This window comes from Manacus candei, unplaced genomic scaffold (assembly GCF_025592945.1).
Source record: "Manacus candei isolate 608988 ecotype Guabito, Panama unplaced genomic scaffold, ASM2559294v1 h1tg000007l, whole genome shotgun sequence".
NCBI classification, from domain to species: domain Eukaryota; kingdom Metazoa; phylum Chordata; class Aves; order Passeriformes; family Pipridae; genus Manacus; species Manacus candei.
This window is the reverse complement of record NW_026138055.1, coordinates 8,931,382-9,209,254: the sequence shown is the minus strand read 5'-3', so window position 1 is coordinate 9,209,254 and position 277,873 is coordinate 8,931,382. Positions and strand designations below refer to the sequence as shown.

The 277,873-nt window shown below is 52.3% G+C and overlaps 9 protein-coding genes and 10 long non-coding RNA genes across 53 annotated transcripts in view; 7 read left to right on the top strand and 12 right to left on the bottom strand.

Moving 5' to 3' along the window:
* NCOA1 (nuclear receptor coactivator 1) overlaps positions 1–65,777 on the bottom strand; it is a 72,902-nt gene extending 7,125 nt beyond the window's left edge. Inside the window, exons 1-20 of one of the 2 annotated variants that reach the window (XM_051767981.1) lie at positions 65,601–65,777; positions 55,759–55,865; positions 50,709–50,875; positions 38,421–38,515; positions 36,460–36,637; positions 33,448–33,627; positions 30,435–30,527; positions 29,369–29,509; positions 25,889–26,036; positions 23,471–24,851; positions 20,795–20,996; positions 20,015–20,197; positions 18,366–18,474; positions 12,601–12,769; positions 9,806–10,126; positions 8,892–8,993; positions 5,316–5,688; positions 3,149–3,320; positions 1,603–1,789; positions 1–633 (exon numbers count right to left, since the gene is read on the bottom strand). The exon at positions 1–633 is cut by the window's left edge and continues 870 nt beyond it. In XM_051767981.1, coding sequence (XP_051623941.1) covers positions 91–633; positions 1,603–1,789; positions 3,149–3,320; positions 5,316–5,688; positions 8,892–8,993; positions 9,806–10,126; positions 12,601–12,769; positions 18,366–18,474; positions 20,015–20,197; positions 20,795–20,996; positions 23,471–24,851; positions 25,889–26,036; positions 29,369–29,509; positions 30,435–30,527; positions 33,448–33,627; positions 36,460–36,637; positions 38,421–38,515; positions 50,709–50,875; positions 55,759–55,844 — 4,830 coding nt within the window. In that variant the 5' untranslated portion in view covers positions 55,845–55,865; positions 65,601–65,777 and the 3' untranslated portion in view covers positions 1–90. Of the gene's footprint in view, positions 634–986; positions 1,082–1,523; positions 1,790–3,148; positions 3,321–5,315; positions 5,689–8,891; positions 8,994–9,805; positions 10,127–12,600; positions 12,770–18,365; positions 18,475–20,014; positions 20,198–20,794; positions 20,997–23,470; positions 24,852–25,888; positions 26,037–29,368; positions 29,510–30,434; positions 30,528–33,447; positions 33,628–36,459; positions 36,638–38,420; positions 38,516–50,708; positions 50,876–55,758; positions 55,866–65,600 lie in introns of those variants that run through there. The other variant, XM_051767989.1, reaches the window with a different exon arrangement.
* On the bottom strand, positions 5,986–8,868 carry LOC127460986 (uncharacterized). Its single transcript, XR_007899937.1, has 3 exons — positions 8,282–8,868; positions 6,338–8,125; positions 5,986–6,125 (listed from the first exon to the last, which is right to left on the bottom strand). It is a non-coding gene; the product is annotated as an uncharacterized LOC127460986 (long non-coding RNA).
* Positions 9,001–9,788, bottom strand: LOC127460987 (uncharacterized). The gene is made up of 3 exons (XR_007899938.1): positions 9,573–9,788; positions 9,388–9,500; positions 9,001–9,346 (listed from the first exon to the last, which is right to left on the bottom strand). It is a non-coding gene; the product is annotated as an uncharacterized LOC127460987 (long non-coding RNA).
* Positions 10,155–11,385, bottom strand: LOC127460989 (uncharacterized). Its single transcript, XR_007899939.1, has 3 exons — positions 11,226–11,385; positions 10,526–10,946; positions 10,155–10,337 (listed from the first exon to the last, which is right to left on the bottom strand). It is a non-coding gene; the product is annotated as an uncharacterized LOC127460989 (long non-coding RNA).
* On the top strand, positions 12,784–15,341 carry LOC127460994 (uncharacterized). Its single transcript, XR_007899941.1, has 3 exons — positions 12,784–13,123; positions 13,684–13,794; positions 14,549–15,341. It is a non-coding gene; the product is annotated as an uncharacterized LOC127460994 (long non-coding RNA).
* LOC127460992 (uncharacterized) lies at positions 16,949–18,359 on the top strand. The gene is made up of 3 exons (XR_007899940.1): positions 16,949–17,025; positions 17,592–17,704; positions 17,743–18,359. It is a non-coding gene; the product is annotated as an uncharacterized LOC127460992 (long non-coding RNA).
* LOC127460947 (uncharacterized) lies at positions 20,193–75,132 on the top strand. Of its 5 annotated transcripts, none has more exons than XM_051768100.1 (3): positions 20,193–20,313; positions 72,693–72,802; positions 72,933–75,132. In XM_051768100.1, the coding sequence occupies exon 3, from the start codon at positions 74,116–74,118 to the stop codon at positions 75,031–75,033; it is 918 nt and encodes a 305-aa protein (XP_051624060.1). In that variant the 5' UTR covers positions 20,193–20,313; positions 72,693–72,802; positions 72,933–74,115; the 3' UTR covers positions 75,034–75,132. The 5 variants fall into 5 exon arrangements, with proteins under 5 accessions (XP_051624060.1, XP_051624054.1, XP_051624071.1 ...); XM_051768094.1 differs by lacking the exon at positions 20,193–20,313 and adding an exon at positions 20,342–20,373 and having other exon boundaries at positions 72,763–72,847; XM_051768111.1 differs by lacking the exon at positions 20,193–20,313 and adding an exon at positions 20,342–20,373 and having other exon boundaries at positions 72,763–72,847; positions 72,928–75,132.
* On the bottom strand, positions 26,047–29,358 carry LOC127460923 (uncharacterized). Of its 7 annotated transcripts, none has more exons than XR_007899909.1 (4): positions 28,727–29,358; positions 27,476–28,533; positions 26,848–27,095; positions 26,047–26,655 (listed from the first exon to the last, which is right to left on the bottom strand). XR_007899909.1 is itself a non-coding variant. In XM_051768012.1 (4 exons), exons 1-4 carry the CDS (start codon positions 28,787–28,789, stop codon positions 26,138–26,140), a joined length of 1,329 nt encoding a protein of 442 aa, XP_051623972.1. In that variant the 5' UTR covers positions 28,790–29,358; the 3' UTR covers positions 26,047–26,137. The 7 variants fall into 7 exon arrangements, 6 of the variants coding, with proteins under 6 accessions (XP_051623972.1, XP_051623962.1, XP_051623983.1 ...); XM_051768012.1 differs by lacking the exon at positions 26,848–27,095 and adding an exon at positions 27,264–27,286 and having other exon boundaries at positions 26,047–26,322; XM_051768002.1 differs by lacking the exon at positions 26,848–27,095 and adding an exon at positions 26,701–26,723 and having other exon boundaries at positions 26,047–26,322.
* An 8,841-nt stretch (positions 75,133–83,973) lies between the features above and the next one.
* Positions 83,974–86,503, bottom strand: LOC127460968 (uncharacterized). Of its 15 annotated transcripts, none has more exons than XR_007899921.1 (5): positions 86,291–86,503; positions 86,221–86,255; positions 86,048–86,171; positions 85,875–85,944; positions 83,974–85,674 (listed from the first exon to the last, which is right to left on the bottom strand). It is a non-coding gene; the product is annotated as an uncharacterized LOC127460968 (long non-coding RNA). The 15 variants fall into 15 exon arrangements; XR_007899932.1 differs by having other exon boundaries at positions 86,329–86,503; XR_007899935.1 differs by lacking the exon at positions 86,221–86,255 and having other exon boundaries at positions 83,974–85,526; positions 85,569–85,674; positions 86,048–86,187; positions 86,329–86,503.
* An 8,218-nt stretch (positions 86,504–94,721) lies between these two features.
* LOC127481761 (protein qua-1-like) lies at positions 94,722–97,304 on the top strand. 4 transcript variants are annotated; one of them, XM_051811436.1, is made up of 2 exons: positions 94,722–94,856; positions 95,888–97,304. In XM_051811436.1, the coding sequence occupies exon 2, from the start codon at positions 96,034–96,036 to the stop codon at positions 96,943–96,945; it is 912 nt and encodes a 303-aa protein (XP_051667396.1). In that variant the 5' UTR covers positions 94,722–94,856; positions 95,888–96,033; the 3' UTR covers positions 96,946–97,304. The 4 variants fall into 4 exon arrangements, with proteins under 4 accessions (XP_051667396.1, XP_051667367.1, XP_051667377.1 ...); XM_051811407.1 differs by having other exon boundaries at positions 94,722–95,018; positions 96,195–97,304; XM_051811417.1 differs by lacking the exon at positions 94,722–94,856 and adding an exon at positions 95,025–95,465 and having other exon boundaries at positions 95,808–97,304.
* Positions 97,305–115,139: 17,835 nt separating this feature from the next.
* On the top strand, positions 115,140–123,056 carry LOC127481780 (uncharacterized). Its single transcript, XM_051811464.1, has 5 exons — positions 115,140–115,189; positions 117,406–117,532; positions 117,784–117,841; positions 119,257–119,308; positions 121,876–123,056. Exons 2-5 carry the CDS (start codon positions 117,429–117,431, stop codon positions 122,361–122,363), a joined length of 702 nt encoding a protein of 233 aa, XP_051667424.1. The 5' UTR covers positions 115,140–115,189; positions 117,406–117,428; the 3' UTR covers positions 122,364–123,056.
* Positions 122,504–124,214, bottom strand: LOC127481774 (ribosome-binding protein 1-like). Its single transcript, XM_051811451.1, has 2 exons — positions 123,046–124,214; positions 122,504–122,623 (listed from the first exon to the last, which is right to left on the bottom strand). The coding sequence occupies exon 1, from the start codon at positions 124,212–124,214 to the stop codon at positions 123,228–123,230; it is 987 nt and encodes a 328-aa protein (XP_051667411.1). The 3' UTR covers positions 122,504–122,623; positions 123,046–123,227.
* Positions 124,215–139,824: 15,610 nt separating this feature from the next.
* On the top strand, positions 139,825–156,863 carry ZNF395 (zinc finger protein 395). The gene is given in 10 exon segments (XM_051809811.1): positions 139,825–140,621; positions 142,160–142,314; positions 142,595–142,707; positions 144,065–144,294; positions 145,298–145,398; positions 149,022–149,298; positions 152,544–152,636; positions 152,736–152,801; positions 152,803–152,837; positions 156,615–156,863. Coding segments are annotated over 10 exon segments (1,623 nt in total). The 5' UTR covers positions 139,825–140,180; the 3' UTR covers positions 156,727–156,863.
* Positions 150,599–151,807, bottom strand: LOC127481035 (uncharacterized). Its single transcript, XR_007908090.1, has 4 exons — positions 151,754–151,807; positions 151,200–151,269; positions 150,977–151,087; positions 150,599–150,662 (listed from the first exon to the last, which is right to left on the bottom strand). It is a non-coding gene; the product is annotated as an uncharacterized LOC127481035 (long non-coding RNA).
* Positions 156,864–162,655: 5,792 nt separating the features above from the next.
* PNOC (prepronociceptin) lies at positions 162,656–175,721 on the bottom strand. Of its 5 annotated transcripts, XM_051809825.1 has the most exons (5): positions 175,578–175,721; positions 172,955–173,020; positions 171,901–172,047; positions 165,506–165,866; positions 162,656–163,876 (listed from the first exon to the last, which is right to left on the bottom strand). In XM_051809825.1, exons 3-5 carry the CDS (start codon positions 172,018–172,020, stop codon positions 163,827–163,829), a joined length of 531 nt encoding a protein of 176 aa, XP_051665785.1. In that variant the 5' UTR covers positions 172,021–172,047; positions 172,955–173,020; positions 175,578–175,721; the 3' UTR covers positions 162,656–163,826. The 5 variants fall into 5 exon arrangements, 4 of the variants coding, with proteins under 4 accessions (XP_051665785.1, XP_051665777.1, XP_051665801.1 ...); XM_051809817.1 differs by lacking the exon at positions 172,955–173,020; XM_051809841.1 differs by lacking the exons at positions 171,901–172,047; positions 172,955–173,020; positions 175,578–175,721 and adding an exon at positions 168,359–169,683.
* LOC127481031 (uncharacterized) lies at positions 166,899–168,220 on the top strand. The gene is made up of 3 exons (XR_007908089.1): positions 166,899–166,989; positions 168,043–168,118; positions 168,157–168,220. It is a non-coding gene; the product is annotated as an uncharacterized LOC127481031 (long non-coding RNA).
* Positions 175,722–185,390: 9,669 nt separating the features above from the next.
* ELP3 (elongator acetyltransferase complex subunit 3) lies at positions 185,391–277,222 on the bottom strand. Its single transcript, XM_051812475.1, has 15 exons — positions 277,143–277,222; positions 274,718–274,817; positions 273,786–273,924; positions 273,054–273,124; positions 270,780–270,843; positions 269,256–269,324; positions 268,233–268,387; positions 241,984–242,145; positions 239,708–239,834; positions 222,135–222,328; positions 217,942–218,032; positions 213,013–213,078; positions 207,621–207,848; positions 204,976–205,057; positions 185,391–185,791 (listed from the first exon to the last, which is right to left on the bottom strand). The coding sequence occupies exons 1-15, from the start codon at positions 277,168–277,170 to the stop codon at positions 185,715–185,717; spliced, it is 1,653 nt and encodes a 550-aa protein (XP_051668435.1). The 5' UTR covers positions 277,171–277,222; the 3' UTR covers positions 185,391–185,714.
* LOC127482308 (uncharacterized) lies at positions 188,146–191,297 on the bottom strand. Its single transcript, XR_007908506.1, has 2 exons — positions 189,500–191,297; positions 188,146–189,265 (listed from the first exon to the last, which is right to left on the bottom strand). It is a non-coding gene; the product is annotated as an uncharacterized LOC127482308 (long non-coding RNA).
* On the bottom strand, positions 249,029–250,927 carry LOC127482316 (uncharacterized). 3 transcript variants are annotated; one of them, XR_007908511.1, is made up of 3 exons: positions 250,886–250,927; positions 249,985–250,208; positions 249,029–249,476 (listed from the first exon to the last, which is right to left on the bottom strand). It is a non-coding gene; the product is annotated as an uncharacterized LOC127482316 (long non-coding RNA). The 3 variants fall into 3 exon arrangements; XR_007908510.1 differs by lacking the exon at positions 250,886–250,927 and adding an exon at positions 250,336–250,555 and having other exon boundaries at positions 249,985–250,165; XR_007908509.1 differs by lacking the exon at positions 250,886–250,927 and adding an exon at positions 250,462–250,551.
* Positions 277,223–277,873: the final 651 nt, after the last annotated feature.

Below are 277,873 nucleotides of genomic sequence, written 5' to 3'. Positions count from 1 at the left end.
CAAGGGTTATTTGTCACCCAACTCTGGTGGGACTGTGGTGGCTTCAACCCCAAGGGTTGTCACTCAACCCTCATGGGACCTGTGGGGGCTTCAACAACCCCGAGGGTTGGTTGTCACCCACCCCAAGGGCTCATCATCACCCAACACTGGTGGGACCGTGGTGGCCTCAACCCCAAGGGGCGTCACCCAATGCTGGTGGGACTGGTTTTGAGAATCTCCACCATCCTGGGGCCCTCCAGCCAGTTTTTTGGGAATCTTCACCATCTCCAGCCATTTTTTTGGGGAATCTCCACCATCCTGTGGCCTTCCAGCCATTTTTTTTTTTGGAATTTCCACCATCTCCAGCCATTTCTTTGGGAATCTCCACCATCCTGGGGGTCTTCCAGCCCTTTTTTTTTTTTTTTGGAATCTCCACCATCCTTTTGGAATCTCCACGGTCCTGGGGGCCCTCCAGCCATTTTTTTGGGAATCTCCACCATCTCCAGCCATTTTTTTTGGGAATCTCCCCCATCTCCAGCCATTTTTTTGGGAATCTTTACTGACCTGGGCCCCGTCTGCCTCTGCCTTGAGCAGCTCGCTGGAGTTGAGCTGGTTGCAGTAGAGCCCCGCTGGTCTCAGCGCCGGATCCGGGACCTGCCAACGGGAATTCTGGGATCAGCCGGAGCTCAGGAATGCTGGAGGGGGCGTTGGCCACCCTCCGGAGCCGGGTTTGGGGGGGATTTTGGGGAGGGAATGGCTGGGGGATCACTGAGTGGTCCTGGTGCTTTCCCCTTTGAACACAGACCCCATTCCCAGATTAGGGAACACAGACCCCTGGGATCTGCTCCTATTCCCAGATTAGGGAACACAGACCCCTGGGATCTTCTCCCATTCCCAGATTAGGGAACACAGACCCCTGGGATCTGCTCCCATTCCCAGATTAGGGATTACAGACCCCTGGGATCTGATCCCATTCCCAGATTAGGGAACACAGACCCCTGGGATCTGATGACATTCCCAGATTAGGGATTACAGACCCCTGATAATGAACCTGGGATCTGGGATGAACTGGGACATCCTGGGACACCCGGAGCAGCCAGACCTTGGTGCTTCCCCCTCTGGACACACATCCCATTCCAAGATTAGGGAACACAGACCCCTGGGATCTGCTCCCATTCCCAGATTAGGGAACACAGATCCCTGGGATCTGCTCCCATTCCCAGATTAGGGATTACAGACCTCTGGGATCTGCTCCCCTTCCCAGATAAGGGAACACAGACCCCTGGGATCTGCTCCCATTCCCAGATTAGGGATTACAGACCCCTGGGATCTGCTCCCATTCCCAGATTAGGGATTACAGACCCCTGGGATCTGCTCCCATTCCCAGATTAGGGATTACAGACCAGATCCAACCATTCCTACTCCCCATCCCTTGATTCCCAGCTCCCTATGGATCCACAGATACAAACTGACCCATCCCAAACCCCATTCCAGGGGCCGGGATAAGGGACTGGGACATCCTGGGGCACCCGGAGCAGCCAGACCTTGGTGCTTCCCACTCTGGACCCTACTCCCATTCCCAAATTCGGGATGGCAGCCCCCCCGGGCCGTGCTGGCACTGACCTGCTCCGAGCACATGGAATTCATCCCGGGCATCTGCAGGGGGTTCATCCCGGGCACCTGCCCTCCCATGGGATTGATGGTGGGGACGCCGGAGCCGCCGCCGGCCATGGACACGGTGATGCTCATGTTGTTGTACATTCCTGGCTGTGCCGGTGCCGCCGGAGCCGCTCCCGCCGGGCTGAACACGCTGGGAGGGGACCGGGAACAGCGTCAGCCGGGAGGGATTCGGGATGAGCCGGGGGTGGGTCGGGTCAGAAAAGTCGTGGAAAGGGTCGGGAGGGAAGGGATTTAAAAGGGAGTCGGGTTCCAACCCCGACACCTCCCGCTATCCCAGGGAATCCAACCTGGCCTTGGACACTCCCAGGGATCCAGGAGCAGCCACAGCTTCTCTGGGAATTCCAGCCCAGCCCCTCCCCACCTTCCCAGCCAGGAATCCCTTCCCAATCTCCCCCCCAAATCTCCCCTTTCCCACTGGGATCCATTCCCTGGGGCCTGGCATTCCAGGCCCTCATCCCCAGTCCCTCTCCAGCTCTCCTGGAGCCCCTTCAGCCTCTGGAATGTGCTCCAAGCTCTCCCGGGATCCTTCCCTTCTCCAGCCTGGCCATTCCCAGCTCTCCCAGCCTGGAGCCAGAGCCTGCCATTGGATCCATCCCCAGCCCAGCTCCTCCCTGGGAAGGAGTTCCGGGAACAAGGGGGTTCCCTGGGAATCTCGGCACTCAGGGAAGGGTCTCCCTTCCCCTTTCCTGCCTTTTCCATCCCCACATTCCATTAAAATCCCTCTGACTGGATTCTGAGTGTCCCTTATCCTGGAATCCTGGGATAGTTTGGGTGGGAAGGGATCTTAAGGATCATCCCATTCCATGTTCAGGGACACCTCCCGCTATCCCAGGCTGCTCCAACCTGGCCTTGGCTACTCCCAGGGATCCAGGGGCAGCCACAGCTTCTCTGGGAATTCCAGCCCAGCCCCTCCCCACCCTCCCAGCCAGGAATCCCTTCCCAATCTCCCATCTCTCCCTGCCCTCTGGCAGTGGGAAGCCATTCCCTGTGTCCTGTCTCTCCAGCCCTGATCCCCAGTCCCTCTCCAGCTCTCCTGGAGCCCCTTCAGGCTCTGGAAGGGGCTCCAAGACCCCAAGCCAACCATTCCCATTCCAAAGCTGAACTCTGGGAACTTCCCCCTCATTTCTGCAGATCTGACCCCCAAACTTTGACTCATGGCCAAAAAAATTCCCCACCCTCCACCAAATCTCCCGGCTCTTCTTCCCAGTCACTTCCACGAGCTGGGGCTGGGAATGTCCTCAAGCATCCCGGGAATTCTGGGCTGGACTCTGCTGCCACATTCCCTGAGGTCGTTTTTAGGAGAGTTAATTAAACCACTTGGCTTAATTAAGAGGCGAAGTCTTCCTTGAGACTCAGGGGACATTCCCGGGAACCGAGGAGGCCGGGACAAGGACACGGATGCGGGAAGGCCACGCCCACCCCCCCCTCTCTCCCCAAGGGAATCTCCAGGCGATTCCCGGGCGGAACTTCCCGGCTGGAATCTCTTTACCTGTTATTCCCCATGGCTCCTTGCTGCCAGCCCTTCACGTCGGGGGACTGGTATCCGGGTGCCGGCGGCGCCGGCGGCAGCATCGGGCTCTGGGCCGGCGGGATTTGGGGGGACACCAGGGGGCTGCCGGGGCTCAGCGCCGGCGCGAAGGACTCGCTCTGCTGGGCCAGCCCTGCGGGGACAGCCGGGGGGGCTCAGGGTGGGGGGAGCCCAGTTCCCTCTTCCCACAGCTCCCGCTTCCCAACGGAGCCCAGTTCCCGCTTCCCAACGGCCCCCGGTTCCCGGGAATGGCACACGCGGGTTTGGTGGCTCTGGGGGGTCTTTGTGACCTCAAAGGTCGTCTCGTTCCGACCCCGGCACCTCCCGCTATCCCAGGGAATCCAACCCGGCCTGGGACACTCCCAGGGATCCAGGGGCAGCCACAGCTTCTCTGGGAATTCCAGACCAGCCCCTCCCCACCCTCCCAACCAGGAATCCCTTCCCAATCTCCCCCCCAAATCTCCCCTTTCCCACTGGGATCCATTCCCTGGGGCCTGGCATTCCAGGCCCTCATCCCCAGTCCCTCTCCAGCTCTCCTGGAGCCCCTTCAGCCTCTGGAATGTGCTCCAAGCTCTCCCGGGATCCTTCCCTTCTCCAGCCTGGCCATTCCCAGCTCTCCCAGCCTGGAGCCAGAGCCTGCCATTGGATCCATCCCCAGCCCAGCTCCTCCCTGGGAAGGAGTTCCGGGAACAAGGGGGTTCCCTGGGAATCTCGGCACTCAGGGAAGGGTCTCCCTTCCCCTTTCCTGCCTTTTCCATCCCCACATTCCATAAAAATTCCCTCTGAATGGATCCTTTATCCTGGAATCCTGGAATGGTTTGAGTGGGAAGGGGCCTTAAGGATCATCCCATTCCATGTTCAGGGACACCTCCCACTATCCCAGGTTGCTCCAAGGGAATCCAACTCGGCCTTGGACACTTCCAAGGATGGGAAACCTGTGCCAGGGCCTCACCTCCCCTCTCCCGGGGAAGAGGAGGAACCAACGGCCTCCAAGTTCAATTCTCGAGGAAAAATTCGTGGAATTCTTTTCCCGAAGTCCCTTTGTGTTTTTTTGGAGACTCAACTCCCAAATTCCTTGGGCTTTTGGGAGATCCAATTCCTTGGGCTTTTGGGAGCTGGGAGATCCAAACTCCCCGTCCCCGGTTTGGGATTGGAAGGAAAGGGGAAATGCCCCAAAATGGTGGAACGTCTGGAGACGCTCAAGATGAGGAGCTCCAGGAGCTCCAAGAGCGTCTCCCAAGGTAGGAAAACGGGATCTCAGTCACCTGGAAGTCACTGAGGGAATGAGGGACATTCCCAACCCCTTGGTCTGTTGGGAACTGGGAAATCCAACGTCCTTGGGATGTTGGGAGTTGGGATTTCCAAACCCCTTGGGCTTGTTGGGATGCTGGGAGATCCTAAACTCCTTGGACTTGTTGGGATTTTGGGAGATCCCAACTCCTTGGGCTTGTTGGGATTTTGGGAGATCCAAACTCCTTGGGCTTGTTGGGAGATCCCAAACTCCTTGGGTTGTTGGGAGCTGGGATTTCCAAACCCCTTGGGCTGTTGGGAGTTGGTAGACTGGAGTTGGGATATCCCAACCCCTTGGGCTGTTGGGAGTTGGGAGATCCCAACTCCTTGGGCTGTTGGGAGATGGGAATTGGGAGACAGGAGCTGGGAGATCCCAACTCCTTGGGCTGCTGGGAGATCCCAACTCCTTGGACTGCTGGGATTTTGGGAGATCTCAACTCCTTGGGCTTGTTGGGATTTTGGGAGATCCCAACTCCTTGGGCTGTTGGGATGTTGGGTGATCCCAACTGCTTGGGCTGTTGGGAGTTGGGCTGTTGGGAGTTGGGATTTCCAAACCCCTTGGGCTGTTGGGAGTTGGGAGATCCCAACTCCTTGGGATGTTGGGATTTGGGAGATCCCAACTCCTTGGTCTGCTGGGAGTTGAGAGATCCCAACTCCTTGGTCTGCTGGGAGATCCCAACTCCTCGGGCTGTTGGGATGTTGGGATCTCCCAACTCCTTGGCACGCGGGGACCCGAGCCCTGCCCCCTGGCTCGGGATGAAGCCGGAACGACTCTGCATCCCTCGGGAACATCTCCCCCACTCCCTCCCCACCCCGCCGTCATCCCAGCTCCACCCACCTGCTCCGGAATACTGGAAAACGTTCTGCTGCATCCCGGGCGCCACCATCCCGGCCCCGAACTGCGCTCCCACGGCGCTCCCGCGGCGTCCGGCCAGCGCCGCCGCCGCCTCGGCGCCGGAGAACGGTCCGGCGGCGCCGGCGGAGGGCGGGTTGCCGGCGCCGGCGCCGTAGCTGGGCACCGGGTACGGGAACTGCTGGGGGGGCGCCTGGGGCAAGCGGGCGCCTCCGAGGGGCACCGGAATTCCGGAGGCGTTGCCGAAGCTCTGCTGGCGCAGGAGGAGGGCGCGCTGCTGCATCAGCTGCCGCTGCCGGTGCTGCTGGCTGTAGAGCTCCCGCTGCCGCTGCGCCAGCATCTGAGCGTTCAGAGGAGGCTGAGGGACAACAAGGATATTCCTGGGGCGGCGCCGGAACGCGGGAATCGCTCCCGGTCCCGTTACGCAGCTCGGGATGGGAGGGAGAGGGGGGAAATACCCCGACGTGGTGGGAATGGGGAAGAGCGTCTGGAGAGGTTCAAGGTGAGTTGGAGCATCACCCAAGGTGGGAAAACGGGATCTCGGGCACCTGGAGGTCACTGAGGGAAGGAGGGACATTCCCAAATTATCACTGGCACCGGATGTCGCTCCCAGTTCCGTTACCCAGCTCGGGTTTGGAGGGAAGGTGGAAATGCCCCCAAATGGTGGGAATTGGGAAGAGCATCTGGAGACGTTTAAGATGAGGAGCTCCAGGAGCTGGAGCGTGTCCCAGCGTGGGAAAACAGGATCTCAAGTCACTGAGGGAAGGAGGGACATTCCCAAATTACCACCGGCACCTGGAATCGCTCCCAGTCCCCTTTCCCAGCTCGGGATTGGAGGGAAAGAAGGAAATTCCCCTAAATGGTGGGAATGGGGAAGAGTGTCTGGAGATGTTCAAGATGAGGAGCTCCAGGAGCTCCAAGAGTGTCTCCCAAGGTGGGAAAACGGGATCTCAGTCACATGGAAGTCACTGAGGGAAGGAGGGACATTCCCAAATTATCAGTGGCACCGGATATTGCTCCCAGTCCCCTTTCCCAGCTCGGGATTGGAGGGAAAGGTGGAAATGCCCCTAAACGGTGGGAATGGGAAAGAGTGTCTGGAGATGTTCAAGATGAGGAGCTCCAGGAGCTCCAAGAGTGTCTCCCAAGGTGGGAAAACGGGATCTCAGTCACATGGAAGTCACTGAGGGAAGGAGGGACATTCCCAAATTATCAGTGGCACCGGATATTGCTCCCAGTCCCCTTTCCCAGCTCGGGATTGGAGGGAAAGGTGGAAATGCCCCTAAACGGTGGGAATGGGAAAGAGTGTCTGGAGATGTTCAAGATGAGGAGCTCCAGGAGCTCCAAGAGTGTCTCCCAAGGTGGGAAAACGGGATCTCAGGCACACGGAAGTCACTGAGGGAAGGAGGGATATTCCCAGGTTACCACTGGCACCTGGAATCAGTCCCAGTTCCCTTTCCCAGCTCGGGATTGGAGGGAAAGAAGGAAATTCCCCTAAATGGTGGGAATGGGGAAGAGTGTCTGGAGATGTTCAAGATGAGGAGCTACAGGGGTTGGAGCATGTCCCAAGGTGGGAAAATGGGATCTCAGTCACCTGGAAGTCACTGAGGGAAGGAAGGACATTCCCAAATTACCACAAGCACCCAGAATTACTCCCAGTCTCCTTTCCTGGCTCGGGTGGAAATGCCCCAAAATGGTTGGAACTGGGAAGAACGTCTGGAGACGCTCAAGATGAGGAGCTCCAGGAGTTGGAGCATCTCCCAAGGTGGGATAAATGGATCTCAGGCACGTGGAAGTCACTGAGGGAAGGAGGGAGATTTCCAGATTATCAGTGGCACTGGATATTGCTCCCAGTCCCATTACCCATTTTGGGATTGGAGGGAAAGGTGGGAATGCCCCGAAATGGTGGGAATGGGGAAGAGCGTCTGGAGATGTCCAAGATGAGGAGCTCCAGGAGCTCCAGGGGTTGGAGCGTGTCCCAAGGTGGGAAAACAGGATCTCAGTCACCTGGAAGTCACTGAGGGAAGGAGGGACATTCCCAAATTATCACCGGCACCCTCAGGGGCTGGGAAAGGGCTCAGAACCCTCATCCCACATTGGAGCTCCTCTTCCGTGCCTTGGGATTGGAAGGAAAGGTGGGAATACCACTAAAAGATGGGAATTGGGTTGGAGAGGTTCAGGATCAGGTTCTGCAGGAGCTCCAGGAGTTGGAGCGTCTCCCAAGCCGGGAAAATCCCCTGGAAGTCACGAGCCCCGCCCTTTTCTCCGTGGGATCCCACTTCTTCCCTCATGGGATGTTCCCACAGCCCCAGGATCCCGGACTTGGATTCCTTTCCTGCTGGAAAACGTCCCATCCCAGGAGCTTTTCCATCCCCACGGGATCCATGAATACGTTGGAATTCCTCACCTTCCTAAGCCACCAGCAGCTGGAATGGGAATGGGAACTGCTCCATCCCCTTCCCCATCACTAAATTCCCACCATGGCATTTCCCAAAAAAACCAAGAATTCTCCAAGAAGTGGGATAAAATATCCAGAACTCGGCTGCAATTCCCGAATCTCCCCAGCAGGGGTTTTATCCCTACTTTTTTTTAGGAGCCACACGAGGACCGGAGGCCTCAGGGGGGATTTGTGGGATCGTTAAGAAGATTCCTTGGATTCTGGTATTTAGAGGGCGGTGTCTATTTCCTAAAGATTATCCCAAATTAAACTCCGGGACACAGCATTCCCTAAGGAATAACGGAGGATTTCCATCTTAAGCAGCTGGAGGAGCTGGAATAAGGATGAAGGAAAAAACCACCTCCGGATAACCAGGGAATTCCCTCTGTTAAGGAGCGAGCCAGACTGGGATAATGGGATCAATTCCTAGTTTTTCCCACTGGGAAGATTACCCCACATTCCCTGTTGAAGGAATTCTATCTTGAAGAGCTGGAAAAAGGATGAAGGAAAAAACCACCTCCGAATAACCAGGGAATTCCCTCTGTTGAGGAGTGAGCCAGGCTGGGATAATGGGATCAATCCCTAGTTTTTCCCACTGGGAATATTATCCCACATTCCCTGTGGAAGGATTTCTTCCTTAAGCACCTGGAGGAGCTGGAAAAAGGAAAGGAAAAAGGGAAACATCACCTCCACATGGAGGAGAACCACCAGGGAATTCCCTCTGTCAAGGAGCGAGTCAGACTGGGATAACGGGATGGATCCCTAATATTCCCACTGGGAAGCCCATCCCACATTCCCTGTTAAAGGACCTGTCCCTTAAGCACCTGGAAGAGCTGGAATAAGGATGAAGGAAAAAACCACCTCGGAATAACCAGGGAATTCCCTGGCATTAAGAAGCGAGCCAAGCTGGGAATAATGGGAGTAATCCCAGTTTTTCCCACTGAGAAGCCCATCCCACATTCCCTGTTGAAGGAATTCTATCTTGAGGAGCTGGAAAAAGGATGAAGGAAAAAACCACCTCCGGATAACCAGGGAATTCCCTCTGTTAAGGAGCGAGTCAGGCTGGGAATAAAGGGCTCAATCCCTAATTTTTCCCGGCGGGAAGCCCATCCCACATTCCCTCTCACCTGGGGCGTGATCTGCTGCTGCATTCCCGCCCGCATGTTGATCCCGACGGGAGCGCCGGCGGCGAACTGGTTGAGGATGGCCTGGCGGTTCTGATGCAGCAGCTGGAGACAAAGCCCCAAAATCCCGGAATTCCAGGATCAGCCGGGTCGGAAAAGAGCTCCGAGATCACGGAACACAAACCCCGGATCCAACCCCGCCGTGGTTCCCAGCCCATGGCACTGATGCCACAGCACCCCATGGAATATGGACCTGGAGCAGTTCCTGAGGGATTTGCCCCATGGAATATGCACCTGGAGCAGTTCCTGAGGGATTCACCCCATGGAATATGGACCTGGAGCAGTTCCTGAGGGATTTGCCCCAGGGAATATGGACCTAGAGCAGTTCCTGAGGGATTCACCCCATGGAAAAGGCACCTGGAGCAGTTCCTGAGGGATTCACCCCAGGGAATATCCACCTGGAGCAGTTCCTGAAGGAATGCTCCCATGGAATATGGACCTGGAGCAGTTCCTGAGGGATTCACCCCAGGGAATATCCACCTGGAGCAGTTCCTGAGGGATTCACCCCTTGGAAAAGCAGTTCCTGAGGGATTCATTCCATGGAATATGCACCTGGAGCAGTTCCTGAGGGATTCACCCCTTGGAAAAGCAGTTCCTGAGGGATTCACCCCATGGAATATGCACCTGGAGCAGTTCCTGAGGGATTCACCCCAGGGAATATGCACCTGGAGCAGTTCCTGAGGGATTCCCCAACTCCCATCTCCCTTCCAGTCCCTCTGTCCCAGCCCGGATCTTCCAGGAGTTGTTGTTCCCTTGTGGATCCCCATCCCATTGGGACCATCCCATGGATCCAGCCCATCCCAACTCCCCCTGCCATCCCACCGCTGCCATTCCCGTGGAATTGGGGAAGGACTTACCTGCTGCTGGCCCTGCAGGCGCTGCTGGAGCTGCAGCCGGAGCTGGTTGGGCGCCGGGGGCGGGCGGCTCAGGCTCTGCCGGGGCGGCACCGCCAGGGAATTCGGGAAGGCTCCGCGCGGCGGCGGCGGCGGCACCGGCACGGCTCCGAAGGACGGCTTGGGCCGCGCCATCCCGGGAAAGGCTCCGGCGGGAGAGGCGGCGGAGGAGGAGGAGGAGGAGGAGTAAGGCTGGGGGTACATTCCGGGCTTCTGCTCCAGCAGGAGCGGAGCGGTGCCCGCCGGGGGTTGGAAACGCTCCGACAGCGCTTCCAGGCCGCCGCCCTGCGCCGGGAAAGAGCTGCCTTGGAGCCGCCGGGAATCGCCCCCGGGAAGGGCTCCCGCCGTCCCGCTCCCGCCTGGCTTCCCGTTACCACGTGTTGGGAATCCTCCAGGAAGAGTTCCCGCATTCCCACTCCCACCAGACACCGGGAATCCTCTTCCGGGAATCCTCCTCCAGGAATCCCAGGAGTGGTTCCTGCATTCCCACTCCCACCTGCTTTCCTGTTACCAGATTTTGGGAATTCTGCAGGAATCCTGGGGTGGTTCCTCCATTCCCATTCCCAGAAACTGGAAATCCTCCAGGAATAGTTCCCGCGTTCCCATTCCCACCCGGATTCCCGTTACCAGATGTTAGGAATCCTCCAGGAATCCCAGGAGCGGTTTCTGCATTCCCACCCCCACCTGCTTTCCTGTTACCAGATTTTGGGAATTCTACAGGAATCCCAGGAATAGTTCCCGCATTCCCACTCCCACCTGGCTTCCCCCTACCAGACACCGGGAATCCTCCTCTGGGAATCCTCCTCCAGGAATCCCAGGAGTGGTTCCTGCATTCCCACTCCCACCCGGATTCCTGTTACCAGATGTTGGGAATCCTCCAGGAATCCCAGGAGTGGTTCCTGCATTCCCACTCCCACCTGCTTTCCTGTTACCAGATTTTGGGAATTCTGCAGGAATCCTGGGGTGGTTCCTGCTTTCCCATTCCCAGAAACTGGAAATCCTCCAGGAATAGTTCCTGCGTTCCCATTCCCACCCGGATTCCCGTTACCAGATGTTGGGAATCCTCCAGGAATCTCAGGAGTGGTTCCTGCATTCCCACTCCCACCTGCTTTCCTGTTACCAGATTTTGGGAATTCTACAGGAATCCCAGGAATAGTTCCCACATTCCTACTCCCACCCGGATTCCCGTTACCAGATGTTGGGAATCCTCCAGGAATAGTTCCCACATTCCCACTCCCACCCGCATTCCCGTTACCAGATGTTGGGAATTCTACAGGAATCCCAGGAGTGGTTCCTGCATTCCCACTCCCACCCGGATTCCTGTTACCAGATGTTGGGAATCCTCCAGGAATCCCAGGAGCGGTTCCTGCATTCACACTCCCACCTGCTTTCCTGTTACCAGATTTTGGGAATTCTACAGGAATCCCAGGAATAGTTCCCGCATTCCCACTCCCACCTGGATTCTCGTTACCAGATGTTGGGAATCCTCCAGGAATAGTTCCCACATTCCCACTCCCACCTGCATTCCCATTACCCGATGTTGGGAATTCTACAGGAATCCCAGGGATGGTTCCCACATTCCCACTCCCGCCTGGCTTCCCCCTACCAGACACTGGGAATCCTCCTCCTGGAATCCTCCTCCAGGAATCCCAGGAGCAGTTCCTGCATTCCTATCTGGCTTCCCATTAGGAGACATTGGGATTCCTCCTCCAGAAATCCCAGGAGTGGTTCCCACATTCCCACTCCCACCTGGCTTCCCATTCCCAGACATTGGGAATCCTCTTCCACGAGTCCCAGGAATGGTTCCCTCATTCCCACTCCCATCTGCTTTCCTGTTCCCAGACTTTGGGAATCCTCCTCCAGAAATCCCAGGATTGCTTCCCTCATTCCCACTCCCACCTGGCTTCCCATTACCATATGTTGGGAATCTTCCTCCAGGAATCCTCCTCTGGGAATCCCAGGAGTGCTTCCCACATTCCCACTCCGATCTGCTTTCCCATTCCCAGACATTGGGAATCCTTCTCCAGGAATCCCAGGAGTGGCTCCCTCATTCCCACTCCCACCTGGCTTCCCCCTACCAGACACTGGGAATCCTCTTCCACGAGTCCCAGGAATGCTTCCCACATTCCCACTCCCATCTGCTTTCCCGTTCCCAGACATTGGGAATCCTCCTCCAGGAATCCCAGGAGTGGTTCCCGCATTCCCACTCCCACCTGGCTCCCATTACCATATGTTGGGAATCTTCCTCCAGGAATCCTCCTCCGGGAATCCCAGGAGTGGCTCCCTCATTCCCACTCCCACCTGGCTTCCCATTCCCAGACATTGGGAATCCTCCTCTGGGAATCCTCCTCCGGGAATCCTCCTCCGGGAATCCCAGGAGTGGCTCCCTCATTCCCACTCCCACCTGGCTTCCCATTCCCAGACATTGGGAATCCTCCTCTGGGAATCCTCCTCCGGGAATCCTCCTCCAGGAATCCCAGGAGTGGCTCCCTCATTCCCACTCCCACCTGGCTTCCCATTCCCAGACATTGGGAATCCTCCTCTGGGAATCCTCCTCCGGGAATCCTCCTCCAGGAATCCCAGGTGTGGCTCCCTCATTCCCACTCCCACCTGGCTTCCCATTCCCAGACATTGGGAATCCTCCAGGAATCCCAGGCGTGGCTCCCTCATTCCCACTCCCTCTGGCTTCCCATTCCCACACCCCTGCCCCTCCTCCTCCTCCTCCCCCCTCTCCCTGCATCCCGAGTTTCCCGGTTTACCTGGACCAGTTTGTCTATTCCCAGGGCTCGATCCAGCTCCGCCAGCTCCGTCTCGTCCTTCCCGCTCAGGAAGGACACGAGTTGCTCCAGCAGCGCCTTCTCGTCATTCCGGCCCTCCGGAGTCGTGGGAGGGCACAGGAGCTCATCCAGCTGGGAGCTGATGCACTGCCTGTCCAGGGAAAACATCCAAGAGGAAGGAATTAAACTTCGGGAATGGGGCAGGAAACTGGGAAAGCTTTGCCGCCGATCCCATGGGATGTGGCCTCATCCTGCCCATCCCGCCAGGGAGGAGGGAACAAATCCCAGGAGCTCATCCAGCCGGGAGCTGAGGCACTGCCTGTACAGGGAAAATATCCAAGAGGAAGGAATTAAACTTCGGGAATGGGGTAGGAAACTGGGAAAGCTTTGCTGCCGATCCCACGGGATGTGGCCTCATCCTGCCCATCCTGGGTTGGAAAACTCGCTTGGGAGGAGGGACCAAATCCCAGACACAAATCCCAGACACGAATCCCAGAAAACAGGAGTTTTTGGGATGGAATCTCTGCTGCTTCCCAGGCTGGATTTTCGGCCGGGACAGCAAGAGGAGACGGAGAAAAAGCGGGAAAACTTGGATTCAGCCGGAAGAGCTGGAAGAGAAGGGGAGCCTTTCCTGCAGAGTTCCCTCTGGAAAACCCGCTTGGGAAGAGGGAACAAATCCCAGGAGCTCATCCAGCCGGGAGCTGATGCACTGCCTGTCCAGGGAAAACATCCAAGAGGAAGGAATTAAACTTCGGGAATGGGGCAGGAAACTGGGAAAGCTTTGCCACCGATCCCAAGGGACGTGGCCTCATCCTGCCCATCCCTCCAGGGAGGAGGGAACAAATCCCAGGAGCTCATCCAGCTGGGAGCTGAGGCACTGCCTGTCCAGGGAAAACATCCAAGAGGAAGGAATTAAACTTCGGGAATGGGGCAGGAAACTGGGAAAGCTTTGCTACCGATCCCACGGGACGTGGCCTCATCCTGCCCATCCTGGGTTGGAAAACTCGCTTGGGAGGAGGGAACAAATCCCAGACACAAATCCCAGACACGAATCCCAGAAAACAGGAGTTTTTGGGATGGAATCTCTGCTGCTTCCCAGGCTGGATTTTCGGCCGGGACAGCAGGAGGAGGCGGAGAAAAAGTGGGAAAACTTGGATGCAGCCAGAAGAGCCAGAGGTGAAGGGGAGCCTTTCCTGCAGAGCTCCCTCTGGAAAACCCGCTTGGGAGGAGGGAATAAATCCCAGGAGCTCATCCAACCGGGAGCTGAGGCACTGCCTGTCCAGGGAAAAACATCCAAGAGAAAGGAATTAAACTTTGGGAAAAGCTGGGAAAGCTTTGCCACCGATCCCATGGGATGTGGCCTCATCCTGCCCATCCCGGGGCTGGAAAATCTGCTTGGGAAGAGGGAACAAATCCCTGACACAAATCCCAGAAAACAGGAATTTTGGGGGATGGAATCTCTGCTGCTTCCCAGGCTGGATTTTCAGTCAGAACAGCAGGAGGAGGCAGAGCGGGAAAGTGGGAAAACTTGGATGCAGCCAGAAGAGCCGGAGGTGAAGGGAAGCCTTTCCTGCAGAGCTCCCTCTGGAAAACCTGCTTGGGAGGAGGGAATAAATCCCAGGAGCTCATCCAACCGGGAGCTGATGCACTGCCTGTCCAGGGAAAAACATCCAAGAGAAAGGAATTAAACTTTGGGAAAAGCTGGGAAAGCTTTGCCACCGATCCCATGGGATGTGGCCTCATCCTGCCCATCCCGGGGCTGGAAAATCTGCTTGGGAAGAGGGAACAAATCCCTGACACAAATCCCAGAAAACAGGAATTTTGGGGGATGGAATCTCTGCTGCTTCCCAGGCTGGATTTTCAGTCAGAACAGCAGGAGGAGGCAGAGCGGGAAAGTGGGAAAACTTGGATGCAGCCAGAAGAGCCGGAGGTGAAGGGAAGCCTTTCCTGCAGAGCTCCCTCTGGAAAACCTGCTTGGGAGGAGGGAATAAATCCCAGGAGCTCATCCAACCGGGAGCTGATGCACTGCCTGTCCAGGGAAATATCCAAGAGGAAGGAATTAAACTTCGGGAAAAGCTGGGAAAGCTTTGCTGCCGATCCTATAGGATGTGGCCTCATCCTGCCCATCCCAGGTTGGAAAACTCGCTTGGGAGGAGGGAACAAATCCCAGACACAAATCCCAGAAAATGGGAGTTTTTTGGGGATGGAATCTCTGCTGCTTCCCAGGCTGGATTTTTGGCCAGGATAGCAGGAGGAGGCGGAGCGGGAAAGTGGGAAAACTTGGATGCAGCCCTGGAAATCCTTTGGGAATCGGATGAACCCGGAGCGAGAAACATTCCGATGACGTCACCGGTCGGAGGCAGCGGGATTTGCTCCCGGAGAGGGCTGGAGCCATTCCCAAGGATCCCACGTGTTCATCCTTCCGGCTCCAGATGAGGACCAGATGTCCGGCAGGGAGTCGGAGCCAAATCCAGGGAAAAGGGACACACTCGGAGCCGGGAAGTGAAAATCCGGGATAATTTCCCTCTGGAAAAGCTGAAGCTGCTCCCGTCGTCAAACCCGGTGGGAATTTCGGACTCTTTGGCTCATTATTCCCGACTTTTCCATGGAGGGGAAAGTTGTTGCTGGGACAACCCAACAGTCATTCCCACTTGGGATCAGTCTCTGGGAGGAGATCCCGGAGATCCCGGCCCGTCGTGCTCCCAGGTTTCACATTCCCGAGGTTTTCCATCCATCGGGATTTAAGGGGAAAACCCCGACCTGGAGGAAAAATCCCACAAAACCCCTCCCTGGTGTTCCCTTCTCCAAGAGCAGCTCTCCAGAGGCATCATCCCGAAAATCCTCCGGCATCTCCGGCGCTCCGGGAACGGGATGAGGTTGGAATGTTGGAATGTTGGGCCTTGTGGGATCAGAGGGACACGACCCGGAGTGCTCCGGGCTCAGAATGGGAGAGCCGGGATGTGGTGGGAGGATTTGGGGAACGGGGATTTGGGATTTCCAAAGGAAGGATCTCCAGGGATTTCCTCAAACCAGGATCTCATCCCACATCCCGCCGGGACTTCTTTCCGATCCCGAAAGGAAAAATTCCCGTTCCTGCAGGAACCGCCTTCCAAAGGCTCTGCCAGCTCGTTCCGACTGGGATCCTGGGAATGTCCCGGGATGACGGAGGCGGCCGCCATTCCCGGAGGATGGAAGCAGAGCATGGAATTGGATCATTCCAGAGCTGCCTCTTCCCACCACATGTGCCTGGAATTCCTGATCCAGCAGAAATGGAAGCTTTGGGAAGATGCCGCCGCTCCGACTTTTCCCACCTGGAATCCCGCCCGGATCCCGAGCCTGCGGTTCTCCTCCCAAATCCCGCTGGAAAAGCGGGAGATGGGATAAAATCCATGGAAGCAAATCCGTCTCCTTCCAGCCAAAACTGTCTCCGAGGTCCCAGTTCGGAGCTTGGAATAAACGCCGGGAAAACAGGGATATTCCCACCCCAAAAAGCGGGATTTGAAAGGGGAATTCCCGGCTTAAAAACCACCGGATTGTTCCGGCCCCACGGATCTTATCCCGAAAAAATGGCAGCACCAGCAAGGCTTGGAAGGGAAGCTGCTTCCCGGCAGGAAGAGTTTGGGATGAGGGAACGCTCCGGGATTTATCTCCCGGCTCTCCGGAGCGAGTTCCAAAGGTTTTCTATCCCAAAAGTTCAGCCTTTCCAGCAGAAATCCGGGATCCAGCTGGAGCAGAGGAGGAAGAAGAGCTTGGAAAACTTAATCCAAAGGAAACAGAACTTCCTTGGCTCCGGAAAAACTTCCTGGACGTGTCTGTCCAAACCCTCTGGAAATCCTGGAATGCTGAGGGAAATGCTCAACCCTCTGGAAATCCTGGAATGCTGAGGGAAATCCAAACCCTCTGGAAATCCTGGAATGCTGAGGGAAATGCTCAACCCTGGAAATCCTGGAATGCCGAGGTCTCTCCATAACCCTCTGGAAACCCTGGAATGACGAGGTCTCCATAATCCTCTGGAAATCCTGGAATGTTGAGGTCCATCCAAACCCTCTGGAAATCCTGGAATGCTGAGGTCTCTCCACAACCCTCTGGAAATCTTGGAATGCCGAGGTCTCTCCATAACCCTCTGGAGATCCTGGAATGCTGAGGTCTCTCCATAACCCTCTGGAAATCTTGGAATGCCGAGGTCTCTCCATAATCCTCTGGAGATCCTGGAATGTTGAGGTCTCTCCATAACCCTCGAAAATCTTGGAATGCCGAGGTCTCTCCATAATCCTCTGGAGATCCTGGAATGCTGAGGTCTCTCCATAACCCTCTGGAAATCCTGGAATGTTGAGGTCTGTCCACAACCCTCTGGAATCCTGGAATGTCGAGGTCTCCATAAGCCTCTGGAAATCCTGGAATGCCGAGGTCTCTCCCCAACCCTCTGGAAATCCTGGAATGCCGAGGTCTCTCCATAATCCTCTGGAAATCCTGGAATGTTGAGGTCTGTCCACAACCCTCTGGAATCCTGGAATGCCGAGGTCTCTCCACAACCCTCTGGAAATCCTGGAATGTTGAGGTCTGTCCACAGCCCTCTGGAATCCTGGAATGCCGAGGTCTCTCCATAATCCTCTGGAAATCCTGGAATGCCGAGGTCTCTCCACAACCCTCTGGAAATCCTGGAATGCCAAGGTCTATCCAAACCCTCTGGAAATCCTGGAATGCTGAGGTCTATCTATAGCCCTCTGGAAATCCTGGAATGCTGAGGTCTCTCCACAACCCTCTGGAAATCCTGGAATGCCGAGGTCTCTCCATAACCCTCTGGAAATCTTGGAATGTTGAGGTCTGTCCACAGCCCTCTGGAATCCTGGAATGCCGAGGTCTCTCCATAATCCTCTGGAAATCCTGGAATGCCGAGGTCTCTCCACAACCCTCTGGAAATCCTGGAATGCCGAGGTCTCTCCACAACCCTCTGGAAATCCTGGAATGTTGAGGTCTCTCCACAACCCTCTGGAAATCCTGGAATGCCAAGGTCTATCCAAACCCTCTGGAAATCCTGGAATGCTGAGGTCTATCTATAGCCCTCTGGAAATCCTGGAATGCTGAGGTCTCTCCACAACCCTCTGGAAATCCTGGAATGCCGAGGTCTCTCCATAACCCTCTGGAAATCTTGGAATGTTGAGGTCTGTCCACAGCCCTCTGGAATCCTGGAATGCCGAGGTCTCTCCATAATCCTCTGGAAATCCTGGAATGCCGAGGTCTCTCCACAACCCTCTGGAAATCCTGGAATGCCGAGGTCTCTCCACAACCCTCTGGAAATCCTGGAATACCAAGGTCTCTCCATAATCCTCTGGAAAACCTGGAATGCCGAGGTCTGTCCTGGACCCTCTGGAAATCCTGGAATGCTGAAATCGGGATCGTCTCCCAAAGTTTTTTAATTAATGAAGGAAACTTGAACCTGGTTTTTTTTTGGACCCATAATTTTAGCGGGATCCGAGCCCGTCGGAAGAGCCGGAATTCCATGGAAACACAAAGCCATGGGAACACAATGGGAGGAATGTGGGAACGCTGGAATGTGGGAATGCTGGAATGTGGGAATGTCGGAAACCACTGACCGGCGGTCAGAGGACTCGGAGAATCCTTGGCTCTGCCACGGATAAATGGGAATATTCCGGGCTGGAATTCCAGGAAACAAAGGCGGGACACTCCCAGAGCTGGGATATCCCGCCTGTTTTCCCAGGAAAAAAGGCTGGGAACGGGGTACTTACTCCTCGGGTTTGCTCAGCGCTCCGCGGGGCTCCGGCCAAGGAATCGGCTCCCCCATTCCCGACGGACCGAACTGCGGATCCGGGACGCCCAGCTCCAGCTCCGGCATTCCTGAGGGGGAAAAAAACGGGATGGAGAGAGGTCAATCCATGGAAAACAACATCCCAAAGCATCCCAAAGTGTTCCGGTTACGCCGCTTTTCCGGGGAAATTTAGGGATGCCGGGGGTGAAATCCCAGGGGGAAATCGCCCGTTTCCGTTAAGAATTCCAAGGAAAATTGGTCCTATCCAAGGTTTTGGGAATCCAAAGGTTGGGAATCCTCATCTGCCACATCCCGAAATCCCAAATTCCCGAGGGAAAGGGCTGAAGGCGGAAATCCCGTTTTTTTTAACCCAACGGATCCTTTTCCCGAGAAATGTGACCTCCAGCAAAACCTCTCTCTATAACCCTCTGGAAATCCTGGAATGCTGAGGTTTATCCATAACATTCTGGAAATCCTGGAATGCCGAGGGAAATCCTGGAATGCCAACGTCTATCCATAACCCTCTGGAAATCCTGGAATGCTGAAGTCTCTCCATAACCCACTGGAAATCCTGGAATGCTGAGGTCTCTCCTCAACCCTCTGGAAATCCTGGAATGTTGAGGTTTATCCATAACATTCTGGAAATCCTGGAATGCCGAGGGAAATCCTGGAATGCCAACGTCTATCCATAACCCTCTGGAAATCCTGGAATGATGAGGTCTCTCCTCAACCCTCTGGAAATCCTGGAATGCTGAGGTCTCTCCACAACCCTCTGGAAATCTTGGAATGCTGAGGTCTCTCCTCAACCCTCTGGAAATCCTGGAATGCCGAGTTCTATCCACAGCCCTCTGGAAATCCTGGAATGCCGAGGTCTCTCCATAACCCTCTGGAAATCCTGGAATGTTGAGGTCTATCCATAACCCTCTGGAAATCCTGGAATGCTGAGGTCTCTCCTCAACCCTCTGGAAATCCTGGAATGCCGAGTTCTATCCACAATCCTCTGGAAATCCTGGAATGCTGAGGTCTATCCATAACCCTCTGGAAATCCTGGAATGTTGAGGTCTATCCATAACCCTCTGGAAATCCTGGAATGCTGAGGGAAATCCTGGAATGCCGAGTTCTATCCACAACCCTCGTGAAATCCTGGAATGTCGAGGTCTATCCACAACCCTCAGGAAATCCTGGAATGTTGAGGTCTATCCATAACCCTCTGGAAATCCTGGAATGCTGAGGGAAATCCTGGAATGCCGAGTTCTATCCACAATCCTCTGGAAATCCTGGAATGTCGAGGTCTATCCACAACCCTCGGGAAATCCTGGAATGCTGAGGTCTATCCAAAACCCCTGTTGATCCTGGAATTCCAAGCTCTGTGGTGTTCGTCCATCGGTGATTCCAGCCGGGAATGCAGTGGGACCGTTTTTGCTCTGGCTCTTTTCCCACCCCAACATCCCATGGATAACAACCCCTCACAGTTCCCGGGAATCTGAACTACCCCCCCCCCTTGGAAAAGGGGCTGGAAAATCCCTGGAGGAACCGGCACGGGCGGGAATGACCCGAGGGGAGGGAACGAGCCCAGCTCGGAAGCTCAGCCCTGGAATTTCCCAGGGAATTCCCTGGAAAGCTCCGTACCTGTGTCCGGAGGGAAGGGATTGGGAGCCGTCCCGGTGCCTCTTCCCGGCTGGGCCGGCCCGCGGCCGTGGGGGCTCCCGGTATTCCCGGGACACGGCCCCGGCCGGAGCTGGGCGGGATCCATGGGATCGCAGAACTCGAAGGGAGCCCGGCCCGCCGGAACGCCCTGCCCACCACTGAGCGCTGGAAAACAGGGAAAACAGGGAAAAGGGAGTCAATGCCAAGGGAAAACAGCCACGGGAAGGGAAGGGAAGGTTTGGGAACGAAAGGTTTGGGAAGGGAAGGTTTGGGAAGGGAAGGTTTGGGAAGGGAAGGTTTGGGAAGAGAAGGGAAGGTTTGGGAAGGGAAGGTTGGGGAAGGTTTGGGAAGGAAGGGAAGGTTTGGGAAGGTTTGGGAAGGGAAGGAATTCCAGAGTGCTTTGGGTTGGAAGGGGTCTTAAGGATGATCCCGTTCCAAGCCCTGGCTGTTGGCAACTCCTCAGGGAATGGCTCAGGGAAGCACCAACACTCCACAGGGAATAAGCTCCTCATTATATCAGAGCATTGGAGATTGGGAAGGGATTCCTGGCTGGGAGGGTGGGGAGGGGCCGGGCTGGAATTCCCAGAGAAGCTGTGGCTGCCCCTGGATCCCTGGGAGTGTCCAAGGCCGGGTTGGATTCCCTTGGAGCCACCTGGGATAGTGGGAGGTGCCGGGGTTGGAACAGGATGAGCTTTTCCCTCCCCCTGCTCACCCTCCTCTCCCTCCCATCCCAAATCCATCCCCTCGGGATGGGCCACCTACGGGTGAGTCCCGTGGGAGCTCTGGCCGCGGTGCTGGGCTGGAGCGGAGCCGCCAACAGCTCCGGCTTCACCGGCACTCCGGACACTCCGGACACTCCGGACACGCCGCCCTCGCTCCTCTCGGCGCCGCACATTCCCGGCAGCTGAGCCGCCTTTTCCAGCGAGGGCAGGAGCTGATCCAGCTGCTCCAGCTCGGCGGCAAACTATGGAATGAAGGGAGAAAAGCAACAGGATGAGCGACGGCAGCAGGAGGGGGTTTGGAGCCCACGGAGCTTCCTGAGGATTCCCGGAACAGCGAGAGTGGAGAGGGAACCGGCGCTGCATCGTGGAGATGGAGGGGGAATTCCAGGCTGGAAGGGTGGGGAGAGGTTGGGATGGGATTCCCAGAGAAGCTGTGGCTGCCCCTGGATCCCTGGGAGTGTCCAGGGAAAGGTTGGAGCCACCTGGGATAGCGGGAGGTGTCCCTGAACATGGAATGGGATGAGCCTTAAAATCCCTTCCCACCCAAACCCTTCCAGGATTCCAGGATAAAGGACACTCAGAATCCACTCAGAGGGATTTTTATGGAATGTGGGGATGGAAAAGGCAGGAAAGGGGAAGGGAGACCCTTCCCTGAGCCCTGAGATTCCCAGGGAACCCCCTTGTTCCCGGAACTCCTTCCCAGGGAGGAGCTGGGCTGGGGATGGATCCAATGGCAGGCTCTGGCTCCAGGCTGGGAGAGCTGGGAATGGCCAGGCTGGAGAAGGGAAGGATCCCGGGAGAGCTTGGAGCACATTCCAGAGGCTGAAGGGGCTCCAGGAGAGCTGGAGAGGGACTGGGGATGAGGGCCTGGAATGCCAGGCCCCAGGGAATGGATCCCAGTGGGAAAGGGGAGATCTGGGGGGGAGATTGGGAAGGGATTCCTGGCTGGGAGGGTGGGGAGGGGCTGGGCTGGAATTCCCAGAGAATTCCCTGGATCCCTGGGAGTGTCCAAGACCAGGTTGGACTCCCTGGGATAGCGGGAGGTGTCGGGGTTGGAACGGGATGAGCTTTAAGTTCCCTTCCCACCCAAAGCATTCCAGGATTCCGTGACTCCAGAAGGAGCAGGAGCTCCGTTCCCACACGGCTGCAGAGCCAAACGAGCTCTTCCCTCTGTTTCCAAAGGATTCAGCAGTTCTCTCCACCTTCCCATCTCCCCTAGCTTTGGAAAAGCAGGAATCTCTCCCTTCAGAGGGATGTTTACATTGGCTCTGGAGGAGGTGGGATCAGCACTGGAGAAGGTGGAACCAGTGCAGGAAAAGGTGGAACCAGCACTGGAGAAGGTGGAACCAACACTGGAGAAGGTGGAACCAGCACTGGAGAAGGTGGGATTAGCACTGGAGAAGGTGGAATCTGTGCTGGAAAAGATGGAAGTAGCACTGGAAAAGGTGAAACAGGCACTGGAAAAGACAGAACCAGCACTGGAGAAGGTGAATCCAGCACTGGAGAAGGTGGAACAGGCACTGGAGGAGGTGGAATCAGCACTGGAGGAGGTGGAATCAGTGCTGGAAAAGGTGGAACCACCACTGGAGAAGGTGGAACCAGTGCTGGAAAGGTCGGATCACCACTGGAGAAGGTGGAACCAGTGCAGGAAAAGGTGGAACCAGTGCTGGAAAAGATGGAACCAGTGCTGGAGAAGGTGCAACCAGCGCTGGAGAAGATGGAACCAGTGCTGGAAAAGGTGGAACCAGTGCTGGAAAAGGTGGATCCAATGCTGTAGAAGATGGAACCAGCACTGGAGAAGGTGGAATCAGCACTGGAAGAGGTGGCACCATTGCTGGAAAAGATGGAACCAGCACTGGAGAAGGTGGAACCAGCACTGGAGAAGGTGGAACAGGCACTGGAAGAGGTGGGATCAGCACCGGAAGAGCTGGAATCGGCACTGGAGGAGTTGGAATCACCACTGGAAAAGGTGGAACCAGCACTGGAGAAGGTGGAACCAGTGCTGGAAAAGGTGGACTGGAAAAGATGGAACCACCACTGGAGAAGGTGGAACCAGCACTGGAGAAGATGGAATCACCACTGGAGAAGGTGGAACCAGCACTGGAGAAGATGGAATCACCACTGGAGAAGATGGAACCTACATTGGAGGAGTTGGAACCACTGCTGGAGAAGGTGGAACCAGTGCTGGAAAAGTTGAAACCACCACTGGAGAAGGTGGAACCAGCGCTGGAAAAGACGGAATCAGCATTGGAAAAGATGGAATCAGCACTGGAGAAGGTGGAATTGGCACTGGAGAAGGTGGAATTGGCACTGGAGAAGGTGAAATCAGCACCGGAAGAGTTGGAATCAGCACTGGAGGAGGTGGAATCAGCACTGGAGGAGGTGGAATCGGCACTGGAGGAGGTGGAATCAGCACCAGAAGAGTTGGGATCGGCACTGGAGGAGGTGGAATCAGCACTAGAGGATCTGGGACCGGCACTGGGAAAGGTGGAACCAGCACTGGAAGAAGTGTCACCATTGCTGGAAAAGATGGAACTACCACTGGAGAAGGTGGAATTGGCATTGGAAGAGTTGGAATCAGCACCGGAAGAGTTGGAATCACCACCGGAGGAGGCGACACCGGGAATCCACAGAATCCCTGGGACACCTCCCACACCCCCAGATCCCATGGAAACCCCCCCAAAACCCCCAACCCTGATCCCTCCATCCCGCTCACCTGCCCCTGCGCCTCCATCTTGACCTCCTCGGCCGCCGCCGGAGCCTTGGGAACGGCGGCGGGCGCGGCGTGGCAGGGATCCATCGCCGGCTCCGCCTTCTCCACCTTCACCTTCACGTCGTCCAGGCTGAGCGCCGGCGCCGCCCCCAGCTCCTTCTCGTCCTTGTCCAGGAGGTACCTCAGCAGCTGGTGGTCCTTCACGTCCTTCTTCTTCAGCGCCTCCGCCTCCGGCGCCGTCGGAGCCGCCGCCGGAGCCGCCGCCGGAGCCGCCGCCGGTGCCGTCGCGGCGCCGGGAGCGCTCTCCTTCTTCTCGTGCTCCATGGCCAGCGTGGTGAGGTCGGACGGGCTTCCCTCCTGGAGCAGCCGGTGCAGGATCTTGTGCCGCTCCGTCAGGGAGCTGTGGGAGGACGGGCAGGTGCCGGTGCCGCCGGTGCCGGTGCCGGTGCCGGCGGCGCTCCCGGTTCCCAGCGTCACCAGGGATTCCTTGCAGCTGGTGTCGGCGTCGGCGGCGTGCCGGAGCTGCTGCTCCGCCGTGCTGGCCAGGAGCTGCACCAGCTTGTGGCTGGTGGCCTGCGAGCACTTGGAGTCGCCGTCGGCGTGCAGCATTCCCGAATCCAGCGCCTTGCCCTCCCCGCCGGCGGTGCTGCCGCCGCTGCCGGCGCCGCCGTCCACCTGGATCATCTCGCTGAGGATGGAGGCGATCTCCTTGCTGTCCTTGGCGTCGGATTTGCCGGCCAGGCGGCCGGGAGAGCTCTGCGAGCCGCTCAGCTGCCTCAGCACCGGCGGCGGCGGCGGCGGCGGCGTGGAATATCCCACCGGCGTTCCCGGCCCTTCCGGCAGCCCCGGCAGGGCGGCGGCGCCGCCGGGGAACGGGCGAGCATTCCCACTGCCGGCGGCATTCCCGCCGCCGGCCATGCCCACGGGCGAGTGCATGGAGGGCACGGCGGGGGAGAAGGGGTTGGCGGGCCCTCGGGAGCGCGGCACCAGGCCGGGGCTGAGGCGGTGGCGCGGGGACAGGAACTGCGGTGGCGGCGGCGGCGGCGGCGGCGGCGGGGCGGGGATGCCGGGGCTGCCCATGGGCGAGCCGGCGAGGGGCAGGGCGTGGTTGCCACCCTGGCTCTGGCTTAAGGCAACGCCACCGGCGGCGGCGGCGGCGGCGGGTCCCAGCTGGCTCCCGGGAGAACATCCGTAGCCGGAGGGTTGGCCGGCGTTGCCGGTCACCATGGTGCCGTTGGAATTGGGGACGGAGGGAGGAGGAGGAGGAGGAGGAGGCAGCGCCATTCCCGGCCCCGGGGAGACGTTGGGGGTCAGGGCGGGGCCGGAGCGCGGCAGGGACATGCCGGAGCCGGGGTTGTCCGGCGGGGAGAGCATCCCGTGATCCCTGCAAAGGGAGAGGAGAAGTTGCCTCTGGAAAAACCTTCGGCGTCTCCGCTCGGAGGGCTCGGTGTTCCTTGGATCTGTTCTCCCCAAAAACGGGATTCCAGAGGCTCGTTGGATCCCCCTTCTCTGGGTATGACATTCCCAACGTTCCCTTCCATCCCAGCACGGGGGGGAAGACCCACGGAACCCCGGATCCAGGGAACCCCCATCCACATCCTCACCCCGCCCTGTCCCGCTGCTCTCCCTCCCTAAAATATTCTCCGGGAATGGGAAACGCGTCGAGAAACCTCCCCCGGAGCGCCCTTGGCAAAACATGGATAACCAGGAGCCGGGAAGCTGCTCTGGGATCCCCCCTCCAAACCAACTCCAGGCACCACCAGCGGATCCTCTTCCCAACGTAGGGAACGGAGAGAGCTGGATACAACTTCCCCGGGGTGGGAAGAGGAGGGACAGACACCGATCCCTGTGGGATCAGTGATGGGATCCAAAGGAATGGTTGGAACTAAGGCAGGTTTAGGATGGATTTGGGAAAAGGGGGCGGTTGGGCACCGGGATGGTCTCCTGAGGCTTCCAGAGCTCAGGGAATGCTCGGGAGGAGCAGGATTGGGATGGACGATCCCGGGATGGTCCCTCCTGGCCAGGAAATCCTGGGATGGCGCCATTCCCTTGGCAAAACATGGATAACCAGGAGCCGGGAAGCTGCTCTGAGCCTCACTGGGATCCCCCCTCCAAACCAGCTCCAGGCACCACCAGCGGATCCTCTTCCCAACACAGGGAATGGGGAGAGTTGGATACAACTTCCCCGGGGTGGGAAGAGGAGGGACAGACACCGATCCCTGTGTGGGATCCGAGGGAATGGTTGGAACAAGGGCAGGTTTAGGATGGATTTGGGAAAAGGGAGAGGTTGGGCACCGGGATGGTCTCCTGAGGCTTCCAGAGCTCAGGGAACGCTCGGGTTGGGCAGGATTGGGATGGACGATCCCGGGCTGGTCCCTCCTGGCCGGGAAATCCCGGGATGGGGCGGTGCCGGCTGCGTACCTGTCGATGACGTGGACGCCCATGATGAAGGGCTGCACCTCGGGGTTGGTGGGGTAGCAGAGCTTGCACTTGGTGTGGGCGCTCAGCACCGTCCCGTCGCTCAGCGTGAACCGGTACGAGGGGCTGAAGGCGGCGCCGCGGGTCATCACTGCGGGGACACGCCCGGAACATCCCGAAAAATCAGCGGGATCCCGCCCCACGGGGACACGGACCGTCCCCAGGGGTTTATTCCCACAGCCTGGCTTTGCCCTAAAACCTCTGGGAGAGTTTTCGACCTCTACACAACATCTCCATGGATGTCCAGGGCAATCCCCAGAAAACACACCCAAATCCTAAAATGTCACCTCTGGGATAATCAGGATCGGGATCTGACCCCACAGCACCACGAACCTTCTCCAAGGATTTATTCCCACAGCCTGGCTTTTCCCAAAAATCTCTGGACATCACTTGGGTGATGTTCTGACCCTCCACAACATCTCCGTGGATATCCAGGGCAATTCCCAGAAAACGCACCCAAATCCCAAAATGTCACCTCTGGGATAATCAGGATCGGGATCCGACCCCACAGCACCACAAACCTTCCCTGGGGATTTATTCCCACAGCCTGGCTTTTCCCAAAAATCTCTGGGAGTCAATTTTCTACCCCTCCCCAACATCTCCAAGGATGTCCAGGGCAATCCCAAGTCACCACTGGGGAGGCATCCAAATGCCAAAATGTCACCTCTGGGATAATCAGGATCGGGATCCGACCCCACAGCACCACAAACCTTCCCTAGGATTTATTCCTATAATCTGTCTTTTCCCAAAAAAACCTCTGGGAGCCAATTTTCTACCCCTCCCCAACATCTCCCTGGATGTCCAGGGCAACACTCAGTCATCACTGGGGAGACACACCCAAACCCCAAAATATCCCCTCTGGGATAATCAGGATTGGGATCAGACCCCACAGCACCACAAACCTTCCCCAGGGATTTATTCCCACAGCCTGGCTTTTCCCAGAAATCTCTGGGATCAAATTTTCTACTCCTCTGAAACATATCCATGGATATCCAGGGCAATCCCCAGAAAACACACCCAAATCCCAAAATATCACCTCTGGGATAATCAGGATCGGGATCTGACCCCACAGCACCACAAACCTTCTCCAAAGGATTTATTCCCACAGCCTGGCTTTTCCCAAAAATCTCTGGGAGCCAATTTTCTACCCCTCCACAACATCTCCCTGGATGTCCAGGGCAACACTCAGTCATCACTGGGGAGACACACCCAAACCCCAAAATATCCCCTCTGGGATAATCAGGATTGGGATCCGACCCCACAGCACCACAAACCTTCCCCAGGGATTTATTCCCACAGCCTGGCTTTTCCCAAAAACCTCTGGGATCAAATTTTCTACTCCTCTGAAACATATCCATGGATATCCAGGGCAATCCCCAGAAAATACGCCCAAAATCCCAAAATGTCACCTCTGGGATAATCAGGATCGGGATCTGACCCCACAGCACCACAAACCTTCTCCAGGGATTTATTCCCACAGCCTGGCTTTTCCCAAAAATCTCTGGGAACCAATTGCCTGATGTTCTAAACCTCCACAACATATCCATGGATATCCAGGGCAATCCCCAGAAAACACACCCAAAATCCCAAAATGTCACCTCTGGGATAATCAGGATCGGGATCCGACCCCACAGCACCACAAACCTTCCCCAGGGATTTATTCCCACAGCCTGGCTTTTCCCAAAAAAACCCTGAGCACCCACTGGCTGATGTTCTGACCCTCCCCATCTCCAGAGTAATCCAAGGAATTTTGCCCCCCAGGAGATGAAGTTTTCCCGCTCTTCCCGCTCCATCAGAATTGCCGAGGGGTCGTGACATGAAATTATGGAATTGTTAAAGTTGGAAAAGACCTCTGAGATCCTGGGAGTCCAAAAACATCCCAGGAAAGGCAAAAAATCCCAGAGACGATTCCCGAGCCTCTCCAGGCTCAATCCCAGAGATTTCAGGGAATTCACCCAAAGGGACAAGTGAGATTTTTGTTTTTTTAAGGAGAACACCCCGTTTTTAAGGAAAAAAAACCCTGTTTGGAAGTGAAGCTGCTTGGAAAAGGCTCCACTTCCCTCCGTGGATGGATCCGAGGGATGAGGGATCAGTGATGCTCCAGAGGGGAATAAATCCCTGTGCTCTGCTCCTTCCACACCTCCCACCTCCCCCTCAAATCCCTGGAAAGCTGATCCTGATCCTCCAACACCCTCTGGATGCATTATCCCACCCGGAAAAACCCGCCTGGACAACCTCAATCCCGGAGATACCAAAAAATTCCGGCTGCTCCTCCGGCTCTGTCCTACCCTTAACCCATCCCAGCTCGGAGCAGCCCGTTCCCAGCTCCACCTCAAATCCCTGGAAAGTTGATCCTGATCCTCCAACATTCCCTGAGTGTGTAATCCCACATGGAAAACCCACCTGAACAACCTCAATCCTGGAGACACCAAAAATTCCAGCTGTTTCTCCGGCTCTGTCCAACCCTGAACCCATCCCAGCTCGGAGCTGCACATTCCCAGTTCCACCCCAAATCCCTGGAAAGCTGATCCCAATCCTCCAACACCCCCTGGGTGTGTTATCCCACATGGAAAACCCACCTGGACAACCTCAATCCCGGAGATACCAAAAAGTTCCGGCTGCTCCTCTAGTTCCCTCCAATCTTAAACCTCCAATCCTAAAAATTCCCAGCCCCGAGCTGGGATCATTCCCAGCTCCATCTCAACTCCCTGGAATACCCATCCTGATCCTCCAACACCCCCTGGATGCGTTATCCCACCCGGGAAAACCCGCCTGGACAACCTCAATCCTGGAGATACCAAAAATTCCGGCTGCTCCTCCGGCTCCATTCAACCCAAAACCCATCCCATCTTGGAATTGCACATTCCCAACTACACCTCAAATCCTTGGAAAGCTGATCCTGATCCTCCATCACCCCCTGGATGCGTTATCCCACATGGAAAAACCCACCTGGACAACTTGAATCCCGGAGATACCAAAAATTCCGGCTGCTCCTCCCACTCCATTCAACCCAAACTCATCCCAGTTTGGAATTGTACATTCCCAGCTCCATCTCAAATCCCTGGAAAACCCATCCCAATCCTCCAACACCCCCTGGATGTGTTATCTCACCCGGAAAAACCCGCCTGGACAACCTCAATCCCAGAGATACCAAAAAATTCCGGCTGCTCCTCCCACTCCCTCCAATCCTAAACCAATCCCAGCTTGGGGCTGGGATCATTCCCAGCTCCATCTCAACTCCCTGGAAAGCTGATCCTGATCCTCCAACACCCCCTGGATGCGTTATCCCACATGGAAAACCCGCCTGGACAACCTCAATCCCGGAGATATCAAAAAATTCCGGCTGCTCCTCCGGCTCTGTCCAACCCCGAACCCCTCCCAGTTGGGAGTTGCCCATTCCCGGCGGGAAGCGGATCCCGGTACCTTCTTGGAAGAGCTGCTTGGCGTAGGAGGGCTCCCGGCCCTGGGGTTGGAAGAAGGCGTAGATGCACTTCCGGACCAGATCCTCCCACCCCGTCCTGCCGGCGGCGCGCAGGGAGCTGGTGTCGATGGAGATGATTTTCCCTGGGAAAGAGGGAGAAGCCGCCGGCACGCTCAGGGCCGGGAATGTGGGAAGTTTTGAGCAGTCGGGGATGGCCCGACGAGGGCGAGGTTGGAGCGGGATGGGGTAGAGGGAGGTGTCCCTGAACATGGAATGGGATGGGATTTAAGGGCCCTTCCCACCCAAACCAGTCTGGGATTCCAGGATAAAGGACACTCAGGATCCAGTCAGAGGGATTTCTCTGGAATGTGGGGATGGAAAAGGCAGGAAAGGGGAAGGGAGACCCTTCCCTGAGTGCCGAGATTCCCAGGGAACCCCCTTGTTCCCGGAACTCCTTCCCAGGGAGGAGCTGGGCTGGGGATGGATCCAATGGCAGGCTCTGGCTCCAGGCTGGGAGAGCTGGGAATGGCCAGGCTGGAGAAGGGAAGGATCCCGGGAGAGCTTGGAGCACATTCCAGAGGCTGAAGGGGCTCCAGGAGAGCTGGAGAGGGACTGGGGATGAGGGCCTGGAATGCCAGGTCCCAGGGAATGGATCCCAGTGGGAAAGGGGAGATTTGGGGGGGAGATTGGGAAGGGATTCCTGGCTGGGAGGGTGGGGAGGGGCTGGGCTGGAATTCCCAGAGAAGCTGTGGCTGCCCCTGGATCCCTGGGAGTGTCCCAGGCCGGGCTGGATTCCCTGGGATAGCGGGATGTGCCGGGATGAGCTTTAAGGTCCCTTCCCACCCAAACCAGCCTGGAATTCCATGATTCCCATCTTTCCCTCCCAGTCCTCAGCCCCCACAATCCGAGGGCCGTTGGATCAGGGGGATGTTCCCTCCGGGTGTCGCCCACACGGAGCTTTTCCATTCGGGAAGAACTTGGAGGACGTTCCCGAGCCCGGCACCGCATCCCTGGGCCTCTTCCCGCCCGGAAGGTCCCTCCCCGCTCCGGAGGATTCCCGGGATTCACCTGTGGTGTCCTGCTTGGTGATGAAGGATTCCGGAGGGGTGACGGCGGGTCGGGGCAGTCGCCGGGCGATGCAGATCAGACACGACTGGAAATCTGGGAAAGGGGGGGGGAAAGCACCGGGAATGTGTAAAAAAAACCCCTCTGGAATCCCGGATTTCCCTTAAATTAATCCCGTTATCCCTAAAAATGAGTTCTAAAAATAAATCAATGAATGAATCCGGAAATTAATGTCCAAAAACAAATTCGAAAATTAAATGAAAAAATAATTTCTAAAAATTAATTCGAAAATTAAATTTAAAAAATAATTTCTAAAAAATAAATTCTAAAATTAAATTTAAAAATAATTTCTGAAAATAAATTCTAAAATCAAATTTAAAAAATAATTTCTAATAATAAATTCTTAAAAAAAATTCTAAAAAACTAATTTAATAAAATAAGTTCTAAAAATAAATTAATAAATAAACACAAAAATTAATAAAATAAATTCTAAAAATAAATTATTAAAATACCTCTAAAAATAAATTCTAAATATAAATTAATAAGTCCTAAAATTAATAAAATAAATTCTAAAAAAGAAATTCAAATAAATCCTAAATTTAATTTCTAAAAAAAAAAAATTCTAAAATTAAATAAAAAATAATTTCTAATAATAAATTCTAAAAAAATTCTAAAAAAATAAATTAATAAGATAAGTTATAAAAATAAATTAAATAAATAAAATAAATAAAATAAATTAATAAATAAACATGAAAATTAATAAAATAAATCCTAAAAATAAATTATTAAAATACCTCTAAAAATAAACTCTAAATATAAATTAATAAATTCTAAAAAAGAAATTCAAATAAATCCTAAATTTAATTTCTAAAAAAGAATTCTAAAATTAAATAAAAAAATAATTTCTAAAAATAAATTCTAAAAAATTTATAAAAATAAATTGTAAAAATATATAAAATAAATTCTAAAAAAATTCTAAAGATATATTCTGAAAATAATTTAATGAATAAATCCTAAAATTAATAAAAGAAATTCTAAAAATAAATCAAAATAAATCCTAAATTTAATTTCTAAAAAGGAATTCTAAAATCAAATTAAAAAATAGTATCTAAAAATAAATTAATAAAATAGTATCTAAAAATAAATTAATACATAAAGTCAAAAATTAATAAAATAAATTCTAAAAATAAATTATTAAAATGCCTCTAAAAATAAATTCTAAATATAAATTAATAAGTCCTAAAATTAATAAAATAAATTCTAAAAAAGAAATTTAGATAAATCCTAAATTTAATTTCTAAAAAAAATATTCTAAAATTAAATAAAAAAATAATTTCTAAAAATAAATTCTAAAAAATTTATAAAAATAAATTGTAAAAATATATAAAATAAATTCTAAAAAAATTCTAAAGATAAATTCTGAAAATAATTTAATAAATAAATCCTAAAATTAATAAAATAAATTATAAAAATAAATCAAAATAAATTCTAAATTTAATTTCTAAAAACAAATTCTAAAATTAAATTTAAAAATAATATCTAAAAATAAATTAATAAAATAAATTCTAAAAATAAATTAATAAATAAATCATAAAATTAATAAAATAAATTCTAAAAATAAATAAATTCTGAAATTAATAAAATAAGTTCTAAATTTAAATTCTAAAACTAAATTCTAAAATTAATTTCTAAAAATAATTTCTAAAAATAAATTATAAAAAAATTCTAAAAATAAATTAATAAAATAAACTCTAAAAATAAATTAATAAAATAAACTCTAAAAATAAATTATTAAAATAAACTCTAAAAATAAATAAATACATTTTAAAAATAAATTCTAGAAATAAATTCTAAAAATAAGTCATTAAAATAAATTCTAAAAAAGAAATCCTTAAAATAAATTCATAAATAAATTCTAAATTAATAAAATAAATTCTAAATTCAAATTCTAAAAATAAAATTCTGTATTTCCCGTGTCATCCCATGGGCAGGGCTTTGGTGGGTGACAAAATATTCCTTAGGGAAGGAATAACCGGTGACAGCAGGAATGTGGGAGGGGGGGCTGCTCCTGCTCCTGCTCCTGCCTGACATTCCATCCCCATCCCTGTTCTTCTCCTGCCTCGCCATCCCATCCCTGGGCTCCCACATTCCCAATCCCAGCCCTGTTCTCCTGACATCCCATCCCATCCCACCCCATCCCATCCCATCCCATCCCATCCTATCCACCCTATCCCATTCCATCCTATCCCATCCCATCCTGTTCCATCCCATCCCAGTTCTCCTGACATCCCATCCCATCCCATCCCATCCCATCCCATCCCATCCCATCCCATCCCAGTTCTCCTGCCCTTCCATTCCATTCCTGTTTTCCTCCTGCCCTGCCATCCCATCCCTGTACTCCCACATTCCCATCCCCAGCCCTGTTCTCCTGACATGCCACCCCATCCCATCCCATCCCATTCCATTCCATTCCATTCCATTCCATTCCATTCCATTCCATTCCATTCCATTCCTTTCCATCCCATCGCTGTTCTCCTGCACTGCCATCCTGTCCCTGTTCTCCTGCACTGCCATTGCACCCTATTGCATCCCATCCCATTGCATCCCATCCCATTGCATCCTATTGCATCCCACTGCATCCCATCCCATTGCATCCCATCCCATTGCATCCCATCCCATTGCATCTCATTGCATCCCATCCCATTGCATCCCATCCAATTGTATCCCATCCCATTGCATCTCATTGCATCCCATCCCATTCCCATTCTCCTGCACTGCCATCCCATCCCATCCCATCCCATCCCATCCCATCCCATCCCATCCCATCCCATCCCATCCCATCCCATCTTATTCCATCTTTATCCCATCCCATCCCATCCCATCCCATCCCATCCCATCCATCCCATCCCATCCCATCCCATCCCATCCCATCCCATCCCATCCCATCCCATCCCATCCCATCCATCCCATCCCATCCCATCCCACCCCATCCCATCCCACCCCACCCCATCCCTACCTTCTCCCTCCTCCTTGAAGGATTTGGGCTGGGACACGGTGAAGCACTGCATCACCTCGTAGCGCTGCCGCGCTTCCTGGTTTTCCGTGCCCGCCTCATCCGGGGGCCGGATCAGCATCCGGCAGTTGAAGGTGTGGCTGTTCCGCCGGCTCGCTTCCTGAGGCCACGGCACCCCGTTCACTGGGAAGAGAAGGAGCGGGAAAAGGAGGAAGAGCGACGTCAGGATCAGAATTCCCGAGGATCCCTTGGAAACTGAGCCGCTTCCGGAGCTCGGGAATGCTCCCGCCCTCTCCGGTTGTTGGATCCCAAATCCAACCAAAGCGACGTTCCCGGGGGGCTTTTCCACATCCACAGAAATGGAATTTTTCCTTTGGTTCCTCCTGATTTCCGGGATAATCGGCATCGGGATCTGACCCCGCGGCACCACCAACTTCCCCCTTGGAATTATTCCTGCAATCCGGCTTTTCCCGAAAAACCTCCGGGAAGCCACGGGATAATTTTCTAACCCTCCCCAACATCCTCCATGGATACCCAGAGCAATCCAAGGAATTTTTTTCCTGCTCTTCCTGATCCATGGAAAGAGCTGAGGGGTTGGGACAGGCGGGAGTTCTGCCTCTCAGCACACAATAAATAAATAAATATCTAAATATATATTATATAAAGAAATAACAGGTTCTAAAACTAAAATGAAATCAGTTGTAAATTTAATTTCTAAAAAATAAATTTCAAAATTAAATCCTGAAAATAAATTCATAAATAAACGCTAAAATAATAAAATAATAATAAATAATATATAGATTAATAAATCTGTAAATATATAAATAAATACATAAATATATAGAAAGTATATAAATTTATATTTATATATGAATATGCAAATAATTAAATTTTAAAAAGAAATTAAAATCAGTTCCAAATTTAATTTCTAAAAATCCAATTCTAAAATTAAATCCTAAAAACAAATCCATCAATTAATTCTAAAATTAATAAAATAATAATAAATAATATATAGATCAATAAATCTTTAAATATATAAATAAATACATAAATATATAGAAAGTGTATGAATAAGTATATAAGTTTATATTTATATGTGAATGTATAAATAATTAAATTTGAAAAAGAAATTAAAATCAGTTCTAAATTTAATTTCTAAAAAAAACAATTCTAAAATTAAATCCTAAAAACAAATCCATCAATTAATCCTAAAATTAATAAAATAATAATAAATAATATAGAGATAAATAAATATGTAAATATATAAATAAATTCACAAATATATAAAAAGTATATAAATAAGTATATAAATATATATTTATATATGAATATATAAATAAATAAATAAAAAATAAATTCAAAAGATAAATTAAAATCAATTCCAAATTTAATTTCTAAAAAAACAATTCTAAAATTAAATCCTAAAAACAAACCCGTAAAACTATTCTAAAATTAATAAAATAATAATAAATAATATATAGATAAATAAATCTGTAAATATCCAAATAAACACATAAACTTATAAAAGGTATATGAATAAGTATGTAAATTTATATTCAGATATGAATATGTACATAAATAGTAAATAAATTAGAAAAATAAATTAAAATCAATTCCAAATTGAATTTCTAAAAAAACCAATTCTAAAATTAAATCCTAAAAACAAATCCATCAATTAATTCTAAAATTAATAAAATAATAATAAATAATATATAGATCAATAAATATGTAAATATATAAATAAATTCACAAATATATAAAAAGTATATAAGTATATAAATATATATTTATATATGAATATATAAATAAATAAATAATAAATAAATTCAAAAGATAAATTAAAATCAATTCCAAATTTAATTTCTAAAAAAAAAATTCTAAAATTAAATCCTAAAAACAAACCCGTAAAATAATTCTAAAATTAATAAAATAATAATAAATAATATATAGATAAATAAATCTGTAAATATATAAGTAAATTCACAAATATATAAAAAGTATATAAATAAGTATATAAATATATGTTTATAAATGAATATATAAATAAATGAACATTAAATAAATTAGAAAAATAAATTAAAATCAATTCCAAATTGAATTTCTAAAAAAACACCATTTCTAAAATTAAATTCTAAAAACCAAATCCATCAATCAATTCTAAAATCAATAAAATAAATTCTAAATTTAAATCGTTAAAATAAATTCTAAATTTAAATCCGTAAAATAAATTCTAAATTTAAATCCTTAAAATAAACTCTAAAATCAAATCCTAACAATAAATTCATAAATAAATCCAAAAAACAAATGAAAATCAACTCTACCTTTAACTTCTAATCAAAATAAATCCTAAAATTAAATCCTAAAAAAATAAAGCCATAAATCAATTCTAAAATTAATAAAATAAATTCTAAATTTAAATCCTTAAAATAAATTCTAAAATCAAATCCTAACAATAAATTCATAAAGAAACGTGAAAAAGAAATCAAAATCAACTCCACCTTTAACTTCTAATAACAATAAATCCTAAAATTAAATCCTAAAAAAATAAAGCCATAAATCAATTCTAAAATTAATAAAATAAATCCTAAATTTAAATCCTGAAAATAAACTCTAAAATCAAATCCTAACAAGAAATTCCCAAAGAAACCCGAAAAACAAATCAAAATCAACTCCACATTGAACTTCTAAAAAAAATTAAATCCTAAAATTAAATTATAGAAAAATAGAACCATAAATCAATTCTAAAATTAATAAAATAAATCCTAAATTTAAATCCTGAAAATAAACTCTAAAATCAAATCCTAACAATAAATTCCTAAAGAAACCTGAAAAACAAATCAAAATCATCTCCACCTTTAACTACTAAAAAAAAATTAAATCCTAAAATTAAATCCCAAAAATAAATTTCATAAATCCTAAAAACAAATTCTAACCCCCCCCCCCGTCCCGAGGCCGCCGTTTCCCGCCGTTCCCGAGGGCGTTTTTTCCCAGTCCTCTGGGAATTTTGTCCCTTACCCAAGGATTTGGGGAGCAGGTTCTTGACGAACTCGGCGTGGTCTCCGACGTGCAGGATGCTGTAGACGCTGGTGTTCATCAGCTCCTCCTGGTTGTATCCCAGATATCCCGTCACGTTCTCCGACACGAACACGATCCGCCCTTCCCGGTTCACCACGAAGAAGAAACCGTCCAGGGCCTGGAAAAAAAAAGTTGGGAGTGGGGTTCCCGGATGTTCCCGTGGGCTTGGAGAACCTCCCCACGCCCCTCGCTGTGTATTCCAGCTGGGATTCCCTTAAACATGGATTGGGATCCGCCAAGGAGGGAGAGGAACGAGCCGAGACCGGAGCGATCCCAGAGGCTCCGACTTGGCTGGGCCACAAAATCAGGGATGAGCCTGGTTTGGGGAGGGAAGAAAAGCTGGGAATGGGGTCTGGATGTTCCCTGGGCTTGGAGAACATCCCTGTGCCGCTCTCAACTCGGCTGGATTTGTGTATTCCGGACGGGATTTGGTTAAACACGGATCGGGATGCACCAAGGAAAGAGAGGAACGAGCCAAGACTGGAGCGATCCCAGAGGCTCTGACTTGGTCGGGCCCCAAAATCAGGGATGAGCCTGGTTTGGGGTGGGAAAAGTTGGGAATGGGGTCTAGATGCTCCCATGGGCTTGCAGGACATCCCTGTGCCGCTCTTAACTTGGTTGGATCTGGGTATTCCAGTTTAAACACAGATCAGGATCCATCAAGGAGAGAGAGGAACAAGCCAAGATCGGAGCAATCCCAGAGGCTCCGACTTGGCTGGGCCACAAAATCAGGGATGAGCCTGGTTTGGGGTGGGAAGAAAAGCTGGGAATGGGGTCCCAGTTGTTCCCAGGGGCTTGGAGAACATCCCTGTGCCGCTCTCAGCTCAGTTGGATCTGCATATTCCGGCTTAAACATGGATTGGGATCCACCAGGGCAGGAGAGGAACGAGCCAAGACCGGAGCGATCCCAGAGGCTCCGACTTGGCTGGGCCACAAAATCAGGGATGAGCCTGGTTTGGGGTGGGAAGAAAAGCTGGGAATGGGGTCTGGATGTTCCCTGGGCTTGGAGAACATCCCTGTGCCGCTCTCAACTCGGCTGGATTTGTGTATTCCGGACGGGATTTGGTTAAACACGGATCGGGATGCACCAAGGAAAGAGAGGAACGAGCCAAGACTGGAGCGATCCCAGAGGCTCTGACTTGGTCGGGCCCCAAAATCAGGGATGAGCCTGGTTTGGGGTGGGAAAAGTTGGGAATGGGGTCTAGATGCTCCCATGGGCTTGCAGGACATCCCTGTGCCACTCTTAACTTGGTTGGATCTGGGTATTCCAGTTTAAACACAGATCAGGATCCATCAAGGAGAGAGAGGAACAAGCCAAGATCGGAGCAATCCCAGAGGCTCCGACTTGGCTGGGCCACAAAATCAGGGATGAGCCTGGTTTGGGGTGGGAAGAAAAGCTGGGAATGGGGTCCCAGTTGTTCCCAGGGGCTTGGAGAACATCCCTGTGCCGCTCTCAGCTCAGCTGGATCTGCATATTCCGGCTTAAACATGGATTGGGATCCACCAGGGCAGGAGAGGAACGAGCCAAGACCGGAGCGATCCCAGAGGCTCCGACTTGGCCGGGCCCCAAATTCAGGGATGAGTCTGGTTTGTGGTGGGAAGAAAAGCTGGGAATGGGGTCTGGATGTTCCCAGGGGCTTGGAGAACCTCCCTGTGCCTCTCTCAACTTGGCTGGATCTGCGTATTCCAACTGGGATTCAGTTAAACATGGATTGGGATCCGTTGAGGAACGAGAGGAACGAGCCAAGACCGGAGCGATCCCAGAGGCTCCGACTTGGCCGGGCCCCAAAATCAGGGATGTGCCGGGTTTGTGCCTCGGAACAGCCCGGGAATGCCGGAGCTGCTCCCCAGGGCGGTGTTTTTTCACGGATTTGGGGGATTTTGGGAATTGCAGGCCCCACCTCGAGGAGCAGAGGTCCCAGGGATTCCTTCTCGATGACGCCCTGGCTGCTGGAGGAGATGTCGGATTTCTGGACGTCGTCGTCCGCGGCTTTCTCTGGAAGGAAGGGAAAAATGGGAAGTTTCAGCCCGAGGGACCCTGGAATTATGGAATCATTCCCGAAAATCAATAAAATACGGATCCTTCCATGACGGGATAAGCTCCAAAAGCCGCCAGGAGTTTCCTGTTTATCCCTCGATCCCGTGAAAATGTGGGATTTGGGGTTATTTGGGAATTATTATGGAGTAATAATTGTATTAAATGTGCTTTATTAATCAATGAAATCAATAATAGTGATAAATTGATAATAGTAATAGTTAATAATTATATTGTATTAATGATATATTAATTATAAATATATAATAGGATTATATTTTATATGCTGTAATAATCAATTTAATTAACAATAGTGATTAATTGATAATAGCAATATCATTAATTATATTTTATTAATGATATATTAATTAAAAATGTGTAAAAATTTTATTTTATATGCTGTAATAATCAATTTAATTAATCAATTTAATATTTATTATCAATGAAATCAATAATTGTAATAAAGTGATAATAGTAAGAATTAATAATTACATTGTGTTAATGATCTATTAATTAAAAATATGGAATAGAATTAGATTTTATATGCTGTAATAATCAATTTAATTAACAATAGTGATAAATTGATATTAGTAATAGGTAATAATTAAATTGTGTTAGTGATATATTAATTAGAAATGTGTAACAGAATTTTATTTTATATGCTGTAATAATCAATTTAATTAATCAATTTAATATTTATTATCGATGAAATCAATAATAGTAATAAAGCAATAAGAGTAAGAATTAATAATTATATTGTGTTAATGATCTATTAATTAAAAATATGGAATAGAATTAGATTTTATATGCTGTAATAATCAATTTAATTAACAATAGTGATAAATTGATAATAGCAAAAATTATTAATTATATTGTATAATGATATATTAATTTAAAATATATAATAGAATTTTATTTTATATGCTGTAATAAGCAATTCAATTAACAATAGTGATAAATTGATAACAGTAATAATTAAAATTTATATTATATTAAAAATATTTAATAGAATTAGATTTTATATGCTGTAATAGTCAATTTAATTAATCAATTTAGTTCTTTATTAATCAATGAAATCAATAACAAGTAATAAGTTGATAAAAGTAATAATTAATAATTGCATTGTATTAATGATCTATTAATTAAAAATATGTAATAGAATTAGATTTTATATGCTGTAATAATCAATTTAATTAATCAAATTGATGACAGTAATAATTAATAATTGTATTAATGATCTGTTAATTAAAAATATGTAATGGAATTATATTTTATATGCTGTGTTAATCAATTTAATTAACAATAGTGATAAATTAGTAATACTAATAATTAATATATGTAAAGTAAATAGATAACAAATATATCTGCTATATCAAGATATCTTAATATTAATTTAATAGTAATATATCAATAGTAATATATTAATATTACTATTTAAATTAATGTATTAGTATTAATAAATAAAATAATTAAAATTAATAGTGATCGAATAAATTATTAATAGTAATAATGTTTGTATTGTATTAATTCTATACTAATTAAAAATATGTAATAGAATTATACTTTATATGCTGTAATAATCAATTTAATTAAAATAGTGATAAATTAATAATCGACATATTAATTATATATTAATTACTAAATAGATAATAAATATATCTGCTATATCAAGATACATTATATTAATTTAATAGCAATTATTAATATATTAATATGTTCGTATTAATATAGAACTAATAAATTTATAGCAATAAATAGAATTAATTTAACGTTACTATTATCCAAATAAATTAATAATATACTAATTAATAATTTTATTATACTGATTCTATTATTAAGGTATGTAATATGATTAAACTAATAACTAATAAATTAATAGTAATAATTCATAATTGTCCTATATTATATATTAATTAATAAAATAGATAAACAAATAAATTAATAATAGTAGTAATTCATAATTGTATTGTGTTAATTCTATATTAATATGCAATATCATTATGGTAATAATCAATTAAATTAATAACAGTAATAAATTAATAATAGTAAGAATAGTATTAATTTAATATTAATTAATGATAGCTCAATATATAATTAATTATTTATTGATACATAATATATGTGGTAATAATCAATTAAATCAATAACAGTAATAAATTAAGAATAGTAATAATAGTAATAATAATAGTATGTTAATAATTTACGTAATTAACAGGAAAAAAACCCAATAAAACCCCAAAATCCTTAAGGATCGGGAAAAATGGAGAAATTCCTGATGTCCCAGGATGTCCCAACAAGTCTTGGAATCACGGAATTCCCTAAAAATGGGGTTGGGAAAGCCCAATAAAACCCCCCAAATCCTTAAGGATCAGGAAAAATGGAGAAATTCCTGATGTCCCAGGATGTCCCAACAAGTCTTGGAAAAAGGGAATTCCCTAAAAATGGGGCGGGAAAACCCAATAAAACCCCAAAATCCTTAAGGATTGGGAAAAATGGTGAAATTCCTGATGTTCCAGGATGTCCCAACAAGTCTTGGAATCACGGAATTCCCTAAAAATGAGGCTGGAAAATCCAATAAAATCCCAAAATCCTTAAGGATTGGGAAAAATGGTGAAATTCCTGATGTCCCAGGATGTCCCAACAAGTCTTGGAATCACGGAATTCCCTAAAAAAGGGGCTGGGAAAACCCAATAAAATCCCAAAATCCTTAAGGATTGGGAAATTGGAGAAATTCCTGATGTCCCAGGACATCCCACCAAGTCTTGGAATCAGGGAATTCCCTAAGAATGGGGCTGGAAAAACCCAATAAACCCCCAAAATCCTTAAGGATCGGGAAAAATGGAGAAATTCCTGATGTCCCAGGATGTCCCAACAAGTCTTGGAATCATGGAATTCCCTAAAAACGGGGGTGGAAACCAAATAAAACCCCAAAATCCTTAAGGATCGGGAAAAATGGAGAATTTCCTGATGTTCCAGGATGTCCCAACAAGTCTTGGAATCACGGAATTCCCTAAAAATGGGGTGGGAAAACCCAATAAAACCCCCAAATCCTAAAGGATTGGGAAAATGGAGAAATTCCTGATGTCCCAGAACGTCCCAACAAGTCTTGGAATCAGGGAATTCCCTAAGAATGGGGCTGGAAAAACCCAATAAACCCCCAAAATCCTTAAGGATCGGGAAAATGGAGAAAATCCCAATGTCCCGTTTTTACCCGGATCAATCTCCAGGGATGGGGTTGGATAATTTGGGAAGGGGGTGAGGGGGGGGCACATTCCGTAGGGTCCCATCCCACCGGTTCCCTCCCTTCCCTGCGGATCACCCTCGGTTTTCCAGGCTGGAGGAGCCCCCGGGAGCAGCTCCCGGATGGATTTGGGAGCGCTCCCCTCCCCCCCCCCCCCTTTCCCTGCTATTTAAAGCACGAAGTCGATGCCTTTGGAAAAGATTCCCGGGTTTTGGAAAGCTTCCAAGGGGAGCAGCGGGCGGCTGGAAGGACGCGGGGATTGCGGCAGAAAAACCCGGGAATCGCCTGACAAAGGGAAGGCAGAGAGCGGGAAAGGGGACCGGGAAGGGAATTTTCCAGCTTTTCCAGTTTTTCGGGCCTCCCCCAAATAAAAAGTTGTCGGGGGGGGGCTTGGGGGGTTTGGGGGTTTTTTTGGAGCCTCGGGATTGGCAGGGAAGGAGGGGGAGAGGGGATGGAGGTGTCGGAGCAACTGGGAGGGCGGTGAGGAAATCCTGGAATTCCAGCGTGGTTGGGTGGGAAGGGGCATTAAATCCCATCCCATTCCATGTTCAGGGACACCTCCTGCTATCCCAGGGGATCCAACCCGGCCTTGGACACTGCCAGGGATCCAGGGGCAGCCACAGCTCCTCTGGGAATTCCAGCCCAGCCCCTCCCCACCCTCCCAGCCAGGAATCCCTTCCCAATCTCCCCCCCAAATCTCCCCTTTCCCACTGGGATCCATTCCCTGGGGCCTGGCATTCCACGCCCTCATCCCCAGTCCCTCTCCAGCTCTCCTGGAGCCCCTTCAGCCTCTGGAATGTGCTCCAAGCTCTCCCGGGATCCTTCCCTTCTCCATCTGGCCATTCCCAGCTCTCCCAGCCTGGAGCCAGAGCCCTTGGAGCTCCTCCATGCCCTCCTCTGGCAGTTTTGATCCGGAGCGGTGCCCAAATCCCACGGATGGGGCCAATCCCACCCCCTTTGGCCCATGGGATCCTCAGGGGCGGAAAGGCCGCTGGATGGATCCGTCAGGGAATATTGGTGGAGCTCTGATGGAATCAGGAGGCTCCAGGGTGAGGAGGAGCCTCCTTGGCACCGGACGTGGATACGAAAGGAAAAGGAGGAATCCTGGATTCCGGGGAAGGTAAAAAACAAGCAGAGATCCCGGAAAATCTGCGGAAACCATCCGGGATTGTCCCTTTCCTGGTTTGATTCCTCCCCCTGGAATTCTGGGGAGGTTGGATCCACCCCTGCCCCGAGGAGGGGCAGAGCCTGGACATCCAACATTCCCGAGGATGGATCTGGGAAGGCACTTCCTTTTATTCCCTGGATGTTCCTTTAATTACCCCCCCCCCTCCGATTTTGGGAAGGCGGGTCATTCCCGTTGATTCTGAAGGAATTTTTGACGGACCAGGGATCCTGCAGAGGGATCATCTCCCTCCCCTCCCCCCCCCTTGTAGATCCCAACCTTTGGAATTGTCCTTTTTTTAAAGCCGGAGCTTCCAACCCCTTTTCCCAAAAACTGATCCCCTTTCCTTTGCTCCGGGAGAACAAACGGAGCCTCCTCACGGAACAAACCGAACATTCCCGAGCTTTTCCCTCCCGAAACTCCGTCCTTGGAATGCCTCGGGAGCCGTCACGGGACCTCCCTCCCCCCGTCCCTTCCTGCCTTTTCCTGGCTCGTCCCTGGATGTTTTCCCGCTGTGCCGCCGTATGTTCGGATTCCGCGGGAATCGCCGAACGTTCCGGAGCATCCGCGGCTCCCGCGGAGTCGCCGCTCCTGCCAAGACCCCAAAAAGCCTCCCCCCCCCTTCCCCCAGGTTTGCCAAAATCCTGGGATTTATCCCACGTTTCCTCGGATTCGTCCCGGATCCCCTCGCGTGGCACCTCCTGGATTCCGGGATTAAATTTTCCCTCTTTTTATAAAAAATACAGAAAGATGAAAAAAATCGGCTTTTCCAAATCCGGTTCCATTCCCTGCAAACGACCTGCTCTGGGAATTTTCCCAAAGGGAAAGAATTCCCCAATTTTCTGTGCTAATAAGCCGGGACAGGGATATTCCTTCAGCCTCTGTTTCGTTGCTTCCAGGGGTTTTTTTCGGGATCAGACACAAAAACGTTCCCGGAGATTTCCCTCTCTTGTATCCAACAAATCCATGGAGTTGTGTCCTCTGGACATCTTTCCTTTGGCTTTTCCTGAACTTTTATCCACAACGAGCTCCTCCAAGCAAATCTGGGCTCCTTTGTCCCATCAATCCCCAAAATTAAAAAAACCAGGAAGGAAACCCTTAAACTTAAGTCCGTCCCCCTCTGGAAATGGGAATTAATTTTCCCTTTGGATCAATCCAGTGGGTTAATTAAGGGAAGGATTTGGGATAATGATGGATTTTGGCTTCTCCCTTTAATTCCGACTCCCTGCTGTCCCGTCACGTGCTTGGATTTGGCCCCGGAATTTGTTTTGGAGCTTCCCGGTGGAGCTCGGTGGGATTCTTTGGAAGTGTCTTCCGAACAAATGTTGAGCTTCCTCCCGGGCTTTGGGAATGGTAGCCCGGAAAAGAGAGCCAAAATCCTGGGATTTGTGTTCAGGCCTGGTCGGAATCATGTCCCGTCGTGAAATGATTCCCATAAAAAGCGCGGAGCGAGGAATTCCAGGGGATGTGTGCGGAGCTGAAAGCCCTTGGAAGGCTCTTCCCCTGAGCAGAGGAACGCTGGGAAAAGCAATTCCAGGTTTTCCACTCGTTCCTTCTGCCAAGCTCCAGGATCCCACGTCGCCCTCGGTCCTCTGGGATGGTGGTGACCGGGATTTATGGAGCAGCAGGAGCGGCCAAGGGAGTTGGGGGGGCTCATCCCGGAGAAAAGGAGGGATCAGGAGGGACCTTTTCCCACTCCAGAATTCCCTGAAAAGAGGGGGGAGCCTGGGGGGTCCCCAATTCCCAGGGAACGAGGGACAGGAGGAGAGGGAACGGCCTCCAGCTGGGCCAGGGGAGGGGCAGGTGGGATATTGGGAACAATTCCCACATGGAAAGGGCTGTCAGGCACTGGAATGAACTTCCCAGGGCAGGGCTGGAGTCGCCATTCCCGGAGGGATTTCAGATCCCTGTGGATGTGGCCCTTGGGGACACGGATCCGGGGTGGCCTTGGCAGTGCTGGGAATGGTTGGACTCCGTGATCCCGGAGGGTTTTTCCAACCTGACCCATCCCTAAGGATCCTGTGCCATCCTGGCACTGTCCCAGCTCTCCACAATTCCCTGGAAGGAGGTTCCAGGAGGTCCCCAATTCCCAGGGAACAAGGGACAGGAGGAGAGGGAACGGCCTCCAGTTGGGCCAGGGGAGGGGCAGGTGGGATACTGGGAACAATTCCCACGTGGAAAGGGCTGTCAGGCCCTGGAAGTGCTGGAATCCCCATTCCCAGAGGGATTTCCAATCCCTGTGGATGTGGCCCTTGGGAACACGGATCCGTGCTGGCCTTGGCAGTGCTGGGAATGGTTGGACTCTGCGATCCCGGAGGGATTTTCCAACTTCAACGATTCCACGATCCCTTTTCCCTCCTCTCCCACTGGAGTCATTCCCGGGAGTTTTTCCCTGCCCATCCAACCCCAAACTCCCTCCAGGGGGAGGTGTTTGTCCCTCAGGGAACCCAAAAGAGGGAGATTTTTCCAGGGGAAGAACCGACTCGCTGGAAAAAGGGATGGAAACCCCTCGGGTTCAGAAAACCGGCTGGAGGAAGAGCCTGGGCTCAACTAATCCCGGCTTAAAACGAGTCCTAAACCCGAGTTTAGGCCCGACCTGTGAGGTCTGAGGGAAAAACGGGAGCGGGAGGAGTGGGCGGGAAACGGGAATTCCTCCCGGAATTTCTGCCGGAAAAGGGAACGAACCAGAACAGCTCCGAGGGGTTTGCGGTAATTAAAGGGCTTCTTTTCATTCGTTAATTAATTGATGGATTGATTAATTAAATTAAGATTTTTACACCAAAATTAATCTGTAAATTTAGAAATTAATAATTTACAAAATTTGTAAATTCGTATAATTAATATTTTTAATTAAATTTAGACATATAATGGAATTATGATAAACAATTATATAATGATATTATAAATATATATATTTATAATAAATAAAATTATAAAATATATATTATATTATATATCGTATATTATATATTATATATTATATATTATATATTATATATTATATATTATATATTATATATTGTATTATGTATTATATATTATATATTACATATTATATATTATATATTATATATTATATATTATATATTATATACTATGTATTATATAAGTTTATATAACTTAATGATTAAAAACTATAACTATTAGTTTATAATAAAATTAATTTAAAACAACATTAATAAACATAATAAAATTAATTTATAATTGATTATTGATTAATTAATTAATTAAAACCGCATTAAGCTCCGTCTAAAATTAGCTGGGAATCTCTCCAGGCAAAAATCCATAGATTTTTGTGGGAGCTATCCCGATTTTTCTGTGCTCCCAGGGAGGTCGGGGAAGGGCGGCATTCCCGAGGTTGGGAAGGACCTTCCCTGCCCGAGCGTTTGGGGGGTGCCAGGGAGGGAAAAATCCCTTTATCCCGGCGGTTGGAATTAACCCCCCGGAGCTGCTCCGTGCTGCCAGAGGGAGGGAGGGGCTCCCATCCCACTTCCATCCCGGTTTTCCACAGGTTTTGAGGGAAAAACCAACAAAAAACCCCCCCAGGGGTTGGATCGGATGCCAGCAGGGAGGGGGAATTCCCACTTGGCTGATCCAAGGAAAACGGAATCCAGGCAGATCCAGCCCTTTTAACCCTTTCCCCGCCATCCTTCCGGGAATCCTCCCAGGAATCCTCCCGGGATCCCGGAGAGGGCGGATCCACCGGGACTTTTGGGGCATTTCTGTGACTTTTCTTTCACTGTGGGTCAGTTTTTCCTCCCCTCTGGAAGTTCCGGCCCTTCCCCGATTTATTTTCGGGAATTCCGTTGCTCTCCGTCTTTCCCTCGCCTTCTGCAATTCCCTTGGAATTCCTCCCTTGGACAACCTGGCCTTTCCCGTGACCGACCCAGCCGGACTTTTTCCAACCGAAATCCTCTTTTTTCCCTGCGGGAATTGTCCCGGATTGTCCCGGTTTTCCTCATCCGGGTCCCGCCGGCAGCTTTAGGGATCACCCCTGGCGTGTCGTCGTCGTCGCGCTTCCAAGAAGCCATTCCCGACTTTTATCCCAAGCTCAAATCCCGGTGGGAGCAGGTGACCCTCAGGTCAGGAAAAAGCGGGAGAAGCCGGCTCCGTTTCGCGGGAAAACTGGGAATTTTTTCCAGCTCTTTGATGGGAAGGGGCCAACCCGCCCTCAGGCGGTTCCCCCCCTCATCCTGGGAAACGCCTTTATTCCCAAAAATTGAGTTTTGTGGAGTTTCCTGGGAATCTCTGCCGGATCGCTGGACGACTTCATGAATCGTGGAATCGCTGGGGTCGGAAAAGAACTCCCGGATCACCAAATCCAAGCGTTCCCACCACAGATCCGTGTCCCCCGCTGCCGTATCCATAGGGATTTGAAATCCCTCAAGGAATAGGAATTCCAACCCTGCCAGGGCCGGACGACCCTTTCCGTGAAGGAATTTATTCCCAATATCCAACCTGAACCTCTCTCCTGGTGCCGTTTCCTCTCATCCCGGTGTGGGAAGACACTCAGATCCTTCCTGGAGCGATGTAGGATGAACGTCTGGGAATGCCGGGAGGGCGGTATCCCGGGAATTGGCGCTTTTCAGGAATACAGGGAGGTTCCGGAAGCATCGGCGCCGACGGGAGTTCGGGATGTGAGGAAAAGCTTCTCCTGGGTGGTGAGACAACCCTGGAGCCCCAGGTGTGGGATCCATGGATTCTGGATTCCCTCTGGATTGCTGGATCCGGAGGGGAGCCGTGGGAACGAGCCGGAGGCCGAGGGAAAACACCTTGGAAAAATTCCCATCCGGGAACGGGGATGAAAGGAGTGGGGACGTGGGCGTGGCGCTGGAAACGTGGATAAGGACGGAAAATCCGGGATGCTGGAGAGGTTCTGAAATCCAGGCTGACAGAGGACGAGACAAAGCCGAAGCCAGGTGAAATCCAGGTGGGATTTGGGCCTGGAATTCCAGTCGGGAGGGTGATTCGGGAATGGAAGCCCAGGGAAGCGACGGGATGCCAGCGGGGTTTGGCCAAACGGGAATTCAGGGATGGTGGTGCTGGAATTTGGGATGAATGGTGTGTCCCTGCCATCCCATCCCATCCACTGGGATATTTCAGTAGGAAAGTCCCGGCTTTGCTTCCCGAGCATCCACAGGGATCTCCTTCCCGCCTTTCCCGAGATTAAACCCTCCCCATTATCCGAGGAATTCCTTGCCCCTCGCCCAGAGCCAAGAGTTTCCCGGAGCGGATCCAGGGAATTCCACACCCTCTCTCCCTCCCCACGCTTTGCTTCCAACCTGGAATGGCTCCGGATCCGCCGGGATCCGTTTTTTATCCAGGATTGATTTCGGATACAACAATCGTGGCTTGGAGGATCCCAGGGGAAGGAAAACTCTCCCAAATGGAATTACTACATCAGGATTTCCACTAATTAATCACCATTATTGTGGTTTGAAGAATTCCAGGAGAAGGAAAACGATTCCAAATGGAATTCCTACATCAGGATCTCCCACTGATTCCCACCATTATCACAGCTTGGAGGATCCCAGGAGAAGGAAAACCCTCCCAAATGGAATTATTACATCACAATTTTCCACTAATTAATCACTATTCTTGTGAATTCTGAAGGATTCCAGGAGAAGGAAAACTCTCCCAAATGGAATTATTACATCAGGATTCTCCACTGATTCCCACCATTATCATGGCTTGGAGGATCCCAGGGGAAGGAAAACCCTCCCACATGGAATTCCTACATCAGGATTTCCACTAATTAATCACCGTTATCGTGTTTTGAAGAATTCCAGGAGAAGAAAATCTCTCCTAAATGGAATTACTATATCAGGATTCTCAACCAGAGAATTCCCAGAGATTCCCACCACAATCGTGGCTTGAAGGAAAGAAGGAAAACTCTCCCAAATGGAATTCCTACATCAGGATTTCCACTAATTAATCACTATTATCATGGTTTGAAGAATTCCAGGAGAAGGAAATCTCTCCCACATGGAATTCCTACATCAGGATTTCCACTAATTAATCGCCGTTATCGCGGTTTGAAGAATTCCAGGAGAAGGAAATCTCTCCTAAATGGAATTACTATATCAGGATTCTCCACCAGAGAATTCCCAGAGATTCCCACCACAATTGTGGCTTGGAGGATCCCAGGAGAAGGAAAACCCTCCCACATGGAATTCCTACATCAGGATTTCCACTAATTAATCACCGTTATCGTGTTTTGAAGAATTCCAGGAGAAGGAAATCTCTCCTAAATGGAATTACTATATCAGGATTCTCAACCAGAGAATTCCCAGAGATTCCCACCACGTGGCTTGAAGGAAAGAAGGAAAACTCTCCCAAATGGAATTCCTACATCAGGATTTCCACTAATTAATCACTATTATCATGGTTTGAAGAATTCCAGGAGAAGGAAATCTCTCCCACATGGAATTCCTACATCAGGATTTCCACTAATTAATCGCCGTTATCGCGGTTTGAAGAATTCCAGGAGAAGGAAAACTCTCCTAAATGGAATTACTACACCAGAGAATTCCCAGAGATTCCCACCACAATCAGGCTTGGAGGATCTCAGGAGAAGGAAAACTCTCCCAAATGGAATTATTACATCAGGATTCTCCACTGATTCCCACCATTATCACGGCTTGGAGGATCCCAGGGGAAGGAAAACTCTCCCACAAGGAATTCCTACATCAGGATTTCCACTAATTAATCACCATTATTGTGGTTTGAAGAATTCCAGGAGAAGGAAAACAATTCCAAATGGAATTCCTACATCAGGATCTCCCACTGATTCCCACCATTATCACAGTTTGGAGGATCCCAGGAGAAGGAAAACTCTCCCAAATGGAATTATTACATCACAATTTTCCACTAATTAATCACTATTCTTGTGAATTCTGAAGGATTCCAGGAGAAGGAAAACTCTCCCAAATGGAATTATTACATCAGGATTCTCCACTGATTCCCACCATTATCATGGCTTGGAGGATCCCAGGGGAAGGAAAACTCTCCCACATGGAATTCCTACATCAGGATTTCCACTAATTAATCACCGTTATCGTGTTTTGAAGAATTCCAGGAGAAGGAAATCTCTCCTAAATGGAATTACTATATCAGGATTCTCCACCAGAGAATTCCCAGAGATTCCCACCACAATCGTGGCTTGAAGGAAAGAAGGAAAACTCTCCCAAATGGAATTCCTACATCAGGATTTCCACTAATTAATCACTATTATCATGGTTTGAAGAATTCCAGGAGAAGGAAATCTCTCCCACATGGAATTCCTACATCAGGATTTCCACTAATTAATCGCCGTTATCGTGGTTTGAAGAATTCCAGGAGAAGGAAAACTCTCCTAAATGGAATTACTACACCAGGATTCTCCACCAGAGAATTCCCAGAGATTTCCACCACAATTGTAGCTTGGAGGATCCCAGGAGAAGGAAAACCCTCCCATCTGGAACTATTACATCAGGATTTTTCACTGATTCCCACTGCAGTTGTGGCTTGGAAAATCCCAGGAGAAGGAAAACTCTCCCACATGGAATTCCTACATCAGGATCTCCCACTGATTCCCACCATTATTGTGGCTTGGAGGATCCCAGGGGAAGGAAAACTCTCCCAAATGGAATTCCTACGCCACCATTTCCCACTAATTAATCATCATTCCCGTGGTTTGAACAATTCCAGGAGAAGCCCAACCCCTAACCCCCCACGGATTTTCCCGCCGTTCCCGAGGGCCCCCTCACCTTGCTCCAACCTCTTCATCTGCTGGATCTGATCCACGGTTTTCCGGAGGATCTTGCATTTGTCGGGTTTGACGCTGAGGGTGTCGATGTCCCCGATGTTGGCCGACAGCAGCTCCGCCAGCTCCTCCAGGTACTTGTGCTCCTGCTCCCGCCGCCGCTTCTCCGCGCTGGGAAAAGGGGGAAGAACCCGTCACATCCACGGGAATTCGGGGGTTTTAGCCCCTTGTCTTCCGGTTCAGCCTCGGAAACGGGGAAACGACTCGGGAAAACGAGAGGCGGAGACCGGGATATATCCCAGATAGCTGATTTTGGGATGGAGCCTGGGAGATCCCAAATATCCCATTTATATCTTGTTTTGGGATGGATCTTGAGAGATCCCAAATATCTGATTTATATCTTATTTTGGGATGGATCTTATTTTGGGATCTACCCTGAGAGATCCCAAATATCTGATTTGTATCTTATTTTGGGATGGATCTTATTTTGGGATGTACCCTGAGAGATCCCAAATATCTGATTTGTATCTTATTTTGAGATGTGTCCTGATAGATCCCAAATATTTGATTTCTATCTTAGTTTGGGATGTATTTTATTTTGGGATGGATCTTCATAGATCCCAAGGATTTCTATCTTATTTTAGGATATATCTTATTTTGGGATATAACTCGATAGATCCCAAATATCTGATTTCTATCTTATTTTGGGATGGATCCTGATAGATCCCAAATATCTGATTTCTATCTTATTTTGAGATGTATCCTGATAGATCCCAAATATCTCATCTGATTTATATCTTAGTTTAGGATGTATTTTATTTTGGGATGGATCTTCAGAGATCCCAAAGATTTATATCTTATTTTAGGATATATCCTATTTTGGGATATATCTCGATACATCCCAAATATCCCATTTACACCTTATTTTGGGATGTATCCTGATAGATCCCAAATATCTGATTTATATCTTATTTTGGGATGGATCTTATTTTGGAATGCACCCTGATATATCCCAAATATCCCATTTATATCTTATTTTGGGATGGATCTTGAAAGATCCCAAATATTTATATCTTATTTTGAGATGTATCCTGATAGATCCCAAATATCTGATTTATACCTTATTTTGGGATGTACCCTGATAGATCCCAAATATCTTATTTATACCTTATTTTGGGATGTACCCTGATAGATCCCAAATATCTTATTTATACCTTATTTTGGGATGTACCCTGATAGATCCCAAATATCTCATCGTATTTATATCTTGATATATCTCAAATATCCCATTAATATCTTATTTTGGGATGTACCCTGATAGATCCCAAATATCTGATTTGTATCTTGTTTTGGGATGGATCCTGATAGATCCCAAATCTATCTTATTTTGGGATATATCTTATTTTGGGATATATCTCGATAAATCCCAAATATCCCATTTACACCTTATTTTGGGATGTACCCTGATAGATCCCAAATATCTGATTTATATCTTATTTTGGGATGGATCTTATTTTGGGATGGATCTTGAAAGATCCCGAATATTTATGTCTTATTTTGGGATGTATCCTGATAGATCCCAAATATCTGATTTATATCTTATTTTGGGATGTATCCTGATAGATCCCAAATATCTGATTTAGATCTTATTTTGGGATGGATCGTATTTTAGGATGGATTCCAATAGATCCCAAATATCCCATTTATATCTTATTTTGGGATGTATCCTGATAGATCCCAAATATCTGATTTATATCTTATTTTGGGATATATCTTATTTTGGGATGTATCCTGATATATCCCAAATATCTGACTTGTATCTATCTATTTGTATCTTATTTTGGGAAGTTATCCTGATACATCCCAAATATCTCCTCTCATTTATATCCTGACATATCCCAAATATCTCATCTCACTTATATCCTGACATATCCCAAATATCCCATCTGATTTCCCTCTTATTTTGGGATATATCTGAAGAATTCCAGGTGAGGGAAAACTCTCCCAAAGGGAATTACCACGTCAGGATTTCCACTAATTAATCACCATTATTAATGGTGATAAATGGTGATTAGTGGTGATTAATCACCACTGTTAATGGTGATTAATGCAAGGACAAAATCAGTACGTTCGGATCTTTAGTGATCAAGTGACGGTGACTGAACTAAATCCCAGTCATTCCCACTGCTGGGAATTCCAGGTCCTGAAAGTCCCCTGCAATATTAAATAAAAGTTCCCTTCAGTTCCCTGTAGGATGGGAATATCCAGGCTGAGAGAGCTGGGAATGGCCAGGCTGGAGAAGGGAAGGATCCCGGGAGAGCTTGGAGCACATTCCAGAGGCTGAAGGGGCTCCAGGAGAGCTGGAGAGGGACTGGGGATGAGGGCCTGGAATGCCAGGCCCCAGGGAATGGATCCCAGTGGGAAAGGGGAGATTTGGGGGGAGATTGGGAAGGGATTCTTGGCTGGGAGGGTGGGGAGGGGCTGGGCTGGAATTCCCAGAGAAGCTGTGGCTGCCCCTGGATCCCTGGCAGTGTCCAAGGCCAGGTTGGATTCCCTGGGATAGCGGGAGGTGTCGGGGTTGCAATGGGATGATCCTTAAGGTCCCTTCCCACCCAAACCATTCCAGGATTCCGTGAGGCTCCACGATGAACCTTCACCTCCCAAATTCCCAAATTCCCTCTCCAGCAGCTCGTTCTCCTCCCTCCCCAGGAGGAGTGACTGGAATGACAGGAGTGACAGGAAAGACTCGTCCTCCTTTTGTCTCCTCCAAATCCCAAAAGAGATCAATAAAATCCTGGAAAACACAAACTATTCCCGCCCGGACCGTGAATTCCATGAGTCCTTCCACGGGAGACATCCCAGAAAACCCTCGGCAGTGGGTTTAGGTGGGTCCAAGGGCCCTCAAATCCCTGCCAAGGGATCACAGGGATTCAAAAACACCTCCATGGAAGTGGATTGGAAGCCCAGCAGGATCCGGCTGGGAATGGATGACACTGGCACCGCCAATTCCTGAAGGATCCGGGAAAAGGGGAATGAATTCCTCTCCCCGAGACCCAAAAAGCAGCAGCAGAGGGGGGGAGAGAGCCAAGAAAATCCCATCCCTGCGTCGTGGGCGAGCTCATTCCATGAAAAAACCTGGAGTGTCGCCGTTGCTGTGGCAACTTCCGAGGGGTGGGAGGGAGGATCGGCCAATTTTCCTGCCACGGGAGCGTCGGGAGAACATTCCAGGGGCGGGTTGTTCCCCGGGGCTCCCGAGGAGGGGTTGAACCTTCCGGGGGGTCGGAAGGTCGGTCTGATCCGGAGGATTTCATGGAGCGGCTCCAGGGAGGAGGAGGAGGGTTGGGAAGGAGGGAGACACGGCATCGGTGGGGAATTCCCACCTGGAGTTTGGGAACCTGCTCCAGCTCCGGGGTTTGGGGTCGGATGGTTAATCCAAGGTCAAGTGGTCGAGTGACCCCTCCCGGAAGGGCTGGAGGTGGGAGGGGGGTCATGGGATCATGGAATGGGTTGGGTGGGAAGGGAACTTAAGGATCATCCCATTCCATGGGTAGGGTCACCTCCCGCTGTCCCAGGGAATCCAACCCGGCCTTGGACACTCCCAGGGATCCAGGGGCAGCCACAGCTTCTCTGGGAATTCCAGCCCAGCCCCTCCCACCCTCCCAGCCAGGAATCCCTTCCCAATCTCCCCCCCAAATCTCCCCTTTCCCACTGGGATCCATTCCCTGGGGCCTGGCATTCCAGGCCCTCATCCCCAGTCCCTCTCCAGCTCTCCTGGAGCCCCTTCAGGCTCTGGAATGTGCTCCAAGCTCTCCCGGGATCCTTCCCTTCTCCAGCCTGGCCATTCCCAGCTCTCCCAGCCTGGAGCCAGAGCCTGCCATTGGATCCATCCCCAGCCCAGCTCCTCCCTGGGAAGGAGTTCCGGGAACAAGGGGGTTCCCTGGGAATCTCGGCACTCAGGGAAGGGTCTCCCTTCCCCTTTCCTGCCTTTTCCAGCCCCACATTCCAGAAAAATCCCTCTGAATGGATTCTGAGTGTCTTTCATCCTGGAATCCCAGACTGGTTTGGGTGGGAAGGGGCATTAAGGCTCATCCCATTCCGTGGGCAGGGACACTTCCCGCTATCCCAGGGAATCCAACCCGGCCTTGGACACTCCCAGGGATCCAGGGGCAGCCACAGCTTCTCTGGGAATTCCAGCCCAGCCCCTCCCCACCCTCCCACCCAGGAATCCCTTCCCAGTCTCCCACCTCTCCCTGCCCTCTGGCACTGGGATCCATTCCCTGTGTCCTGTCCCTCCATCCCTTGTCCCCAGTCCCTCTCCAGGGATGTTGTGCTCGGACAAGGAAGGAGAATCCTCCACCCAGCAGTTCCCGCTCCTCCATGATCCGTTCATTCCTCATCCCACACATTTGGAAAGACTCCCCGGAGGCTTTTTTGGGATGCCTGGGGGTCAGGAAACACATCCCAAGGGATCTGCTTCCCGAGGGCCGACCGGATGGATCCCGGCCCGGCGTGTGTCCTCATCCCCTGGAGAGCAGATCCCTTGGGAAGAGGTGTCCAAGCCCCCCTTGGCACCATGGGATCCATGGATTTATCCCAAACTCGGCTCCGGGACCAGCCTGGATTCAGAGCTCGGACTCGAAAAAACACGGGAAAGGTTCGTCCTTCCCAACAGACTCCAGGGAAAAAGACTCCCAGGGAGCCTGGAAAAGCCCGTGGAAGGAGGTCAGGCCGCCCCTATCCGGGAATTCTTTCCCTAAATCAGGTGGGAAAGCTCGGTCCTAAGGGGCAGCCGGCGCAGTAGCTGGGAATGATCCCGGGATTCCAGGGAGAACCCCTTTGTGTTCCCTAATTCCAGTATGGAAGAAGAAACGCGGATTCCTCGGGAATCCGGCGGGAAGGGAAGGTTCGGGATGAGAACGATCCCAAAAAAATCCTCCCCGAGCACCCCGGATTCCTGAAACCACCCCGTTAATCGGGATCAGGAGCCTCCAGCCCTCCTGAGGACGGAGGGGAAAGGCCGGGAATGTCGAGGGGGAGCGGGAGCTGGGAATTACCTCTGGGCCGTGTCGCAGGGGGATCCCTTCCTCTTGCGGGAGTCGGGATTGGCGGGATCCGTGGAGCTGTCGCCCAGGCCGCTCATGGTGCCCCACCTACTGTGCGCCTGGAAAAGAGGGAAAACGGGGATCAGGGGGAGCTTTTTGGGGGCGGAAAACGTGGATCAAGCGACCTCTGGAGTCTTGGTCGTGGAATTGGGTGACTCGTCCGGGAAGGAAACATGGGATTTTCCAGGTGTCCTCTCCCGCTCACCACGTGGCCAATCCAGCAATCAACACCATTCCCAGCTCTTCCCTGCATTCCCAGGGATTTCACCTTCCCAAACCTATGGGATTTCACTCCCAGCCCATCCCAGGGAGTTTTTCTGGAATCTGGGATGGATCCGGGTGGGTTTCCTTCTCCTCTCCTTCTCCTCCATCTCCCCCTGGTCTCTCTGACTAACTCCCAACTCCCATCCCTCCCCTCCTGCTCCATCACCTCCCTAATTAATCCTGGGTTTTAATTAGGGAAAACATGGATCAAGAGACCTCTGGAGACCCACCAGGAGCCTTTCCTATGGAATCAGTGCCATGTTTGGAAAGGAAACCCGGGATTTTCCAGGTGTCCCCTCCCGGTCACCACGTGGCCAATCCAGCCCTCAACACCATTCCCAGCTCTTTTCTGCATTCCCAGGGATTTCAGCTTCCCAAACCTATGGGATTTCACTCCCAGCCCATCCCAGGGAGTTGTTCTGGAGTCCGGGATGGATCCGGGTGGGTTTCCTTCTCCTCTCCTTCTCCATCTCCCCCCTCGCTTCCTCTGACTCACCCACCCCTCCCTCCTGCTCTCCCACCTCCCTAATTAATCCTGGCCTTTAATTAGGGAAAACATGGATCAAGTGACCTCTGGAGACCCACCAGGAGTTTTCCTATGGAATCAGTGCCACGTTTGGGAAGGAAACACGGGATTTTCCAGGTGTCCCCTGCCAGTCACCACGTGGCCAATCCAGCCCTCACCACCATTCCCAGCTCTTCCCTGCATTCCCAGGGATTTCACCTTCCCAAACCTATGGGATTTCACTCCCAGCCCATCCCAGGGAGTTTTTCTGGAATCTGGGATGGATCCGGGTGGGTTTCCTTCTCCTCTCCTTCTCCTCCATCTCCCCCTGGTCCCTCTGACTAACTCCCAACTCCCATCCCTCCCCTCCTGCTCCATCACCTCCCTAATTAATCCTGGGTTTTAATTATGGAAAACATGTATCAAGAGACCTCTGGAGACCCACCAGGAGCCTTTCCTATGGAATCAGTGCCATGTTTGGAAAGGAAACCCGGGATTTTCCAGGTGTCCCCTCCCGGTCACCACATGGCCAATCCAGCCCTCCCCACCATTCCCAGCTCTTCCCTGCATTCCCAGGGATTTCACCTTCCCAAACCTTCGGCATTTCACCCCCAGCCCATCCCAGGGAGTTGTTCTGGAATCTGGGATGGATCCGGGTGGGTTTCCTTCTCCTCTCCTTCTCCTCCATCTCCCCCCTCTCTTCCTCTGACTCACCCTCCCCTCCTCCCTCCCCCTAATTAAAGCCCGGCCTTTAATTAGAGCTGACGAACTGACTCATCTCCGACACCTTCCCACGAAGCCCTTCCCGCCTTCCCGAACCCCCTCTCCCGGCAGATCTTCCCACCGTGCCAATCCCTCGGGAATGTCCCGGTTCCCGGCGCAGGGACGTTCTTCCCCCTCCTTCTTAGGCCGCGATTAACGGGGTTAAACCCGGCCTGGTTGGTTAAACCCGGCCTGGTTGGTTAAACCCGGCCCAGAGGAGAGGTCTGTGCCACCCAGGAAGGGCTGAGGGTCGGAGCACCGGAACATTCCCGCGCGTTAATCGGGAATTCCAAAGGTTTAAGCGGATAAATCCGGGTTTAAGCCGAACAAAGGCAAGGAAGAGGCAATTCAGGCTGAGCTTGGAAGCTCCGCCTTGGAGGGTCCTCAAGGGTTGGGCCTTGATGCCCTTGGAGGGACCAACTCCACCCCAAAAATCCTGGGAATGGGGCTCCAGATGTCCCAAGGCCCTCGTGGAAGGGGTCAAATCCAGGGATGGAGCTTTCCCGGGAAACCAGCAGGCTTTGCCGGAGCCGCTCCGTGATTCGTTCCCAAGGCACAACCCAATCACTCCCCTTCATCCCAGGGAAAATTCCAGCAGCCAACTTGTTTTCCAAATGGGTGGGAAGAGGAACACCCATCCATGTCCTTCAGACTAAGGATCATCCCTAGGAAGGTGCCAATCCAGAGGGAAGGTGGGAATTCTAACATTCCCATCATCCCTGTCATGTTCCCGACACACTCCCATCACTCCCCTTTATTCCAGGGATTATTCCAGCAGCAAATTTGTTTTCCAAAAGGGTGGGGAAAGACGGGAAGAGGAACATCAATCCATGTCCTGTGGACTAAGGATCATCCCTAGGGATGTTCCGATCCAGAGGAAAGGTGGGAATTCTAACATTCCCATCATCCCTGTTGTGTTTCTGACACACAGGAACAACCCAGGGACAATTCCAGCTGCCAACTTGTTTTCCAAATGGAAGGGAAAGGAACATCCATCCATGTCCTTCGGACTAAGGATCATCCCTAGGAAGGTGCCAATCCAGAGGGAAGGTGGGAATTCTAACATTCCCATCATCCCTGTCATGTTCCCGACACACTCCCATCACTCCCCTTTATTCCAGGGATTATTCCAGCAGCAAATTTGTTTTCCAAAAGGGTGGGGAAAGACGGGAAGAGGAACATCAATCCATGTCCTGTGGACTAAGGATCATCCCTAGGGATGTTCCGATCCAGAGGAAAGGTGGGAATTCTAACATTCCCATCATCCCTGTTGTGTTTCTGACACACAGGAACAACCCAGGGACAATTCCAGCTGCCAACTTGTTTTCCAAATGGAAGGGAAAGGAACATCCATCCATGTCCTTTGGACTAAGGATCATCCCTAGGGACGTTCCAATCCAGAGGAAAGGTGGGAATTCTAACATTCCCATCATCCCTGTCATGTTCCCGACACACTCCCATCGCTCCCCTTTATTCCAGGGATTATTCCAGCAGCAAATTTGTTTTCCAAAAGGGTGGGGAAAGACGGGAAGAGGAACATCAATCCATGTCCTGTGGACTAAGGATCATCCCTAGGGACGTTCTGATCAACAGGAAAAGTGGGAATTTAACATTCCCTTCATCCCTGTCATGTTCCCGACACACAGGAACAGTCCAGGGAAAATTCCAGCTGCCAATTTATTTTCCAAAAGAGCGTGGAAAGATGGGAAGAGGAACACCAATCCATGTCCTGTGGACTAAGGATTATCCTTAGGGACGCTCTGATCAACAGGAAAAGTGGGAATTTAACATTCCCATAATCCCTGTCATGTTCCTGACACAACCCAATCACTCCCCTTTATCCCAGGGACAATTCCAGCAGCAAATTTGTTTTCCAAGTGGGTGGGAAGAGGAACATCAATCCATGTCCCGTGGACTAAGGATCATCCCTAGGGATGTTCCAATCCAGAGGAAAGGTGGGAATTCTAACATTCCCATCATCCCTGTCATGTTCCTGACACACCCCTCTCCCTTCCCTTTATCCCAAGGATTATTCCAGCAGCAAATTTGTTTTCCAAATGGAAGGGAAAGGAACATCCATCCATGTCCTGTGGACTAAGAATCATCCCTAGGGATGCTCCAATCCAGAGGAAAGGTGGGAATTCTATCATTCCCATCTTCCCTGTTGTGTTTCCGACACACAGGGAACAGCCCAGGGACAATTCCAGCAGCCAACTTGTTTTCCAAAAGGGTGGGAAAAGACGGGAAAGGCTTGGATAACGAAATAATAATAATAATAATAATAATAATAATAATAATAATAATATCAGAACGACTTCCAGCCGCGGGAAATCAAGGAGACCCCGGAAAATCCGTCGCTTTTCCAAGCTGTCCCTGAAGCCCAGCTGGGCTCCAGGAGGGAGGGAGGGCTGTGCTGCTCGTTAGGCTCGTTACACTAATTGCAATCAGTGCCTCGTTACCTGCCGGGGCCAGCTGGGCTCCGGATTAATTAACGGGAAGGGGAGGGGCTGGATTGTCCAACCTGCCCCCCCATCCCGGTATCCCATCGGTGTCCAAACGGGATCCCAAAGGGATGGGGTGGAGAGGAGGGAGAAGGGGATTAAAAAAACAACAAGAAAAACAGGAAAACACATCAAAAACTAAGGGAATAAAGGTCAGGAATGTTCCGTGACTACGGGAGGAAGGGAGCACCCACCGGTGCTGCTGCAGGTCCGGGATTTCATGGAATCATGGAATGGGTTGGGTGGGAAGGAACCTTAAGGATCATCCCATTCCGACCCCGGCACTTCCCGCTATCCCAGGGAATCCAACCTGGCCTGGGACACTCCCAGGGATCCAGGGGCAGCCACAGCTTCTCTGGGAATTCCAGCCCAGCCCCTCCCCACCCTCCCAGCCAGGAATCCCTTCCCAATCTCCCCCCGAAATCTCCCCTTTCCCACTGGGATCCATTCCCTGGGGCCTGGCATTCCAGGCCCTCATCCCCAGTCCCTCTCCAGCTCTCCTGGAGCCCCTTCAGCCTCTGGAATGTGCTCCAAGCTCTCCCGGGATCCTTCCCTTCTCCAGCCTGGCCATTCCCAGCTCTCCCAGCCTGGAGCCAGAGCCTGCCATTGCATCCATCCCCAGCCCAGCTCCTCCCTGGGAAGGAGTTCTGGGAACAAGGGGGTTCCCTGGGAATCTCGGCACTCAGGGCAGGGTCTCCCTTCCCCTTTCCTGCCTTTTCCATCCCCACATTCCAGAAAAATCCCTCTGAGTGGATCCTGAGTGTCCTTTATCCTGGAATCCTGGAATGGTTTGGGTGGGAAGGGGCCTTAAATCCCATCCCATTCCATGTTCAGGGACACCTCCCGCTATCCCAGGTGGCTCCAACCCGGCTCAGAGCCAAGCTCAGGAACTAAACTCTGGTCTAAAGCCGAGACAGACCAGGAATTTTGTGGGAACAACTTCCAGGACACGGTGGAACCTCCCCCTGCCCTGGCTGGGGCTCACCTGGCTCTTCCAAGTCTTCCTGGCAATTCCAGAGGTCCCCAGCTCTCCCAACACACCAGGAAAAGGGGAAAGCAGGAGAAGGGACGAAGCCGAGCTTGGAGAGCCCCCTCCCAGCGAGGAACCGGGGCCGAATCCCGGGAATGTCACCTCGGAAACCTCCCCGTTGTCTTTGCCCGAGTTTTCCAGACCCCTCCCTCCTCCCTTCCCAGCGGAGAATTTGGACCAACCGGAGGGAAGGAAAGAAGGGAAAGGATAAAAAAACCCAACTCCCCTGATCCCGCCCGGCAACGGCGACGCCGAGTCCTGCCCCGTTGCATCATCCCAAATCCCTTATTCCCACCGCTCCCGGCTCCACCTGGAGCTCAAGGGATGGATCCCATCGTCCCAGAGGTGTCCACGGGATTTAATTGGCAGGGAAACGAGGCCGGAGGGAAACGGGAGCGGAGAGAAGGACACGGAAGTTCCCGGGGCTGGACCAGCTGTGGCCGTCGGGATCTGGGTTTTTTTTGGGAAGACGTCTGGGATTTTAAGTGCTGACCACCCTCCCCCCGCCCCAGCACCCACTGCTTCCTGATTTATCACGGATTCCCACCGGGATGGCGCCGGTTTGGCTCCTCCAGACATCCCCATTTCTCACCGGCTTCCGTTCCGTGATTCCACGTTTGGGAATGGGGATGTTCCGAGGGCAACGGATGGAGGGACAGGACACAGGGAATGGCTTCCCACTGCCAGAGGGCAGGGAGAGATGGGAGACTGGGAAGGAATTCCTGGCTGGGAGGGTGGAATAGAATTCCCAGAGAAGCTGTGGCTGCCCCTGGATCCCTGGGAGTGTCCAAGGAAAGGCTGGAGCCACTTGGGATAGCGGGAGGTGTCCCTGAACATGGAATGGGATGAGCCTTAAAATCCCTTCGCACCCAAACCGTTCCAGGATAAAGGACACTCAGAATCCATTCAGAGGGATTTTTATGGAATGTGGGGATGGAAAAGGCAGGAAAGGGGAAGGGAGACCCTTCCCTGAGTGCCGAGATTCCCAGGGAACCCCCTTGTTCCCGGAACTCCTTCCCAGGGAGGAGCTGGGCTGGGGATGGATCCAATGGCAGGCTCTGGCTCCAGGTTGGGAGAGCTGGGAATGGCCAGGCTGGAGAAGGGAAGGATCCCGGGAGAGCTTGGAGCACATTCCAGAGCCTGAAGGGGCTCCAGGAGAGCTGGAGAGGGACTGGGGATGAGGGCCTGGAATGCCAGGCCCCAGGGAATGGATCCCAGTGGGAAAGGGGAGATTTGGGGGGGAGATTGGGAAGGGATTCCTGGCTGGGAGGGTGGGGAGGGGCTGGGCTGGAATTCCCAGAGAAGCTGTGGCTGCCCCTGGATCCCTGGGAGTGTCCAAGGCCGGGTTGGATTCCCTGGGATAGCAGGAGGTGCCGGGGTTGGAACGGGATGATCCTTTAAGGTCCCTTCCCACCCAAACCATTCCATGATCCGTGAAATCCTCGATGCAGACCCAGCCCAGCTCCAGCCCGGAGCTGGATCTTGCCCTGGCCGGAAAAAGCTCAAGGAAAACGGGAGCTGAGGTGGATCCTGGGGAGCTCTCCCACACCAGGACACTCCGGCACCACATTCCCCCCAATGGTAGGAGGATTTTTGGGAAGGGTTGAACTTTCTACACATCCAAGGATCCCAAAACCACCACGTTCAGCATCACATCCAACATTCCCATGGCAATTCCAGGCTAAAACCAGTTCTAAAGTACTGGGAACAAAAGGAAAATGCACCAAGACATTCCAACATCACATTCCCGGGAATCCAATGGCAAGAGGATTTTTGGGAAGAGCTGAGCCTCAAACACATCCAGGGATTCCAAAATCACCATGTTGAGTACCACATCCAACATTCCCACAGCAATTCCAGGCTAAAACCAGTTCTAAACAACCGGCAACAAAAGCAAAATGCACCGAGACATTCCAACATCACATTCCCGGGAATCCAATGGCAGGAGAAATTTTGGGAAGAGCTGAGCCTCAAACACGTCCAAGGATCCCAAAATCATGTTCACCATCACATCCAACATTCCCACAGAATTCCAGGCTAAAACCAGTTCTAAACAACCGGGAACTAAAGCAAAATGCACCAAGATATTCCAACATCACATTCCCGGGAATCCAATGGCAGGAGAAATTTTGGGAAGGGGTGAACTGCCTACACATCCAGGGATCCCAAAATCACCATGTTGAGCACCACATCCAACATTCCCACAGAATTCCAGGCTAAAACCAGTTCTAAACAACCGGCAACAAAAGCAAAATGCACCGAGACATTCCAACATCACATTCCCGGGAATCCAATGGCAGGAGAAATTTTGGGAAGGGCTGAACTTCCTACACATCCAAGGATCCCAAAACCACGCTGAGCATCTAAACCTTTGGAATGCTGGAGGAGAAGGGAGCGGGAGCAGGAGAGGAAAACCGGGACGAGCTTCCCCGGGATCGCCGGGGAAGGAGAAAGGGACGAAGGATTCCTTGGAAGTCGGCTGAACTTCCGTGTGGTTCCAAGTCCTTCTCCCAGTGCCCCCTTCCCTCTCTTCCAGCTGCTAAAAATAGCCCGGGAGACCTTGGAAAAACCCGAGCCGGGCGTTGCGACACCGGGATGGATCCGGGGATGAGTCAGGCGAGGCTCTTCCGCAATCCCGGCGCGGCGGAGCCTTCGGAAGCGTCCAAAGTCCGCCCCGAGCCCGGGATATTTTCGGTCGTTGGGAAATTCCAACTCTACTCGGTGCCAAAAACCCCCCCTGGAATGTGGAGTCGGCCCAGGGCGTGTCCGTAGGGAATAACCCCGGGAATGCTCCGCCGGATCACGGGTCGGATGTGAATCGTTGCGTCCCAGTCCAAGAGTTTATCCGGGAAAAGACTGAAATTATGGAATAAATCCAACGGTTTTCCAGCGGGATTGACGTCCCGGGAAGCCAAAGGCGTCCAACCCCACAGGAGCGGGGGGTTGGACAATTAACAAAGGAGTTACTTTGCTAATTAGGGTGTTAATAAAGGGGGTGGAAACCACACCAGGGGATGATCCCGGGAAAGTGGCGCCTTCCCAAACAGGGAATGGAGCTGGAGGGAATATCCCTAGGAGGAGCTTTGGGCCTGGAGGGACAGGACACAGGGAATGGCTTCCCACTGCCAGAGGGCAGGGAGAGATGGGAGATTGGGAAGGAATTCCTGGCTGGGAGGGTGGGGAGGGGCTGGGCTGGAAAATCCGGCCCAATCCCCCTCAGGCTGAGAGTTCCCGGGATGGGCAGGGATCATCCCTACCTGGAAAACAGGAAGTGGGAAGCAGGGAGAACCCACCACCAACCCCTGGAGGGTGTTGGATCGGGGCAGATCAAAGGGAAAAAATCCAGTTTGTTCGAAGTCCCGGGAGCCAAAGATTTCCTGGATATGCGGGACAGGGATTCACCGCTTCCCACAAAACGAGGAGCCGAGGGAAAAAGGGGAAAATCCCAAGCCCGGCTGTGTTTTTCCCGGGAAAAGTTGGGGCTTCCCAGCTCCCCCCCCAGCTGGGAGACTCCCAGAAAACACCTGGAATGTCAAAGAGCCGCACGGACGTTGAATTATTCCCAGGTTTTAGGATCAATCCCTGAATTCCACCAGGGTTCGTCCCCAAGGCGGGGGGAGCGTTATCCCAAATCCGCAGGGAAGCGCGGGGTATCCAGAGGGATCAGGGAAAACAGGGATGGCTCCAGGTCTCGGACACACCGTTATCCACCAAACCAATCCGTCCGGAACGGGGACACCGACATTCCCAGCCCCCCAAACCCATCCCAGTGTTCCCGGGAAGCAGCAATTCCAGGACGGAAACCACGCGGCCAAACCTCCCGATCCCGATCCCGACCCAATCCCGGGATCTTCCTGGGATCAGCCATCCCACCAGGAATGATGGGATGGATGGTGGAGAACAGGAGCAAAGCCACCCTCGATCCAGAGGGAATCCGTTTCCAGAAGGAAATATCCCATTTTTCCATCCAGCTCCGACATCAAAGCTCTTTCCAACACCACCGACGGGGAATTTGGGACACAATCAACAGGGAATTTGGGATACAACCAACAGAAAATTCGGGATGCCACCAACAGGAATCCCACAGAAGCAGCTGGAGGTGCGAGTTTTCCTCAGGGGCTGCTTTTCCATGGGAATTCCAAGGGATACAGACCCTCCCCTCTCCTGCACCGAGAATTCCCGGATGGAGGGAGCGAATCCCACGGGAGCTGCGGCATCCGGCTGCTACTTTACGGATTGTTTTGCCCCCTTTCCAAAGGTGTGCGATAATTCCATCATCCCAACGTTTTTCCCACGACTTTATCCTTGAGATCTCGGCGGGAAAACCCCCCAGAGCGTTCCCGCCGTTCCGCCCTCGGCTCCGGGAATTCCGAGGACACAATTCCCCGCTCCACGAGCCGCCCTCGGCATAAACTCCATTTCTCCAGCTTGGAGACTCCTTAAAAATTCCCTGCTCCCGGCCCGAGGAACGCCGGGAACGCCGGAACGCCGGGAATGCCGTTCCCCGGCACGAATCCCTGGCATCCCGCGCTTCCCTACTGGAAAACGCCTGTGGATGATAATTCCACTTCCCAAGCTTTACAAATGACTCCCATTGCTCCGAACCAACCCCGGGACGGCTGGAAAACGATCCCAAGGGTGGAGAAACCCGAGGGATTTGGCTCTCAGGGATTAATCCCGCCCGAGGAGGTTCCCGATGGAGCCGCATTCCAAGGTTTTCCGGGGGCCTTACCTGTGTTTTCCCGAGGGGAGAGATGGGTCATGGGAAAGACCGGACTCTTCAGTTCATGGAATAAGCAAAGGAGAGGGAATTCCTAAAGCCTCGGGAAGCATCGGCCCTTCCGTGGGATCTTCACATGGACACTGCGGAGACGGGGCCGGCTCCGACCGCGGAGACCCGGAGAGGAGAAGGGATTGTTGGATCCGGGCGTCATCCGCCTCCCTGGGGTGTTATCCATGGAATCCTGGGATGGTTTGGGTGGGAAGGGAATTGGAAGCTCGTCCCGTTCCAACCCCGACACCTCCCGCTATCCCAGGTTGCTCCAAGGGAATCCAACCCGGCCTTGGACACTCCCAGGGATCCAGGGGAAGCCACAGCTTCTCTGGGAATTCCAGACCAGCCCCTCCCAGTCAGGAATTCCATCCCAATCTCCCACCCCTTTCCCACTGGGATCCATTCCCTGGGGCCTGGCATTCCAGGCCCTCATCCCCAGTCCCTCTCCAGCTCTCCTGGAGCCCCTTCAGCCTCTGGAATGTGCTCCAAGCTCTCCCGGGATCCTTCCCTTCTCCAGCCTGGCCATTCCCAGCTCTCCCAGCCTGGAGCCAGAGCCTGCCATTGGATCCATCCCCAGCCCAGCTCCTCCCTGGGAAGGAGTTCCGGGAACAAGGGGGTTCCCTGGGAATCTCGGCACTCAGGGCAGGGTCTCCCTTCCCCTTTCCTGCCTTTTCCATCCCCACATTCCAGAAAAATCCCTCTGAATGGATCCCGAGTGTCTTCTATCCTAGAATGGTTTGGGTGGGAAGGGATTTAAAGCTCATCCCGTTCCAACCCGGACACCTCCCGCTATCCCAGGGAATCCAACCCGGCCTGGGACACTCCCAGGGATCCAGGGGCAGCCACAGCTTCTCTGGGAATTCCAGCCCAGCCCCTCCCCACCCTCCCAGCCAGGAATCCCTTCCCAATCTCCCATCTCTCCCCGTCAGTAAAAAGTCATTCCCTGTGTCCCATACTCGTGTCCCAGAGCAGCGGGATCACCACAGGGAGAACCGGGATATTCGGGAGGAGAAGGAGCCCCCGGAGCTCTCCAGGAGTCCCGAACTCATCCCAGAAATTCCCCCCAGGGAGCCCAGGAATCCTCCTCATCCCGATCCCGCTCCGTTCAGGTAACTCAGAAAGGGGAGCAGGGAGGAAAACACGGATCTCAGCTAAAAAGCATCCCATTAAAATTCACTCCCGGATTGTTCCGGCTGGAGCGCTCCAGCTGCAATCCGCCGCACGGAAGCGCATCCAGAGGGGAGGGAAAGTTGCAGATCCAGCAGAAAAATCCCACCCACTCCTCCGTTTCCTCTGGGAATCACGGGATGGATGGTTTGGTTGGGAGCGACCTCGGAGCTCATCCCGCTCCAACCCCGGCACGTCCCGCTATCCCAGGTGGAACATTATCCCAAAAGGCCCCCGAATCCATCGGCTCCGCCTCCCGATTCCAACCCCGTCCCGAGCTAATCAACGGGATTTTCCAACTGTGTTCTCCCGTTCCCATCCCGAGGAAGGAAACGCATCCCTGCCCTCCCAGAATTATCCCTGATTCCAGCGGGAAAACACCTCAAGGAGACGGAAAACACAAGAATCCAGCAGAAGGGAGAAGGGAAATTTGGGAATCTGGGAAAACCTCCCCCCCCCACTCTGCACTCTGCAGGGGGAGGATGGGAATTAGGGATGGAGAAACCTTCCCAGGAGATCCGTGGGATCTGAGACCTCGGAAAGCTCCGGCGTCTCCCGCCCAAGTGACTCCGGAAGAGTCTCCCAGGGCTGGGAAAAGAGGAGCCAGAATTCCCAAGAGCTGGAGAATCCAGGGGTTGGCTCCTGCCCCTGCAGCCGGAGGAAATGGGGGGTTTTTTAGGAAAAACGAATCCTAGAAATCCCATAAATCCCAGCGGTTTAAGGCGGAACCAGAGTTTAAGCCAGGCCGGGTTTGACGCTTCCCGGGAATCCCAGCATTCCCAGATTTTAACAGACGAGACTTCCAAGCCACGCCGGGTTTTCCGGGCTCTTGGAATGCGGCGGGATCACCCCCTCCCCCACAGGCTCAGCATTCCCAAATCACACCCGGATCCGGAACAGCCTTTCCTCGACGGCAAGACCTGCCCTCCAAAAATCCCTGGAATCCCAAATCCCTGGAATCCCAAATCCCCCTGGAATCCCACCCAACCCCAGCGCTCGGGAGCTCGTTTTTTTTTCCCCGGCGGTTTTGATCCCGAACTCCCTAAATATTGGGAAGCGAAGCACTGGGAGCCGGGGTTTAAAAAAAGCCCCTTCGGAGCCGAGCTTTAAATATCCCATTTCCATGGTTACCTCCGGGAGAGTTTCCACGGATGGCACGGGAAGGAGGAACCGATTTTTCCAAAGCCGTTCAGAAGAGTTTCAGCGGATGCTGGAGGGGGGTTTTTTCCCACCTTTCCCACCTTTCCCACCATTTTCCCAAGCAGGAACATCCCGGATCAAGCCGGACCTAAAAGCTCAATCCCATATTTGAAGGGTTTATGGGAATCATCCGGGAATTAGATTCGTGTAAAACATAAAAAAACGTGGATTTCTTTTTTTTTTGGAGGGGAATTAAAGGCTCCTGGGAAGTTGTTTTCTCGTTCTCCCGGATTCCCCCCCTGGACCCAACGGATTTTTCCAGGGGTTGGGAAAGAAAAGTCGGGGGTTGGTGTCCGCAGGGATAATCCCCAGGAAGAGAAGAAGGATCTGTGGGGTTGCCCAAATTCCGAGTTTTTCTGCTCGGAATCGCTCCCGGGGGGAAAAAAAACACTCTGAGCTGGGGACTGGGAAGGGATTCGGAATGTTGGGAGGGTGGGGAGGGGCTGGGCTGGAATTCCCAGAGAAGCTGTGGCTGCCCCTGGATCCCTGGGAGTGTCCAAGGTCGGGTTGGATTCCCTGGGATAGCGGGAGGTGTCCCTGAACATGGAATGGGATGAGCCTTAAAATCCTTTCCCACCCAAACCATGCCATAATAAAGGATACTCAGAATCCATTCAGAGAGATTTTTACGGAATCTGGGGATGGAAAAGGCAGGAAAGGGGAAGGGAGACCCTCGGAGAGAGGCTTGGAAAGTCGCTTTCCAAGCCATCCCGCTGGCAGGAACGTGGCTCGGGATCACCGGGATAACGTCGGCCAAAGCCAGGCTGCCCTCGACCTCCCGCGCCAAAAATTCCAAGCTCCTGTTCCCGTTGGATTTCCATGGGATCCACGGGACATGGAAGGAGTCGGATGCCCCCCAGAGCTGCCGCTGAGGAGGGGCAGGGATGGGAACACCTCTGGATCAGCCTCTGGATCGGCCCCATCCCAGTTCCATCCAGCCCCACCCTCCCTCCAGATCCCCCGTTCCGGCCCTGCCGCCGCCGGGAACGGAGCCGGGGAACGATCCCAGCTGGAAAATCTGGGATACTGGGATGAAAACACCCGAGTTCCGGGCGGTTTGTCCCAGGGAACCCGTGGATGTGACGCAGAAAGAGCCGGCGCTGAACGGCTCCTTTTCCCGGAATTCCCGCTCGCTCAGGGAAAGCTCCACCAGGTTGTCGGGACACGGCGGAGCCGGAACGTCAACCACGGAACAATTCCCTGAAATTACAGCAGCTTCCCGGGAAGTCGCACGGACAAAGTGCCTTTTAATTAATTCATTCGTTAATTGATGGGATTTCTCCACCTCAGCGCCTTCGAGAAGGAAACACAACCATGGAATGGGTTGGGTGGGAAGGGATAGACGAGCTCATCCCATTCCATGTTCAGGGACAACTCCCGCTATCCCAGGGAATCCAACCCGGCCTTGGACACTCCCAGGGATCCAGGGGCAGCCACAGTTTCTCTGGGAATTCCAGCCCAGCCCCTCCCACCCTCCCAGCCAGGAATCCCTTCCCAATCTCCCATCTCTCCCTGCCCCCTGACTTCGATGCAAATCCAGGGATTACTACATAAAAATGATATTTTTCAGAAACAGGAGGATTCCAAAAGTTCTGGCAGGGAGCCAGGAATGACATCATTTATCCGAACCTGCGGATCTGGCATTCCTGAAGCCAGAGATTTCCAGTCCTAACGGTCCTTTCCCTAAAAACGGGAGCTGCAGAGTAGGGTTAGATGGGATACGGAGAAGGAATTCTGGGTCGGGAGGGTGGGGAGGGGCTGGGCTGGAATTCTCAGAGAAGCTGTGGCTGCCCCTGGATCCCTGGGAGTGTCCAAGGCCAGGTTGGATTCCCTGGGATAGCGGGAGGTGTCGGGGTTGGAATGGGATGAGGTTTGAGGTCCCTTCCCACCCAAACCAGTCTGGGATCCCATGGAGCTGGAGGATGCTCTGGCTGGGATGGTTCCAGGCTGGGATTCTGTTTCCCAGGAGACAATTCCTGTAGGATGCAGTTCCAAGGGATTAAAGGAAAACACAGAGCTCCAGGGACAGTTTGGAGCACATTCCAGAGCCTGAAGGAGCTCCAGGAGAGCTGGAGAGGGACTGGGGATCAGGGCCTGGAATGCCAGGCCCCAGGGAATGGATCCCAGTGGGAAAGGGGAGATTTGGGGGGGAGATTGGGAAGGAATTCCTGGCTGGGAGGGTGGGGAGGGGCTGGGCTGGAATTCCCAGAGAAGCTGTGGCTGCCCCTGGATCCCTGGGAGTGTCCAAGGCCGGGCTGGAGCCCCCTGGGATAGCGGGAAGTGCCGGGGTTGGAATGGAATGGGATTTAAGGTCCTTTCCAACCCAAACCATTCCAGGATTCCACGACCCCAAAAATCCCCAGTGGACGCCGGAAATTCCCCTTTCCCTTGGAGATTCCCGAAAGCGGCTTCTCCCGCTCGGCCAAGCAGGCAAATCAAATCCCACAAACCTCCCTCATCCCGTTTTTTTTTTCCCCCTTCCCAAACCTTCCCTTCCCAAACCTTCCCAAACCTTCCCAAACCTTCCCTTCCCAAACCTTCCCTTCCCAAACCTTCCCTTCCCAAACCTTCCCAAACCTTCCCAAACCTTCCCACCCCATCCCTCCGGCAAGGCCCCGTTCCCGCGACAAATCCAGCGCCAGGATGGGAGTTTTTTTGGGAATGGGTAGGAGGGGAAGGCAGGGAGGGCTGGAAACGATTCCCCGGGAAAACCACCCTCGGGAGAATCCACTCAAAAGCCGGATGAAGCCGGAACCGCCGGGAATTTCGGCCCGGGAAAAGCAGGATCGCCGCCCCCTGGGAGTGTCCATGGGGAGATCCCACGGGAGCAAAGGGGGGGAAGGCGGAAATGAGGATTTTCCGCGTGTATCCCGAATTTTTCGGGATGTCCTTTCCCCCGGAGTTGCCACAGTTTTCCTTATACATGGAATTCTCAACGTCATGGAGGGAAATCTTTGGGAATTTAGGTGGGAAAAGAGAAATCCAGGAGAATAAAGCAGGAAAAAAAACCCCGATACTGAGAAAATAAAGTATTAAAAAAACCCCAATATTGAGAAAATAAAGCATTAAAAAATCCCAATATTGAGAAAATAAAGTATTAAAAAAACCCCAATATTGAGAAAATAAAGTATTAAAAAAACCCCAATATTGAGAAAATAAAGGATTTAAAAAAACCAATATTGAGAAAATAAAGGATTAAAAACACCCCAATATTGAGAAAATAAAGGATTAAAAACACCCCGATACTGAGAAAATAAAGTATTAAAAAACCCACAATATTGAGAAAATAAACCAGGAAATAAAAACCAATGTTGAGGGAAAAAAAAAAGAATATTGAGAAAATAAAGAATTTTAAAAAAAAACAATATTGAGAAAATCAAGCATTAAAAAAATCTCAATATTGAGAAAATAAGGCACTAAAAAATCTCAATATTGAGAAAATAAGGCATTTTAAAAAACCAGCCTTGAGAAAATAAAGCATTAAGAAAAAACAATATCAAGAAATTAAAGTATAAAAAAAAACCCCAATACTGAGAAAATAAAGCATTAAAAAAACCCAATATTAAGAAAATAAAACATTAAAAAAAACCCAATATTGAGAAATTAAAGCTTAAAAAACTACTCCAGTAATGGGAAAAATAAAACATTAAAAAAAAAACCCAATAGTGAGAAAATAAAGCACTAAAAAAAAAAAATATTGAGAAAATAAAGCATTAAAAAAATCCCAATAGTGAGAAAACAAAGCATTAAAAAAAATTTGAGAAAATAAACCATTAAAACCCCCCAATATTGAGAAAATAAAGCCTTCAAAAAACCCTCAATATTGAGAAAATAAGGCATAAAAAACCCCCCAATATTGAGAAAATAAAGCATTAAAAAAAAAAGTTAAGAAAATAAAGCATTAAAAAAAATATTTTGAGAAAATAAAGCACTAAAAAATTCCAATACTGAGAAAACGAAGCCTTAAAAAAACCCCTCAATGCTAAGAAAACAAAGCATTAAAAGAGAAATCCCCAACGTTGAGGAAGCAAAACCTTAAAATAAAATAATAATTAAAAAAAAAAAAAAGTTAAACCAAAAACAGCCTTGAGGAATTTTGGAGCCGATTTTTCCCCCTCTAAAAAGCGGATTTTTTTTCCTTTAAAAACAGATTTTTTGGGGGTTTTTTTTTTAGGAATGAAGCCTTCGCTCCCAGTTTTGTCCCCGGAGGCGACTCCGGAAGGATCCCAAGGAACGGGGTGGGGGGGTAAAGTCCACTTCCCGCCCCTCTCCCTGCACCCACTCCAGAACTTTGTCGGGAAGACGAGCCGGGAATGAGCTCCGGGAGGATCCGCGGCGCTGGGATCTGATGCCAACCCTGCCCTTTTTCCGGGGGGGGGGGGGGGGGGGAAATTAGAACAGCATTCCCAAAAGGAATGGCTGGTGGGAAACAATGGTGGAGACAATTGAAACCAGCGGCTCTCCAAACAATCCTTTGGCACCAAAAAAACCAGGGAATTAATTCCAAATGGCGGCTGGGAAAAGGGGGTTTGGAGAGCGAGGGTGGAGTTCCCAGAGTTCTGGATATTTTTGGGAGAGAAGTTGGTGGGAGAAAGGAAGGAACTTTGGGACAGCCCGAGCCTCTCCCGGCAACCCAAAAAAAATTCCCGGATTCTGAGTCTCCCGGTTTCCGGAAGAGGGAAGGGAAGGTTTGGGAAGGGAAGAGAAGGTTTGGGAAGGGAAGGTTTGGGAAGGGAAGGGAAGGTTTGGGAAGGTTTGGGAAGGGAAGGTTTGGGAAGGGAAGGTTTGGGAAGGTTTGGGAAGGGAAGGTTTGGGAAGGGAAGGTTTGGGAAGGGAAGGTTTGGGAAGGGAAGGGAAGGTTTGGGAAGGGAAGGTTTGGGAAGGTTTGGGAAGGTTTGGGAAGGTTTGGGAAGGGAAGGGAAGGTTTGGGAAGGTTTGGGAAGGTTTGGGAAGGTTTGGGAAGGTTTGGGAAGGTTTGGGAAGGGAAGGGAAGGGAAGGGAAGGGAAGGGAAGAGAAGGGAAGGGAAGGGAAGGGAAGGGAAGGGAAGGGAAGGGAAGGGAAGGGAAGGGAAGGGAAGGGAAGGGAAGGGAAGGGAAGGGAAGGGAAGGGAAGGGAAGGGAAGGGAAGGGAAGGGAAGGGAAGGGAAGGGAAGGGAAGGGAAGGGAAGGGAAGGGAAGGGAAGGGAAGAGAAAGGAAGGGAAGGGAAGGGAAGGGAAGGGAAGGGGCTGAGATGAAGCAGTCGGAAGGAACATATCCCTCTTCCCATCCTTCCCTCATCTCACCCCGTTTTCTTGGCTCCTGGGATGAGCAAATCCCTCTGGAACGCCGTGTTCAGGGGGTTATTCCCAGTGGCACGCTCTTCCCAAGAGATTCCCAGCTCGATCCATGAGGAATAAGGAACGGAGACACCCCAGAGTGCCATAAACGAGGTCCCCTGGATTTTTTGGGAATGAGGTGCGGACCGCGCGTGATCCCTGAGGAAAACAACGCCGTGGCTCCGCACGCTTCCCAAAACATTCCTCCCTCCTCGGGGATAGAATTCCCAACAACAAACACGCCCTGGAAAAGCTGGAAAAGTTCCGGGGAAAAAGGCTTTTTCCCTGTTTGGAAGGAGGGGATTTTCTGCTCCCGGTATTCCCGTGGTTCGGGCTCAATCCCGGCATTTTTGTCGGGATTTAACGGAGTCGCTCTCCTGGAAGTGGCAAAAGGTTCCTTTCCACTCATCCGGGAATCCTGGAAAAAACCCCCAAGAGAAGAAACTTCTTCCGGGAGCTTGGAAAACCACGGGAGCCTCCCCCCAACAAACACCAAACTCCTGGGAAACACGAGATTCCCATTCCAGAAGGAAGGAAGGAAGGAGAAGCTCATCCTCCGACGAGGCCGGAGAGAGCCCGAAATGAGGGAAAGGCGCCGGGAATGTGCTGAAAACAGGGATGGAAAAGCTCCGGAAGCGGTGCAGCGCGGGGTGGGTGGATCCGGGAGCATCCCCAGGGATGCAGTTCCGGAGCATCCAGGCTTGGGAATTACAACATCCCCGGGATTCCTGCTCTTCCAGAGCCCACCCGGCATTCCCGGCACAACGAGCCGCGCTCGGCATCATCCGGAATGTTTGGGACACGAGGCGGGATCCGTCCTGCAAACTACGGATTGTGGGAATGGTGGAGGAAAATTCCCGCGTGTTTAGAGTCGCTAAAGGTTGGAAAAGAAACTCCGAGATCAGGGAATCCAACCATTCCCAGCACTGCCAAGGCCAGCACGGATCCGGGTCCCCAAGGGCCACATCCACAGGGATTGGAAATCCCTCCAGGAATGAGGAATCCAGCACTTCCAGTGCCTGACAGCCCTTTCCATGTGGGAATTGTTCCCAGTATCCAACTAAACCTCCCCTGGCCCAGCTGGAGGCCGTTCCCTCTCCGCCTGTCCCTCGTTCCCTGGGAATTGGGGACCTCCCAAAACTTCCTTCCAGGGAATTGTGGAGAGCTGGGACAGTGCCAGGATGGCACAGAATCCTTAGGGATGGGTCAGGTTGGAAAATCCCTCTGGGATCACGGAGTCCAACCACCCCCAGCACTGCCAAGGCCACCCCGGATCCGTGTCCCCAAGGGCCACATCCACAGGGATCTGAAATCCCTCCGGGAATGGCAACTCCAGCCCTGCCCTGGGAAGTTCATTCCAGGGCCTGACAGCCCTTTCCATGTGGGAATTGTTCCCAGTATCCCACCTGCCCCTCCCCTGGCCCAGTTGGGGGCCGTTCCCTCTCCTCCTGTCCCTCGTTCCCTGGGAATTGGGGACCCCCCCAGGCTCCTCCCTCTTTTCAGGGAATTCTGGAGTGGGAAAAGCTCCCTCCTGATCCCTCTTTTCCCCGGGATGAGCCCCTTTCCCAGCTGCCTCCGCCATTCCCTGTATTCCAGGAGCGCATCCGGAGGGCAGAAATTCCTCCTCCCCACCCAGACATTCATCCCGTTTTTCCCGGGTTTTATCCCTGCCCTTTCCTCCCCACACGGAATTCCAGGATCCCATTAATCCTGAGACCAATCCTGCCTCTCCTGAACTCTCTTGTCCGAGTTTTAAGTGCTCAATTTGGTCCAAAAAAAGCTCGAAAATGGTATTTATTTCATAACATTAACCCGATAATTCTCTTGGATTAATCCTCCTGCTATTCCAAAATCATAACACTGGATTCTGATATATTGGAATATCAGAATATTAGAATATTATACAATACCTAATAAATATATATAATATATATTATATATATATATAAAATATATAATATATATTATATATTATATATTATATATTATATATTATATATTATATATTATATATTATATATTATAATTAAAATTAAATAAATAACATCATTCTATTCTGGTATAAAATATGTAGAATAAAATAGTAATATAATATATATAATATAATAAAATCTAATATATAAGAAAATATAATAATGTAACAAAATATAATAATGCTACATATTATATTATAGTATTATATTTTATATGTAATCAATATATATAATATATAATAATATACACTATTATATTTCATTCCCATATAAAATATGTTAGAATATAGTATTATAATATATAAAATATAATAATATAATGTAATGACAATAAAATACTACTATATATTATATTATAGTATTATATTTTATATATAATCTATATATATAATATATAATATATATTATTATATTTTATTCTCATATAAAACATGTAGAATATAGTATTATAATATATAATAAAATATAATAATATAATAATATAATGTAATAACATAATAAAATACTACTATATATTATAGTATTATATTTTATATATAATCTATATATATAATATTATACATTATTATATTTTATTCTCATATAAGATATGTAGAATATAGTATTATAATACATAATAAAATATAATATAATGTAATAACATAATACAATACTACTATATATTATACTATAAAATTATATTTTTATATAGTCAATATGTACAATATATAATAATAAATATATACTATTATAATATTTTATTATAATATAAATTATGTAGAATAATATAGTGATATAATATGTAATATAATAATATGATATACTAATATACTATCAAAATATACTGTAATAACATCATATAATAACTGTGTATAATAGTATATTTTGGTATTGTATTTTATACATAATCAGTAGATAATATATTATAATGAATATATATTAATGTATTTTTTCTGATATGAAATATGTAGAATAATATAGTAATATAATATGTAAGTCTGATAATATAATATAATAATATAATACAATAATACAGTGTAATAACATAATAATTGTATATTAGTATATTATTTACAATTATAATATTATATATTATATAATCATATATTGCATATTATATACAACTATAATATTATATATTATATAATTATATATTATATTGTATATACAATTATAATATTATATATAATATTATATATTATATATTATATTATAATATTATATATTATATATAATCCATGTATCTATAACAAAATAATAAATAATATTATAATATTATAGTGATATACCGATATTTTAGAATAGAATACTATAATATATTATATATTATATATTATATATTATATATTATATATTAATTATAATACGACTAATTATATATTAATTATTAATATATTCTTGTATTAAATATTGAATTATATATTATATATTATATCTAATAAAATATATGTGATGATATTCTAATATTATATGACATAAATAATTTGTATTTATAAATAAAATATATAATTTTATAAATTTTATAAATTTTATTTATAAATAAAATAAACAATTCGATAAATAAAATGAAATCATTTTTTTTCAAGGGAAGAAAAAATTCCTTTCACAAAGCCGGAATTTGGGATTTGGGCAGTGGGAAAGCTTGGAGATGGAAACGATCCCGTTAAACCCCCCCCGGAAAATTCCAACCCTGGGATGTTTCCCGTGGAACCGGGATAATTCCGGGATCACCCCCGGCACCTCCTGCAAGAAGCAGCCTTTGTGCCGCTCGGGAATGGCGGGATTTTTGGGATACACCCCCTCCCCCTTCCCGGAGATTTTTCCCATCCCGGCCTCCAGCTGGATTTCCAGGGAACGCTGAGTCAGCCGAAGGAAGCGGCAATCAAAGGAATTCACTCCATCGGAATTCATTCCCGTCACCAGCTTCCCATCCCTCTTTTCCTTTTATTCCCAAAAAAAACCCCTGGCTCGTTTTCCAGCTCATCCTTTATTCCGGGGAGCAAAAGGCGACGGATCCGCCCTTTCCGCGCGCTCGGCACGTCCCGGCTGGAAAAATCCGGGTTGCTCAGTGGGGCCGGAGCCGCTCCGGCCCCGGCAGGTGGAGGGAATTGGGATGTGGGGAATGAAATCTCCCAGTTTTCTCTTCCAGGGTGGAAATCCCGGTCGGAAATCGGGGGTTTTTTGGGGGAGACGGAAACGCCCGCTCGGGCGTCGCACGGAATCGTGGAATGCCACGTGGATCATCCCAGGACACCCCAACGACCCCATCCCGGCCCTGGGAGCGTTGTCCGAACGCTCCCGGAGTTCTGGTAGCCTTGGGAAGCGCCCACCATTCCATACCCTTTTGCAGGAAGAACTTTTTTCCCTGAGATCCATCCCAAAACCTCCCCCGGAGCAACTCCAGCCCTTCCCAGGGGGCCCAGCCCTGATCCCAAACTTAGAAGGAAAGATTTCCGAAGGCTCCTCGATTCCAGCTGATCTGCTTTCTCCCAAATCCACAAAATCCTGCAAATAGTCAAAACGGCCCAAAATTCCCATGAAATTCCCTCCTGTCCAAAATCCGATAAAGGTTTTCAACATTCGCAGCTTTCCCTGCTTGGTTTTCCCACCTCTCGCTATCCCAGGTTGTTCCAAGGGAATCCAACCCGGCCTTGGACACTCCCAGGGATCCAGGGGCAGCCACAGCTTCTCTGGGAATTCCAGCCCAGTCCCTCCCCACCCTCCCAGCCAGGAATCCCTTCCCAATCTCCCCCCCAAATCTCCCCTTTCCCACTGGGATCCATTCCCTGGGGCCTGGCATTCCAGGCCCTCATCCCCAGTCCCTCTCCAGCTCTCCTGGAGCCCCTTCAGCCTCTGGAATGTGCTCCAAGCTCCCCCTGGATCCTTCCCTTCTCCAGCCTGGCCATTCCCAGCTCTCCCAGCCTGGAGCCAGAGCCTGCCATTGGATCCATCCCCAGCCCAGCTCCTCCCTGGGAAGGAGTTCCGGGAACAAGGGGGTTCCCTGGGAATCTCGGCACTCAGGGCAGGGTCTCCCTTCCCCTTTCCTGCCTTTTCCATCCCCACATTCCAGAAAAATCCCTCTGAATGGATTCTGAGTGTCCTTTATCCTTGAATCACAGACTGGTATGGGTGGGACGGGGCATTAAGGCTCATCCCATTCCATGTTCAGGGACACCTCCCGCTATCCCAGGGAATCCAACCCGGCCTTGGACACTCCCAGGGATCCAGGGGCAGCCACAGCTTCTCTGGGAATTCCAGCCCAGCCCCTCCCCACCCTCCCAGCCAGGAATCCCTTCCCGATATCCCACCTCCACCAAAAAGATTCCATGGGCAGCGATGGAATATGGGGCTCTGAGCTGCCCTTTCCCAGCTCCCTCCGGATAAATCCCAGTTGTGCTGCGGCACATTCCCACTTTTTACCCTGATCCAAACCCAAATAAATCCAAATCCATCCCGTTCCCTGCTGGAATCGCAGCTGTTTTCCCTTTTTTTTCTGACCTCCCTTCCAGCCTTTCTTGGAGCTCTAAAGGGTCCAAAACCACCGGATGACGCAACATTTGGGAATGCCAACACCGGGAATCCTCGGCCATGGATTCAACATCCCAGTGGGAAGGAGCAGCTCCATCCTCCTGCTGTCCAAGGATGGGATTTTACACCCCCCACTTTTAGAGGGAACGGGGAAGGTTTTCCCGCCGGGAATGTTCTCCCCTCCCGGAGTTCTCAAGCCTTGGCTCATGCCCTCCAGAATTCCAAGGGTCTTCCCGGGGAATTTATGATCCTGGCAGGATTTAGTGGTGACAGGCAGAACACCAAATGTCTCCTGGCTGACACCACCTCCACCATCTCCAGGGAATTATTCCAATGGGAAAACCAACCTTCCCGGAATTCTGGCCTTCCCACCGCTCCCAAAATTCCTTTTTTTGCCCCCAAATCCCGTTATTTTTTTTATCAGACACACCTGGTTTGATCCGACCCATCGACACCGAGCGAAACGCTCCCATAAAAACCGGATCGAAGGACAGAAAGCAGGGAAAAGGGGAGGTGGGAATTCCGCACAAATCCCACAGAAAATTTCGATTTTCCCCTTTTTTAACAATTAGCAAAGCCTCCAAAATTCCGAAGCGGACGGACGAGGGTTGATTCCAGCAGAAAATCAGCTCCTTTGATGGAAAAGACAAACTGGGGAAGGCTGGAATTGCCAACGGAGCCGTGGGAGAGATTCCCACCCTCCCGGATTTTTATAGGACACGGGGAATTTCTTCCCCTGCACTCCCCCCCAAAAAAAAAGCTGGAAAAGCAGAGCAAAGGGAATTTCAAGCAGAGAGAAGGGGGGCAAAAATAGAATTTTCCCTGAATTTCCCGGGTCCTGCCGTGTCCCAGGAGCGTCAGGAAGAGCCCACGGATCCGTCCACATTCCATGGATCCGTCCACATTCCGTACTCGGGAGAAACAAGGACCGAGCTCGGCCTAAATATAAACACCCCTCGCATCAAAGGCACGGGAAATTCCCCCCAAAATTCCTTTGGAACCGTTGTTTTGAAGGATTTTCACCCGGTTTGCAAAGTTTGGGAGGTGGGGGTTGAAGTCTGAGATCCAACGGGAGATTCCCATTCTCCGGGGGAGTCGGAACGCGGAGCCCCCGGATGGACCCAAAAATGGGGCTTTTTTAAATCTAAATCGATTTAAATGATGGAATTTGCATTGATTCCAAGGAGGGGGGGACAGATAAGGAGCATTCCTGACCCTTGGGATTGCAAAACCTGCCCCGGGGTTGGGACTCAAGATTATCCTGATAATCAGTCGGGAGGCACCGGAATTCCGGGCACGGCTGCGGGAGGGGTGAGGGAAAAAAAAGGTTTGGGGGAGGTTTAAAAGTTCCTCCTCTCGTTCCAACCCCCGCCCTCTGTGGCCTCCTGATGGTTTTTTTTCCAGGGAAAAACAGATTAATTCCTTCATGGGGGGTTTCAGGAGATGTTCGAACCAACCCGGAATTCCCGACGCGGAATGAAGTCAGGAAAAGCCCCCCAGGAGCATCCTCTGCTCTTGGGATGGGAAAACCAGCAGAGGTATCAGGGATTCAGAGGCTTCCATGGATTTGGGGCACATCCCAGCGTCAGAAGGACGTGGAGCTGCTGGAGCGGGGCCAGAGGAGGCCACGGAGATGTTCCAAAGGCTGGAGAACCTCTGGCTCCAGGCTGGGAGAGCTGGGAATGGCCAGGCTGGAGAAGGGAAGGATCCCGGGAGAGCTTGGAGCACATTCCAGAGCCTGAAGGGGCTCCAGGAGAGCTGGAGAGGGACTGGGGATGAGGGCCTGGAATGCCAGGCCCCAGGGAATGGATCCCAGTGGGAAAGGGGAGATTTGGGGGGGAGATTGGGAAGGGATTCCTGGCTGGGAGGGTGGGGAGGGGCCGGGCTGGAATTCCCAGAGAAGCTGTGGCTGCCCCTGGATCCCTGGGAGTGTCCAAGGTTGGGTTGGATTCCCTGGGATAGCGGGAGGTGTCGGAGTCGGAGCTGGACGAGCTTTACGGTCCCTTCCCACCCAAACCATTCCAGGATTCCAAGCCCAGAAAGCCAAAAGGAAACATAAAAACAAACGGAAAACAGGAAGGAAAACACAATTCCCTCCAACGCCGGGAACGCCCCCGGTTATTCCACAGTCACCCAGGACAGGGATGAGCCCCAGGAATTCCCTGGATCTGCCCAGGGGGGGAAATCAGTTTTCCACGACCAGCACCGGAGCTCTGCTCCAGCTCCAGCCCTTCCAGCCCCACATTCCCAACTCCCAGGCTGGACACCGACCCCGCAGATTCCCAGGGATTTTCCCCAGCACATGGAATGACGGGAAACACGGAAAACCATCGGGAAACACCACACAAGCAGCAGCACCAGGGGACAGGGAGAATAAATCCCCTTGGGAACGGGGTTTGTTTTCCCCAAAGCCGGAGAAAAACTGAAAGTTCCCAGAATTATTCCGGCTCTCTGGAAAGAGCCGGTTGATTTTTGAGGGAAAATTCCGAGGGAAAACTCTGAGGGAAAGTTTTGAGGGAAAATTCTGAGGGAAAATTTTAAGGTAAAATTTTGCGGTAAAACTTTGAGATAAAATTTTGAGATAAAATCTTGAGGTAAAATTCTGAGGTAAAATTTTGAGATAAAATCTTGAGGTAAAACTTTGAGATAAAATTTTGAGATAAAATCTTGAGGTAAAATTCTGAGGTAAAATTTTGAGATAAAGATTTGAGATAAAGTTTTGAGGTAAAATTCTGAGGTAAAATTTTGAGATAAAAGTTTTGAGGTAAAATTCTAAGGTAAAATTTTGAGATAAAAGTTTTGAGGTAAAATTTTAAAGTAAAATTTTGAGGTAAAATTTTGAGGTAAAGTTCTGAGATAAAGTTTTGAGGTAAAATCCTGAGGTAAAATTCTAAGGTAAAATTTTGAGATAAAAGTTTCGAGGAAAAGTTTTGAGATTTTAAAGTAAAATTTTGAGGTAAAATTTTGAGGTAAAATTCTGAGGTGAAATTTTGAGGTAAAATCTTGAGGTAAAACTTTGAGATAAAATTTTGAGATAAAATCTTGAGGTAAAATTCTGAGGTAAAATTTTGAGATAAAATCTTGAGGTAAAACTTTGAGATAAAATTTTGAGATAAAATCTTGAGGTAAAATTCTGAGGTAAAATTTTGAGATAAAGATTTGAGATAAAGTTTTGAGGTAAAATTCTGAGGTAAAATTTTGAGATAAAAGTTTTGAGGTAAAATTCTGAGGTAAAATTTTGAGATAAAAGTTTTGAGGTAAAATTTTAAAGTAAAATTTTGAGGTAAAATTTTGAGGTAAAGTTCTGAGATAAAGTTTTGAGGTAAAATTCTAAGGTAAAATTTTGAGATAAAAGTTTTGAGGTAAAATTTTAAAGTAAAATTTTGAGGTAAAACTTTGAGGGAAAAATCTTGAGGTAAAATTTTGAGGTAAAAATCCTGAGGTAAAACTTTTGAGGTAAAAACCTTCAGAAAATTCCTTACATTACAGGGGGGTTTATCAAATATTTTCGGGAAACAATAAATTCCGGGGTTATTTTTAAACCAGTTTTTTAACAAACTTCTCCCTGGCGACCACCAAAATGCTCGGAGAATCCCAGAGAATCCTGGAATATTCTGAGCTGGGAGGGACCCACCAGGCTCAAGCCTGAAACTGGTTTTAATTAAGCCTTTATAAGAGTCAACCCAGTTTTTTTCCTGCACTAAGAAGAGTCGTTTGGGTTGGAATCTGAGGGAATTAATTCCCTTAAAACAAGCGGGAAAACCAGGGATATTTTAGGTTTCCGAGCGCTCCAGTGACACATCACTGCCCTTCCTCCAGGGAAAACAAGGCCAATCCTGCAGGAAAAGCACAAAGCTGGCCGGTCAGGACACCTGGAATCCGGTTCCCGAGTGCCAGAGGTGCTGGAAGGTGGGGATTCCCGGGAAAATGAAAGGTTGGGAGATGCCGACGCCGAGGCTGGGCCGCGTGATCTTGGGAACAAAGGCTGGAGAGATCCCGTGGGGTGGGGGAAGCCGGGACAGGGATGTGGCCGAGGAGGGCTGTAAAAAGGGAATTCTGGGTGGACTTTACACTTTTTAAAGTCCATCCCGTTCCATGGGCAGGGACACCTCCCGCTGTCCCAGGGAGTCCAACCCGGCCTTGGACACTCCCAGGGATCCAGGGGCAGCCACAGCTTCTCTGGGAATTCCAGCCCAGCCCCTCCCCACCCTCCCAGCCAGGAATCCCTTCCCAATCTCCCCCCCAAAGCTCCCCTTTCCCACTGGGATCCATTCCCTGGGGCCTGGCATTCCAGGCCCTCATCCCCAGTCCCTCTCCAGCTCTCCTGGAGCCCCTTCAGCCTCTGGAATGTGCTCCAAGCTCTCCCGGGATCCTTCCCTTCTCCAGCCTGCCCATTCCCAGCTCTCCCAGCCTGGAGCCAGAGCCTGCCATTGGATCCATCCCCAGCCCAGCTCCTCCTTGGGAAGGAGTTCCGGGAACAAGGGGGTTCCCTGGGAATCTCGGCACTCAGGGCAGGGTCTCCCTTCCCCTTTCCCGCCTTTTCCATCCCCACATTCCATAAAGATCCCTCTGAGTGGATTCTGAATGTCCTTTATCCCACAATTCCAGACTGGTTTGGATGGGAAGGGACCTTAAAACCCATTCCATGGGCAGGGACACCTCCCACTATCCCAGGTGGCTCCAGCCCGGCCTTGGACACTCCCAGGGATCCGGGGCAGCCACTCAAACCATGCCAGGATTCCAAGCACAGAAAGCCAAAAGGAAACATAAAAACAAACGGAAATCAGGAAGGAAAACATGAGCTGAGACTCCAATGCTGGGAATGTCCCCCGATATTCCACAGTCACCCAGGACAGGGATGAGCCCCAGGAATTCCCTGGACCTGCCCAAGGGGGAAATCAGTTTTCCACGACCAGCACCAAAGCTCTGCTCCAGCTCCAGCCCTTCCAGCCCCACATCCAGGATTCTCGATTCCTAAAGCCCGAGACTTCTAATCCTACAGGTCCATTCCCAAAAAACAGAACCCACAGGGTGGGTTTAGATGGGAGATTGGGATGGAATTCCTGGTTGGGAGGGTGGGGAGGGGCTGGGCTGGAATTCCCAGAGAAGCTGTGGCCGCCCCTGGATCCCTGGGAGTGTCCAAGGAAAGGTTGGAGCAAACTGGGATAGCGGGAGGTATCCCTGCCTATGGAATGAGATGATCCACAACCAAACCATCCTGGCATTCCAAGCCTCTTTTCCCTGCTCCCAGCAAAGCAGCCTCTCTCCTGTTTTTCCAGCTTTACATTCCCAACCCTGACCCTTCCTCGTTTGCCCTCCCTTTATCTCCCAACCTGCCGGAACAGCAAAACAACCTCCTTGGAAATTCCCAGCGCTTGGAATTCACCCCTTCCACCCCTGGCTCCCGGGAACACTTAATCCCTGCAGGGAACACCACAATTCCCGGGATCCACCCAAATCGCCTCCTGGAAGGCGGGAACTGCTCCCTGATTAACCCCCAGTCGGCAGCAGAGCAGAATTCCCGGGATTATTCCCAGCCAGGGGGGGTTGAGGAGAACAATCATCCCATGGGGTGGGAGAGGAGTTTTCAGGAGCTCCAAATCCCATTCCAAGGTGCTGATGGGGACGGAAAACGCAGCTGATGGAAAACTCAACAGCTCTTCCCGCTTCCCGGAGCGGCTGTTCCCTATTCCTGGCGCTCCGGGAGGCCCAGGAAGAAGCCACTTAACAAACAAATTAAAATTCCGTGGTTTTGCTGGATTTGGACAATTTAACCCCAAATCCAAACGACTGTTCCAAGAGTAAAAACTCGGGATTTCAAATTCCCTGCTGGAAGTCGGACGAGCCTCTGCCCGGTTGGGAATTGGGAATGTTTTCCTGCTTCCCAGAGAAGGTGTTTACACAAATTTGGGGATCCTGGAGCAACCTGGGGAGAAATGGGAATGTTTTCCTGCTCCCCGGAGAAGGTGTTTACACAAATTTGGGGATCCTGGAGCAACCTGGGGAGAAATGGGAATGTTTTCCTGCTCCCCAGAGAAGGTGCTTAGACAAATTTAGGGATGTGGAGCAACCAGGTGGGAAATGGGAGGAAACCACTTCCAGGTCGACATTCCCTGGGGATTTTCTCCCTGGTTTTCCCCATTTTTAATGCCTGTCCTGTGCATTTTCCCTCCTCACTTCAAACCCCTGGAAGAAAACTTCCCCTGGTTTAACCAAATCGATTCCCAAAGTTTCCACAACACCCCCTAAGGAGTTGTTTTTTTTTCCCGCAGTTTTTCCAGCTGGAATTCCATAAGGCAGGAATTTTTGGGTTTGGCATCCAGGAGGAAAACCAGAGAGGGTTTGTTGGCTCGGCTGGTTTTTTAAATCCCTCCTTGGACAGCCCTCGGGAGTTCTCCGGCGGCGTTTGGAAGTCCTGGAATTTTGGAGGCCGTCAGCACATTCCTGGGGGTTTTTTTAGGGAGTAACACACAGGCCTGAGCTCCCAATCCAGGTTTTCCCTGGCCATGGATGTTTGTTCTCCGTCTGGACCTGCTGTGACCGAGCCGTGACCCGGCAGCACCTCCCCTGGCAGTGAATTCCAAAGGCTTTGCTCCCGGTTTCCCACACCCAGCGCGGCTTCCCAGAGCAGGAGTCGCTGAACGTCGTCATCCAGCATCCTCATCCTCACCGGCTCCATGCTCATCCATCTCCCTCCTCATCCATCTCCATCCTCATCCATCTCCATCCTCATCCATCCTCATCCATCTCCGTCCTCATCCACCATCTCCATCCTCATCCATCTCCATCCTCATCCATCATCCTCATCCTCACTCCATCCTCATCCACCATCTCCATCCTCATCCACCATTCCCATCCTCATCCACCATCTCCATGCTCATCCACCATTCCCATGCTCATCCACCATTCCCATGCTCATCCACCATTCCCATCCTCATCCACCATCTCCATTCTCATCCATCTTGTCCATCCTCATCCACCTTGTCCATCTTCATCCACCATCTCCATCCTCACCCACCATCTCCATCCTCATCCACCATTCCCATCCATCTTGTCCATCCTCACCCACCATCTCCATCCTCATCCATCTCCATCCTCATCCATCTCCATCCTCATCCATCTCCATCCTCATCCACCATCTCCATCCTCATCCTCACTCCATCCTGATCCACTGTCTCCATCCTGATCCACCATTCCCATCCATCTTGTCCATCCTCATCCATCATCTCCATCCTCACCCACCATCTCCATCCTCATCCATCTCCATCCTCATCTGTCTCCATCCTCATCCATCATCTCCATCCTCATCCACCATCTCCATCCTCATCCATCTCCATCCTCACCCACCATCTCCATCCTCATCCATCTCCATCCTCATCTGTCTCCATCCTCATCCTCACTCCATCCTGATCCACCATTTCCATCCTCATCCATCTCCATCCTCATCCACCTTGTCCAGACTCCATCATCTCCATCCTCATCCACCATCTCCATCCTCATCCATCTTGTCCATCTTCATCCACCATCTCCATCCTCATCCACCATTCCCATCCATCTTGTCCATCCTCATCCATCTCCATCCTCATCCATCTCCATCCTCATCCATCTCCATCCTCATCCATCTCCATCCTCATCCACCATCTCCATCCTCATCCATCATCATCATCCTCACTCCATCCTCATCCATCTCCATCCTCATCCTCACTGTCTCCATCCTCATCCATCTCCATCCTCATCCACCATCTCCATCCTCATCCCTCTTCAATCCCAAACAGGATCCCAGGATGGTTTGGATGAGAAGGGATCTTAAAGCTCATCCCATTCCAGCCCCGACACCTCCCACTATCCCAGGGGATCCAACCCGGCCTTGGACACTCCCAGGGATCCAGGGGCAGCCACAGCTTCTCTGGGAATTCCAGACCAGCCCCTCCCCACCCTCCCAGCCGGGAATCCCTTCCCAATCTCCCCCCCAAATCTCCCCTTTCCCACTGGGATCCATTCCCTGGGGCCTGGCATTCCAGGCCCTCATCCCCAGTCTCTCTCCAGCTCTCCTGGAGCCCCTCCAGGCTCTGGAATGTGCTCCAAGCTCTCCCGGGATCCTTCCCTTCTCCAGGTGTCCCCATGGATCCAATGTGGGAAGGGACCTCAAAGCTCATCCCATTCCAATCCCAGGTTGCTCCAAGCCCCGTCCAACCCGGCCCTGGACACTCCCAGGGATGGAGAATCCACATCCCCTCTTGGCAAGAAGCCCGGACACACCTTCCAATCCCGATTTTATGGGATTTTCCGAGTCCTGACACCCCCGAGGACCCGCCAACACCAAGATTCCCACAGAGACCCTTTCCCAGCCGGCACCAGGAGCTGATTCCCTTCAAAAATTCCCACGATTCCAGCCAATCCACCGGAAAAAAAAGAGCCGGAAAAACCTGGAATAACGTTCCTTTCTCCTACAAAAAGTCCCCAAAACACGGGTGAGGCTCCAACCTCACGGGAAATCAATTATTATTATTATTATTATTATTATTTAATTGTTACTATTTTGTTTATTTTTTTTTTCCAATTTATTATTATTGCAATTTAATTATTTTCCTGAAATCTCCTGGACAGGGAATTACCGGGGGCTGGAATATCCCTGAATTCCAAAGTCACCACGGGATGGACATGGGAAAAATCACTAATATTACGTATATTATATTAAAATACTATATGTTATATACTATATATTACAAATTATATTATTACATGTATTATATATTATTTCTTTACATCTGTATAAATATTTATATTTATTTATATGTTATTTATATATTATATCTCTACATTATATTATATATTACATATTATATTATTACATATATTATATATTATTTCTTTACATCTGTATAAATATTTATATTTATTTATATTTATTTATATGTTATTTATATATCTATACATTATATTATATATTACATATATGTATATAATATGTAATAATATTTCTATATTATTTATGTAATTACACATTATATATATAAGATATAATAAATATATGCTATTACATGATATAAAATACTATATATAACATACATATATGATATATATAATAGTATATATTACATAGTATATATTACATATTATATCATCATATATATTATTTATTCTCTTTATATCTGTATAAATATATTTATTTATATATTATTTAGATGTTATTTATATATTAAATCTATATTTTATATTATATATTACAGATATTTTAATATTTATATAATATTTATATAATATATAATATCATTCATGTAATTACATATTAAATAAATAACATAAAATAAATAATTATATAGTATTATATTACATACATTATATATGATACCTATGATACTACATATTATATATTACATATTACATATTATATTAGTATTTCTTTATATCTATAAATACATTTATTTATATATTATTTATATGTTATTTATATATTATTTATATATTATATCCATGTTTTATATTATATATTACATATAACATTTATATAATATATAATATCGTTTATGTATTATTCATGTAAGTATATATTAAATAATATATAATAAATAATTACATAGTATTATATGACATAAAGTTATATATTATATATATGATACTATGTATTATATATTACATATTACATATTATTATTTCTTTATATCTGTATAAATATGTATATTTATATATCATTTATATGTTATTTATATATTATTTATATATTATACCCATGTTTTATATTATATATTACATCTAATGTAATATTTATATAATGTATATTATTTATATATTATTTATGTAATTATATATTAAATATATAATATATAACATGTAATTTATACTATAATATGATATATACTATATATAATATATATCATATGACATATTTTATTAAATATTTAATGTATAATATCATTTAAGTATTATTAATGTAATTATATATTAAATAATATATAATAAATAAATAGTATTATATGACATAATATTATATATTATATATATGATACTACGTATTATATATTACATATTATATTATTATTTCTTTATATCTGTATAAATATATATATTTATAGATCATTTATATGTTATTTATATATTATATACATATATTACCCATGTTTTATATTATATATTACATATAATGTAATATTTATATAATGTATATTATTTATATATTATTTATGTGATTATATATTAAATATATAATATATATTTATAATATATATAGTATATATTATATATAGTAATATATATTATATATATTTTAATATATAAATAATATATATTACTATATATATTATATAATACATATATAATATATATATACTATATATAATATATAGTAATATATATTAAATATATAATATATTTTTATAATATATATAAAATATGTAATTTATACTATTATATGATATATACTATATATAATATAAACTATATATAATATGATATATTTTATTAAATATTTAATATATAATTTAATATATATAACATAATATATATGATATATATTATATGTATTATATATATTTATAGTATATATAATATGTAATTTATACTATTATATGATATATACTATATATAATATATATCATATTATATACTTCATTATATATATTTAATATATAATTTAATATAATACATTTAATATATTTTATTATATATAATATATTAACTATTATATACTATTGTATTATTAATGATAATTAATTGATTTTAATATATATTTTATTATATATTTAATATATAATTCAATATACTATATTTAATATATTTTATTATATATAATATATTAACTATTATATATTATTATATTATTAACGATAATTAATTGATTTTAATATTACTATCAACACCGACCACTCCAATACCCACGAATCCATTTTACCACCCTCGGATCCCAAAGGATTCCCGTGATCCAAACTTTGCACTCGGAAAATCCCGGGAAAGAAAACCCGGGACCCTCGGGATTTCAGACCTTCCGAGGTCAAAAAGAGGGGAAGGAAACACATCTTGGAGTTTTATTTTCCAGCCTGTTCCGCCTCAATAAACAGTAGAAATAAATATAAACGGCCCGAAATAGACTTTTTGGGAATTCCTGATCCAGAATAGACCCGGGATCAGCCCGGACCGGGATATTTCTGACACCAGTTTAAAGCAGGGCCTGATTTTAAGGACCTTTATCCCTGGAGAAAAAACACAAACACGCCCAAAATCCCTCCACGGGTCAGGTTTAAACCTGGAAATTGGGGATCCTGGGAGCAAAACATGATTTTTTAACCTGGGGATTCCAAAATTCCCCCCAAAAATGGGAAGATAAAGGTGGAAAAGATCCCTCTTTTCACCCATAACTCGGCGCAGTTTTACTGGAACGGCCTAAAACGCCTCCACGGGTCAGGTTTAAACCTAAAAATTGGGGATCCTGGGAGCAAAACATGGATGTGGGAGAGTCCACCAGGGAGCCAAAGCATTCCTTGGATATTCCCTGAACCCTTTGCCTTCCTAAAACCCGGAAAATAAATCACCTTCACCCCACCAAGGCAAACCTTTAAACTCAGCTTAAAAACCACTGACGGCACAACTGGGCCCGGCTTAGGGAGCACAACAAACCAGGAACGGGTTTAGCAGATATTGGGGATGTTTTGGGATAGTTTGGGATATTTCTGGGATAGTTTGGGATATTTCTGGGATATCTCTGGGTGGATTTCCCTCAGCTGGATCACAATCCCACCTCATTCAGGCCACACGACCTCGGAGCCCGGTGCTTCCATGAGAATCATCCCTGCACACAAACCCCTCCATCCAGGATTTTTCCCACCCTTCCACGGCCTGAAAACTTCAGGGCTTTCCCCTCCCGATTTTCCAGCCTGGGAATTCCACAATGCTCACAAAAACAGGGACTGTAACAGCGTTAAACACCTTCAGTTTTCCCTTTTAAACCCAGCCCAGCTCCACCCGAGCGGCCCCCGACACCGACTCGGGTTTAATTCCCCCCCCCTCCCCCTCTCCCGTTTCCGTCGGAATCGCTTCCCAGGCAATTGGGTCACCCCCAGGAGAGCCTTCCCTGCCTTTGCAGGGGGAACAGCCGGAGCTGGATTGCAGGATTATCGGCGCAGAAGCCGCTGAGCCGGAGTTTTCCCTGCGGAGCCAAAACTGGCGCCGGCCCAAAAATCCCGGCAAAGCCTCGTTTTTAACCTACATTCCCAGCCAGGTGAATTAGTCCAGGCTTAAAAAAACCTCCCCCTCCCAACCAGTTCAGCAGTTGGGGGTTTTTTTCCCCCCTCTCCTTTCTTCTCCCATCCCAGCGCTTGAAATCCATCCCAGGGACGGAATTCCGGGGAAGAACCTGTTCCGCGCGCCGGCCTGAGTCACGGGAAAAAGGCATCCTCTGGAATGTTGCAGGGATGGGAAAACATCCCATTCCAGGTCCTGCTGGGCGCCCAGGGAAGAGGTGGAAGCTCCTGGTGGCTCCCAGGTGGGAGAATCCAGAGAATTTCCAAGAGAATCCTGCGAATCCTCCTCGCCAAGGGTTGGATCGGCCCCGGCAGCGCGACAGCAACGCCCTCGGAAACCCCACAAAAGCACTGAACCACCAACCAGAATTCCCTGGTTTTATGGAAAATTGGGATGTGGCCACACATCCCAGGGGATCCCACACCTCTCAGGAACACCTGATCCCAACATTTACCTGCTGGTCCCAGCCCTTCCTGATCCCAAAGATCCAAGCCAAGGGTTGGATCGGCCCCGGGCAGCGCGACAGCAACGCCCTCGGAAACCCCACAGAAGTGCTGCTGCACTGAAATCTTATTAAAACACCCCAAAAAATCCCTATTTAGGCTGCTCATCTGCTGTCATTCCCACTCTCCTGCTGCCCACCAGAAATTCCACCTCTCTAGGCTGGGAGTTTTCTGGAAGCAGAGCCCACTTTCCCTCTGCTTTTGCATCCCTGGAAAACCCCAATCCCTGCCCGGGGCTTCCTGCTGCTGCAGCAACACAAAAAGCCAGGAACCACCAACCAAAATTCCTTGGTTTTATCAAAAATTGCGATGTGGTCACGCATCCCAAGGGATCCCACACCTTTCAAGAACACCTGGTCCCAACATTTACCTGCTGGACCCAGCCCTTCTCACTTCCAGAGATCCAATCCAAGGGTTGGATCGGCCCCGGCAGCGCGACAGCAACGCCCTCGGAAACCCCATAGAAGTGCTGGGGCACTGAAATCTTATTAAAATACCCCAAGAAACCCTATTTTAGGCTGCTCATCTGCTGTCATTCCCACTCTCCTGCTGCCCACCCAGAAATCCCACCTGTCCAGGCTGGGAGATCATGGAAGCAGAGCCCACTTTCCCTCTGCTTTTGCCATCCAGCCCGTGCCTGAGGTTCCTGCTGCTGCAGCAACACGAAAACCACCGACCAAAAACTCCCTGTTTTTACCAAAAACTCCGCGGCCACACATCCCAGGGGGTCCCACACCTTTTAGGAACTCCCAGTCCCAACATTTACCCCTCGGTCCCAGCCTTTCCCCCGCTCCCAACCCTGCCTTTAAAAGAGCAGGATCTGACTTTTAAAACCCATTTTTTTTCCCCCCCTCCCCGTTGCCTCCGCTTTGATCCGGGCGAGATAAAGCCCCGGCGCTTCAAAGCGGCGCAGCCAACCAGGCCAAACCAGAAGAACCCGTCCTATAAAACACTTCCCTCGCCAAAACACCCCGTTTTTTCCACCTTTATTTCTCCCAGAGCCGGGATATTTTTAGCTTCCCAACCTCCCCATCCCGCGTCCCCCCCCGGGGATTAACGAGCCCCCTCCCTCCTTAAAAATATGATTATATAATTAATTAAGCTTTAATAATCCTTCCAAGCTCCCGATATTCCTCGCAGCCCACCCCAAACTAAGCCTTCGAAGCCTCCCGAATATCCCTCGAAGCGCCTCCCGACGTTCCCGAATTCCCGACGGCGCATTCCCGGGGGCTCTTCCGACGTCTTGGGGATCCAGCCCCAATAAATCCAGGGTGGAAGTGTATGACTAATTGCAGGAATTAGTCATGCAGCGGTGAGCATGTGCCGGGGCGTTATCGGGAGGGCACGGCTCCGGGAGGACACGGAACGCTCCCGGGGAATCGACGCCGCCGGAGAACCGGGAGAAGGAGAAGAAGGAGGAGAACAACTCAAGGACCTGCCTGCGGGGAAGGGAGAGCCGGATCCCAGCGGGGCCTTGTTTGCCTTGGAAGCAGGAGTTGGAGGGGGGGGGGGTGGGTCGGCCGTGCCATGTTCGGTTTGGCAGCGCCTCTCCCCAAGAGCCAAGATACCCATCTTGAGCAAATAAAAGCCGGGATTTCGCATTCCCGGCGCGCTCGGCCCGGCGCCAGGCGCGGCACCGCCGAAGTGCCCTCCCCGCCGGTTATCCGCCGCCCCAGCGCCCCGTCCGTCCCCCCCTCGGGTGGCAACGTGAACTTTAATCGCTTCCACCCAACCAGGACCCCCCAGGAAATCCCCTGGTTTTCCCCCTCCCCTCAAAAATCACCGGCGGCGCTTTCGGACTTTCTCCCTCTGCCGATGCCTGGGTTTTTTTGACTAAAACAGATATTTTTTGACACTCTGGGACACCCAGAACGCTCTCCACGAAACCCTTCAGGTTTGGGTTCACCCTTGGGATCACCCCAACCCCCCCTCCTCGTCCCCCCAGAACCACAAACAGCGCGATTCCCGAAAAAAGTAAAACCGAGCGGCTCCTGTGGTTGTTTTGTTGTTGGTTTTTTTTTTTTTGGTAACTCCCAGATAAATCCATCCCCCCCACACCAGCTCGCCAGGTACGTTGCAGCCTTTCTAAATATATGTATTTATGCAAATTTTACACCCGTATATCACATCCTGGCCCACGCAAACCCAGCTTTTTTGGGGGGTATTTTTTGGGGGCGACACGAACACCACAAACCATCCAAGAAGGGGTCGGGAAGCGCCGCCCACGCGCGAGCCCCCAAATTTCCAGGTTTCCCCTCTCGCTCTGCTGCGTCACTCTTTCATTTTTATTATTATTAATATTATTATTTATGCATTTCTTAATTTATTTTCGCCCCCCTCCTCCCCCGGGGGGGTCGACGGGAACGGCGAAAAAAAACCCGGACGGCGACTCCGATTATCCCAGAGGAGGAAGGTGCTTTTTCCCACCTTGGCAAAACACAAAGGGGAGGATGGGGGGGGAGGAGGGAAACGAAAATAAGAAAAAACTCCCAGGAAATCGTCACCCAACGTGGGCACCGAAAGGTCAAAACGCACCTTTGGGGAGCGGGGAGAGGTTATAAAAAAAAAGAAAAACCCTGCCCGGGAAGGAAGCGGCTTTTTTTTTTTTTTTTTTTTTTCCCGGCCGCCGAGATTTTTTTCCTGCCGCTTTAAATGTCATATTCCAGAGGTTACGGAACCCCCCGCGCCCGCCGCGGGGAGCGGGGCAGGTGCCGGGATTATTCCCGGGAGAGGGATGGTGGAAATTTAGGGCACACGGCGGGTGGGAGAAGCGGAGGGTGGGAGGATCCCGCAGAGCCGCCGCCTCCCCCCGGAAAAAGCCGCCTCCCGACACACACCTGGCGAATCCCAGCCCGAATCCCAGCCCGAATCCAAGCCCGAATCCCAGAGCCCGAATCCAAGAGCCCGAATCCCAGCCCGAATCCGAGCCCTCCGTGCCAAACTTGTCACCTCCCGACAGGGCTGGGACGGGGAGGGGTTTGGGGGCGCGGCCGCACATCCCGGGGGGGTGACACGCACATGGAATGTCACCCCCATCCCACACACAGACACGCACACAAAGAGCTGTCACCCAAAACGCCACCCAAGGGAACATCAGCCCTGAACCCGGGGGGGGACCGGGGCCGCACATCCCCTCCCCTTCCCCTCCCCTCCCTTCCTCCGCGTTCTGGCTGGGGAATGGGGACGGGGATGGGGATGGGGATGGGGACGGGGATGGGGACGGGTCCCCTCTGCCATCTCCCAGCTGGGAAGAGGATGGGAAATGGGGTGGGGAAGGGGATGGGAAAGGGGATGGGAAAGAGGTTGAGGAAGGGGTCAGGAAAGGGGTCAGGGAAGGGGATGGGGAAGGGATGGAGGAAGGGGATGGGGAAGGGATGGAGGAAGGGGATGGGGAAGGGGTCAGGGAAAGGATTGAGGAAGGGGATGGGATCGAGGAAGGGGTCAGGGAAGGGGTCGAGAAAGGGGATGGAGAAGGGGTCGAGGAAGGGGATGGGAAGGGGTCAAAGAAGGGGTCAGGGAAGGGGATGGCGACGAGTACCCTCTGCCATCTTCCAGCTGGAAAGGGGATGGGAAAGGGGCTGGGGACGGGATCGAGGAAGGGGTCAGGGAAGGGGTCGAGGAAGGGGCTGGGGAAGGGGTTGGGGAAGGGGTCGAGGAAAGGGTCAGGGAAGGGGTCGAGGAAGGGGATGGGGAAGGGGTCGAAGAAGGGGTCAGGGAAGGGGATGGGGACGAGTCCCCTCTGCCATCTTCCAGCTGGAAAGGGGATGGGAAATGGGGTGGGGAAGGGGTTGGAGACGGGATCGAGGAAGGGGATGGGGAAGGGATCGAGGAAGGGGATGGGGAAGGGGTCAGTGAAGGGGATGGGGAATGGGGTGGGGAAGGGGCTGGGGAAGGGGTCGAGGAAGGGGTCAGGGAAGGGGATGGTGACGAGTACCCTCTGCCATCTTCCAGCTGGGAAGGGGATGGGAAATGGGGTGGGGAAGGGGTCAGGGAAGGGGTCGAGGAAGGGGATGGGGAAGGGGTCAGGGAAGGGGATGGGGAAGGGGTCAGGGAAGGGGATGGGGACGAGTCCCCTCTGCCATCTTCCAGCTGGAAAGGGGATGGGAAACGGGGTGGGGAAGGGGCTGGGGAAGGGGTTGAGGAAGGGGTCAGGGAAGGGGTCGAGGAAGGGGATGGGGAAGGGGTCAGTGAAGGGGATGGGGAAGGGGTCAGTGAAGGGGATGGGAAATGGGGTGGGGAAGGGGCTGGGGAAGGGGTCGAGGAAGGGGTCAGGGAAGGGGATGGCAACGAGTCCCCTCTGCCATCTTCCAGCTGGGAAGGGGATGGGAAACGGGGTGGGAAAGAGGTCGAGGAAGGGGTCAGGGAAGGGATTGAGGAAGGGGCTGGGGAAGGGAACGGGGAAGAGGTCAGGGAAGGGGATGGGGACAAGTCCCCTCTGCCCTCTTCCAGCTAGGAAGGGCCTGGAGAAGGGGAAAGAGGCTGGGGAAGGGGATGGGAAAGGGGTCAGGGAAGGGATTGAGGAAGGGGCTGGGGAAGGGAACGGGGAAGAGGTCAGGGAAGGGGATGGGGACAAGTCCCCTCTGCCCTCTTCCAGCTAGGAAGGGCCTGGAGAAGGGGAAAGAGGCTGGGGAAGGGGATGGGAAAGGGGTCAGGGAAGGGGTCAGGGAAGGGATCGAGGAAGAGGATGGGGAAGGGGACAGGGATGAATCCCCTCTGCCATCTTCCAGCTGGGAAGGGGCTGGGAAAGAGGATGGGAAAGGGGTCAAGGAAGGGGTCAGGGAAGGAATCGAGGAAGGGGATGGGAAAGGGGACAGGGAAGGAGTCAGGAACAGGGATGGGAAAGGGGTCGAGGAAGGGGTCAGGGAAAGGGTCAGGGAAGGGATTGAGGAAGGGGATGGGGAAAGGGACAGGGAAGGAGTCAGGAACAGGGATGGGAAAGGGGTCGAGGAAGGGGTCAGGGAAAGGGTCAGGGAAGGGATTGAGGAAGGGGATGGGGAAAGGGTCAGGGACAGGGATGGGAAAGGGGTCGAGGAAGGGGTCAGGGAAGGGATTGAGGAAGGGGATGGGGAAAGGGACAGGGATGGGGTCAGGAACAGGGATGGGAAAGGGGTCAAGGAAGGGGTCAGGGAAGGGATTGAGGAAGGGGATGGGGAAGGGGTCGGGGAAGGGGTCAGGGATGAGTCCCCTCTGCCATCTTCCAGCTGGGAAGGGGATGGGAAACAGGGTGGAGAAGGGGCTGGGGTCGAGGAAGGGGTCAGGAAGGAGATGGGGACGGGTCTCCTCTGCCCTCTTCCAGCTGGGAAGGAGCTGGGGAAGGGAAAAGAGGTTGGGGAAAAGGACGGGTCCCCTCTGCCATTTTCCAGCCGGGAAGGGAATGGGGACGGCAAAGGGGAAAAAGGATAGGGACGAGGATGGGAAGGGAAGGGGAAGGGGACACGGAAGGGATGAGAAGGGGACGGGTCCCCTCTGCCATCTTCCAGCCGGGAAGGAGAAGGGGATTTGGGAATGAGGACGGGAACGGGGGGGACAGGGAAGGGGAGGGAGAGGGGGTGAGAAGGTGAGCAGCCAAACTGCTTTTCCCACTTTTCCAATCAACTTTAAATTAATACCCACAACACCGGCGGGGGGGTATTATAGGAGGAGGGCGAGGTAACCGAGGCCAAGGCAGCGCTGGGGAGGGCAGGAGGGGTCCCCCGCGTTTGCTGGGGGGGGAGGGGGTGCGTGTGTTGGGGGGGCAGGAGGCGGCGGAGGAGGAGGAGGAGGAGAAGAAGGAGGAGGAGGAGGAGGAGGAGGAGGAGGAGGAGGAGGAGGGCGGGCAGGGGAGAGAGGGAGGGGAGGGAGGGAAACGAGCGAGCGAGAGAGGCGGAGGGGGGGGGGGGGGGAAGGAGGCGGCGGCCGCCATGGCAGCCCCGGGGCGGGGGGCCGGGCCGTGACAGCCGCCGGGGGGGCCGAGGGGCCGCGGCGGGGCCGCCCCCACCCCGCGCCCCGCACTCACCTGCCGCTGACACCGCCACGGCCGCCGCCTCCGCCGCCGGCGCCCGGCCCAGGCCCGCCGGAGCTCCGCGGGCAACGCGACAGCGACTCCCCCGGCCGGGCGGCGGCCCCGGGGGGCTGCGGGGCGGGCTGGCGCCGGAGGGGCAGCCCCCGGACCGCGCTGCCGGGCGGGCGGTTGCGGGGAGCCCCGGCTGCCGCTGCGGGGGCTCCCCCGGGCGCCGCGGGGCCCCTTGCCTGGGCGGCGCGGCGCGGGCTGCGGGGCTCCGGCGCTCGCTCGCTCTGGCCGCGATCCTCCCTCCCGGCGGGACGGGGCGGAGCTGGGCATGGAGGACGAGGGGGGCGGTGTCGGCGGAGCCCCGGCGCGGTCCCTCCTCCTCCTCCTCCTCCTCGCTCTCCTCCCTCCTTCCCTTCCCTGCCTGCCCTCCCTCGGCGCTGGCGGCCGCCATCTTCCCCCGCCCGACCCTCGCCGCGGCCCCGGGGCGGCCCCGCCGGGACGGGCAAGGGGAAGGGAAGGGGAAGGGGGAGGCGGCGCCATGTTGGCGCCTCAGGGGGGTCGGGCTGAGGGGCCCCGGCGGCGCCGAGCACGGGGGGCCTTGAGCGGGACCCCGCTGGTGCCACGGCCGTGCCCTCAGCCCCGGGACCCCGCTGGTGCCACGGCCGTGCCTTCAGCCCCGGGACCCCGCTGGTGCCACGGCCGTGCCCTCAGCCCCGGGACCCCGCTGGTGCCACGGCCGTGCCCTCATCCCCGGGACCCCGCTGGTGCCATGGCTCTGCCCTCAGCCCCGGGACCCTGCTGGTGCCGCGGCTGTGCCCTCAGCCCCGGGACCCTGCTGGTGCCACGGCCGTGCCCTCATCCCTGGGACCCCACTGGTGCCATGGCTGTGCCATGAGCCCTGGTGGTGCCATGGCCGTGCCTTCATCCCCACTGGTGCCATCGTTGTGTCCTCAGCCCCAGGACCCCGCTCATGCCACAGCCATGCCCTCAGCTCCAGGACCTTGTTGTTTGCACAACCGTGCCCTCAGCCCCAGCGGTGCCATGGCTGTGCCTTCATCCACGCTGGTGCCATCGTTGTGCCCTCAGCCCCAGTACCCCGCTGGTGCCATCGTTGTGCCCTCAGCCCCAGTGGTGCCAGGGCCGTGCCCTCAGCCCCGGGACCCTGCTGGTGCCATGGCTGTGCCCTCAGCCCCAGGACCCCGCTGGTGCCATGGCCGTGCCCTCAGTCCCGCTGGTGCCATGGCCGTGCCCTCATCCCTGCTGGTGCCATGGCCGTGCCCTCATCCCTGCTGGTGCCATTGTTGTGTCCTCAGCTGGGAACCTGCTGGTGCCACGGCCGTGCCCTCAGCCCCCTCACACACGGCCCCTTGTCCAGGGCACAGCACAACTCCCCACCTGTCGCCTCACACCCAGGGACAAGTTGGACCATGGAAACCTGGAATGGTTTGGCTGGGAAGGGACCTTGAAGATTATCCAGTTCCATGGGCAGGGACACCTCCCGCTATCCCAGGGAATCCAACCTGGCCTGGGACACTCCCAGGGATCCAGGGGCAGCCACAGCTTCTCTGGGAATTCCAGCCCAGCCCCTCCCCACCCTCCCAGCCAGGAATCCCTTCCCAATCTCCCCCCCAAATCTCCCCTTTCCCACTGGGATCCATTCCCTGGGGCCTGGCATTCCAGGCCCTCATCCCCAGTCCCTCTCCAGCTCTCCTGGAGCCCCTTCAGCCTCTGGAATGTGCTCCAAGCTCTCCCGGGATCCTTCCCTTCTCCAGCCTGCCCATTCCCAGCTCTCCCAGCCTGGAGCCAGAGCCTGCCATTGGATCCAGCCCCAGCCCAACTCCTCCCTGGGAAGGAGTTCCGGGAACAAGGGGGTTCCCTGGGAATCTCAGCACTCAGGGCAGGGTCTCCCTTCCCCTTTCCTGCCTTTTCCATCCCCACATTCCATAAAAATCCCTCTGAGTGGATTCTGAGTGTCCTTTATCCTGGAATCCTGGAATGGTTTGAGTGAGAAGGGATCATAAATCCCATCCCATTCCATGTTCAGAGACACCTTCCACTATCCCAGGTGGCTCCAACCTTTCCTTGGACGCTCCCAGGGATCCAGGGGCAGCCACAGCTTCTCTGGGAATCCCATCCCAGCCCCTCCCCGCCCTCCCGACCAACAATCCCTTCCCGATCTCCCGTCTAAATCGTTCCATCCGTCCCATGGAAGCAGGACGAGCTGACAAAGCCGTTCCCCGCGGTCCCCAAGGCACCATTTGGTCTCCTGGCTGTCGTTTTCTCGCCGTTCCCACCCCAATCTGCCGCCCGTGGAACGGACCCGGGGGCTCTGACAACTCGTTTTCTCACATCCCGCCTGGCTCCGGTTCCGTTATCCCTCCTCTCCGCGGAGCTGTGAAATCCCCAAACGGCCTCGTGTGTGTGTGTCAGGAGGCAAAACAACTCACAGAACAGTTAAACCGGAGCTTTCAGGTGGTTTATTTTTCCTCCTCGTCGTTCCCAGAGGGATTGAGAGGAGTCTGTGCTGCAACAAAACGAGTCGGGCTTAAAAAAGGCCCGGTCGAAACAGGGTGGGGAATCCACCCCAAATTGTCATTTTTGTCTTCCCCACACACCTGTGCCTTCGGGGGGGTCCGCACAGACACCTCGGAGGTTCCCTTCGTCCCAGAAAAATCCCATGGAAGCAGGATTTTGTAAGGCCACCCCATCCCTGGAATTGTTCCAGACCGGGTTGGACGGGGCTTGGAGCAACCTGGGGTGGTGGAAGGTGTCAGGGTTGGAATGGGAGTGTCAGGGTTGGAATGGGATGATCCTTAAGGTGCCTTCCCACCCAAACCATTCCAGGATTCTTGGGTTCAGTTCTAGAAGTGACTCCTTAACCCTGGAACATCTGCAAAGGGAATGGACAGGAAAAAGCTGGATTGATCCTTCAGGCCGGGTTGGATGGGGCTTGGAGCAACCTGGGGTGGTGGAAGGTGTCAGGGTTGGAATGGGATGATCCTTAAGGTCCCTTCCCACCCAAACCATTCCAGGACTCTTGGGTTCAGTTCTAGAAGTGACTCCTTAACCCTGGAACATCTGCAAAGGGAATGGGCAGGATAAAGCCTGGGCAGGATAAAACCCCTCAGCAGGACAAGGACCCGGGATTGTGGATCAACATCAAATACTGGGTAGTTGTTTTGTGTCATTTTGGGATCAATGAGACTTTTCCTGGACTATTTGATGTTCATTCCAACCTGGTTCACTGTGGGTGAAGTTTATATTTGGGATGGTCTTGGACTCCCCGTGCCCGGAATTGTTCCAGGCCGGGTTGGACGGGGCTTGGAGCCACCTGGGATAGCAGAAGGGTGTCAGGGTTGGATTTGCTGATCCTGACATCCCTTCCCACCCAAACCACTCCATGACCCCGTGACGTTTTTTGCCCACCTCCAACTAAACCAATGGGGAAACTCCTTCGTCTCGGAATTCCGGGATCAAAAGGAGCCGTGGGAGAAACGAGGGAGCGAAAAAAAAAAAAACCCTCGGCTGCCAAACTCCGAGGGAACTCAGGAATGCTTCTGATTCCCCTTTAATTGCATTCTTGGTAGGGGCTGAGCAGCCCCTGCATGCTGCTGCATGACCCTCCCTTGCAACACATCCAGGTGGAAGGGCTCGAAGATTCCTCGTGCCGAAGGATTCCCGCTGCTAAAAGATTCCCGCTGCTGAAAGATTCCCACTGCTGAAAGATTCCTGCTGCTAAAAGATTCCCACTGCTAAAAGATTCCCGCTGCTAAAAGATTCCCACTGCTAAAAGATTCCTGCTGCTAAAAGATTCCCACTGCTAAAAGATTCCCGCTGCTCCCGCTCGCCCCGTGACGGTGGCCAGGGGAGGAAGCTCCAGCCCAAAGAAAAAACCAGGAACCACCAACCAAAATTCCTTGGTTTTGTCTAAAACTCCGTGGCCACAAATCTCAGGGGATCCCACACCTTTCAGGAGCACCTGGTCCCAACCTGTTGGTCCAAGACCTTCCTGATCCCAGTGATCCAATCCAAGGGTTGGATCAGCCCCGGCAGCAACGCCCTCGGAAACCCCACAGAAGTGCTGGGGCACTGAAATATTTTTAAAAATATCCCCCCAAAAAACCACATTTAGGCTGCTCATCTGCTGTCATTCCCACTCTCCTGCTGCCCACCAGAAATTCCACCTCTCCAGGCTGGGAGTTTGGGGAAGCAGAGCCCACTTTCCCTCTGCTTTTGCACCCCTGGAAACCCCAATCCCTGCCCGGGCTTCCTGCTGCTGCAGCAACACAAAAAGTCAGGAACTATCAACCAAAATTCCCTGGTTTTATCGAAAATTGGGATGTGGCCACACATCCCAGGGGATCCCACACCTTTCAGGAACACCTGATCCCGACATTTACCTGCTGGTCCCAGCCCTTCCTGATCCCAAAGATCCAATCCAAGGGTTGGATCAGCCCCAGCAGCGCGACAGCAACGCCCTTGGAAACCCCACAGAAGTGCTGGGGCATTGAAATCTTATTAAAACACCCCAAAAAATCCCTAATTTAGTCTCTGTGAAAATTCCAGAGCGTTCCCTGAGCCTCCAGCCTCCCACTGCCTCTTCCAGGCTCGGCCCACCTTGGCCGGTTTTCCGGCTGGAAAGGCTCAGCCTTCCCCTCCAACGCAGGGCTTGGCGTCGGAATACCTTCCCCTGCTCCATGAATTCCTCGGGAACAAGGAACACGGGAGCTGATCCCGGTGTGGGGACGCTGGGAAGGATAAACCCGTTTTTATTGCTTTAATCCCAGTTAATTTGCCGGGTTTAAGGACGTCGCCGAGCTCTCGGGCTCCGACGGTTCCGACGGACGAAAACTTCCAGAGGAATCGTGGAAAAAGGCTGAAGGGCTCTTCGAGGCACACACGGAACGGGGACAAAATCCATCAGCAAAGGGAAATTAGTTCAAAACCTCCCCGAATTCAAGGGCAGAGCAGAGGCCTCTCCCACCAGGTGAGACCACGGTGGGTGAGACGTTATCTGAGGGCGGCCTGAAGTCCCACCCAGCTCCAAAACTTTCAGTGTTGTGGCCCCAAATCTTTTCCTGTTGTGTCCCCAAATCTTTCCCTGTTGTGTCCCCAAATCTTTGCCTCTTGTGTCCCCAAATCTTTCACTGTTGTGGCCCCAAATCTTTCACTTTTGTGTCTCCAAATCTTTTACTGTTGTGTCCCCAAATCTTTCACTGTTGTGGCCCCAAATCTTTCACTGTTGTGTCCCCAAATCTTTCCCTGTTGTGTCCCCAAATCTTTCACTTTTGTGTCCCCAAATCTTTGCCTCTTGTGTCCCCAAACCTTTCCCTGTTGTGTCCCCAAATCTTTCCCTCTTGTGTCCCCAAACCTTTTCCCGTTGTGTCCCCAAATCCTTTCCTGCCGTGTCTCCCGATCATCCCCCGCAGTCGGATCTTCCCAACCCGAGCGCTTTGTGAAACAAGAGGTGATTATCTCCGTCTTTAACCCGCACAAAGCGGCGCTTAAAGTGTTTAAACCGAGCTCACCCCACCCGAAACAGCACCCGGGCTGTCCCATTCCCTGCCCCAAACCCTGCTCCTTTTCCCCGCACGGTTTCCTCGGGCTAAGGGCCATTTTTGGGGGGCTTTGTTTCGGTTTATGGGGCTTTGTATCGGCCGAATTTTTTTAGGAGTTCCCGGGAGCCGCAGGAGCAGCCCCCGGAGCGGGGGGGGGGGGGGGCAATTTTTTTAGGAGGCAAAAATTAAAATTATGGAGCCCTTTCGAGCCTCTCGGTGCCGGAATTAAGCGACAAATAATTCCTTTGGTGATGTTATTGCTCCCACTCCGAGCGTGGCCTCGATTCCGGGTCAGGCTGAGCCCTCCTGTCACCTCCCCTTCCCTCCCTCCCCGGCTTGTTCATCCCCCTAAAAACGTAATAAAAACAGTTCAGGTGAGTCCGCGCCGGAATTCCAGGTGTGGGAGTGCCAGGAGGAGGAGGAGGAGGAGGAGGAGAATGGCATTTGCCGATGGCATCCGGCCCGGCAGGTTGCCGGGATTGCGGCACATCCACCTGCACGGGGCCGGACACGCGGGAGCGGCCGGAGCTGGAAAATCCCCTGGGAGAGCGGGAAGGAGGAGCCTGGAAAGAAATGGGAGAGCTGGAGAGGATGGATGGATGGAGGGATGGAGGGAGGGATGGAGGGATGGAGGGATGGATGGAGGGATGGATGGATGGATGGAGGGAGGGAGGAATGGATGGATGGATGGATGGAGGGATGGGTGGATGGATGGATGGAGGGATGGATGGATGGATGGATGGAGGGAGGGAGGGATGGAGGGATGGATGGATGGAGGGATGGAGGGATGGAGGGATGGATGGAGGGAGGGATGGAGGGAGGGATGGATGGAGGGATGGAGGGAGGGATAGATGGATGGAGGGATGGATGGATGGATGGAGGGAGGGATGGAGGGATGGATGGAGGGATGGATGGAGGGATGGAGGGAGGGATGGATGGAGGGAGGGATGGATGGATGGAGGGATGGATGGATGGATGGAGGGAGGGATGGATGGATGGATGGAGGGATGGAGGGATGGATGGATGGATGGAGGGATGGATGGAGGGATGGATGGAGGGATGGATGAAGGGAGGGATGGATGGATGGAGGGATGGATGGAGGGATGGAGGGATGGAGGGAGGGATGGATGGATGGAGGGATGGATGGATGGATGGATGGGTGGATGGAGGGATGGAGGGATAGAGGGATGGAGGGATGGAGGGATGGATGGATGGATGGAGGGAGGGATGGATGGATGGACGGATGGATGGAGGGAGGGATGGATGGAGGGAGGGATGGAGGGAGGGATGGAGGGAGGGATGGATGGAGGGAGGGATGGATGGATGGATGGAGGGATGGAGGGAGGGATGGATGGAGGGATGGATGGATGGATGGAGGGATGGATGGAGGGATGGATGGAGGGAGGGATGGATGGATGGAGGGATGGATGGATGGAGGGATGGAGGGAGGGATGGAGGGATGGATGGATGGAGGGAGGGAGGGATGGATGGATGGATGGGTGGATGGATGGATGGAGGGATGGATGGAGGGATGGATGGAGGGAGGGATGGAGGGAGGGATGGAGGGAGGGATGGAGGGATGGAGGGAGGGAGGGATGGATGGATGGATGGAGGGAGGGATGGATGGAGGGATGGATGGATGGAGGGATGGATGGATGGATGGAGGGATGGATGGAGGGAGGGAGGGATGGAGGGATGGATGGATGGAGGGATGGAGGGATGGAGGGATGGAGGGATGGATGGAGGGAGGGATGGAGGGAGGGATGGATGGAGGGATGGAGGGAGGGATGGATGGATGGAGGGATGGATGGATGGATGGAGGGAGGGATGGAGGGATGGATGGAGGGATGGATGGAGGGATGGAGGGAGGGATGGATGGAGGGAGGGATGGATGGATGGAGGGATGGATGGATGGATGGAGGGAGGGATGGATGGATGGATGGAGGGATGGAGGGATGGATGGAGGGATGGATGGAGGGATGGATGGAGGGATGGATGAAGGGAGGGATGGATGGATGGAGGGATGGATGGAGGGATGGAGGGATGGAGGGAGGGATGGATGGATGGAGGGATGGATGGATGGATGGATGGGTGGATGGAGGGATGGAGGGATAGAGGGATGGAGGGATGGAGGGATGGATGGATGGAGGGAGGGAGGGATGGATGGATGGACGGATGGATGGAGGGAGGGATGGATGGAGGGAGGGATGGAGGGAGGGATGGAGGGAGGGATGGATGGAGGGAGGGATGGATGGATGGATGGAGGGATGGAGGGAGGGATGGATGGAGGGATGGATGGATGGATGGAGGGATGGATGGAGGGATGGATGGAGGGAGGGATGGATGGATGGAGGGATGGATGGATGGAGGGATGGAGGGAGGGATGGAGGGATGGATGGATGGAGGGAGGGAGGGATGGATGGATGGATGGGTGGATGGATGGATGGAGGGATGGATGGAGGGATGGATGGAGGGAGGGATGGAGGGAGGGATGGAGGGAGGGATGGAGGGATGGAGGGAGGGAGGGATGGATGGATGGATGGAGGGAGGGATGGATGGAGGGATGGATGGATGGATGGAGGGATGGATGGAGGGATGGATGGATGGAGGGATGGAGGGATGGATGGAGGGATGGATGGATGGAGGGAGGGAGGGAGGGATGGAGGGATGGATGGATGGAGGGAGGGAGGGAGGGATGGAGGGATGGATGGATGGAGGGATGGATGGAGGGATGGATGGATGGATGGAGGGAGGGAGGAATGGATGGATGGATGGATGGGTGGATGGAGGGATGGAGGGATAGAGGGATGGATGGATGGAGGGATGGATGGAGGGAGGGATGGAGGGAGGGATGGATGGATGGAGGGAGGGAGGGATGGATGGATGGATGGAGGGATGGATGGATGGATGGAGGGAGGGATGGATGGAGGGATGGAGGGAGGGATGGATGGAGGGATGGAGGGATGGAGGGATGGGTGGATGGATGGATGTGCCTCGTGCTCCGGCTCGTCCTGAGCAAGGAACGCGGCACTTTGGGATCTGCAGGGACTGCCTGATGGATGCAGAGGGGTGTGGGAATAGGAGGGAGAAGTCACCGGGGCCTTCCAGTTCCTTGGGAAAAGGAGGGAGAGGGACAGGACACAGGGAATGGCTTCCCAGTGCCAGAGGCAGGGAGAGATGGGAGATGGGGAAGGGATTCCTGGCTGGGAGGGTGGGGAGGGGCTGGGCTGGAATTCCCAGAGAAGCTGTGGCTGCCCCTGGATCCCTGGCAGTGTCCAAGGCCGGACTGGAGCCACCTGGGATAGTGGGAGGTGTCCCTGAACATGGAATGGGATGGGATTTAAAGTCCCTTCCTTCCCACCCAACCCATTCCGGGATTCCAAGATAAAGGACACTCAGAGTCCATTCAGAGGGATTTTTATGGAATGTGGGGATGGAAAAGGCAGGAAAGGGGAAGGGGACCTTTCCCTGAGTCCTGAGATTCCCAGGGAACCCCCTTGTTCCCGGAACTCCTTCCCAGGGAGGAGCTGGGCTGGGGCTGGATCCAATGGCAGGCTCTGGCTCCAGGCTGGGAGAGCTGGGAATGGCCAGGCTGGAGAAGGGAAGGATCCCGGGAGAGCTTGGAGCACATTCCAGAGGCTGAAGGGGCTCCAGGAGAGCTGGAGAGGGACTGGGGATGAGGGCGTGGAATGCCAGGCCCCAGGGAATGGATCCCAGTGGGAAAGGGGAGCTTTGGGGGGGAGATTGGGAAGGGATTCCTGGCTGGGAGGGTGGGGAGGGGCTGGGCTGGAATTCCCAGAGAAACTGTGGCTGCCCCTGGATCCCTGGGAGTGTCCCAGGCCGGGCTGGAGCCCCCTGGGATGGCAGAAGGGTGTCGGGGCTGGAACTGGATGATCCTTAAGTCCCCCTCTCAGCCAAACCATTCCATGATTCCATGATTCAACCAGCTTTCCTCCCACCTTTTCCCAGCTCTCCGCTGCAGCCAGGCCGGGCTGTCGCTGCCACCACCCCCAGTGTGACCCCCCCCAAGTGCCCAAACCCCCCAAAACCCACGAGATCGGGGTTTTCCTGCAGCGGGCGCCGCGTTTCCCTAAAAACAACCCCCGGAGAGCCGAGCACGGGGGGCTTTTCCCACCGAGGATTTCACACCTTCTCCCAACCCCTGCAGAGAATCCCAGAATCCCAAAATCAGCCGGGTTGGGAAAGAGCTCCGAGATCGTGGAGCCCAGCCCTGGATCCAACCCCGCCGTGGTTCCCAGCCCGTGGCGCTGATGCCACATCCAACCTCATCCCAAAAAACCTCCAGGGAAGTGACTCCACCCCCTCCCTGGGCAGCCCATTCCAAGGGCTGATCGCTCTCCGTGGAAAGAATTCCTTCGGAATATCCAACCTAACGCAGCTGGAGGCCGAGCCCTCTTGTCCTGCCGCTGGTTCCTGGGAGCAGAGCCCGATCCCACCCGGCTCCCCCCTCCTGGCAGGGAGTTGTGGGGCGGGAAAACTCCCTCCCGATCCCTCTTTTCTCCGGGATGAGCCCCTTCCCAGCTCCCTCAGCCTCTCCTCATGGGAATTGCGCTCCAGCCCCTTCCCTGTCCCCGCTCCATCCCCTCCACGTCCCTCCCGAACACCCCAAACCCTCTCCCAAACCCCCCTTTTCCCTTTTCCCTCTCCTCTTTTCCCAGGAGCCGAAATTAAAGCGCGGCTTTAAATCCCGCTCAAGTCCTCGCTTTTCCCTTGGGAAGCTCGGCCCGAGGCCGTGCCGCGCCGGGCGGGGATTCCTTTTCCCGGGACGGCGGTTTGGAAGCGGGTCCCGCTCTCCCGGGAAGCCCTTAATGAAAAGCAGCTCATCAGCACTTACGTAACTAATGATGATCCGGCTCAGGCCGGGCCGCGTTAAAGCCGCAGCGCCCGCTCCGAGCCCTGACCTATTTTTAAGCTCCGAGCCAGGGAAAAGGTGCAAAAAAAATCCAAAAAAACCCCTTCTCCCGGCTTGGAACTTTCCCGGGATTTCTCTCCCCCCATTCCAAACCCGCCCGGCTCCGAAAGGATCCGGATTTTGTAAGGGATCGGCTCAGAGAGAGAGAGAGGGAGAGGGAGCTGGAAACAATTAAAGAGGAAAATGCTCCGTGTCCCGGAGGGAACTTGGAGGGCTCGGATTCCAGCCGGGGGTGCATCCCAAACCATTCCCTGGATTCCAGTACATCCCAAACCTTTCCCTGGCTTCCAGTACATCCCAAACCTTTCCCTGGATTCCAGTACTTCCCAAACCCTTCCCTGGATTCCTTGGGGTACATCCCAAACTGTTCCTTGAATTCCTTGGGGTACATCCCAAACCCTTCCGTGGATTCCAGTACATCCCAAACCCTCCATCGGATTCCATCCAGGGGTACATCCCAAACCCTTTCTTGGATTCCAGTGCATCCCAAACACTTCCCTGGCTTCCAGTACATCCCAAACCTTTCCCTGGATTCCAGCCGGGGGTACATTCCAAACCCTTCCCTGGATTCCAGTGCATCCCAAACCCTTCCTTGGATTCCTTGGGGTACATCCCAAGCCCTTCCTTGGATTCCAGTACATCCCAAACCCTTCCTTGGATTCCAGTACATTCCAAACCCTTCCTTGGATTCCAGCCAGGGGTGCATCCCAAACCATTCCCTGGATTCCAGCACTTCCCAAACCCTTCCTTGGATTCCTTGGGGTACATCCCAAACCCTTCCCTGGATTCCAGCACTTCCCAAACCCTTCCTTGGATTCCTTGGGGTACATCCCAAACCTTTCCTTGGATTCCTGGGGTACATCCCAAACCTTTCCTTGGATTCCAGCTGGGATACATCCCAAACCCTTCAATTCCAGCTGGGGGTACATCCCAAACCCCTCCCCGGATTCCAGCCAGGGGTACATCCCAAACTGTTCCTTGGATTCTAGTACATCCCAAACCCTTCCCTGGATTCCTTGGGGTACATCCCAAACTGTTCCTTGGATTCCTTGGGGTACATCCCAAACCCTTCCCTGGATTCCAGTACATCCCAAACCTTTCCTTGGATTCCTGAGGTACATCCCAAACCTTTCCTTGGATTCCTGGGGTACATCCCAAACCTTTCCTTGGATTCCAGCTGGGATACATCCCAAACCCTTCAATTCCAGCTGGGGGTACATCCCAAACCCTTCCCTGGATTCCAGTACATCCCAAACCCTTCCCTGGATTCCAGAACACCCCAAACCCTTTCCTGGATTCCAGTACATCCCAAACTGTTCCTTGGATTCCAGTACATCCCAAACCCTTCCCTGGATTCCTTGGGGTACATCCCAAACCCTTCCCAGGATTCCAGTACATCCCAAACCCTTCATTTTGGGGGGGGGGGGGGTTTCTTATAAAACCTCAGAGGCCCCCAAACCTGCTTTTTACTTTTATTTATTTATTTTTATTTCTTTTTTATTGTAATCCGAATTTCCCCGTCCCGGGGCTCGTCTTTACCTTTGTCTCCCGGGAATTCCCGACCATTCCAAACTTTCTGTGGTTCGTTCGTTCGTTTGTTTGTTTGTTTGTTTGTTTTTCCAGCCTCCCCATCCCGCGGGAACATCCCCGAGGGATTTAAAGGCGGGGCTGTCCGTTTAATCTGCCCACAGACGGTGCCAAAAGAGGGGCAGCCACACCAAAAAAGCGGATTTTTTTTTTGCCTTAAACAAGCACTTTTTGGGTTTTTTATTTTATTTTTTTTTTTTGTTAATAGAGGCAGACTTTTATTTCAATTAAAATTTAAATTACGGGGGGGGGGGAAAAACATCCCTTTTCCTGCAGTTCCCCCTGCTGGAGAGCTCGGGGAGGTCATTAACGGGGTGATTCCTGTTAGTGATTAATAATTGCTTTGCGTTTTATTGCCCTTATTGTTAATTCCTGCCTTTCCCCCAGCCGGGAATATTCCATCCCTTGGATGGAACGACTTAATATTGAATTAAAGGGAAAGAAACCCAACCTGTTGCACGCGGGAATATTCATCTTGGGCGTGTTTATTTTTATTTATTTATTTATTTATTTATTTAATTTATTCTTATTTATTGATTGATTTATATTTATTTATTTATTATTTATTTTTATTTACTTATTTATTTATTTTATTCTTATTTATTTAATGATTAATATTTATTTATTTATTTATTATTTTTATTTATTTATTTATTTATATTTATTTTATTTATTTGGGGTTTTTTTTTCCCCTCCCAAATCGGCGGTTCCAAAGCTTCGCCTTTATTCCCAAAAAAACCCCGGACCTTCTCCCTGAGGGATTCCTGGAGCGGGAATCCCTTGGATCTGCTGACCTCTCGTGGCTCCGGGACGAAAAGAAAGGTCCGGAGCTGCTTTTCCACAGCTCGAAAATCGGGAATTAAATCCCTTTTTTAAAAAAACATTCCCGCCGCTTGGAAATATTCCAGGGGCTCCGAAGGGGGGGGGGGGGCGATAATAATTAGAAAGAAATAAAATTACGGGGTTTTTGTTTTGGTTTTGAAACGTTCTTCCCGTTCGGGGGGGGAAGGGAAAGTGGAACTAAAATGTGGATTATTCAAGTGGCGTGGCCGGAGATAAACCCCGAGGGGAAATGGTGTGACCTCGGTTTCCTTATCCCGTGGGAGAGGGAAAAAAAAGGAGAAATTAAAGGGATGGGAAGTGGGAAAGGCACTTTTTTGGGGGTTTCCTCAGCTCCCGGGGGGAAATGTGGGGTTTAAGGTGCCCGTGAGTCCTTTTCCCAGCTCGGCTGATGGGATGATGTGGAAAAGAGTGAGGGGTGTTAATGGTGTTCCCCGAGCAGAGAATCCCAGAATCGCGGAATCAACGGGGTTGGAAAAGAGCTCCGAGATTGTGGAGTCCAACCCTGGATCCAACCCTGCCCATGGCACTGATGCCACATCCAACCTCATCCCAAAAACCTCCAGGGAAGTGACTCCACCCCCTCCCTGGGCAGCCCATTCCAAGGGCTGATCCCAATCCATGGAAAGAATTCCTTCCTGATATCCAGCCTGCCCCTCCCCTGGCACAGCTGGAGGCCGAGCCCTCTTGTCCTACTGCTGGTTCCTGGGAGCAGAGCCCGATCCCACCCGGCTCCCCCCTCCTGGCAGGGAGTTGTGCAGAGGGATGAGGTCTCCCCTGAGCCTCCTCCTCTCCAGGCTCAGCCCTCCCCCAGCTCCCTCAGCCTCTCCTCATGGGAATTGTGCTCCAGTCCCTTCCCAGCCTCGCTGCTCTTCCCTGGCCCTGCTCCAGCCCCTCCATGTCCTTCCCGAGCTGAGGGCCCAGAGCTGGACACAGCACTCCAGGGGTGGCCTCACAGGGCCACAATCCCTTCCCTGCTCCTGCTGCCACCCTGATCCCGATCCAGGCCAGGATCCATCGGCCCTCTTGGCCCCCTGGGCACACTCTGGCTCCCGTTCAGCTTCCCAGCCATCCCAACTCCCAGCTCCCTTCCTGCCTGGCTGCTCTCCAGCCCCTCTGGCCCAGCCGGGGGTTGTTGTGGCCAAAGGGCAGGACCTGACCCTTGGCCTTGTGGAACCTCATCCCGTTGGAATGAGCCCATGGATCCAGCCTGTGCAGGTCCCTCTGCAGAGCCCTCCTGCCTTCCAGCAGATCCACACTGCCCCCAGCTCGGTGTCACCCGCACATTTGCTGATGGTGGGACTCCATCCCCTCATCCAGGTCATCAGGAAAGACACGGAACAGGACTGGGCCCAGCACTGATCCCTGGGGACACCACTGGTGACCGGATCCCAAATGGATGCAGCTCCATTCCCACCACTCTCTGGGCCCAGCACTGATCCCTGGGAACACCATTGGTACCTGGATCCCAACGGGAAGCAGCCCCATGGAAGCTGCCCCTTTTTGGGGACAGTGGTTCCGGAGGGAAAGCGGGAGCTGGCGAGGGAAGAGCGGAGCCGTTTCCCGCCCCACGGGGAAGATCCCACCGGGAGCCCCCTCCTGCTCCTCGTGTTGTCGCCGTCCTCCGGATTTCTCCTCGGGCTGGGAAATGTTTTTCCTTAACCTCCTTTTCCTGCCTTTGAAGCCTCCTTTGCCCCGGGAGTTTGGGGAGCGCTGGAGTTGCTCCGTGGGATCCACAGGCCCGGCGCTCCGTCGGCTCCGCTCCAGGATTTCCAGCAGCGCAACGGTTGGGTGGGGGATTGGGAAGGGATTCCTGGGTGGGAGGGTGGGGAGGGGCTGGGCTGGAATTCCCAGAGAAGCTGTGGCTGCCCCTGGATCCCTGGGAGTGTCCAAGGAAAGGCTGGAGCCACCTGGGATAGCGGGAGGTGTCCCTGAACATGGAATGGGATGGGATTTAAGGTCCCTTTCCACCCAAACCATTCCAGGATTCCAGGATAAAGGACACTCAGGATCCACTCAGAGGGATTTTTATGGAATCTGGGGGTGGAAAAAGCAGGAAAGGGGAAGGGAGACCCTTCCCTGAGTGCCGAGATTCCCAGGGAACCCCCTTGTTCCCGGAACTCCTTCCCAGGGAGGAGCTGGGCTGGGGATGGATCCAATGGCAGGCTCTGGCTCCAGGCTGGGAGAGCTGGGAATGGCCAGGCTGGAGAAGGGAAGGATCCCGGGAGAGCTTGGAGCACATTCCAGAGCCTGGAGGGGCTCCAGGAGAGCTGGAGAGGGACTGGGGATGAGGGCCTGGAATGCCAGGCCCCAGGGAATGGATCCCAGTGGGAAAGGGGAGATCTGGGGGGGAGATTGGGAAGGGATTCCTGGCTGGGAGGGTGGGGAGGGGCTGGGCTGGAATTCCCAGAGAAGCTGTGGCTGCCCCTGGATCCCTGGCAGTGTCCAAGGCCGGGTTGGATCCCCTGGGATAGCGGGAGGTGCCGGGGTCGGAGCTGGATGAGCTCTGAGGTCCCTTCCCGGTTTTCCCGGCCCACCTGGATGTTCCCCATGACTCCGGTGGATTCCATCCTGCTGGCCACGTTCACCGTGTTCCCCCAGATGTCGTAGTGCGGCTTCCGCGCCCCGATGACTCCGGCCAGCACGGCCCCCTTGTTCATCCCTGCGGGACACACGGACGGGATCCCACCCGGACACACGGACACGGAAGGGAAGGGGTTCTGGTTTTAGGGGTGCAGGATCCCCTTTTGGGGTACCAAGACCCCTCTGGGAGTTCAGGATCTCCTTTTGGGGTACCAGGACCCCTGTGAGGGTTCAGGATCCCCTTTCTGGAATACCGGGACACCCCGGGAAGTGCAGGATCCCTTTTGGAGTACCAGGACCCCTCTGGGGTTTCAGGATCCCCTTTTTGGGGCACCAAGAGCCCCCTGGAGTTCAAGATCCCCTTTTGGAGTACCAGGACCCCTCTGGAAGTGCTGGATCCCCTTTTGGGGTGCCAGGGCCCCCCTGGGAATTCAAGATCCCCTTTTGGGGTACCAGGAGCCCCCTGTGGGTTTCAGGATCCCCTTTGGGGGCACCCGAACCCCTGTGGGGTTTCAGGATCCCCTTTTGTGGGACACCAGGACCCCTCTGAGGTTACAGGACCCCTTTGGGGGCACCAGGAACCCGTGTGGTTTCATGATCCCCTTTTTGGGACACCAAGAGCCCCCTGAGAGTTCAAGATCCCCGTTTTGGGGTACCAGGAGCCCTCTGAGGACACAGGACCCCTTTTTGGGACACCAGGACCCCCCTGGGGGTACAGGACCCCTTCTGGGGACACCAGGACCCTCTAGGATTTTAGGATCCCCTTTTAGGGGCACCAGAACCCCTGTGGGGTTTCAGGATCCCCTTCTGGGATACCCAGAGCCCCCTGGGAGCTAAGGATCTCATTTTGGGGTACCAGGACCCCCCTGTGGGTTTCAGGATCCCCTTTGGGGGCACCAGGACCCCTCTGAGGGTACAGGACCCCTTTGGGGGTACCAGGACCCCGTGGGGTTTCAGGATCCCCTTTTTGGAGTACCAGGACCCCTCTGGAAGTGCAGGATCCCCTTTTGGGGTGCCAGAACCCCCCTGGGAATTCAAGATCCCCTTTTGGGGTACCAGGAGCCCTCTGAGGTTACAGGACCCCTTTTTGGGACACCAGGACCCCGTGGGGGTACAGGACCCCTTTTGGGGACACCAGGACCCTCTAGGGGTTTAGGATCCCTTTTAGGGGCACCAGAACCCTGTGGGGTTTCAGGATCCCCTTCTGGGATACCAAGACCCCCCTGGGAGTTCAAGATTCTCCTTTGGGTCCCAGGACCCCCCTGGGGTTTCAGGATCCCTTTGGGGGCACCAGAACCCTGTGGGGTTTCAGGATCCCCTTTTTTGGAGCACCAGGACCCCTCTGAGGGTACAGGACCCCTTTGGGGCACCAGAACCCTGTGGGGTTTCAGGATCCCCTTTTTGGAGTACCAGGACCCCTCTGGAAGTGCAGGATCCCCTTTTGGGGTGCCAGAACCCTCCTGGGAATTCAAGATCCCCTTTTGGGGTGCCAGGAGCCCTCTGAGGTTACAGGACCCCCTTTTTGGGACACCAGGACCCCGTGGGGGTACAGGACCCCTTTGGGGACACCAGGACCCTCTAGGGTTTTAGGATCCCTTTTAGGGGCACCAGAACCCCTGTGGGGTTTCAGGATCCCCTTCTGGGATACCAAGACCCCCCTGGGAGTTCAAGATTCTCCTTTGGGTCCCAGGACCCCCCTGGGGTTTCAGGATGCCTTTTTGGGGCACCAAGAGCCCCCTGAGAGTTCAAGATCCCCTGTTGGGGTACCAGGAGCCCTCTGAGGTTACAGGACCCCTTTGGGGCACCAGAACCCTGTGGGGTTTCAGGATCCCCTTTTTGGAGTACCAGGACCCCTCTGGGAGTTCAAGATCCCCTTTTGGGGTATCAGGACCCCTCTGAGGTTACAGGACCCCTTTTTGGGACACCGGGACCCCCCGTGGGGTGCAGGTTTCCGGGGTGCGGGTTTTCCCGCGCCGTTCCCACGGGATCCCCGGGGTGTGTCCCTCCCCGGGATCGGGAATCCTGGGAGCGGCGGGTGCCACCCAACCTTCCCTTCCCGGCCAAAGGTGAAGCGGGACGGGAGCGGCTGTGCCAGCCCTGCCCATCCCATCCCATCCCATCCCGGCTCATCCCATCCCATCCCGGACCCGCCGCGAGGTGAGTGGGAATTCCCAGCGGGGCGGGAATTCCGCCCCACCCCCGGCCCCAAATCTCCCCCTCGTCCCTGGATTTGGGGGGGGGTTGGCGAGCAAAGCCGAGCCCGAGCTCGCCCAAACCCGGCGGCACGAGCAGCGCTTGGAATGTCGCCATTCCCAAACCCCCGCGGGTTTATTCCAGCCGTCGGGAATAAATCCCGGGGTTCGGTTTTATCCCAGAGGGGAAAAATAAAATTCCTGCGGTCCCGCCCAGGGGGGTCCCAAATCCCGGGAATTCCGGGAAAGGCTGAGTCACCCCCCCCCCCCCGGCAGAGCGGGATGGGCCCGGCGGGAGTTTGGGAATCTCCCTCCCGAACTCCCGGAGTTTTAGGAAGCGGCGGGGGCTTGGGAGAAAGGAAGGAGGAGTCGGGGTTTTTTTGGGAGGCGGGTTCGCTCCGGGGGTGGGGGGGGATTTGGGAACGTCCAACATCATTCCCGGTGTGTCCCAACGTCGCCTCCACGCGCCGGGATCGCTCCCCCCTCCCCCCCACCCCGGCTTTCCCGCATCCCAAAAATCCTCCTGCCCTCTGGGAAAAAGGGGGGCGGAGCGGTGGGACAATCCCCGTGGGATCAAAGGGTGGGGAGGGATCCCTGGAAAAAACTGCTCCCGGTGTTGAAGGGAGAATGGGAGACCCCCTAAGTAGCCCCGTGAGCCTCGTTATTATCCCGACCCCATCCCATAAATCCCAAACCCATCCCAGTCATCTCTCCCCCAGCTCTGCTCCCCCCTGCCAGGAACCCCATAATTACCCCATTCCCATCCCAAGTACCCCAACCCCATTATTATCCCATCCCCATCCCAGTTACCCCATTCCCATCCCAATTATCCCAATCCCATCCCAATTACCCCATTCCCATCCCAATTACCCCAACTCCATTATTATCCCATCCCCATCCCAATTACCCCAACTCCATTATTATCCCATCCCAATCACCCATTCCCATCCCAATTACCCCAACTCCATTATTATCCCAACCCCATCCCAGTTACCCCATTCCCATCCCAATTTTCCCATTCCCATCCCAATTATCCCATTCCCATCCCAATTACCCCACCCCAATTACCTCAACCCCATCCCAATTATCCCAATCACATCTCAATTGCTCATCTCCATCCCAATTATCCCATCCCCATCCCAGTTACCCCAACCCCATTATTATCCAATTCCCATCCCACTTTTCCCATCCTCTTCCCAATTACCCCATCCCCATCCCAATTACCCTAACTCCATTATTATCCCATTCCCATCCCAATTACCCCATCCTAATTATCCCATCCCCATCCCAATTACCCCAACCCCATTATTATCCCATCCCCATCCCAGTTACCCCAATTCCATCCCAATTACCCCAATTCCATACCAATTACCCCAATCTCATTATTATCCCATCCCCATCCCAATTACCCCAAACCCATCCCAGTTACCCCATTCCCATCCCAATTATCCCAACCCCATCCCAATTATTCCAATCCCATCCCAGTTATCCCAACCCCATTGTTATCCCATTGCCATCCCAATTATCCTAATCCCATCCCAATTACCCTAACCCCATTATAATCCCATTCCCATCCCAATTACCCCCTCCCAATTATCCCATCACAAATACTCCACTCCCATCCCAATTACCCCATTCCAATTATCCCAACCCCATCCCAGTTATCCCAACCCCATTATTATCCCATTCCCATCCCAATTATCCCATTCCCACCCCAATTACCTAATCCCACCCCAGTTACCCCATCCCCATCCCAATTATCCCATCCTCATCCCAATTACCCCAAACCCACCCCAATTACCCAAATCCATTATTATCCCATTCCCATCCCAGTTATTCCAACACCATTATTATCCCATTCCCCATCCCAATTACCCCATTCCCATCCCAATTACCCCGTCCCAATTACCCCATTCCAATTATCCCAACCCCATCCCAATTACCCCATCCCAATTACCCCATCCCCATCCCAATTATCCCATTCCCACCCCAATTACCCCAACCCCATCCCAATTACCCCATTATTATCCCAACCCCACCCCAATTACCCTATTCCCATCCCAATTACCCCATCCCAATTATCCCAACCCCACTCCAATTACCCCATCCCAATTACCCCAATCCCATTACTCCCCCATCCCCGTTATCCCAGTTATCCCATCCCTACCCTCTCTCTCCCAGCCGTTCCCACCCCTCGGGATCCGATGGCTCTGGCCCTTCCCGGCCCTTTGGTGGCCCCGCTGGCCTTGGTGGCCCTGGTGGCCCCGGCGCTGCTGCTCCTGCTGCTCCTCTGCTCCCTCCGGCCCAGGTACGGCCGGGATCGGGATAAACCGCCGGGATCGGGATAAACCGCCGGCATCGGGATCCTTCCCGAGGGTTTCCCGCTGGGAATGCCGCAGGTGGCGACAGGGAAGCTCCCGGAGCCAGGGGAGAAGGGAAGCACCGGGAAAAGGGGGTGGGAGAGGGGATGGAGGGGGTGTCACCTCTGAGCCCACCCTGATCCCGGAATTCCTGGGAATGGGATGTGGCCCGGCCCTTCTTCTTCTTCTCCCTCGGCAGCTCCGGCCGGAGATTTTCCACCCGGAGCGGGAAAGAAACCCCTGGGATGGTCCGAGGGGTGAGTGCGGGGGGTGCCCGCGGTGTCCTGCTGATCCCACACATCCCAAATAGCCCTGATCCCAAATATCCCTGTCCCCACCGTGTCCTGCTGATCCCAAACATCCTAAATATCCCTGATCCCAAATATCCCTGTCCCCACGGTGTCCTGCTGATCCCAAACATCCCAAATATCCCTGATCCCAAATATCCCTGTCCCCACCATGTCCTGCTGATCCCAAACTCTGATCCCAAATATCCCTGTCTCCTCATATCTCTGTCCCTTCCATGTCCTGCTGATCCCACACATCCCTGATCCCAAATATCCCTGTCCTCATGGTGTCCTGCTGATCCCACACATCCCTGATCCCAAACATCCCTGATCCCAAATATCCCTGTCCCCTCATATCCCTGTCCCACACATCCCTGTCCCCACCATGTCCTGCTGATCCCAAACATCCCTGATCCCAAACATCCCTGATCCCACATATCCTTGATCCCACACATCCCCGTCCCCACTCTGTCCTGCTGATCCCAAACATCCCTGATCCCAAATATTCCTGTCCTCTCCATGTCCTGCTGATCCCACACATCCCTGATCCCAAACATCCCTGATCCCAAATATCCTTGTCCCCTCATATCCCTGTCCCACACATCCCTGTCCCCACAGTGTCCTGCTGATCCCAAACATCCCTGATCCCAAACATCCCTGATCCCACATATCCTTGATCCCACACATCCCCGTCCCCACTCTGTCCTGCTGATCCCAAACATCCCTGATCCCAAATATTCCTGTCCTCTCCATGTCCTGCTGATCCCACACATCCCTGATCCCAAACATCCCTGATCCCAAATATCCTTGTCCCCTCATATCCCTGTCCCACACATCCCTGTCCCCACAGTGTCCTGCTGATCCCAAACATCCCTGATCCCACATATCCCTGTCCCACACATCCCCATCCCCACAGTGTCCCGCTGATCCCACACATCCCTGTCCCCTCACATCCCTGTCCCCCCATATCCCTGTCCCCACCGTGTCCTGCTGTTCCCACACATCCCTGATCCCAAATATCCCTGATCCCACACATCCCTTATCCCACACATCCCTGTCCCCTCACACCCCTGTCCCCGCGTGTCCCCCATTCCCACATCCCGTGGGCTGGGACAGCCTCCCAGTGACAGGAGGGACGGCCCAGTGGGATACAGGATTCCCAGGGAGGATCCGGGAGCGTTGGGATCCATTGGGATCCACTCCAGGGAGGATCCAGGAGCGTTGGGATCCATTGGGATCCACTCTGGGGAGGATCCGGGAGCGTTGGGATCCATTGGGATCTGCTCCGGGGAGGATCCGGGAGCGTTGGGATCCATTGGGATCCACTCCAGGGAGGATCCGGGAGCGCTGGGAATGTCGGGCACAGCCGTCTCCACCCCCCGCAGGTGAGGATGGTCCAGCCGGGATCCGGCACCGCGGGAGCAGCGCTTCCCAAAGGTGAGGCCTGGGATGGGGACAGGGATGGAATTGCCGTGTCCCTCTGGAATTGCCGTGTCCCTCTGGAATTGCCGCGTCCCTCTGGAATTGCGGGCGCTCCCGGGGCCCTCTGGCCCATGGATTCTCCCTGGATCCCGCTGCAGCTGCGGGGAGCAGCTGGACGGGGGCCTCATTCCCAGTGGGATGTTGGGAAGGGCCCTGGGATGGGGGCCTCATTCCCAGTGGGATGTTGGGAAGGGCCCTGGGATGGGGGCCTCATTCCCAGTGGGATGTTGGGAAGGGCCATGGGATGGGGGCCTCATTCCCACTGGGATGTTGGGAAGGGCCATGGGATGGAGGCCTCATTCCCACTGGGATGCTGGGGCCCTCATTCCCATTGGGATGTTGGGGCCCTCATTCCCACTGGGATGTTGGGAAGGGCTATGGGATGAGAACCTCATTCCCATTGGGATGTTGGGGCCCTCATTCCCATTGGGATGTTGGGGCCCTCATTCCCAGTGGGATGTGGCCGTGCCCTGGGAAGGGCCCCGCAGTCCGAAGGTGCCGGGGCTCATCCCGTGCCGGCACATCCCAGTTAATGATTTCCTGGGATATGAACTTGGAGGAGCTCCGAGACCTTGAGCCGGGCCTTGGCCACGGATGGGCGGGGCTGCACCCGGAACCCCAAAGGGGTTCCCACATATCCCAAAGGGGGTCTGGGATCCACCCCTGAACCCCAAAGGGGGTTCCCACATATCCCAAAGGGGCTTCCCACATATCCCAAAGGGGGTCTGGGATCCACCCCTGAACCCCAAAGGAGTTCCCACATATCCCAAAGGGGCTTCCCACATATCCCAAAGGGGGTCTGGGATCCACCCCTGAACCCCAAAGGAGTTCCCACATATCCCAAAGGGGCTTCCCACATATCCCAAAGGGGGTCTGGGATCCACCCCTGAACCCCAAAGGAGTTCCCACATATCCCAAAGGGGGTTGGGGCTCCACCCCTGAACCCCAATGGGCTTCCCACATATCCCAAATGGGGTCAGAACTCCATCCCTAAACCCCAAAAAGGGTTCCCACATATCCCAAATGGGGTCTGGGCTCCACCTCTGAACCCCAAAGGGGGTTCCCACATATCCCAAAGGGGGTTCAGGCTCCATCTCTGAACCCCAAATGGGGTCTGGGCTCCACCCCTGAACCCCAAAGGGGGTTCCCACATATTCCAAAGGGGGTTCCCACATATCCCAAATGGGGTCTGGGCTCCACCCCTGAATCCCAAAGGGGGTTCCCACATATCCCAGATGGGGTTCCCACATAACCCAGATGGGATTGGGGTTGGGGCTTCATCCCTGAACCTCAAATGGGGTCCCCACATATCTCAAATGGGGTCCGGGCTCCACCCCTGAACCCCAAATGGGGTTCCCATATAACCCAAATGGGGTTGGGGCACCATCCCTGAACCCCAAATGCTCAAATTGGGGTGCTCAAATTGGGGTGCCCATATTGGGGTGCTCCCATTGGGATGCCCATATTGGAGTGCTCATGTTGGGGTGCCCATATTGGGGTGCTCCCATTGGGGTGCCCATATTGGGGTGCCAATGTTGGGGTGCCCATATTGGGGTGCTCCCATTGGGATGCCCATATTGGGGTGCTCATGTTGGGGTGCTCATATTGGGGTGCTCCCATCGGGGTCCCTATGTTGGGGTGCCCATGTTGGGGTGCTCCCATTGGGGTGCTCATATTGGGTTGCCCATATTGGGGTACTCCTATTTAGGTGCCTATATTGGGGTGCTCCCATTGGGGTGCCAATGTTGGGGTGCCCATGTTGGGGTGCCCCCATTGGGGTGCTCCCACTGGGGTGCTCATATTGGGGTGCCCATATTTGGATGCCCATATTGGGGTGCTCCCATTGGGGTGCTCATTCTAGGGCACTTATACTGGGGTGCCCATGTTGAGGTGCTCATATTGGGGCGCCCATATTTGGGTGCCCATATTGGGGTGCTCCCACTGGGGTGCCCATATTGGGGTGCTCCCATTGGGGTGCCCATGTTGGGGTACCCATATTTGGGTGCCCATGTTGGGGTACCCATATTTGGGTGCCCATGTTGGGGTGCCCATATTGGGATGCCCATATTGGGGTGATCCCATTGGGGTCCCCATGTTGGGTTGCCCATATTGGGGTACTCCCATTTAGGTGCCTATATTGGGGTGCCCATGTTGGGGTGCTCCTTTTGGGATGCCCATATTTGGGTGCCCATATCGGGGTGCTCCCACTGGGGTGCTCCCCCTGTGGTGCTGCCCGGGCAGGCCCCTCTTCCCGCCGGGACACAGCAGGAATTTGGCGGCTCCAACCCCCACCCTGAGGGTCCTTCCCCCCCAAAAAAAACCCCCTCTGAGCTCCGGCAGGACAAGGAACACCCACCGAGGCAGCTTCTCCAGAGCCTCCTTCCCTTTGGAATTCCCAGACTGGCACTGCCAGTCGGGAGCCGAGCCTCCCGAAATCAGGGAAGGAAGGGCCGGGATCCCGGGATGGGGATCCCCTCTCCATGGCCTTTCCCAGCTCAGTATCCCTATTTCCCTCCCCGCAGGAACCCCCGTTCCCGGCGAGCCCCAGCAGCGGGCGGACGGATCCGCGGATCACCGGGATAACCCCTCCCTGGGAGACCCCCGGCATTCCCACCCGAATTCCCAGCCGAATTCCGAGCCTCCCGCCAGGACCCCCGAGTTCCTGCGGCACCGGCAGCTCCCGGCGATTCCCGGGAATGCCGAGGCGGATCCCGCGGCGGGAGCCGAGGGACGGATCTACGAGAGCATCAGGGACAAATCCTGGACACCGGACGAGGCTCCGGGGGACGGAGACCCCCCATCCCGGCTGGAAGGCGGCGATCCCGGCATTCCCGAGCCGGAGGGGTTGGGAAGGGAGCGGAGCCCCGGAATTCCCGTGTACGCCTGGGTGTGCAGGATGCCCCGGCCGTGGCAATCCCGGGAAAACCCCCGAGCCCCGGAGAGCCCCGGGGAGGAGGAGGAGGAGGAGGAGCCGCCACCGCTCCCGGAGAGACACCTGGATGTGGAATAGGACACCCTGGAGATTCCTTGGGGCACAGGACAATCTGGAGATTCCTTGGAGCTGCCTGGAGCCTGGCATAGGACACTCTGGAAATTCCTTGGAGCCCAGGACACCCTGGAGATTCCTTGGATCACACCACACCCTGGAGATTCCTTGGATCACACCACACCCTGGAGATTCCTTGGAGCTGCCTGGAGCCTGGCATAGGACAAGCTGGAGATTCCTTGGAGCACAGGACACCTTTGGAGATTCCTTGGAGCACAGGACACCTTGGAAATTCCTTGGAGCACAGGACAATCTGGAGATTCCTTGGAGCTGCCTGGAGACCAGCATAGAACACTCTGGAAATTCCTTGGAGCACAGGACACCGAGATTCCTTGGATCACAGGACACCTTTGGAGATTCCATGGAGCACAGGACACCCTGGAAATTCCTTGGAGCCCAGGACACCCTGGAAATTCCTTGGAGCACAGGACACCCTGGAGATTCCTTGGAGCACAGGACACTCTGGAGATTCCTTGGAGCTGCCTGGAGCCTGGCATAGGACAAGCTGGAGATTCCTTGGAGCACAGGACACCCTGGAAATTCCTTGGAGCACAGGACACCTTTGGAGATTCCTTGGACTACAGGATGCCCTGGAGATTTCTTGGAGTACAAGACACCTTTGGAGATTCCTAGGAGCACAGGACACCCTGGAGATTCCCTGGAGCTGCCTGGAGCCTGGCATAGGACATCCTGGAGATTCCTTGGAGCCCAGGACACCCATTCCTGGAGGGATCTCAAATCCCTGTGGATGTGGCACTTGGGGACACGGGGTGGCCTTGGCAGCGCTGGGGGATGTTTGGACTCGACGTCTCCGAGGCCTTTTCCAGCCTAAATGTTTCTGGGATTCCATCCAGCTTGGATCCCAGGGAAAAATCCGCGGTTTTGCTTCCCGGGAGCGAGAGGGTTTCTGGATGGGGAGCCGGAAAAACGGCACTTAATTGTTATTTTAATCATTTTTAACGAGCTTGCTGGGCCTCGTGTCGTCCCTGGGGTGGTTTCCAGGGGTTCTGCTGGAATGGGGATGAGGCTAGAGCGGGATAGAGGCGTGTTTTGCTGGATCTTGGGTGTGGGATTATCTCCCCCAAAAGGCTGGGAAGGCCTGGAGGGGGCCGGGAGTTCCAGAGCTGCTGTTCCTGCTCCTGGGATGTCCCTGCACTTCCTCTCTGGCTGCAGCTCCATAGGGATTGGCAAGGTCCCATCCCCTCTCCTTCCCTGCTTCCCATCCCCTCTCCTTCCCTGCTTCCCCTTCTTCTCCTTCCCTGCTTCCCATCCCCTCTCCTTCCCTGCTTCCACTTCTTCTCCTTCTCTGCTTCCCATCCCCTCTCCTTCCCTGCTTCCCATCCCCTCTCCTTCCCTGCTTCCCATCCCTTCTCTGCTTCCCATCCCTTCTCTGCTTCCCATCCCTTCTCCTTCCCTGCTTCCTATCCCCTCTCCTTCCCTGCTTCCCATCCCTTCTCCTTCCCTGTTTTTCATCCCTTCTCCTTCCCTGCTTCCCATCCCTTCTTCTTCCCTGCTTCCCATCCCCTCTCCTTCCCTGCTTCCCATCCCTTCTCCTTCCCTGCTTCCCATCCCTTCTCTGCTTCCCATTCCTTCTCCTTCCGTTTCCCATCCCCTCTCCTTCCCTGCTTCCCATCCCTTCTTCCCTGCTTCCATCCCTTCTCCTTCCCTGCTTCCATCCATTCTCCTTCCCTGTTTTTCATCCCTTCCCTGCTTCCCATCCCTTCTCCTTCCCTGCTTCCCATCCCTGGAATGCCGCAGCTCCTCCGGGGAATGAGACGGAAGGATCCACAGGGATCTGGGCTTGTCACAAACCATTTCCACTCGTTATCCTGCATCCTAAAGGAAAATTCCCTGTCCCTGAGCCACTTTCCATCTTCTAAACCTCCGTCACGCTCCTCCTTGGTCTCCTTCCTCCTCGCCAGCATCAGGATCCGGGCGGATCGCCGCTTCCCTGGTACGTGGGAGCTCCTTCCCGCTTCCAAACATTCTCCAAGCAGGACAGTTTTCCCCCTGGGATGCCGTGGAGAAGCTCCATGGTCCAATCCGTGGCAAAGAGGCTCCTCCTCGGCGTGAGTGCCCTTGGCTTCTTTCCCAGGAGCTCCGTATCTCCCTGGCTTGGATCCGCTCCCTTTGGATCCGCTCCCCTTGGATCCTCTCCACTTCCAAAACAAAGCTGGCTCCGCTGCCAGACAGAGCCGGGACCAAGTGCTTTGTCCGGACGAGGATTGGGAAGGAAGAGCCGTGCTGGGAGCGAAAGGAAAAGGGTTAAAAATGAGGAAGCCAAGGGAAAGGGAGGGGGAAAAAAAATAGGGAAAACAGGCCAGAGGGTTTTTTTTGTTAAAGAAAAAAATCAGGAGGCAGCAAAGAGCAGGAAAAGGGAACCTCGTGAGAGGCTCTTCCCCTCTTGGCTTTTCCCTGCGCTGACGGAGAGGAGGAGAAGCTGGAATTTGCTCCCATCTCCTGGAAAAATCCCGGCGGCTCCAGCGAACCTCTTCGCTGGCTGCGAGCTCCGGGATCGCCCCCACGTGTCCCAAACATTCCCAAAAAAGCCGGTTATCCCAGGGTTTTCGATTTCAAAATTGCCTTTTCCCTGTCCAGGGGATGATTTTAAGGAGATTTCTCCCCCAGAGGAGCATTTTTGGAGGCAGAGCCTCCTTTCCAGAGCACCTCAGGGGGGGAGGATTTTGCTTTTCCACGGCCCATCCAGTGCCTGCCAAACTCCAGTTTTTCCCGACTCTCCGGGATCGCTCCCGCGGAATTTCCGAACATTTTTCCTATTCGCCTTAAAAAGGCACCTGGAAAATCCTCCTGACGCCGAGTTTTCATCCAAAAATAAAAAAAAGGATAATTTTTAATTTTCCCCCTTTTTTTTGGGAGGGAATTCCCCCTCCCCGGGAGCTGTCGCGTCAAGCAGGGAACGGGAGCCAACAGCTGGAAGCGGGAGAGAGCCAGCGGAGGCAGTTGGGAATTTGCAACCCGGCCAAAGGCTCCTTCCACGGCCCCTTGGAAAAGCAGGGAGGGAGGAGGAGGAGGAGGAGGAGGAGGAGGCCTGGGGCTCCCTTTTCCATGTTTACATCCCTCTTTCCCGCTTCCTTCTTTGCCTCACAACTGGAAATCCCGAGCGCGTCCCGGCTTGCTCCGAACCCTCCTCGCACGGAGCGCCGACTCCGTACGGACAAGGGGCCAAATTCCCCGTTAAATCTGGAAGTGAATTCCAAAAAAAATCCCCAAAAACCCCCGTGGTCCCCACGGAGCTTTCCCGATCCATGTGAGAATCCCTGAGGTTATTCCTGTCGTTCCTGACGTCACGTTCCGCTCGGCCGCGCCCGGCTTTGCGGATAATCCCCCCGGGCACCTCCCAAAGTCCGGCGCGATTCCGCATGGGAGAACCGGGAAAATGGGATTAAGAGGGCGTGGGGATCACACCAGCAGCTTGCTGGAATAACCACAGCTGGCTGGAAAAATATATGGAAAAAAACAGGGATCGTTTCGGTTAAAACCAGCGGGGATGTAAATTATTCCTCATGGATAACTCCTTCCCTTCTCTCCCCCCAACCGCGCGACGGTCGCCGCTGGATTGGGAGGGTTTGTAGCTGCTTGGAAAAACTGGGAAATCTTGGAAATCTTGGGAATTTTTTTCCCTCCCTCTCCAGCTTCCCTCCTGGGAAGGTCATGGGATCCGCTCCCAAGTCAGAGGCTCCGTCCCGTCGCGCCCAAGCGAGGACTCCGCCTCTTCCCAACAGCCCGATTCCGGCTTTTCCCACGTTTTGCCCCGGGGTCAAGTCACATTCCAAATAATTCCCAGGCACGGATGAGGAGTTGACTGGGATAAGGTCACTCTGCTCCTTGGGATAAGAGAGTTCAGTGGTGGGGACGTGGCCAGGCCTTGGTGTTGGTGAATTCGCCGACGCAGGATTGGCAAAACAAGGGAAAACGAGGGAAACTCTTCCCAAATCCGGGTGGTTTTTTTGCTAAAACCGGGATTTCGGGAAAATATATGTCTTCATTTTTAGGCTGGGAGGGGTTTTAGCTCCTCTTCTGATATTCCCAGCCCAGGGGATGCTGGATTTGGGAATGAGCAATGAGTCGGTTGGGTACTTGGAAAACGCAACAGGCAGCATCCCGAATCCCAGAAGGTGCTTTTTTGGGGAATTTTCACTCTTTCCTTCGACCTCACGGCGGATAAAAATCTGCTTCATTTTCTCCTCCCCGCATTTCCGCCTCAAACATCTCGACCCCGCGAGCCGAGGGTTTTTATGGCATCACATCCCGAAGGCTCGAGGATTAGGAACTTGGTGGAGACCTGGATTTTCCCGCTCCGGAGTCTTTTCCAACAGGAAAATCCAGTGAAAACGCCTCCAGTTCACTTTGGTTACTTCGGAGTCGTGTGGCTTGGCTCGGCTTCCATCTCCTGTCGAAACAAAATGAGTGACAGGGATAGATCCAAAAAGGCACTTAAGGGGTTTATCCCGAGCTCCCGCGGATCCCGAAATTATTAATCTCCCGAGGTCGAGGCACGGAGGCCAAAGGGAAACGCTGGGCAGGGTAAAACCAGCTCAGGTTTATGGCCGAGCCTTGTTGGGCTCGAGCTAATATTTAATAGGGGATTGAAATTAAGGAATGATCATCCTGTGGGGTTTTTTTAATATATGGGATTTTTTCTCCTCATGGGTTTCCCCCCCTCCGGTTTCAAACGTTGCACAGTCGATTTAAAAAAACTGGGAGGTGTTCCCTGGATGCAGGGGAATATTGGGAATGCTACAGAGAGTGAAATAAAAATCAGCAGAAGGAAGGATGTCTTAGTTATAAAGTCGTAAAAGTGCCACTAAACGTTGTTTATTTGGGATCTTTCGCCGAGGTTCCCCACGCGGTTCCGAGAGATCGAGGTTTTGTGGGATGGGAAGGGAAACCCCGAAGAGAAATCAGGGAATATCTCACGCGATAACGAAGGCACGCGGGATTTATTGGCAGCAAGAAACAGATCTTGGGGAAATTATCGAGGCTCCCAAAGTCAAATCAGAAGTTGGCAACCGTCGGGGAAAAAAGTAGAAACCGGTAAAGCCACGTGGTGGAGAGCAGGAGAAGTGAGAATTCCAAAAGGGATTCTTGGAGGAATTGATGGATTGGAAGGGTATCGGCGCTGTTAAAGGGGGTTAAAAGTGAACTGTTCCCAAAAGAAACGCTTTGGACCCCGCGGGAAACGATCCAGAGGAAGATTTGGAAGGCACGCGCGCTCCTTGTCGGGGCTTCCAGCTCCAAATCCAGCCCCTGGACCTTCTCCTTCGGGGATCAGGTTCACCGATGTGTCAATCACCTCACATTTATTGGTATAAAAAGGGTATTTAATCTGACATCAAGCCCAAACTCTTTATTGTGCACCGAAGGTAGAATTAGTGCGGTGAGAATCGGGAAAGCTGGGAAGCAGAGAGGTCAAATAAAATCCTAAGGTGGTTTTTCCATGGTCTTGGAAGAAGTTTTCAAGGTGTAGGTGGGATACTGGGGACAAACTCTCCCCTGGGAGAGGGGACTGGGCTGGAATTCCCAGGGAAACTGTGGCTGCGCCGGGATCCCTGGAAGTGTCCAAGGAAAGGTTGGACCAACCTGGGATAGAGGGAGGTGTCCCTGCCCATGGCAGGGGGTGAAATGGGATGAATTTTAAATTCCCTTTCCACGCCAGATCCATGAGGACACCTGGAGAAGAGAAGGCTCCAGGGAGAGTTTGGAGCCCCTTCCAGTGCCTAAAGGGGCTCCAGGAGAGCTGGAGAGGGACTGGGGACAAGGGCTGGAGGGACAGAAGCCAGGGAATGGATCCCAATGGGAAAGGGGAGATTTGGGGGGGAGATTGGGAAGGGATTCCTGGTTGGGAGGGTGGGGAGGGGCTGGGCTGGAATTCCCAGAGAAGCTGTGGCTGCCCCTGGATCCCTGGGAGTGCCCAAGGAAAGGTTGGACCAACCCGGGATAGTAGGAGGTGTCGGGGTCAGAACTGGAAGAGCTTTAGGGTCCCTTCCCGCCCAAAGCAGCCCGTGATTCCATGATTTAGGATACTCAGTTGATGGGTACAATTATTTATTCACTCTTACGTGAGGAGACTCACGGATTTTGTAAAACACAGGGTGAGGAAACGCCTCTGGAAAGGGGCTGTGAACGTTGCTGCGCTCCCGGGCTGGATACCCGGGAGATACAACATGTTTGACTCGTAACTTTGCTTCTGGCACTGAAAACAGAATTAAAAGCACCAGATCGTTTTCCTCGAACTTTAACCGAGCTTTTCCCTTTTAACAAAACTGGCTGTGGTCCCCTCGGGCCGAGCAGAGGTTGAGCTGTCGCCGTTTAACCCCCGTTCACCGGGGCTGAGGGGGTTGAGGGTGGTGAAGGGCTGAGGAGATGAAGGGCTGAGGGACTGAGGGGATGAAGGGCTGAGGGACTGAGGGGGCTGAAGGGGTGAGGAGATGAAGGGCTGAGGGACTGAGGGGATGAAGGGCTGAGGGACTGAGGGGGCTGAAGGGGTGAGGAGATGAAGGGCTGAGGGACTGAGGGGATGAAGGGGTGAGGGACTGAGGGGATGAAGGACTGCAAGGGCTGAGGGGGATGAAGGGCTGAGGGACTGAGGGGCCTAAGGATGAAGGACTGGGAGGGCAGAGGGGCCTGAGGGGCTGAAATTCTGAGGGGTTGAGAGTACTGAGGGGGTTGAGGTGTGAGGAGATGAAGGGCTGAGGGGACTGAAAGGGTGAGGAGATGAAGGGCTGAGGGACTGAGGGGGCTGAAGGGGTGAGGAGATGAAGGACTGAGAGAGCTGAGGGGGCTGAAGGGGTGAGGAGATGAAGGACTGAGAGAGCTGAGGGGGCTGAAGGGGTGAGGAGATGAAGGGCTGAGGGGCCTAAAGATGGAGGACTGAGAGGGCAGAGGGGGCTAAGAGGACTGAGGGGGCTGAGGGTGCTGAGGTGGTGAGGAGGTGAAGGACTGAGAGGGCCGAGTGGGCTCAGGGCTGATGGATTGAGGGGGTTCAGGGGGCTCAGGGCTGATGGATTGAAGGGGTTCAGTGGGTTCAGGGGGCTCAGGGCTGACGGATTGAGGGTGCTAAGTGAGCTTGGGGGTTCAGGGGGCTCAGGGCTGATGGATTGAGGGGCTGAGTGGGATTGGGGGGGCTGAGGGGGCTCAGGGTTGATGGATTGAGGGGGCTGAGGGGGCTCAGGGTTGATGGATTGAGGGGGCTGAGGGGGCTCAGGACTGATGGATTGAGGGGGTTCAGTGGGCTCAGGGGGCTCAGGGTTGATGGATTGAAGGGGTTCAGTGGGCTCAGGGCTGATGGATTAAGAGGGCTGAGTGGGCTGAGGGGGCTGAGTGGGCTGAGGGAGCTCATGGATGATGGATTGAGGGGGTTGAGTGGGCTGAGGGGGCTCAGGGCTGATGGATTGAGGGGCTGAATGGGCTGAGGGGGCTCAGGGCTGATGGACTGAGGGGGCTGAGTGAGCTGAGGGGGCTCAGGGTTGATGGATTGAGGGGGCTGAGTGGTCTGAGGGAGCTCATGGATGATGGATTGAGGGGCTGAGTGGTCTGAGGGAGCTCATGGATGATGGATTGAGGGGGTTGAGTGGGCTCAGGGGGCTCAGGGCGGATGGATTGAAGGGGGCCAAGTGGGCTCGGGGGGGCTGAGGACTGATGGATTGAAGGAGTTGAGTGGGCTGAGGGGGCTCAGGGTTGATGGATTGAGGGGACTGAGTGGGTTCAGGGGGCTGAGGACTGATAGATTGAGGGGGCTGAGGGAGCTCACGGCTGATGGATTGAGGGGGCTGAGGGCTGATGAACTGAGGGGGCTGAGTGGGCTCAGGGCTGATGGATTGAGGGGACTGAGGGCTGATGGATTGAGTGGGCTGAGGTAGATAAGGCGGCTCGTGGACCGACCGCGCTACCGCCTCCGACCGCCGGCGCGAGTCCCCTCCCACCACTGGCGCCGCTCTCCCCGCAGCGCCGCCATGGGCGCCCGAGGGGGCGGGACTTTACCCCCAGGGCGAGCCGCTATTGGCCGGCGTTGCGGCGCCGCCTCTCGCCATTGGTGGGTCCCGGTCCTCCTCCCTCCCTCCCTCCCTCCTCCCACCCACCCACCCGCGGGCGGGCGGGGGCGCGAACGTGCCGCGCGCGCTGTTCCCTCAGCCGGGGGGCGCGCGCGGCGCCTCGTGGGGAACTGCACGTAGCCAGCGCGCGGGAGGGGGGGGCGGGCAGGGCACGCGCCGTTCCCGGCAGCGCCGGGGGGCGGGAATGGCGGGGGGCCGGGGGGGGGGGGGGGCACGTCAGGGACGTCACGGGGAGGGAGAGGGACGGGGAGGGAGGCAGGAATGGGGCGCGCGCGCGCGTGTGTGTGTGTGTGTGTGTGTGTGTGTGTGTGTGTGTGTCAGCCGTGAGGGGAGAGCGTGGGGGACAGGAGGAGTGTCTGTGAGGGGACATCATGGGGTGTCCATGAGGGATGAGGGCTCAGTGACCATCACAGGGGATGAGGGGCGGCCGTGGGGTGTGAGGGGCAGCCGTGAGGGGAGATCATGGCGGGGAGAGGAGGGGTGTCCATGAGGGAGGGTCATGAGGGGTGTCTGTGAGGGGGGATCATGAGGGAGATGAGGGGAGATCATGGAGGAAGATGAGGGTTGTCCATGGGGCGTGAGGGGCAGCCGTGAGGGGAGAGCGTGGGGGCCAGGAGGAGTGTCTGTGAGGGGACATCATGGGGGAGTGAGGGGTGTCCGTGAGGGGTGAGGGCTCAGTGACCATCACAGGGGATGAGGGGCGGCCATGGGGTGTGAGGGGCAGCCGTGAGGGGAGATCTTGGGGGAGATCAGAGGTGTCCATGAGGGGGGATCAGGAGGGAGATGAGCGGTGTCCGTGAGGGGGGATCGTGAGGGGTGTCTGTGAGGGGGAATCATGAGGGAGATGAGGGGACATCATGGAGGAAGATGAGGGTTGTCCATGGGGCGTGAGGGGGAGCCGTGAGGGGAGAGCGTGGGGGACAGGAGGAGTGTCTGTGAGGGGACATCATGGGGGAGTGAGGGGTGTCCGTGAGGGGTGAGGGCTCAGTGACCATCAGAGGAGATGAGGGGCGGCCATGGGGTGTGAGAGGCAGCCGTGAGGGGAGATCGTGGCGGGGAGAGGAGGGGCGTCCATGAGGGAGGATCATGGGGAGATGAGGGGTGTCCATGAGGCGGGATCATGAGGGAGATGAGCGGTGTCCATGAGGGGGAATCATGAGGGAGATAAGCGGTGTCCATGAGGGGGGATCATGAGGGGTGTCTGTGAGGGGGAATCATGAGGGAGATGAGGGGAGATCATGGAGGAAGATGAGGGTTGTCCATGGGGCGTGAGTGGAGATCATAAGGAAGATGAGGGTTGTCCATGGGGTGTGAGGGGCAGCCCTGAGGGGAGATCATGGGGGAGATGAGGGGTGTCCATGAGGGATGAAGGGCTGACCTGAGGGGAGATCATGGGGGAGATGAAGGGTGTCCATGAGGGATGAAGGGCTGACCTGAGGGCAGGTCATGAGGGGAGATGAGCAGTGGCCATGAGGGATGAGGGGTCAGTGACCATCAGGGCAGATGAAGGGTGGCCATGGGATGTGAGGGGAGATCATGGAGGAAGAGGAGGGGCGGCCATGGGACGTGAGGGGCAGCCATGAGGGGAGATCATGGGGGGAGATGAGGGGTGTCCACAAGGGATGAAGGGCTGACCTGCGGGGAGATCGTGATGAGGAGCGACCATGGGATGTGAGGGGAGATTATGGGAGGAAGAGGAGGGGCTGCCATGGGATGTGAGGAGCAGCCCTGAGGGGACGTCAGGGGGAGATGAGCGGTGTCCATGAGGGATGAGGGGCGGCCATGGGATGTGAGGGGCAGCCCTGAGGGGAGATCACGAGGGGCAGCCATGAGGGGAAAGAGATCATGGAGTGAGATGAGGGGTGGCCGTGGGGGGAGATTATGGGGGGAGATGAGCAGTGGCCATGAGGGATGAGGGGTCAGTGACCATCAGGGCAGATGAAGGGCGGCCATGGGATGTGAGGGGCAGCCATGAGGGGAGATCGTGGGGGGAGATGAGGGGTGTCCATGATGGAGGATATGGAGGGAGATGAGGGGTGTCCATAAGGGGACATTATGGGGAGATGAGAGGTGTCCATGAGGGAAGACATGGGAGGAGATGAGGGGTGTCCATGAGGGGAGATATGGGGGGAGATGAGGGGTGTCCATGAGGGAAGATATGGGGGAGATGAGGGGTGTCCATGAGGGGAGATATGGAGGGACATGAGGGGTGTCCATGAGGGAAGATATGGGGGGAGATGAGGGGTGTCCATGAGGGGAGATGAGAGGTGTCCATGAGGGAAGACATGGGGGGAGATGAGGGGTGTCCATGAGGGGAAATAAGGGAGGAGATGAGAGGTGAGAAGCCAGTGGCCATCAGGGGAGGTGTAGGGTGGCCATGAGGAGATGAGGGGCAGCCAGGGGGATACAAGGGGCCGCTCTGGCAGGAGATGAGGGGACCACCGTGGTGGGACATGAGGGGGAGCTGCGAGGGGAGGCTGCTCTGAAACGCCTCCACTCAAGGGCTGCAGCAGCACAAGGAGGCACCTGCCCTCCTCTGCACACATAATAACTCACTTTTCATTTTAATTCTCATTTTAATCAGGCACTGGGGTGACTTAGAAGCCCAAGTCTGAGGAGGTCAGGAGGAAATTTAGGAGCACTGCTGGAACAGGAGGTTTTGGCTCCTGTTTGGGTGGGTTGGAGAAGGTACCTTGTTTTTACTGGGAGGGAAAAAAATACAGATACGTTGTCGAGAAATCACGTGAGGTTTTGTCTTTTATGTGATTAAAACCCCGCCCTGTCCCAGCGTTTTACCTCGGACAAGGGCAGCAAAATCCCACCTACGTTGTGTTTATTAGTTGGTGGTAAAAATACACATTTTTTTTTTTTTTTGGAGGCTGGAAATAGGCCCAGTGTTGGTACCATCAGCTCTGCCATAAAGGGGCAAAAGCAGCAAAATTAGGGATTTTTTTTGCCACGGGGACGAAAAGCTGAGGGGGGTTTGAAGGGGGGGGAAAAACCAGCGCCCCAAACTGAAATAAACCCCGAAAGGGGCATTGCTGGTGTTCATTCAGTTCTCAGTTATTGATAAACAGAATTAGTGAGGCCGGGGAAGCTGCTCAGGGGAAACCAGGAGGTTCTGGATGTGGTGCAGGGATGCTCCGAGGTGGGATAAGGAGAGTGGGGTGGTGGGGAGTGCAGGGAATTGGGGGCAAGGGGAAGGGGATGATGGGGAACCCGATCCCTTGGGAAGGGGTGTGGGGAGCCCCAAATCCCTTGGGAAGGGGGAGCCCCATCCCTTGGGAAGAGGGAGTCCCATCCCTTGGGAAGGGGGAGCTCCATCCCTTGGGAAGAGGGAGTCCCATCCCTTGGGAAGGGGGAGCTCCATCCCTTGGGAAGGGGGAGCTCCATCCCTTGGGAAGAGGGAGCTCCATCCCTTCGGAAGGGGGAGCCTCATCCCTTGGGAAGGGGGTGCAGGGGGAGCCCCGTCCCTTGGGAAGAGGGAGCTCCATCCCTTGGGAAGGGGGTGAGGAGGGGAGCTCCATCCCTTGGGAAGAGGGAGCTCCATCCCTTGGGAAGGGGGAGCTCCATCCCTTGGAGAAGGGGGAGCAGGGGGAGCCCCATCCCTTGGGAAGAGGGAGCTCCATCCCTTGGAGAAGAGGGAGCCCCATCCCTTGGGAAGGGGGAGCTCCATCCCTTGGGAAGGGGGAGCTCCATCCCTTGGGAAGGGGGTGCAGGGAGAGCCCCAGCCCTTCAGAGGTAAAACCCTCCAACGGGACAAAACTTAAAACACCCAAACTCCCCCAAAAATAAACTAAAACCAAACCAACCAACCAACCAACCCACCAACCCAGGCTTTATAAGCGCAAAACAGCTTCGGGAAGCGACAAGAACCGACCCCCCCGCGCCTGCTCGGGTGAAAAGCGGAGCCCCGGGGGCTGCAGGGGGGGAACCAGGGAAGAATCAGGGGGGAAGCGGGGGGGGGGGGGGGGGGGAAGCGGGAAGAACCGGGGGAGGGGGGAAGAAGCGGGAAGAACCGAGGAGGACCGGGAAGAACCGAGGAGGACCGGGAAGAACCAGGAGGGCCGCGGGACGAACCGCGGGGCCGCTCCCCCTGCCCGGAGCCCCGCGGGTACCCCCGGGCCGGGCCGGCTGAGCCCGGCGGGGCCGGGGCCGGGGCCGGGGCCGGCGGGGGCGTTGCATTTCGAGGCAGCGGCGGAGCCAATGCGCAGGAAGGGGCCGAGCCATGTGGGGAGGTTGTTTACACCAGCCCGGCCCCGGGAGCTTTAACCCGGCCGGCGGCGAGGAGAAGGGCTCGGAGCGGGGGCTCCCCCGGGGCGCTGTGAGTAGCGGCGCGGCATCCCCCCCTATCCCCATACCCACCCCAGCACGGCTTCCTTCCCTCCTTCCATCCTCCTCCGAGCACGGGGGAAAAAGAGAAAGGGGGGAAAAAAAAAAGGGAAAAGAGCCAAAAAAAAAAAAAAAACTAAAAAAAAAAAAAACCCGCGCGCGGTTCCCGCCCGGCCGCGGCTCCTCCCCGCCCGCCCCGCCCGGCCCGAGGGAGCCGGGAAACCGGGAACGGGAGAGTGGGGGGGAACGGGCGGTTCAAAACAAGCAGCGCCGGGGGAGGAGGGCGGGAGCCGCGCCGGAGGTAAGCGGGGGTCGCAACGGGAGACATTCCCCCCCCCAAAAAACCCCTCCCGAACCCCGGCCGGCTCTGCGCTGCCTCTCCCGCCCCCGGCTCTGCCGAGCCCCCGTCCCTCCCCGGTCCCGGGGCGAGCACCCCCTTCCTCGGAGCCTGTGCCCCCCCATCCCGGTGCAACTCCCCCCAGCCCGGTGTCTGTGCCACCCCCACCCCACACTCCGGGGCTCTGCCGGTCCCGGGGCGAGCACCCCCTTCCCCGGAGCCTGTGCCCCCCCATCCCGGTGCATGCCCCCCCAGCCCGGTGTCTGTGCCACCCCCACCCCACACTCCGGGGCTCTGCCGGTCCCGGGGCGAGCACCCCCTTCCCCGGAGCCTGTGGCCTCCCATCTCGGTGCATGCCCCCCCATCCCGGTGCAAGCCCCCCCCGCCCGGTGTCTGTGCCCCCCCAGCCCGATGTCTGTGCCCCCCCAGCCCGGTGTCTGTGCCCCCCCCGCCCGGTGTCTGTGCCCCCCCAGCCCGATGTCTGTGCCCCCCCAACACACTCCGGGGCTCTGAGCACCCCCTTCCCCGAGTGCTGCCCGCTGCCGGCCCCCGGGGGTCTGCGGCCCCTCCGGCCCGGTGCTTGTGCCGCCCATCCCGGTGTGCGTGTGCCCCCCCTGTCCCGGTACCTGCCTACCCGGTGTCTGTGCCCCTCCCTCCCTCCCCATCCCGGTACATCCCCATCCATCCCGGTGCCTATGCCCGCTCCTGCCCGGTGCCGGTGCCCCCCCCTACATTATCCCGGTGCCGGTGCCCACCCTGTGCCTCTCTGCCCCCTTCCCTCCCCCCAATCCCCGCGGATGCCCACCCCTGCCCGCTGCCTGTGTCCACCCCCCTTCATGCCGGTGCATCCCCCCCATCCCAATCCATGCCCACCCTTGCCTGTTCCCTCCCCCCATCCCGATCCATGCCCACCACCCCCCCCCCAATCCCGGCACACGTCCCTCCCCCCGGCTTGCCCGGTCCGTGTGTGTCCCCCTCCCTCCCTGCCTCCCTCCCTGCCCGTGCCCGTCCCCCGCCCCTCGCACACGTGCCCTGCCCGGTGCCGCCCTCCGCGGCAGGCCCGGGCACCCTCCTCCTCCTCCTCCTCCTCCTCCTCCTCCTCCTCCTCCTCCTCCTGCTCCTCCCGTGCCTCCAGCCCTGCCATCTTCCCCACGTGCCCCGCACACGGGAACACCCGCAGTCCGTGCCGTGAATCCCTTGTGCCCGCAGACCGTGCCATGAATCCCTGTGCCCGCAGACCGTGCCATGAATCCCTGTGCCCGCAGACCGTGCCGTGAATCCCTTGTGCCCGCAGTCCGTGCCATGAATCCCTGTGCCCGCAGACCGTGCCATGAATCCCTGTGCCCGCAGACCGTGCCGTGAATCCCTGTGCCCGCAGTCCGTGCCATGAATCCCTGTGCCCGCAGTCCGTGCCATGAATCCCTGTGCCCGCTTCCTCCCGGGCACTGCCGGCACCGCTCCCAGAAAGTGCCAACTCCCTCCCTTTCCCTTCCCGGCTGCCCCTCGCTGCCGGCGGCTCCCCGATGCCTCGGGGAAGTCGCTCTGCCCTCGCCGGCACCCAAAAAACATGGATATGGTCGGGAGCGCGACCTCCAAACGCGTTTTTCCTCCCGAATCGTTTCCCTCCGGAATCGCCCGGCGTGGATGAGGGTCAGGGAGCCTTTTTTTTCCCCGTGGTGACACATCCCTGGGCATGACCCAAGCTGTGAAACGAGGTGGAATTAGGAGGAAAGTCTTGGAAGCGCCTGTTTTGTGTTATTGTCCGGGAACGTCGGGATTTTTTGGTTCCGACTCGGGCTCGGCAGATCCTTGTCGCCTCTTGGTTTAATCCAGGCCCAAACTGTGTAAAAACGAGAGATCCCTGTGGATATCTCCCTGTGGATATCCCCTTTCCCAGTCACATGGGGCAGGAGCGTGGTTTGCAAAGAGCTTCGGGATATTTTGGGATGAGAAGGGGCTTTTTTGGAAACTGAGAGCCGGGAGAGGGGAAAAACTGGGCTCGTTATCAGTTCTTGGCAGCGTTTGGGGTCTGTTGTAGCCTGGACGCTTTGTGGTCTAGGTTGTTGATCCGTGGCAGGAGTTAGGCTGGATTTGAGGAGACCTACCAGCATTTATCCATAAAAAAAAAAAAACAAAACAGGGAAAAAACCGGGTTGTGCTCTAACTGCACATTCTCTGGAGAGGGGATTTGCGCCGGTGGTCCCGGTCGTGCAGCAGGGAAAGCAGGAGCTGCCTTTCTCCCGGCAAACCCCGGGCGAACAGGAGCCGGGATGAGCACTGGGACACCCTCCCCGCTTTTACCACGTCCCTTTCCTTGCTAATCCAAGCATTCCTCCTTTGCCAAACGGCGCTCCCGCTTTCCCAAAGCCGGTTCCCGGGCACAAGGGGCTGACACAAGGGGGCTGACGTTTCCTCCCCCCCCCCCCCCTCCAGGCTGGAAAAACGCCGGCCAAAATACACGCCCGGGCGTCGGAGCAGGGGAATAATTTGGGATCTGTGCCGGCTCTGACCCCTGCGGCGCGTGATTGGGAACAGCTGGGAGGGCTCCGGAGGCAGCGTGGCCTCCCCGGGCCCCGCCTGCCTTCCCAAGCTCCCGCTCCTCTTCTCGCTCCCGTGTTTTGGGACGTGGATGGAGGAGAAGGGTTGGTGTTTTTTTTTTTGGCCTCGGTGTTTTCTCCCCGCCCCCGGGGCGCCCCAAATGGGATCTGGCGGTTCAACTGTCCGCCGGGAGGCTCCGAAAAGTTTGGGAGGGTTTTCCTTCCCCCCCTCTCTCCTCCTTTCCCGCTCCATTCCCGGGCCGGAGGAGGCGGGGAGGGGGGGGTAGGGGAAAGGAAGAGGGAAGGCCAAGCGAAAAGCCCGAAGGAAATGAGAAGCAGCCTCTCCACCTTCGGCGCTGCCCTCCTGGCTGCCCGCCAGGAGCTGCCTCGGAGCCGGGCGGGAAGGCGGCCGAGATCCGGCACCACCGTTTTCCACGCTCCCAAAAATCCCGGGATATCTCCCGGCGCTGAGGTTTTTCCCGGTGGATACGGGAAGGAAACGTGTGGGGCGGTCGGTGCCGGCGGAGGGACTTCGCTCTGGGATGTGCCACCGCCGCGTCCCCCTCCCGGCCTTCCCGGTGTCCCTTTGGACGAGCCATTCCCGCGTGGATTCGTCAGGAAAACACAAAAAAAGAGTGGGTTCAAGAGCACCCCCCTGTACGCCGCGAAATCCCGAAATCCGGCGTATTCCCGGGCAGGGCGAGATGAGAGGGAAGCCGGGAGAGCGGCCGCTTTGATCCCGCTCCAGAGGGAAGGTGCCGCCGGCGGCGAAATCCCCGCGGGCAGCCCTGGCACCACGAGGTGCTTTTCCCTGGCACGCCCCTGATCCCGCTTCACACCCCGTCCCGCTCTTCCTGCTCCGTCCCTTTGCGGCTCCCCCCCGGTCCCTGTTAATTTTCTACCCGGGATTCCGGGGCGGGACGGAGCGAGCGGAGCGCGGTCGGTTATCCATAAAACCCGCCCGCGAATCCCGGGGAGCCCTTTGAAGCGGGACGTGGCTCGGAGTAACCTTTCTTGGGACGGCTCCAGAGCTCCCTGTTCTGCCTCTTGGGAGGCTTTTTCTCATCCGAGATAATCCCGGAAAAACCCCCCAAAACAAGGTGGCATCTGCCGTTAAAACGCTGTCACTCGGTGACAGAGCGGCCGGAGCCGTTGGATTTAGCAGGGATGTGGCCGGATACATCCCATTCCCATGGGTTAAAGATCATCACAGAGAAACACTTTGGGATAAAAACGCTCCCGAGTCTCCCTTTTCCAACAAAGCAGGGCAGGAGGATGCTCCCGTTTTTGCCGCCGGATCCGCTCTGGGAGGGCCGGGCACGAGGAGAAACCTTTCCCGAAAAGGGGAGCGTCGGAATTGCCAGCTGGGAAGGGGCGCTGGGTTTTGCTGACGGGAGAGTTTTTCAGGGCAGGGAATTGCAGGATGCGCCGGGCACGGGCCCAAGTCTGGAGGTCAGGGTTGAAGCGGGACAGGCGGGAAGAGCCGCGGCGGCCTCGGGATCGCGGCGGCTCCGGAGGGAACGTCGGCTGTCCCGATGCATCCACAGGCTTTCCTTTGGGCTGGGGAAAAGGGAACAAAACAGAAGGATTTAGAAGCGACCACGGGGACGAGCTGTGGGTTGATGGGAGCTCATTCCCAAGGAATTCCCCTGGGAGGGCAGGGCTTTCCCGGCTCCCACTGATGGTGTCGGGAAGACGACGGCTGAGCTCCGTGGTCAGAAGGGGACCAGGCAGGAAGGGACCTGGGGGTTTGGATTGATAGGAACAGGAGCCAGCAGCGTGCCCAGGTGGCCTAGAAGGCCGATGGCATCCTGGCCTGGGTCAGGAACAGCGTGGCCAGCAGGACTAGGGAAGGGGTTCTCCCCCTGTTCTTGGCACTGATGAGGCCTTGCCGTGAGTGCCGTGCCCAGTTCTGGGCCCCTGAATTCAGGAAGGACATGGAGGGGCTGGAGCATGTTCAGAGAAGGGCAGTGGAGCTGGTGAAGAGTCTGGAGCACAAGTCCTGTGAGGAGCAGCTGAGGTGACTGGGGTTGTTCATCCTGGAGAGGAGGAGGCTCAGGGAAGACGGGAAAGGAGGTTGTAACCAGATGACCATCGGTCTCTTGTCTCAAGCAACAAGCAATAGGACAAGAGGACACAGTCTTGTGTCCAGAGGAAGTTTAGGTTGGACATCAGGAAGAAGTTCTTCACAAGAAAGAGTGATGGGGCATTGGAATGGGCTGCTCAGGGAGGTGGTGGGTTCACCATTCCTGGAGATGTTTAAGGAAAGACTGGATGTGGCACCGAGTGCCAAGGTGGTGTTCGGTCCTAGGTCAGGCTCGATGATCTCGGAGGTCTTTCCCAACCTGGTGGATTCCGTGATTCTGTGACATCTCCCGTGTTCCTCTCCCCTCAGTGCCGTGGATGTTCCTCTCCCCTCAGTGCCGTGGGTGTTCCTCTCCCCTCAGTGCCATGGGTGTTTCTCTCCCCTCAGTGCCATGGGTGTTCCTCTCCCCTCAGTGCCATGGGTGTTTCTCTCCCCTCAGTGCCATGGGTGTTTCTCTCCCCTCAGTGCCATGGGTGTTTCTCTCCCCTCAGTGCCATGGGTGTTTCTCTCCCCTCAGTGCCATGGGTGTTTCTCTCCCCTCAGTGCCATGGGTGTTTCTCTCCCCTCAGTGCCATGGGTGTTTCTCTCCCCTCAGTGCCATGGGTGTTTCTCTCCCCTCAGTGCCATGGGTGTTTCTCTCCCCTCAGTGCCATGGCCACCGCGCTGTCCCGGCGTCTGGGGAAGCGCTCCCTGCTCGGCACCCGCGTCCCTGCCGACGGGATGCAGATCCCGGGGTTGCAGCCCGAGCCGGGCCGGGCTCCCGCCGCCCCCGAGGACGGATCCTGCGCACTCTCCGCGGAGGAGAACAGCCAAGCTCCCGGATTCCCCGGCCTCCGGCAGCTCCACTCCGGGCAGCAGGTACGTCCCGGGCCGGTGGGATGGGCTGGGAAGCTCCTGGGTTCTCCTGGTGGGAAATGCAGCAGGGATTCCCCCAGGAATCTTTAGTGGGGGGTATTGTTGATGCTCCTGGCCCTGGCTGTGTCTGAAGGATTTGGGCTGATCCATCCCCTCCGGAGATATCCCCAATCCCAGCCAGGAGTGGGTCTCCAGAGAGGAGGGAATAACACCTGATACTTCCCTCCTGTTTTCTCCGGCTGCCTGAGGTTGAGGGAGGCGGTTTTGATACCTGAAGTGGCTCCCAGTGGGGCTTCTCTCCCGTGAATTTATCCCATCTCCCCATAACCCACCTTCAAATCCGAAGGGAAGTTCCAAGGAGCCCCCTCCCGGCTCAGACCTTGGAGCTCAGTCCGGGTTGAGGGTCGACGGTTTGGATGTCTGGGATGAAAAAGGGAGGAGTGAGGTGGGAATGCCCCCCCCACATTCCATGTGTCCTGGGCTCCTGATGCTCAGGAGGGCCTGGCCTTGGCCAGGACACTGCCTGGGATAGGGAATAGCAGTCGCTCTTAATCCCACTGGAGCAGTTCCCGTTAATTCCTGGCCAGGCAGCGCCGAGGAGACGTAGATCCCAAATCCTGGCTGCTCCCTGGGGATCCATAAAACCCCCTCTGGGCAAACCTGGAGGGCCCCTGAGTGGTTTTGTGGCTCCTCAACCCAACCTTGATCCACGCACGCCTCGATCCTTGTTTTCAGGAAGCAGGGTCAGGATTTTCCGTGTCTTGATCCTTGTGCTGATTCCCTTCACCTTGATCCTGCCTTGGGAGGGCTTTTTGCACCCCAGTTTCTGCTGGAGTGTTTCCACCCCAGTTTCTGTGTGTGTGTGTCCATCCTGTGTCCATCCTTGGTGTGACACCCCTGGCACTTCCATGAAGAGATGCTCCCATTCCCAGAAATAGCCAGGGACACACGGAGTGTGTCTCTTGTCCCAGGATATTTCCTTTATAACAGAGATAGGATCGGGCTGGTAGTGGTGGAAAAGTGCCCATGAGGAGGAGTTTGGCACTCTGGGAAGGAGGAGGTGAGGTTTGCACATCTCCTTTCCCTGCTTTGAGGGAGCTGGGAGTGGAGGAGCCAAGGTGGGAATTCGGGATCGCTTCGCCCAGGAAGTCTCCGCTCCCTTGTTTCCCCCCCCCCCCCCCTTCCAGGTTTTAATCCTTTTGGCAATCGTGGGATGGTGTGGGAATGAACCCAGAGCAGACAAATTCCCTGGAGAAAAGTCCACCCAAAGCCACGACGCTCGGAGGCGGCTGATTCCAGCTCGGGAATTCCCTCAGCCTGGGATTGCTGGAGTTGGGGGGGGGAGGAAGATCTCTTGGCGGTGGGTCGGGATGAACCCTGACCACCCCTCTGCTCTGCTGAGACATCAGTCAAGTCCAACCCCTTCAGGACAGGATCAGCCTTCATCCTGAAGCCTTTTCCTGTGGGAAGAGCAGGCGGAGGGATCCTTTGGGAGGACACGGATGGCGGGCGACACCAACCCCTCCTCGTGCCTCTTCCAGGTCCTCCTCACCTCCAGCGGGCAGGAATGTGAGCAGGGGAAGGTGCTGCTGCCAGAGCAGGGCTCGCAGGGCTGCTGGAGGGTGCCGGACACGCTCCAGCCTCCCGCCGAGATCCTCCAGAGATCCGTGTCCAGCAGCATCGACGTTCCCAAGAGGTCCGTGCCTTTTCCCGGCGGGATCGCGTTGTCCACCGGCGGGGAGCGGCCATGCCATGGATGTACCCGGGATTATCCAGGGGGTGGCTACATTTAGGATTAAGGGGGATTTTTAATTTTTAATTTATTCCTTTTTTTTTCTCCCTTTCCCATCCTTCCCGACGGGAAGGTCGCTGGGGGCGGAGGGGGGCGAAGTTCCGGGTCGGGATCTCTGGGGTCGTATCCGGGCGGTTCCTCCCGCTTTTCCCCTCCACGTGTTTTCCCGCCCCTCTGGACGCAGGAAAGGCGACGCCGCCGTGGAGATGGACGAGATGGTGGCGGCCCTGGTGCTGACGAGCCTGTCCTGCAGCCCCGTGGTGCAGAGCCCTCCCGCCGGCGAGAGCGGCCTCCCCCGTGAGTGCCCGCCCCGCGGAACGGGAGCGGAACCCCCGGAATTCCGGAGGGAAGCGGGGAGGAACGCGCTCCGTGTCCCTCCTGGGAATCGCTGCCCGCGTTTGTTCTTCAGCCCTGGCGCTGGAGAGCTGCTGGGGGGGCACCAGGGTTGTGGAATGGCGGAATTCTGTAGGGTGGAAAAGGCCTTTGGGATCGTGGAATCCAACCGTTCCCCAGCACTGCCAAGGCCACCCCGCCCTGTGTCCCCACAAGCCACATCCACAGGGATCTGAAATCCCTCCGGGAATGGTAACTCCAGCCCTGCCCTGAGCAGTCCATTCCAATGCCTGACAACCCTTTCCATGTGGGAATTGTTCCCAATATCCCACCTGCCCCTCCCCTGGCCCAGCTGGAGGCCGTTCCCTCTCCTCCTGTCCCTTGTTCTCTGGGAATTGAGGACCTCCTGAAACTTCCTTCCAGGGAATTGTGGAGAGCTGGGACAGTGCCAGGATGGCACAGAATCCTTAGGGATGGTTAAGGTTGGAAAACCCCTCCGGGATCACGGAGTCCAACCACCCCCAGCACTGCCAAGGCCACCCCTACCCCGTGTCCCCAAGGGCCACATCCACAGGGATTGGAAATCCCTCCGGGAATGGCAACTCCAGCCCTGCCCTGGGCAGTCCATTCCAATGCCTGACAGCCCTTTCCATGTGGGAATTGTTCCCAGTATCCCACCTGCCCCTCCCCTGCACAGCTGGAGGCCGTTCCCTCTCCTTCTATCCCTTGTTCCTTGGGAGCAGAGCCCGACCACCCCTTGGCTCCCCCCTCTTTTCAGGGAGTTGTGGGGTGGGAAAAGGTCCCTCCTGATCCCTCTTTTCTCTGGGATGAGCCCCTCCAGCTCCCTCAGCCGCTCCTGCTGCTCCAGCCCCTTTCCCAGCTCCCTTCCCTTCCCTCCAGCCCCTCCAACCGGGGCCAGGGACAGCCCTGGCACCGCCCTGGGGGGTGATCCCGATCCCGGCAGCCATCCCAGGGGATGGGGAGCCCCGGCAGGAGTCCCAACCCGCGAGGGGGGCACCGCCCGGTCAACTCCTTTTTTTAGAGGCCGTTTCATTCCCGAGGAGTCAGAGGCACCCGGCGGGATAAAAATAACCCCGGGGAGCCGTGGGAAATGTGCTCGTCCCGCAGGGACCGGCTGTGCCCGACGGGGAGGGGGGAAAAACAGGGATAAACCACCAGAGGTGCAAAGTTTTCGCTCTGCCGGGTTTTTTTAAGAGGGCGGTGAAATAATTGAACCCGTTGTGGGGTCGTCCAGCCCGGCCTGTGCCCCGGGTGAGGGGGGTGGGTTTATTCAAGTCGTGTCCCCTTCCTTCCCCCGCAGCCTCCCGGGCGTCCTGCGATCCCTGGAAGGAGAGCGGGGACGTCTCGGACAGCGGGAGCAGCACCACGAGCGGGCACTGGAGCGGGGCCAGCGACATCTCCACGCCCTCGCCCCCACACCCCGCCGGCAGCCCCAAATACTCCGCCCTGAGCTCCCCCCGGGCCGACGACGGCTTCGAGACCGACTCCGACCCCTTTCTCCCCGAGGAACCCGCCCCCCGCAAGAGGAAGGTGCGTGGGAGGGGCTGGGTTAAAGGAGGAATGAGAGACCCCCCTGGCAGCTCCAGGCTGGGCCAGAGGGGCTGGAGAGCAGCCAGGCAGGAAGGGAGCTGGGAGTGGGGATGGCCGGGAAGCTGAACGGGAGCCAGAGTGTGCCCAGGGGGCCAAGAGGGCCGATGGATCCTGGCCTGGATCGGGATCAGGGTGGCAGCAGGAGCAGGGAAGGGATTGTGGCCCTGTGAGGCCACCCCTGGAGTGCTGTGTCCAGCTCTGGGCCCTCAGCTCGGGAAGGACATGGAGGGGCTGGAGCAGGGAAGGGACTGGAGCACAATTCCCGTGAGGAGAGGCTGAGGGAGCTGGGGGGGCTCAGCCTGGAGAAAAGAGGGATCGGGAGGGAGCTTTTCCCTCTGCACAACTCCCTGCCAGGAGGGGGGAGCCGGGTGGGATTGGGCTCTGCTCCCAGGAACCAGCAGTAGGACAAGAGGGCTCGGCCTCCAGCTGTGCCAGGGGAGGGTCAGGTTGGATATCAGGAAGGAATTCTTTCCGTGGAGAGGGATCAGCCCTTGGAATGGGCTGCCCAGGGAGGGGGTGGATTCTCCATCCCTGGAGGTGTTTAAGGACAGACTGGATGTGGCATCAGTGCCATGGGCTGGGAACCACGGCGGGGTTGGATCGAGGGTTGGGCTCCGTGATCTCGGAGCTCTTTTCCTACCCCACTGATTGTGGGATTCCATGATTCTGTGACTGGAATGGAGGGGCCCACGTGGTCCCCACGTGGCTGCACACACTCTGCCGTGTCCCTGAGCAGATGTTTGTGTCCATCCAGGGCTTTGCAGCTGCTTTTCACCTTAAAATTCCCAATTCAGCTCCGTCCGTCACCCCCAGAGCCGTAACCCGGTGCTGTCCCTGTCACTGCCACCATAGGGCTGAACCAGCACCCCCTGAGGGGACAGTGCCACCCCTGTGCCACCCCAGAGGGGTCAGGCAGGGGGTGACAGGGCCGTGTGTCCCACAGAACTCGCTGAGGGTGATGTACAAGTGCCTGTGGCCCAGCTGTGGGAAGGTCCTGCGCTCCATCGTCGGCATCAAGCGGCACGTCCGGACCCAGCACCTGGGGTAAGGCCGGTTCCAGCTCGGGATTCCACCTCAGTCCCTGCCCAGACACCAAATCCATGTGCCTCCCTGCTGGGTCATCCCTAATTCCTGCTGGGAATAATCCCAGTGCTGGAAATCCTGCCTTTTGTGTCAGGAATAATCCCAGTGTTGGAAATCCCACATTTTGTGCCAGGATTTCACCTTTGGATAAGGCAAATTCCACCTCAGGATTCCACCTCAATCCCTGCCCAGACACCAAATCCATGTGTATCCCTGCTGGGTCATCCCTAATTCCTGCTGGGAACAATCCCAGTGCTGGAAATCCCACTTTTTGTGCCAGGAATAATGCCAGTGTTGGAAATCCTGCCTTTTGTGCCAGGATTTCACCTTTGGATAAGGCAAATTTCACCTCAGGATTCCACCTCAATCCCTGCCCAGACACCAAATCCACGTGTATCCCAGCTGGGTCATCCCTAATTTCCGCTGGGAATAATGCCAGTGCTGGAAATCCTGCCTTTTGTGTCAGGAATAATCCCAGTGTTGGAAATCCCACTCTTTGTGCCAGGATTTCACCTCTGGATAAGGCAAATTCCACCTCAATCCCTGCCCAGACACCAAATCCGTGTACCTCCCTGCTCTGTCATCCCTAATTCCTGTTGGGAGTAATCCCAGTGCTGGAAATCCCACTTTTTGTGCCAGGAATAATCCCAGGGTTGGAAATCCTGCCTTTCGTACCAGGATTTCACCTCAGGATTTCACCTCTGGAGAAGGCAAATTTCACCTCAGGATTCCACCTCAGTCCCTGCCCAGACACCAAATCCATGTGTGTCCCTGCTGGGTCATCCCTAATTCCTGCTGGGAATAATCCCAGTGTTGGAAATCTTGCCTTTTGTGCCAGGAATAATCCCAGTGTTGGAAATCCCACCTTTCGTGCCAGGATTCACCTCAGGATTTCACTCCCTGCCCAGACACCAAATCCATGTGTGTCCCTGCTGGGTCATCCCTAATTCCTGCTGGGAATAATCCCAGTGTTGGAAATCCTGCCTTTTGTGCCAGGAATAATCCCAGTGTTGGAAATCCCACATTTTGTGCCAGGATTTCACCTTTGGATAAGGCAAATTTCACCTTTGGATAAGGCAAATTCCACCTCAGTCCCTGCCCAGACACCAAATCCATGTGTCTCCCTGCTGGGTCATCCCTAATTCCTGCTGGGAATAATCCCAGTGTTGGAAATCCTGCCTTTTGTGCCAGGATTTCACCTCAGAATTTCACCTGAATTTTTTTGGAGGGAAAGGGGTTTTATTAGGAAAAAACGGTGGGGTTTATGGGGAAAAAAAAATCGGTGGTTTTGGGGAGAAATGGTGGGTTTGGGGGAAAAAATCAGTGGGTTTTGGGGGAAAATGGTGGGTTTTGGGGGAAAAAATCAGTGGTTTTTTGGGAAAATGGTGGGTTTGGGGGAAAAAAGGATCAGTGGTTTTGTGAGGAACTGGTGGGTTTGGGGAAAATATTCGGGGGCTTGGGGGGAAAATGGTGGGTTTGGGGGAAAAAATAATTGGTTTTGTGGGAAAAATGGTGGGTTTTGTGGGAAAAAATCAGTGGGTTTGGGGAAAAATGGTTGGTTTGGGAAAAAAATCAGTGGTTTTGTGGGAAAATGGTGGGTTTGGGGGAAAATCAGTGGTTTTGTGGGAAAAAAATCAGAGGTTTTGGTGGAAAATGGTGGTTTTGTGGGAAAATGGTGGGTTTGGGGGAAAAATCAGTGGTTTGGGGAGAAAAAAATCAGTGGGTTTTGTGGGGAAATGGTGGGTTTGGGGAAAAAAATCAGTGGTTTTGTGGGAAAATGTTGGGTTTGGGGGAAAAATCAGTGGTTTTGTGGGAAAAAAATCAGTGGTTTTATGGGAAAATGGTGGGGTTTCTGGGAACAAAATCAGTGGTTTTGGGGGAAAATGATGAGTTTGGGGAAAAAAATAATTTGGTTTTGTGGGGAAATGGTGGGTTTGGGGAAAAAAAATCAGTGGTTTTTGGGGGAAATGGTGGGTTTTGGGGAAAAAAAAATGAGTGGTTTTGGGGGGAAATAGTGGGTTTGGAGAAAAATCCGTGGTTTTGTGGGAAAATGTTGGGTTTGGGGAAAAAAATCAGTGGTTTTGTGGGAAAAATGGTGGGTTTTAGGGAAAAAAATGAGTGGCTTTGGGAAAAAATGGTGGGGTTTGTGGGAAAAAATCAGTGGTTTTGGGGAAAAATGGTAGGTTTGGGGAAAAAAATCTGGGGTTTGGGGAAAAAATCAGTGGTTTTGTGGGAAAATGGTGGGTTTGGAGAAAAAAATCAGTGGTTTTTGGCAGAAATGGTGGGTTTGGGGAAAAAAATCAGTGGTTTTGGGAAAAAAATCTGTGATTTTGTGGGAAAATGGTGAGTTTGGGGAAAAAAATGAGAGGTTTTGTGGGAAAATCCGTGGTTTGGGGAAAAAATCAGAGGTTTTGTGGGAAAGTGATGGGTTTGCAGAAAAAAAATCAGTTGTTTTGTGTGGAAATGCTGGGTTTGGGGGGAAAATCAGTGGTTTTGTGGGAAAAATCAGTGGTTTTGTGGGAAAAATGGTAGGTTTGGGGGAAAAAAATCAGTGATTTTGTGTGAAAATGGTGGGTTTGGGGAAAAAAATCAGTGATTTGTGGGAAAAATGGTGGGTTTGGGGGGGGAAAAATCAGTTGTTTTCTGTAAAATGGTGGGTTTGGGGAAAAAATCAGTGGTTTTGGGGAAAAATGGTGGGTTTTGGGGAAAAATCAGTGGTTTTGTGGGACAAAAATCAATGGTTTTGTGGGAAAACGGTGGTTTTGTGGGAAAATGGTGGGTTTGGGGGGGGAAAAAATCAGTGGTTTTGGGGAAAAATGGTGAGTTTGGGGAAAAAAAATCAGTGGTTTTTAAGGGGGGAAATGGTGGGTTTGGGGGGAAAAAATCAGTGGTTTTGTGGGAAAATGGTGGGGGTTTGTGGGGAAAAAATTTGAGGGTTCTTTGGTAAAATGGTGAGGTGTTGGGAAAAATGTCTTTGTTTTTTTCTGGGGGGGGAATCGTGGTTTCTTGAGAAACAAATGGGATAAAAACATGTGGGTTTTTTTTTTAAATACAGGATTGGGGGGAAAAATAAGATTTTTATTTTTTTTTTAGGGAAATTGGGGGAGTTTTTTTAGGAAAAAATATGAGTTAAAGTTTTGAAATTGCCCAGGTCGGGGGGTGTGTTTTACCTGGGGTTTGCTTTCCTGATTTTTCCGGGAATATCCCCCCCAAAACCACGGAGACCTCGCTCCCATCCGCGTTTCCCGCCGTGGATTTTCCTCCTCCTCCCTTCCCAACGGGAACGCTCCCGGGAAGGAGGGATGCAGGGAGCGGTGCTGGAGTGCCATCCAGCGCCGGAGAAACAACACCACAGCCTCCAGGAGCTTTTTTTCCCTGCTGGATTTCTGCTCCGAAACGGGAATTTTTGGCCACCATCCCAGCATTTCTGTTCCTGGGAGAGCTGTTGATCCTCCTTGGAAGCTCAAGAGCGCTGCTGTGATGCTTTGGAGCTTGGGATTGCAGCTGGGAAGGGGCAGATCCATCCCCCAAAAAAGCAGGACACAGGGACACCTTTTCACCACCACCCCCTTTTTTGATTCCAGGGACGGCGCCGACTCGGAGCCGCGGAAGCGGGAGGAGGATTTTTACTACACCGAGGTGCAGGTGAAGGAAGAAGCGGCCCCAGAGGTGGCCACCACCACCCCCACCACCCCCAGCCCCATGGCCACCTCGGCCCCCATCATCATCCAGCAGGCCCTGGCGCGGCCGGAGCCGCTCCTGCTGGAGCAGCCGGCGCTGGAACCCGCCCTGGCCGGCGCCGCCCTCAGCCAGTCGGCCCCCGGCTCCTTCTGGCACATCCAGGCGGATCACGCCTACCAGGTGAGCCGGGATCGCCTCCCTGGATTCCTTGGGATCGGCCCCCCGGGAATCTCTGGAAGGGTAGAGGGGTCGTGGCGAGGTTGGCTCCGCGAATCCCGCGGCGGGAGGGACGCGCCGTCGGCCCCCGGAGCGGTTTCCCTGCGGCCCTTGGGCAGCCAGCTTCCCTAAAACCTGGTTTTTAGGGATTTGGGTGCCTGTTCCTGGCTGGGGTGGAGCTGCCCAGCCTCTGCTTCCATAGCCCCTGGTTTTAGGGATTTGGGTGCTTGTCCCTGGCTGGAGGGATGTCACATTTTCCCCACTACAGCTCCAAAAGGTTTCCCATCAGCCCTTGGGCAACCAACTTCCCTAAAACCTGGTTTTTAGGGATTTGGGTGCCTGTTCCTGGCTGGAGGGATGTTCTGTTATCCATGGAGGTGTTGCCCTTCAGCCCTTGGGCAACCAGCTTCCCAAAAACTTGATTTTAGGGATTTGGGTGCCTGTTCCTGGCTGGAGGGACGTCCTGTTATCCCTGGAGAGGTTTCCCTTCAGCCCTTGGGCAACCAGCTTCCATAGCCCCTGGTTTTAGGGATTTGGGTGCCTGTTCCTGGCTGGACGGACATCCCATTGTCCCCCCTGACACCTCCAAGAGGTTTCCCTTCAGCCCTTGGGCAACCAGCTTCCCTAAAACCAGGTTTTAGGGATTTGGGTGCCTGTTCCTGGCTGGAGGGACATCCTGTTATCCCTGGAGAGGTTTCCCTTCAGCCCTTGGGCAACCAGATTCCCTAAAACTTGATTTTAGGGATTTGGGTGCCTGTTCCTGGCTGGAGGGATGTCCCATTTTCCCCATTACAGCTCCAAAAGGTTTCCCTTCAGCCCTTGGGCAACCAGCTTCCCTAAAACCAGGTTTTTAGGGATTTAGGTGCCTGTTCCTGGCTGGGGTGGAGCTGCCCAGCCTCTGCTTCCATAGCCCCTGGTTTTAGGGATTTGGGTGCCTGTTCCTGGCTGAAGGGATGTCCTGTTGTCCCCCCTGAAGCTCCAAGAGGTTTCCCTTCAGCCCTTGGGCAACCAGCTTCCATAACACCCATTTTTAGGGATTTGGGTGCCTGTTCCTGGCTGGAGGGATGTTCTGTTATCCATGGAGGTGTTGCCCTTCAGCCCTTGGGCAACCAGCTTCCCTAAAACCTGGTTTTTAGGGATTTGGGTGCCTGTTCCTGGCTGGAGGGATGTTCTGTTATCCATGGAGGTGTTGCCCTTCAGCCCTTGGGCAACCAGCTTCCCAAAAACTTGATTTTAGGGATTTGGGTGCCTGTTCCTGGCTGGAGGGACGTCCTGTTATCCCTGGAGAGGTTTCCCTTCAGCCCTTGGGCAACCAGCTTCCATAGCCCCTGGTTTTAGGGATTTGGGTGCCTGTTCCTGGCTGAAGGGATGTCCTGTTGTCCCCCCTGAAGCTCCAAGAGGTTTCCCTTCAGCCCTTGGGCAACCAGCTTCCATAACACCCATTTTTAGGGATTTGGGTGCCTGTTCCTGGCTGGAGGGATGTTCTGTTATCCATGGAGGTGTTGCCCTTCAGCCCTTGGGCAACCAGCTTCCCTAAAACCTGGTTTTTAGGGATTTGGATGACTGTTCCTGGCTGGAGGAATGTTCTGTTGTCCATGGAGGTGTTACCCTTCAGCCCTTGGGCAACCAGCTTCCATAACACCCATTTTTAGGGATTTGGGTGCCTGTTCCTGGCTGGAGGGACGTCCTGTTGTCCCCCCTGAAGCTCCAAGACATTTCCCTTCAGGCTTTGGGCAACCAGCTTCCCTAAAACCTGGTTTTTAGGGATTTGGGTGCCTGTTCCTGGCTGGAGGGACATTCTGTTGTCCCCCCTGAAGCTCCAAGAGGTTTCCCATCAGCCCTTGGACAACCAACTTCCCTAAAACCTGGTTTTTAGGGATTTGGGTGCCTGTTCCTGGCTGGGGTGGAGCTGCCCAGCCTCTGCTTCCATAGCCTCTGGTTTTAGGGATTTGGGTGCCTGTTCCTGGCTGGAGGGATGTCCTCTTATCCCTGGAGAGGTTTCCCTTCAGCCCTTGGGCAACCAGCTTCCCTAAAACCTGGTTTTTAGGGATTTGGGTGCCTGTTCCTGGCTGGAGGGATGTTCTGTTATCCATGGAGGTGTTGCCCTTCAGCCCTTGGGCAACCAGCTTCCCTAAAACTTGATTTTAGGGATTTGGGTGTCTGTTCCTGGCTGGAGGGATGTCCTCTTATCCCTGGAGTGGTTTCCCTTTAGCCCTTGGACAACCAACTTCCCTAAAACCTGGTTTTTAGGGATTTGGGTGCCTGTTCCTGGCTGGGTGGAGCTGCCCAGCCTCTGCTTCCATAGCCCCTGGTTTTAGGGATTTGGGTGCCTGTTCCTGGCTAGAGAGATGTCCCATTGTCCCCCCTGAAGCTCCAAGAGGTTTCCCTTCAGCCCTTGGGCAACCAGATTCCCTAAAACTTGATTTTAGGGATTTGGGTGCCTGTTCCTGGCTGGAGGGATGTCCCATTTTCCCCACTACAGCTCCAAAAGGTTTCCCATCAGCCCTTGGGCAACCAGCTTCCCTAAAACCTGATTTTTAGGGATTTGGGTGCCTGTTCCTGGCTGGAGGGATGTCCCATTGTCCCCCCTACAGCTCCAAGAGATTTCCCTGCAGCTCCAAGAGGTTTCCCTGCAGCCCTTGGGCAGGCAGTTTCCATAATACCTGGTTTTTAGGGATGTTTCAGGGATTTGGGTGCCTGTTCCTGGCTGGCAGCTCCACCCCCAGCCGGGCTGGAATGCAACACACCTTTTGGGAGGCAGATAACACAGGGCTGGAATGCTGGAATGCTGCCCTGCCAGATCCTGCCCTTGAACTGGAAAGCTGGGAATCTCGAGGCAGGGGGGTGGCATTTGTGTCCCTGGAGAGCTTCAAGTGTAAATCCATGGCCTGTGGGTCCATTCCCGTCCCGGGGAACGTTTGTGACGCCATCCAAAAGCGGGAAAACCTCTGGGAACAAGGGTGGAAAAACTCCAGCAGGCGGGATGGGAGGGGAGGGTGGAAGGTTGGGTTGGTTTGGTTTGGTTTGGTTTGGTTTGGTTTGGTTTGGTTTGGTTTGGTTTGGTTTGGTTTGGTTTGTCACGTCCCCGCCGAGGGCGGCACCGAACATTCCACACTCCGAGATCCGGGGCTGGGGGTGGTAGGGAAGGGGAGACTGTGTGGGAATTTCCATGGAATGACCCCTCTTCTTCTCTCCCACCCCCCAAACAGGCGTTGCCCTCCATCCAAATCCCGGTGTCCCCCCACATCTTCACCAGCATCAGCTGGGCCACCGCCACCTCCACCCTCCCGTCCCTGTCGCCGGTGAGTCCCGGGGCCTCTTCCCTGCCCATCCTTTGGGGATGCAGGGTTGGATTGGGAAGGGAAGGGGTGTCCTCACACCCATCCCTGCTTTCCCCCCAGGTCCGGAGTCGGTCACTGAGTTTCAGTGAACCCCAAACGCCGCTGCTCAAATCCCACCTGATCGTCGGTCGCCTCCCCGCCCCGCGTGGCCGTGGGCACCAGGTGAGGAGCCCAAAGCCCTTTTTCCATGCCCCTTTTATTTTTCCCTGCCCTTTTTTCCCTTCCCCCTTTTTCCCTGCCCCTTTTTTCCCTGCCCCTTTTTTTTCCCTGCCCTTTTTTTCTCTCCCTCTTTTTTCTCTCCCCCTTTTTTCTCTGCTCCCTTCTTTTCCTGCCCCTTTTTTTCCTTGGCCCTTTTTTCCCTTGGCCCTTTTTTCCCCCCTTCCCTCTTTTTCCCTGCCCCTTTTTTTCCCTACCCTTTTTTTCTCTCCCCCTTTTTTTCTCTCCCCCTTTTTTCTCTCTCCCCTTTTTTCTCTGCTCCCTTTTTTCCCTTCCCCCTTTTTCCCTGCCCTTTTTTCTCTTCCCCTTTTTTTCTCTCCCCCTTTTTTCTCTGCTCCCTTTTTTTCCTGCCCCTTTTTCCCCTGCCCCTTTTTGGTCTTTGCCCCTTTTTTCCTACCCCCTTTTTCCCTACCCCTTCTTTCCTGCCCATTTTTTCCCTGCCCTCTTCTTTCCTGCCCCCTTTTTTCCCCTTTCCCCTTTTTTTCTCTTCCTCCTTTTTCTCCTTCCCCCTTTTTCCCCTGCCCCCTTTTTCTCCTTCCCCCTTTTTCTCCTTCCCCTTTTTTCCCCTGCCTCCTTTTTCCCCTGACCCCTTTTTTCTCTACCCCTTCTTTCCTGCTCCATTTTTTCCCTTCCCCTTTTTTCCCTTCCCCCTTTTCTCCCCTCCCCCTTTTCTCTCCTCCCCCTTTTCTCCCCTCCCCCTTTTCTCTCCTCCCCCTTTTCTCCCCTCCCCCTTTTTCCCCTACCCCCTTTTTTCCCTGCCCCTTTTTTTCTCTCCCCCTTTTTTCTCTCCCCCTTTTTTCCCTGCCCTTTTTTCCCTGCCCCTTTTTTCCCTGCCCCTTTTTTTTCCCTGCCCCTTTTTTTTCCCTGCCCTTTTTTTCTCTCCCTCTTTTTTCTCTCCCCCTTTTTTCTCTGCTCCCTTCTTTTCCTGCCCCTTTTTTTCCTTGGCCCTTTTTTCCCTTGGCCCTTTTTTCCCCCCTTCCCTCTTTTTCCCTGCCCCTTTTTTTCCCTACCCTTTTTTTCTCTCCCCCTTTTTTTCTCTCCCCCTTTTTTCCCTGCCCCTTTTTTTCCCTGCCCTTTTTTCTCTCCCCCCTTTTTTTCTCTTCCCCCTTTTTTCCCTTCCCCCTTTTTTCTCTCCCCCTTTTTTCTCTGCTCCCTTTTTCCCCTCCCCCTTTTTCCTTGCCCTCTTTTTCCCCTACCCCCTTTTTTTCCCTGCCCCTTTTTTTCCCTGCGCTTTTTTTCTCTCCCCCTTTTTTTCTCTCCCCCCTTTTTTCCCTTCCCCCTTTTTTTCTCTCCCCCTTTTTTCTCTACTCCCTTTTTTTCCTGCCCCTTTTTTTCCTTGGCCCTTTTTTTTCCCCTTCCCTCTTTTTCCCTGCCCCTTTTTTTCCCTGCCCTTTTTTTCTCTCCCCCTTTTTTTTTCCCTGCCCTTTTTTCTCTCCCCCTTTTTTTCCCTGCCCTTTTTTCTCTGCCCCTTTTTTTCCCTGCCCTTTTTTCTCTGCCCCTTTTTTTCCCTGTCCTTTTTTTTTCCCTTCCCCCTTTTTTCCCTTCCCCCTTTTTTCCCTTCCCCCTTTTTTTCTCTCCCCCTTTTTTCTCTCCTCCCTTTTTTTCCTGCCCCTTTTTTTCCCTGGCCCTTTTTTTTTCCCTGCCCTTTTTTCTCTGCTCCCTTTTTTCCTTGCCCCCTTTTTCCCTGCCCTTTTTTTCTCTCCCCCTTTTTTTCCTCTTCCCCCTTTTTTCTCTCCCCCTTTTTTTCTCTCCCCCTTTTTTCTCTCTCCCCTTTTTTCTCTGCTCCCTTTTTTCCCTTCCCCCTTTTTCCCTGCCCTTTTTTCTCTTCCCCTTTTTTTCTCTCCCCCTTTTTTCTCTGCTCCCTTTTTTTCCTGCCCCTTTTTCCCCTGCCCCTTTTTGGTCTTTGCCCCTTTTTTCCTACCCCCTTTTTCCCTACCCCTTCTTTCCTGCCCATTTTTTCCCTGCCCTCTTCTTTCCTGCCCCCTTGTTTCCCCTTTCCCCTTTTTTTCTCTTCCTCCTTTTTCTCCTTCCCCCTTTTTCCCCTGCCCCCTTTTTCTCCTTCCCCCTTTTTCTCCTTCCCCTTTTTTCCCCTGCCTCCTTTTTCCCCTGACCCCTTTTTTCTCTACCCCTTCTTTCCTGCTCCATTTTTTCCCTTCCCCTTTTTTCCCTTCCCCCTTTTCTCCCCTCCCCCTTTTCTCTCCTCCCCCTTTTCTCCCCTCCCCCTTTTCTCTCCTCCCCCTTTTCTCCCCTCCCCCTTTTTCCCCTACCCCCTTTTTTCCCTGCCCCTTTTTTTCTCTCCCCCTTTTTTCTCTCCCCCTTTTTTCCCTGCCCTTTTTTCCCTGCCCTTTTTTCCCTGCCCCTTTTTTTCCCTGCCCTTTTTTTCCTCTCCCCCTTTTTTCTCTCCCCTTTTTTTTCTCTCCCCCTTTTTTCTCTGCTCCCTTTTTTTTCCCTGCCCCTTTTTTTTGCCCTGCCCTTTTTTCCTCTCCCCCTTTTTTCCCTGCCCCTTTTTTTCTCTCTCCCCCTTTTTTCTCTGTTCCCCTTTTTTTCCTTGGCCCTTTTTTTCCCCTTCCCTCTTTTTCCCTGCCCACTCTTTCTCTGCCCCTTTTTCCCTACCCCCTTTTTTTCCTCCCCAGTTTTTCCCCTCCCCCATTTTCCCCTGACCCTTTTTTCCCTGCCCCATTTTTTTCCCTGCCCCTTCTTTCCCGACCCCCTATTTTCCCTGCCCCTTCCCTTTTCCCCTCTTCCCTTTTTCTCCCTTCCCTTTTCTCCCCTTCTTCCCTCTCTTCCTTCCTTTTCCCCCCTTCCTTCCCTTTCTCCTCCTTCCTTCCCTTTCTCCCCCTTCTTCCCTTTCTCCCCATTCCTTCCCTTTCTCCCCCTTCTTGCCTTTTCTCTCCCTTTCTTCCCTTTCTCCCCTTCCTTCCTTTCCCCTCTTCCTTCCTTTTCCCCCTTCCTTTTCCCCCTTCCTCTGTTTTCTCCCCCTCCCTTCCCTTTCTCCACATTCCCTTTTTTTCCCCTTCCTGCCTTTTCTCCCCCTTCCTTCCCTTTCTTCCCTTCCTACCTTTTCTCCTCCTTCCTTCCTTTCCCCCCCTTCCTTTCTTTCCCCCATTTCCTTCCTTTTTCCCCCTTCCTTCCCTTTCTCCCCCTTCCTTTCTTTTCCTTTCTTTTCCTCCCTTCCTTCCCTTTCTCTCCCTTCTTCCCTTTCTACCCATTCCTTCCCTTTCTCCCCCTTCCTGCCTTTTCTCTCTCTTCCTTCCCTTTCCCCCTTTCCTTCCTTTTCCTCCCCTTCCTTCCTTTCCCCCTTCCTTCCCTTTCTTCCCTTCCTGCCTTTTCTCCCCCTTCCTACCTTTTCTCCCCCTTCCTACCTTTTCTCCCCCTTCCTACCTTTTCTCCCCCTTCCTTCCTTTCCCCCCCCTTCCTTTCTTTCCCCCATTTCCTTCCTTTTCCCCCCTTCCTTCCCTTTCTCCCCCTTCCTTCCTTTTCCTTTCTTCCTTTTTCCCCTTCCTTCCTTTTCCCCCTTTCTTCCCTTTCTCTCCCTTCCTGCCTTTTCTCCCCCTTCCTTCCTTTTCCCCCTTCCTTCCCCCCCCTTCCTCCTTTCCCCTTTCCCTTCCCCCCCCTTCCTTCTCCCCCTCCCTGACCTGCAGCAGAACCCACTTAATGACCCTTCCCCTCAGATCCATGACCAACCTCCCCCTTCTTTTCCACGTCCCCTCCCTCTTTCCCCAGGAAAGTCCGCGGCGAAGCCAAGAAGTGCCGCAAGGTTTACGGCATCGAGCACCGGGACCAGTGGTGCACGGCCTGCCGCTGGAAAAAGGCCTGCCAGCGCTTCCTGGACTGAGCCATGGCATCCCTTTGCCACTTCCCACTCCCCTTCCTGCCCCGGGGAGCACCGGAATCCCTCCCCTGCTGCAACCAGGGAACGTGGAAGTACCTCCCGGGGAACCTCCGGAGGCGCCTCTGGAGCCGGAGCCGCGCGAAAACTCCTCCTCAAACTCCTCCTCCTCCTCCTCCTGCTGGGTTTGCTCTTTTTATAACCAAGAAAACCCTTTTCCCACTTTTTGTTTTTGGTTTTTGGACTGGGATCGGGAAGGGAGGGAGTTGATCCCTCTTGGCGGGGGGACCAAAGAGCTCCTCAAATTTTCCCAGGTCGGCCCAAAAAATCCCTGGAACCCCTGGCTTGGGAAGGGAGAGGGGAAGGGTTTGAGGCACCTTCCCGTGTCTTTGACTGCCTGGAAAGTGCAAATCCCTCTTTTCCTTCGAGGAAAGGGGGGGTCGGAAATGACGACAGCTTTAAAAAGGAAAACGCCGCGAGGAAGTCGGGAGCAGATTTTGGGAGCGGATTTTGGGAGCGGATTTTGGCAGGAGTCGGAACTTCCCGTCCCTGCTCCCCTCACCTCCCGCCCGGAGGTGCCTCCAGAAACCCCCACTCGAAATATTTGAAGCAGGGGAAAAAAAAAAGAGAGATTTTAGGGCAAAAGGTGGTTTTTCCTCCTCGTTTTTAGGCTTTTGTGAGTCCCTTCAGCTCCCGGGAAAAACCTCCTCACCGTGTCCTCCAAAGCCAGGCCGGGTGGATTTAATTAAGATTCCAGCAGCTGGGAAAGGCTGGGAAGGGTTTTCCTTGGCATCCCAGTTCTCCAAAACACTCCAGCACAAAACCATGGGATGTTTTGGGTTGGAAGGGACCTTAAAGACGATCCGGTTCCGACCCTGCCGCGGGCAGGGAGTGTTTTCTCTTGGATCCCATGGAGTCAGTCGGGTCATCCCTGGATGAGTGTCGTGAGCTCGACCCGGTTTTAAGGATTTCAAGGCTCAGTTTTCCTTAAAAAAAGTGAATCAAGTGGTTGGGAGAGTCAGATATTTCTCCCAGATCTCCACGAGCCTTGTTTTTGGAGGAATCAGGATCCCAGATCTCCAAGATTTTTTAAGGGATCCCATCGAGCCCAGTGGGAGTCAGTTGGCTCATCCCTGGATGATCGTCATGAGCTCGGCCTGGTTTTAAGGATTTCAAGGGTCAGTTTTCCTTAAAAAAAGCAAATCAAGTGGTTGGGAGAGTCAGATATTTCTCCCAGATCTCCACGAGCCTTGTTTTTGGAGGGATCAGGTTCCCAGATCTCCAAGATTTTTTTAAGGGATCGATTGAAGGGAAGCGCCTGGAGATCCATCTCCGTGTTTCCCGTGGTTTTTGGGGCGGGTTTTTGGTTATTTTGTGATTTTCCAAGTGTAGCAGCTGATCATCCCCCAGCCTGATCCTCTCTCCCAGCTCAAATCCCAAAGGAGGGAAGAGGTTTTTTTCCCTCCTTGGGAGCCTCTCACTCCCACAAAGAGCGGGAATGTTGGGAAAGGGCCTTTTCCTCTCCCTCCGGCGGGTGGAGTTTTGTGGCAAAAATGACTTTTTTTTTAAATATGAAGCCCCAGCACTTCCTGCCCTCCAACCTTTCCATCCTATGTCACCTCAGGAAACTCAGCCTCTTTTCCAGGTGTAGTGTTTTTTTTTTTATGGGAGTCCCTCAAATTTTTTAAAGGATTTAAAAAAAAAAATAAATTCCAAGAGGCTCCAAGAGCACAAGAAAAAAAAAAAAAGATGAATTTCTGCTTTTCCTTGCACCTCGTGCCTTTATCCCTGTGACTCTGAGACATCTTCCCCCCCCTCCAGGCAAAGCTGGAGATTTTATCCAGGTTTTTTTTATGCCCTTTCTGCCCCGGATGGATCCAGAGGCGGCTCCGGAATCAGGGAATCAAAGGAAGCCCTTGGAATGGGCCTCATCCCGGCCCTTCCTGGCGGGATTGTCACTGGAGGGAGCTCAGGTGCCCAAAAATTCAAGCGAAAATCACTGGGTTTCTGTTAAAAGGCTCTTTTGAAAATTATATATATATATATATAAAATAAGGAAGGAAAAGGTCTTGGCTCTGGAAAAAAACATTCCTGGGTGATCCAGGGGGCTGGTGGGACACCCCCAGCCCAGGCAGGGCCTCCTCCTGCTCCTTTTTTTCCCCACTCTTTTTTCCCGCTCTTTTTTTCTCCTCCTCTTTTCCCTCCTCCTTTTTTCCCGCTCTTTTTTTCCCACCTTTTTTTCCCGCTCTTTTTTCCCGCCTTTTTTTCCCGCTCTTTTTTTCTCTGCCTTTTTCCCCCCACCTTTTTTTTCCTCCTTTTTTTCTCCTCCTTTTTCCTCCTCCTCCTTTTTCCTGCTCTTTTTTCCCCCCCTTTTTTTTCCTGCTCTTTTTTCTCCTCCTTTTTTTCTCCTCCTTTTTCCTCCTCCTTTTTTTCTCCTCCTTTTACCTCCTCCTCCTTTTCCCCACTCTTTTTTCTCTTCCTTTTTTCCCACCCTTTTTTTCCTGCTCTTTTTTTCTCCTCCTTTTTTTCTCCTCCTTTTTCCTCCTCTTTTTTCCTCCTTCTTTTTTCCTCCTTTTTTCCTCCTCCTTTTTCCTCCTCCTTTTTTTTCCACCTTTTACCTCCTCCTCCTTTTTCTGACTCTTTTTTCCTGCTCTTTTTTCTTTTCCTTTTTTCTCCTCCTTTTTTTCTCCTCCTTTTTCCTCCTCCTTTTTCCTCCTCCTTTTTCCTCCTTCTTTTTTCTCCTTCTTTTTTTCTCCTCCTCCTTTTTCCCCGCTCTTTTTTCCTGCTCTTTTTTCCCCCACCCTTTTTTTCCTGCTCTTTTTTCTTTTCCTTTTTTCTCCTCCTTTTTTCTCTTCCTTTTCCCCTCTCCCTTTTCCCTCCTCCTTTTTTCCCTCCTCCTTCTCATTCCTCCTTTTTTCCCTCCTCCTTTTCTTCCTGCTCTTTTTTCCTCCTTTTCCTTTTTCCTGCTCCTTTTTTTCCTCCTCCTTTCTTTCCTCCTCCTCCTCCCACACCTCAGAGCACTTACCTGCCTGGCAGGGAATTCCCTGGCATAGGAATGTTGGATCCCAACCTTTGACTAGGAGTGGGAAGTGCATCCAGCTGCTTTCCCGAGGGTTTTTTTGCGGTACAAATTCCACTGGACAAAATTTGTCCTTAAAACTCATGGCTCTTTCCTGGTTTTTTTTAATTTTTATTATTTTTTAACGGACAGACTGGTGCTGGGGAGGGTCTCTTTTTCCCTTTTGGAATTCCTCTTCTGGAATTTTTACACTTCAAACCAGAAAAATCTTGTCTTTTTACAGAAATAACAGGACCTTTCCACCGTGTCCATCGGGTCGGTTGACATCGGATTTTCTAATTTTTTTCACCCCCTTTCCCAATTTTTCCCCCCCGTTTCCTGTTGTTTTTTAACTCACTTCCAAAAACCACTGTTGGATTCTTGAGTGGTCTCCAAAACCCCCTATTTTTTCCTCTTTAGCTCCAACTGGAAATCCAACTGGGAAAGTTTTTCCCTCATCCACCCGCCCAGAGCTCGTCCGTGTCCATATATAAGAACCTCTTAATTGGGCACTAATTAATTGGAGGGTGCTCTCCCGTTTTTCCAACCAGGATACTCTTCCTAGACTTTTTTTTTTGGAAAAGGGGGGAGATTTGGTGGCAGCAGGGAAGGGGTTGGGGACACTTTTTGTCACCGTGGCCGTGCCACCGGTGCCGGATCCGGCGACTTCCCCGTCGGCGTCGGAGCTTTTTCTCGACTTGTCTTCCGAGGATTATTTTTATTGTTTTAAAAAAAAAACAAAAACAAACCAAAACCAAAATAAAACAGAAAAAAAAAAAAAGAACAAAAAAAAAATAAAAAAGAGGGAAAAAAAAAAAAAACTGAAAGGAGAGAAATGTGAAATGTAATTTTTACGAAGCGGCGAGAACGAAATATATTTTATAAGAAATAAAAAGGAAAAAGTCGCCTGAAAAAAACTCCTCCGTGGTGTGTCCTTGGAGCCCAGGGCTTGGGGAGGGCAAGAGGGGGGTCTCCCTGTCCCTAATCCAGAGGTGGGGACGCTTTTCCTGCCGCTCGTCCTCATCCCGGAGATGTTTTTCCTGCCCTTCCTCCTTGGTGGAGTTTAAGGATGCGGTTGGCACGACCCTTCCTGGCACCACTAGAGAGCGTCGTGTGCCCGCCGACGGCCCCGCCGCTCCACATCCCGTCTTTTGGGGGTTTTTTTCCCGGAAAAAAAAAAACCCTGATTTCATCAAGTTTTTAACGTGGAATCGCAGAATTATTCAGGTTGGGAAAGGGCTTCACGGTCACCGAGTCCAACCTGTGCCCAAGGTCGTTCCTTGGGCACCTCCAGGGATTGGGGACTTCACCACCTCCTTGGGCAGCCCCTTCCAAGGCCTGACCACCCTTTCCATTCAGGAATTGTTCCCGATGTCCCACCTGAGCCTCCCCTGGCACAACTTGAGGCCGTTTCCCCTCGTCCTGCTCCTCGTTCCCTGGGAGGAGAGCCTGACCCTTCCCTGGATCCATCAGGGAGTTGCAGAGCCAGAAGGTACTCCCTGATCCCTCTTTTCTCTGGGATGAGCCCCCCCAGCTCCCTCAGCCGCTCCTGCTGCTCCAACCCCTTCCCTGCTCCGTTCTCTTCCCAGCCCCTCCATGTGTCCCATTTTTGGGAGTGTCCCAGAGCTGCCCCCAGCCCTGGAGGTGCCCCAGCAGTGGGGGGACAATCCCTTCCCTGCTCCTGCTGCCACACCAGGGCTGGCACAGCCCTTGGCCCCCTTGCCCACCTGGGCTCGTGTCCAGCACCTCCAGGGCCTTTCCCATCTTTCCAGCCACTCTTCCCCCGGCCCGGAACATTCCATGGGGTTGTGGTGACCCACCAGCAATTCCCGGCACGTGGCCTTGTTGCCCCTCACTCCGTTGGCCTTGACCCCTCAATCCCATGGATCCAGCCTGTCCAGATCCCTCTGGAGACGATCCTGATCTCCAGCAGATCCACATCCCACCCAGCTTGCTGCCACCTCTGCCTGAGGGTGCCTCGATCCCAGACCATCCGTGAGGATTTAACGGGACCGTTCCCAGCGCTGAGCCCTGGGGAACCACCAGTGACCGGCCCCAGCTGGAGGTGACACCATTCCCTGTCACTCCCAGGTCCTGCCAGCCTCTGCAGGAGAATTCCATGAGGGGACAGCATCCCGAAAAAGGCCCTGAAGCTGCAGGGAGGGGTTTGATAAACGCTAACCCCCCCCCGGGATTTCACAGATGCGGGCCCGGAGCTGCGAGTCCGAGTTGCCTTTTTGATGCAACAGAAAGTGGATAATTTTGTATTATTTTATTTTATTTTTATTTTTAACGCGTTTTAAGGTGAGAGAGGAACTGGAAAAGGGGAGAGGGAAGGGGGATGGAGGCCCTGGAGGGGGCTGAGGGTTGATCCCTCCGGGTGGGGAAGGAGAGAGGGGAAAATCACTCCTATTAAAAATGGCACCTTGGGAACACCGAATGGATGCAATTCCTGCAATTCCTGCAGGGCTCTGGCTGGCCCTGAACCTGAGATCCCAACCCATCCCACAGGGAGCTCAGGGACCTCCAGCCCACAAAAAAAACCCTCCTCCCACCAGCCCAAGTCTTGTCCTGGTTAATTCTTTAATTGCCAACGAGCCTGGGAATCGCCTCCGGGTGCTCGTTCCTCACCCAGTCGGAAAACTGGGATCTAACTGGGCATCCTGGGGCCATCCCTACGATCCCACCGGCACCCAGGAACTCAGTGGCTCTGAAAAGAGAGGGACACCCAAATTTCCAGCCGGGCCGGGGGGCTGCCGGGAGACTCCGGGTGGAGACACCTCCGTTATCCCTACGGAAAAGCGTTATGGAGCAGGGTGAAAATTGGGAATTTTCACCCCTCCTTGCTCCGAAAACCCTAAAAATCCCATATTTTTCCCCCCTTCCAACAGCCCCTCGATCCATCTTGTTCTTCACCGGTACAACGGGATCGTCCTCCCCACGGATCCCAACGATTGGAATTCCTGGAACTGCTCCCAGAAATCACACGGATGCACCGAAATCTCCCTTTTATTTTGGTTTTTCTTTTTTGTTTGTTTGTTTGTTTTTCCCAATTCCCGGCTGAGTCGGTGGGGTGGGGTGGGGTTGGGGGCAGGAGGGGGACCCAAGTGACGGGGGCCAGTCGCAAGGATATCGTAGAAACAGTAAACTAATTTATTAATCCTTTTTTTTCTTTTTTTTTTTTTGCTATGTACAAGTTTAATGGAGAAATCGTTGTATGAAACAATTAAAAAGAACGAGAGCTCGGAATTATCCTCTTTTTTTGTTTCGTTTCGTTTTGTTTTCCTGGTTTGTTTTGTTGTTTTGTTGTTGGGGTTTTTTTTTTTCCAGAGGGATTATTATATTTTTTGGGGGTTGTTTTTTTTTAATACAAACGGCGAAGGCGGGTGAGACCCCCCCGGGGCGAAGAAGTCAAGCCCGGAGGTTCTGCGGAATTCCAAAGGGAAACGCTTGGAAAAAACGGGAAAAACGCGGGGAGGAAAGAAGGTGTGTGTGGGGGGGAAATTAAAGGATTAGGATCAGGGTTTGGAGAAATAAGGAATTCCAGGCGGTTTTGGGCGCTGGGTGGGGGGGGTCGGTCTCCACCGCGGGGGTGGAGCCACAGCACCCCTAAAAGTTGGGAATAAATCCCATGGGAGGCCAAAAGCCAGTGCTGGGAAGGCACTGGGAAGGCGGGGTGGGAGGGGGCTGATTTCCTGCTGGATCCAAGGTGGTGTTTTCCAACAAAACCAAAACTGAATAAAAAAAAAAACCCGAAATAATCCAATTTTTTTTTTTTGGAGGGGGGTGAAAATCCCGGTTTTTTCCCTCATTACGTTCGAATTCCCGCCCGTTCCTCCTCCCCCGGCGGGTTCCTCCCTCCCTCCCTCCCCTCCCCGTGGAATCTCGCTCCCGGTCGCCGGCGGAGGCCGCAAATTCGTCGGGTCCTGGTTTAAATGTGGCTTTAGTGGGTGAAGAGCAAAGTGATTTTCGGGACGCGTGCGAGTCGGAAGCGCTTTGGGGTCCGGCAGAGAGAGAGGATGGAGCTGCTTGGTGGGGTGGACGGGAGTTAATTTTGCCTGTGCCGGGCGGAAGGTGCTGGGATGCGGTGCCGGAACGCTAGGAAAACATAAAAAAAATAAAAAAAAAAAAATAAAAAAAAATAGAGGAAAGGAAGGGAAAAAAAAAACCACACAAAAATAAAAAATTTTAAAAAATAATAATAAAAAAAAAACCACCCCAAAAAACGGGGCAGGGGGAAAAAAAAAAAAAAGGGAAAATAAAGAGGGAAAAAGTGAAAAAATTTAAAAATAAATAATTAATTAATTAAAAAAAAAAGAAGGGAAAAAAAGCAAAAAGCAGCTGAGCCGAGAGCGGAGGGAGCGGGAGGCTCCTTCCCAAAGGGGGGGGGAGGTTGGGGGTGCATCCCGAAATTTAAGGGGGATGGCGCCCAAGGAGAGGGGGGGGAAAAAGGGGAAAAGAACAACAAAAAAAAAAAAGGGGGAAAAATGTTTTAAATCGCCCCAAATTTGTGAATTTGGGGAGGTGAGGGGGGTGGGGAGGGGGTGGTCTCGGCAGCTGCGGGGGGAGAGCGGGAGAGCTTCGGACATCCCGGCCCGGAGCCGGCGGCGGAAGGGACACGGTGATCCCTGGGAATGGCAGCGTGGGATTAACCCGCTGCTCAGCGTGGGAATGTGGAACTGGAGCGTTTGGGGGGAGGAATTCTTTAATTTCTAAAGGGAAATGGTTCTCCTTAATTTTATTTTATTTTATTTTATTTTATTTTATTTTAATTTTGATTTTATTTTATTATTTTATTTTTATTTTATTTAATTTCTCTATTTTCATTTAATTTTAATGTAATTTAATTTTAATGTCATTTAATGTCATTTCATTTTAATGTCATTTAATGTCATTTCATTTTAATGCCATTTAGTTTATCTTTAAATTAATTTATTTTTATCTTATTCTTTCCATTTCATTTTATTTTAATTCATTTCCTCTTAATTTCTTTTAAACACTTTAATATTTTTAATTCTTTTTTAAAGCGCTTTAAATTTTTCATTTCTTTTAGATATCTTTGACCTCTTTCTATTTCTTCTAAATATTTTTAATTCATTCAATTTTTACGCACTTAAATTTCATTTTTTTACCTCTTTACATTTTACTCTCCGCTCACCTCACCCTTTATCTCAATTTCATTTTAAAATCCTAATTTTAATTTCCGTTCGCTTAAAACTTTGAAATTTCTCATTGAAATTTTAAATTTTTTTTTTTATAATTTATTTATTTTTTTTTTTTTTACGTTTTCTCCTGATTTATTTTAATTTTCCTCCTGTTTTTTATTTTTTTCGAGGCAAGAACTAAACCATCCTTCAAACACAACCGGCCTCGAGGCCAAACCTCCTCCCTGGACCCCAAAGGACCTTCTTCCCCCGCGATGCCGACGGCCGCCCTCACCGTCCCTCCCCGGTCTCCAATTTTTTCATTCCCACTCAAATTCCCAATTTTTTTTTCCGGTTCGTTGTTTTTTTTTTATTATTACTATTATTATTATTATTATTACTATTATTTTGGCCCCCTTTTTTCCTTTTTTATTGTTAAATTGCCCCTATGGAATGTGGCGGAGAGAGAAGTGGGGGGGGGTGGGGGGTGGAGGGTTGACTTTTGTGTGGCCCTGGCGGACGCCGCGGGGTCTCCGTTAGATCTCGTTGTGCTCTCCGACGCCGCCGCCCAAGTCGTACTCACTGGAGCGCGGCGACATCCCCAGGTACTGCTTCAGGAACTCGCTAAACCTCTTCTGGTTGTTCCACTTCCTCGCCGACTTGCGGACCCCGATGAAGCCCCCGTACCGCTTCTGCACCCCCTTGGCCGCCGGCGCCGCTCGCCAGCCCAGCCCGAGCCGGCGGGAAATGTCCTCGGGAGGCTGCGGGAAGGCTCCCGGCGCGGCCCCGTCGGAGGCGCAGCGCCGCGAGGGGTTCTCCGGCGCCACGCCGGGCCATGGCTCGGCGGCGAGGTCGCGGGCGCGCGGGGACGCCCGGCTGGCGGCGGCGCACAGCTCCCAGGTGGCCCGCGGCACGGCCTCGCCCTCGCACTCCAGGATGCAGATCTGGGAGGGGAGGGAGACAAGGGGGTGGGCGTCAGTTGAAGTTTTGGTGTTGTTTTGGTGTTCCCGGGAATGCGAGATGTCCCCCGAATCGGGGACTTGTAGGATGGCTTGAGAGGGATGGGTTGGGTTGGGTTGGGTTGGTTTGGGATGGTTTGGGATGGGTTGGTTGATTGGGTTGGGAGGGTTGGGTTGGGATGGGTTGGTTTAGGATGGTTTGGGATGGGTTGGTTGCTTGGGTTGGGTTGGGATGGGTTGGGAGGGTTGGGTTGTGTCGGGATGGATTGGATTGGGAGGGTTGGGCTGGGATAGAAGTGTTGCGTTGGGTTGGTTTGGGAGGGTTGGGAGGGTTGGGTTGGGAGGGTTGGCATGGTTGGAGTGGCTTGGGTTGGGTTGGAATGAGTTCGGTTGGGTTAGGAGAGTTGGGAGGGGTTGGAATGGGTTGGGTTGGGAAGGTTGTGTTGGGTTGGGGTGGTTGGGTTGGGTTTGGTTGGTTTCAGTTGGATTGGAAGGGTTGGGATGGTTGAGTTGGATTGGGAGGGTTGGGATGGGTTGGGCTGAGAGGGTTGGGAGGGTTGGATCAGGTGGGGATGGGTTCAATTGGGTTGGATTTGGTTGGAAGGGTTGGATTTGGTTGGAAGTGTTGGGTTGGGTTGGGTTCGGTTGAGTTGGGAGGGTTGGGTTGGATTGGGTTGGATTGGATTGGATTGGATTGGGAGGGAGCCCAGAGGTCATCATTAAATTCCCGGTGCTCTGACATCCGCCCACTTCCAGCCCATCCAGCCATGCCATCCACTGGAAGACCCCCAGGAAAAGTGCCGGCAGCTCATCAGCGCTTCCCTGGACTCATTCCCCTCCCAGATCCCGTTCCTGGGCTCCCGGAGGTGGTGATGGTGATGGAGATGTTGGGAAGCCACGGCCGTGCTCAGCATCCCTCTCCTGATCTTCCCTAAGCGGGCTCTGCTCCTGGATGGACACACTCCACACTTCCCAGGGAATTCCACACTCCTACTCCACCATTCCGTGCTCTCCTGGGTCTTCCAGCTGGGCATGAGCCCAAAAAATCGGCGAGTCATGGGATGGAGGAGGTGGGAAGGGATGGTGGAGGTGGGAAAGGAGGGTGGAGGTGGGAAAGAACGGTGGAGATGGGAAGGGACAGTGGAGGTGAGAAGGGATGGTGGAGGTGGAAAGGAATGACAGAGATGGGAAGGGATGATGGAATTGGGAAGGAATGGCAGAGGTGGGAAGGGATGGTGGAGGTGGGGAGAGATAGTGGAGGTGGGAAGGGATGGTAGAGGTGGGAAGGGGTGGTGGAGGTGGGAAAGTATGGTGGAATTGGGAAGGGATGATGGAGGTGGGAAAGGATGGTGGAGGTGGGAGAGGATGGTGGAATTGGGAATGGATGATGGAGGTGGGAAGGGATGGCAGAGGTAGGAAGGGACAGTGGAGGTGGGAAGGGATGATGGAGGTTGGAAGGGACGGTGGAGGTGAAAAAAGGTTGGTGGAGGTGGGAAGGGATGATGGAGGTGGGAAGGAATGTGGAGGTTGGAAGGGATGGTGGAGGTGGAAAGGAATGGCAGAGGTGGGAAGGGATAGTGGAATTGGGAAAGGATGACGGATTTGGGAAGGAATGGCAGAGATGGGAAGGGATGGTGGAGGTGAGAAGGGACTATGGAGGTGGGAAGGGATGGCAGAGGTGAGAAGGGATGGTGGAATTGGGAATGGATGATGGAGGTTGGAAGGGATGATGGAGGTGGGAAAGGATAGTGGAGGTGGGAAGGGATGGCAGAGGTGGGAAGGGGTGGTGGAGGTGGGAAAGTACGGTGGAATTGGGAAGGGATGATGGAGGTGGGAAAGGATGGCAGAGGTGGGAAGGGACTGTGGAGGTGGGAAGGGATGGCAGAGGTGGGAAGGGACTGTGGAGGTGGGAAGGGATGATGGAGACAAGAAGGGATGGTAGAGGTGGGAAAGGATGGTGGAGGTGAAAAAAGGTTGGTGGAGGTGGGAAGGGATGATGGAGGTGGGAAAGGAGTGGCAGAGGAGGGAAGGGATGGTGGAATTAGGAAGGAGTGGCAGAGGTGGGAAGGGATGGTGGAGGTGGGAAGGGATGGCAGGAATGGTGGAGGTGGGAGGTGGGAAAGGTGGAAAAGATTGATGGAGGTAGGAAAGGATGGCAGAGGTGAGAAGGGATGGTGGAATTGGGAATGGATGATGGAGGTGGGAAGGGATGATGGAGGTGGGAAGGGATGGTGGAGGTTGGAAGGGATGGTGCAGGTGGAAAAGGTTGGTGGAGGTGGGAAGGGATGGTGGAATTGGGAATGGATGATGGATTTGGGAAGGAATGGCAGAGGTGGGAAGGGATGGTGGAGGTGGGAAGGGATGACAGAAGTGGGAAGGGATGGTGGAATTGGGAAGGGATGATGGAGGTGGGAAAGGATGGTGGAAGTGGGAAGGAATGGCAGAGGTGGTAAGGGATGGTGGAGGTGGGAAGGGACCTCTGGCATGTCCTCATGGCACATCCTGGTGCTCAGGGTTGTTCCTCCCCAAGGGCAGGACTTTCCCCCTTGTCGATCCTTCCGAGGTTCCAGCCAGGCTGTTTCTCCAGGCCAGGAAGGTTCCTCTGGATGGCGGCAGCACCCGGAGCTCTCCCAGCCGGCTCTACTTTCCCGGCCGAGGGTGCACCCATTCCCGCTGCTCCCGTGATTTCTTGTCCTTCACCCCCTCAGAGCTGCTCTGTAGGATGATGCGCTCCAAGGATTGAGAGGAGCCCGACTGGAGCTTCCCAGATCCTCCTTCGTGCCTTCCAGGTGTGACATCGGCCTCCTCCCAGCTCCCAGGAACCGGCCACCGTGTCCCTTCCAAAGAAGCGTCATCGGCCTTCCTCGGCACCCCTGCCCTCATCCCACCACATCCCTGCCTTATCCCTTTCCGAGAGGCCTCATCCATCAAATCCAGACGCCGGCCTGGTGCCGGGACCACCGAAACCAGCACCTGGGGAAAACCATCCAGGAGGAAAAACGCGGAAGATCCAAACCGAGCAAACGCCCGAAGGCCGGAAGGCCCAGGAGGGACGGGTTGTCCTCCCTCGCGTGGAATTGTCTCCATCCCACTTTTTATCTTCCTGGTGGACACCAAGCAGGGTTGGAGCACGTTGGTGGGTCTCGTGGCTACAGGCCAAAACCTCTGGGAAGACTCTCCCCACCTCGGGATCGTCGGCTTTGCCGAGTGGGAGGTGCCGCGAGTCCCGGCGCGGGACTCTGCGGGAATTGGCGGATTCCAATGCCGGGAGCGGCGTCGGAACATCCAAGAGGAAATTCAGTCATCTCGGAGGGAGATGGTGACGAGGGTCTGGTAGGGCTGGGACACCTCCCGTGGAGGCACCGGGAGCATCCCGTGCCGAGCCAAGCTCCTTTCCGGGGATCTCTGAGGCTCTGGATGATGGGAGGGGGCGGATCACCGGAGAGCCCCAGAGGAAAGGTTCCCAGAGGAGGTTTTTCCAGAGGTGGGGCCGGAGACCATCAGAGGTCCTGGCACTCACAACATGTCACCGCAGACATCCCGAGGCCCTCAGACATCCCAGAGCCCTCAGATATCCATCTGTGGTCTCCATTCCCATGGAATTGTCTTCTCTCTCCGGGCAGCAGTTTGGGAATCCTCAGCAAACACCAGCCAGTGCTCCTCCGTATCCCGTTTTCCGTTGGCATCGACGGTGCCTCCACGGCTTTGGGATTCATCCATACCTTGATCCACCAGCTCATCCCTATCCTTCCCTGGCATCCATCGTGCCCGTGACTTCTGGGGGACCTCCCGCTCCCACCTCTGGAGGAGGAGGGATCGGCCGTCACTTTGGGAATGCGGCGGAGGGTTGTATGGAATTCCCACCGCGGTGCTTCTTCCAGCTGAAACCGGGCCTGGAAAGACCCCGAGTTCTTCTGCTCCTGGTTCCCAACCTCTCACGGGATCCACGAGCCGCCGACATTCCCATTCCCTCCCCAGATTCCTGGCTGGGGGGAGACGGAGAAGAATTCCACGCGCCTCCGGGAGGAAGAGGGCGATCCCGCGGAGCTGCCGGTGCCTTCACACACCGACCAACATTTTGGGGCCAAACCTGGGGATCCCACCCTGAAATTCGGAGGCAGAGCACCGGGGTGGCTCTGGCGTTTCCGTGGGGCCTGGAATTCCTTGGATTTTGTGGGAGGGGGGATATTTTCCAGCCCGGGGGTGCTCCGTGAGCTGCCGGCTCCTTTCGGGGGGATGTCCCATCCCACCAGGATTTATCATCACTGATAAAGAGGGATGAGGGAGGGGGGGAGGTGATGGATAATCCCTCGGGGTGGAGAGGGAATGGGAGGGAAAGGAACACAGTGGAGGGGAAAAGAAGGGATCAGGGGCTGGAAAAAAAACCCCAAATTGTTGTTTAAGGGATTTTTCCATCCGGTGTAGGAGGCGAATCCAGAGGGAGGGGGGGCTGTGGGTGTTGGCAAAGCTGGTCCCGCCCTAAAGGGGCTCAGAGGGGGATTTTGGGGGCTCCTTGGAGGTTGGGGTGGGGGGTCTGGGGTGGGGATGGGTGGGATAGGGATGCCACGAGCTGTGGGGGTGGAAAACTGGGAATGTTCAGGGGTGTGGGGACGCAGGAAAGCCGGGGATGCTCAGGGTGATGCTCAGAGGTTTGGGATACAGGAAAACTGGGGATGTTCAGGGTTTGGGATGCAGGAAAGTTGGGAAAGGTCAGGGTTTTGGGATGCAGAAAAGCTGGGAAAGATCAGGGTTTGGGATGCAGGAAAGCTGGGGATGCTCGGGGGTTTGGGATGCAGGGAACTGGGGATGCTCAGGGTTTGGGATGCAGGAAATCTGGGAATGTTCAGGGTTTGGGATGCAGGAAAGCTGGGGATGCTCAGGATGATGCTCAGGATTTGGGATGCAGGATGCTGGAGATTCTCAGGGCTTTGGGATGCAGGAAAATGAGAATGCTCAGGATTTGGGATGCAGGAAAGCTGGGGATGCTCAGGGTTTGGGATGCAGGAAAGCTGGGAATGCTCAGGATGATGCTCAGGGTTTGGGATGCAGGAAAGCTGGGAAAGATCAGGATTGAGGATGCAGGAAAGCTGGGAATGCTCAGGGTTTTGGGATGCAGGAAAGCTGGGAAAGATCAGGGTTTGGGATGCAGGAAAGCCAGGAATGCTCAGGATGGTGCTCAGGGTTTGGGATGCAGGATGCTGGAAATTCTCAGGGCTTTGGGACACAGGAAACTGGGAATGCTCAGGGGTTTGTGATGCAGAAAAGCTGGGGATGATCAGGGTTTGGGATGCAGGAAAGCTGGACATCCTCAGGGCTTTGGGATGCAGGAAAGCCTGGAATGCTCAGGATGATGCTCAGGGTTTGGGATGCAGGATGCTGGAGATCCTCAGGGCTTTGGGACACAGGAAAACTGGGAATGCTCAGCGTTTGGGATGCAGGAAAGCTGGGGATGCTCAGGATGATGCTCAGGGTTTGGGATGCAGGAAAGCTGGACATCCTCGGGGCTTTGGGACACAGGAAAACTGGGAATGCTCAGGATTTGGGATGCAGGAAAACTGGGGTGCTCAGGATTTGGGATGCAGGATGCTGGAGATTCTCAGGGCTTTGTGATGCAGGAAACTGGGAATGCTCAGGGTTTGGGATGCAAGAAAGCCGGGAATGCTCAGGATGATGCTCAGGGTTTGGGATGCAGGAAAGCTGGGAATGCTCGGGGTTTGGGATGCAAGAAAGCCAGGAATGGTCAGGATGATGCTGAGGGTTTGGGATGCAGGAAAGCTGGACATCCTCAGGGCTTTGGGACGCAGGAAAGCCGGGAACCCTCGGGGGTTTTGGGACCCTCCCGGAGCCATCCCAACCTCGTCCCCACCCTCTCCCAATTTTTGCTCCGCGCCCTTTCCTTGGGATCATCCGGCCCAAGGGCGGGGGTGGGGCAGGGTGGGCGCTGTCCCCACCCCCGCGGGGGACCAGCAGGGTGTCGTGGGTCGTGTCCGTGTGTCCCCCCCTCTCCCGGGGGACTCACGAGGACGTCGAAGGAGTCTCGGTAGAGCTGGCGGTCGCAGTGCAGGCAGTCCCCCCGGCAGTCCCCCCGCGCCCGGGCGAACAGGCAGAGCAGCAGCAGGTCCCAGAGCACGGCCCTCATGGCGGCACCGGCCCCCCCGGCAGCGCCCTGGAAAAAAAAACGGGAGACAGGGAATTCTCACCCCCCCCGCCTCCGTCACACCGGGATACGGCTCCGTGCGCCGCCGGTACACCCCCTGCTCGATCCTCGCTTCCCCCCGTCCAAAATTATCCTTTCGGGGAAAAGGAGCCCCGATTGCTCTCCCCCTTTCTCCCCCCTCCGCCCCCGAAAGGGATCCCAGCTGAGTTTTTTCCAGGTTATCCCATGGCACGAGGCCCGGACGGGGCTTATTTTAGGAGGCGGACGTGGCTGGGCAGCACGTCCCCGGAGCAGGGCTCGCTCCTTATCCCAGCGCTGCCGGAGCCGGGAGAGGATTGTGTGTCCCCCCCCTGCTTCCAGTTTTCCTTCCTGGGTGTGTTTTTGGGGCGCTGCCATCCCCTAATCCCTGTCTTTTTTCCCAGGATCCGGAGCAGCGAAGGCAATTCCCGTAGAACCCGCCGTGTCCCGTCCGGTTGTCACCAACGCCGGCGACAGGCAGGTGTCATTAGGTGTCATTAAATGTCATTAAGTGACCCGACCAAGGCCGATTCCTAGAGGTTTATCCCCTGGAAACGGGAATGTTGGTCCTCCTGACCCCCTTTCATCCCGCTGGGAAAAGGGACCCAACATCCCTGTGGCCCCTCGGGAGCAGATCCCGGGTTTGTGGCACAACGAGGGGACGAGACGGAGGTGACAGACGGGGAACGGGAAGTTTGGTGCCACCCGGGTCCCTCCGTGCTGGAACAGCACCCAGAAAACCCTAAACCAAACCCTCGGGTGTCGCTCCATCATTCCAGGCTGGTTTTGGGGGGGGGGGGCACCTGGGAAAAGGTTTCCCATTTATTTCCCGCCCCTCCAAGGACAGCCCCTTTTCCTTCCAGCACCTTCCCAGCTCCCTGAGTGGCACGAGGGTCACCTTTTGTCCCCGCCAGCCAGCCCGGCAGCTCCCCGGTTGTCGTTTGCCGGAGGGTCCGAGGGGAAGCTGATAAGGAGCGGGAAGAATTAAGGGTTTAATCTCCCCCCGAGTCATTAAAACCCGGCTGGCGGCTGAGTCAGAGCCTTGGCAGGAAGCTCCCAGGAGAGGGCAAACCCCCCTCTGGAAAAACCGCGCAGCCCCTCCACGGGAATTCGGCAGAGGGGCAGGGAAGGGGTTGGAAAAGCCACCCTCACCCCCCTATCCATGTCGCCAAGGGGACACCGAGTCCAACGTCCCGGGAAAAGCAGCGGGAAAAGCGGGAAGAGAGCAGCGGGGGGTCACATCTGGCTGCGGAGGAGGCGCCGAGATTAAGGCTCGGCTTTTTCTTCCCGGTTAATTGAAAAGATGTTATCGGGAATGCCGTGCCCTGCCAGCATTCCCGGCCGGCCAGGGCTGGGAAAAAGGGAAACAACCCCCTCTCTGCCCATCGCCGACCCCCCCCCCCCCCCTTTCCCCAAAATTAAATCAACCTGTTCTAAGGGAAAACTGGGAACGCTCAGATTTTTTTTCCCCCTTGCTCCCACCTTTGGAAACCTTGTGAGGGGGTGAAACCCCCTCCTGAGTTTCCCAGCCACAAATCCGTGTGAAAATGAGGGATACTTTCCCCCAATTCTCCTCATTTTCCCCCCATTTTCTCCTATTTTCCCCCGTTTCTCCCCACCCCGCCCTTCTTGTATTTTTCCACGGCTTTTTGCGATTTTTTTTTGGCGTTTTTCACCGTTTCAAGAATATTTTTCCCTCCGGGCCCTCTTTCCCGAGGGATGTTCACAACCCTCGTGTCCGGGGGGGGTGCCGCGGGACCCCGGGAAGGGATGTCACGGCCACGCCGAGGCCGCTCCTGGCCACGAACCTTCCTCTTTCCTCCCCCAAAAAACCGAACCCATCCACACCAAGGGGTGTGTCGGGATCCAGCCGCTCCATCCCTGCCGCTCGGGGCTGAATCCTGACGAGTTTTTTTTCTTTACATCCAGTGGAATTACCCTCATTCATTTTTTTTGGGGGGGGGGAGATAAAAAAATATATAAAAAATGAGGTTTATGTGGAAATCCAGCCCTGCGGTTCCGGGGTCTGGTTATCCATCAGGACAAGAGGCTTTTATTTATTGGGATGATGAGGGAGAGAGACGCTGCCCGTGAAAGGGGGGGATTCGGGAAAGGATGTGGGGCTGGGAATGACCCGAGGAGAGGAGGTGGAAGGGGAAGCAGGTGCTGCCTGAGATGGGATTTATTCGCCTCATTTGATGCGATCTGGGCCGGGGAGACGCTCCCCGCCTGTCCCCGGGGATGCTCCGGCCCCTCTTCCCACGGGAGAGGCGAACCGCAGGGATTATCCCGGCGGTGGGATCGCAATCCTTGTTCCCCCAAACCCCGGGAGGGGGTTAAAAAGGCAGCAATTTCCCGGCTTTTTTTCCGGGCCGGGATTAATCCCCGCCACGTGCGGAGCACATCCCGCAGCTCTTCGCTTCCCGGAGCAAAAACCAGCCCCGATCAACCGGATCCTCCTGATTCCCACCCTGCCCAAAGCCAAGGCCTGATCCAGAGGGCAAGAGGGATGAGACCGGGAAGGATCCAGCCCCCGCCGGGATCCGGCATGGAAGGATTCAAAGCCTCTTCCAGCCCAAAAAAAGCACAATATCGTCCAAGAGTGTCCCCCCGCTGGCACCACCAAAACGCCTCCCTGCTCCCCCCCAAATCCTGGTAGCTTCTAGGGGGGATTTTAGGGAGAAACGGAGGGATTTGGGGATGGGGGAGGAGGAGGAGGGTAGGGTTTGGCTCCAGCTGCCCGGGCGCTGGGTAGAAAAAAGCAGCTTCTCCTTTTCCCGGTGCCCCTCAATCAGGTAATTGGCCATAATTGGCCCGAACGAGCGGCCGCCGTGTGACTGTAAACACAGATGCGGGTTTGGAGAGGCCGGGAAAGGCTGCTCGGAGGGGGGAAAAAACCTCGGGAAGAACGTTTATTCCCGCATCCCTGCGCCTCAGCCCTTCATTCCTGCTTTTTTTTGGGGGGGTTAGGGGAGGGAGGAACGGGGAGACACACACAAAGCAACCGCAAAAAAATAATAATCCCGTTTTTGCCCCCTTTTTTGCGATTTTAGGGGTGAGGGGGAAAGAAAAAGGGATGGCGAGCCGGGCATCTCCCGGAGCATCCCGTGGGTGAGCCCGGTGAGGTCCCGGCTGGAAGAGAAAGGGAGGAGAAATAGGGGAGGATGGGGGGGGACAAGAGAAGGATGCAGGGCTCCCGAAAAAAAAAATCCCCTCAAAAAAAAAAAATCCCCTGAAAAAAAAAATCCCACCTATCCCAAAGAAAACCCGCGAGCTTCCCCCCCACCCCCTCGGGCTTCGGGCCGACTCTTGTTGCATCCCTGCGGCTCCTCTCCGGCGGATCTCGGGGCTGGAGAGCCAAACTTTTCCTCTCTCCAGGATGGAAAGATGGGGAATATAAATCCACGGATCGCAAGGCGGGACGCGCCGTCCTCGAATTCCAAAGAAGCGGGCGAGACCCGACCCCCCCCCAAACATTCCTCCTGCAGGGATGGGAGTGGAATGACGAGCAGAATCCCTACCTGCGGTGTGCTGTCGGCTGCCGGCTCCTGGGATTCCTGGGATCCGCGGGTTCCTCGGGAGCCGGTGGCTGGGGTGGTGTGTATATATAGACGGTGTACACGCGCTTCCCACACCTCCTTCCCGGACACGTGCGTGCCTGAGCCCACCCCCGGGATGCGCCAGCTGGGCACCCGGGGATGTGCATCCAGGGATGTGCCTCCAGCCGCCGCTCCCGCATCCCGGCAGCATTCCCCCAGCTCCCCCCAAATCCCCGGCGGGAGGAGGAACAGGGGGAAAAACCCCGAGAATCCCCCCCCGAGAATCCCGGGAATGCTGGGGTTTGGGGTTGGAGGGTGGGGGGAGCGAAGCTGCTCGCGGCGTGTCCCGGGTTGGACAAGGATCCAGAGCTCCGGGATCATCCCTGAATTATCGGGATTGCCCCCTCCCTCAACCCCTTCCTTCTGTTTTCCCCCCTCAAAACCCGGGATGAGGCACGGGGGGGGGGGGTCCTCGAGCCCGTTCCCAGCCCACTCCCGACAGCTCCCGGCGGCTCCCGGGAATGATTGATTTCGGGGGCAGAAAATTCCAACTTCCCATTTCATGGATGAGGGGATCCAGGCACCTCAGAGCTCGGATCCACCCGCTGCGAGCGTCGGGAACAAAACGCTGCCTCAGGCTTGGAAAGGCCAAATCCATCTTGACCTTCAGCGGTTTCTCCTGCAGAGCAGCGTTATCCCGGTTTTTTTTAGGTGGGAATTCATGGAGCCAGGACCACCCATCCCCCCCTCCAAGCGCCTCTTCTGCCCCACCCTGGCAATTAAATCCCAAAATGTGCCGTGGCACTGCGATCCCATCTCGGTAATTCCCGGTGCTGAATCCCTGGGAAGGGCCGGAGCTGGGAGGGAAAAGCTTTTCCACCGGGATAAGGCCCCAGGTGAGACCACCTGGGATGTGCCAGAGTACAAAAAAAAAAATCAGGAAATGAAGGGAAATACCCCAAAGCGGCGGGATATGACATCACAGGAGCGCTCGGAGGAGACCTGCCCCGTGCTGGGAGCGAGAGGAGAGCCTGGATTCGGGATGTTTTTTTGGGAAAAACAGGGCTGGAGACTCCTGCCGAGAGTGCTGGAAACTGGAACACTTTTTTTTTATTATTATTTTAATAAATAAACTTCAAATTAATTTGGTTTTTTTTTTTCATTTTTCATTTCACAAATGTTTGTTTTTTTTTTTAAATAAACCTTTTCCTTCGGGTTTCTCCCGGATTTTCCACAAGGACCTCATTCCCTGGCTCTCGAGCAGGGAGTGGGAAGGCTTCGTGCTCCTTTTGTCCTTTCCTGGAATAATTTTTATTCCAACCTCTCAGGGCTTCATTCCCTCCACTGCCTCCCTCCCCTCTTCAAAATAGCCATTTTTTGGTGTTTATTCCCGCTTCCTTTTCTCCCCAATTTTGACCAAAGGGGTTTTTCTCCGAGTTGGATCCGATGATGATGATGATGGTGATGATGATGATGATGATGATGATGATGATGATGGTGGTGATGTTGAGCTGGCAGGAGCAGGAGGCAGCAAATGACATCGGGGGCGTGACGTCTTTAACGGCCCCGCTAATTAACAGAGGGATAATTGACAGCTGAACTGCCCAAACCCAGCCCGCTAAAAAAAAAAAAAAGGAGAAAACTCCCATTTTTTTCCAGCATTCCCAGGTTTTTCCAGGCACCCACAGCCCCCCCATTGCTGGGATTTGGGAGCTGGGAAAACTGACCCCTTGTAAAATCAAGAGGGGGGGAAAAACACGAATATAAATTGGTTTTAAAGGGTTTTTTTTTTTTTGGGAGAGCAGTTTAGGGGGTGGGAATCGTATCCCTGGAGGATCTGGAGAGAGGGAAAAGCAACGATCCTTTTTGGGATGAGAGCATAAAGCAGGTGGGATCTGGCACGAGGGCAAACTTTAATAAATTGAAGTTTAAAGGGCTTAACTGCCCTGAATTTGGGGTGGAAAAATGCCAAAATGGGATGTGGGCTCTTGCTGATGGTTCATTCCTGTTGGGAGCTCAGAGGTTTGTGCCGGTGGGATGAGGAGGAGCGGGATGAAGGTCTGAGGATGGACCCTTTCTGCATCCCTGGATGGGCAGGGCAGTGGGATAATCACACTGGGGCTCCTCAGGGAGCTTCAGGGAGCTGGAGGAGCTCGGGAAGGGTTGGAGGGGGTGAAGCAGCTCGGGATCCTCCGCCTGGTGCCCTCCATGGAGCAGGAAATAACACCTCCAACAGGCCCTGGATGAATCCTGGAATTATTCAGCTTGGGAAAAGACCTCCAAGGTCATCAAATCCAACACCACCAGAGGCCTGAGTGCCACGTCCAGCTGTTCCTTGGACACCTCCAGGGATTGAGGATTCCACCCCTGCCCTGGGAAGTTCATTCCAGAACCTGACAGCCCTTTCCATGTGGGAATTGTTCCCAATATCCCACCTCAGACTCCCCTGGCACAGCTGGAGGCCGTTCCCTCTCCTCCTGTACCTTATTCCCTGGGAATTGGGGACCCTCCCCCGGCTCCCCCCTTCTGTCAGGGAGTTGTGGGGTGGGAAAAGGTCCCTCCTGATCCCTCTTTTCTCCAGGATGAGGGAGAATTCCGGAGCCTGAAGGGGCTTCAGGAGAGCTGGAGAGGGACTGGGGACAAGGGCTGGAGGGACAGGACACAGGGAATGGATCCCAGTGCCAGAGGGCAGGGAGAGATGGGAGATTGGGAAGGGATTCCTGGCTGGGAGGGTGGGGAGGGGCTGGGCTGGAATTCCCAGAGAAGCTGTGGCTGCCCCTGGATCCCTGGGAGTGTCCAAGGCTGGGTTGGATTCCCTTGGAACAACCTGGGATAGTGGAAGGTGTTGGGGATGGAATGAGATGAGCTTTAAGGTTCCTTCCCAAAATCCCATCCCTTCCCAAATTCTCTATCCTTTCCCAAATCCCCCATCCCTTCCCAAATCCCAAATCCCTTCCCAAATTCCCCATCCCTTCCCAAATCCCCCATCCCTTTCCAAATTCCCCATCCCTTTCCAAATTCCCCATCCCTTCCCAAATCCACCATTCCTTGCCAAATCCTCCATTCCTTCCCAAATCCCTTCCCAAATCCCAAATCCCCCATCTCTTCCCAAATCCCAAATCCCTTCCCAAATCCCCATCTCTTCCCAAATCCCCCATCCCTTCCCAAATCCTCCATCCCTTCCCAAATCCCCCATCCCTTCCCAAATCCTCCATCCCTTCCCAAATCCTCCATCCCTTCCCAAATCCCCCATCCCTTCCCAAATCCCCCACACCTTCCCAAATCCCCCATCCCTTCCCAAATCCCTCATCCCTTCCCAAATTACGCTCCAACGCTTTGGGTGGGAAGGGACCTTAAAGACCATCAAATTCCAACTCCCTTCCCTGGATTCCTCCCTCGTCCATCCCCTCCATGCCAGGAGTGATCCGGCTGGAGAAGAGCTTGATCCCAGTGTGGAAAAATCCTTTATTTTTTTCCATAGTCTGATTTTTTTTTTGATTTTTTTTTGGGGGGGGGGTAAAATCTCCTGATTTTGGCAAATCCTCTCTCCTGGCTTTGGGACCGTGGCTCTTCCTTCCCGGGAAAAAAAAAAAAACTCTTCCCTGGGGAAAAAAATCTGCTCTGTCTGGTGGATGGGCTGGAAAACAGATTGGAATCGGTGACTCATTCCCACTGGAGGCTGTTTTTGGGAAGCAGGGCAGCCTGGTGTGTGTGTCCCCCTCCCACATCCATCAGGTGGTGGGAAAGCCCCCGGAGCCACTTCCAACCCCGCCGCGCTTCCGTGGGGTGGGAAAAGGAGTTTTTGGCTGGATTGGAGCTTTTCCTGCCTCTTTTCTTGCATCCCGATCCCGGGGTGGACACGGGATGAGGATGGAGCTTTGCCCTGTCAGGATCCAGACCCTCCCTTCCGAAATTCCACATCTCTAATCACTATCCCTTCCCAGATCCTACATTTCTTCCCAAACCTCCCATCCCTTCCCAAATCCCACATCTCTTCCCAAATCCCCCATCCCTTCCCAAGCCACCATCCCTTCCCAAATTCCCCATCCCTTCCCAAACCATCCATCCCTTCCCAAATCTCCCATCTCTTCCCAAATCCCCATCCCTTCCCAAACCCCCCATCCCTTCCCAAATCCTTCAATCCTTTCCCAAATCCCCCGTTCTTTCCTAAATCACCATCCCTTCCCAAATCCCCCATCCCTTCTCAAATCCCTTCCCATCCCTTCCCAAACCCCAAATCCCTTCCCAAATCTCCCATCTCTTCCCAAATCCCACATCTCTTCCCAAATCCCCCATCCTTTCCCAAATCAGCATCCCTTCCCAAATTCCCAATCCGTTCCCAAATCCTCCATCCCTTCTCAAATCCCTTCCCATCCCTTCCCAAACCCCAAATCCCTTCCCAAATCTCCCATCTCTTCCCAAATCCCCCATCCTTTCCCAAATCCCCCATCCTTTCCCAAATCAGCATCCCTTCCCAAATTCCCAATCCGTTCCCAAATCCTCCATCCCTTCTCAAATCCCTTCCCATCCCTTTCCAAATCCCAAATCCCTTCCCAAACCACCTATCCCTTTCCAAATACCCATCCTTTCCCAAATCCCCCATCCCTTCCCAAACCACCCAACCCTTCCCAAATCCCCATCCCTTCCCAAACCATTCATCCCTTCCCGAATCCACCATCCCTCCCCAAATCCCCATCCCTTCCCAAATCCCCATCCCTTCCCAAACCACCGAAACAACCCTTTATTGCCAGGATGGAGACGATCCAGCTGCTTCTTCCCAGGCCTTCTTCCCAATCCCACAGGTTTTAGGGACACAGAAACCTCCAGCAGCTCAACTGCGCATCCCAAAGACAGCGAGAAATTTGTGTTTTAGTTGGGAAACATGGCCAGGCAGGAACAAAATCTGGGATAGTCCGAAATCCCCACGCTGCAGGACCTGGGCGGGCTGGGTACCCTCCGGGTATCCGCCAAAATTACCCAAAAATTGAATTTATTTAACTTTTTTTTCATGACTGGGGCTAAACCAGAGCCGGGAAGGAAAAGCAGGGAAGAGGCCGCATTTCCTTGCCCTGGATATTTGTCCCACCGCCGGGACAAAGGGACAGAGGGACGGACAGACGCTCGCATGGCAGGGGGTCGGTCACAGCCCACCGCGTTTCGATGAGTTTTGCCCTCAGCGCGCTGCCGTCGCCCGCCGCAGGGCCTGCTGGGACTTGTAGTCCTCAGCTTAAGCGCCACCGCCGCGCACGCGCAGCGCTCCCTTCCCCGTCTCGCCGGCGGTAGGGGGAGAGGCTCGTGCGCTGATTGGTCGGGACGCGGGCGGTGGGCGGAGAAGAGGAGGCGAGGCGGGGGGTTGATTGGCTGGAAGGCGAGCGGGGGGCGTGGCCCGAGGCCGCGGCGGGAAATGCGGCAGCGGGTGCGGCGCGAGCGCGGCCGGTGAAGGGGCGGGGCCGGCAACGGCTGAGGGGGGACCGAGAGCGGGCTGAGGGGAACGGGGGGAACCGAGACCCGGCTGAGGGGAACGCGGCTGCGGAATGGCGGGGCTGGGGCTGGCGGCACCGGGAAAAGGGCTGGTGGAGGTCGGGAGGGAGTTGGGAGCGTGGGAGACGGGGAAAGGGGGCTGGAGTGGGGAAGGGAAGGGGGGCGGAGGTGGGGAAGGACCCTCAGGGAAGGGGTGGGAGTGAGGGGATGGTGGTGGGAAAAGGGGTCTGAGGTGGCCGAGGGGTCTCGTTTGGGATGGAGGGAGGAGCTGGGGCTGAGGGGCTGCTCCAGGTGGGAAAAAGGACTCTGGGGAATGGGGAAAAGGGGCTGAGGTGGGGAAGGAAAAAAGGGGAAGGGTCAGAGGTGGAAAAGGAGTGGGGAAGGGGGGCTGGGGTGGGGAAGGGAAGGGGATTTAGGTGGGATACTGGGAATGGCTGGGGCTGAGGGGCTGCTGGAGGAGGGGAAGGGGCGGTTGTCTCTTGAGGGAGGGGGTGTGGGAGGAAGGTGGGGTTTGGAATGGGGAGCTGAGGGCTGGACGGTCGGGAATAGGGTGGGAGAGGGTTGGGAGGGCTGGGGGGAAAAGAGGGAAGGTGTGGGAAAGGAGCACGGCTGGAGGATGGAGGTGGATTTGGGGAGGGAATGGCTTTGAAGGGAGCAGCAGGTGGGGTAGGGGGGGAGGGTTAAGGGATTGGGAAAGGGATAAACGGGGCGGGAAAGCAGAAAATACCGTGGTTTTAGGGATGAATTTGGGATGCTGCTGAGCGCTGGCACAGGGAGGAGGGAAATGAGGGGCTCAGAGGGGAGCAGGGACAAAGAGGGACTTGGGAAGCTGCGCTGGGCAGGAAAGTGAGGAATGACATGGAATGGGGGGTCTGGGAGAGGGATGAGGGTGAGGAACAGGGCACGGACCGGCGGGAAATTGGGAATGGAAGCGCAGGGACACGATGCAGCCGTGGACAGGGAGGAAAACTTCCAAAAGGGGGGAAAGATTTAGTGCCAGAGCGGCTCTCGTGGGGAACTCGATTGATCTCCAAGTCGATCCCGGTCGAAGCTTCCCGGGGAGCTGCTGCCTTCCCTTCCCTCCTTCCCTCCCTTCCCCCCCGCAGGGAACGTGGCTCCAAAGCTCCTTCCCTTCCTTACCGGGCTCCGTCCCCCCCGCCGGCGGATCGATGGCGCTTCCCGGGGCTTTGGATCCCGCTGTGCAGCCGGGATTGTGCTGGATAATGGCTCCGAGTTACCATGGATATGGGCTCTCCCTTAAGTGCCTGCTTTGGATGTCGCTCCTCGTGTGGCTGCATCTTATCCCGCTAAAACTGATGCTGCCTGGAAGCTTTTCCTTGGGAAACCACATTGTATCCCCCTAAAACTGATGCTGCCTGGAAGCTTTTCCTTGGGAAGCTGCATCTTATCCCGCTAAAACTGATGCTGCCTGGAAGCTTTTCCTTGGGAAGCTGCATCTTATCCCGCTAAAACTGATGCTGCCTGGAAGCTTTTCCTTGGGAAGCTGCATCTTATCCCACTAAAATTGATGCTGCTTGGAAGCTTTTCCTTGGGAAGTTGCATCGTATCCCAGTAAAACTGATGCTGCTTGGAAGCTTTTCCTTGGGAAACCACATTGTATCCCACTAAAACTGATGCTGCTTGGAAGCTTTTCCTTGGGAAGCTGCATCTTATCCCACTAAAACTGATGCTGCCTGGAAGCTTTTCCTTGGGAAGTTGCATCATATCCCACTAAAATTGATGTTGCTTGGAAGCTTTTCCTTGGGAAACCACATTGTATCCCCCTAAAACTGTGATGCTGCTTGGAAGCTTTTCCTTGGGAAGCTGCATCTTATCCCAGTAAAACTGATGCTGCTTGGAAGCTTTTCCTTGGGAGTCTTTTGGGAGGGTTCAGCTTTTCTTTGGGAGAGTTTTAAGCTTCTTATCCCCTTCTCTTCCATGTTTTTCCAGCGGGTGACAGCCCTGTGGATCGTCCTGGAATTCTGGGAGGCGGGGAGGCGAGAGAGTTCCCGCTGGTGCGCGTTCCCGATTGCCAGATGGGATACTGGGAAGGAGTTGTGGGGAGGGGCTGGGCTGGAATTCCCAGAGAAGCTGTGGCTACCCCTGGATCCCTGGGACTGTCCCAGGCTGGGTTGGATTCCCTTGGAGCAACCTGGGATAGTGGGAGGCATCGGGGTTGGAGTGGGAGGCTGCTGGAATGGGAAGCTGTCACGGCCTTCTGGTGGACACAATTCCAAAGGAGGCTCCCAGATCCCAGTGGGAAACAATCCCTGCAAAGCAAACATAGGAAAGGTGCAAACTTGACCAAAATACTGGATATTTCCTGGAGCAAACTCCAGGAAAACCCCAGGGATGAGCTTCCCGCTGCAGAAATCCCACTTAGGAGCAATGCTTAATTTAAGGAATTCCTGAATCCCAGGGTATATCCATGTCCTGGTCTTTCAAGCCATGAGAGGAAACTCATCTCGGTGTTTTCCAGTCAGAGAATCCCAGGATGGTTTGGGTGGGGAGGGATTTTAAGGATCATCCCGTTCCAACCTCGACACCTCCCGCTATCCCAGGTTGCTCCAAGGGAATTCAGCCCGACCTTGGACACTCCCAGGGACCCAGGGGCAGCCACAGCTTCTCTGGGAATTCCAGCTCGTGCCAGGGCCTTGATTTTCCCACGATTACAACCAAACTGAAACAAAGGAGGGAAGGATTATAAATCCAAGTGGGATCTGCAGGATCTGGGAACCGTCGGAGCTGGACTGTTCCCTCTCCTTCTGTCCCTTGTTCCCTGGGAACTGGGGACCTTCCACCCCCTAAAACTTCCTTCCAGGGAATTGTGGAGAGCTGGGACAGTGCCAGGATGGCACAGAATCCTTAGGGATGGTTAAGGTTGGAAAATCCCTCCGGGATCACGGAGTCCAACCACCCCCAGCACTTCCAAGGCCACCCCTGCCCCATGTCCCCACAAGCCACATCCACAGGGATTTCAAATCCCTCCGGGAATGGCGACTCCACCCCTGCCCTGGGAAGTTCATTCCAGTGCCTGACAGCCCTTTCCGTGTGGGAATCATTCCCAATATCCCACCTGGCACAACTGGAGAGCAGTGGGGTTCTGCCAGCAGCTCCCCGGGGCAGAGCTGGAATTCTTCCCATGGTTTGGGGAAGCAAAATCCTGCAGGACTCACCTTGTTCTTCCTCCCTCGTCACCGTTGCAAGGCCCAACACGGAAATTCGGGATCTTCCCAGCCCCAGGTTTCATTTCCAGAGGCCTGGGATCGGCCAGAGCTCCGGATCCTGTTGGGTTTTAGGGGCAAATCGTGTTTCCTTGGCTTTGTCCGTGTTTTGAGCGGTTGGAAAAGGTCTCGTGGGAATAAATGACCTTGTTCCACCATGAAGAGGAGGAAGAGGAGGAAAAGGAGGATTCCTTCCCTCTGGAATTCCTCCTCCTGCTTTAAATCCGACCTTCTGGTTTGGGAATCGACAGCTGGGCTGTGCTTTTCCCTCCCCAGCCCTTCCCCCAGTATTCCCTAATAACTTTATTCCCATTATTTTGCCCTCTCCAGCAGGGACAGGTGGATGCCGTGAGCGCCTTCCCCCCTGGAATTCCTCCTGCTGTTAATCCCATCTCCAAGCCATTGGAAAAGCTTCTGGAATGTTCTTGCCAGGGGTCATTTATTCCACGAGCCATGGCTGGATTTCCAGCCCTATCTTTGGTTGGAATTCTGGAAAAAAGAGGTGGAGCAGGTCAGAGATCCCAAACTTCCCATCTGGGAAAGGCACCGTGGGCAGCTGCTTCCCAAATCCTGGAATCCCGGATGTCCACGGGCTCCCACCCGCCCTGGGGATCCTGGGCCGGGAGTGGGGAGGAAGAAGGTGCTGGAAGGAGCTTTGATTTGATCATTCCCAAGGGAATTCTTGGAAAAGGCAACTTGGCCCCCTTTTCCCGAGCAGGACCAGGAGGAGAATCCGGGGATCCAGAGGGATGTGATGGGGATCAAACCCTCCCCAAAGCCCAGCCCTGCTGTTGGATGAAGGGGAGGGAGGTGGGAACAGCCAGGAAAGATCCTCCATGGGCAGAATCCCACTGGGATGAGAGAGGGAGACATTCCAGTATCCCCATCCTGATCCAATTGGAAAGAGCTCCGAGAGTCCCTTCCAACCTCTGTTATTCCAGGAAACTCAGTTTAAGTTTTAATCCCAGCTCTTACCCAGCAAAGGTCTCAGCTCCTAGTCCTCGTGGTCTCCTGGGAAAAGGATCAAACTTGGGAATTCTTGGGATGGACAGAAGGAGGGGAAAAAAACCCAATGGCACAAATGACAGAGCCCAGGGAAAGAATTTTATTGGGATTGCAGGAAAAAAAAAACCCACGGGATTTTAAGGGCAGGAAAAGCCCCTCCAACAGCATCCCAAAGGAGGTGGTTCCGGACACCTGGAACATTCCTGACCTCTCTGAGGGGGGGAAATCCATGGGATTCATGGAATCAGGGAATATCCGGAGCTGGAAGGGACCCACCAGGATCTCCAAGTCCAATCCCATCCTATTGCTGGAAGCAAATCCTTGGCATTGGCGGCTTTGGTGTTTGGCCCGGGGCTGATTCCTGGGATAGGCGTCGTCTCCCGCTCCTCCTCCCGGATCCGCCAGAGCGTCATTCCAACCTTTTCACCATGTAGGGCCCTTCCAGCTCGTAGCCGATCTTCCTGTAGTAATTCCTCGTGCCGACACCTGGGAGAAGAGAAGGGACAACACGGATGAATCCCGTGGGATGGCAAAAGGACTGGAGGAGCTGGAGCTTCCAGGCAGGAGCCGGAGCGGGGGCGGACTAATTAGGCGCTAATTGGGGTGATTTTCCGGCAGGAACAGCCGCTCCTTTGTCTGGAGAAGGAGAGGGAACGCTTGGATCCAGGATCCAACAAAACCCCTGGCGCAGCTGTGGGATCGTTGCCGGGAGCTGAAGGGCCCGACAGCCCCCGGAGCCACTTCCAAGGGCTCCTGGGATAGTGGGATCCAATTTCCTCATCCCGCTCTCCCAAGGCCTCTTCCCTCTCCTGCTGCCTCCAGGAGACTCCATGGAGGGCGCAGGATCCCGCAGTTCCCAGGATTCTGGGGTACGGCAGCAGGATTTGGGGTAAAACAGTAGGATTTTGGGATAAAACTGGAATTTGGGGCAAAACAGCAGGATTTTAGGGTAAAGCAGCAGGATTTTGGGGGTAAAGCAGCAGGATTTTGGAGTAAAACAACAGGATTTTAGGGTAAAGCAGCAGGATTTTGGGGTAAAAATGGGATTTTAGGGTAAACCAGCAGGATTTGGGGTAAAACTGAGATATGGGGCAAAAGAGCTGGATTTTGGAGTAAAGCAGCAGGATTTGGGATAAAACTGGAATTTGGGGCAAAACAGCAGGATTTTGGGGTAAAGCAGCAGGATTTTGGGGTAAAAATGGGATTTTAGGGTAAACCAGCAGGATTTGGGGTAAAACACCAGGATTTTGGGGTAAAGCAGCAGGATTTTAGGATAAAGCAGAAGGATTTGGGGTAAAACTGGAATTTTAGGGTGAAACACCAGGATTTTAGGGTAAAGCAGTAGGATTTTAGGGTAAACAAGCAGGATTTAGGATAAAAGTGGGATTTTGGGCAAAAGAGTAAGATTTTGAAGTAAAGCAGCAGGATCTGGGGTAAAACTCGGATTTTAGGGCAAACCAGTAGGATTTTGGGGCACAGCAGCAAGATTTTGGGGTGAAACTGGGATTTTAGGGTAAAACACCAGGCTTTTGGGGTAAAAATGAGATTTTAGGGTAAAGCAGCAGGATGTTGGAGTGAAGCAGCAGGATCTGGGGTAAAACTGGGATTTTAGGTCCCTTCCAACCCAACCCATCCCATGGTTCCTTTCTCATTCCAAGGAAGTGGGAGACAACAAGAACTCTTTCCTGATAATTAATTATTAGGAATATTATGAAGAATTAATAATTCTCGAGGACTGACGAGCATGTTTCGAGCAGAGGAAGGAAGAAGAGGTGCTCTGATCCCACCTGCCTGGATGGGAATCCAAGGGAAAGCTTTTTGGGATTGTCCCTCATCACAACGGTCTGGCCCAGAAGGGGCCACGGCAGAATCCGGCCCAGGAATCCCCCTCCCGACTGGCCTGGTTTTTCACTGGAACATTTACACCTCAACATCAATTAAATAAGGATTTTAAGCCTGGCTTAAGCAGGGGAGAGAGGGAAGGGGCCACAGGACAGGCTTAAAAAGAGTTCTGGCCCAGAGGGGCCCCATAAATCCCTTTCCCGCCTCAGCCCTGCCGCATCCCGAGTATCCCGCGGGATTCCTTCCCGGCTCAGTAGGCTCAGGACTAAGTGAAAACGAGGCTGTTTTCGGGATCATTAAAGCCCAACTGAGAGTCCATAAATTCCCACGGCACAGGCAGGGAACTGTTGGGCTGAGCCAACAGCAGGGACTCGACTCCACACAGGCAGCTCCGGAATCTTCTCCGGAGACGCGCAGTTGTGCCTCCCAGATTCCTTCCCCCTCCAAATATTCCAGGTCTGCTCCTGAGTGTTCTGAACTCCAAATATTCCAGGGCTGCTCCCGAGTGTTCTGAGCTCCAAATATTCCAGGGCTGCTCCCGAGTGTTCTGAACTCCAAATATTCCAGGGCTGCTCTCGAGTGCTCTGAGCTCCAAATATCCCAGGGCTAATCTGCTCCCGAGCTTTCCAAAATCCAAATATTCCAGGGCTGATCTGCTCCTGATTGTTCTGAGCTCCAAATATTCCAGGGCTGCTCCCGAGTGTTCTGAGCTCCAAATATTCCAGGGCTGCTCCCGAGTGTTCTGAGCTCCAAATATTCCAGGGATGCTCCTGAGTGTTCTGAGCTCCAAATATTCCAGGGCTGCTCCCATATGTTCTGAGCTCCAAATATTTCAGGGCTGATCTGCTCCCGAGTTTTCCAAACTCCAGATATTCCAGGGCTGATCTGCTCCCGAGTCTTCTAAGCTCCAAATATTCCAGGAGTGTTCCGAACTTGCCTCAATTCATGTGCCAGCTGCAGGTTTTTTTTGGGAGTAAACACCTGGATCAGTGGGAAAAGGAGCCCTGGATAATCTGTGGGATCCCTGGTGAGTGGGGATTGTCCTTCAAGGATGCTCCATCTCTGGAAGTGTCCAAGGGCAGTTTGGATTCCCTTGGAACAACCTGGGATAGCGGAAGGTGTCGGGGTTGGAACTGGATGATCCTTAAGGTCTCTTCCCATTCCATGACACTGGAGAACATTCCCAAAAGCTAATTCTAATTTCCAGAGGATTTTCACCTCCCGGGATCTTCAGGGACTCGTTGTCAATTCCCGAATGGAAAAATAAACCCCTTCTCTGGGCAACCCCGGCGGAAAACGGGAATAAAATTCCGTTTTTCTTTAAAAGGTTGGGAATGTTTTTGCTTCTTGAGAAGTGGAGCACCGGAGAGGATTCGGGATACTTGGAAATCACAAGGGTGGGATCGAAGGGGAGTTTTGAGCTCCACATCTTCAGCTCTTTGCTGGAAACCCCTGGATTGGGGATTGGAGGAGTTCTGGATCATCCCTGGAATCGCCCTCCAGCCTCCTGAGCAATCCCGGCTCCATTTAAATCCACCCCGGATTGGATGGGAAGGCCAAGAGAGGCAGAGCCTTCGGGATGGGGCTGATCCGCCAACTTGGGAAAGGAAAACGAGGAAACCACACCAAATAAACGGGATTAAAACAAGGAAACCACTCCACAGAAACGGGAATAAAACAAGGAAACCACTCCACAGAAAAAGGAATAAAACAAGGAAATGACACTACATAAAAAGGAATAAAACAAGGAAACCACCCCACGAATACAGGGGTAAAACAAGGAAATCACTCCACAGAAACGGGAATGAAACAAGGAAACCACTCCACATAAACAGGAATTAAACAAGGAAACCACACCACAAATACAGGAATAAAACAAGGAAACCACGCCAAATAAACAGGAATAAAACAAGGAAATCACTCCACATAAATAGAATTAAAAGTGAAGAAACCACAACACATAAACAGGAATAAAACAAGGAAACCACACCACAAATACAGGAATAAAAGTGAAGGAACCACACCACAAAAACAGGAATAAAACAAGGAAACCACTCCACAGAAATAGGAATTAAAGTGAAGGAACCACACCAAATAAACAGGAATAAAACAAGGAAACTATTCCACAAAAACAGGAAGAAAACAAGGAAACTATTCCACAAAAACAGGAATAAAACAAGGAACCCATTCCACAGAAACGGGAATAAAACAAGGAAACCACTCCACATAAACAGGAATAAAAGTGAAGAAACCACACCAGATAAACAGGAATAAAACAAGGAACCCATTCCACAGAAATGGGAATAAAACAAGGAAACCACTCCACAGAAACAGGCATAAAAGTGAAGAAACCACAACACATAAACAGGAATAAAACAAGGAAACCACTCCACAGAAACAGGAATTAAAGTGAAGGAACCACAACACATAAAGAGGAATAAAACAAGGAAACCACTCCACAGAAACAGGAATTAAAGTGAAGGAACCACAACGCATAAACAGGAATAAAACAAGGAAACCACAGCAAATAAACAGGAATAAAACATGGAAACCGCTCCACATAAACAGGAATAAAACAAGGAAACCACTTCACAGAAACGGGAATAAAAGTGAAGAAACCACACCAAATAAACAGGAATAAAACAAGGAACCCATTCCACAGAAATGGGAATAAAACAAGGAAACCACTCCACATAAAGAGGAATAAAAGTGAAGAAACCACACCAAATAAACAGGAGTAAAACAAGAAACCACACCAAATAAACAGGAATAAAACAAGGAAATCACATAAACAGGAATAAAAGTGAAGGAACCACTCCACAGAAACAGGAATAAAACAAGGAAACCACACCACAAATACAGGAATTAAAGTGAAGGAACCACTCCACACAAAAAAAGGCTCTGAAACGGTGGGGGATCCGTGTTTTTTGGCCGGGCCACGTTTCAGTTCTCTCCAAGAATCTGAACAGGAAAGAATTTAAAATAATTAGGAATTAACATTTCCTTTCGGTGAGGTCGTTCTGGGTAAGGTTTAAACCCGGCGCCAGCAGAGGGAAAACCGCCCTCCAGTGCCTCAGGATGAATCCAGAGCTGACGGATCTCCGGCTCCGGAGCGACAACATTAAATATTTAGGAGCGAACGGCGCAATTCCCGGGGGATTTTAACGGGGACAGTGACATGTGGATGTTCCTCAAGCCCGGATTTGTCAGGCTGGGTGTGGGGTTTAGGCTTTGTCACGTCTTGAGGCGTCTTCCTGAGACAGTCGTGGGAATATCCAACCGGCGGGGTCGGTATCCCCGGGACACGGGGGATTTGGGATGAGTCACGGAGCGGGTGAGACATCCACGATCCCGTTCCTTCCCTGGGGGCTCCGAGATTTCAAACACTGCTCCCATGGGATACTCCTGGAAAAGGCTTGAAGAGGCACTTTGTGCTGGGTTAGGAACTGGCTGAGGGTCGGGCCCGGGGAGTGGTGGGAATGGAGCTGAATCCAGTCGGGATCCGGGCACCAGTGGTGTCCTCAGGGATCAGTGCTGGGCCTGGAGAGTGGTGGGAATGGAGCTGCATCCCATTGGGATCCGGGCACCAGTGGTGTCCCCAGGGATCAGTGCTGGGCCCAGCCCTGTTCCGTGTCTTTCCTGATGACCTGGATGAGGGGATGGAGTCCCACCATCAGCAAATGTGCAGGTGACACCGAGCTGGGGGCAGTGTGGATCTGCTGGAAGGCAGGAGGGCTCTGCAGAGGGACCTGCACAGGCTGGATCCATGGGCTCATTCCAACGGGATGAGGTTCCACAAGGCCAAGGGCCGGGTCCTGCCCTTTGGCCACAACAACCCCCGGCAGCTCCAGGCTGGGCCAGAGGGGCTGGAGAGCAGCCAGGAAGGAAGGGAGCTGGGAGTTGGGATGGCCGGGAAGCTGAATGGGAGCCAGAGTGTGCCCAGGGGGCCAAGAGGGCCGATGGATCCTGGCCTGGATCAGGAACAGGGTGGCCAACAGGGCCAGGGAAGGGATTGTGCCCCTGTGAGGCCACCCCTGGAGTGCTGTGTCCAGCTCTGGGCCCTCAGCTCAGGAAGGACATGGAGGGGCTGGAGCAGGGCCAGGGAAGAGCAGCGAGGCTGGGAAGGGACTGGAGCACAATTCCCATGAGGAGAGGCTGAGGGAGCTGGTGGGGCTCAGCCTGGAGAGGAGGAGGCTCAGGGGAGACCTCATCCCTCTGCACAACTCCCTGCCAGGAGGGGGGAGCCGGGTGGGATCGGGCTCTGCTCCCAGGAACCAGCAGCAGGACAAGAGGGCTCGGCCTCCAGCTGTGCCAGGGGAGGGTCAGGTTGGATATCAGGAAGGAATTCTTTCCATGAAGACTGATCAGCCCTTGGAATGGGCTGCCCAGGGAGGGGGTGGAGTCACTTCCCTGGAGGTGTTTAAGGACAGACTGGATGTGGCATCAGTGCCATGGGCTGGGAACCACGGCGGGGTTGGATCCAGGGTTGGTCTCCATGATCTTGGAGCTCTTTTCCAACCCCACTGATTCTGGGATTCTGTGATTCCATGAAGGAATACTCAGCAACCCTGGGGGACCTCATCTGCTTCATCAGAAAACCACAGGATGGTCTGGGCTGGAAAGGACCTTCCATAGGTCATTCAATCCATGGGCAGGGACATCTCCCACTATCCCAGGTTGCTCCATCCAGCCATGCCTTGGACACTCCCAGGGATGGGGCAGCCACAGCTCCTCTGGGAAACCTTTTCCAGGTGTTTCGCCGCCCCCTCTGCGCAAACACAGCGCACAGCTCCAGGAATTCGTGTTATCCATCACCTGGAGGTTGTGCTTTATAACGCAGATTTTTAATAAAAAGCATCAAACCCTCAAAAAAAAAAAAATAATGCTGGTGGTGGTTAAAAAGGAGTGGGAATGACCAGGCAGGGAAAAAAAATCCTTTACAATCTCTTTTTGGTTTTCCATGTGTTTGCTTTGCTGTCCCTCTTGCTGAGAGGGCTCCTCCTCTTCACTCCCCGGCCCTGGAAGTGCCCAAGGCCGGGTTGGAGCAACCCGGGATAGTGGGAAGTGTCCCTGCCCCTGGAACTGGATGAGCTTTAAGGTCCCTTCCAACCCAAACCACGCTGGGATTTTGGTGATTCCCTAAATTCGTGGCAGAAATGGAGGTGGTCACTCGGACATCAACCGCAGGAGGAGCCGGCTCCGGTGTGGCAAGGGATGAATCCGTGCAGTGAATACAAATTAACTAATTAATCCCGGGGATTAATTAGTTCATACAAGTCCATCCCAGCTCCCTCTCGCTCCCGAGTTTTCCTGGCTCTGCAGGGGAGGGTTCTGAGCAGAGCAGGTGAGGAGAAGTGGGGCCACCTCCCTCCAGCTCTCCGGCGGCTCCCGGACTCCGGTGATCCCAGCGAGGCTCGGCACCACCTGCTCCTCCAGTGGCACCATGGACAAATCCAGCCCGCCTTCCCTGCTCCTGCTCCTGCTCCTGCTCCAGCCCGGCTCGCTCGGCCGTGGAACATCCCTGGCCCGCGGCCACGTTAATTTTCTCCTTGACAGCACACGAGGTGCAGCCCGGGCAGGGGCGGGGGTTGGGATCGTCTCCCGCATGGAAATGAGCTCCTGGGCAGCGCCCAGATCCAGGGATCTGCCTGCGGGGAGGCGCCGAAAATCCCCGGCCCTTGCTCCCGGACACCTCGCCAAGCCTCGGGAGCGAAGCAGCTCCCGGTATTCCCGAGGGGAAGGGAAGGGTGTCAATGTGCTTGCGGGGGGAATTCAATCTCATCCCTCTCTCCCCCCCCCCCCCCCCGCTTCCCGAACGAGCACCTTCTGCAGGGAGATAAGGGGACAATCCTGCCGGAACAAGCCAAAATCCTGCTTTCCCGGCGCCAGCACGGGCAGATAACGCGGACAGACGTCACAGCAGCTCCCGCAGCCCCCAAAGCTCCGAGGTTTTTTTTTTTATTTGCGGAGCCGCCTTTTAGCGGCGGAAAAGGAATTCGCAGCCCCCGTGCCGGTCCCTGTGCCCTTGGAGCAGCCCCAGCAATCCCAGGCTTTGGGGCAGGGAATGAAGGAGCAGCAGGTGAGGCCAGGGCACTCAGCGGGATAAAACCACAGGAGCACAGGATGGTTTGGGTCGGAGGGGACCTTAAAGATCATCTCGTTCCAACCCTTGGTGGAGAACAGGGCAGTGCCCAGGGCTGTCCCTCTCCTTCTGGCAGCTCATTTAGGCTGGGATGGGGCCGCTGGATAGTTGGATACCTGGAATTTCTCTGCTGGGAATGAAGGGAACACTCGGCGGCGGCCCCGTGGAATCACAAGATGGGATTTGGGTTGGAAGGAACCTCAAAGGTCATTTAATTCCAACCCCTGCCACGGGCAGGGACACTTTCCACTGTCCCAGGTTGCTCCGAGCTCCATCCAGCCTTGGACACTTCCAGGGATCCAGGGGCAGCCACAGCTTCTCTGGGAATTCCAGCTAAAGATCCTCACCACCCTCACTGCCAACAATCCCTTCCCAATCTCCCATCTCTCCCTGCCCTCTGGCAGTGGGATCCATTCCCTGTGTCCTGTCCCTCCATCCCTTGTCCCAAGTCCCTCTCCAGCTCTCCTGGAGCCCCTTTAGGCTCTGGAAGGGGCTCCAAGGTCTCCCTGGATCCTTCCCTTCTCCAGCTGAACCCGCCCAGCTCTCCCAGCCTGGCTCCAGAGCAGAGGGGCTCCAGCCCTGGGAGCATCTCCGGGGCCTCCTCTGGACTCATTCCAACAGCTCCATTTCCTTCCTGTGTTGGGAATCCCATCCAGAGGGGATGGATCCCATCCCAGCTCTGCAGGGGAGGTCTCACCTGAGAGGGCAGAGGGGCAGAATTCCTCCCTTCCCTGCTGTGGGATCAGCCCAGGACGTGGTTGGGACAAGGAACTTTTACCTTATGGATGTAAAATAAATAATCCCCATTATCCCACTTGGAAGTGCAACCACCCCCCTGTGCCGTGTCCGTGTGGAGGCGGCTCCCTGTGCTCCCTGTGCCAGAGCTGGGAAGCTCAGAGGGAAGCGGTTTTCACCCCCAGGAGACATGGGAAGGACACTCAGACAACACAGGCAGGGTTTGGAACGGGGGACACCGGAAAATCCACGCACAAAGCCGGCGGCTCTTCCCGAGACGGGAGGAGACACGTCCTGTTCCACAGGGATGTTCCACATGCACAAAGCAAGGTATTCCCGTGCCAGGGCAGGATGGTTTGGCACAATCCCAACACTTCTCACAAAGAGAGGAGAGGCAGACTAAGGACTCGGAAGGAGCCGGCAAAGCGGAACAGCTCCGGGCGCACTCGGATCCGGGCGGAAAGCCGGGATCACACGTGGATGTCTCCGACTGGAGCCGCTCTGGTGTCGCCCTGTTGAGCTCCAGGTCCTCAAGGTGGAGGCACAGAGGCCACCAAGCCCAGCCAGGAATGCCAAAACCTTCCAAAAAGAGAGGGATCAGACGTGGAATTTCGCTGCCCAGGCGCTTCCGGGAATTGTAAAGCTCTGACTGGAATCTCCTTGGATTGTTACAGCCAAGGCATCCCCCAAAACCAGGGGATGACACCGGGACAATTCAGAGGCAAGACAAAGCTTTGAGGGAACACAAAGGACAACCAGGATTTGTTGGAGCACATCCAGCCAGGAGCTCCTGCCCCTTTGGAGGGGGGGAGGACCCCAGGATTTCCATCATCCCGGAATCTGCCGCTACATTTCACACGCTGGGGCTGCTTGAAAGGCACAGTTTGAGGTCCTTGCTGGGGGATTGGGGTCAGATGGGGCTAATTATGGGATGTCAAGCATCAAATTCCCAGTAAGGGCACGAGAAGCCATCAAGGAGAGGACAGGGGAAGGTTTTAGCAGAGGATTGTCCTTCATCCACCTTCACCCACGTCCACCCCAGCTCCAGGTGCAACGGGGGAGGGAGAGGAGCCGACCCCAGAAAGCTCATGGAAAGGGATGGAAGTTTATCAGTCGTTGCAGACAGACTGGCAAGGCAGAAAAAGCCCCTGAAGGATTTTCACACACAAAGGAACCTTCCCAGAGTCTGGAAGCCCTTGGGAAGCCCTTGGAAAACAAACGGCTGGAGGGCGAGAAGATGTTCCTGTGGTCACCCGGGGTTTGCTCCCTGCCCAGGATGTCCAGCAGGGTGGTTTCCAGCCTCAAAATCCCATCCCAAATACCAACAGATCCCGTAGATGGGATGAGTGGAGTGGAAGGGAAAGCTCAGTTTGGGATTGGAGCAGCACCATCCCACCAAAAACCCCAAACACGGGGTTCAGGCGTTGGCTGTCGCCAAAAAGGAAGAGGGGATCCTAAATTCCACAACCTTAACAGCACCAAAATCCCAGATTCCTTCTTTTTCAGCACCTCAGGATTTGGGGACGACAGGTTTAAAACGGTGTCATTTAGCTGTGGGGGAGGGGAAGCTTTTTGAAAAGGAAAGAAAGGGGAAAAAAAAACAAACCCCACAACAAACCCACAAACCCAAAGCGAGAACCCACCCCGGGAGAGCAGAAAAACCAACACGAGGCGGAGAAAAACACACAAGGCAATTAGAAAAGCTGGAAAATGGAAAAACAGACAGCGCAGCTCAGGCCTCCCCGGAGCTCTGAATAATGGAGTGATGCCTCCAGGGTCTGCCATTCCCAAGCCCAGCCTGAATACTAATCCCGGGCTCCCGGCGCAGGAGGAGAAAGGCGCCACTCAGGCAGAAAATTACCTTAAATGAGCAACGACTCCGATAAACAAGGCACGGCTTTGGTACTTTGCTCCTTGGTTTTTGGGGAGGGGGAGGGAGGAGGGCACCTCCCCCTCCTGCGGAGACGGCGCTGGATCCCTGAAAACGGGCCCCGGGAGAGCCTCCTTCCTGGGAATGGGTCATCCTGCTTGGGGCAGTTAAATCCCACTGGGAATGGGTCATCCTGCTCGGGGCAGTTAAATCCCACTGGGAATGGTTCATCCCACTTGGGGCAGTTAAATCCCACTGGGAATGGTTCATCCTGCTTGGGCAGTTAAATCCCACTGGGAATGGTTCATCCCACTTGGGGCAGTTAAATCCCACTGGGAATGGTTCATCCTGCTTGGGCAGTTAAATCCCACTGGGAATGGTTCATCCCACTTGGGGCAGTTAAATCCCACTGGGAATGGGTCATCCTGCTTGGGGCAGTTAAATCCCACTGGGAATGGGTCATCCTGCTTGGGGCAGTTAAATCCCACTGGGAATGGGTGATCCCACTTGGGGCAGTTAAATCCCACTGGGAATGGGTCATCCTGCTTGGGGCAGTTAAATCCCACTGGGAATGGGTGATCCCACTTGGGGCAGTTAAATCCCACTGGGAATGGTTCATCCTGCTCGGGGCAGTTAAATCTTCCTGGGAATGGGTGATCCCACTTGGGGCAGTTAAATCCCACTGGGAATGGGTCATCCTGCTTGAGGCAGTTAAATCCCACTGGGAATGGGTCATCCTGCTCGGGCAGCTAAATCCCACTGGGAATGGTTCATCCCACTTGGGGCAGTTAAATCCCACTGGGAATGGGTCATCCTGCTGGGTTTAATCAAACCTCACTGGGAATATTTAATCCTGCTTGGTTCAGTTAAACCTTCCTGGGATTATTTAATCCTGGTTGGTTCAGTCAAACCTTGCTGGGACTATTTCATCCTGCTGGGTTTAGTCAAACCTTCTTGGGAATGTTTCACCCTGCTGGGTTTAGTCAAACCTTATTGGGACTATTTAATCCTGATTAGTTCAGTCAAACTTTGCTGGGAATGTTTCATCCTGTTGGGTTCAGTCAAACCTTCCTGAGACTATTTTATCCTGGTTGGTTCAGTCAAACCTTACTTGGAATGGTTCATCCTGCTGGGTTTAGTCAAACCTCACTGGGAATATTAAATCCTGCTTGGTTCAGTTAAACCTTCCTGGGATTATTTAATCCTGCTTGGTTCAGTCAAACCTTGCTGAGACTATTTCATCCTGCTGGGTTTAGTCAAATCTTCTTGGGAATGCTTCACCCTGCTGGGATTAGTCAAACCTTCCTGGGAATGTTTCATCCTGCTGGGTTTAGTCAAACCCTACTGGGACTATTTCATCCTGCTTGGTTCAGTCAAACCTTCCTGGGATTATTTAATCCTGCTGAGTTTAGTCAAACCTTCCTGGGACTATTTAATCCTCCTTGGTTTAGTTAAACCTTCCTGGGAATGGTTCATCCTGGTTGGTTCAGTTAAACCTTCCTGGGATTATTTAATCCTGGTTGGTTCAGTCGAACGTTGCTGAGACTATTTCATCCTGCTGGGTTTAGTCAAACCTTCCTGGGAATGTTTCATCCTGCTGGGTTTAGTCAAACCTTCCTGGGAATGTTTCATCCTGCTGGGTTTAGTCAAACCTTCCTGGGAATGTTTCATCCTGCTGGGTTTAGTCAAACCTTACTGGGACTATTTAATCCTGATTAGTTCAGTCAAACTTTGCTGGGAATGTTTCATCCCTGTTGGCTCAGTCAAACCTTCCTGGGAATGTTTCATCCTGCTGGGTTTAGTCAAACCTTACTGGGACTATTTAATCCTGATTAGTTCAGTCAAACCTTCCTGGGAATGTTTCATCCTGGTTTAGTCAAAGGTCCAGATCCGAGGCTGCGTTTTTGGGGGGAAGGACGTACCCGGCAATTTTAACATCCAGGGCCCACATAATCCAGGACAGCAGAATCCAAGCTTTAAATCCATGTCAGAGGCATCCCACACATTATGGAACCAGCTATCCCTGGCTGACATCCTTTCCCATCCCATCCTTTCCCATCCCATCACCAGCCTGACTTCCCCGAATCCAAACGCCCTTCCCAGCCTGGCTGCCGACGCTCATCTTCCCTTACAAACACACTCCCAATCCACTTGTCACTGACTCCATGGTCCATTCCAGGCAGTTTTCCCCCTGGTCCTCTCCAGATGACGGGATATTTAGCCAGGAACACCAGGAGGCAGCTGCTACGGGCATCATTCCCCGGATCGTTGCCTGCCACGACTCCTGGGGGCCTGCAACTCAGCCCTTCCTTTGTTTGGAAGTAACCTTCCATGATTTCAGGCACTGCCACACTCAATCCTGTCAAATCCAGCTGCACCTTTCCCCTTTTCCCTCCCTCCACTAAATAACCTTTGGAGCAGGGACTTGTGACACGAGTTCAGCCCAACCTGTTTACTCCGAGAGCAGCGGGGGAGAACAAAATGCTTCGGAAAGACTCTGCTGGGAAAAACTCTCTCTATTCCTTTTTTTTTTTTTTTCCCCCTAGGAAACTAATGTGCTCTGAAAAAGCACAGGGACTGCTGGAATTCACTTGTGAAATCCTGTTTGGATGTGCTTTTAAGGGAAAATTTTGCCGTCCCTCTGATCCTTCCCCCCTGTTCCAGGAGGGCGATCCCAGGTGCGGAGCGGTTCCCAAAATTTCAGGGAGGGGCTGGCGAAGCAAGGAGCAGCGTTAATCTCTTCCCCACCAGCCTTGAGAGATGGACAAAGCCCCGTGGAGATAAACCTGCCTTAAGCCAGGAGTAAATTCCTGGATGAAAAGCCGGGCTGGAAACAGATGTGGGTCACGGACACGACAGGGATGGAACCGTCGTGTCGAACAAGCTCCTTCACTCCTTGGAAAGGAGGATCACCCCGTGTGGGCTGGGCAGGGCAGGGAGGAAGATTCCCAGCAAAGAGAATCCCTGGGATTAGTTTCAAGCCCCTGGGAGCTGCTCTTGCTCTGATTCAACGTTATTTCCACCGCGGGGTGTTACCGGGCACCGCCGGGACAGAAATCACCTTCACTCCGTCATTAATCGGATTTATAAATCATTCCTACAGGATGCAGCTTCAGAATTTGTCTTTGTTGGGTTTTTTTCTGTTGTCTGGGGTTTTTTTTTCTTGTTTGGGTTTTTTTTGTTGGTTGGGTTTTATAAATTCAGGGATGGTTGGGGTTCAGACGGGGAAAGGGTTTGTCAAGGAAGGAAGAGGCAGGAAGGATTCCCCAAACATCCAAAAACTCCTGTTCAATCCAGATTTTGTGTAGGGTTTGCCTTTATATAAAGATATATATTTATATATACAATATATATATATATTATATAAATATATATTTTATATATATTATTTATAATATAATATATATAATATATTATATATATTTACATATATCTATTGGACTTGATGATCTCAGAGGTCTTTTCCAACCTGGTTGATTCTATGATTCTATTATAAATACATATATATATATAAAAATATATATGTATAACATTTATAGATATTTAAAAGCTTCCTACCAGGACACCCTTGCAAAAAATGCTTGTGCAGGATTGTCCTTGCTTAAGGACAGCCAATACTCCTGCTCATGCCTGCCCCAAAATCCCAGTTAATTCACTATCAAGCCTGTTTTCAAAGCTGCCACATCATTAAAACCTCCAAAATCGCAGTTCATTAAGAACTGGAGGATTTCACACGGCACACTACTCCAGGTTTATCCTTGGCTTCTTCCAAATCCCCCTAATTAATTTTTTTTTTTCTCATCCATCCAAGCCAGACAAACACCAGAGAGTCGATTCATTACCATTCCCGTGTTTCCACTTATCCCGGGCCACTTCCTTTTTATTAACAGCCTCCAAGACGGGCTAAAAATAACCAACCAGGGCTGGAAGCAAAACTCCAGGGAGCCCTCCCAGACCCCATCAATCCTCCCCGCCCCGGAGTCCTGAGTATCCCATGAATCAACATCCCGTGGATGCTGTTTTACTGCCCTAATTTATCACTTCCAGGGTGGCCAGAGGGCTGTTTACAGGAGGAAATGAGGCTACTTAGGTCCCATCAAATGTGCCCCTTTGATTTATGTGCCAGCTCAGCCTCTCCCCCCCTGAACATTCCTCATTCCAGGTGAATTTAACACCCTGGGATGCATCTGATTTACCCTCAGTAAGTCCCCAACCTCCTTTTTTTCTCTCCCCCGCCTGCAAAAGGCAAACAGGAGAAGCAGAGTTTCCTTCCACCCGTGACCCAGCAGCACCACCAGGCTGGGAGATCACAGAATCATGGAATCCCAGAAGCAGCCGGGTTGGAAAAGAGCTCCGAGATCATCAAGTCCAACCCTGGATCCAACCCCACCGTGGTTCCCAGCCCATGGCACTGATGCCACATCCAGTCTGTCCTTAAACACCTCCAGGGAAGTGACTCCACCCCCTCCCTGGGCAGCCCATTCCAAGGGCTGATCAGTCTTCATGGAAAGAATTCCTTCCTGATATCCAACCTGCCCCTCCCCTGGCACAGCTGGAGGCCGAGCCCTCTTGTCCTGCTGCTGGTTCCTGGGAGCAGAGCCCGATCCCACCCGGCTCCCCCCTCCTGGCAGGGAGTTGTGCAGAGGGATGAGGTCTCCCCTGAGCCTCCTCCTCTCCAGGCTCAGCCCCCCCAGCTCCCTCAGCCTCTCCTCACAGGAATTGTGCTCCAGTCCCTTCCCAGCCTCGTTGCTCTTCCCTTGCCCTGCTCCAGCCCCTCCATGTCCTTCCCGAGCTGAGGGCCCAGAGCTGGACACAGCACTCCAGGGGTGGCCTCACAGGGCCACAATCCCTTCCCTGCTCCTGCTGCCACCCTGATCCCGATCCAGGCCAGGATCCATTGGCCCTCTTGTCCCCCTGGGCACACTCTGGCTCCTGTTCAGCTTCCCAGACATCCCAACTCCCAGCTCCCTTCCTGCCTGGCTGCTCTCCAGCCCCTCTGGCCCAGACAGGGGTTGTTGTGGCCAAAGGGCAGGACCCGGCCCTTGGCCCTTGGCCTTGTGGAACCTCATCCCGTTGGAATGAGCCCATGGATCCACCACTTCCCTGGGCAGCCCATTCCAAAGCCTGATTACCCTCTCTGGAAAGAATTCCTTCCTGATATCCAACCTGACCCTCCCCTGGCACAGCTGGAGGCCGAGCCCTCTTGTCCTACTGCTGGTTCCTGGGAGCAGAGCCCGATCCCACCCGGCTCCCCCCTCCTGGCAGGGAGTTGTGGGGCGGGAAAAGGTCCCTCCTGATCCCTCTTTTCTCCAGGCTGAGCCCCCCCAGCTCCCTCAGCCTCTCCTCACAGGAATTGTGCTCCAGTCCCTTCCCTGCACCTGCTCCAGCCCCTCCATGTCCTTCCTGAGCTGAGGGCCCAGAGCTGGACACAGCACTCCAGGGGTGGCCTCACAGGGGCACAATCCCTTCCCTGGCCCTGTTGGCCACCCTGTTCCTGATCCAGGCCAGGATCCATCGGCCCTCTTGGCCCCCTGGGCACACTCTGGCTCCCATTCAGCTTCCCGGCCATCCCAACTCCCAGCTCCCTTCCTTCCTGGCTGCTCTCCAGCCCCTCTGGCCCAGCCTGGAGCTGCCGGGGGTTGTTGTGGCCAAAGGGCAGGACCCGGCCCTTGGCCTTGTGGAACCTCATCCCGTTGGAATGAGCCCATGGATCCAGCCTGTGCAGGTCCCTCTGCAGAGCCCTCCTGCCTTCCAGCAGATCCACACTGCCCCCAGCTCGGTGTCACCTGCACATTTGCTGATGGTGGGACTCCATCCCCTCATCCAGGTCTCCAATAAAGACACGGAACAGGACTGGGCCCAGCACTGATCCCTGGGGACACCACTGGTGCCCGGATCCCAACAGGATTCAGCTCCATTCCCATCACTCTCCGGGCCCGGCCCTCAGCCAGTTCCTAACCCAGCATGAGTCCCCCAAAGTCCTGAAGGATTTTATCCCTGGTGGAGGCCATGGAAAACAGGTGGAATTGGTTCAAATCCTCCCCACAGCCTCAGGAGAAAGACACTGGGATCATTCCCTCCAGTCTCATTACTTGGATCCCACTGATCCTAATCAGGAGGCAATCAGGGATCCCTCACTCGCTTCCCACCTGGGAAGGAACCACGTGGAGGGGAAAACATTGTGCCTGGAATCCTCCAGGGAGCTGAGACAACAGGGAAAATCAACTCTGGCAGCCAAACATGCTCTGCCACGGAGGGAAGAGGTTCCTAATGAGTGAGGATCTAATGGACACAGCTGGGGGTGTCAGGAATTGTTCAATCCCACCAACTCAGCCCCACAGCACAGAGGAATTCCAACATCCCTCGCTGGAAGCACATCACTCACACGGGAGGGTTTTTAATTCCTGTGCTGTTTTTCGTCCCCTTTTGTCACTGTATTGCCCATTTTGGATGCAAAGACACACTTTAATCTGGATTTCCCTTCCTCTGGATGGAGGTAAAGGCTTTTCCAAACCAGCTTCCAGCCACGCTTCAATCCAAGGCTGTGGTGAAGGATCAGAGACCTCTGGACCTCTCCAGGCTTATCCAGCTTCCCAAATTCATTCCCTAAAGGGTGAGTGCATGAGCTGGAGATGGGCATCTGGCCTCACATCTGGACAGACAGGAGGATCCTCAGGGATCAAAGACTCTGGAATACAGCTCTGGGATACCTGGGGGCACCCAGCGCTTTGGGATCCCCAGGAAATGGGGTATCCTAAAACAATCAGGGTGAGACGCCCCTGCTCAGAACCATGGGGGGGAACAGTAACAGAGGATCATGAAATCATGGAATGGTTTGAGTTGGAAGAGACCTTTAAAGGTCATCTTGTCCAACCACCCTGAAACAATGTCTGCTGCTCATTCCCAACCTTGACCTGCTCATTCCCAACCTTGACCTGCTCATTCCCTACCCTGACCTGTCACTTCCAACCTTGACCCGCTCATTCCCAATCTTGACTTGCTCATTCCCAACCTTGACCTGATAATTCCCAACCTTGACCTGCTTATTCCCAACCTTGACCTGCTTATTCCCAACCTTGACCTGTCACTTCCAACCTTGACCTGCTAATTCCCAACCCTGACCTGCTCATTCCCAACCTTGACCTGCTCTCAGAGATGATCCCTCACCTTCAACCAACAACAAAACCCCTTCACCTTGTCCTATTTTAAAATTCCAGGTATTTCTTTTTGAAGGAATCATTTTGCAAAGTGCTGGAGAGACACAACTTTCCAACGAGTTCCCAGATTAAAAAAAAAAATCAAACACCCTTTTGAACCCAAAATTTCCCCCTCCAATGGAGACAGAACTCCTGGCTGCGTTTTTACTCCAGATAAAACCACCGGGAGAGCTGCAATTCAGCATCTCCAAGGAAACAGCTGGAAAACTTGTGGTCCTGGAATACTCTGCATTCAGACACAAATCGCAGGATGAAAATCCGGGATGAAAATCCGAAGCGCGGAGGAGGTTTTTAGCAGGAGGCCCCAAACTGTGCATCCAGCAAAGCCAGACTTCCCACAAGCCCCCAAACTCCCTCTTCACACCAGTGTTTGCCAAAAACACAGCTGAAATTGGGAACCCCGGTGTTTTCACCAGGCATTTTTTAGGGATTCCTGCACGTTTTCCCGCTCCTGGCAGAAGGAATGTTCCTGGCTCTGGCCCGAGCCGGGAATGCCACAGCAACTCCAAAATAACTCTCGTGCACTTCCACCTTCCTCCTTCCTCACAGGCATTTCTCAGCCATGTGGAATTCCCAGTTCAAACTGACCCCACGCAGGGAAACAAGGCCGGATACGGAATCCTGGAATGGTTTGGGCGGGAAGGGGCATTAAAGCTCATCCCGTTCCAACCCCGACACCTCCCGCTATCCCAGGCTGCTCCAACCTGGCCTTGGGCACTCCCAGGGATCCAGGGGCAGCCACAACATGTCTTAAACAGCCAAGAAACAGGGAATCCAGGGAATACAAAACTATCTTGGAGCCTCTGGCTCCTGGCTGCACGTTGTCCCCACTCACAAGGATTTGGAGAGGATCCACTTTGGTTTTCAGCATTCAGGGGAATTACAGAGCTGGGAACACACAGAGAAGCTGTTCAGCAGCTTGGATCAGAGCTGTGGATTTCTGATTTTTGGTTTTTGGTTTTTTTTTTGGTGGGACAGCAGGAAATGATTTTTTTTTTGGAAAAAAGAAAAAATGTCTATGTTACAGTTATTTTGTTAAATCCCCCCCATACAGTGATTTTTTGCCAGCAAGGGGTTCTCTCCCCATGCAATTCATGTTTCCTCAGTAATATAATAACCTATATTCTATTATTATATTATAATTCTATTATAATCCATATTATTTACCACCCAGAGGGGTGGTTGGGCACTGAACAGGCTCCCCAGGGAATGGGCACTTCCCAAACCTCCCAGAGCTCAAGGAGAGTCCGGACAACACCCTCAGGGATTAGTGGGGGTAATTGGGGTGTCCTGTGTTGGACTTGATCCTTGTGGATACCTTCCAAGCCAGGATATTCCATGATAATACACCTGGAAAAGCTTCCTCCAGCTGCCATAATTAATATAAGATAAATTAAGACACAAAACGAACTGAGGAAGTTTTTAAGTCTCGCCCCGAGAACGAAGGAGCAGGAAGGGCTGCAGCTCTTCCTTCCCGAGCTCCCTCCCCCAGGATAATGCCTAAATATCCTAAAAGCTCCTCTGGCACCTCCAGGCTCCTAAACATCCCTCTGGAAAGCAGCTCTCCAGGAGAACAAGCCGAGGTCAGGAATGGGATCTGGGGGAGGGAAACCCCCGTGGTCACACAAATCCTCGTCCTCCAGCCCTTGGGATGGATCCCTGGGGAGTGTCCTCTCACCACAACGGGGTTGTCTGGATAAACCCACAGAGAAATCAGACTCTGTGATGAAGGAAAAGCTGATCCTTATTTTCTCCCTCACACCGGGAACGTTCCCAGCAGTGGCTGCAGCGGGTTTATTTTCAGATTAAGGTAGAGATTATATATAAATACATATATATATAAAAAAAAAGGGGATAAAGGTACCTGAAATCACAGCAATTTTCCATGACCCGTGCTCCTCCTTGGCGATTCTCTCCGCCTCCTCCATCAGCAACATCCCAAATCCCTGCAAAGGGAGAAATGACAGGGAGAAAAGGTAAAAAGTTCTGTAAAAATCAGAAAGAATAGGCAAGGTCAGAACAAGCACCAGCTCACTACTAAAAGATTCATCTCTTCTGGCACAGGAATGATCCTGGGATCAGGAATATTGCTGGATATCCAGGGATTTTTTTTTTTTCTGGTGGTGAAATTATTCACGGGCAGCTCCGGGGTCGGATTGTCCACGGCAGGAATGGGATGGAGTTGAATCCACTGATGGCAAATCATCCTGCAGTTGGAAACTGCAGCTTCCCAGAGGGCAGGGAAAGATGGGAGATTGGGAAGGGATTCCTGGCTGGGAGGGTGGGGAGGGGCTGGGCTGGAATTCCCAGAGAAGCTGTGGCTGCCCCTGGATCCCTGGGAATGTCCAAGGCCACCTGGGATAGTGGGAGGTGTCCCTGCCCATGGCAGGAGGTGGAATGGGATGAGCTTTAAGGTCCCTTCCAACCCTGGGATTTTACGGTAAAGGACACTCAGAATCCAGTCAGAGGGATTTTTATGGAATCTGGGGATGTAAATGGGAGCAAAGAGGAAGGGAGGCTCTTCCCTGAGTCCCGAGATTCCCTTGTTCCCTGAACTCCTTCTCAGAGAGGAACTGGAAGAGGATGGATCCAATGACAGGCTCTGGAGCCAGACTGGGAGAGCTGGGGGGTGTCCAGCCTGGAGAAGAGAAGGATCCAGGGACACCTTGGAGCCCCTTCCAGAGGCTAAAGGGGCTCCAGGAGAGCTGGAGAGGGACTTGGGACAAGGGCTGGAGGGACAGGACACAGGGAATGGCTTCCCACTGCCAGAGGGCAGGGAGAGATGGGAGATTGGGAAGGGATTCCTGGCTGGGAGGGTGGGGAGGGGCTGGGCCGGAATTCCCAGAGAAACTGTGGCTGCCCCTGGATCCCTGGGAGTGTCCAAGGCTGGGTTGGAGCAACCTGGGATAGCGGGAGGTGTCCCTGCCCATGGCAGGGGGTGGAAAGGGATGAGCTTTGAGGTCCCTTCCAACCCAAACCATTCCATGATCCACAAGTTCCCTCAGCACCTCATTATCTTGATTCCCAACCCCTCCAGGAGTCAGGAACTGTCTCCCTGCTCATTCCAGGATGAATTATCACGACGTTCCCTCACAGGTCCAGGCTGAACTCAACTCTCAGCTCGTGCCACAGGAGATGCCAAATCCAAAGGAAAAGCAGGAAAACATGTTAACACCCTGCACCATCTCCATGCTGTAATTCCTGCATCCTGGTGTTTAGAAGCGCTCCTGGAATCACAGGGAAAAGCCTTTCCACTCTATTTAACCCCTCTGTTGTCCTTTATATCTGGGAATAACTGAGGAGATCCATTCCCTCCTAAACACCAGGATGCAGGAATTACAGCGGGATCTTCCTTCATCTGGTTTCCAGGGCATTCTGAAGCCGCTGCGATTTAAATTTTAATTTTTTTTTTTTTTTAAATTCTTTAATTTTAATTTTTTTTAATTAAAAACCAAAAAACGAAAACCAAAACCGCTCAACGCTCGGAGGCCTTTTTAAGGAATCTTCATCCCAAAATGTCCTTCTAATCAGAAACTGCTCCCTGGCCGAGGAACAACCCTCCGACTGACCCGAGGAACGCGAAATTCCGCCATGGAATTCCGACTTCCAGCCGTTTCCACATTCGTCCTCGACCGCTTTCGGTCGATTCCCTTTATTTTCCTTCCTGATTTTTTTCCCCCCTCCAATATCCACTTTTCCTTGATTTTTCTCTCCCCCCCTCCTTGATGTTTTCTCTGGCCAAAACCACCAGGCACCTCCCCAGGCAAAGATTAATCCTTTCCAAGGAAGTTAATTTAAAACATCGTCCCCCTGAGCGCTCCGGGCAACCGGGATTGTTTTGGAAAGCTCAGCCTTAAAGGGTTCAGAGCCTCAATTTAATTCAGGTTTTCGCTCCCCACAAGCCCCGACACGTCCCAGGCGGCAGCAGGGTAATGTGATATTTTCCTGCAAGTCACTGCAAGGAACGAGAAGCAGCTTCCCAGTCCCTTCATTCCCGCGTTTTAAGGGATACACGACACGTTCTCCGAAGGAAAAAAAGCTGCCTGAGCCAACGAAGAGATCTGGGAGTGTCACTAAATCATGGAATCGTGGAACGGTTTGGGTTGGAAGGGACCTTAAAGCTCATCCAGTGCCATGGGCAGGGACACCTCCCACCATCCCAGGTTGCTCCAAGCCTCATCCAGCCTGTCCTGGGACACTTCCAGGGATGGGGAGTCCGCAGCTTCTCCAGGCACTTCAAGTAGAAAACTGGATTCCTTCTGTTTGGGTGGGAAGAATCCGTTCAGTAAACGTTCCTTGGAGAGAAAACTGGGGAAGGACCAAATAAAAATCTCACTTTCCCTCCGCCTGGAATTAGTTTTCAGATTCCAGGAGTGAAATCCAGCTGCTGGACAAGGATTAACTGGGAGAAGGGAATCCAAAGGCACGACGGGTGTCAAAGGAGCAAATCGGACGTTAAATCAGGTTCCATGAGGAGAGGGGAGGGAAAATAAAGAGGGTTTGGAGTACCTGGTGCTGGAATTTGGAGGGATCCCGGCTGCTGACGGGGACCACGCTCCCATAGACGTGCAATTCCCGGACGATGGAGACGCCTCCCTTCAGCTCCGGCCGGAAGGATTCCTCGGAGCACTTCCGAAGGCGCAGGAGCCCGACCAGGATGTCCTGCTCCGGGTCTTCGTAGGACAGGAAGGTCTCCCAGCCCCCGTTGGCCACGTAATCCCTTCGGATCAGCTCAATCTGGGCAGGGGGGGGGGGAAGGAGAGGGGAGGGAGACAAAGGGGGGGGGAAAAAAAAAAAGGAAAAAATTTCTTTAATAATCCTGGAGCGACGCCCTGGATGGACCGAAGGGAATTTCACAGCTCCATAAACTGTTGGGATTCACAGCTTCTGGAAGGTCAGTTGAATTCCAGATGGATTTGGGCAGTGCTGGGTGAGAGCTGCAGGTCCTGCAGACGCAGCCGAGGGAAACACGAGGGTCTGCCTCGTGTGGAAAGGGTTTGTCCAAGGGACACCTCTGGGCTCCTATCCCTGCCCACAGGATTCCAAGAAGGATTGGGAGCCCACGTGGTGACCTGTGACACTGAATCATGGAATGGTTTGGGTTGGAAGGGACTTTAAAGATCATCTCATCCCACCCCTACCTCCCGCTATCCCAGGTTGCTCCAACCTGACCTTGGACACTCCCAGAGATCCAGGGGCAGCCATAGGGTCTGGGAATTCCAGCCCAGCCCCTCAACACCCTCCCAGCCAGGAATCCCTTCCCAATCTCCCATCTCTCCCTGCCCTCTGACACTGGGAAGCTGTTCCCTGTGTCCTGTCCCTCCAGCCCTTGTCCCAAGTCCCTCTCCAGCTCTCCTGGAGCCTCTTCAGACTCTGGAAGGGGCTCCAAGGTCTCCCTGGATCCTTCTCTTCTCCAACTCAACCCCCCCAGCTCTCCCAGTCTGGCTCCAGAGCAGAGGGGCTCCAACCCTGGGAGCATCTCCATGGCCTCCTTTGGACTCGCTCCAGCAACTCCACATCCTTCTGATTTTGGGATCCCAGAGCTGGAGGCAGTGCCCTCAGTGGGGTCAAGGACACAGGGTGTGGTCTCACTCATAAAGCAGAAACCTAAAATCTCTAAATTCTGGAGCACTTCGAGTTCCACAATCACTGCAGAATGAGTGGGAGCAGCAGCTCTTCCCTCTTCCCAAGGGAATTGCTCTCATGGAGATGCAGCTCCAGCCCCAAACTTTCCGGTGCAGAAGGAGCAGTTTGACCTCACAGCCTTCACTAACCCCACACTTACAGGTCCAGGTCTCTCCACAAGCAGCACTAGTGAGGTTTTCACCCCTTCAGACCCCAGAACCAGCCAGACCAGCGCCCTGAGAACTGCCTCAAACCCCATTTTCTGGGAACAACCCGGACAAAAGCCGCCCTGGAAGATCCCAAGGAGTGGAAGGGAGAAGTGAAGTGAGGGTTGGCAGATGGTGGAGAACGCGCCAAACACCAGGGGTGGGGTTGGGTGATAAAGAGGAACTGGTGGAGGAAGTGAAGGGGAGAAGAAAATAAACTTCTCAAGTCGCTTTTGATCTGAAAGGAATCGGGATTCTGGGCTTCCTGATGTTTTCCAAGTGGGGAACAGTCAGAGAGGGTTTGCTGGAGGAATGGAGGGGCTGGAGCGTGTCCAGGGAAGGGAACGGAGCAGGGAAGGGGTTGGAGCAGCAGGAGCAGCTGAGGGAGCTGGGGGGGCTCAGCCTGGAGAAAAGAGGAATCAGGGGGCACCTTCTGGCCCTGCAACTCCCTGATGGATCCAGGGAAGGGTCGAGCTCTGCTCCCAGGGAACAAGGGACAGGAGGAGAGGGAATGGTCTCCAACTGTGCCAGGGGAGGTTTAGGTTGGACACCAGGAGGAATTCCTTCATGGAAAAGGTGGTCAGGCATTGGAAGGGGCTGCCCAGGGAGGCGGTTGAGTCCCCATCCCTGGAGGGATTTCAAATCCCTGTGGATGTGGCCCTTGGGGACACTGCTCAGGGGTGGCCTCGGCAGTGCTGGGGGAACAGTTGGACTCTGTGATCCTGGAGATCTTTCCCAACCTGGACAATTATGATTCTTCCCAGTCTCACTGCAAAGACTAAAGGCATTTTTTTCTGCACCTCCTCTGTTGCCCCCAAATCCATGAATTAAAGATTTGTTTACGGAGAATTCCGTCTGGGAACGTGTCGCCCGCTCCTCTTCACGTCCAAGCCTGGCTGAGCACAGCTTAAAATTAAACAATTAAACCCTGTCCTAACTGCCCCAAAGCTCGTCTCAGCTTCAAAATGCTGAAGTGAGATCACAGGGTAAGAGCTGGTTTGGCTTGAAATGTTATTAAACACTGAGTTTCAGACTGGAAAACTCCTGGATTCTTCCAAAGACAACATGAAACAAATAGAAAATATGGCTCCAATTGCTTGTCCTCTGGCAGGGACTTCCCTGGGAGGGTGGTGAGGGACTGGAACAGAATTCCCAGAGGAGCTGTGGCTGCCCCTGGAAGCGTCCAAGGCCACGCTGGAGCAACCTGGGATAGCAGGAGGTGTCGGGGTTGGAACTGGATGAGCTCTAAGCTCCTTTCCCACCCAAACCATCCTGGGATTCCAAGATTCTATGACCAGATTCCATGTTATGCCCACCTCCCCTCCAAAAATCCACCTGTAGACAGAGATGGGCCAGGACAAACGGGAACCTTCACCAGGAGCCTTTTTATTGTGGCATTTTTATGGCAACACAAACACGTTACCAGCCGAGCTGAGCTGCTCCAGGGGTTTGTTATTCCCACTTCCCTGGGCACAGAGGGTTCCTGGGATACACAACCTCCCTCAGAGGGTTTTCAGGGACTCACGAGGTGCACAGAACCTTTTTCCTTCTGGGATGATGGCACCAATGTGGCAAAAGCCAATCCCAAATCACCTCCTGGTCGGGGCACAGCCACGTTGCAGTTCCCAACGCCAGTCACGGAATCCCACAATGGTTTGGGTGGGAAGGGACCTTAAAGCCCATCCAGTTCCAACCCTGACACTTTCCACTCTCCCAGGTTGCTCCAAGGGAATCCAACCCGGCCTTGGACACTCCCAGGACAGTCCCTTGTCCCTAAAACGTCCCTCACCACTTCCCTCTAAAACCCCATTAAATGCTTTTTGCACATTTATTTTAAACTTCTTTTGACAAACAAAGGCAAAACACAGGGGCAGGTTAAGCTCAGCCTAAACCAGCTCCTCCCAGCTTAAAAAAATCTGCTTTATTCCTTCCCAGGCTCTGTATTATCCTTATCTTGACACAACACCACTCCCCCCTCCCAGTTTTTCAGAGACAGCAGCTCCAAAGCCTCACACTTTCTGCCTGAACACTAATGGGGCTTCATATCCTTAACAGAGCTGTCATTGCCCCTCAAAAACCTGTCACTCCAACGTCTCTTTACTCCAACAACCCACCTGAGCATTTTTAAGGCTTTATTCCACAGCAGCCTCAACCACTGTGGGAGCAAGAAAACACTTTCCTTCCTTCCTTCCTTCCCCCCTTCCCTGCTCCTACTTGAAAAGGCAGCTCTGTAAATAACCAGTGAAAAAAAAAACAAACCACCAAAAAAACTACTTCAAATTGGCTTTTTTTTCAAAGGCCCCAGACTTAGCAACGATAAATAAATTATAAGCAGAGTTATGTATTATAAAAAAAAACCCGGAAAGGAGCCGTGATTAATTGGAGCGAGGGATTAATTTCTTGTGAGATGTGACAGGGGGGGGACGTGTTTACTCGTGGAGCCAAGACAAACATCGTACACCTTGTCATCAGTCTGAGGCACAAGGAAAAAAAAACGGGTGCCATCCCCCGGAATATTCCTCTCCCTGGCTTGTCATGATAAATTCCGCTCCGACTGCATAATGACACCCTCCTGCCACTCAGCCAGACGGGAGCCTAACAAAGGGGATTTTGCTTTGAAAACCCTGTGATAAGCTATTTGCTAACTGCTTCTCCTCCCCTCCCCAAAAATCGGAATTTACAATTTAAATCGGGTTAGAGGAGCTGCCAACAGACAGCTCGGGGCTCCGGGGCGGGGAGAGGCTCCGTGAGGTGACCGCAGATGAGGGGGTGGCGCAGAGGCGAAGGGGTCTGGGCAGCCCCCCATTCCTGCAGGAATGGGGTAGGAATGGGGTCATTTATCTGGGATTCTTGTTCCTTTCTGTGTGTCACAGGTGGGGTGGGGTGGGAAGCAGGATGTGGCTCCCCAGAATCCCTGGGAGAAGGTCTTGTGGCGCCGGACTCGGAGAATATTCCCTCTGCCCAACTCCCGGCGCCAAATTCAGGGTCTCCTCCAAGCCTAAAGAAATCCAGGGATTCTCCAAAGCACCGGGGAGAGGATCTTTGATAGGAGTCACGTCCTAATCCCAATTTAGTGGCTCATATTTAGGAAGTGTGGCCGTGCCCATCCTGCCAGGAAGTGCCATCCTGACCCAGCTCCTTCCTGGCACAAAGAATTCCTGTTTGGAAGTGAAGGCAACATCTGATGGACAAACTCTGGAATCATTGCAGTCCCTCCTTAATGGTAGCAAAGGAACAGGAGGAGGATATTTCCAGGGCATGATTTATTACCCACAGCACACATGTATGGTAAAATTAGGGCCTGTGTGCTCCTAAAATGCTCATTTCCTTGGATGCCATGGAATTCCCAATCCCTTTGTGGAAGGATTGATCCCTCCTTGGGACTACAGTGAGCTGGAAGCAATTAGATGCTCTTTAGTTTTTATTAGATGATCTTTAAGGTCCCTTCCAAACCCAAAGCATTCAAGAATGCCATGAGTTCCTAAACTGGATGCAGTGAACGTTTCCCTTTCCAAAGCATCTTTTTGTGGACTATTTAAGGATTTTAGGAAGGAAAACCACAACACATCTGTCCAATGCTAACTGAATATACTCATATAAATAAATATAACCATACATGTGCATAAATGTATTTACACATGCACTGTTTGCCTATAAAAACATGCAGATTCACCCCAAAAAAAGGCTACAAACTCATCCTGCTAAACATTTTTATTCCTGTTCACAATGAACATGTGGTGTTATTGGGTTTTTTTAAAACCTGAATTTAGGGAAAGGGGCAAAGGGAAAAAGGCAGATCTTTTGTTATACCAAACACCCAAATAGACCAGTGGTTGCAGATGCATTTATTGAACACAGTGGTCCATAAATTTCCACACGTGCTCAAAGGAGACATCCAAAAATAAAGGAACGAGACACGCAGAAATACACGGAAAACTGGATCCAGCTGCAAAGGCAAAACCACGGGATTGGACGTGCAACAAATGGCTCCCAGTGCCAGAAAATAAATTGTGGTTGAAAACAAGCTCTGACTTAAAAAAAAGCAAAAAAAAAAAAAAGACAAATCTTACCTGGTAAGGTCTCACTTTGTGGTGGATTTCCTGAATTCCCACCTCTCTCGTCCTCACGTCGCGGCACTGGGAAAAGGGAATCACAGAGGAGACGGTCAGGAAGCTCCGGACCCCAGAGATTTCCGGGCAATGTCAGGTCCAAAACTCCACTGAAACAGCTGCAGGGATGGATTTCAAATGGGGGGGAGCCTTCCCAGATAAAAGGGATCACTGATCCATCCCTGCTCCAGCCCTAATCCAACCGGGAGAGAGGGCTCGGCGCTCAGCGGAAAGACCCGCCGGCAAAAATCGATTTGCTGAGTGGCCATTGTGGCTCACGAGGAAAAGCAGCCTCGGATTCCCAACCAGCAGGGAGAGGAAACATCCCTGGAACAACAGGAGAGGGGAAAAACGGCTTTGGAATCACCCATTGTTGCCCTGCACTGGGAAGGTGGAACGCCGGCAAAATCCGGGCGTCAAATAGAGAGAGTTTGAGTCCCGGCAAAGCTCTCCTTGTTTTTTAAATGGGAGTTGCTCCAGGGGCTCTTCCCGAATATCTGAGTGCAAACATGACCCAGCAGCCACGGAGAGCTGCCAAGGCTTGGGATGAGTCCTGGAAAGGAGTCTCCCCTCCCTCAGAAGTGAGACAGTGGAGGAGAAGAGGCTCAAGTGCTGAAAGATGGGTTGTAACTCGCACAGATTTCGTGGTTTTCAGCAAAACCAATAAAATTTGAGGACTCTGGCACTCGCTCCCATTAGCAAAGACGTTGGGACAGTGTGGGAATTCCTGCTGTGGGAGAGGGTTCATCCAGGTTTTTGTGGGTTTATTGGTGAGCCAGTGCTGAATTTGACCCAGCTTTAGCCAGGAAAGTGCTGCCACAACAGTTTTACCCAAAGCAGCTGAGCTGCAAATGCTCATTTCATTCCACAAGTGCTGCTGGAATTGGAGGGAAGAATCAGGGAATCACGGAATCAGAATGGTTTGGGTGGGAAAGGAGCTTAAAGCTCACCCAGTGCTACCTCCTGCCACAGGCAGGGAAACCTTCCACCAGCCCAGCTTGCTCAGAGCTCCACCCAGCTTCACCTTGGGCACTTCCAGGGATGGGGCAGCCACAGCTTCTCTGGGAATTGCATCCCAGGGCCTCAGCACCCTCACAAGGAAGAATTTCTCCCCAGTATCCCGTCTAGCCCTGCCCTCTGTCACTTTAGAGACATTAATAACCTCCACCAGTGGGTTAAAATTGCTCCGACAGCACCAACACCCACCTGCCCCTGTAATTCCAAAAGCCAGACATTTAAGCCAGGGAAGGAACGTGTGACAATCCAATTCCCACAGAAACTCAGAGCAGTGGGAACAAGCTCAGCTCTGCCTCGTGCCCTGTCTCCGAGTGCTTTTAAATTCCATTATTGGTATAAAGCCAAGATCTCACAAAATAATAGGGAAAACGGGGGGGGTTGTGTCTGGGTTTTGGAGTGGGGTGTGATAAACCCAGGGTTCAGTGTTGTATTGGGATTCTACAGCATGGAATCATGGAATTGTTAAGGTTGGAAAAGCCCTCTGAGGTCACTGAATGCAACCGTCCCCCAGCACTGCCAAGGCCACCCCAAGGGCCACATCCACAGGGATTTTAAATCCCTCCAGGGATGTGGAATCCACCCCTGCCCTGGGCAGCTGTGCCAGGGCTGGACAACCCTTCCCATGAAGGGATCATTCCCAATATCCAACCTAAACCTCCCCTGGCACAGCTGGAGGTTGTTTCCTCTCCTCCTGTCCCTTGTTCCCTGGGAGCAGAGCCCGACCCTTCCCTGGATCCATCAGGGAGTTGCAGAGCCAGAAGGTGCTCCCTGATCCCTCTTTTCTCCAGGCTGAGCCCCCCGCCGCTCCCTCAGCTGCTCCTGCTGCTCCAGCCCCTTCCCTGCTCCGTTCCCTTCCCTGGACACGCTCCAGCCTCTCCATATCTCCCATTTTTGGGAGTGTCCCAGAGCTGCCCCCAGCCCTGGAGGTGCCCCAGCAGTGCCAGCACAGGGGGACAATCCCTTCCCTGCTCCTGCTGCCACACCAGGGCTGGCACAGCCCTTGGCCCCCTTGCCCACCTGGGTTTGTGTCCAGCACCTCCAGGGCCTTTCCCATCTTTCCAGCCACTCTTCCCCGGGCCTGGAACATTCCATGGGGTTGTGGTGACCCACGAGCAATTCCCGGCACGTGGCCTTGTTGCCCCTCACTCCGTTGGCCTTGGCCCCTCAATCCCATGGATCCAGCCTGTCCAGCTCCCTCTGTAGATGATCCTGATCTCCAGCAGATCCACATCCCACCCAACTCGCTGCCACCTCTGCCTGAGGGTGCCTCGATCCCAGACCATCCGTGAGGATTAAACGGGACTGTTCCCAGCGCTGAGCCCTGGGGAACCACCAGTGACCTGCTCCAGTTGGAAGCAAACTCCTCCCTGCTTTCCAATTTCCAGCCGCACAAACAGCCCAGAAAAAAGGGGAGGAACGTCCACTCCTCGTTTAGAACCCCAGACCTGAGGAGTGACCGTGTGTTTTGGGATTTTCCTTTGAAATTCCACGTCCCAACTGCGCATCTCCACCCGCGGTCGGCGTCGGGCAATCCCTGGTCCCTGGGACCTCCAACAAAAATCCTCAACAACCACAGACACAAAGCTGATCCCCATCCCTCAAATATTCCCTGAGGATGGATTCCAGAGCTGGTGAACTGCCTGCTCTTCGCCATCGAGACGGCAAATACATGAGATTCCCCCAAGCCCCCTACGAGACACGGGATTCCTACAAGGCCTTTTCCTCTCTTTCTCCAACCCGGGAAGCAGGAGGGCAAAGCCTATTTATAGCTTTCTCCTCTGACCCATGGAGAGCACAGCAGTTCCCTCGCATTCCGAGCCGTGCTGCAGCAGATTGTTCGGATCCTGCTCCCGGCAGCTGCCGAGTTTCTGCCTCACTAAATTAAAGCCCACAATCATCTGCCCAGCAGAGACATTTCCAGAGCGTGGCTCCTCTCAAAGCCACACTTCCAAGCCCTTTAACGCTCCAGCTGAGCCCCTCGGTGCCGTGGATCGGCTCTCCCAGCTTTTCCAGCTGGTCCCGGCCGGGTTCGGCGGCAAAGCCGGGGAGGAGGTTCCACCAAGGAGCCCCGGAGAGCCCAATTCCAGAGGCTTCCCTCCCCTACCGGGATTTGAAGTGGAACGGCGGCGGGAGGGATGGAAGCTCCTCGCGGATGGCAGAGCTCTCTGCCAAATCCTGGAGAGAGAGGCTGGGAGGAATGATTGAAGGAGAAAAGTCCAGGGCAGCAGCTTAAGGAGAGAGATTAAGCGGGATGGAAAGCCCAGCTGGGAGGAAAAGAGCCTGGAGTTTCTTCCCTCGCCTTTCCTGACTGCAAGATCCAAGCGGGATGGCACAGGCAGCAGGGAGTTAGATGTAGCCTGGAGGATTATCCCTGTTAAATCCCAAAAAACACGGGTCAGTGGCACAGATTGATGTGGGAATCCAGGGATAGGGGCAGCAGTAGGGGAATTTACAATTCCTGGATGCAGCAGTGCCTGAAAAGCTCTTTAAGGAAAGGGGAGCTGGGAAGAGGGAGAGCTAAATCCTCACAGGGATCCACGGAAAAGTCGTGGTGGGGATGTGCCCCTGCCCACATGCCAGGACACCAGAGCAATCAAAGCCCTTTGGAAGTGAATCACAAAATCATGGAATGGTTTGGGTTGGAAGGGACAGCAAAGAGCAGCTCATTCCACCCCCTGCCATGGGCAGGGACACCTCCCACTATCCCAGGTTGCTCCAACCTGGCCTTGGACACTCCCAGGGATCCAGGGGCAGCCACAGCTTCTCTGGGAATTCCAGACCAGCCCCTCCCCACCCTCCCAGCCAACAATTCCTTCCCAATCTCCCATCTCTCCCTGCCCTCTGGCACTGGGAAGCCATTCCCTGTGTCCTGTCCCTCCAGCCCTTGTCCCCAGTCCCTCTCCAGCTCTCCTGGAGCCACTTTAGGCACTGGAAGGGGCTCCAAGCTCTCCCTGGAGCTCAGGGTTTTCCTTGAATTCCTTGGAGCTGCATCCCACAGGATTTGTCTGATGGGAAACTGAGAACCCCAGCCTGGAACCATCCCAGCTTCATGGAATCATCAAATCCCAGCAGGGTTTGGGTGGGAAGGGACCTTAAACACCATCCAGTTCCACCCCCTGCCATGGGCAGGGACACCTCCCACTATCCCAAGTTGCTCCAAGCCCCCTCCAACCTGGCCTTGGACATTTCCAGGGATCCAGGGGCAGCCACAGCTCCTCCGGGCACCCTCAGTGGGTGGAACATTCTCAGGAAACACGGGGTTTGTGCCACGTTTCGTTCAGGAAGTGGGACATCCCAAAAGAAAAAGGGCATTAACTTTCCAGGAGGGGCTTTGGGAGTTTGGGAGGGAGGTTTAAACAGTGGGCAGGGGCAGAGCAGAGCAGGAGGAACACTGGGAAAAGGCTGGGAATCCATCCTTCCTGGCTGCCAACACAAATCCAATTCCTTCCCCTCCCCCCTCCCCCGTGTTTTTATCAGAAATATCAGGAATATCAAGACTCCTTTTGTTTGTGCTGAAACCTCTCCTGCAAGATTCCACTGAGAGCCTTCCTTCCAATTGCTCCAGCCAGCGGAGTGCGTGGGAAAAGGGAAAAGGAAGGAGAGTTTCCAACTGCATCGATCACAAAGGAACCTTTCCTGCCTCCTCTCTTCGATTTCGGGCTCCCAAAAAAAAAAAATGGAATATCCCAAACTAGTTACCAGGGATGGGGGTGAAAGTGCTGAACTAAAAGTCACCCAAACAAAACTAAAAAAGTCACCCAAACAAACACAGTTTTATAATGATCCCAGAAGGATCGTTAAAGTGCTTTTTTTTAGTCATTAAGTTGTTTGTGGTTTTTTTTCTCAAAGCCCTTCCCGGGATTTTTTTTTTACCTGTGTCCCAAGATCCTTCATCCTGGCCAAGGCGAGTTCCCTCAGGTTGCCGTGCTCCACCCCAGAGCTCACCAGTGGCATGGGGATATCCCTGCATGGAAAAGGAAAAGAGAACCCTTTAAACAACCCCATGGGCAGGGAAGACACCACAAAGCTACCTAAGCCGAGATCCCAAACAACAGATCCCAGAATTCCTCAGAATTCCCTTGTTTTTGAGCCCTTGGTTGAATAAAATGGGTAAAACACAACTAAGAGCAGGAGGAAAATGGAGGGGAAATGCTACAGATTTTATTTAGGTAAAAAAAAATGTAATATAAAAGTTGGTTTTAGGGATTAAAAAATTAAAGGTATAAAAATCGTGATTTTGTTCTCAGTTCTTGGGAATCTGGGGGGAAAAAAAAAAAAAGATCATCCAGCTGAGGTTCCACCTTTTTCTAGGAGTCCAGGTCGGATGTTCTTCGTGGAATCTGCTGCTGGAAAACCAGTAATTTGGAACCAGTTCTGCAGTTTGGGAGCTGAACATCCAGCAGGGAAAATCCATCGGGATTATAACTTCTCTATGTTGGGATTTTAGTTGCTTAAAAGCCAAAAAGTTCTGCTCAGGAAAGGATTTGCAGCGGCCAGAGAGTCCAGGCCCTTCCCATGGGAATGTAAATCGGGAGTCTGGAAATGGCAGGACTCCTTCCTTCGGTTTTCCAAGGGAAAGCACCGATGGAATTTGAAGGCAAGGCCGGGTTTGGCCTCTGTGCTGCCTCCCAGGGCAGTTTGTCCTGCTGGAGAGGACCAAAGCAGGACACCACCCCTCAGGGAAGGCAGGATTTAGGCATCCAGAGCAGGCTGGGAAGGAACCACTGGGATTGCTGGTGCATCCAAACCCCTTGGATCTTCCACGGGGAAAATCAGGACAACACAAACACGGGAGACACTCAGCAAACTGGGCTCAAACATTCCCTGGTGAGCATTCCCCCTTTTCCTTTATCCCTGCAAGACTCAGAATCATTCCCTGATTCCCCCCAATCAGGGAATTGCTGATGGAATTAGCTTAATTGGATCGGTGGATCCATCAGACACCCGACACCAACGTGTTAATGGATCCATCCAGTTCCCTGTGGAACTGCTTTCACACCATTAACAATTCCTATGGTTGGCAATTCCTATTTGGAGCATTTTTTTCCCTATTTTTAGCAATTCCTACTTTTTCATCTTATCAAAGATAAAGGTCTCCAAGGGTCTCCTCCCAAAGGTCTGATCCTTGTGCTGCTCCAGCCTCTGCAAGTCCGAGATGTTGGCAAGGGGGGTAAGGAAAGGAGCTTTTCTTTACTGTAGGGAATAAAAAGAAGGGCTGGAAAAGACCTTAAAGCTCATAAATCCATGGGCTGGGACACCTCCCACTAGCCCAGGTTGCTCCAAGCCCCGTCCAACCTGGCCTTGGACACTCCCAGGGATCCAGGGGCAGCCACAGCTTCTCTGGGCAACCTGTGCCAGGGCCTTTCCACCCTCCCAGCCAACAATTCCTTCCCAATATCCCACCTCTCCCTGCCCTCTGGCACTGGGAAGTCATTCCCTGTGTCCTGTCCCTCCAGCCCTTGTCCTCAGTCCCTCTCCAGCTCTCCTGGAGCCCCTTTAGGCTCTGGAAGGGGCTCCAAGCTCTTCCTGGAGCTCAGGGTTTTCCTTTTATTCCTTGGAGCTGCATCCCACAGGATTTGTCTGATGGGAAAGTGAGAATTCCAGCCTGGAGCCATCCCAGCTTCATGGAATTATCAAATCCCATCAGGGTTTGGGTGGGAAGGGACCTTAAACACCATCCAGTTCCACCCCCTGTCATGGGCAGGGACACCTCCCACTATCCCAAGTTGCTCCAAGCCCCATCCAGCCTGGCCTTGGACACTCCCAGGGATCCAGGGGCAGCCACAGCTTCTCTGGGAATTCCTTTCTGGCCCCTCACCACCCCCACAGCCAAGAATTCCCAATATCTAATCCCAATATCTCATCTAAACCTACTCTCAGTTTAAAGCTGTTCCCCCTTGTCCTTGTCATTCCACACCCTTGTCCTTGTCATTCCATACCCTTGTATTCCATTCCCTCTCCAGCTTTCCTGTCGGGATAACCTGCTGTCTGGGCATGAGCTGAATCTGAAAGCACTGTGGAAAGAGAGCCTGGAAAGGGAAGCTGTGAAGGAAGGTGGACTCGTGGAGATGGAAAGGGCCTGGGATGCAGCAGAGAACGAGGGAAAAGTCGCTCCCGTTGTTGGGAACAGCCCGTGGATGTTTTCAGAAACCTTGGCTTCGTTCATTATCCTGTTCCTGAGTCACACAACGGCCCTGGAAGCAGTTCAGATCCAAGTAATAACTCCTGGGCTCCGCTCTGGAGGTGTAAAAATCACCATGGACCCGTTCCAGCTGCCACAAGCCGGGAAGCGGGAAAACCACTCCAGGATATCCCAACTGACAGTGGGATGGCAGCTGGAAAGGGGGCTCAGGGCGACAGCACACCAAGCAAAGCCTTTTCCAGGCCTGAATTCCTCAGGAAAAGACCTGCTGGGCTGCCATCCTTGAGGAATAAACCTGCTGGATTTAGATGCAATGCTGCGGAGACGGCACCAGGAACGAGCTACTCCTCGGGATCTCTGTCCTGACCAAAAATTCCCACATTCCTGCCTTGTTTCACTCCAGGCTACTCCTAATTTTCGTGTTCTCTGCCCAAATCAATGTTCCTGTTTCTTAAAAGGTAATTCCTTTAAAAGGTAATTCCTTTAAAAGGTAATTCCTTTAAAAGGTAATTTCTTAAAATGTTCCCTGCCCGTGGCAGGGTGTTGGAACGGGATGAGTTTTAAGGTCCATTCCAACCCGAACTGTTCTGTGATTCCACGATTTTCCTTCTCTCAGAGGTCGTTTATGTCCACATCTATCCTTCCAAAAAAAGACTGATGCTGCCCTGCACGTATTCCCACAGTTCATTCTCGAAGATGGGGCTTATTCCACACAAGGCATTCCCAAAGCCTGCTCCGACTGCTGCATCGACGCTTCCATCTCTAAATGGAGTTATCCTGAAAAAAATGCTTTTCAGGGCTGCATTCCCCAGTGGTTCATCCTATTCCAGACCAGGACATTAAGAACTTTTCCTCCTCTGTTATGGTGATCCCAGGATTTACAGCAAAACCCCCCCGGAGTTTGATGCCCAACTTCCCTGACCTGCATCTCATCCCATCTCCCACTCCAGCTTTGCCACCAGCAGATCCTCCCCCTTCCAGGGATGCTTCCCAGCCCTCCAAGGTTTCCTCAATGCCTTATTCTTTTCTGTGCCACTGTAAATTCACACAATTTTGAACAAGGTTAGTTTTTAAATGGGTATTTTAGAAATTCCACCGTTATCCCTGAATCCAGAATTTCTTGGTCAGAGCTTCCCAGCGTTTCTTGCCTTTGGCCACTTCCTTCTCTGACACATTTCTTGGCTTATCCCCACTTTGTCACCCTTCCAATCAGGCACAAAAGCAAATTCTTTGGAGAAACCCAGGCAGGTGAGGTCTCATTCCTCACTCTCCTCTTGGAGAGCACAGGATTGGAACCGATTCCAACTCACGGAGCCGGGAGCCAATGGAGTATTGTCTGTGCATGCAAAAATAGGGAAGTGTTTACAACCTCCCTTCCTATTATCAGGCAGATTTAGGAGATAATAGAAGCAAAATAACCCAGGGAAGACCCCACACTGCTAATGGAATGATTATCCATAATTCCGGGAGGTGGGTGCTGGGAATAATGGCGCCACCACGGAACGTTCCCGAAAACCCTGCAACGCCCACGGGGAGAGAGAGGAAGTCTCCACAGCCAGAAAAATGACACAGCTCACAGCTCCTGCCACAAAGAGAGGAATGTTCCCCCACAGCCAAGAGGCAATTATCCCTCAGGATCATTAAAGGGCTGCGTCCCAGGCTCTCGTCTGGCTGCCGGAGGAAGCGGAGCCTCCAGAAATTTCTGGACATGGAGTTCCACCTAAAGAGCTCCTCATCCTCCTCGGCCTCTCCCGGCCTGAAGAGGTTTTAAAGCAAAAAAAAAAACCAAACCCTGAAGCAGTTTTAAAGACCTTTAGTGAATTAATGATTGAGGCTATGAGAAATAATGAAAGGCTGAGTCAGATCTCGCTGCAAAGGTCCGGATCCCTCCGAGCGCAGCAAATCCGCAGGCATGGAAAATTACCTCTGGACACGGTACACGCGAGTCCAAGGGGGGACAAGGGCCAGGATTCGGGCCACCAGATCCACCAGGGTGCTGGGGGGGTAGCTCTTGTATCTCCCAGTTTTCCAGAGCTCGTACAGGCCGGTGCCACGGATCACCAGGGTCGGGTAGAGCTTCATCCCGTCGGGGCGAAAAGCGGGATTCTCGAAAAACTCCTGCAGGAACGGAACAGAAAAAAAAAAAAATGGGAGTCAGGGCAAAAGAAAGAAACTACGTTTCTTCCCCGAGCTTCGAACAAAACTGATTTCCAGAGGGGTTTTTGCAAAAGGTAATTTTAAGTGCGTTTGAAGAATTCCTGGGTTGGGAGCGTTTATCAGCTCGCGGCGGGTTTGGAAACGAGAGGAGCGTGTTCTGGGTTTGGAAAAAAAAAAAAAAAAAGACATTAAGGGAGGAAAAAAAAAATAAAATTAATCCACATGGCAACACCGAGAGAGTCAAATCTGTGCCTTGCTCGTACCTTTCAGCAGGAATTCAATAGATATTGCAGCATTTATTGTAACAGACTGTGCTCGGAATTAGAACAATAGGAATGAGGGTACTTATCTCCCATCTCAGCAGGGCCACACTTAGAGATTAATCAATGTGTCTGGGCCACATCATTTGAATAGCAATGAAGAAAAACAGATTTATTCTGCAATGATGTTCTCAACAGGCCCAGGGAAACGGCAGGATGAAGTGCAGCTCCTGCTTTATTCCGTTCTGCGCCGCCAACGGAGCGGCTCCGGCTCGCGTGTCGGGGTTTTTTTCCGCAGATTAAATTTCCAGTGATGACAATTAAAATAAAATCACTTGCAAAGGGGAGAAAAAAAATAAACTCCAAAGGCCCCCCCCCCGAACCAAGCAAGCATTAAATTGAGTTAAGTGATGACACGGCCTCGCTGCAACGGGATCCGCAGGCCGGGGCTCAGGTTGGATTAGACCGTGGAACACTTGATATCCATGGCTTGATCTCTCTCTCCAGCATGGGATTCTCACAGGAATAAAAACCCACACAGGTTTGTTAAGGTGAGTTAATGGTTGGTGTGTGGTCTCACCAGTTGCTGCTGAAGTGCTTCACCAGTTATCCGGAATCATGGAATGGTTTGGGTGGGAAGGGACTGTAAAGCTCATCCAGTTCCAACCCCGACATCTCCCACTATCCCAGGTTGCTCCAAGACCCCTCCAACCTGGCCTTGGACACTTCCAGGGATCCAGGGGCAGCCACAGCTTCTCTGGGAAATCCATCCCAGCCTGTCAGCACCCTCCCAGCCAACAATTCCTTCCCAATCTCCCATCTCTCCCTGCCCTCTGCCAGTGGGAAGCCATTCCCTGTGTCCTGTCCCTCCAACCCTTGTCCCCAGTCCCTCTCCAGTTCTCGTGGAGCCCCTTTAGGCTCTGAAAAGGGTCCAAGGTCAAACTGGATCCTTCTCTTCTCCAGGCTGGACACCCCCAGCTCTCCCAGCCTGTCTTCATTCCCGTGGCCCCGACCCACTCGGATAATTTGCTACATTTCCCACTCCTGGCATGTGTTAAACCCTCCCTTCAACAAGACAAAACCCACCAAAATGGACCTCCTCACACTCCAGGGGATGCTGGATCCACCACCCAGATGGGAAGGAGGTCAGAGATGTGGCAGGACCACGGCAGCCCAGGTTGTTCCTGACTCTCTCTCTCCCAGCCCAAGCCAGCGCCAGCTCCAGCAGCCCCCGCCCCTGGCATTCCAGGGACACCCTGGGCAGCTCCAGGGAAACACAGAGCTGGGAGCCAAGCCAGCTGGAAAACAGAAACAGGGAAAGAACAGCTTTTCCAGGCAGATCAACCTCCAGAGTCATTAGGACACAGCCTTACAGAGAGATGGGGACAGCTGAAGCAGTTAAGAAACCAAACAAGATCTAGATCAGGGATAAAGTCACGGAATCATGGAATGGTTGGGTTGGAAGGGACCTTAAAGTTCTTCCAGTTCCTGACACCTTCCGCTATCCCAGGTTGCTCCAAGCCCTGTCCAACCTGGCCTTGGACACTTCCAGGGATCCAGGGGCAGCCACAGCTTCTCTGAGCAACCCGTGCCAGGGCCTCCCCATCCTCATCCCAAACAATTCCTTCCCCATATCTAACCCTAAAATCATCACCAGCTGTAGGGACAGGACACAAATGACTCATTTGAGGCCCTCTGGGCTGGCTGGTGCTGCAGCTCCAGGGGCAGGAGATGGGATGGATCTATGCCCCACCCACACTTCCAGCTCCCAGCCTCATGCCAGCTCGGATTCCTGATGGATCCTTGACCGGGATGAGTCACCTCACTAATGTGACAGAACCCAACACGTGTTTTTTTGGGGAGAATCCTCTTGTTTTGTTGGGCTGGGTTGGAGAACCCAGCTGGGTTATGGAGAATGCAGAGTTGGAAGGGATCCATGAGAATCATGGAGTCCAACTCCCAGTAAGGAACCGAGGTCAGAAACGGGATCTGGCAGCAGGAGACCGTCACCTCTGTTTAACGGATCTCCTGAAAACATGGGAATTCCCCTCTGCTCCAAGGGTTCAGGCTGATTTCCAGGTGGGTCCAGTGGCTGTCAAGGAAGGCTGGCATTCCCTGCCCTTGGCTGACCACCAATCCCACTCCTGAGGAGCATCCGATGCTCCAGACGCAAAGAGAGAGGGAAAACACAAATCCCTGCCCTGATTCTGAAGCCGGGCAGGTGCAGTGGGTGCGTAACACGAAGCCGTACGAGGTCAGAGAAGCGATTCCGAGTCCTCTTGTTCCCTAAACAACCCACACGGCCCGAACTCCACCTTCCGTGGGCGGAAAACAAAGGAGGAATGAGAAGATGGTGCGTGAGGGGACTGCTCTGACCAAGGACATTAAGGAAAGGAAGCGACGTTGCTCCTCCAACGAGGTACAAGAGGTACCTCAGCCACTCCAGCGGGGGAAAACAAGGGCTCCCAGCGAGGTCGTGTGATAATATTCCCCACGGTCCTGAGCACAAAAGCCTGTGTGATTCACCCAGGCAGAGCCCTGATTCACCAGGCAGACGGGAGGAGGAAAGAGAGGTTAAAACCACCCAGCCCAGGCAAGGTCAGGAGGGAAGGTTTCCAATCCCACCCGGAATTTCGTCACTTCGCGCCCTCTGCACCTTTGACGTCAGCGCCCGGAGCCGCCCGACGGCGCCGCTTCACACCCCGGCAACGCCGGCCTTCGGAAAAAAATCCACGGGTTTTCCTGTTTATCCCTTCAGCTCTGAGTTTAATCCTTGAACTCAGCCCTGTTTAATGTCTTTACTGATGAGGGGATGAGGGGATGGAGTCCCACCATCAGCAAATGTGCAGGTGACACCGAGCTGGGGGCAGTGTGGATCTGCTGGAAGGCAGGAGGGCTCTGCAGAGGGACCTGCACAGGCTGGATCCATGGGCTCATTCCAACGGGATGAGGTTCCACAAGGCCAAGGGCCAAGGGCCAGGTCCTGCCCTTTGGCCACAACAACCCCTGACTGGCACAGAGGGGCTGGAGAGCAGCCAGGCAGGAAGGGAGCTGGGAGTTGGGATGGCCAGGAAGCTGAATGGGAGCCAGAGTGTGCCCAGGGGGCCAAGAGGGCCGATGGATCCTGACCTGGATCGGGATCAGGGTGGCAGCAGGAGCAGGGAAGGGATTGTGGCCCTGTGAGGCCACCCCTGGAGTGCTGTGTCCAGCTCTGGGCCCTCAGCTCGGGAAGGACATGGAAGGGCCGGAGCAGGGTCAGAGAAGGGTAACAAGGCTGGGAAGGGACAATTCCCGTGAGGAGAGGCTGAGGGAGCTGGGGGGGCTGAGCCTGGAGAGGAGGAGGCTCAGGGGAGACCTCATCCCTCTGCACAACTCCCTGCCAGGAGGGGGGAGCCGGGTGGGATCGGGCTCTGCTCCCAGGAACCAGCAGTGGGACAAGAGGGCTCGGCCTCCAGCTGTGCCAGGGGAGGGTTAGGTTGGATATCAGGAAGGAATTCTTTCCGTGGAGAGTGATCAGCCCTTGGAATGGGCTGCCCAGGGAGGGGGTGGATTCTCTGTCTCTGGAGGTGTTTAAGGACAGACTGGATGTGGCATCAGTGCCACGGGCTGGGAACCACGGTGGGGTTGGGTCAAGGGTTGGACTCGATGATCTCAGAGCTCTTTTCCAACCCCGTTGACTCTATGATTCCCTGATTCTGTGATTCTTGCTCCAAATACTCCTCCAGTTCATTCCAGAAGTAATTAATTTCCCAGATACCATGGCAGTATTGCCTTGTTTTCTGAACCCCTTTTTCCGGCGTCGAACTTGGAACGGCGTCTGTAAATCCCAATATTTAAAGGCTTAACCTTTTCTCTCTCACAAACAGTTTTGATTAAGCCTCTCACGAAACAAAGGAGCTAGAAAAATGCTTCCACATGCCAAGCTTTAGTGGGAATTGTAGCCTCTTTTTTTTTTTATTTTTTTATTTTTAATTAGACACCTTAAAAGGTGTCTCCGGCTGATAAAAACCTTCTGAGCGGTTTTCCTGCCAAAACAAACTCAATCCTGAAAATATCTGTTCCAGAGACCACCATCCATAGCACTGGAGTCAACGGGAGGCTTTCCATCAGCTCCAGGAAGCTCTGAGTCAGGGATAATCCTCCAGACAGTGGAGACAGAGGTTAAAAATGACCCAGAGAGAACAGACCCCCTACGTATTCCCAGAATTTCTGGATCTCTGGAGGATGCAGGACAGGGCTCCCCACTCAGGAATATTCCAAATGGAAGCACGACCAACTCCAAAGCTACTAAACCAACTCTGCTTGAAGTTTTCTTCCCCTCCAGGTGAAGACTCAAAGCATTTAAAACATCTCATATAATTAGGGAAAATGTAAATTTGGGAGTGTAGACAACGGACAGGATGGGAGAGATTTAATCCTAATTAATTGCTTTCTTTAGAATTCAAGAAAATTTATTTATAATATTTATAATTAGAGAAAAAAATCATAATTAGAGAAAAAATCATAATTAAAGAAAAAAATCATAATTAAAGAAAAAAAGGGCGACTCAGATCAGCTGAAACTTAAAAGGATTTGTGGGTTCAAAATGTGGACCTTTTCACCCCTTAAAATAACATTTCCTCAATTTACGGGAGAAAAACCGAGGAGTTTTTCCACAGTAAATAAAATTCCAGAGAATCCTGGAATCCACAATTCTTTTGCTCCACCTGAGCTCCACTGAACATCTTTCCCTTGTAGGAGCAGCTGCTTGGGGAATTCCAAACCATGAATCTTAACGGGATCCCACGGACACACATTCCATGTGCAGGGTTATCCACGTGTTTCAGGAGCTCAGGGATTGATTTTAGGGGCAGATGCCTTCGCTGGGGAAGTTCCCTGTTATTACAGCTAATGACATCTATAGGATCCACCATAAACTCCCTGCCCCTGGAATAATCAGGGCCCAAAAAGGGGTGGAAAATCGGTGGCTTGGGTGCCGAAGAGGCCTCTGATTTTTCCATCAAGGAATACGTGTCAAAGAGCACCATGGAATCCTCCTGCCCAACTCCCAACACCAATTCCTCTCAGTCCTAAAAACTGTGTGACGTTGTCATTGCTGGCCAAGAAAACAGACAGGAATTGAAACCAAAAGTCAATGGAACAGTCCATGAAGCAAAAAAAAATAAATAAAAAAATCAGATTATAATCACAGAATCATGGAATGGTTTGGGCTGGAAGGGACCTTAAAGGTCATCCAGTCCCAACCCTGCCATGGGCAAGGACACCTTCCATGGAATAAGAGGAGATGACGTCCTGAACTCAAATATTTCCCTTTTTTGTGCTCTTGCAACAACCTTTTCAATCAGAAAACCCCTGAGTCCCCCCTGTCAGAGCTGCCATGGAAAGGTCAAACTATTTGGGGTCACCGCGAGCGGTTCAGTCCCATTTTCACATCCAGTCTTAAAAACTGTGTGACATTGTCACTGCTGTCCAAGGAAAGACATGAGTGGAAACCAAAAGTCAATGAAAAATCCCAGGAAGCAAAAAAAAAAAAAAAAATCAGATTATGATCACAGAATCATGGAATGGTTTGGGCTGGAAGGGACCTTAAAGGTCATCCAGTCCCAACCCTGCCATGGGCAAGGACACCTTCCATGGAATAAGAGGAGATGACGTCCTGAACTCAAATATTTCCCTTTTTTGTGCTCTTGCAACAACCTTTTCAATCAGAAAACCCCTGAGTCCCCCCTGTCAGAGCTGCCATGGAAAGGTCAAACAATTTGGGGTCACCGTGAGCGGTTCAGTCCCATTTTCACACCCAGTCTTATAAACTTAAAAAATGCAGCAGTTTTTGGAAGGACTTCACTGAAACCTCAGGGTTTGCTGAGAATAAAAGTGGAAATCTCTTTTTTAGTGACTGCCCACCCCAAAGCAGGTGCCACTCAGCCTGATTCCTGAATGGGTTCCTCCACCATGGTGCCCTGCATTAAAGCAGATGATTAAATTCACCCTGTGAATAAGAAGAACATTATCTGCGCTCTCCATATTCCGGCATTCCTTATCTCCATCAGCTGGATTATTTATAACCGGGAATACTGGGAGCCCTTGAAAGCTCCTGCCTTGAGTGACACTCCCCAACTCCACAGGGAAGGAACAATCACTTAGTGCTTTAATTATATGCATTAACGGGAGCTCGTGGCTCCAAAATGTGGCTCCATTTTAGCTCTCAATTTGCATTTTCCCTGTAAATGCCGGGCTAATTAAACCCTGACGATAGGATCTGCATTCACTGGCGCAGACAATGGCCCAGTGACCGAGAAAGGCACACTGCAATGTGCCTTTTCCCTGCCTTTGGAGCAGCCTGGGAACGCACACGGCGCGGAGCAGCAGCTGGGAAAGGCAGGGAGCCGGGAATGGTCGTTTTAAAGTCATTTAACGGCTGTAACTTTCCATGACGTCGAGTTTACACTTGTCTGGGTCACCAGAACACCACACAGACCGTTCAGGAAGACGGGGAGTTGATGCTGGACCGGATTTATCCCTGTTTTTGAGGTCCATCAGGTGTTATCCTGAGGGAGAATGAGCAACACTTGCTGTCCATCCGAATGTTCCTTCGGGGAGCGCAGAGGAAACGGCCCCAGGTTGCACCAGGGGAGGTTCAGGTTGGATATTGGGAACAATTCCTTCATGGAAAGGGCCATCCAGTGGTGGAGTTGCCATCCCCGGAGGGATTTAAAGTCCCTGTGGATGTGGGGCTGTGGTGGCCTTGGCAGTACTGGGGGATGGTTGGCCTTGATGAACTTAAAGGCCTTTTCCAACCTAAACGATCCCAAATCACTCCCTCTTCATGTCTGCACTCATGGCAAAACCTCCTGTGGATGTGACCAAGGGGGAAGAAGTTCCTAAAGTGGGTGATCCAAATTTCCACCTCTCCTGGGAGCTTCTGAAAAGCATTCTGTGATCAAGGGGAGGAAAGACAACATTCCAGGGAATTTTAACTTTCCTGACTCTCGACAGCTCCAGAATAAAATCCTTTCAGCTCCTGGCACACTCAAGGAGTCAGATTTGATTTATTAATTATTTATAGGTATATATTACATAGATAAATATGAATATGGAAGTCACTAAAAGTGACACAAACCCCACAAGTCTTGCCATGAGAGGGTCAGTTCTCTGCTGAGGACCAGTTTGAGGTTGTTCTGTGATGTCTCATTTGACACTTGAAATGTCAAACAAGAAAACTGGGATTTGTTTCCCTGCTCTCTAAAGGGCCTTATAAACTGACCCTTTGAGCTGTTGGATCTCCTCCCTTCCAAGAGCCTCAAAACCCTCAAATCCACACGCCAAAGGGAATTTTTTCCAGGTGAATCCTCACAACCTTCGGCTCCGGTAAGAAAATGTTACCACGTTAAACAGGACAGGAAACTCCGGATGCCAGACAAGGAGGGAAGTGCCCCCTCATCCCACCCCACCCCATCCCATCCCTTCCAAAGTCTATTTTTCCTCCTGGACTGCCTGGATCTACAGGTTTCCTCCTGCTGGATATACTTGCTGTCTCCAAGTTCACCCGGAACTCGAGGAGTCCCTGCCCTGAGATGTCCCCAGTGCCGAAACAACACGTCTCATAGAATCATAGAATCGTGGAATCAGCTGGGTTAGAGAGGACCTCTGAGATCAAGTCCAACCCTGGATCCAACCCCGCCGTGGTTCCCAGCCCATGGCACTGATGCCACATCCAGTCCGTCCTTAAACACCTCCAGGGATGGAGAATCCACCACTTCCCTGGGCAGCCCATTCCAAGGGCAAATTACCCTCTCTGGAAAGAATTTCTTCCAAATATCCAACCTAACCCTCCCCTGGCACAGCTGGAGGCTGTGACCTCTTGTCCTACTGCTGGTTCCTGGGAGCAGAGCCCGATCCCACCCGGCTCCCCCCTCCTGGCAGGGAGTTGTGCAGAGGGATGAGGTCTCCCCTGAGCCTCCTCCTCTCCAGGCTCAGCCCCCCCAGCTCCCTCAGCCTCTCCTCATGGGAATTGTGCTCCAGTCCCTTCCCAGCCTCGTTGCTCTTCCCTGCACCTGCCCCAGCCCCTCCATGTCCTTCCTGAGCTGAGGGCCCAGAGCTGGACACAGCACTCCAGGGGTGACCTCACCAGCGCTGAGTCCAGGGGAAGAATCACTTCCCTGGCCCTGTTGGCCGCACTCTTCCTGGTCCAGGCCAGGATCCATCGGCCCTCTTGGCCCCCTGGGCACACTCTGGCTCCCGTTCAGCTTCCTGGCCATCCCAACTCCCAGCTCCCTTCCTGCCTGGCTGCTCTCCAGCCCCTCTGGCCCAGCCTGGAGCTGCCGGGGGTTGTTGTGGCCAAAGGGCAGGACTCGGCCCTTGGCCTGGTTGAACCTCATCCCGTTGGAATCAGCCCATGGATCCAGGTCCCTCTGCAGAGCCCTCCTGCCTTCCAGCAGATCCACACTCCCCCTCAGCTTAGTGTCATCTGCAAATTTGCTGATGGTGGGACTCCATCCCCTCATCTAAATCATTGATAAAGACATTAAACAGGCCTGAGCCCAGCACTGATCCCTGGGGATCATCACTGGTGACCGGCCACCAACTGGATGCAGCTCCATTCACTACCACCCTCTGGGCCCGGCCCTCAGCCAGCTTCTAACCCAGCAGAGTGCCCCTGCCCAAGCCGTGGGCTGCAGCTTTTTCAGGGGAGTGCTGTGGGAGACGGTCTCAAAAGCTTCGCTGAACTCCAGCTCAACAACGGGAAGAGACATTCCCACCTTTGGGAAAGGCCCCGGGCGCGAGCAGCCTGACCTTGGGAGCGTGGGTTTGACTCCTGAGCGCGGGCTCCGCGCGAAGCACCAAGACAAATCTCTCCAGATTGTGCTCAGTGCACCGAGCAGCCCCATCTGCCGGGGGCCGTGCAGGTGCTCCGAGCGTGGCTCCATTTATTACGCAGGTCTGGGAAAAACCCCGGGAGAATTCCTCAATCAATCTGCCCCTGAAGTTTCACCTTCGCTTTTTTTACCGAGCACAGAAACTCCCGGGTCTGACATTTCTGGAAGGGTCAGCTTTCCCCTCAAGGGCCGAGCACAGGAAATAAAGCGGTTTTTTTTTCATTGTCTGAAGTGCAAAACCCGTGTAAAGTTTTTCTCTCCTAAAAAAAAAAACAAAAAAAAACATCGACTCCAGCAACTCTGTCCTGCCTTTGATCATCTGATCCACCTTCACCAGACCTCTCCTTTCCAGAAGGAACATCGACATGACCACAGAGCCCCTCCAAAGCTTCCCTCATTTATGTTCACAGCAAAACCACTTTGCTTTTCTGAGAGGCTTTTTTTAATTAAAAACCCATAAAAACTCACGCAAAGCCAACAACTAAGCCCTCAAAAATGTAATTTGGCCATTACTGTTTGATGACAAGTGTTTGATTTGCACTAAAATACGTATTTTACTGCATGATGCTTGCTCTCTTTGCCCAAATGCCTGGCAAATTCACACTCTCTATCCAAGACTTATCCCTTTATTCCTGGGCTCCTTTCTCTTTGGCTCTGTGTTCCCAGCCATATGTTCCTTATCGATTTCAGCAGCAAGGGGTCTTAGTGAAAAAAAAAACCAGCCCAAAAGTCATCCCTCTGATGTTTTCCGGCATGAAAAAAACCACCACTTGGACAGGGAGTGACTAGAAATGACCTTTTAGTTCAGGTGGGAAAAGGGTCTCAACTGCAGAATCGTGGGATTTTTTTTTCAGGTTTTTCCTGAATGGGAGGGTATTTTGAGGCAGGGATTAGGATTATCACAACTTTAATGGTTGGGAGCTGGAGGAAATAAAATACTGATTCACAGAGACAAAGGCAGCAATTCAAGATTAATAAATGCAGGTTTTCCACACAGCTCTGCAATTCCTCATGTCCTCATCACAGGGTCCAGAAGGGTTTGGGTTGGAAGGGACCTTAAAGATCATCCCATTCCAACCCTGACACCTCCACTATCCCAGGTTGCTACAGCCTGGTCTTGGACACTCCCAGGGATCCAGGGGCAGCCACAGCTTCTCTGGGAATTCCAGACCAGCCCCTCAACACCCTCCCAGACAAGAATTCCTTCCCAATCTCCCATCTCTCCCTGCCCTCTGCCAGTGGGAAGCCATTCCCTGTGTCCTGTCCCTCCAGCCCTTTCCCTGGTCCCTCTCCAGCTCTCCTGGAGCCCCTTTAGGCTCTGGAAGGGGCTCCAAGTTCTCCCTGGATCCTTCTCCAGGTGAACACCCCCCAGCTCTCCCACTTCGTTACACCAAGATGTTCTGCTTTGGATTTAAATTTGACCCCAAAAGTCATTCCCACCCAGTCTGAAGAGGGAGGGAATCTCTGGGCACACAGTCCAACCCTGTGCAGATGTGAGAAGGCAGAGGGGCTTTATGGAGGTATTTTATCCACAGAAATATAAGAGCAATTATCTGTGAAAATAGTTTCCAAAAATAGCCTGTTCCTCGTCACCACCGCCCTCATTAACATAAAAATTACCATGGCTTTGGTCATAGTTCATGAAACCACAATTGTTTCTGAAGTGAAGAGCTTTTTCAGCACCAGCTCAGACTCCAAGAGAAGCTCCAAGAGGAACTAGCATTAAATACCATCTAATCTGTTCCTTCAATGAACAAAAAAAAACCAAAAAAGGCACATTTTCAGAGGGAGAAAACTGGCTACCTGCAAATCACAGCTTTTCAATGAGATCTTTAGCAGTTATTGAAAGGAAAATCATTTACCCCTGCTAAACATTTCAGAGCTGTCTTCCCAAAGGGAGGAAAAAAATCAATGCAGATCAGCAGCTTAACTGTCTTTTATTACAGTTATTAAAAGCCCAGGATCGAGGAGTAATATTTTAGTTTCATGACGATTTTCATCTCCTCGTTTAAAAAAAAAAAAAAACAAACCTCAGGAGCCCTCAGGAAAACTGAGGCCTTGTTTGCAGCTGAAACTGTTGGAAGTTCGGAAACAACGTCAGATCCACTGGGAAGAAAAAAGAAAGGACACTCATCTCACCCACTGCTGGAGTGGAATCACACTCGGAGCACGGATGCATCAGGCATTGCACTAAAATTAGTCCTTTTCTGGGAAATTGCTTATTTAGCAACTCCTTCAGATAAAAAACCAAACAGCTTGACACATGACTAAGAAGAGGAATTTTCAGACTAAATCATTCAGTGATTGCATTTTATTTAAAGAACACAAAGAAAGGCTCTGCTGAAACGGGACTGAAAATCTCCTCGGCTCCGAGATTTGTCTCCAGTGCCATTCCACGGCCCTGCCTGTGTTTTTATCCTTGGAATTACATTCATGGGAGGCTTCAGATGGACACAGTGAGGCCATAGGATCCCCTCATGGATTTCCTCAAGGATTAAAAGAGTTTCTCAACACCTGAAGGCCCATCTGATGCTTCTGGGGAACATCCACCAGCTCCCGTGTGCCTTCGGGTTCTGCCGGCCCCTGACACTTCCCACACTCCAAATTCCTAATCTTCTGGTTCATTTCCTTTTTTTTTTTTTTAATGCTTCCTAGATTAATTTAACCTATGAGGGGTCTTAAAAGCTGTTTTGAGATGGGCTTGGGGCCATCCCTGCCAGAGGACCGAGAGGAAGAGCGACAGCAAACCGGGCTCAGGAAAAAGCCCTGAAAACAAAACCGAGGGCCAACACAGCAACATCGTGTCCATTAATAAATATGTCACTTGGGAATGTTTATCCTCGAATAAAGAGGAATATTAGGAGCATTAGGAATATCAGGGACATTAGCACTAGGAAGAGTTATTCCAGAGCAGCTGTTGGTTCTCCCGTTGCCGCCGAGCGGCTCCGCGGAAACGGAACGCGGCATCACTAACGGCGCCGCGGGAATTCTCCAGCCTTCCCAAAGTTCCCGCTTCAATCCAAAAAGTTCTGCTTGGCAGCCCCGGCGGTGAGGGTGATTCATGAATCCTCCCAACCATTTACCCCCAGAGCCACCTCATGTCTCTCCCGGTGCAGCGGCGGAGCCGAGCGTTTACGGCGTTCCGCGGGATGAGGTGTCTGCTCTGGCGGCAATTCCATTATTCCCGCTGAGCCCTTGATTTATTCCAGCTATTATTCTAATTATTTTCCCCGGCCACCTGCTAAGGGAGGCCCTGGGAGTGGGTCTGATGGTTTTTGTGTGTGTGTAACATTTACACTACCTGGCACGACCGGGAGGGAGGAGGGAGGAAGCAGAGCGTGTTCCCTTCCCCGCAGCGTTTTCCCATATGTGGGACGGGGTGGAAAGACCTGAAGTGGAAAGGAAATCCTCTGAGGCTATAAAAAGAATCAATAAGAAGTGGGGAGGACAGGTAGGATGGGGGGAATGTGGGAGGGGGGGAAAAGCACAGCAGAACTGGGACACAGGGACAGAACATCCACTCTATAATAATCCAAAATATAACTGGAGTAATTGTGTAATAAGGGGGATAATTGTATATATAACTGGAATAATTGTATACACAACTGGAATAATCTTCATGATGGAGGCAGGGAAAAGCCACTCACGTGCCACTTGCTGTAGAAAAATCATGGAATCACAGAATCCCAGAATTATTTGGGTTGGAAGGGACCTTAAAGCTCATCCCAATTCCACCCCCTGCCATGGGCAGGGACACCTTCCACCATCCCAGGTTGCTCCACTATCCCAGATTACTGTAAAAAAACCATGGAATCAGAGAATTACAGAATTATTTGGGTTGGAGGGGACCTTAAAGCCCATCTTGTTCCACCCCCTGCCACGTGCAGGGACACCTTCCACCATCCCAGGTTGCTCCAAGCCCTGTCCAACCTGGCCTTGGACACTTCCAGGGATGGAATTCACTACCAAAATAATAATAATAAACACCTATAACAAAAGATACAGGCAACACACTCCTATCAATAAAATAATCTTTGGAAGAATTACTAATAAAATCACCAGAAGAGCAGTTGCTGACCCCACACCCAGAGCTCTGACGTGTTTGCAGAAGAAGAAGAAGTGCTGGGCACCTTTGCTGCTGGATGGAAGGAGCAGGAGACACTTGGAAATCAATAGGTCAGAAGGGACAGAGGCAACGTTGCTCCTGGAACTGTAATTACCTGTTCAAGTTGAAGAAGCACCCAGGATTTTTAGTCCCCGGTCAGCACAATCAGCAAGTTATTGCCTTCCCAGGAGAAGCCTCTGGAATTCATATATCAACTGGTGATGAAGGCAAAGGTGCTTAAAGCTCCTCCTAAAGTCAACTTGGTTCCTTTTGTCCCTGGTCTGAAAAGCAGGTGGCTGGGAAGGAGACTGGCATGACAAATAAAGGGATTTTTTTTTCCCTGACGTATTTAAAACTAAAAAAATCAAACATCTGTAAAGATTCCTGATAAGCCAAAGGTGTCTTTCGTCCCAAAAAGTCAAGGGTATTTTCAGACAGGCTGGGAGAGCTGGGGGTGTTCACCTGGAGAAGAGAAGGATCCAGGGAGAGCTTGGAGAACATTCCAGAGCCTAAAGGGGCTCCAGGAGAGCTGGAGAGGGACTTGGGACAAGGGCTGGAGGGACAAGACACAGGGAATGGCTTCCCACTGCCAGAGGGCAGGGAGAGATGGGAGATTGGGAAGGGATTCTTCCCTGGGAGGGTGGAATAGAATTCCCAGAGAAGATGTGGTTGCCCCTGGATCCCTGGAAGTGTTCAAGTCCAGGTTGGAGCAACCTGGGATAGTGGGAGGTGTCCCTGCTCATGGAACAGAATGATCTTTAAGGTCCCTTCCCACTCAAACCAGTCTGGAATTCCAGGATAAAGGACACTCAGGTTAGAATCCATTTAGAGGGATTTTTGTGGAAGTCAGGGATGGAAAAGGCAGGAAAGGGGAAGGGGACCTTTCCCTGAGTCCTGAGATTCCCAGGGAACCCCCTTGTTCCCTGAACTCCTTCCCAGAGAGGAGTTGGGCTGGGGATGGATCCAATGGCAGGCTCTGGATCCAGGCTGGGAGAGCTGAGAATGGCCAGACTGGAGAAGGGAGAGCTTGGAGCCTCTTCCAGAGCCTAAAGGGGCTCCAGGAGAGCTGAAGAGGGACTTGGGACAAGGGATGAAGGGACAGGACACAGGGAATGGATTCCCAGTGCCAGAGGGCAGGGAGAGGTGGGATATTGGGAAGGGATTCCTGGCTGGGAGGGTGGGGAGGGGCTGGTCTGGAATTCTCAGAGCAGCTGTGGCTGCCCCTGGATCTCTGGGAGTGTCCAAGGCCAGCTTGGATTCCCTTGGAGCAACCTGGGATGGTGGAAGGTGTCGAGGTTGGAATGGGATGAGCTTTGAGGTCCCTTCCCACCCAACCCATTGTGGGGCTCCAGGATTCCCTAACACCAGATTCCTGCTCTTCCCTTGCTTCCACCTCCCTCCCCTCAGTGCATCAGGAACAGAAAGGGGTTGATGCTCCCACAGCATCTTCCCCACTAATTTGGGATCTCAGATCACTGTGGGTTCCACCACCACCCCCTGATGGCTTTCAGCTGAAACAGAGTAGGTTCAGGTTGGATATTGGGAAGGAATTCTTGGCTGGGAGGGTGGGGAGGGGCTGGGCTGGAATTCCCAGAGAAGCTGTGGCTGCCCCTGGATCCCTGGGAGTGTCCAAGGCTGGGCTGGATTGCCTTGAAGCAACCTGGGATGGTGGAAGGTGTCAGGGTTGGAACTGGATGAGCTTTAAGGGCCCTTCCCACCCAAACCATTCCATGACTGTGAGAAGATGCCACATTTTAGGAGAACTCTGCACAAGGAGCAGCTTTGTGCCTCCACTGGGTTCCTCTCTTCACTGCCCCATTAGTTTTATGCAGTAGAAGTGTCTAAATATTTACCAGCCTGGACTAATATTTATGCAGCACAACACAGAAATAAGTTGTTCTAATAACCCAAAAGGATGATATAAAATTTTAAGGCAGGAAGGAGAGAATCTACTATCAGCTGGATCCCTGGGAATGAAGGAATTAGCCTGCTGAACACCTCTGCTACGTGCACCAGAAAAAAAAAAAGATTAATAAAAGAAAGGAGTTGGTTTAACCCCTTAGGACAAAGGATGCTTGGAAATTAAATTATAACATATTTAAAAAAGGATGAGAAAGCAAAGGAGGGGGTAAAAAGAAGTCTCCCAGTTTCCCTCCCCAGCTCCCACTTTTCCTCCTCTCATCACTTGAGGGCTTCATCCTCCACGTGGATTCCTCATCCTCCAGCTCCTCCTCTGGAGCTTCACTGGCACCAAACCTTCATTTGATCCCTCAGTCCTGCTTTAAATTCCCAAAGAGTTGGTCTTCACCCCCATCACCCTCCACCCTCCTGAACTCCCCTCCTCAACTCCCACCTGGATTTCTCCTTCCCCTGCTCCCCATTTCTCTTCCCTGACCCTCCAACCACCTGCTTTTTGCCAACTCTGGCCCTCCAGCAAAAAAATTCCCATCTTATCTTAACCCTTCCTCTCATAAATTTATAAATATTTTAATTCTCTCCAGGCCTTGTTCTCACCTACTCCCTCTCTTCCCATCCTTTCCCATCCCACGTGGATTCCTTCCTGCCACGTCCAGAGTCCCACCATCCACACTGGTTTTCACCAGGATGGTTTGGGTTGGGAGGGACCTTAAAACCCACCTCATTCCACAAAACTCTTTTCACAAGGAGTTTTCCCAGCTCCTAAAGCCAAGGGACTTCCCTGGGGCAGAAACAGCACAAACCCCTTGCCCTTCTCTGCTCTGTTTTCTCCTTCTCCTGCTTTTCCATGCTCGGCTTCCTTTTCATTCCCCCTCTCCCAATTCCAGCCTCCTTCCTGCAAACTTTGCCCCCCTGCCTCTTCAATTCCTGCAAAAAGCTGCCCTTTACAAAGGGACACAACAACCTTCAGTGATGCCATCACTTGAACTTAAACCTCCCAAACCTGTTCCCAAATCTGCAGCGAAACGGGAGCAATTCCAGATCCCACGGTGGGAAATCCTTAACCACCCATCATGAATAAGCAGCAAAGAACAACAAGCACTAAATACTTCCTACAGGAGCTTGCAATCCTGCCCTAAATAATCCCTCCCTCTCCACTCTGACATCTTGTAAACACCTCGGATCACCAGGCTCCTCCTTGCTGGCTCTTTAAATCTTTTTGTCATTATTGTTCATTTAACACCACAAATTGTCTCCCCTTGGCTCGTGACAGGCCCATAAAAACACATAAAACCCACGTAAAAGCAGCTGGAACTTCAGGAGATATCGGGGAGGGACTCAGGTTCTGCACCACAAGTAATTCCTGGAAAATCCTACGTCGTGTCCACACTCTACTTCCCTACAGCGTGGTAGGAAAACAACCCAGGAGGAGAGCCCAGAGAGGGAATTTTGAGTTCTGGCTGCACCTCTGGGTTTGTGCACATCCCTCTGCCCCAGTCCCTTATTCTGTCACACAAATAAAATATTTGTTAAGCACTAAGGCACTGTGCTCAGGAATTCTGCACAAAACTCCTTAGGAAACGTCCCAGTTCCTGCATTATTTTAAAAACACAACTGATTTTGCCTTAAAAAAAATACAACAAATAATGAAAATCTACCAAACTACCACCTAGAGTGGTTAATTCCCTGCACTGTTTATACTTTTATTCCTCATTTCCATATCTCCAGGAATCATTTTCTGTTTTCTTCTACACCATTGACAGAGATACCGAACCAAGAACAGAGATGCTTCATGACACACCTGTACACTTCATTTTGCAATTAATTGCCTTCTTTCAACTTGCAATTGTGCACTGCTCTAAATCCCAGGAAGAAAACTTGGGAAAAAAAAAAAGCAAGAGCCCCAGTTAATATGGGAAGAGCAATATTCCACAGGGACCCTGGTGACTCAGGCTTTCATGAGGCAGGGATATAATTTTCTGGATGAAGTAGCTCAACAAATCTTTTCTCACCCTCCACCTTTCCAAAAAAAAAAATAAAAAATTGATTTTTCAATTATTTTGTCCTTAAGAAAAACAAGCCTGGGCTGGATCAGAACTGATGGCTGAGGTAAGAAGGGGAAGAGTTGGATGAAAAAGCTGGAAAACACGAGAAATTCCCGGGTATTTTAAGGAATACTCACAACGAACTGGTCCATGTCCCTCTCCAGGCCCATGTTTGGGAGGTCAGGCATCATGTGGGCCACCACCTTAAATCCAGCATCCTTGGCCAGGTGGAAGGATTCACACACAGCCTTCACCGTGTGGCCTCTGGGAAGAGAGGGAAGAGATCCAGAATCAGGCAGGAAGAGCCACACTGGAGATGTTTAATTGAGATTTAACTCCGGGAAGCGAGAGCGGGTTGAGTCTGGAACGTGGTTGGAGTCAACTTCTATAAGGGGAAAAAAGGTGTTTTTATTAAAGTATTAAAAGTTTGCTGCTGCTGAGCCACTCCAAGGCTCCAACTGCTCAAATCCCAGCTGGAGAAGCTTGAGAGAGCTGCTGAAATCCAATTGGGAAAGCCAAAGACACCAGTTGGTGCCACAGCACAAGGAGGACGCGGTGCGGCGGCGGCTGCGGATAATCGGGATGAGGAACAACCAAAGACAAAAACAACAGGAAAGGAGAAGGATGGGGGGGTCAGGAAAACCAGGCAGCTGGAAAATCATCCCGAAACACGCTCCTGGTTAGAGAAACACCAACTTTCTCAGCTCCAAAATGCGGGTTGGACTGGGATTCCTGAAGGATTCCACGTTCTGACATCAAACCAAGCTCAGATTCCGGAGCTTGGAGAGACCCGGATCCCAAACCATGGCAGGAACAAAGGTTCATTATCCTTGAGCAAATTCCTAGCTCCTTCCACCTCCACAGCTCCAGAGCCTCCACACACAGCCAGGGGGGAATTCCCATCACAGCAACCAGTCTTCCCACCAAGTCCTGGCTTTGGTTCTTCCCACCCCTGGCTGAGATTTCGGGATATCTCCGGACATTTCGACCCCCTCAGCAACCCCTGACCTTGCTCCCCATCACACTCTCACCCCACCTTCTGGAATTCCCCGCTCCAGGGGTGGAATTCTCCTCCTCCACAGTCCTTTGGGGTGAAAAATTACCCCCATCTGGGCACCTCAGACCTAAATCTGTTCATTTACACTTAATTCTGACCCAGAACGGGCACCCAGCCTTCATTTTAACCAAACCAGCAGCTGCTTCCCCGGTTTTAAGGCTCAATTCCTTCCTCTCTTCCAGAAGGTTCCACCTCCACTCATTCCCTCATTGCAGCTTTTTTTTCCCTACAGTTTTATTTATGATTTTTTTTAGTTGGGTTTTTTTGGGTTTTTTTAACAAGTGTCACCGTGTTTTTCCAAGGCTGTTCAAGGACAATATTACTCAGGCCCTTGAGAAGCCCGAGGGGAGGAAATGGAGACTCGCTTCATAAATAAAAATTATTTTCTTATTAGGAGTGGAATTCGAGCTGCATCAATAACTCGATTATTTGATGCCTAAGATCAGCTCTCGAATATTTTTTCTGCCTCGCAGCCGCCGAAAGCACTCAAAAAACAACCAAAAAACAACACAAAAAACCCCACACCACCTCGCTAATGACTGCTGGAACAGAATAGAAAGTAATTTCCCCAACAGTTTGCCTAATTGGTTGTAATCTGACATTTTGCTACGAGCAAAATATTAAAAAGTTGAAAGCCCCCCCCAAAAAAAAAAACCACCACAACACGTCGCTCCCACGCACAAAGCGGAGCAGAAGCAAAATGAGGTCGTTTCAAAAGGAAGAGGAACTCGAATCACCCTTTTTTTTTTATTATTCTCCAAGTGTGTTTCTATTCACTGCTCTGAAAAGTTGGAGGGAGCATCTGCAGCAAAGCCCTTCTGCAGGAGGCTTTGAAAAATGGAAAGGGGAAGGGGACCTTTCCCTGAGTCCCGACATTCCCAGGGAACCCCCTTGTTCCCAGAACTCCTTCCCAGAGAGGAGTTGGGCTGAGGATGGATCCAATGGCAGGCTCTGGATCCAGGCTGAGAGAGCTGAGAATGTCCAGCCTGGAGAAGGGAAGGATCCAGGGAGAGCTTGGAGTCTCTTCCAGAGCCTGAAGGGGCTCCAGGAGAACTGGAGAGGGACTTGGGACAAGGGCTGGAGGAACAGGACACAGGGAATGGATCCCAGTGGGAAAGGGGAGATTTGGGTGGGATACTGGGAAGGAATTCTTGTCTGGGAGGGTGTTGAGGGTCTGGTCTGGAATTCTCAGAGCAGTTGTGGCTGCCCCTGGATCCCTGGGAGTGTCCAAGGCCGGGTGGGACGGGTCTTGGAGCAACTTGGGATCGCGGGAGGTGTCGGGGTTGGAACCGGACAAGCTTGAGGGTCCCTTCCCACCCAAACCATTCCAGGATTCCACGTCCCTCTTCCCCTCACCTGTTGGTGTCCCGGGCCACGTCCTCGTAGACGCTCTGCACCCCGATCTCCAGCCTCGTGCAGCCGTAGGACAACATGTCGCTGAGGTGCCTCTTCAGGCAGTAATCCGGCCTCGTCTCGATCGTTATCCCCACACACTTGGTCAGGCTGCGCTCAGAATACCTGGAGAAATCCAAACCAATCCTCTCTTCAAACCATGAAGCTTTCACAGGGAACTTCAGAAGGGTTTCCAGCCTCTCCCAGTGGAGAGTTTCTACGTCATTCCCAGGTTAGAATTGCCTTTGCCCTCACGGTAACATCTGGGTGAAGTGATTCACAAACACATTAATACAAGTCTGGGGGGGTTGCTTTGTGTGACAAAGAACTGGACTGTGGCAGCCTGGAGGATGGACACAAGATGGACAAGGTTTGCCATGAAAAATCCCACAAATCCCTTCCCTTTGGGAGCGACTGGCGCATTCCCAACTTCACTGGAAGAGTCTGACGCCGAAACAAAACTCATCGTTTCCCTTTTTCCTCCTCCTCTGCTATTTATCACCAGAGCTCTAACAAAGACTAATTACTCCAGGTAGGACAAAACCTCCCCTCCTGATGACAAATGGTGAGTGGGTGACCTGGGAGAGAGTAAAATAAAGGGAAAAAGGAACCCAAAGCAGCCTTTGAACCAAAGGAAACCACCGATCCACGTAAGCTCCAGGAAGGATTCCACACCGGAATTCCACCTTTCCTGCAGGAGAAGGTGGTTGTGTAACAGGACTGCAGCAGAGGAGGGAAGATTTCCAGCAGGAAAAGGGAACTTCTCCTTTGGAAGCTGCAGAGGTAATCTGGATAAGTCCCAAGCCAGGATTAACAGCCCCAGTCCGAGAGGAATATCAGTCTCGTTAATGGTCTCAAATGATGATCTGGGAATGAATATTAAATGTTGCTGAAAAGAGGACACCTTGAGTGAGAGAGGGCTGTTCTGCCCATCCCCGACAGGATATTGCACACCAAAATCACAAGGATGACTAAGTTCAGCTCTTTATTAGGTGCCTCTAAAGATTCATCATCCCGTTTGCAGCTCTGGATGGCCGGAAACTTCTGAGGTGAAATAAGGCTCCACTACCTGCCTTAGGACGTGATGGAGCAGAACTGAATCCAAAAAAACCCAACCAAAAAGCCCTAAAAAAAACCAGCAAAAAACCCCAAATGGGCTCAGACTCACTAAAAAATAATATTAACTCACTTCAGACTGTTAAAGTCTACACAAAGGCCGAGGTGTTTGGGGGACAGGCTGTCAACAACAACAACAAAAAAAAGCATCTTAAAAAGAAGAAAACAACAAAAACCACGTAAAACGTCTCCAAGTTTGTGGCTCAATAATCTGACAGGCCAAGAGAACAATTGTTTATCACGTCAGGGCAAACACTGCCAAAGTGTGATTCATTAACAGGCTCCAAAACACCCACTTTGGAAGACGTGATTTGCAAGAATTCCGGAGAAACTTTGGTTTAGAGGGGGGGAAAAATGCAGCAGAGAACTTACCCCTTGTAGAAAAGGGGTAATAATAATATTATATTCGTATTAACACCTCTAATCAGGGGGGAAATCCTGACAAAAATAATAATATCACACACCTCCCCCCCTCCCCAAGTAAATTTATGGCCAGGATATAAAATGCTGGATTTAATGGGCGCCAACAGACCCTAAAATGCAACGACTCCCAAGGGCACCAACGGGATTTTTAATGGTAAAATTATAAATTAAATCCAGCAGTCCTCTGCTGGAAAGAGAGACGTGGCTTAAAAAGAACTAGAAAAGCAAAATAAAGGCCAAGTCCAAGCAGACAAAGCAACACTTCCAAGAAAAAAAGATGGATTTGTGTGACAGCAAACCTTCCAGGGAAGGGGATTCTGGCAACACAACTCCAGCACTGCCTGAAAAATGGAAGAGAAAATGGACTTTCCTGCTGCTTTTTCTCCAATTCCAAACTTTGAACATTCATTTCTCCGATCTGAAAAAGGGGGAAACTCCATTTCCTTTAAAACCAAACACCCCAGGGAAGATATTCGAGGAGTTCAGAGGCCAAACCCGGAATGTCGGGAACGGCCACCAAGGAAAAGCTTCTCCAGGTTCCCATAAGCTGCCATTTTCCGGAAGGAGTTCCTGAGCAGGGCCCGTCAAAGGGGAATTGATGGTTATTGCTCAGCACAAAGATTTGTTACACAACGGGATAGAATCCTAAATTTGTAAGGAAACCCCTTTTACAGCGAGTTCCCACGTTTTTCCAGTGCCCAACCAGCACCTCCTTCCCTGCCCGAGTCGAGGGGAGATATCAAAGGAAATTCAGAGACCTGGAGAGGGCAGGAAATACGGGAGGAAAGGTTATCTCCTAAATATTGGATTTACATCAGGACACGCGTGGATTTATGGGATTTTAATCAAACTGGGAAGATCTCCGTGGAAAGAGTCAGCAGAGACAAAGGAAAGGAAAACTACCCTTCCTAGGGGGAACACTTCGGTTCAGGAAGTGTTTGAACCACGGAATCCTGGAATGGTTTGGGTGGGAAGGGACTTAAAGATCATCCAGTTCCAACTGCAACACCTCCCGCGATCCCAGGTTGCTCCAAGACCAGTCTGACCTGGCTTTGGACAATTCCAGGGATCCAGGGGCAGCCACAGCTTCTCTGGGAATTCCAGACCAGACCCTCAACACCCTCCCAGTCAGGAATCCCTTCCCCATCTCCCATCTCTCCCTGCCCTCTGCCAGTGGGATCCATTCCCTGTGTCCTCTCCCTCCAGCCCTTGTCCCCAGTCCCTCTCCAGCTCTCCTGGAGCCCCTTTAGGCTCTGGAAGAGGTTCCAAGCTCTCCCTGGATCCTTCTCTTCTCCAGGTGAACCTCCCCAGCTCTCCCAGTCTGGATCCAGAGCCTGACATTGGATCCATCCCCAGCCCAACTCCTCCCTGGGAAGGAGTTTAGGGAACAAGGGGGTTCCCTGGGAATCTTGGCACTCAGGGAAGGGTCTCTCTTCCCCTTTCCTGCCTTTTCTATCCCTGACTTCCACAAAAATCCCTCTAAATGGATTCTAACCCGCGTATCCTTTATCCCAGAAGCCCAGAAAATCCCAGAGCGGTTTGGGTAGGAAGAGACCTTAAAGCTCACCTTGTTCCAAACCCTGTCATCTCCACGTTCCCATATTCCCGTGCTTACATCACTCCCACACCTTTTCTTCTCACCATCTCCAATTTCTGTCGCCTTCTGCTACCAAAAACAGCCACAAGAGCCTCGCACCTGCATCCAGCTGGAATGTCATCTGCCTATTCCCATCCAATTTTCCCCTATTTATACACTCCGGGGTAATTTGGCCGCTGAATCACACGCGCGGCTCCCGCCGCCGCCGCCGCTCGGCTCCGGAACGTTTTCTGGATATTTCGCTGCTTCCCAGAATAGAATCCTGCCCCCATCCCCAGGAAAAGCTCTGCGTTTTCCCCCTTCAGGCACAGCCTGACGTGGAACACGGATTTATCCCTCGTTCCCCCTCTCCAGCCCCGAGGAAGGGCTGTTGGAACAGGAGGACGGAACGCCGGGCCCCGCGGCGGAACCAACCGACCCCGTTAGGGGTCAATGACAACCCTTTGCTGCTGGGATCTGTTTGGAAAATCAATGGAATGGGGGACACGTTGTCCTGGGCCCTTTTGTCATGTCAAATATCTCCCTGTTTAAAAAAACATCCAGAGTTTTATCCACCTCACACTTCATTCCTCCAAATCCTCTAAGGGAGCTCGTCGGGATAACGGACAAGACGGATTTTCCCAAGCTTCATCTTTAAAAACAACACAAATTCGGCCATGTATCCCGTGGGAATGACATGCCAAGGAGGATGGGAGGAGGGAATAGTCTTTATCCAAGTGGGCTGGCAGGTTGGAAAGCAAATTCCTCGAGCTCTGAGAGGAGTGGCTTCGGGATGAGGGACCTGGGATAGTGGGAGTTATGGCTGCTCCTGGATCCCTGGGAGTGTCCAAGGCCAGGTCAGATGGGGTTTGGAACAACCTGGGATAGTGGAAGGTGTCCCTGCCCATGGACCAGGACGAGTTTTAAGGTCCTTTCCAGGATGCTCAAACACGAGAGGTTAAAACAACTTTACTGCAGACCAAGAAAAGCAGAATTACTTCTGACTGAAGACCAAGAGAGGAAAATAGAGAAAAGCTCGAGAAATTACATGAACCAAGATGGAAGCTCCATCCATAATCACGAAATCCCAGACTGGTTTGGGTGGGAAGGGACTTAAAGACCATCTCATCCCACCCATTGCCACGGGCAGGGACACCTTCCAATATCCCAGGTTGCTCCAAGACCCATCCAACCTGGCCTTGGACACTTCCAGGGATCCAGAGGCAGCCACAGCTTCGCTGGGAAATCCAATCCAGCCCCTCCCCACCCTCCCAGCCAGGAATTCCTTCCCAATCTCCCATCTCTCCCTGCCCTCTGCCAGTGGGAAGCCATTCCCTGTGTCCTGTCCCTCCAGCCCTTGTCCCCAGTCCCTCTCCAGCTCTCCTGGAGCCCCTTTAAGCTCTGGAATGTGCTCCAAGCTCTCCCCGGATCATTCTCTTCTCCAGGTTGAACACCCCTGGCTCTCTGAGCCTGGTTCCATAGGAGATGGATTTTATCTTCTCCAGCACCAACAAACACCTTGGAGCATTTTCCTCCTTCCCTGGGACACAGTTATCCATTATTTATCCCTCACATCACGAGAGGAGCCATCAGGAATCAAGACAAGTGACCAGCACGAGGTGACAGTGAGACAATGTGACCACCAGAGCGACCTCAGAGGTGCTTGATGGAAATGAAAGGGCTGCTCAGCCACACAAACGAGGCAAAAGAGAGGCAGAGAAGCCTCTCTGGCTTGCACAGACACAGATATTGCAGAGCCAGTGATTACAGAAGTGTCTGAACCGGGGAGCAGAAAAGGAGACATAATTAATGTTAGTCACTGGAGAACATTTGACTGAACCGGCAGAGAAAGCTGGGACGTTAAACAGACCTTCAAATCAGAACCTGCCTGTTGAATACACTCTTTTTTTTCTGGGTTTTTTCTTTTTTTTAAGATCAAAAAGGCACCTCCCAGACACGCGGGGCCTCTGACGCTTCCTCGCTCCGAGGAAAAAAACAGCCAGCCCGGCTCTGGCACGGAACAACTCATTTACCAAAGCCTCTGCTTGCTCTCCATTAAACTCTGCTCTCCAGACAAAAGCCTCGTCGGCTCAGAGACCTGAAGATCAAAGACTCAATTATTTACAACCCCGCTACAGCAGCTTCCAAAGTCCCCAGTCGGGATCGGGGTGGCAGGAAGCCAAGGCTGCTCCGAATGACTCGTCCCGGCAAGCTGAGGGAAGAGGAGCTCTAAGAATAAAGCAGGTGGGGGTTTAAAGACGTGCCTTTCAAAGCGTTTTTCTGCTTTGCAGAGCACAGAGAGAGGACAAGGAAAAGAGCAGGAAGAGGCACGAGAAGCAGGAGAAGCTCCAAGAGGAGCAAACAGCAAGGGCAGGAAGGGTTTAGGGGTTCCCGCCCATACGGAAAGAAGGGAAGGATCTAGAACATCTCATCCAACCCAAGAGCCCCCCAAAAATTTGCCCACAGGGCATTCCAGCACTACTTCATCCCTGGAAGTGTCCAAGGCCAGGTTGGACAGGGTTTGGAGCAAACTGGGATAGCAGAAGGTTCATGGAACGGGATGAGCTTTAAGGTCCTTCCCACTCAAGCCATTCGGGGATTCTGTGATTAAAAAGCCAAAGGAAACCTCCTCAAAGGCAAAGAGGGAATAAATTAGGAAGATGTTCCCATTCCTGGATCCCCATCATTGCCAATGGGTTATCCAACAGCAGTGATTTCCATGAAATGTGGTGCTCCAGCCCCAAAAAGGTCACAGGGAGCGGTCACAGCTCAGTTGGGAAGGGGAAGGCACCGCTGCCCATCCACCCTCAGCCTACCCCAAAAAAACCCCAAGGAAAACAAAACAACACACTTAGAAATCCCAGAATCATTTCAGTCGGAAAAGAGCTCCAAGACCATCGAGTCCAACCACCAAGGCCACCCCTGAGCTGTGTCCCCAAGGGCCACAGCCACAGGGATCTGAAATCCTTCCAGGGATGGGGAATCCACCCCTGCCCTGGGCAGCTGTGCCAGGGCTGGACAGCCCTTTCCATGAAGGGATCATTCCCAATATCCCACCTGAGCCTCCCCTGGCACAGCTGGAGGCCACTCCCTCTCCTCCTGTCCCTTGTTTCCCGGGAATTGGGACCCCCCCCAGCTCCCCTCTCCTGTCAGGGACTTGTGGAGAGGGAAAAGGTGCTCCCTGATCCCTCTTTTCTCCAGGCTGAGCCCCCCCAGCTGCTCCTGCTGCTCCAGCTTCTTCCCCAGCTCCATTCCCTTCCCTGGACATGCTCCAGCCCCTCCATGTGTCCCTTGTTGGGAGTGTCCCAGAGCTGCCCCCAGCCCTGGAGGTGCCCCAGCAGTGCCAGCACAGGGGGACAATCCCTTCCCTGCTCCTGCTGCCACACCAGGGCTGGGTGACAACTTGCCTTGGAAAAAGTGCTTGGGAGTTCTGTGGAAAGAGGGAACCAGCGTTGGAGGGCTGGGTGGGAATTTTAAGGAGTCCAGGGCAGGAGGTCTTAACTCCGGGAACAGCAAAGACTGGGAACATCCAGCATCCCAAACACCTCGTGCCCTTGACTCCAGCACAGGCCTGGGGGTGACACAATTCCTCGTGTCCGGGACAGACAGTGACGTCCAGACTCGTGGAATTAAGACAGAGAGTGACACTCCTGCTTCCTGAAGAGGAAACTGCTGATTGAACACCCAAACACCTCGTGCTCCACGTCCTCGCCCGCGACTCCAGCGACCTCCTCGTTCCTCAGCTCTGCTTTATCACAGCCCAGCCCTCCCAAACCCGGCCAGCAGGAATTCATAATTCCCCCATAAATCCACCATTTCCTGCCAGTAAACACAGCAGGTGGCTTCTTACTCATCCCAAAGCTCCAGGGGGTGACGACTGCCCGGAGCGCGGGCGTTTCGGAAAGCTCGAACCCCGCTTCGTTTGGCTTTGTGCTGCTTCCCCCTTTTTATTGCAACATTTCGGTGCTTTCTCCATCACCGGGGGTAGGATGGAGTGGTTTGGTTTCTTAGCAGCATCGCTTTCCCCAGGTTCAGCTTTCAAACGCTGAGAAAATCTCACTGAGTTAAAATACAGCCATTTCTTGACTTAAAAAAACCTCACAGTCGGTTAAATTACAGCCATTTCTTGCCTAAAAAACGCTTAGTTAGACAAAATACAGCCATTTCTTGACTAAAACCCCCTTTAAAATTAGTTAAAGTACAGCCATTTCTTGACTAAAAAACCCTTACAATTAGTTAAAATACGGCCGTTTATTGACCAGAAAAACCTTAGTTAGACAAAATACAGCCATTTCTTGGCTAATAACCCTTAACAATTAGCTAAAATACAGGCATTTCTTGACTAAAAACCCCTCACAGTTAGTGAAAATACAACCATTTCTTAACTAAAAAAACTTCACAATTAGTCAAAATACAGCCATTTCTTGACAAAAAACCCTCACAGTTAGTTAAAATACAACCATTTCTTAACTAAAAAAACCTCAGTTAGTCAAAATACAGCCATTTCTTGACGAAAAATCCCTTAAGATTAGTTAAAATAGAGCCATTTATTGACCAGAAAAAACTTAGTTAGTCAAAATACAGCCATTTCTTGACTAAAACCCCCTCACAATTAGTTAAAGTACAGGCGTTTATTGACTAGAAAAACCTTAGTTAGTCAAAATACAGCCATTTCTTGACTAAAAACCCCTCACAATTAATTAAAATACAATCATTTACTGATTAAAACCCCCTTACAATTAGTTAAAATACAGCCTTTTATTGACTAGAAAAACCTTAGTTAGTCAAAATACAGCCATTTCTTGACTAACAACCCTTAACAATTTGTTAAAATACAGGCATTTCTTGACTAAAAAACCCCTCACAATTAGTTAAAATACAGCCATTTCTTGACTAAAAAAACCTCATAATTAGTTAAAATACAGTCATTTCTTGACTAAAACCCCCTCACAATTAGTTAAAATACAGCCATTTCTTGACTAAAAAAACTCATAATTAGTTAAAATACAGCCATTTCTTGACTAAAACCCCCTCACAATTAGTTAAAGTACAGGCGTTTATTGACCAGAAAAACCTTAGTTAGTCGAAATACAGCCATTTCTTGACTAAAAACCCCTCACAATTAATTAAAATACAATCATTTACTGATTAAAACCCCCTTACAATTAGTTAAAATACAGCCTTTTATTGACTAGAAAAACCTTAGTTAGTCAAAATACAGCCATTTCTTGACTAACAACCCTTAACAATTAGTTAAAATACAATCATTTCTTGACTAAAAAACCCCTTAGTTAGTTAAAATACAGCCATTTCTGGACTAGAAAAACCTTAGTTAGTCAAAATACAGCCATTTCTTGACTAAAAACCCCTCACAATTAATTAAAATACAATCATTTACTGATTAAAAACCCCTTACAATTAGTTAAAATACAGCCTTTTATTGACCAGAAAAACCTTAGTTAGTCAAAATACAGTCATTTCTTGACTAACAACCCTTAACAATTAGTTAAAATACAGCCATTTCTTGACTAAAAAAACCCTTACAGTTAGTTAAAATACAACCATTTCTTGACTAAAAAAACTCATAATTAGTTAAAATACAGGCATTTCTTGACTAAAAAAACTCAAAATTAGTTAAAATACAGCCATTTCTTGACTAAAAAACCTCATAATTAGTTAAAATACAGTCACTTCTTGACTAAAACCCCCTCACAATTAGTTAAAGTACAGGTGTTTATTGACTAGAAAAACCTTAGTTAGTCAAAATACAGCCATTTCTTGACTAAAAACCCCTTAAAATTAGTTAAAATACAATCATTTCTTGACTAAAAAAACCCTTAGTTAAAATACAGCCATTTCTTGACTAAAAACCCCTCACAATTAGTTAAAATACAACCATTTCTTGACTAAAAAACCTCATAATTAGTTAAAATACAGCCATTTCTTGACTAAAAAACTCATAATTAGTTAAAACACAGCCATTTCCTAACTAAAGACCCCTTAGTCAAAATACAGCCATTTCTTAACTAAAAAAACCTCACAGTTAGTCAAAATACAGTCATTTCTTGACTTAAATCCCCTTAAAATTAGTTAAAATACAGCCATTTAATGCCTAAAAAACCCCTCACAGTCGGTTAAAATACAGCCATTTAATGCCTAAAAAACCCCTCACAGTCGGTTAAAATACAGCCATTTAATGCCTAAAAAACCCCTCACAGTCGGTTAAAACACAGCCACTCGTTGCCTAAAATACAGTTTTTCCCCGTTCTGACAAAGTAACAGTATTTCTGCCTGCTAAAAGATAAGGGAGAACAATTTCCCCCACACACACACCCCGTGAAATTCCACCAGGAGATAAATCACACCCGCAATTCCGCTCCCTCCCGCTGTGCCACCCGGGGGTTCCAAAAACCCACGGCAGGAGCCGCGTTGGAAAAAGCGTCTTTTTTTCGAGGCGAAGAAACCCCAAAACGCGCCGGTTTTGTCTTAATTTGTTTACCGCGTTGGAGCCAGGTTTGGAAACCCTGCCCTAGGAAAGGCACAGTCAGGAGGCACTTCAGGTCTAATCGAGGCAGGGCTGTTTTGCAAGGGCTAATTAATTAACAGCCTGGCGTTAATGACGGAGTGGGTTTTCTGTGGCTGGGTTTTGGTAGCAGGGGGTGGATTCTGTTGGAAGCTGCCAGAAGCTTTCCCTGTCCCATGGAGGCAATTCCAGCTGCTCCAGGAAGGGCTTCCAAGGCCGAGCGACAGTAACACCTCTGGGATAAACATATTTAAGAACAGGAGGTTCTGGTGCAGGAAGAATTCCAGCCAGGGAAGAGCGGAGTGAGAACACGGGAATGACAAGGTGGACACCAAGGGCAGGGCAGAAGGAGGGGCAGGAGGAGCTCCAGGTGTCGGAGCTGAGGCCCTGCAGCCCATGGGGAAGAACAGGGTGGGGCAGCTGTGCCTCTGTGCCCATGGGGGACCTTCAGAGTGCAGAGATCCCCCTGCAGCCCATGGGGGAGCATCAGGGTGCAGAGACCCTCCTGCAGCCCATGGGGGAGCATCAGGGTGCAGAGACCCCCCTGCAGCCCATGGGGGAACATTGGGGTGCAGAGACCCCCCCTGTGCCCATGGGGAGCATTGGGGTGCAGAGACCCCCCCTGTGCCCATGGGGGAGCATCAGAGTACAGAGACCCCCCCTGTGCCCATGGGGGAGCACTGGGGTGCAGAGACCCTCCTGCAGCCCATGAAGGGTCACAGGGGTGCACAGACCCACCCTGTGCCCATGGGGGTACTATTGGGGTGCAGAGACCCCCCCTGTGCCCATGGGGAAGAACATGGTGGAGCAGCCTGTCCCCCTGAAGCCCATGGGAGAGCATCGGGGTGCAGAGACCCCCCCCTGCAGCCAATGGGGGAACATCGGGGTGCAGAGACACCCCAGCAGCCCATGGGGGACCTTTGGGGTGCAGAGACCCCCCTGTGCCCACAGGGAGGACTATTGGGGTGCAGAGACCCCCCTGTGCCCATGGGGGTACTTTTGGGGTGCAGAGACCCCCCTGCAGCCCATGGAGGCTCCCCTGCTGGATCAGGTGGATGCAGGAAGGAGGCCGTGACCCTGTGGGAGGCCCAGGATGGAGCAGGAACTGCCGGAGACCTGCAGCCCATGGAGAGGGAAGCCCACACGGAGCAGGTTTTTCCCGGGTAGGATTTGTGGCCCCTGTGGGGGACCCACACCGGTACAGCTCATTCCTGAAGGACTGACCCCATGGAGTGACCCATGGGAGAGCAGGCTGGGAAGAGCTGCTGCCCGTGGGATGGGCTCACACTGGAGAGCTCCATCCAGGACTGTGTCCCATGGGATCGGCTCACACCGGAGAGGTCCATCCAGGATTGTCTCCTGTGGGAGGGACCCCACAAGAGAAGGGGAAGGACTCCAACTCCTCTCCCTGAGCAGTGACAGAAACAACAACTGACTGTGACCCCCATTCCTGTCCCCTGCACCGCTGGGGGGGAGGAGGGAGAACATGGAAGGAAGGAGGGGTGGGGAGAAGGTGTTTTTAAGATTATTTTACTTCTCACTCTTTGGCTCTGATCCTGCCAGTAATAAATTTAAGTACTATCCCCACTCTGAGTGAGTTTTGCTCATGAAGGTGATCAGTCAGTGACCTCTCCCAGCTCTTATCCCGACTCAGGAATCCTGTGCTGGCTTTTTTTCCTCTCCTCTGTCCAGTTGCAGAGGGGAGTGAGAGAGTGGCTTTAGTGGGGACCTGCCACCCAGCTGGGGTCAACCCACCACAAATGACAAGGAGGCAATGACGTTGGTCAGGGTGGGAGGGTTGGTTGGGTTTATTTTTATCTCATTTTACCTCATTTTATCTCATTTTAAATCATTTTGATGTCACTCCCAGTGCTGACAGAGGACCTCTGGGCGAGGAGGCCGGAGCGTCGCCGGAGGGATCCTGCCATTCCTGCCAGCCTGAGATCCACAATTATCCCCAAAAGCCATAATCACTGCCTGCTCCCAGAGCACATCCAGGCAGGTCCTCAGGAGGCTAAAAAAAAAACCAAACCAAGCCAGGACCACCGAACAGAAAGCCCTGACAAGACCTTCTAACAGCGCCAGCTCGTTTTTCCGAGCTCCCATCCATCAAGTTCAAGGCAAAGGCAACACAGGGAATTATTTTTTTTTGTCCCCCAGCTACAAATTATCAGCAAGATGTAAGTGGAAACACCAGCACGAGCAAACGTGCTGGAGTGAAATATTTCAAACAAGAAAAACGAGTTGCAACCTTCTTTTTTTAACCTGCCTCCGTAAAAATGGAAGGTTTAGAGGGGGGGGAAAAAAAAGCTAAACCAAGGGTAATTTGGGCAAAACAGGGCTTGTCTCCTCCTCCCTCTGCCCTTCTTAAACCTGGCCCAGGGAGCAGAGCCTAATTATAGTCTTGGACACCAAAGGATTTGCATTTTTCCCACCACAGAAGCAGCAACACGAGGTCTCAACGTCCTCACACGGAAGCTCAGGGAGACCCAAGCGTGGAACTGGATCCGTGGGTCCCTTCCAGCTCAGGATATTCCACGATTTCATGATCCATCACCTTCAGACTGGAACTGGAGTGCCCATAAAAACTGAGCTGGAGGTGCAACAAAGGGATCTGAAAGCTCCAGGATCACGAACGTTGCCCTGGGCAAGTCCAAAGGTCTTGTTTATCCCAATATTCCATCCCCCCCGTGGGCTGGTGCTGATGCCTTAGACCACAGCAGTGGGATTTTCCTCTCCAGGGACTCCCTGGGAGGTGTCTTGGCAGCTCTCACTGGATATTTTTCCTATGGATGAGTTTGGTCACCCAACAAGGAACTGCACAGAAGCGATTCCTTTGTTTTTAATTCCCACTTCAACTGATAACCCCTCCTTCCTGTGGCACAAATCAACATTTATCCTTTTTTTTTTTTTAATCTGCCCAGGACTCCATAAATCCCTATTATTGTATATCTCTCTATCCATAAATGTCTCAAACATCTTCTCCCTGGATCCCCAGCATCATTTTCCTCCTCCCTTCCCCTTTTATTTTTAAAGGAAGAGTTGAGCACAGATTCCAGCTGTGAAGGCACTGCCAGAGGATGCAGCAGCACAACACCATTTCCCACTTTGCTCCCCGTTCCCTTCATTAGAATTCCTCACCCTGAGCTGGTTTTTTAACTAATATCGAGCATCCAGCCTGTGTTTTTCCTCACAGTTATCAACTGGAACTTTAAAAATCTGATTCCTGAGTGGCATCAGCCAGTCTGGAGCCTGTTGTTCCACAGGAAAACAAGGAAAAATCTTATGTGCATGGTTTTCTATCTATACTGATTTCCTCCTTGACTGCAGGTCTAAACAACCTGTTCCAGCACAGGTTCCTCTGGAACACCTCCAACGACTTCCCTCCGCTGCGTTAATTGATCACTAATTCCTTTTCCTAATATCTTTCCATTATTTCTGAACTCAATTATATTCCCACACCGTGGCCAAGGTGGTTTTCAGAAATCCAGGCAAAGCTCCACGTGTTTGTCAAACTTTGCTTCGGGGGAAAACCACGATGTGTCGTTGGGAGCAGCCAGAGGACAGGAATCCATCTTCCATCCGATGGAAAGGAGCTTGATGGGAACAAGGACCTCGATCTGCATGAAGAGGGAGGTGCTTTGGGGTTTTTGGCAGCTAAAGAAAGCAAAAAACTTATCCTGGTAAATACGACACGTCAGCAAAACACGGGCTTGGCCAAGATTTCCAAAGGAAAAAAGGGCATGAAGTGGCTGGAAAATGTCCCAGGTTCAGCCTGTTGATGAGGAAGGCACACAATTCCCTTCTCCACGAGCCAGACACTTTAAATTTTGGATTAATATATGAATGGCAGTAAAAAAACCCAACAATTATTCAGCTTCTGTGGAAGATACAGGTGGTCATTCCACACCTCCCTGGTCATTCCAACCTTCCTGGTCATTCCACACCTTCCTTGTCATTCCACACCATCCTGGTCATTCCATACCTTCCTGGTCATTCCACACCTTCCTGGTCATTCCACACCTTCCTGGTCATTCCAGCTTGGGACTTGTGCAGCCAAAGACAAAGGGATGGAGGATGGAAGGACAGGATGGTCGCCCCACATGCTCAACCAACCATTCCCAAACTCCTGCCCTTGCTCCCAGGACACTCCTATAGACTTTCTGTCTCCTTTAATTATCACTAATTGCATTTGACAATGACAACCAAAGGAAAGGAGCCGGGAATGTCATCCCGAAGGACGTGATGAAGGGACAAAGAAGGAAGAAGAGGTTCAGACAAGGGAAGTTTGAAGGTGCTGTGAAGCTCTGGCCAAACTACAGCTCCTCTCCTCCTTAAAATCATGGAATTGTGACCTTGCTTGGGTGGCAAAAGCCCTCTCAGATCATCAAGTCCAACCATTCCCCCAGCACTGCAAAGTCCGCCCCTAAACCCTCTCCCATGGGATTTTTCCCTACTTCAGCCCTCCCAAACCCACACTGAAGTGGGGAAAAATCCCATGGGAGAGGGTTATCAGCCCCAAGGAGAATTGTTTTCAAAACCATCTGTCAGTTTGTGGTGCAGAGGAAAAGCCAGGGAAAAAAAAAAAAAAGGATGCTCAGCACAAGGAAAGAAAATTGGAGACACCTGAAGCTCTGATGTTCCAGAAAGAATCAAATGCATTTCCCAGTAACAATTTGGGAATTTCAGAGAACCATGGAATCCCAGGATGGTTTGGATTGGAAGGGACCTTGAACATCGTCCAGTTCTAACCCGACACCTCTCATTGCTCCAAGACCTGTCCAAGCTGGCCTTGGACACTTCAGGGATCCAGGGGCAGCCACAGCTTCTCTGGGAATTCCAGACCAGACCCTCACCACTCTCACAGCCAAGAATTCCTTCCCAATCTCCCATCTCTCCCTGCCCTCTGCCACTGGGAAGCCATTCCCGGTGTCCTGTCCCTCCATCCCTTGTCCCCAGTCCCTCTCCAGCTCTCCTGGAGCCTCTTTAGGCTCTGGAAGGGGCTCCAAGCTCTCCCTGGAGCTCAGTATTTTCCTTTGACCCCTTGGAGCCACACCCCACAGGGACAGTCTGCTGAGAACCCCAGCCTGGAGCCATCCCAGCCAGCAGCACCATCCAGCTCCATGGAATAACAGAATCCCAGACTGGTTTGGGTGGGAAGGGACCTCAAAGCTCATCCTGTTCCAACCTTGACACCTCTCACTATCCCAGGTTGCTCCAACCTGGCCTTGGACACTTCCAGGGATCCAGGGGCAGCCACAAATTCTCTGGGCAATCAGTGCCAGGGCCTCCCCACCCTCAGAGAAGAGCAATCCAAGGAGGAATTTCTGTCCAGTAATCCAGGACTAACACTGAACAGAGTCTCTTTGCTTCACCAAGCAACACAAAACCTAAAAAAAGAAAAAGCAGCTTTTAGCCCCATTTCAGCTGTTCCTTCTGTGGATTCCAGCACAATTTTATCTGACCTTTAGTTAAATTCCACCTCTGCCAGGAAATCGATCTCAGCTCTTCCCAGAGGGCAGGTTTTACTCCCCATCCATCCCCTTCTCTCTTTATCCAAGTGTAAGGAAGCAGATAACACATCCCAGGGACAACAAACCGTGTCACCCAAGAGCATCAACTCATCGCCCAGCGGAACAAAGACCGGAATAAAACTTCCAGGAGGAGATGCCCAAGATCTGCCCTCGATTTCCTCACGGCTTTGCCGTGCAATTACTTCAGGAAAACTCGAAAAGAACAACAATTTCCCCCTGTCTGCTGCCAAATCAATATGATCAACCATTAGGTCATAATTACAGAGGCAGTTTACCGGGGAATTGTCGATATGGAGCTGAAGACACGGAGGGGGAAAAAAAAATCCTTACGCCTAAAACCGGGAGAGAAAAGGCACAACAGCCTCTCTTTTATTAAATCTAAACTGAAACTCGAGTTTTCCCGGCTCCACTTGATGAGAGAGACAAAACCAGGGGAGACTGACGCGGACTTGGCAAAAACAGAGCTCCAATTTCACAGTTCCAGGCCCGATATTGGCTCACTGTGGCCTAAGGAAAGTCGCATATTCTCAGTAAGAACCACTCCTTAGCTGATATTGAGGGAAACAGCTCTGAAAACTCAAAAGTCTCGCTGCACAGTGTCCAGCTTTGCAGTTCCTTCGTGCACTTATTAAACAGGATCCGGTTCGTCCCTGTCTGACTCGCGGATAAAACCACTTAACTCGAGGAAAGGAAAACAGCCTGACTGGCTGCTTTGAGGAAACAAGGGAATTGCAGCAATAAAATTATAAGGAGAGCTAATAAAGAGCAGCCATCAGCCCAAAGTGCCAGGGCAAAGCTGTGGTTTGGCTGAGCTGGTTCTCCTGCCAAAGTGACTCCCTCACCGGTAAAGCTCGTGGCATTCAGCTCTCATCAGAGAATCAGCTGGGTTGGAAAGGACCTCTGAGATCAGCAAGTCCAACCCTGGATCCAACCCCGCCGTGGTTCCCAGCCCATGGCACTGATGCCACATCCAGTCTGTCCTTAAACACCTCCAGGGAAGTGACTCCACCCCCTCCCTGGGCAGCCCATTCCAAGGGCTGATCCCTCTCCATGGAAAGAATTCCTTCCTGATATCCAACCTAACCCTCCCCTGGCACAGCTGGAGGCCGAGCCCTCTTGTCCTACTGCTGGTTCCTGGGAGCAGAGCCCGATCCCACCTGGCTCCCCCCTCCTGGCAGGGAGTTGTGCAGAGGGATGAGGTCTCCCCTGAGCCTCCTCCTCTCCAGGCTCAGCCCTCCCAGCTCCCTCAGCCTCTCCTCATGGGAATTGTGCTCCAGTCCCTTCCCAGCCTCGTTGCTCTTCCCTGCACCTGCCCCAGCCCCTCCATGTCCTTCCTGAGCTGAGGGGCCAGAGCTGGACACAGCACTCCAGGGGTGGCCTCACAGGGGCACAATCCCTTCCCTGCTCCTGCTGCCACACTCTTCCCGATCCAGGCCAGGATCCATCGGCCCTCTTGGCCCCCTGGGCACACTCTGGCTCCCATTCAGCTTCCTGGTCATCCCAACTCCCAGTTCCCTTCCTGCCTGGCTGCTCTCCAGCCCCTCTGGCCCAGCCTGGAGCTGCCGGGGGTTGTTGTGGCCAAAGGGCAGGACCCGGCCCTTGGCCTTGTGGAACCTCATCCCGTTGGAATGAGCCCATGGATCCAGCCTGTGCAGGTCCCTCTGCAGAGCCCTCCTGCCTTCCAGCAGATCCACACTCCCCCTCAAGCTGCGACATCATCGCTCCCGAAAAAGGGGCTCAAAATCACAGGGGTTTGTTTTCTCCACAGCCGGAAAAACACACGTTCAGGTTCCCTGCAGGAGCTCCAGGAACTGATGGTTCCCCAGCTCCATTTGCCGCCTGTCAGAGCTCCAAGGTGCCAACAGCTGCTCATCTCTGCCCAGGCCTCAGAGCAACCTGGGATAGGGGAAGGTGTCCCTGACCATGGAACGGGATGAGCTTTAAGGTCCCTTCCAACCCAAACCATGCTGGGATTCCGGGATCCCACCCAACTTGTAGTGGTGGTTGACTCACTGTTTGGAAATTTATTTCAGATTTTAGTAGCTCAAAACTGGATCCTCCCTAAGCACAGACATCCCTGGCAGGTCCAGGGAGGGTGGGTTGCATCCAAGGAGAAGGTTCCTGGAATGGGGTGAAGTCAAATGTTCTTTGTCACAGCTACAACCTCCTGTGAATGGCACAACCTGAACCCTGGGGGCAGCTCTGGGCCCCTCAGACAAGAGACATGGAGGGGCTGGAGTGTGTCCAGGGAAGGGAACGGAGCTGGGGAAGGGGCTGGAGCAGCAGGAGTGGCTGAGGGAGATGGGAGGGCTCAGCCTGGAGAAAAGAGGGATCAGGAGGGACCTTTTCCTGCCCCACAACTCCCTGACAGGATGGGACAGCCGGGGGTGGTCGGGCTCTGCTCCCAGGGAACAAGGGACAGGACAAGGGGAGATGGCCTCAAGCTGTGCCAAGGGAGGGTAAGGTTGGATATTGGGAACAATTCCTACATGGAAAGGGTGGTCAGGCATTGGAATGAACTTCCCAGGGCAGGGGTGGAGTCAGAATCCTTGGAAATGTTCAAAAAAGGTGTGGATGTGGCACCTGGGGACATGGCTCAGTGGTGAACACGGTGGTGGTGCTGGTTGATGGTTGGACTGGATGATCTTAAAGGTCCTTTCCAAACCTAATTATTCCACGATTCTGTGATCTGGAAAGGAGAATGGGACCAAAACCCAACATTGGGAGAAACAGGAGTATCTTGCATAAAGTTTTGCTGCAACAAGAACCAGCACAAGCTCAAGGAGTCAGGGATGAAGAAGGAAACACCTCCTGTCCCAGCCCACAACGGAGCCAGGACTCTTGGTGTGGGATCAGATCATGGATGCAAAGACCCCCACTGAGCTGGGCTTAGTCAGAGAGACACAGACCCAGCATGAGCTGGATCCCTCTCCATGGATTTCATCCCATCAGGCACTCAGCTCGCACCGGCACATCAGAGCTGAGCCCTCTTAACCCACAAGCTGAACCCACACCTCACCTCAGATGTGCCAGAGGAAAGGGGAATGTTATTTATATCCAAGGAACAAAGGTCCTTCCCACTAAAATTAGAATTCTTAGAGCAGCACAGAAACCATCTCAGGAGCTGAACCGGGCAAAGGTCTTGGAGAAAAAGGGGGGAAAAAAGGAGGTAATTGTAGAACCCAAGGCCCAGGCAGAGGGTGGGCAAATCAAGGCTGCACAAACACTCCCCACCTCCCCAGCTCTGCCAGTTTTTTGAGGATCCAGCTTCCCAAAGCGCTGGGCCACGAGGAGGCACCGACTCCCAGGGCACATCTGCTGCCACAGAGATGGATTTCACGGGCAAACAGCCCCTGCTCTGCCTGGCACAGCGCTCCCAAAAGCGCCAGGAAAACCACTCCCTGACAAAAGAACGAAAATCAAACCTGCCTTTTCGGGTTTTTTTCTCCTTTTCCATGCCTGTTGCGCCCACCACGCCGCCAGAAAATGAGTTTTCCTTCGAATTAATTTAGCGCTGCTGAAAGGCAGAGGAGCTGAGCTTCGCACCAGCAATGAGCCAAGCACAGCACAGCTGAGGGAACCATAAAGCACAGCTCCCTCTCTCACCAGGCTCATTTCAATTTGGGCTGCAGAGCAATCTCTGCTGAAGGAATAAAAAAGGGGGGAGTGTGGATCCCACACTGGCTCTCCTGGGTATGGGAATGTCGGTCTAGGATCGGCCGCGCCCTCACGGAGCTCAAGGAAATCGCTGAGGGTTGAGCTTGGAAAATCAGGATTCTCCAGCAACCACTCCTGGGATGCACAGGACAGTATAAATGGCAGGGAAATGAACCCAGAAAGCTTCTTTATGCACAGCACACTTAATTTGGGACGTTGCTGGACGTGTCCGCTTCCCAATCCCGGCTGATGGCTCAGATCCAGCCCAGGTCGCCGGAGAACTTGTTATTCCTGCCAAATTACCCCGGCACGGCGGCGGAGGGGAGAGTAGAATTCCCCTTGGCAGGTGGTCAGCAAGCAATTTGCTGCAAAATGTGCAGGGGGAAAAAGAGGCAGCGAAATTCATTTGTTTAGCTTTGACAATGTCATGACCGCCAGGACCATCGGCCTTTCCGCCAGCTCGCCAGAAAACACGGATTGGGATCATTTATAAATGCTGCTCAATTCAGTGGAGCTCCAGCTCCTGCTGGGAATAAACACTGACACCTTGTAATCCCTGGGGGGGGGAAAGACATTTGGTTGCAGCTCTGCCCTGGGAAACCTGAACTCACTGCTATCAAACGCCCAGAAATGTGTAGGAATGGTTTCCTCATCCCTACTTTCCCCAGCCTGTGGTTAACCTCAATTATTTCACGTGCAGGAGGAAAGAGTAACAGGACAGATAACTGGAGGGAAAAAAAAAATCCCATTCCAGAGCTGCAGGAGGAAAAAAAGGATGAACCATGAGGAGATTGGGATCTGCTGAAATGACTTTTCACTGAGATATCTCCCCGAATAACAGAAGCCACAGCAGTTCAAAGTTGGGTTTCTGCAAAAAAGCAGCAAAGCAGAAGTAATGGGATGGCAGCAAAGGGCTAAAACTCCTCAAATTCTGCCAAGGCTTATCTGTACTGGAGGCATTTAGGGATAAACACTTGGCAACAAACAGGTTTTAATGGTAAACATGGGATGGTTTGGGTGGGAAGGGACCTTAAAGATCATCCAGTTCCAACCCCTGCCATGGGCAGGGACACCTCCCACTATCCCAGGTTGCTCCAAGGGAATCCAAGCTGGCCTTGGACACCCCAGGGATCCAGGGGCAGCCAAAGTTTCTCTGAGAATTCCAGACCAGACCCTCACCACCCTTCCAGCCAACAATTCCTTTTCAATCTCCCATCTCTCCCTGCCCTCTGCCAGTGGGAAGCCATTCCCTGTGTCCTGTCCCTCCAGCCCTTGTCCCCAGTCCCTCTCCAACTCTCCTGGAGCCCCTTTAGGCTCTGGAAGGGGCTCCAAGGGCTTCTTGGATCCTTCTCTTCTCCAGCCTGGACACCCCCGGCTCTCCCAGCCTGGCTCCAGAGCCTGACATTGGATCCATCCCCAACCCAACTCCTCTTGATGAAGGAGTTTAGGGAACAAGGGAGTTCCCTGGGAATCTTGGGACTCAGGGAAGGGTCTCCCTTCCCCTTTCCTGCCTTTTACATCCCTGACTTCCATAAAAATCCCTCTAAATGGATTCTAACCTGATTGTCCTTTATCATGGAATCACGGAATAGTTTGGGTGGTGAAGGACCCTAAAGCTCATCCCGTTCCACCCCTGCCATGGGCAGGGACACCTCCCACTATCCCAGGTTGCTCCAAGCCCCATCCAACCTGGCCTTGGACAGTTCCAGGGATGAGGATCCACAACCTGTGCCAGGCCCTCCCCACGTGGCTCCTGCACCAAAGCCAGAAACAAAGGAAACCTGCTTTTCCAGCCCATCAGAAGCTGGGCTCCAAATTTCTGGGAACAAAAGGGAATTTGAGGCAGAATCTCTGCTGTAAAAGATCTGGCACTAAAACAAGAGCCAGTTATCTCCTGCCTGGCACGGAGGAATCTCATCCCAGCCAGATGTCCGGAGGGATTTGACAGACGAGCTCTCGTGGATTCAGCCACAGCAATTTGATACGTTGTTGCCTCCTGCTATTCCCTCCCTTCCTTGCCAGGACCTGCTGTGGACACAGGAGGGGGATGTGGAACCAGAGAGCTCCCACATCCCTGCGCCGCCCAAATTCCCGCTGGAATCGGAGCGTAAGCCACCAATTAAAGTTGGAGCTGGAAGGGCTCCAAGAGCCTCCCTGTCACTGCATCTCCTCGTTAGGGCACGTCCAGGGGTGAGATGTGACCATCACACCCTGGCAACGTGCAGCAGGGCAACTTCCCACGGGCAGGGAAGGAATTTGCTTTCCCAAAAATCGCTCTCCCGCCCAGACTCCGTTGATCTGGCACAGGGGGAGCTGTGGAGCCAAACAGGGATGTTTGGCTGCCTGCTCTGGAAGGGGTGGCCTCAAGCAGAGGGTCCAGGTGGATCATAGAATCATGGGATCATAGAATCATGGGATCATAGAGTCACAGAATCCCAGAATCAGTGGGGTTGGAAAAGAGCTCCAAGATCATGGAGCCCAACCCTGGATCCAACCCTGCCGTGGTTCCCAGCCCATGGCACTGATGCCACATCCAGTCTGTCCTTAAACACCTCCAGGGAAGTGACTCCACCCCCTCCCTGGGCAGCCCATTCCAAGGGCTGATCAGTCTTCATGGAAAGAATTCCTTCCTGATATCCAACCTGACCCTCCCCTGGCACAGCTGGAGGTGGAGCCCTCTTGTCCTACTGCTGGTTCCTGGGAGCAGAGCCCGATCCCACCCGGCTCCCCCCTCCTGGCAGGGAATTGTGCAGAGGGATGAGGTCTCCCCTGAGCCTCCTCCTCTCCAGGCTGAGCCCCCCCCCAGCTCCCTCAGCCTCTCCTCACGGGAATTGTGCTCCAGTCCCTTCCCCAGCCTCGCTGCTTTTCTCTGCCCCTGCTCCAGCCCCTCCATGTCCTTCCCGAGCTGAGGGCCCAGAGCTGGGCACAGATGGGAGGAGAGCAGTGCCCTCTCCGGTGTCCCCAGCAGTGACTCACTGCAGAGGCTGAGTCAAACCTGGGTTATTTTTGCTGGAGTCACAACCAGTCCTCAGAAAACACAATTAAGGGACATCAGTGGAACGAGCAGCCACGTGTCAACGGAGCCCCTGGATTCAGGGCACAGCATCTTCCTTGCCTGGACTAACCACGGGGTAAAACAGGTTCACTGTGACCCCTTTCCTGGAGATTTCCTTGTCACACGTGTCTGAAATGCAGGCAGGGAGCCAGGGAAAGGCACAAGGTGCTCACTTGTGACCCCACATAACTTCACTGAGGGTTTGTGTCCTAAAAGTTGAGACAACAGGCTAAATCTTGGTTAAATTACAGCACCAGCTGTAAAAAAACCCATAATTTTCCCCTGCAGAAACCTCCATAAAAGACCTCAAACCTTATCTGGGCAAATTCCAACAGTTGAAGAAAAGTGATTCCCAGCTAGGTTTCAAAAGGCCTCAGGAGCTCCACATCCCAAACCAAGCCCTGCTGGAACTGCCAGTGCTCAGGGTTTGGTTTTGTTCCTCCAGGGGCCAAGAGGTCCTAAACTGGGCACACAGTAACCCAGGATTTATAAGTGCTGTGTCTTCTCTTCCAGCAGAGCTCTGAAGTAGCTGGATCTCCCCGCTTCCCAAAAAAATCAAGATGGTTTTTGGGGGATCTAAAGGAAACTTCCCTCCCCATCAGGAAAGGTTTGGGTGGATGGAAAGCCCACCCAGTTTTGGATTAGGGAATTTTTAGGGAAACAATCTGCTGTGCACTGAATATTGGGCACAGGAATATCAGGCATGGAAGAGACTGGAATTGCACAACAGGAGGTTCCAACAACGTTATCTTCTTACTTTGCCACATCCAACTTAATCAAACATCAGACAACTCATCAGACCGGTAAAAAATCAAAAATAATTTAGATGCATTTTTAAGGACTGAAATCACAGAAACCATGGAATGGTTTGAGTGGGAAGGGACCTTAAAGCTCATCCTGTTCCAACCCCTGCTGTGGGCAGGGACACCTTTCACTATTCCAGGTGGCTCCAAGTCCTGTCCAACCTGGCCTTGGACACTTCCAGGGATCCAGGGGCAGCCACAGCTTCTCTGGGAAAGCTGTGCCAGGGCCTCCCCACTCTCCCAGCCATCTAATCTCTAATTTAAACCTACTTTATTTCAGTTTGAAGCCATTCCCTGTGTCCTGTCCCTCCAGCCCTTGTCCCAAGTCCCTCTCCAGCTCTCCTGGAGCCCCTTTAGGCACTGGAAGGGGTTCCAAAGTCTCCCTGGATCCTCCACCTCTCCAGGTGAACCCCCCCAGCTCTCCCAGCCTGGCTCCAAAGATCTCCACCAAAGGCTCGACGTCGCAGCCCGAGGAGCTGCAGGGACACACGTCCTGGAGGGACCTTTCTGCCACCCGCCTTCCCCAGCACATCCAAGCTCTCCTTGGGGCTCATTCCCTCATTCCCAGTCAGCTCTGGGCTCTGGCAGGTGCTCAGCCCCGGGAGCCGAGCGTGAGTCACGGCGGTAGCTCGGTGTGCCCGGCGCCTCCGGTGACTCATGGGTCAGGTGAGAGGAGCGAACTGCTGGGGAGCAGCAAATTCCCTTTCCCAGGTGCCTTTTTACACCTTCCTGCCTGATTGTTCCCAGCCCAGGCAGCTGCAATCAAGCCTGATGGGAGCAGCTCCCAGAGAAAGATGGATTTCTCCGGCGTGCAGGAGGGGGGGGGGGGCAAAAAAGGTGTCTCACGGTGATTCTTTAGTGGTAATTGCAAAGCTCCTCCTGAAGAAGAAGGGAAGCTTATCAGCAAGTCCACAACCTGGCTTGACAGGCATCCAGAAGGGCCCAGAAATCTCCTAAGTGGTGCTCTCGGCTGAGGAAAATTAAAACTTCTCAGTCATGTTGCAAACCAAAACAAAGATCCCCTCCGGCTCCGCGATTCTTCACTCGTTCCTTGGCCAACTTATTTCTCAGGCAAAGCAAAGCACCCCAAGCAAAGACTTCTGTCTGAATACTCTTAAATGTTTATTACCCCAAGAGGGAGGTGCTGCAGAAATATTAAAGACCAGCAGCACTTTCTCAGGGAATTCATTTCCTTCCTTCACTCACGACAGTCTCTACGAAAGCCTCGAATTTTCCCCGATTATCCTTTCAAAAATCCCACTTTTTGTTGGTGAACTCATGTATTTATCTGCAAGAAAGACTGAGGACAACTCAGAATATCAGCTGGAGTCCAAGGGCCACCACAGTCTGAGGATTTATTTCTTTATCCAGACTCGCAGTGCCCGTTCCTGGTGAGGAACAGGATCGACCTCCACGACCGGCTCTGGTTGGAAGCGCACGGAATCACATCCTTTTTATCAGATTAACTGGGACCAGAAGCCACAGTGGGCTGACCAAGACAAAGTATTATAAGAAGAAAATTGAGAATTACGTCAAGAGGAGGATGTCAGATTGATGAGGCCCTTCAGAGCTGCTCAGTTCAGACCCTGCAGGTCAGTGTGTCGCTGTCACCGGAAAGACAGCCTTGGACACGGAGCAGAGCCCGAGTTTAGCACAAAGAAAAGAAATTACTGGCCAAAAGGGGAAAAAATAATGGACAAAAAGGCAAAAACTGTCGTCAGAGTTAGGTGGATTTGAGCTCTAAGCAGCCTGGGATAGCGGGAGGTGTCCCTGCCCCTGGAACGAGATGAGCTTCAAGTTCCCTTCGAACCCAAACCATTCTGGGATTCCAGGGTTCTGTCACAACATCTAAAGTTAAATAAGGATTTGCACGAGGTTGAAAAATGTCCAGGCTCCCAGAATCCCATCAAAACTAAGGGGTGAGAGAGCCCAGATCCCAGACTGCTGCAGAATGCACGACATAAAACCTGTAAAATCCTGTCCCTCTCCCTCATCCCTCACGGTCTCTGCTGATGGAAGGAGTGAGGGAGATGAATCCTCACACATAGAGAGAGAAATAAATCCAACCCTGACTGCTTATTTCAAGTGTCACTGACAACCTCAAAACAATGCTGCAGCGACACAGTAAAAGAGCTAAACTCAAGAAGGGCTGATTCATTTGAAGCCCATTTTCTCGCCCCTGGAATATCTGGGAAGTGTAACTTGAGTAACTCCCACATAATTCCATTTACTGAGCATTTAAAGTTGAGCTTTATGTTAAAAATATAAGCCTTTATTTATCTGCTGCGAGAGCCCACACGTTGTCAGGGCAGGTTTTGTCACACTCCCGTGTGCTCTGACTTCAGAGTCACTTTGGGTTTGCAGCACTTCAAACTCCCCGGTCACACGGTCTGTGGCGTAAACAGTCCCCTTATTAATGTGCAGAGCAAAGGCCAGGCTGCTCGAAAAATTTATTTTAGGCCCGAGAAAATTAGCTGGACACCTGCAGCAGGGAAAAAAAAAAAAAGATAAAATATGGACTAACCAGCTCCTGAATCACGGCGTTAATTCGGGCAGATGACCTGCAGCCACCACGTCCCTCCTCCCTGTGTGTGTCCTTCAGTGCTCACAGCCAGGGCACCAGAGCAAAGGAAAAGCAATTCTTTTCCCAACTTGTTGTTTTATCTTGGTCAAATCCACTCGGGAAGAGCAACAGAGCACTTTTTTGTTTGGTCTTTTGAGAGACGAGAGGAAAAAAAAAAAACCGAAAGGGAACCAGCAGAAGCGTTTGCTGCCCTCCAGAGGAAAACCGAATTATGTTACAGCTTTAAAACACAAAGGCAGACATGAAAGACTGGTCCTGCTCAGTTCTAAAATCACTTTTTTTTTCTTGTGGATAACGTATCAAGGAAAACCCACTGCACTGAACAACAACAAGGCAGCAAAGTGGGGGATTCTCCCCGAGATTTAACAGCTCCAAACCACCAAATCCCTACTTTTTCTCCTCAGAAATGCACTGAAAAGTTCTGTATTTCAGGACGGGGATGCACACAAACAAAGCAGCCTCTGAGTTTCAGTTTCTCAGCGGCTGTAAAACGGGAAGAGCACCTCCCTGTCACTCCAAAATGCTGCATTTGAGACTGCAAGGGGCTCGGAGCCGGGAGCGCTGACGCTCTCCGGGGTGAGTCATTCCTTACGGGAGCTGACGTCTGGCCTCCCTCAAAAAGGCAGGAGCAGCTCCCCTTTCCCAGCTCCAGGAAATAAATCCCATGGCAATGGCATTCGTCACAGCTCCCCAGCAAGGTGATGAGGCAGAAAAGGCACGAGCCCACCAGGAATGCCAAGGAATTCGGAGGAGTTTAGTGATTCCCACGTGAGGGGGTAGATACACCGGGGAGGGGGGGGGGGGGTCTGTCTTCTGCAGGGCTATAAATATTCTGGGCCTGAAATCATATTTGGATAAACATTCCCTTAAAAAAAAAATAAAATCCTCTTCAGTGTTTTCTGCTCTCAAAACAATTCCCTGAAGGAAAAGCCAGGTTCTTACCTGACAGCCTCCGCCACGTTGTTGGAAGTGTGACCCGACAGGGCGTCGTGCAGGTTTCTGATGAAATAATCCCTGTATTCCTCAGGCAAAGCCATGAAGGTTCCACCCATCACAATAAACTCCACTTTATCCACGCTGTGGCCCAACTGCTTCAGCTGGAAAATTAAAGGTATCATGGAAAAACTGCTGTTTTGTTTGTATAAAAGGCAGCAATTGAGCCCCGATTTTCTTACGCTGCGTTTTTTCCTTCTTGAGCTGTTGTGTCTTTTATGGATGACAAACCACTGATATTTCTGTCTAGATTTCTTGTAAACCTTCTAAAAAAATAAACAACCCTCAAAAGTCATTTTTCTGCTGCAAGAAGACAGCGCAGATATCGAGCCCAGTGCAGGGGATTTTCCTGGCAAAGCAGAATGATTTGAGCTGGTGGAGTTAAACTGGTCCCAGTTTGAAACCAGTTTAGACACGGTCAGAAGGGAAAAAAAAAAAAAAATCCTTGGATTTGTCTCAATCCCTGCAGAACCAACTCTCCTTATAAAGTTGAGAGAGAAAAGGACCCCAGTGAACCCATGGAGATTTTTCCAATCCTTAGGGGGTGAACAGAAAACCAGAACAGGACTGGGAAACTCTTCAGATCTTCTGATTCTCCAGAGAAGACTCAAATAAATTAATTTTGGTAGGAAGGCCACTATTTGAGTACTAAATTCCTAAGGTAATTCCCAAGAACTAGGAACTGCCAGAGAGGTTCAGCAGAATTTTGCTGGAATAGGATCAGCAGGATCCTACTAATCAGGTGTTGTACAAGATCTTATAAGAGGTTCAAAACTCATTATTTACCTGATGGAAGCGACAGTTGGACAATTAAAAGGTCTAAAATGAATTTTTCCACAGAGATCAGGCAGAATTACAACTCAGAGCTGCTGACCACACAGCCCTTCTTCCAGGCAATCAATCAAATAAAAGTCATTATTTTCATCACAACCACAAGGGATTTTCCCTTCCCATTCCAAAAAAAAAATGTACCTGTTCCACTCTGTGCCGTGTCTGGAGATAGGGATCGTAGCGAGCCCGGATGGCCCTCATGGATGTGGGCTGGAAAACACAAGGAGATGCACTTTGTGAACTTTTTTTTTTTTTTTTAAAGCAGTGAAAAAGACCAAAAAGACAATTTTTTAGCATTGAAACAGATGCTCCAGCCTTCAAATCCTAACTGACCTTCAAACTCACACAGAGCCCACCCGACTGGAAATACGAATTTGGCTCCTTGTATTTGAATAAAAACAAATCCAACAAAACACATTTTTGTCCTGAATGGCAACGAGACCTAAAATGATCATCATTTTTTCAATTTTTAGTGCACTACAACAGCTAAAGAATCTCTGTAGTGACTCTCAAAAGTATGACAAAAACCACAAAGTGTTTTGTGAGGCACTTTTTCCCCCTCTGTTCCTTTTATTACCTTCTCACTTGCACAACTCACTCAAGCAACACCCTCCAGAGCTCAGTCTGGACTTGAATATTCTTCAAATTAAACACATTCCTTCAATTAAAATCCCCAATAAGTTACTTTTTCAATTACTAGCTGATGGAAGCCTATTAATAATACCCCAAGAAGGTACTCAAGGACCTTGTGTATCCTGGATTTTCCTGGGATTTCCTATCTGTCTATTCAAAGCTCTAAGGGATGAGGACTCTTAATCATGCACAACTCCCACATGCTGGTTTTACTAAAAAAATGATTAAAGAAATTAATACCACAGCCAAAAAAAATCCCCATGAATTATAAAGCAGTTACACATTCCCAGGATTTTGCTGCTTAATGGGACAAGTTTCCAGTCCCTGAGAAGTGGATAATAACAAAATCCCTCCTAAAAGGATGCTGCATCAGTGTTTATCAAATTAATCCAGTTTGTATTTTATCCCATTTGGGCTGCTTTACTTCCCTGCTACAGCTTTTTATTGTTAAAAGCAGCCACAATAATTTAGCCACAGGATCAGCTGCTGTTAAACTTCCTCCAGACAACAGGAGGGCATTATTTTGGAAATATATATATATATTTAGTGGGATATCAGTGCAGACAGAGAGACAAAAAGGGAACAAATGTAATTTCAGAGGCATCAACAGCTAAAAAAAGGGCTTTTTTCCCCAAAATTTGTACTTTTTTTAATTCAATCCCACAGGTTGGGCAGGACTGAAAGTAATCCCAGTTAGGACTGGGAGCTCAGGGCTGTGCCTTGGTCATCTTTGAGAAGAGACATCCCAGAACCTGTCCACATCCCTGTGGAAGTGTTTGATGCTTCATGTTAAAATGGTCTCACGTGAAGGCACCATTTTTACTCATTTTACTCATTATTTACAGGGATTGAGCAGAATTTCCACTCCTAGAGCTGAGCTGCTTTAGATCTCGAGGTTTATAAAGGCTGGTTTTGGTTTTTATCCTTGCAACTGTGGGTGTGTTTGTAGGAATAAAGAGCAGCCTAACCCCAAGCCATGTTTATGGAGTGTTGGGAATGTTGGGAATGCCTTCCAGCAGACCAAAGCAGTACCTCATATCCAGTGTAAGACTGTGTGGAATATTCAAAATCCGAGTCAGGTCCACCTGGGCAGTATCTGCCAAAGGGAAAGGAGAGAAAAAAGGGATCAAACTCAAACAATTCCAATGAGAGAACCTCCAGGAGAGCTGGAAAGGGACTTGGGACAAGGGATGGAGGAACAGGACACAGGGAATGGCTTCCCAGTGCCAGAGGGTAGGGTTACATGGGAGATTGGGAAGGGATTCCTGCCTGGGAGGGTGGGGAGGGGCTGGGCTGGAATTCCCAGAGAAGCTGTGGCTGCCCCTGGATCCCTGGAAGTGTCCAAGGCCAGGTTGGAGCAACCTGGGCTGGTGGGAGGTGTCCCTGCCCATGGAACTGGATGAGCTTTATGGTCCCTTCCCACGCAAACCTTTCTGGGATCCTGCAATTCCATGGAGTTGGAGGATGCTCCAGGTTGGGATGGCTCCAGGCTGGGTTTAGAGCCAGAGACCTCAGAGCCAATTCCAGAGCCTAAAGAGGCTCCAGGAGAGCTGGAGAGGGACTTGGGACAAGGGCTGGAGGGACAGGATACAGGGAATGGCTTCCCACTGCCAGAGGGCAGGGAGAGATGGGAGATTGGGAAGGGATTCCTGGCTGGGAGGGTGGGGAGGGGCTGGGCTGGAATTCCCAGAGAAGCTGTGGCTGCCCCTGGATCCCTGGGAGTGTCCAAGGCCAGGTTGGATTCCCTTGGAGCAACCTGGGATAGTGGGAGGTGTCAGAGTTGGAACTGGATGAGCTTTACAGTCCCTTCCCACCCAAACCATTCTGGGATTCCATGATATCCAGGAATGCTGAGGGGAACTGAGCCTTTCCATGTTTACAAACACCAAGTGCACAGTGCAAAACAGCTGTTCCATCCAATTTTAATGGGAATGGGATGTCAAAAACCAGTTCAGACCTGTCAAATGGCTACACCCACCTCAAACAACCTGGTGAGACTTTCCAAAAGCAAAATGTGCTGTAAAAAAACTCTCCCCTAATTAGAGGGATTCTGGAGCGTGGCATTATTTTAGGGAGCAGCCATGCAATTCTTTGCCAAAAAACTCTCTAATTTTACAATCATTAACAATTCCAGTATTTTCCACCCTTCCATGAAGAACATAACCTTGTTTGATGGAAAAATATGACTTTTTCTTTGGGGTGGAAAGATGTAAAATAGAGACATCACTCCGTTACACAACCTAATTCACCAGGAATTTATAGAATTTAAACATCTTGATGGTGAGGAAGCTCACCTACATTTGTTTTCTGAGCTTAGGAAAGTGATATTTAACAAACACAGCATTCTGAGTGCTCAAGGATGATCTCAGACAGGAGGGTTGGTAACTGCTCCTGCACCAATTCCAGTAGGAAAGGTAAAAGAGCAGCCAGGGAATCCCAACTGCTCCAGAGACACAGACAACCACCCCTGCATGCCCTAAATCAGTGAAGCAACTTATTTATATTAATTAATTAATACATTCTCCTGGTCACTGTACTCGTGAGACTGTAAATATAACGTGGTGTGTTGGGTTTGGCCCATGAAAAAGGTTTGTTCCTTGAAGAAAAGCTGAAAATGAGCAGATTTTTTTTTTTAGTGTGATGTGCAGGAATCAGCAACCTGCAGGTTGGCAGCTGTGCAGAAAGGAAGCTCGTCCCCAAAAGAAGGCTCCTGAAATGCTGGATTTAGACAGAAATACTGGAAAACTGTCCTCTTGGGTCATGGAATCATAGAATGGTTAAGGTGGGAAAAGGACTCCAAGATCATGGAGTCCCAACTGTTCCCCCAGCACTGCCAAGGCCACCCCTGAGCCATGTTCCCAAGGGTCACAGCTATATGGATTTTAAACCCCTCCAGGGATGGGACCCCACCACTGCCCTGGGCAGCTGTGACAGTGCCTGACAACCCTTTCCATGTGGGAATTGTTCCCAATATCCAACCTGAGCCTCCCCTGGCCCAGCTGAAGGCTGTTCCCTCTCCTCCTGTCCCTTGTTCCCCGGGAGCAGAGCCTGACCACCCTTGGCTCCCCCCTCCTGTCAGGGAGTTGTGGGGAGGGAAAAGGTCCCTCCTGATCCCTCTTTTCTCCAGGCTGAGCCCCTCCAGCTCCCTCAGCCTCTCCTGCTGCTCCAGCCCCTTCCCCAGCTCCGTTCCCTTCCCTTCCAGCCCCTCCATGTGTCCCTTGTTGGGAGTGTCCCAGAGCTGCCCCCAGCCCTGGAGGTGCCCCAGCAGTGCCAGCACAGGGCACACCCCTCTGCTCTGGTACTCACACGCAGATGTTGCCCGTGAAGTTGATGTGTGGGCACCGGTGTGGTTTGCACATCACAGCCACCACCGCGATCTGCGAAATCAGAGCGGAGAAACGGCAGTCATTGCTCCTGAAGGCACTAAAATAAAGTGCATCTGGGAAGGCTTTGTGTACATGTGCATCTGCCAGGCTATTTTAAGATGTTCTGCGCTCGGTCTGCCACCTAAAATATCTGGGAGTTAACCCCTGAAGGAGAAAAGGAAAATACCAAGGAGTAGGAATCCCATTACTTGAATATTTTCACCTGACTTGGATATTCACTGACTTGGATTAATTGCCCTGCTGAAAAGATGCACAATAATGTGGAAACACCTCTTTAATAATGTGGAAACACCTCTTTTTCCTCAGGGAATCTCGGGATGGTTTGAGTTGGAAGGACCTTAAAGCTCGTCCAGTTCCAACCTCGACACCTTCCACTAATCCCAAGTTGCTCCAAGCCCTGTCCAACCTTGGCCTTGGATACTTCCAGGGATGGGCTGCCCACAACTTCCTTGGGCAACTTTCCAAGGAAGAAACTTCCTCCCAGATGTTCTGAAAGCAAAATCCCTCTGGGCACAACACCACAGAAGAGGCCACCACGCGGATTAAACCTCCTGGCTGTTCCATATCCCGGTCTTTGGTGGCAATCAAACGGAATTTGGGGGTGAGAGGAAGGCAGGGCAGCAGTGGGAGGAGGGATGGTGGCCCTGCTTACCCCACTGGCAGTTCTGATGGGCTTGGCCTTCAGTTTGGGCACGAGGACCCTGCGGTACTGGGGCGGGACGGCGGCGATGATCTCGACCAGGCGCGGCTGCGCCGACAGCCCGTACTTGGCCGACGTCCTGGTCTTCAGCCTGAGGGCAGAGACACCTCAAATCAGCCAAAGAACTCCTGGTTTCCATCAGCCCCACCATGCTCCAGGTGGGCTCTCCCAGCCTGCCTTTTAAAAATCAAACAGCTGCTCTGGGGATTGAGGTACGGAAAACAAACTCCAAACAGAGCTGGTAAGTGACAACTGTCAATAATTTGAGTTTCTAGGTATTTTTCTAAAGGTGGTTTTACCAAACCATTGTGAAAGCTGCCAACAGGCTCTGCCTTGCCTGTTTTCAGTGATTTAGTTCATGCCTTCCGTGTGATTAACACACACAGCCTGTGGCTGAGCTCATCTCCAAGTCAATTCGGGCTTTTCCAGCACCAGCAAAAAGTTTGGAATTATATCGTGTCAGTGAAGCAGAAAATGAGCCAAATTCAGGTTTTGCTACAACACATATGTAAAGAAATAAAGAACTTGCTGTGAACAACTTCATGCACAACATAATGTTAAAAAAATTCTGATTTAACAATATTCCTATACTGATCTTTCCATTCCCTGTTGGAATTGAGTTTGGGGCTATTGAAGGATGAACCCAAGAGGAAAGATAAAAAGGCAATGGCAAATCCTTGGAGTTTTACATCCATTTTGTACTCTCAGAATTGCCCACGAAGGAGTAAATCACCACAGAATTTACTCATCTCGGTGCCTTTATCACCAGATAACGGCAAGAGAAATGGCAGCAGGATGTCAAAATGAAACCTGGACGTCACAGAGTGCACAGGACACGTTCATTCCTCACAGATCCCCCTCAGTGCCATCCCTGAGGGACTTACTTGTTGAGATCCACCTCTTTTCCCTGCTCGTGGGCCTCGATGAGCTGCTGGATGACGTCGGCGATCGTCATCATCATCAGCTCGGCCTGGCTGAGCCCCCCTGGAACGGGAACAGAGCGACAAACAGGGACACTCAGGGCTGGGGAACGCTGGGGACAACCAGGGGCAGATGCCCTGCAAGGTATTCCATGGAGTTGTGGAATGGTTTGGGTGGGAAGGGGCATTGAAGCTCATCCACTTCCAAACCTGACACCTCCCGCTATCCCAGCTTGATCCAACCTGGCCTTGGACATTTCCAGGGATCCAGGGGCAGCCACAGAGTCTCTGGGAATTCCAGCCCAGACCCTCACCACTCTCCCAGCCAGGAATTCCTTCCCAATCTCCCATCTCTCCCTGCCCTCTGGCAGTGGGAAGCCATTCCCTGTGTCCTGTCCCTCCAGCCCTTGTCCCAAGTCCCTCTCCAGCTCTCCTGGAGCCCCTTTAGGCTCTGGAAGGGGCTCCAAGGTCTCCTGGGATCCTTCTCTTCTCCAGGTGAACCCCCCAGCTCTCCCAGCCTGGCTCCAGAGCAGAGGGGCTCCAGTCCTTGGAGCATCTCCGGGGCCTCCTCTGGACTCACTCCAGCAGCTCCACGTCCCTCTGCTGTTGTTCCCCAGTTGGAGGGAACTCTGCAGGTGGGGCCTCACCTGAGGGGGTAGAGAGGCAGAATCCCCCCTCCCCTGGTGTGGGATGAGCCCAGGACACGGGGGGTTTCTGGGATGCAGAGGAACTGCTGTCACTGCTCATCACTCCTCATGTGCAGCATTCCCAGAGCAAGCGACAGTCACCACCCCGTCCCACTGCCTGTCTTTTACTTGCAGGACAAACTGCACCTTTTTATCTCAGAGCAACTGCAAAACAACCCAGAAACGGAGCCACTGGAAGTTAAAGACAATTGTTCCCAGTGCATGTGTCAGGGAAGAGAAGGTGTTTGGAGAATCATGGAATCACAGGATAGTTTGAGTTGGAAAGGACCTTAAAACTCATCCAGTTCCATGGGCAGGGACACCTTCCACTAGCCCAGGTTGCTCCAACCAGGCCTTAGAAACTTCCAGGGATCGAGGGGCAGCCACAGCTTCTCTGGGAATTCCAGACCAGACCCTCACCACTCTCCCAGCCAACAATTTCCTTCTCAGCCTCCCATCTCTCCCTGCCCTCTGCCAGTGCAAAGCCATTCCCTGTGGTCTGTCTCTTCAGCCCTTGTCCCAAGTCTCTCTCCAGCTCTCCTGGAGCCTCTTTAGGCTCTGGAAGGGGCTCCAAGGTCTCCCTGGAGCTCAGTGTTTTCCTTTGACCCTCTGGAGCCACATTCCACAGGGATAGTCTGCTGAGAACCCCAGCCTGGAACCATCCCAGCTCCATGGAATCACAGGATCCCAGACTGGTTTGGGTGGGAAGGGACCATAAACCCCATCTTATTCCACTCCCTGACATGGGCAGGGACACCTCCCACTAGCCCAGGTTGCTCCAAGGGAATCCAACCTGGCCTTGGACATTCCCAGGGATCCAGGGGCAGCCACAGAGTCTCTGGGAATTCCTTTCCGGCCCCTCCCCACCCTCCCAGCCAGCAATTCCTTCCCAATCTCCCATCTCTCCCTGCCCTCTGGCAGTGGGAAACCATTCCCTGTGTCCTGTCCCTCCAGGTCTTGTCCCAAGTCCCTCTCCAGCTCTCCTGGAGCCCCTTCAGGCCCTGGAAGGGGCTCTCAGGTTTCCCCACCCTCACAGAGAGCGCGACAGGAACACTTCCTATGACCAACAAGGTGCATTTATTTCCCCTGGTGCAGCTCTGCCCGAACCAGCCCGTGCTGGGACAGCAGAACAGACACACCAGACCCGTCAGAGGAGCCCCTGGCAGGGGCACAACCACCCAACCCTCGGGGCTGGCCCTTCACTCCCCCCTCCCAAAACAACACGGAGGGGCAGAGCAGGGCTCTCCTCGTGATCCCACTGCATACACAGAGGGAATTGTGGAATCGTTAAGGCTGGGAAAGATCTGTAAGATCATCAACTCCAACCATTCCCCAACACTGCCAAGGCCACTCACGTCCCTAAGTGCCACAGCCACAGGGATTTTAAACCCCTCCAGGGATGGGGACTCCTCCACTGCCCTGGGCAGCTGTGCCAGAGCTGGACAGCCCTTTCCATGAAAGAATTGCTTCCAGTACCCAATATAAACATCTCCTGGCACAGCTGGAGGCCGTTCCCTCTCCTCCTGTCCCTTGTTCCCTGGGAGCAGAGCCCGATCCCCCTCTGGCTCCCCTCTCCTGTCAGGGAGTTGCGGAGGGCCAGAAGGTCCCCCCTGAGCCTCCTTTTCTCCAGGTTGAGGCCCCCCCCACCAGCTCCCCCGGGCGCTCCATTCCCCTCCGCAGCCCCGCTCCAGCCCCTCCCGTACCTTTCCCACTTTTCCGTTTCTGTTTCATCCCGGCGGGTCCCGCGGCCTCTCCCGGCGCCGCGGCCGTAAAGCGACACCGCGCGCGCCCGTCGCGAAAGCGCCGTGAAGGGGGGCGGGAGTGTCGCAGTCCCGGCATTGACCGCCGGGGGGGGCCGTGAGGGGAAGGGAGGGCGTGAGGGGGACGGGCCGTGAGGGGAATGGGGGGCGTGAGGGGGACTGAGGGGGGCCGTGAGGGGACTGAGGGGGGACGTGAGGGGAATGGGGGGCGTGAGGAGAATGGGGGGCGTGAGGGGAATGGGGGCGTGAGGGGGACGGGGGTGGGGCGTGAGGGGAATAGGGGGCGGGAGGGGGACTGAGGGGGGCCGTGAGGGGAATGGGGGGCGTGAGGGGAATGGGGGGCGTGAGGGGAATGGGGGCGTGAGGGGGACGGGAGTGGGGCGTGAGGGGAATAGGGGGCGTGAGGGGATCAGGGGGGGCCCGTGAGGGGAATGAGGGGGACCCGTGAGGGGATCGGGGGGGGTGACAGTGAGGGGGATGGGGGGGGGCCGTGAAGGGAATGGGAGACGTGAGGGAGACGGGGGGAGCATGAGGGGAATGGGGGGCATGAGGAGAATGGGAGGCCGAGGGGAATGGGGGGCAGTGAGGGGGAATGGGAGGGCCGTGAGGGGAATGGGGGGCCATGAGGAAAATGGGGGGGGCCGTGAGGGGAATGGGGGCCGTGAGGGGAATGG

Excerpts from the sequence above, each read along its gene's own strand:
- LOC127460923 (XM_051768012.1), bottom strand. The coding sequence starts at position 28,789 with ATGGGTTTTGGGTTGAATGGAGCCGGAGGAGCAGCCGGAATTTTTGGT. Across the intron at positions 28,534-28,726 it reads TTGGTATCTCCAGGATTGAG|GTTGTCCAGGTGGGTTTTCC; the intron begins GTTGTCCAGGCG and ends TCCGGGATTGAG. Across the intron at positions 27,287-27,475 it reads TCCATGGATATGTTGTGGAG|GAGTAGAAAATTTGATCCCA; the intron begins GTTTAGAACATC and ends TATGTTTCAGAG.
- LOC127460947 (XM_051768100.1), top strand. The coding sequence starts at position 74,116 with ATGTTTGGGACACGAGGCGGGATCCGTCCTGCAAACTACGGATTGTGG.
- LOC127481761 (XM_051811407.1), top strand. The coding sequence starts at position 94,732 with ATGGGGATGGGGATGGGGACGGGGATGGGGACGGGTCCCCTCTGCCAT. Across the intron at positions 95,019-96,194 it reads AGAAAGGGGATGGAGAAGGG|GGAAGGGGTCAGGGAAGGGA; the intron begins GTCGAGGAAGGG and ends GAAAGGGGTCAG.
- LOC127481780 (XM_051811464.1), top strand. The coding sequence starts at position 117,429 with ATGGCTCTGGCCCTTCCCGGCCCTTTGGTGGCCCCGCTGGCCTTGGTG. Across the intron at positions 117,533-117,783 it reads CTCTGCTCCCTCCGGCCCAG|CTCCGGCCGGAGATTTTCCA; the intron begins GTACGGCCGGGA and ends CTCCCTCGGCAG. Across the intron at positions 117,842-119,256 it reads CCCCTGGGATGGTCCGAGGG|GTGAGGATGGTCCAGCCGGG; the intron begins GTGAGTGCGGGG and ends CACCCCCCGCAG.
- LOC127481774 (XM_051811451.1), bottom strand. The coding sequence starts at position 124,214 with ATGGTTTGTGACAAGCCCAGATCCCTGTGGATCCTTCCGTCTCATTCC.
- PNOC (XM_051809825.1), bottom strand. The coding sequence starts at position 172,020 with ATGAGGGCCGTGCTCTGGGACCTGCTGCTGCTCTGCCTGTTCGCCCGG. Across the intron at positions 165,867-171,900 it reads GAGACTCCTTCGACGTCCTC|ATCTGCATCCTGGAGTGCGA; the intron begins GTGAGTCCCCCG and ends CTCCCCTCCCAG. Across the intron at positions 163,877-165,505 it reads GGGGATGTCGCCGCGCTCCA|CGTTCCGGCACCGCATCCCA; the intron begins GTGAGTACGACT and ends ATGTTTTCCTAG.
- ELP3 (XM_051812475.1), bottom strand. The coding sequence starts at position 277,170 with ATGAAACAGAAACGGAAAAGTGGGAAAG. Across the intron at positions 213,079-217,941 it reads TGAAGGATCTTGGGACACAG|TGCCGCGACGTGAGGACGAG; the intron begins GTAAAAAAAAAA and ends CCCTTTTCCCAG. Across the intron at positions 185,792-204,975 it reads GAAAATTGCTGTGATTTCAG|GTGTCGGCACGAGGAATTAC; the intron begins GTACCTTTATCC and ends CTCTTCTCCCAG.